Source organism: Ixodes scapularis, unplaced genomic scaffold (assembly GCF_016920785.2).
Source record: "Ixodes scapularis isolate PalLabHiFi unplaced genomic scaffold, ASM1692078v2 PGA_scaffold10__122_contigs__length_95168666, whole genome shotgun sequence".
Taxonomy (NCBI): domain Eukaryota; kingdom Metazoa; phylum Arthropoda; class Arachnida; order Ixodida; family Ixodidae; genus Ixodes; species Ixodes scapularis.
Window position 1 is genome coordinate 41,806,610 of NW_024609836.1, and position 288,358 is coordinate 42,094,967.

The 288,358-nt window shown below is 47.5% G+C and overlaps 5 protein-coding genes across 9 annotated transcripts in view; 1 reads left to right on the top strand and 4 right to left on the bottom strand.

Annotated features, from left to right (window-relative positions):
* Positions 1–9,868: 9,868 nt before the first annotated feature.
* On the bottom strand, positions 9,869–11,554 carry LOC115325842 (solute carrier family 22 member 6-B-like). The gene has a single exon (XM_029986554.2). It carries the CDS (start codon positions 11,552–11,554, stop codon positions 9,869–9,871), a length of 1,686 nt encoding a protein of 561 aa, XP_029842414.2.
* Positions 11,555–35,349: 23,795 nt separating this feature from the next.
* LOC8028511 (beta-1,3-galactosyltransferase 1) lies at positions 35,350–79,501 on the top strand. Its single transcript, XM_002399698.4, has 2 exons — positions 35,350–35,486; positions 77,237–79,501. Exon 2 carries the CDS (start codon positions 77,255–77,257, stop codon positions 78,362–78,364), a length of 1,110 nt encoding a protein of 369 aa, XP_002399741.3. The 5' UTR covers positions 35,350–35,486; positions 77,237–77,254; the 3' UTR covers positions 78,365–79,501.
* A 27,531-nt stretch (positions 79,502–107,032) lies between these two features.
* Positions 107,033–183,705, bottom strand: LOC8028512 (bromodomain adjacent to zinc finger domain protein 1A). 2 transcript variants are annotated; one of them, XM_029986523.4, is made up of 26 exons: positions 183,183–183,705; positions 172,646–172,921; positions 162,510–162,665; positions 159,354–159,441; positions 156,431–156,599; positions 155,551–155,717; positions 155,197–155,431; positions 152,872–153,000; positions 152,311–152,457; positions 149,067–149,433; positions 143,631–143,672; positions 142,012–142,138; positions 139,730–139,954; positions 137,630–138,025; positions 135,248–135,412; positions 130,377–130,505; positions 130,210–130,289; positions 126,148–126,257; positions 124,497–124,571; positions 123,072–123,301; positions 118,969–119,129; positions 116,031–116,263; positions 115,654–115,731; positions 112,682–112,780; positions 112,087–112,220; positions 107,033–108,442 (listed from the first exon to the last, which is right to left on the bottom strand). In XM_029986523.4, exons 1-26 carry the CDS (start codon positions 183,293–183,295, stop codon positions 108,116–108,118), a joined length of 4,458 nt encoding a protein of 1,485 aa, XP_029842383.2. In that variant the 5' UTR covers positions 183,296–183,705; the 3' UTR covers positions 107,033–108,115. The 2 variants fall into 2 exon arrangements, with proteins under 2 accessions (XP_029842383.2, XP_042143976.1); XM_042288042.1 differs by lacking the exons at positions 172,646–172,921; positions 183,183–183,705 and adding an exon at positions 167,508–167,712.
* Positions 183,706–211,619: 27,914 nt separating this feature from the next.
* LOC8024893 lies at positions 211,620–241,968 on the bottom strand. The gene is made up of 6 exons (XM_040213611.2): positions 241,895–241,968; positions 227,842–227,923; positions 227,010–227,078; positions 225,717–226,035; positions 223,607–223,870; positions 211,620–211,972 (listed from the first exon to the last, which is right to left on the bottom strand). The coding sequence occupies exons 2-6, from the start codon at positions 227,881–227,883 to the stop codon at positions 211,620–211,622; spliced, it is 1,047 nt and encodes a 348-aa protein (XP_040069545.1). The 5' UTR covers positions 227,884–227,923; positions 241,895–241,968.
* A 29,383-nt stretch (positions 241,969–271,351) lies between these two features.
* LOC8039341 (uridine diphosphate glucose pyrophosphatase NUDT14) overlaps positions 271,352–288,358 on the bottom strand; it is a 22,144-nt gene continuing 5,137 nt past the window's right edge. For all 4 annotated transcript variants that reach the window (XM_040502116.2, XM_040213625.3, XM_040213624.3 and 1 more), the window contains 2 exons: positions 281,300–281,516; positions 271,352–273,237 (listed from right to left, as the gene is read on the bottom strand). In XM_040502116.2, the coding sequence (XP_040358050.1) occupies positions 273,003–273,237; positions 281,300–281,516 (452 nt within the window). In that variant the 3' untranslated portion in view covers positions 271,352–273,002. The remainder of the gene's footprint in view (positions 273,238–281,299; positions 281,517–288,358) is intronic.

The window sequence follows — 288,358 nt, forward strand, 5'->3', positions numbered from 1 at the left end:
ATAGCCCAAATAAAAAGTATATACGAGTGTCGCGAAATTCTGCCCGACTGGTTGCCTTTGCTCTCCAGCTTAATGAATATCAAAGTGTTCTAGATCATAATGTTTGCCTATGTAACCTACGATGTGTCCTCTCGTCCTCTATTCCCATGCAATAAAAAAAAAAAAAAAAAAAAAGCAGCGCGCGCGTGGCCTAGCGGTTATCGCGCTTGCTTCCCACGCTGAAAGCCAGGGTTCGATTCCTGGCCGCGGAGACGCATTTTTGTTGACTCTGTAAAGTCATGTTCTGGTAAATTCGAGAACCATGTTGCTTGTTCGAGGTCGGAATGTTCTACGCGCCGAACCTTCTACGCCGAACGATCCAGAAACCCACGAGGGTACATAAGGGATTCCGCAAGGCGAACGGAGTCAGTCTCGCCCCAGCGTTCGACTCTGCTGCCACGCCGACTTCGACGCCCGCGACGCTCTATTATTATCTTTTGTACCCTTTTTATTTTTGGCACAAGTTCGCCACATTAAACGTTTATTTCTTCTTGTTTGTTTATTGTTTTTGGACACCACCCGTGACAATATATATATGTAGGTGCATGATTAGATATATGGTTACCTTCTCAAGACGTAGACGCTTCAAACCAGAGTTTGACAAGAGGGACCCCGGAACCGGGGGACAACGGGGGCTTGAGCACCCGCTGACATTTTCCAGGGGGTGCTGGGCTATATGCTGAGCAGCCGTGCGCTTGGCTCAAGGCCTACTGAACAACGCATCCACCCCCCCCCCCCCCCCCGGTCCCCTCCCCCCTCCGTGGTCCCGTTGTTGCTCAGCTCTGCCAAGCCACGTGCTTGGCTAAGGGCAAGCACGTGGCTTTGTTTTTGCAACGGCTGGTTACCCATTAGAACACGGCATAACCTGCTCCCACAAAATTCCAGAAAAAAAATTACGAAGTATAGCAAACTGTCAGTAAACCGCGGATGACGCGACAGCTCCAAGAAAATTGGGAGAAAAAAAAAAAGCCGCCGCCTGCGGTTTGCACTGCACAGTCAGATAATCTCATCTCCCCTTCTTAGTCGTTTTCCTGGGGCCCTTTCATACTGCACTCGCGGGTTGTCTAGGCGGGCAGCGCACTGTTTTGTCCACCCAGGCAGCCGGCTTCCTCGTTTTGCTCCTATTTTGAGCAGTGACGTTTCCCTAAGCACACAACAATTTCTTCTAGCTTTTTTTTTTTCTTTTCTTGCAGCTGCGCTTTGTTGTTGTTTTGGCGGTCCGAGTAACCACGAGCACGGCCGCTCGATCCTCCCTCGTGAGCGGCCTGCCGTATGCTTCACTCCGCCGGTGAGAGCGATAGTTCGATTTTAACCCGCAGCGCCAACCGTGGCGCTCGTTATCGGTGACAGATAAAGCCCCTTGATAAAGGCGCTTTCACAAGTACCGCCAACCATTGTTGTGGAAATGCGCAAGACACGTGCCACGAGCGGGTGCTCCGCCGCCATTCGCTTCCAAGGGCCGCTCATTTCAGTGCTGCGCCGCCATTTGCTTCCAAGGGCCGCTCGACACCTGGGCCACGTGCGCTCGCGCATTTGGCGCTACTTGCAAAGACAAACGAAAACATCGAGGGGCTTTAGTGACAGATAAAGCCCCTGTATACTGAAAAGTAGCGACACCCTTTGAAGAATGCCGCCTGCTATGTTGGAGCGATCCAGTCGGCGCTACCATCGACGCGTGAGCGCGAAAGAGCAAAATATAAAAATAAGAGTGTGCATGAGGGACAAGGAGGGAGAAGGAATGCCTATGTTGCCGGAGTGCAGTGCAAGCTACGAGCTCATGTTGCCAATCAAATAACACCTACTCTGTACGTCACGGCTTTCACCGTGTTTCTTTGAGCACATCCTTCGAGGCTGGTAGACCATGACAGTGCATTTTTGAGCCTGTGTGTATGTATTTTGCGTGTCTTTCAGCCTTTGACTGTGCTCTGACTCAAGTATATTAAGGCCGTCTGATATCTTGGAGCGATCCAGGCGGCGCTACAATCGACGCGTGGGTGTAAAAGAGCAAAACACAAAGATAAAAGGTGTGCGCGTCAGAGGAGGAGGGAGAAGATGTCGCTACCTTTCTTAATCAGGGACATTAGCGACAGAGGAGCAGTCCGCCCGGCCCGGCTCGCTGTTACTATTTAGGTTGTTTTTCGTGAAGCGGCAAGTTTCACTCGAAACGGGTGCAAGATTGCATGAATGAGGTGTCAAATCTGTGTGGAATTAAAGCACAGAATTCTTTCTGCAAGGGGCTCACTCATCTGCAGGCTGCGCGTTAGAGCCGCATTCAGCTGGCACGATGAACGAATTGTCGTTTTCTTGTTCCCATAAGTGTTGCCCCGCCTCTATTACCACTGTAATATAGGAGTTATAGTTGGACTAGGCAGTAACATTTCCGGTTTTAACCGACGCTTGGGCACGCTCGAGCTGTGTCTTTTATTTATCTGTGAAGGACAATAAGAAACGGATTCCTCGTGCATAACTTCAGCAATATAAACTTCATTGTTCACTAACAGATCAAGGGAGTCATATAGTTCACAAACGGTGTACCTCTCGGGTAAGAGGCTACAGTTAAATGTCCCTGCAGTCAGTTTCTGCGAGCGAAATTAGGCTTTTGTGCTTGAAGCGATACACATTTCTCCGCCATTAGGCAGCGGCGCTAGGTACTTCCTTGTCCCTATGGAGTTGGTCACGTGACGTAAAAATCCCTCTTGGCCGCAGCCGCGGCCGCGTCCGCAAGATGAGCAAACCGGCCCTGGAGACCTATGTTGCGCTTTTTGGACTCCCACGGCGACTAGGGAGAAGAAAGTGACGTCAATAACGCAAAAAAAAAAACAGATTGGATGTTTCTTCTGCGGAAACTTCGTCCTCAGCGACTCTTACTAATCAATACCCAATCTGCGTTTGCTGCGTTGTTGACGTCACTTCCTTCTATATAGTCGCCGTGGAAGTCCAAAAAGCGCAACATAGGCCTCTAGGAGACCTATGTTGCGTTTTTTGTTAGCGCTTCTCGCAGCCGTAACGCAGTCAAACGCAACTGCCTGAACCAGGTTTAAGGGGATACTGAACCGAAATGTGGATTTCGCAAAGTAATGCTGCAGAAGTGTTGAACGGGACGCTACGAACCCCAAAACATCACTCGTACATCGATATCTCTAACGGATGGCCGTACTTTTGGAAAAGAAGGGCGCGATCAAGCGAGTTCTTTGACGTAACTGTCCTCCGGGAGAATTTGAGAATGAGGAGAAGCGGCATCGCTTCTCTCTTCCTCGCTTCTCTCCTTCTCGCTTCGGTTCACCAGCTTGACGGGACGTAGCGCGTGGGAGAGAGAATGGGAATCGTGACGGTGCCTGTTCTCGTCGGTATCGTCGGCCGGGTTCAATCACGCACTTCTTTTCCAAAAAACACGGCGATCCGTTAGATATATCGCCGTGTGAGTAATATTTTTTGGTTTTGCAGCTTCCCGCCTATCCGCCCGGCCTTGTTTAGTGAGCTCGAAATTTCGGTTCAGTATCCCTTTAAGCCTGATGACGGTAGCACACGCAACGACCGCAAAAACGGGGAACAACCCACTCTACACGATGGGAAAGGCTTCCAAGTAACGAAGACCCCACCTACCTGGATAAGACCCAAAAAGACGACGAGCAAAACACCCAGGAGGCCCCAGGAGAGCGCCATAAACTAAGAAATGGCAACTCAAGCCATTCATTTAAAGCTACTGTTATTGAGGACCATCGCAACGACTCTTCGGATGCGATGAAGTCCACTGATGAAACCAATGGGTTCACAGTTGTGACACACCGACGAAACAGGACAACAGGAGTTCTTGTCTTGCTTTTGCCAGCAACAGAAGGTTCCAAGCTTCAGAATGTGAACACGATGCATCTCAGCATCGATGTAACAAAGGCGGCAGCAGAAAAGATCCTTCACCACAGATTTACTCAGAAAGGAGGCTACTCGTAGACGTTGCTGAAGAATCGGCTGTGAAATGGTTACTCAAAGTCACCGAACACTGCGGCGTCGCCATCAAAGCGTTCCTTCCGAGCGCCTACACACAGAACAAAGGACTCATGAGAGGCATACCTCGATGATATACCGTGGAACAGCTGGCAGAATATCTTCAACCAGAAGGCGTGGTTGCCGTCAGAAGGCTTTATCAACGAAATGGAATCACCACAGAGACAACTCCGACAGACAAAGTAGTCCTCTCCTTTCCCCCAAATTCAGAACGACCATCAGAAGTGAGCCTTGGTTTGTCAACTCACCGCGTTCATGACCACAAAGATGCGCCCCCGAGGTGTATCAAATGCCAATCAATGGGACATGTGCAAAGTACTGCACAGGCTCCCTCACATACAAGAAATGCCCATTGCTTCTAGGCGAGGGTGAAGGCCGCAAAGAAAACCACTCTCTAGCCCGGTCACAGAAGAACATGCTAGGGTAGCTCTGAGCACCTCGCTTGATTTTATTTCCAAACACTGATTGCCGGGCACTTGCAAGAACTAAAGAAATGCGCGAGGAAACTTTACGTTTTGTGATCCTGGGCCGGCTGAGACGGCTATCTAGAACAGCGTCGGAGCTGAGACTGGGCGAAAGAAAGCACTGGAAAGGCTGCGGCACGCGAACGTCTTGAGACGCGGCTTGACTCTTGCTCAGCTCGTACGCTGGCTTTGGCAGTGCTTTCTTTCTCCCAGTCTCAGATAAGACGCTGTTTCTAGAAAGTCGGCCCTGGCTGCTTAATATTTGTTGCCTAGGACAAGGGTCATGGTGCGTTTAAAGACTGGTTCACACATTTTCAACAGTCGCGCCCGTATGCAACCGAAACGACCGTAACGACCAAAACACCGTAAAACCGTGACTCATGCATGGACTGCTTTGCGAAGCTACACCTTGCATCGCTTGCCATGCTGTGTACGGCGAACACCTGTCACGGTGACTTTGTCGTTAATGTCGTTTTGGTTGCGTGTAAACGCAACCAATTGAGATGTGTGAAACAGGGTCTCGCCTGGTTTCGCCCATGCCCAATGCTTTTGATAGCGCACTTGACAGGAAAGGGGTTTATTAGACCCTTTTTCTGAGTGTCAGATTTGAGCTGCAATGACTGGCTTTTTGTTGTATCATGAGGCCTAGTCACTGCCGTTTGGATATAACACTCTCCGTAAGTTGTCTACGAGTAGAGTAGGGGGATCGGTGGCCGAGTGGGGGCTAGCGCACACCAGCTCGGAGCACGTGGAGCGAAAGCTCGCGCTGCAGAGCCCAGGGATCTTGAGTTCAAACCCAACCCCTGACCGTTTCGATCTGGATAAGCATCGTACCGGCGTGCGGTCGTGTATCACTACTGCCTGGTACATGTTAAAGACCCCAGGCTAGCGGTTGTACTGCACTGGCTAAATTTCTCATCTACAGCTGGGAGACTCGTCGCCGCTGTGAGGCAGACCGTGCTCTAGGCTGTATGAACATACACACAACCCAATTTTACGAGTAGAGTAACGTTAAAACTGAAAATCTCAAATCCCTGCACGATAGCGAACAAAACAGAGCCGGCGCGGTTGGAAAGCTCGAACTTTAAAAAAAAAAAATGTTTGTTTATATTGGAGTGAGGGGAAATAAACCCCACTTCGTCGTCGCTGTGATATGTAGTTTAATATTTGCGCCTTTCGTGGTGTCGGAACATGGCGGGCAGCATTTTATAGCTTATTTATGGGCATTAGGTGCTTTCGAGTACTTGCTCGTGACGCTTGTGACGCGCTTCTCGCTTCTTCTTCTTTTTTTTTTTTTTTTCTTTTGCAGGAACGAGGAAGAACTGCGAGAAAACATATGAGACAAGAATCCTCTGCGTCAAGATGAGAATCAAGGCCACTTTTCTTGAACTTCTAAACTTGAATTCCAGTCACCTTTCAAAATTTGGCGAAAGTTCGCGTCGTCTGCTACAACATTAGGCTTTTGTTATTTTTAGACAATTTAGTCCGCTTTAGAAAAATTACAATTGTCGAAAGTGATTTTGATCAGAACGAGAAAAGCTCTATACAAAGAATGGTTGTTTAAATAGCTGTCCTCCTTTCAGAAGTCGGTTTTCTGCGTACAGAGTCAAGCTACAAAATAGTCCCAGAATTTAAATTTTCTTTTAACAAATCTGAATATGAATACAACCAAAGCAGACCTACAGAGAACCAGCCTAGTTCCTCTAGCATATAATTAAACAGAATGCGATCAGATGCTACAATGCTACCTTAGAAAACCCCGAAACGCGTGAAAGGAATTCCTTGAAATTTTACCATAATAAAGTGGTGTTTACGAAAAAAAAAAAACTTCTGGCGTTGCACATCAAATACGTTATATGATAAGTTACTATGTTTGCCAGAGCATGCCTTTAAATGTCGTTGCTGCGTTATGAATTGAAACTGAGTTACGACATTTAAAAATCGAAAAAAAGGTCGCACTTATTCAATAAATATAAAACATATTTTAATGTACTTATTAAGAAAACCACGTAAATACAAAACTACTCAAGGCCTTCATCTCTTCACTAAAAAATAAGGACGCGACTTGGATGCGTTACAAGTCTAGAAACTTGGAATCTGTAGAGGCTCGTTTTACAAAATATCGAAAGTCCACATCTTTTTTTATTGTACGTTAAGTTTTGACAAATGCGTGTCACATTGTGCGCTAAGACACTGCTTATAAATTGGCCATTCATTTGAGAAAAGAAAAAAAAAACACGTTGCGCACACACACACGGCATTTGTACCGCAAACAGGAGCGTCAGCACACCTGCCACCGACATTATGGTTGTGGCCACACTGGCGACTTAACAACATACGCAAAGCGGTTGCGAACGCGGTTCGGTAAAGGTGCAATACAAATTCACGTGCAGTTGATGATGAAAATGAGCGGATGTGCTTCGCGGTTGCGATTCGAACGCCAGTATGAATGCAGCCTATAGGAAAACAGAGTATAGCTCAACCATAGCCTCTTTTATACTGAAAACGCCGCCCAATTTCTGGCTTCTCGATGATTTGGCGCCATTGCACCGGCTTCACATAATCGCCGCCAGGGGCGCCACCTCCACATACAATTAACATGACGATTGTCTGCCGCGCACTGCTACTGCCGCCCCCAACGTACGTAATTCCAATACTTCGGAACCCATATTTTTTTAGTGGGTGAGCAGCAACATATTGTTTAGGGACATACGTTCGGCACCACAAAGAGTGTTGTGCAAGGCAAAGACTCACGTCGCAAAGAGTGTCGTGCAAACAGTGGCTGTCTGAAGAAATGGACGCCATTAGAGCTTGACGAAGGAACTTTCGTCAAGCTGTTTCTTCCAGCGTGAACCTGACGAAACAAGTCCTTCAAATTACCTTCTGCCATAACAATATTTACTTTCCGAAAGTGAATAAATGTAGGAAACATAGGAGTAATCTTATTGAGCAAGGCAGAGGAGACAAAAATTTAACAATTATCTCACAAAATTGATCATGCGTGAAAATCGTGAATAGAGACTCAACCTCATTACCTAAAATCCGAAAGATTTTTGTTTGTTTTCTTTTTAACCGTGGTGTTGAGTTTTAAAACGAATATTCATTCAACTGTCTCCTATTGTCAGGAAAAAAAGGAAGAAATGTATTCAATACTACACTACGACTAATATTTTATTGGAAGCTTAAAAATGTCCCGCTCATAGTGAAGTCGTCAAAAATACGAATAACGACCTTAAGAAGAAAACAAAAGAAAAAAAAACTCGCAGAAAGCTTTTGTTTATGCCAAAAAAGATCAGGGGCGACAAAAAAGAGTGCATGTGTTTCATCCGGCTGGCTATTGCTCGATACCTATATTTTCAAGAAAGACGTACTTGCTTAACGAGTAGCAGGAGCACTTCAAAAATTACCGCTCTATAACACGCGTATTACTCAAAAAGTGTAATGCCTCTTTTAATGATAGGATATAATCTAAAAACTTTCGTGCGACGCCGCAGTTACACAGTCATCAAGGATTTAATCTATGGTCACACTGGCCGTGTTCCAAAATTTACTCAATCTTATTCCAGGGTAAAGGCCGGTTCAGACACTTGCGTTTGAGTGCGTTTGACTGCGTTGCGTCGAGAACCGAGAGCGAGTCACCGGCATATCTGTGCTTCATATGAAGCGTGGAATCCAATTCAAGGTATCATCTTGGCACACGATATAAGCAGCAGGGATGTCCTCGTTTCTCGCAGCCGCAACGCAGTAAAACGCAACTGTCTGAACCAGGCTTAAATGTTCTGTACAGAGCGCGACACTGTTAGTGCGAGCAAGCGCGCGATATCTGGTTTTTCCAGTTTTTCTCTTTGAAATCAAGGGATTTCATCCAAGTTATTATCGCTACGGAAAGAGCTCATTTAGTTCTATAATGTAAGCGATAAAATTTCGTGCTCGTTAATACTATTTAGAAGTAAGATGCGAAAATGCACCGATGTCGTGTTCGCGCTAACAGTGTCGCGATGTGTACCTTGGTGTTCCAAAACCTACACGCGCCCAGCGCTTTTCTATCTGTGTTGTCACGTGACACGACCCGCCGGAGTAACTCGGATCCATTTGGGTAAGATTCGGAACACAGCCACTGTTAATGCCACGGCCTGCTGTGATCCTGACCTGCCCACAGAGGAATGTACCGGCGCGCACCTTTTAGTACATTACCGCGGGCGCCGCGTTTCGTCACACTACGACTTCGCGGCGCTGCATAAAGGCTTCTTTTTTTCCTATGGTATTCGTATATCAATCGAAGGCACGCAAGCTGTGGTGGTCTTATCTGGTCCTGACATGCTCTCCTCGTGGGCCTCGTGGGTTCCAGTCGCCAGCCAGTGGTCTCGCGACAGACTCGTCACTAGAGGCGCCGGCTGCCATCACAGTTATTTACGGGTGATCTGAGAACGCGCCTTTTTTCGACGATGGCACAAGAGCAGTCGGGGATAAAAAATGTACTTGCGTTTCCGTGCCTGAGAAACGCGTTATTTCGATCCAAGCATACATGAGAGCGATGCACCCTGCTACGTGCTACTGCTGCAGCAGTCTGCTGGCGCCACGTTACGGTAGATGTTCCCGAGGAACAGATATCAGCAGCCGCGCGGCGTGCGGGCCGTGCATGTGCCGGAGGCTGTGAACCGCGTTTGGGTAGCAGAAAAGCTAAAGCCCCTCGATGTGTTTACGTGTCTTGCAAGTAGCGCCAAATGCGCGAGTGCGCGAGGCCCATGTCTCGAGCGGCCCTTGGAAGCAAATGGCGGTGCAGCACTGAAATCAGCGGCCCTTGGAAGCGAATGGCGGCGGAGCACGCGCTCGCGGCACGTGTCTCGCGCGTTTCCACAACAATGGTTGGCGGTACTTGTAAAAAAGGCCTTCATCAAGGGGCTTTAAGAAAAGCCTTTAACGAGCGCCCTCAATGGCAAAACGACGCACTTCATCGGCGACAGCGTCCTCCATAGGGAGCCATTTTGTAGGCAGGTCAGGATTACAGTACGTCGTGGTTAATACATCCTTCTATAGTCAATCTGCAAACATTGCCTGATGCATGCTTCTTGTACGACGATCGTCACATTGCTCATAAAAAAACTGTCTGCAGACATGTTGGAAGCATTCACATGTAGGAAGCAAACATGCTTTAAACATTCTTGAGCCGTGTCCGCAGGGAATTCTGTCATCTTGTCTCAAGCGAACACCGTCTTTTGTATGAAAGAGTGAGGTTGCGAATTCAGGGGTGGCGCGTACTTATGAAGACGGCCACTGACACATTGAGAATTTCTTTTTTTTTTTTTATATGAAGTCCCACCATCTAAAACGGCATTTATATACAAAAATAGTACAAAATGTGACTAGGACCTCTTAGAAACATCTAATCGCGAAGTCATAGATTGCAGACGCGTGGCGTTGTCTCTGGCAGACTCCTGCCACATGTCCTCAAGTTCTGTCTCGCGAATGGTGTTGGTGGCCTTGACCTTCGTCGTTTCGGGCAATGCAAGAACAGCTAAACCGATGAGAGTAAATATCACCGTGCTTACCGCCATGGCGAGTGCTCGACTAATTGGCTGGTTGGGTCCCCTGATAAAGACCAATAGCACACCTCCGCTCCTACCGAACATGGTGCATAAGGAAAAGCTTGTGGCTCGTAGCACAGTGGGGAATATCTCCAACAAGTATACGAACATCGCCATTGGAATCATATCCAGGACGATTCCCTTAAAGATAATTGTGACAATGGGCAGGATGCTGTCGTCCTCTTGCCAATCCAGCCAAGTCTGAAAGCCTAGCAGGACCGACATGTGTAACAAGGCGACGCAAAGCATCCTGCGCCGGCTCAGGTAGTGCAGGATATACAAGAAGGCTATCGAGACTGGTAGCCGCGCAACAATTAGGATTATGTGCACCGTCCGGTTTTCAACCAAGGTCTTGTTGAAATTGGTGTCGTAGTAGTGAAGGAGCGTCATGAACGCACTTGAAAAAAGGGTGATGGATCGGAAGCGCAAAGAGCTGTTCAGGACAAGGTCAAGAGGGCTCGGTTGTTGAATGTTCATTTGCGTGTTGCCCCTCCGCAACATCTCGTACTTGATCTTATTCATCTTGGCCTTAACGTCATCTAGGGGATAGCCGTTTACCTTGGCAGCCGAGACCACTGCGCGCTCGGTGCCTTGGATGTCGCCCAAGGCCAGCAGCCAACAAGGGGACTCTTCAATGGCGTACGAAGCGAATAGGAGGAAGATTGTCGGCACCATAAGCATCGCTTGAGCCACCCTCCAGTGTCCACCAACCACCAGTAAGAGAAAATGGAAGAGTGTCACCGCGGCGGATGTGCACGAAGCGGCAAAGGCGCAGAAGACGACGCGATGCGTTGTCTTTGTCACCTCGAACAGTAGAACGGACGCCATGTTCAAAACCGTCAAAGATGTCACCGATGTCACAAAGCGCAAGATGATAAACGTGAGCACCGTGTTGGAGAATATCGTGGCCATGCCAGAGGCGACTAGCAGTAACAGCGCGACCAGGAAGACAGGTTTGCGGCCAAAGCTGTCCCCAAGGCACCCGATCACGCTCCCTGCGACGGCTCCACCGAAGTATACAAGCGGATGGAGCAAAAGCAGCCGGTGTCTGTGGCAAACCAGGTTCCACTCGCTGACGATGGACTTCCCCGTGGTCGCCAGAGCGTAGTCCCACTCGTCGCAGAAGACCACGGTTCGGTTCTCCGTGGCATTTCCCGCGTCCAGTGGAGGCTCGTAGCGGGTGCATTTGCTGAACGTGCCGTCCGGTTCCACGGGAATGCTCTGGTTTTTCCAGACGTCGGTCGGCATGTAAGCTAGCTCCGGCGGTGGTCTACACCAGTGCTCCACGGGCCGTGCGAATACCACGGTAACGAGGCTGTTGCTTACTGCGATGAAGATGGAAAGCGTGGCGCACATCAGTGCCAGTCGTTGGAAAGTGCCGTGTCCAAAAACAAGCGCTGCGTCCAATGGGGCAGTCGGCGCGCTGGCGGTGCGGTCTAGAGCCAGAAGAAAAGAGGCCTTCATCTTGACAGGCGCCTGGACGAAGCGTAGAGTCGAATGAAGACGCACGATCTTAAAATTCTCGCGACGCTCGTTCCCTAGCATGCTTCTGGCGCTCGAGGTCTGCTTCAGAGCCAGTATAGACGCTTTGCACCACGACCAGTTCATCTGGAAACACTCCAGCACGCAGCAAATACCACCTGGTGTTGACTGCGCAAACTAAAAAAAAAGAAGCGCACTAATTAACGTATCTGACTTTTTCAGTATTCTTACACAGAGAAAAAAACATTCTACATCACGAACGCGCTTAAAACCAGAAAGCGCGATCAGCTGGCACGCACCAAAGGAAAACAGAAGAACCCGACGAGGTAGGAGCATAGAGATCATATGGTAGGAGGACCGAGTTTTTGTGCCGCTTAGTGAGAACGCCTCTCACTAGGCGGCGCTAAAACTCGGCCCTCAGTAAAGCCCCTCAGCCGGGAGCAGGCTCTTTCATAGGGAGCGCTCAGATGGAGTGGTCGTAAGGATAGAGTTGCTCGTGCTTTGCACACGCGCCAGATTATATCCGCCATTGCTGACCTCGTGTTTTACCGAGATACTGAGCCACTGAAACGGGCGTTGACTAGCTTCCACAAATGCTAAGGCAGGAGAGAAGGTCACGGTAGAATCTATAATGCCAATAACCTGGCCTGCTATGGTAATAATGAAGTAAACTAAACGGAATAAGAGTAAATAAAAGCTGAAGGGCGGTGATGGCACCGCCCATGCAGGGCTGCTGCGAGGCGTCCGTATCGTTCGTTCTTAGTGATGCGACCGGCAGTGAATTTTCCTATTGGTACAGTGAACTAGGATGTAAATTATGACATTTAACTCTATTATTGGCGACGAGATCTTTCGGCTTTCGGAAGAAGTTTCCCAAGGTAGAAGCAGTAAATTTTATAGCTCCAGCATTTTTCACTTTTTCGCCTGTTTCGGGGGGTTATGGCACCCCAAAAGCCAATGGCAGAGCATGGAAACCCTTCCGGCACTGAACCAAAGCATTCCTTGGTGGCCGGGACAAAACACCCAACACAATAAGAGACCGGAAAAAAGACGTGATCAGGCACGGCCGGACCGACAGTCAGGATAAGCCTAATGGTGGTAGCTGACGCAACAACCGCAAAAACGGGGAACAACCCGCTCTACACGATGGGAAAGGCTTCCAAGTAACAAAGACCACACCTACCCTGGATAAGACTCAAAAAGACAACGACCAGAAAATTCAGGGGGCACCAGGAGAGCGCCATGAACGAAGAAATGACAACTCAAGCTATTCATTGGAGGCTGCTGTCATTGAGGACTATCACAACGACTCTTCTGATACGATGGAGTCCACTGATGAAACCGGTGGGCTCACAGTTGTGACACATCGACGAAACAGGACAACAGGAATTCCTCTCTTGCTTTTGCCAGCAACAGAAGGTTTTAAGCTTCAGAATGTGAACCCGCTGCATCTCAGCATCGATGTAACAAAGGCGGCAGGTGGAAAGATCCTTAATGACAGATTTACTCAGAAAGGAGGCTACTCGTAGACGTTGCTGAAGAATCGGCTGTGAAATGGTTACTCAAAGTCACCGAACTCTGCGGCGTCGCCATCAAAGCGTTCTTTCCGAGCGCCTACACACAAAAAAAAAAAAGACTCATGAAAGGCATACCTCGATGGTATACCATGGAACAGCTGGCAGAATATCTTCAATCACAAGGCGTGGTTGCCGTCAGAAGTCCTTATCAACGAAATGGAATCACCACAGAGACAATTCAGACAGACAGAGTAGTCCTCTCCTTTCGCCCAAATTCAGAACGGCCATCAGCAGTTGCGTAAGCAGAGGGGGGGTTTGGGGGGTCGAAATCCCTCCCGAAATGCCAAAGCTACCCCCCCCCCCCCCCTTCCCTCCCCAACGGGGCCCGCTCGCTGCCCTGCTCACGCAGTCGGGTTTGCACGAGGCACGGAGCAACGGGGGAGCACGGACCATCTCCAACTTACAGGCTTTCGTGAAAATTGTTTGTGGGATGGAAAATGCTCAAATTAATAAAATATGCAATATTGCTTAATTCATGTTAATTCGATGGGATGCGGAACTTGATCTCAGATATATAGACAACGGATATTTCGAAACATTTGTGCGGTGAAGGATGGCAATTTCAACGCAAAATATGACAAACTATCTTCATTGAAATACACAGTTCAATTAAACCAATGTGAACATAATAAAACGAACACACGGTGATAATATAAAACAATGTCAGTAATGTAAGGAATAATAAATTAATTGTAAAAAAAGAACAATCGCATTGTAAGCAACGGGTGGCGCTGCGCTCACGCACACCTTTTGTGATCAGAATTACGTGCTTTCGACTAGAAATTACTGCAAATAGATAGGTAACTGTGACTAGTGCTATTAGAATGCAATTAACAGGTTCTCTTTATCATCTCATTTATGCCAAGCGCCTACAGATTGAAATGAAGCCGCCTGCGTTCACCGAAAAAAATATCCCGGATGTCCTCCGCTTGAACTTTAATGTCGCGGTGAACATTAAAAAACGCTATACTTCGTTTCAGCTTCGGTCCAGACGTAGCCGATGCTACAAGTGCGAGCTCCGGGCTTTTAGCGTCCCTGCCAAGGACGCGCGCTCGTGCAGTGCAAGCACTGTTCAGGGCCACATGTTCACGCCTGTAGCATCGGCTGCGTCTGGAATTAAGCTGAAACAAAGCATAGACCGAGCAGTCGCTCACTCGAAGTGGACGCTCTCAGGTATGTTTTCAACCGTCGTAGTGAAGAGAACGAGAGCTCAGCTTCCGCCGTTGTTAAGGGCAGAGCAACTAGAGTCTTGAGGAGACGATGGACGTTCTGAAATAGTGCCTCCGGACAGAGGGCGACCACCTGTATACCGCAGATGTGACGGGCGCTTCACGTTTCTCCCTTTTGCATTGGACGCCTAAAATTTCCCTATTTTTGGCGAAGTTTCCCTCACTTTGCGAAAATCGTCGCTCACGGATGCGAGGAAGTCCGTCTTGCTTTCTGCTTTGTATATCAAGGTTGCATGCGATGCAATTCCTTATTACTATTAGCTAAATCTCTTCGCTGCACGGAACATCAGAAACTTGAAGAGACAAGCCTTCATATTCTCACTACGCACAGGCGCAAGGCTAGTCAAGTTCCTTTCCACGTTCGGCGTGTAGTTTCTTTGTGGTGCGTCAAGTCATTTTTCCGAGTGACGGAACGACGAGTTCGGACTGATGACTTTTTCTTACCCCGAGGATATGCTGCTGCTGCCTTTGGATCACGCTGCAAGATAAAACGGCCTAGCAAAGATAACACTCTCTTTCCTTCGGCATCTTGTTCTGTAGCACGAGTTTGTTAAACCTTTAATAGATTTTGGTTGAGTGATTGCCCAGAATTACCTTCGCCCTAAATATGGGCCCCTGGTGTTTGTGCGTGGCCGGTTGCTCCAAATTTTCATTGTCGAAAAAAGATCTTTTTTTTGAAAGTATGGCTATTTTTTGTTTTCTCTGGCCTTCACGCGTTGGTATTGCGGTGCTACTTCGAAAAGCGAAGGGAGTTTTGTGTTGTGAGAAAGCGTTTAAAGTTGGTGGGCCGCAATCACCACGAAAGTAGAACAGTGAGCCACCCCGCCCGTATTCCTGTAAATGAAGGCTGCTCCATTCTTAAAAATGACAAGGCAGCGTTACCCGTTTTATCTTAACAGCGTCTCCCTAAGCTTTGCCTGAGCGTCCGAGTCGGCGAGCTCACCCTCCGTCATTGACGGGGGGGGGGGGGGGGGGGGGGTTGATGCCGTTGAACCCCTCCCGAAATAAAATCCTGGCTACGCCACTGGCCATCAGAGGTGAGCCTTGGTTTCTCAACTCACCACGTTCATGACCACTCCGATGCGCCCCCGAGATGTTTCAAATGCCAAGCAATGAGACATGTGGCAAAGTACTGCACAGGCTCCTTCACGTGCAAGAAATGCAGGGGACCGCATCACCACCGCAACTGTCCTAAACATGTCAGAAATGAATCAACTGAGGCGACCCTCATCCCGCAGATTACGCAAAGTGCAATGTACATCTTGCAGCTCTGGCGCGCACGAAGGCGTTTCTGCACGGCCCACTTCTGCGTGCTGACGAAAAATCACCAACGGAAACAACAGCTCCTTCAAGCTCACACGACGTCGCTGAGACAACACCGGCCCCAAAATGAATAAAAACAAAAAAAAAAAAAAAAAAACTCACGCTAAGTTACGGGGGGCACCACTTCTCGACATATGTCGGACGATGAGAAGGATTTTCCGCCTCTACCCCAGTGCCACATTGACAGCGCAAATCACGCGCATGACCCGTCATCTTCGCGAGACACCCAATAACAACTTCAGCACAGGGCACGACGCTACAAGGACAGGTGTAGGCTTTGGGGGGGGGGGGGGGGGGGGGGGGGCATCGGGGCTCGTGCCCCCCTAGTGAGATCCGGGGGGGGGGGGCAGACCCCCCCCCCCCCTCCCCGGGCCCGGGCCATGCTCCTTACCGAGATGCTGTTTACGTGCAATGTAACGAGCTTCTAGTAGTGGCAGGTGATCAAAATAACGCCCACGTTGCTTTTATTGACAAAATACATGGGAAATGGAATCCCGGCGTGCTTTCGTTAGCTTCAATCTCCAGTTCTGGCGAAAAGGTTACGCGCAGCAGCAGCAACGCCCCCGGAGAACTTCTCAGCCTGCCCCCTCCGGGAAAATGGAAAGTCTACGCCGCTGGCTACAAGAGTTATAGCAGCGCCTTGGAGTGACGCCCAACAGAAACAAACCGTCCTACAGTCACCATAATTCAAGCAATTTTTGCGACATTTCGTCGTGTTGTCATGAGCATGCCACAATGACCTCATAGGGAAGCGCTTGAAGGCATTCTACAACTGGAGAGCTTGATTCTCTGGTTGTAAAAATACTCTATAACAAAAATGAATATTACCCTAACACATAAAAATAATTATGTCTGTAACACATTAATTACAAAGACGAACACACCTCTGAGCATCTAAGTTTAATAGTGTGTGTTGATGCATTGTTATTTAGCAGGACATTTCATATACGTCATTTGAGCAAACGCCAGCTTGTCACTTGAAGAAATAAACCAAAAATTTCAGCTTTTCCACTTTGGTGAAGAAGGAAGACCAGCGAAGCTGTACGCTCGTCCCGTGTGTTTCTTGTTCATTCTCGTCTGTTTTGCGCGCTGTTTCTACGATGAATTCCCACCAACTCGCCCAACTATCCATTCTCCGATGATAGCTGGAAAGGTTGCCGCCATCTATGAGCGATGGCGGCAACCTGACTGGTTGTCTGGTTGCCGCCGTCGCTCATAGATGGCCATAGCTGTCCAGAGTTTTGTGTAGTTTTGTGTCGACATTTGTTTGGTACCGGACACGAAACTGGGGATACTAGCACTTAAGAGCTCCGCTGTAAAAACACTGCGATCAAATGCAAGCTATTGCAACAAAAGCACGTTATACCAAAATCTTCAGAACTGCCGATTCGTAAAATCGTCGATTAGTACAAAAGGTTGAAGATCGCAGGCGCTTCCTAGCTAAAGGTAGCTGTGATTATTCGGGGATCCAGGACTGAAACAGCCTCCCCTGGGCCCTCACGTGGCGCATACCTTTCGTTTCGATTCTCAGAAATTTAAACTTTCAAAGGCAACTAGAATAATGCGAAAATTTTAGACTAAAAGGTAAATAGTAAGATCGTTGATTATTACAAAACGTAAAGATCGCGCTTCCTCGCTAAAAATTTCTGTGATTATGGGGTTACCTGAGGCTGAAACAACTTCACCAAGGCCCAACATGTGACGCATACATTTCGCCTACATTCTCAGACACTCCAACGTTGAAACAAAGCCAAGAGTATACGAAAAGTGCATGCTAAAAGTCTTATCGATCCTCGAAAACATCCGGGAATCTGAGCACCGCTACGGCGATATGACTGATGCCGTCGCACAGGTACTAATATCCAGAGCGATCTTGCACAGAAAATGTATAAAGTCTCATTCTTTCAGATCTTCACGCTTTATCTGCGTCAGAGCACGAAGAAGTGCGAAATCGTTGGCAAGCAGCGGAACATTGCGACTACCGCGCACCGAACAAACTCGCATCCATGCTCGCATCCACCAGCTCAGTCTATCTATGCTGGAACGCAAGCTAAATGATGTAGAAAACGGCATCGGGCACTGATTGGCTATTTTCTCGGGTCACGTGACTTGACGTTGAAATGTAGTTTTTCCCTATGCAGGTTGAGCTATGCTCGTAAAATGACGCAGCTGGCGGTGACGTTAAAATGTTGTCACGATGCACTTTATTCGAGAAGAAGCCGGAGATCGTTCTGCATCGTAAAAGATGGCGACCCTGACGTGTGCACCTCTACTGTTGGGTTCGCCAGCGGATGGAGTGTTTAGAGATCAGCGGGATGCTTTCGAAACGAGCGAGGCGAGGTTTGTGGGCGAATACCGGCTGACCAAAAGGGTGACTTGTTGGTTGTGCGACCAGCTTCGCGGAAAGCTCCAGCGGCGTCGCGTAGGGCCCCGTGTTCTGACGATCTAACAAGTCCTCTCAACTCTACGCTTCGCCGCTGGCGGCTTCCAGGGAACCATCCGGAGCGACGAAAACATTGGTGTTCTTCAGTGCTCTGTGAGTCGCTTACTTGTTGATGTCACCAACGCTCTCATCGATTGCCTCGGATCGAAGTGGCTGTGTTTCCAGCAAACTCAAGCAGAGAAGGCGCTCACAAAAAGGAAGCTCTTCGAGCGATGCAAGTTCAGCGGCGTGATGGATAAATATTCTAAATACTCTTACACGATTCAACACGATTGTGTTTTCATTTGAGTGCACCCCATATAAGCGATTTAGCTGAGAGAAAAGCCAAGCAACGGTAACAGGCTTAAGTTCAGCTAATTGGTTTATACTTCCCCAGGTCGATATATATATATATATATATATACAGGGTGTTTTTTTTTTTAAGCTTAACAGAATTTTTAAGAAGAAACCATGAAAGCTAGATTAATGCGGTCTGCGCAGGTGAGTTATACGGCCAGGGGGACATAATAGAGGAGGATAATAGTAACAATCAGTCGGCTAATTAGTTAAAATTCGTTAATTAACTTTTTAATTAATGAAAATAGGCATATAGTTTCAATTAGAAACTTGCTGGGCGTCATCGCGTCATCGAAAACCCCTAAATCAGTCATTTTCATAAAGATTTTGAGCGCGTGAGAAGCGTAGTAGTGCACTAAAGTTCGCACTCGTGGAGCACGTACGTACAAAGCTAGCGGTTGCGATAAGGCGTCCGCGCGCGATTTTTCCGTCTCTTATCTAGCCCCAGCCGTGCACCTGCTCCACGAGCGGTAACTTTAGTGCACAACTACACTCTAAGAAAAAAGGGAGGAGAAAGGTAGCAAAAGCGACTGTTCCTCCTTGTTGCGGACAAGTTGCCCAGAGAAGGGAGGAACGGCAGTTCAGATGAAAGGAGGAGGGTGAGTTCCTCCTTGTTCAGTTGGCGCAGGGGTAGAACATCGCGCTACTGACCAAGTGGTCAACGGTTCGATCCCCAGGAAAGTGGTTTTTTTTTTTTTTTTTTTCTTTGTAAAGTTTTTTTTTTTTTTTTTTCTTTACCAAAACACACATAAACAAACCCAGACCGATGAAAGGAAAATTAAAGTCCTTATTATTCTCCGAGACGTTTTCCTCCTCCAGGCAGACCGGAGAAAGTTTTCGCCCTCCCGACCCATCTTCTTTCGGTTTCGTTTTTCGAGCACATCGCGCACGTTGTTTAATAAATTAATGTTGAGTTGATTGAGCTTCAGCGGCAGCGAAGGCCGCCTGTAATTCCGTCTTCTAGTCCAAACGTGCAGAACATTTCGGTTGCATTGACGTTTTTACCACTAATTTTATCAAATGAGCTAACGAAGCCGCTAGAAACAGCGAAGTTCCGGAGCAGTGCCAGCAGTGCTACATACACTGGGTAAGACGGCCCTCTCCAATTTGCGGGACACACGCGGAACTACAGCAGCGAAACCACGAGGAACTGTGTCGACGTTTTCGACGTTATGGAAATCGCGGGAACTGCGTCCAAGGAAGGCAGGTTTTCCTGCCGGCTGCCTGGGTGCCTTCCGTGCCGAGTGCCAACCGGCGTTCAACGTGATTCTTCTGCGTGTCAGCAACATCGTCAACGTGGTTCTGTATTTCTTCGTGTCAGCGACATCGTGATGGCAGTGTTAATTGTGAACAGAAGACTGGAATTATCGCCGATGTGACCGTGTGTTCGCGTATCAGTGGTGTAACAACAAGATGAGATGACGTAAACTGTCGGGCATTGATGCCGCTGGTCGGGCCGTTATCGGAGGGGCCGGGGTGTCGCAGGATGACATTCCGCTTTACATTAAAGAGTTTAAAACCACTTGAGGGATTAGGTGCAGTCGATCGACGTGTGGATAGTCATGTTGGAACGCTGGTCTGAACGGTAAGCTCCTATCGTACAGTGGCCAATGTGACTGTCGGTCCCCGAGAGCGATTGCGCTCTGGGGAAAAGACAACACTACGAAAGTATGACGGAAAGTACGTATATTTATAATGGAAGTTTAGCATAAAAAAAAAAAAGACAGGCAAAATCGAGAAAAAAAAACGCTATCCTTTATTTTACTGTTTAAATATATTACGGTTCCTGTAGAAACTGCCCTCTAAATGGCGCGCTGGGATGAGCGCTAGAAGTTTTCGAGCTCGCAACGGCGCAGCTCCGTACACTTAACAGTTGTCGGAAGTCGCGGCTTTGACTGCATTCAAGTTGATCGAAAAGCGATTTCTGTGCCCGTGAAGCATCACTTCCAGCTGAGTGGATATCCGCTCTACAGAGATTAATTCAAGACGGCAATTGCAGCTTTGCGCGAACAGCACAAATAGAAAAACGAACACTACAATATAAATACTGGCTACGAAGGGCCATGCGGGAAAACAAACTCATGGCTTGGAACCACATTGGAGCGGCTCGATTTATTGGCTTTCAAAGAATTATGGCATGATTGAGCGTCTTCTTTTTAATAAGAGATTCATCCCCTGAGCCATTAAGAATAGCCTCAGATGTATGACATTGCTGGAAAAAAATGAACATGTTCGGAATATTTTTTTTTGCTTAGGGAGTCACCGAAAAATTCCGCACGTTCAAAACGACCACTATAAAAGACGGAAACGCAGGGCTCGCTAGTAGTGATCGGGGTAGTGTGCTGTTGTATTGATGTTTGTATGTGCGATGCCTGTGTATGCGTTCCATATATGTTGACCTGATGTTTGTAGTGTGCGCAACGTGTCTACATGTGTTAGAGATTCCGAAGAAAAGAAAACGCAATTGTGGCGTAAGAAAATAAAAATACTTTTTTGTAAAACATGAATTGGGCGGTACCTAGCGCCACCTAGCCTAGCTACGTGCGATTACTCTGCTTGACCCTGCCATCTGGTGGCAAGCGATTTAACATCCTTTTACGCTACGCGGCTACGCCATAATTTCGTGTTACCGTGCTGAGATAAGCCAAGAGGTTGCTTCGGATTTGCTTTTTTTTGAGAGCGGCTTTTGGTTTTGCGGGCGAATGATTTTCACTCCTCCGTGATGTGCGGTTGACGCTACGGTTGACGAAGGAATTGTGGCTCGAGGAATAGCAAAGGTAGGACATAAAGTGCGCGAACTGAGTGCCGGTTGTCTCCGTTGAACATCGCAGTGCTGACGATGAGAGGACTGAGTGACTGCATGCTTTCGAAACGTAAGTTTCTTTACCTGCAGGGGTAAAGAAACTTCGGAAATAAATACAGTTCGCGGAAAGCTCGTGTTACGTTTTTATTTCTTGCTCCTCTCGCTTCGTGCAATAGACTTAGTGTTCTCGTTAAGCCTTACCGAGCTCGATTTGCTGGATTCGTGGCCGCCATAATGAGATGCAGTCGACGGAGGAACTTTTCCTCCCCTGCTTAAGGGACGAAAGTTTCTCCCTTTCTGAAGGAACATATGTGTCAAGAGCGTTCCTCCCTTTAGGGAGGACTATACTGACCCTTTTTTCTAAGAGTGTACGCTTCTCACACGTTCAAAGTCTTTCTGAAAAATACTGATTTAGCGGTTTTCGATGACGCTAAGCAAGTTTCTAATTGAAACTATATGTCTATTTTCATTAATTAAATAGTTAATTAACGAATTTCAACTAATTATCTGACTGATGGTTACGATTATCCTCCTCTATTATGTCCCCCTGGCCGTATAACTCACCTGCGCAGACCGCATTCATCTAGCGTTCATGGTTTCTTTTTAAAAATTCTGTTAAGCTTAAAAAAAACACCCTGTATATATGTTAGAGACCTCGCTCCCTATGCTTTTTGTAAAATCACAGTTTTGCCAGTAATGTCTTTCGCTTCATGTGTTTTATGAGTACTCTGGGCCCTGCCGTGATTTGATAACTAGAATTAAAATAACACCGCCGCGCCAAAGTGCTGCCATAGAACAACGGAAGAAGTACACTGTCGTTCAAGCTGTAAACATATTAAAAAAAAAAATCGGTTAATTTGGCAGTTCTTGCTTTCCTTACGATTTTTATTACAACAATCTGAGCAAATACTTGTCTTTTAATTGTGACATTTTTTGAAGGTGAGGATCCCGAGCTCGTAGCTTTATTTTTGGCTGTTGCTCCGGCTGATCGAAAGTTCGCGCAGCCCGAGATGCACCCTTCAACGAATAGCTCGCGCTTGGGGTCTGGTAGCGGAACAGTTGTACATCACAAAAATGCTGGGAAGCAAACAAATAAAGCGAAACTTAGGGCAAATAAACACAAATAAGTATAAACTATGTGAAAGCGTTAAAAGAGCGGAGCTACTTTTCGAGCAAAAAATGAATCGGCGAGAAGAGATCACGAAGCCGCATGCTTTTTCTACCGCTGGAGACATGGGAACCGCGACTCATAGCCGGTTGCCTGAGGGCCGCGTCCCAGCGAATCGCGGGCCAGATGCGGCCCGCGGGCCGCGTGTTTAAGACCCCTGCACTACAGTGTACTAGAATACTTAGGTAGTGTTGGGACCGGAACTGCTCGGCAACGGGAGCTCGTGAGGGCGCGTGTATTGACAGTTTGTGGCGGCGCTGTAGTCGAGTTACCCGGAAAAAATCGCGCAGCCCGCCACGTTTGGCGGGAAATATGTTTGAAGTCGCTATTGCTTTCTTTTATTTTTTATTTTTTTCACTTTGAGTGGTGCACACGTCGGTAAGCCGACCACGATTTCACTGTCCGTGTGTTCAATTGACGTATGTTTTGAATCTTGTGCGTTCTGATTTTGCGGATGGTGAACACGTAAGGGCAGCGCCGAAATGCCGTCGGCGAAACGGCGACAGACATCTTGCTGCGCACCTAGTTGCCAAACAGGCTACATCCGAGTAAAAGGCGTGAAAATGGCTTCCCTTTTCGGCGTTCCAAAGGACAGTGCCACAAGAAATCTTTGCGAAAAGAATCTGCAACGATCGGACAAGCGTCTTGAAGAACAAGCGCTGTCTGCGAGCTGCACTTCAAGCCCCGCTTCATCCTCCGAGACGGCGTCCACATAATCGGCGGAAAGGAAGTTAGCATTCCTCGTCGACACCCTTCACTTACGCCAGTCGCGGTGCCGAATCTGCTGCCATGTGTACCCCAGGACCTGAGTGGTGACCCCCAGGACGAGAGGAAAGAAAGCAGAAGTCATGTCCACCAGAACTTATCGTTGCAAAGCGTTCGGGGCTCGCTCGGGAAACTGACCCGTTGTCACCAGTAGTGAACACTGAAGCTCCTGCCGTGATACCACAAGCCATCGATCGCGGCGCTCTAGGCTCCCTGTATGTGCCAATGCTCACGAGTTCAGCAACTTCGACGGTGTCGCTTATTTGGAGACTGCTCTTCAGTCGTTACACCGTGGTCGAAGTCTAACAAGATCAGCATCGAAAGGGCAGTGTTCATTTGCTTCGACAACTTACCTGATGTAGAATGCCAAGTGTACCTTCAGGGCCATGTACGCGCTGCACATTGTAACCATGTATTTCAATGCCCTGCTGTAAATAAACTATTACACCTTTTACCTTGCCTCATTTACGTGTGCTGTTGTTTCCTGGTCTAAATGATGTGAAATAGTTACTTGTTTTCTTCTTTGAATCTTATAAAGCATTACTTTTTCAGCCCACGTGACTCAGTTTTTGGACTTAAGTTTAATGTTAAACCCGTGATATAAAATGTCATGGCTTATAAGCAATTTCTTACAAGTGAACGTCGGGTAGTCCTCGGATGGTAGTGGCAGCCATGAAGAAATATAAGAATCTCATCTCTTTGCGACTATTGCTTGGGTGGTTTGCCGCATAAATGAACACAAGAATGAGTGACAAGTAAAGCGAGCTGATTAAGGTCAAGAAGAAGAAGACGTCAAAAAAGAAGACAAAAAAGTTAACCTGGGGTGTACTTAAAAACATACTAAAACAATCTCAGGCTTTAGTATGTGCCGTTTCGGTCCATCAGAGAATAAAATAGCAGACAAAAAATTGCTTCTGAGTTTTAAATATTTCCGCCAAATATGTAATGTTTGGCCCACCAAGGAAATGGGCATTTCATTTAAAATGCTCACCATCTGACGAACCGAAGGTCGCAGCTAATTCTCCGCTAAAACAACTTGCAATTCGTTTTTTTAAAGTCGCAATCGTTTTTATGCGAAGACAGAGTAATGTAGCTTGCACCGTCCAATACATTAAAGCTTCATGTTGCCAACGATCGTGTCGCAGTGTAATTGATGCCGCGGTAACTGCTGGCAGGTTGTTGCTGCATCAGAAATCCTATGTGCACTCTACCAAAGCGACACCAAAAATTCATACTTTCCCGCCTGCAGCCGCGCATGCGCACACCTTCTGGGTAATGCGCCGGTGTCGCCACCTGTCGCGATCAATAGCACGCGCCTCAGGCGAGCCGCTCCGGTCCCAACACTTCCCAAGCATTCTAGTATACTGTAGTTGTACCTTAAAAAGCCACTGATCCCCTATTGAAAATTCTCATTTGTATAAGAAATGTCTGTGTCCAATAAACACATATGAATCATACAAGATATATAAGAACATATAAGAACCATATAAGAACTATACAAGAACTATATCAGAACTATATAAGATATAGAAGAACATCCAAGCGCCATATAAGAAGCTTGCGAGAAGTTTCTTACAAGTTTCCTATATGGTTCTTATATCTTATATAATTCTTATATAGTTATGTTATAGTTCTTATATTGTTCTTATATGTTCTTATATATCTTGTATGATTCATATGTGTTTATTGGACACGAGAAATTTCTCATACAAATTATTTTTTTCACTAGGGGAAAATAAAATAAAAATGTTTTTAACAGTCTGGTTGAGACACGCGTGTCAAGAAATTAATTTAAAATAAAAAAGCAAAAAAAAAAGTTTTAGAGCAATATTGACGGCGCGAGACGTGAAGAATCAGTCTGTAGTCACTTCCTTTCCACTTGTTTTCTCTCTCGGCATTTCGGGCGCGTGGAGGAGACGCGGATCGGCTCTCGCCCAAACGAATTACCATATCGTTGAGCGAATCACCATCTCGTTGAGCGAATGACCATTCCGTCCCTTACAAAAAGCAATAATGTTTTTCTGTTGAAAGGCTGTTGAAAAAAGTCATCAAAGGATATGAAATGTCAATAGTTTTTCATCCGACTTTCTCAAGCTTTTCTGTTGACTTTCTTTTGAATATTGGCCTACTTGGTCATAAAAAGTCAACAGACTTTCTGTTGCCTCAAAGATCTTTTTCTGCAGCGTTTCAATTGAAAATCCACAACTTTTCAATTAAAAAGCTGCACCCTTTAAAAAGAAAAAAAAATATATGCTTTACAGTTCTGCTATTCATTCAACAAAGTTAGTTACTATGGCTTTCCACTGTGCTCCAAATTGGCTGCAGCAAAATAACGTAAAAGAAAGCGATTTTTTTTTTGTTAATAAATGTTGTCCCAGTGGTATTTGAAGGCACTACTACATACATCCCACGACTACACATCAGAAACGAACACACACCATGAGGCACTGAGCACCTGAATCACAGTCCCGTTGACTGCTCCAGAGCCTTATATAGCCTACATATTGAACGTAATCATTTGGCTGGTGACCACCTCAGCACTTATTAAGGTTTCAAGTATTCTATCTTCTCCTCGGGAGTCTGTCAAAGGGAAAACAGTGTTTCGAAGTTCCTGGACGATATTTCTTACTAAAAAGCATTGGTAAACTAATAATAATTCGGCGCAGTCGCTAAAACAACATCCACGAAAACGGCTCCTAGAAGAAATGTTATCACTTCTCTGCATAGCAACACCCTGGACGAATCGAGTCAAGACAGTCTCTCCACTTTAAAATGGTTATTTGCTTTTCTTTACTAGTTGACTATTTAATATGGTCATTAAAGTAACTATAGTCACTCACAAAGTAAGGGTAGTAGGGCGTCTTTCGAACGCCCTTGGTTGCCAGCACGCGCCCCATGCCTTCTGTCGTGCTTTGACTGCACGCGCGCGCTCAAGATGCACGAATGCCGAAGCGTTGTCAAGGGTAGTAGGTTCGCGCTGAAGGGGGGACAATTGACGCTCCTCCCTACCGTTCTCACGTTGTCAGAGACTGTTGAGAAACTTAGGGACTTTTGACATCTAGTCAGGCTCTACAATGTTCAATAAAAAGTCAACAGAAAGTCCGTAGCTTCTCTATTGAAACTGGCTACAAAGAGTCAACTGAACATTTTCAACACGAAGTAAACAAAACGCGCGCAGTCATTCTTATGACACTGTCAACAGGAAGTCAGCAAAAAAAAATTAACAAAAAGTTAATAGAAAGTCAACTGCTTTTCATTTGACTCAGGCTAAACACAATCATCAGAAAAGTTTCAACACAAAGTCAACAAACTTTCTGTTCATGTCAAAAGAAAGTCAAACTCAAAAGAAAGTAATCAGAGTCAAAGTTAGCACGTTTTCAATAATAAGTCAAAAATAATTTTTATAGGGGTAGTCACCGACCAGAAGAGTGATTTGCAATACCAAGAGGTATATTAACGCTGAGACGCTGCTTCCTTTGAACAGAAAATTAAAGTTGAAAACTTCCTAATTTAAGGAACTTTTGAAATCTGTACCTAAAAATGCCGGCTGAGAGTGTATATTTTTTCTATAAGTACGTAGTATAATAAAATTCATGATAGCTCTCATAAAGGCAGAACACCCGATTCACACTGAACACTTAAAATATGCTAAATTGCTTACCAGTGGGCATGTAGTCTATGCATGCCATTAAGATAGATTGTTTTCTTTTTATTTATTGACAACATTTATTTTTCTCATTAGAAAACTTAAAATAAAATCAGTTTTAACGCACATTCACAAAACCAATTTCTCATGACAAATAACTTCAAACCCCTTTTTGTATAACATAAGTAGCTACAAATACATTGTGGTTAGTACAAAAAATCGCATCAGCATGCTTCAGAAACATACAAATGCACCCATTGCCCATGGGTAATCTATGCAAGCCAAAACAAAGATTGTTGTACCCACAGCATGGTCCGCAGTCATTGCTCCTTTGCATTTGCCTGTTCGCTGCGTTCGACACTGCCATTGGAACCACCCATTCTTTGACTGCTTTTATACATGATCATAACCGTCAAGCAGAACCTTAGCCTTCCCCATATTAGTACGAATAACCCCCATGGTGACAGCAGAAGTTCTATGCGGCTAGAAAAGTTCGCTTTATATAGCCAATGAACTCCGATACTTCTGTTCGACCATGTACAACCCTCAGCCAATAGGAAATAGGCAAAAAATCGCTTAGAACTAAAAAAACCCGTGGTCTATCTCTAAACAAAAGTTCGTTTCCTATGTCCGTCACGAGGAACAACACAACAAAAGGTACCCTCTCGACTCCTGATTTCAGTGTGGAAGGGGAGACGACCCAAGCAGCATTAATAAGTGACCTTTGATCGATCGACGGTTGACCAGTATCTGGACAGCTTGGCCACTGGCAAGTTCTTGGCCGCCGGAGACATAAACAAGGTCATCAAGTGTCCGGGCACAAACTAGCTGTTTTGAGCTTGGCAGCCGGAGACATAAACACTGCCGGCAAGTGCCTGGCCAGTAGTGCTGATTTTCAGCTTGGCCGCCGGAGACATAATCGCGGTCAGCAAGTATTTGGCCAACAGCAGTGGCGTACCAACTTGTTTTTGAGTGGGGGGGCAAACCCGACCCTCTTCCCCCCCCCCCCCCCTTAATCGAAAATTCGGCGCAACTTTTGTCGAAGTTTTCTAAAGATTTGGCAATGATTCGGCAAAATTACAACGTTACCAGACTTAACATTGATATTTTGTTTTTTCTCACGAAAAAAATTTTGCTTCTTCTTCTTAAAATAAATACAACTTGTAGTACCTATTGAAACAGTTATGATTAAATAAGGTGATATTCTACAAGATAATTGTATCGATGTCGCTTTTGTGTGTTTACTGGCAATTTTAGTGTTTGCTTGCAGAAAGTGGCGTGACAACGAGGTTGGGTAGTAGCCGGAGCAGTCACGAATCACACTACGAGAGTTTTGATTTTGAGGCTTCATCAGCGCACGCCTGCAAGTGTGTTTACATTGTTAAAATAAAGACAATCACTGCGTTCTTACTTTCTCTGGGAGTCACCGTTTCGTGCGCGAAAACGGATGCAACGGTTGTTTAGCCTTCACCAGAAGAGATAACAATACTGTAAATATGCATGTTTTTCGATTTGAGTCACTTGACGTCAGCTTTGCATGAAAGTGCGCGTTCCATATTCGCAACGTGCCGTTTTTAACCTTTAAAATTCCGGTTTCTGGTGTTAGGACACACACGGACGTTTAGGAAGATGGGGAGAGTTAGGAATGTCGGATGTGCAACGTCGAGCATGATAGTTCTGTGTTTAACGAATACTTTTCATCAGTGTTTACTAACGAGTGCTTGGACTTCGTCCCCACTCTCCCTGTACAGCTTTACGAGCGCATGCATCCTATTAACGTTAACTCCGCTGGTATTAAAACATTGATTGATAAACTAAAACTTACTTCGTCCGCTGGAACCGATAACATCAACCCTAAAATTTAAAAGAAACACCCGTGTTATTTCTAGTGAGTATTTGAAACTCATCTTCATTCAGTCCTCATCTCAAAGCTGCCTTCCATCTGACCAAAAGGAGGGAAGGGTAATTCCCAGTCTTTAAACAGGGCAGCCGCTCTTCCGCATCTAATTATCGCCCTAATTCATTGACTTCAATTTCTTGCAAACTACTTGAGCATATCCTCTACTCCAACATCATGAGGCACCTATCATCCCATTTCTTTTCTTTAAACAGCAGCACGGTTTTCAAAAGGTACTTTCCTGCGAAACGCAACTCTGCGACTTCATCCATGACTTGCACACTAACCTTGAATGTCACGTCCAAACTGACGCAGTTTTTTTTTTTTTTTTTTTTTTTTTCCAAAGCGTTCGGCCGTGTCCTCCATCAACGCCTTCTTTCTAAGCTATCATCTTTTTGCCTCGACCAATAACCGTTTGCATGGATTCGTGACTTTCTTTTTTCCCGTGTACAGGTCACGTCCATGATGATCATGAATCTTCCTTAATAAATGTATCTCCTGGTGTTCCCCTGGGGTTCGTACTTGGGCCCTTACTCTTTTTAATATTTATTAATTACATTCCCATTGGGATTTCTTAAAAAAAAACGCTTTTTCGCCGACGACTGCGTCATCCATAACAAAGTAACTTGTGTGCAAAATAATAACCAGCTTCAGGAAGATCTAGATAAAATTAACAATTGGTGCAAAGAGTGGATTATGTCACCAAACAAGTATAAACGCAAACTAATCCACTTCACCAAGAAAAAAACCACTCTGTCATTTAATTACTTCTTGGACTCCGATCTGATTGAGACGGCTACTGTGTATAAATACCTTGGTGTAAGACTAACATCTGACCTTCCCTGGAATAACCACATTGAAGTCATTACCGCCGATTCATCTGGAACTCTTGGACTAAGCAGACGTAACTTAAAAAAATCGCTCCACCCTTTGTCCCTAAGCTAACCTTTAACACGTACGTCAGACCAAAAATAGAATATGCTTCAACCATCTGGAATACCCATCGACTGTACCTCATCAATACGCTGTAGAGGCAGTTCAGAACAGAGCTGCTCGCTTCATTTCATCCACTTATGACTTTTCTTTCAGTGTCTCGGCGCTAAAAACTGAACTAACCATGTCCTCTTTGCAGCTTCGCAGGAAAGTCTCTCAGCTGTGCCTTATTCACAAAATCTACTACCACACTCCCGACCTCAAAACCACTTTGTTATTACCCCTCGACCGAACATCTCGCCTCAACAACGTCTGCACCATCAAACACACTTCTGGCTCTATGAACGCTTTCAATTGGTCATTCCTTTCTCAAGCCATCAGCCACTGGAACAGTCCCCCATCCTCCATTGTCACCATCTTGGACCCTGCTGATTTCTCCTCTGCAGTAAAACTACACCTTTCTTGGCCCATGTGATGGTGTGCGGGGCTAGGCAGATCAGTGAAAACACTTACGCAGAGCGCTTGCCAGGCCAGACTTGTACGTAGTTCAACTACTTTACTCAAGTTACTGTAGTTTAACTACTTTTCTGGGTAGTTTAGTAACTTTTAATTACATTTCTATTCTAGTAATCAGTAGTTTACTTTAACTACTTTTCCGAGTGACTTCCACTCAAATTACAAATTACTTTCTAATTTTAGTGGTTGTTTTGCCTATCAACAGAGAACAGAGGTCGGAAGGTCAGCTGATATTTGCAGAGGGGGAAGCATGCGGAATAGAAAAGGGGGGGATGGGAAGGAAGAAAGTGATTTAGATAGTCCAAAAAACCCCAAAATTTTAACGAGCCCCCCCACTGCAACAACACTGCTACGAGGCGCGGGGAGCGAACAGACACGACGCAAGAGAGGTCGAGTAACTGTGGGATTAGCTCCGAATAGTGGTGTTTCTTTGTATTCCGAAGCTCAAGGAGACTTGACGCATTTGAAGAAAGGGCTTGTCCCCGCTTCTCTCCAATGTAGGAATTCTTGCCCACTACAGGAGGCGCACACACTGCTCCTTTTACGGTGCAGGCGATAGAACCCCTAACAACGACGCTCACGCCGGATGGGCTGCTCGTGTATCACTCGAAGCGCGTTAACCCACCCCCGCGCCCGCGTTCACGCCGCTTCGCGGTGACAGTGTGCGGCTGCTAATTACAAATCTATTAACCCACCTAGCCCCCCCACCCCCCGTACACGCCGCTTTGCGGCGTCCGGTCGGCAACCCAAGCCCCGCTGCCCCCCATGCACTTCCGTAAATAGAGTCGATACGATTTAGTTTAGCGATGTTTCGTCAACAACATTCGTTTTTTTAGTGTTAATGGTAAAAAAGAAATGTAAATATCGCCAAATGCCTCGACAAAACAAAATGTTCGAGAAAAAAATAAAAAGAAGTAAGCCGGCCCACACCATAAATAGAACCCGGGTCTGACACGTATGAGGCAGACATCTCACCACTAAGTTACGCTACCTCTTCGGAAACTCGCATTGCATCCGCTGCCTATGTTGACGGCGGCAGCGCCTATCTCCAAGCAAGCAAGCAAAACTTTATTTTGTGTAAGGGCCTACGTCCTGGTCTGGACGGCCCGTCGGGCCCATGTCTCGCGGATGGATTCCGTAAGGTTACCGTGTAGCCTTGTTCGTGGAGCAAGGCTTTACGAACCAGCCAATCCGGCGTGCGTGAGCACCGTTGCTAGGGTTTGTATCGCCTGCGCGTTAAAAATATGCCCGCGCGGGTCGGGGGGCAGTGCCCTTGGTATTCCTTGGGCGCCGCAGGCCTGTGTCTGCTCTGCCCAGTGGCGGCCGTTTCAGGGGGGGCAAAACGCATGCCTTGCCCCCCCACTCTGAGAACTGGGGGGGCAAGTGCCCCCTTGCCCCCCCGGTTGGTACGCCCATGGCCAACAGTGCTGATTTTAAGCTTGCCCGCCGGAAACATAAACACGACTGGCGAGTGTCTGGCCAGAAGTGTTGATTATTAGTTTGGTCGCAGGGACACCCATAATCTAACCTTTTATAGCGTTGACGAAACTTTGGCATAACGATGGGCAGCAAGGGAAACATCGTGAGCGAGTGATTGGCAGCGTTACAGTACGTGCATCGCGCGAACACTGTTAGCGCTAGCAGGTGATCACCGTTTTATTTTGTTTCGTTCTTTAGATTTGAAAAAAAGCTATTCTCTTCACTTCCACTTTGGTGCGATATGTTCTTTGGAAACACTGCCATCCGTCGGATGTTCTTTCAAAATAAAACACGAAAACACCACCGATGTCACATTCGCGCTAACAATACCGCTCTGTCGCTTCGCGACACTCTTAGCGCGAATACGACATCAGCTATTTTTCCGTTAGTGCTCCCCATATTCACTTTTCACCTGGCTAGTAGGTTTGATAGGAGAATTTTGATTCGAAGGGAAAAAGAGCACTAAAGTCATTGACAGAGCGACAACGACAGGGCGTGTCTTTAAAACTCCCTGCCTCCAGCACGCGCTCCGTGTCTTCCGCCCAGCTTTGGCTGACTGCGCGCGTTTGAGGTGCACAAGACGACATAGTGTTGTCGAATGTAGGACGCTCGCGCTGGGTGCAGAACAACTGAAGCCCCTCCTTGCCGTTGTCACATTATCAGTGACCACGACGTTTCGCCGTTGCCAGTTTCGTGCCATGAATATAACACTGGCATCGTTTTACAATCAATAGCATTCGCACTCCGCTAATTACCTATGGCACGATGAGGTCGGCGTGGCAATTACCCGGATCAATTCAATCCACACTATAACGCACCAAAGTAGTGAGTACTGTACAAAGAATGGGGGAGGGGGGGGGGGGGCTGCCTCATAGGCCGCAACACTGACAGGTGTTGTGACGAAGCTATTTAAAAAAAAAAAAGGCAAGTCTCGAAAAAAAAAAAAAAAAGATACGGAGAAAGTTTATTAGCGTAGAGAGCGAGCGGAATGAACGCAATAATAATGACAACAAATTGATCCCTCTATGATAGTTACAGCATTCACATGTCTCAAATCGCCACATCTGAAACTAGAAAAAACTGCGAGATATTTTTTCTTTTTGTTTTTTAACAACACGCCTCGTCGCACCGTTTCATCTACTTCGCGGTTGCTCTGCTTATCAGTTGCCAGAAAGGTTGCGATGCTGCGCGGGAGGTGCGCCGAGTAGAACGGCTCCGCAGGCGTTTGCAACGCCAAGTATTCTCAACGACAAAGCAACCTCTGGCAACATCAGCGAGCTAACTGTACTCGAAATTCCCACGCTCACATTTCAGCAGAGCGAGCGCGGTCGGCTGCAGATCGAGGCGCAGTCCGCTCTCGTGTGCGATTCTTAGCTCTGGAAGAAAAATACAAACATTATAGTGCCAATTTTTCACGAACGGTGCCAAGTCCTCAATGTATGTTGGCTCCGATGTTTATTCAAATTCGTTTACCCATGTGACTCGTCTTAACAATGTCGCCGGCATTTTTCCTGCCGAACTATAAGGTGTTCTGACAGCAGTTGACTATGTAATCCGGAACAACGTGATAAAAGCCATTATTGTTGTAGACTCTCAGAGTGTTCTTACTGCAGTATGTTCTGTTGCACTAACCAAGACTAAGTTGACTTAGCTCGTACGGGCCAAGTATCAACGAGGACACGCGTGCGGGAATGACATTAAGTTTTGCTGGATCCCGAGCCACGTGGGCATCAGAGGAAACGATGCTGGAGATAGACTAGCCGCCTTTACAAAAGAACATTTCACCATCGAATGTCCGCGTACCTTACCAAGACCTTAAAATGCCCATAAGATTTTCACTTTCACGGTTTTGGCAATCTGAATGGAAGTTAGCAGATAATAACAAGCTTCATGCCATCAAACCAGAAATTTGTGCCCGGGAAACCCTTTCCACAAAGTCCTCCTGTGCCGCTTGAGAATTGGCCACTCGTTCCTTACGCATCAGTGCCTGCTTACAGGCGAGGAGCCGCCGTTGTGCGAGCACGTGGTGAAATTTTACCTGATCTGAATGTTCTCTTTCTTTGCTGTGGCCTCCTACAACAATACAAGACCTATTTCCTCGAGTTTTTCAAGTAGAACATCACGTTTTACCCTTCCTTGGTTCAAGGGGAGGAGCCTCTCATATCATTTGAACGACTTTCAGCTTTTCTCAAAACTACAGGTATCTTACACAAAGTATAGCCGAGTTCTAACCTAGTCTGTGTACTTTTACTAATGTTTTTCTTTTTTTTTTTTTTAGCTTACCTAGTTTGGTGCAGTATGCCCGTCGAAGTTCTTCCGCCATAAAACCCGCAAAAAAAAAAAAAAAGCTTTGTCAACAGTAAAAAAAATTAAAAATGGCGCTGTTTAATTTTCAAAAGCACGTCACAATGCCTGCGTTAATTGCGAAATTACTGCACCCTCTCCACGTATCGCCGCTCGAGAAAAAAATATGTATATCTGTATGTTTCTGTATCTGTATTCCGGGATGCTTCTTTTTGCCGTATTTACTGAAGTATCTTAGAAATACCCCGTTACTTAAAAAATAGATGTGTCCCAGTATCTCTATTGTGATTTTAGAATGCATACATATCTCTATTTGTATTCCCGAATACTTTCTGGAGTATTTCTGCCCAGCCCTCTTCCGGAAAACGAATTCTCATAACATTTCCGACCATGACACAATTGTCTCACAAAGCGCACAGCTGTACAGGAGGACTACTTTGAAGGTGACAACGGCCGCTAGTGCATAGGTAAGCAAACTTCGCTTTCACAAGGCTATTCCAAGAATGAAATTGGCACAGCTCATACACCGAACAACGAGCTGCGGGAGGAGCGAATAAACATATACACCAAACAGGAATGGTGTGACACTGCCCTTATATCGCCACCAACTTTCTTCGGTCGCGTGTGTACACCTCATGAGGGAGGGCGTACTATTACACCCTCCCTTTCACCCCTTTCACAAACGCAGCCAATGCAGTTGCAAGTTCATCTCACTGGCGCCGCCGACCGGTCCAGCGCAAGTTCAACCTTCATGCTCCTTCGGACCCGTTGTGGACGTCGGACCTTGAGCGAGGGCACGCGTTTCGCGGGAACTGCCAGAGCAACAACGGCTCCACTTCCGCCCAGGTGTGACCCATTCTGCCGCCCCGAACCAACTTAGTGTTGCCCGAATACGTCCGACAGACGTCTGGCAGACATCTCCAGAAGCGTTGGCGTGTCGTCTCCGCGAGTCGAGGAGGCAACGCCCCCGGCATTTTTCCGGGTGTCGCCTGTCAGGACTTCCAAGAGAACGCCGGCCGGGCGTCACCGGCGTTCTTTAAACGTCCCGCCCGTCCTTAATCTCCTCCCGTCCGAAAAGCCGAAGAGAAGAAAGACGAGCTTCTTTTGCAGACGACTCGACAAGCAAGCACGACCCAACGCCGCCGCCGGCGCTCCCTCGAGGCGTGCGTACCTTCCCCGGCGCTTCCTACAATCTCGCGAACCGACGTCGGCCACCGCCAAGAACATAACGGAATGCAACGGTCATTAACGGTGTCCCGCGACGAGGGGCACGTGTTCCAAGAGGAAGTCGGAGGGGGCACTACTTCTTGCTCGGGCAAGGCCGCCAGGCCGCCGCCACCGCCGGCGGCGGAGGAATACAAGAGGAGCTGCTTCGCGCCCTCTGGGAGCGGGCTGGCGTCAGCGGCGGGTGACGTTTCGCAACCGGAGAGCGCCGGACGACCATGCCTTCTCGGGCGACTCGTCCCGTCCGTCGAGCGACGCCCAGACTGCACAGGTGAGTTCGACCCCTTCTCTCGCTGCGGAGGCCCCTCGCGAGCGCCCGGCGTGCCACCCCCGCAAGGGGTCGTCGGGGCTGGGGGGCACCCTCCTGGTCAGGGGCCGGTCGTGAACGAGCAAGCCCGGTCGCTTCTAGACTTGTTTCCTGAATGCTTTGCGCGATCGGTGCATTTGAGATCTCGCCAAATCCTTAAACGGATTCCCATCGCTAGGTATCCCAGATATATTTGGATGTAAATAATGCTTGCTTCTATTTTTACGATATCTGGGGCCACCGCGCGGACAAGAAGCCACGGATGCGAGTCAGGAGAGTGTCACTGCATCCGTGAAAGTGTACAGAAGAATTCGCAGTCGGCGTCTCGATGTTAGGTCGGAAGTCCGCATTGCCTCAGAAAGCTGCGCCGAGAGAGAGTCGTCGGGGTGGCTACGGGGCTACGGTGTCAGCGGGGAGCGGGTCGCAGATCACGTGCCCTGCCCGAGCGTCCTTGACCCGCGACAGCGCCACTTTGGAAACGTAAAGCCGATATCGGCTTCCCTCGCTGTTGGCTGGTGCCGCTTCTTCTGCACCGGCCGAGGCCGCTGACGTCACGCTGTGTAGGCCGCGTTTCCGATTGCCACCCGCGCTAATTGTGGACAAAGCCAAGTCATATCCACGAGAGAGAGAGACAGAAAGCGAAAGAAACTTTTAATTGAAACAACTCTTAGTTCGGATAGTCGGGCATTCATGAGGTACGTGTAGTTCGTTGGCGTCTTCCTATGCAAGGGTCGTTGTACGCAGCATACTAATGAAGCCGCTAAGCTACGTGGGTGCAAGGTCCCTGGAAGGCGGCCCCGACGTTCGAATAGACATGGAAATGACTGAAAAATACGCGGTGTACAAAGTTGGATAGGAGCGTCATCCCTAGAGCAAGATTATACACGCGTGGTTTGTTGCACGCTGCAGTTTCATATGAGTGTAGTGAGTGAAAAAGCCGCCCAAGAAAACCATCTTTTTTTTTTTTTTCTTTTTAATGCTTCAATTTACGTTTTTCATAACTCGCGCCTTTCTGTCAACAGAAAGAAAGATTTTTCATGTCGAAACTCATGATGCTGAGGCTCGGGATTGTATAGGCATTCGTTCTATATTTTCCTTTTGTTACTGGCAGGTTAACAAGTGCGGAGAGTGTCTGTCGGGTATTCGGCCTCCACCACGCGTTTGGTGCCTTCCGCAGACGAAAAACAAGACAGAAAAAAAAAAAAAATCCTGCCGGTTATATTATAATTGGCAGGAATTATAAATATACCCACTTTTGACGACTGCCCAAGCTCGGCGGGTCCGGAGAAAGGTTTAGGGAAAAGGCGTCTGTCCTTTGAAACCACCATCCCGCCGCTTTGGTATACGCTCTGCTGTCAAAAGTTTGTAGCCCCGCGTTGTGGTAGACGTCTTCCACGGTCGCCTGGTTGCTGGCTTTTGTTGCAACCCAGTGTTTTAAGCCTCACCTATGACAAACCAATTTGCCGCTGAAGCGAGTGATGATTGGCAGCAATTTCTCACAGCCGGTTGTACGGCCTCTTTTTCCTCCCTTTATTGTAGACTATATAAAAAAAAAAAAGAAAAAGTCACCCGAAGCAGTAAAGATGGTGGCCGACCGCCGCGCTAGGTGATTGTCGCTACTCTGAAGCTCATTTAGTGGCTCTGAATTTGCGGTCACATTGCTCATACATCATAGTCTGCAGATGGAGCGTGTTTCTTACCCTTGCTATGGTCACATTGGGCATGCAAATCCTGTCTGCTTAGATTGAACGAGTTTGAGGCGTGTCCGCCGACGATTTTGTCATCGTGTCTGCGGCAAACTCCGTGTCTTTTATTTGATGTTTGGACAGTGTGAGCGCACTTGTCTCGGCATACCATTAGGGTGCCAAAAGCAGCGGGGTGAATGCCCTTCGGACCGCCTCATCTCATCTTCTCTCGCTCTTTCCACCCCCTGGTGTTTCCACATTCATAGCGTGAGCACGCACCGTTGACTGCACGTCCATTGTGCCAGAGGCGGACTTTCTAACTACTATACCGGCCGTCCACTGCGGTCGGAATCGTCGCTCGCCTGGTTAGTTCTATGCCGGGCCTGATGGTTCTGCTGTGGACGGCCGCTGCTTCGGGCGAGCGAAGAAAAGGGCCGGCCGCACACACTTCCTCGCGGCGTTCTTACGTTGTTTCCGGAAAAGGGTTAATCTTCCGGAACAGGGAAGATGCAGACGGTGCTATAAGGCTCCGCGCGCGACCGGGGGTGGAGGAGAAAGTTTTCCCGCAAACGGGGTTTATATTGTTCCGTTAACCGAAGCGGAAACTTACGCCTCCCCGGGTTAAAATTATCCGCCATGGTAGAGACTTTCTTTTTAATTGGGAAGAAATGGGAGAATGCGCTTGGCACGAGACTTTCAAGACAAAGAAACATATACTGTATACAAGGCAACTTTAATAAAAAAATAAAAGGAGGATTATTCTATACTTTTTTTTTTAGTTTAACAGGAACTACAATCGAAGTAGGAGGCGGCAGTCGCGCTACTTATAAAATATACAAAAGGCGATGTTCGCTGCTGACAAGTTGACAGAATTAAATGGTCACGCCGGAATCATATTTCAAACAATGTTCGCTTCGTGCATAGCCATGCTTTCAACATGTTTAAAGGCAGTTTTTATGTGACTAATTTGACAGGGCCGCCGTAAACGGGATCTTCAGACTGTGTCTGCAGACTGTCTGTTGTACGACCACAGCCTCCTCTATACTCACAAAGCCTGGCCGTTCGACGACGGAGCCATAGATTGCCCGGTCGTAGATTTGGAGCGCGAAGATCTGGTAGCACTAGAGCATTAAAGAGCCATTTCTCGGGGAACCTGGACGTCAGCGTACAGCTTTTGCAGCGGCGAGGACCCGAAACACTTGCTCGCTCGGGAGAAGTGTGTTTCGGCGTCTCGCCGCAGCGGGGCGCCAGTCACGTGGCTCTCCTCTCATCCGTTTTCGGCCGCTCCACCTTTTCCATTTCGGCGGCCGCTTCTCGTGGCGATCTGCCAGTGTTTGTCAGTATATAGGAGGCTATTGTACGATGCAATGCTACCCAGGCTTAAAGGTGCGGGCGAGTAGTTTCGACTGCTGGTTCCGCTTACGGGCTCTCGTGCAGCCAAGGCGAGAGAAAACGCGAGGAACTCGCACTTTTACGCTTTATGTTTGGGGTTAAGTATTCCGCCAAGTGTGGCATTTATGTACCATAAAAGGTTATTTCTCCCAAAATCGTGTATAGAAAAGGTGGGTTCTCAGCAAATTCTGGAAAACAAAATACACGTTCCGCGAAATGTCCATGCTTCGCATGTATACTACATATTACGTGATTCTCGGTATGTTAGTCCCCAAGGGAGTAATCGCGGATTATGAACTTGCGCCTATCATCCCCGGTCACGACTCTTGGACGGAGACCATTACGTGAAATGACTTACGAAGTAGAATTACTCGTTGGTTTGGTCAACCTAACGGGCTACCGAGTTCTGCTACCCTCTTGCGGACTTAACAAAATACCCTTTTCAATTTTTTAGAACAGAATAAACGTTAGTTTTGGGTTACTCCCCATCAGGGCTTGGTAGAGATACTCCAAAAGGTATTCGGGAATACAAATACTGAGATACATGTGTTTTGAGGCCCAGAATACAGATATTGAGATACATTTGTCTTTTGTGACAGGATATCCCTGAGACACTTCTGCAAAAACCGGCGAGAAAGTATTCCGGAATACAGATACAGATACCTCTAGAAATACATTTGTTCCCGAACGGTGCTAGTTGGGGAGGGTGGCGAATATAAATGCTAATTTACGCTTGTGCTCTTTTTTTGTGTCATTTTATGCTGTTCCCCTTACCTCGAACTAGAGAAAACATCTCACCCCCGTTGAACCACATAGTTACAGAACGGTAAAGACTGCGTACCATGCTTGACAAGAGGCGTCTGCCCGATGTGAACTTTTGTCTTGCCATGAGGGCGCATCTCAAACTGTTGTATTATAAGCGCCTGAGTCACCGATAGTTAATGGAGATTGGTATGGTTGTGCGAATATTCGAAATTTCGAATAGTAGTTTCGAATAATACGCTATTCGATATTTGCTTGGAGAAGAACTGCACTATTCGCATTTTTCGAAATGTTGATTGTTCATTAGCCCCGTTGAGTGCGCTTCTTACCGAACACTTGTGCACTGCGGAGAAGCAATACACACGAAAGCGAGCTCCCCAGGTATCGCTTCTCTGCATTATAACGGTGCTTGTTAAGAAGCGCACTCAACGGGGTAACCTGCCGCGATAAATATTTGGAAAAGTATGAATATCGCAATTGCGTGCTTGGAAGAAAAGCGTACATTCAAAGCAGGACGCTGCACGCGTGCCGGCTGTATTTTAAAATAAATGGAAACTTTGTGAATGTGTATATCTACATTGTAGTAGAAGTTTCAAAATTAAACTGACTGTTATGCAAGAGTATATATTAAGCAGAGATGCCCTTACAACCTGTGTTCATCATGCGCGATTCTTTCTTTTTGAACTTGAGATTAAAGAGAGAATATTTTATATAGCAAGATTTGTAAATTACCTCAATTGGGTATAGTTAGCCATCTCTATAGGCTATAGCATTAATTTTATATCAAATCCGTCGTTTACTTGCCGTCTCATGACATCAGACCTTCTGAGGTCACAGCCCATAAATATAGGTAGATTAAACTTAGCGTATAAATGAACAAGTAGAACAACCTTCACGAGCTTAGCTGACTTTTTTTCTAAGCATGATGCAACGTACGGAAAGGCGTGGAAAAACTATTCGATATTCGAATTGAAAATATTCAGCCAAAACCGTTATGCGCTTTGCATTCAAACTCGAAATGCACTATTCGCACAGAAGTGGAGATTGGACAAAAGGACCACACTTTTTCTTCACTCAACTTCTTTAGAGCGCTCTCTCTGCTAAATTTAAAAAAAAAAGAGCGGAGGGCTTTGTGAGAGGAGCTGATTTTGTTATTCGTGCCCGTAACCTTTTTTTTAAACCACTGTTTTATTTTGAATGTTGGTGACTGGGATGGATCATGTTATAGGGCGGGTTCATATCATAAATTACGAAGCAACTTTCACCAAACAGATGTCTTTTTTATCTTTTAAACGTATCTTAAAAATGACAAGAGCGTAACGAGATGCCCAAATCTGGCAAAGAATCGCGATAAATCTGAAATGTATTTCACTACTGAGATACAAATACATTTTTCGAATGTATCTCGATACAAAGATACAGATAAAGATACTATCGCGATACATTGGTATCGCGATACTGCCGAGGCCTGCTTTCTATACTAATATTATTACGTTATTAGACAGTAATTAATTGCCAGTGACAACTACACACTCCAAGAACAACTTTTCCAGATATGTTTCCCAGCGTTTACCATCCGTTGTTTAACGATTGGTTAAGTATTTACTTGCCGTTGACTCTAAGAAGCGATAGTTTTTGGAAATTGTGGTAGAACATCTTAGCTGGCTTTTTGGCTTAGATATTCCGCGTGACGTAACCCTGACCTGTGTGCGGGAATTTTCGGCGGCACCGTAGACATCGTTATGTTTCAACAAAGGTGCTGGTTTTAACAAAAAAAAAAAAAAAGAACCATCGCGTGGCGACGGGTTCTCTTCTCTTCTGAATGGTCCTTTCTGGAGGGTAGCGCGCACCCTCAAGCGACGCGCGTGAGGCATTATGGGAACAGCAGGGGTCACTGCTCCGTCGTATGCTGCTACCGTCGAGAAGCACGTTGCCTACGTTCGCGTTCGGTACCTGTGAATGGCAGACGGCAATCTTTGCAGCGTCCTGTGTTGCTCTGCGTTGCCTACATGAGGTGAGAAACCTTCAATCGCAGCTTGTCTGTCCACTGCCCTTTTTTAGATAAGCCACCATTCTGGGTGGGCCACCGTTTAATTTTTTTAATGGCCATCGCGTAAGGGCCACGCGCCAAAAAAGCAAAGTATCACTCACGTATCTAACGTGCGTTTTTGTTGTTTTTTCTGCGGGGTTCAGTTCAGCTAGTTGGTACATTTTATTTTCCTATCGACAATGAAAGAAAACAACACTGCATGTCCCAACAACGTTTGTAGACCATTAGCTCGCCTTGATGCATGAATGGATTAAGAATGATGCTGCAGTTCGGGTGGTAGCGTCCGCCACCTAGCATGCAAAAGCTTGACTAGGCAGGATTTGGCTTGACTAAAGCGCGCGACACCCTCACAAATCCCATAATGGCCCGGAGCGCTCACTGGTGGCGCTGGCGTTTCCAGAAAAGACTATTGATAATTCCATGTAGGTTATTTTGATCTCGCCATCTTTGACAGGAAAAGGGCAGAGTTCGTGACCTCGGGTTGTGATATGTCAGGCTAGGTTCAGTTATGCAGGTTTAGATCATATTTAAGCTCGGTTTAGTTAGGCTAGGTTTCGTTAAATTAGCTTGAGTTGTGTAGTGTTACAAGGTTAGGATAACTTAGGCTAAGTTACATTAGGTTAATCTCGGTTTGGTTAGGCTAGGTTAGGTTATGTAGATTCGGTTAAGTTCGGTTAGGTTGGGTTAGGTTAGGTGAGTCAAAATGAATATTCACCTTACTGACCAGATAGCCAACTTAACACGAAATTCAAACTTAATCATCGTTCGTTTTAGAGATTTCAGAAAAAATACAATTCAGCAGAACGAGCTAAGAAACTCGGATGTTAAGACATAACCTCCCATCATTACTAAATAATATAATTAAAAACAATTTCTCCGTTGGCACCGCCTGACGTGCGCGGCTTGTTTCCGCCATGTTGGGGTGAAAAGATTTACCATGTCGCCCAGCAAGTCTAGTGCTGCCCGGGATATCAATTTCGAATTTTGTAAAGCTCCCAGTATCCTTTTTTTCGCCGGTGGCCGGTTTCTTGTGGCCTTAACTTTTATTTCATTGTTTAGAACACGGTTGCGGCCTCGGACAATGCCTGGATATTTTTAAAAATCTTTGATTTACATCGCAAGTCAATAAGCACTGGCGTCTGCTCTTGTTCGGATCGCGAAATGAAATTCTCCCACGCATAAAACTATACTTCGTTCCAGCTTAGGTCCGGCCGAGCGCGGCCGGTGTTATGAGCCGAAGGGTCAATCAAACAGCGCAAAAAGCGCAACGTCATTACGTGCTCTCTGCGCTTGATATGACTAGCCGGCGGAGAAGCACGCACAAAAAGACGGCGAATACCGGCTAGTCTTATAATCAACTGCAGAGAGCACGCCGTGGCGTTGCGCCTTTTCGCTGTTTGATTGCCCCTTCGGCTCATAACATCAGCCGCGCTCGGACCGAAGCTGGAACGAAGTATAGCACCGTGTCGCACACTCGTGGCCGGTTGAAACATTTACGTCAAGTGTGTCAGCTATGGCTGCGTAGTTTGCGACTAATCAGACCAGACCCTTCTGTGTTGTAAGTACACGCTGCTAGAGACTCCCCAACAGAAATGGCCGCCGGTATCGCGACAGCAGCTTCTCCGCCGCCGTCGGCTGTTTTCGCCGTTCCTCCAAAGCATGGGGCCCGTTGTTGTTACATGGCATAGCAGTAAGCGGACAGGCGACTTTTAATGGTCACAAGCTTCACTTATTTTTGTGTTTTAGACATCAAACTGCAGAGCTAAATAAATAAAACAAAAAGAAAACGACACGACGTTTTGGACAACGTCGGCTTGTGGAGTGGTTGTTATGTACAATGATGGGAACTTCGTCTCAAAATTTGATGGGGTCCTGGATGGGGACGATGTCTTCGGGAAGTTCATTCCAGTCCGCAATTAGGTCGGGGAAGAGGGGCACACCGGCAAGCTGTGGAAACGCACTGCGGCCGGGCTATTTTATTGCACTGATCGAGTCTGGAAAAAAGATAAGCCGGAGATGAAAGAAGAAACTGATATTGAGATGGCGAATAAGAAACTTTATGCAGAAGGGCATAGATGGAAGGTTTCTTGACGGGAAAAATAGCGATGGGAGAGAAAGATTCGATATCATTTGGGAGATAATAGGAAAATTTGAGTAATCGGACTTAATTGAACGCGCAGCACAGTTTTGAACACATTCAACGTAGTCTGTTAATGTAGCATGAGGGGGGTGCCAGATAGATGATGCGTATTCTAATTTAGACCGGACCAGGTAAAGATGGAGGAGCCATTTTAGGAGAGGAGGGGCGGGCGAATTTGGAATTGCGGCGAAGGAAACCCAAGCTTTTTTAGCGGAACTCACAGCGGACTTACTATGGTTTTCCAAGGAGAGGTGCGGAGTGAGAAGGACACTGAGATACTTATATACATCGGCAGGTTGAAGACAAATACTATTAAGAGTAAGTGCAGGGGAGGTTTGTAAAGAGGAGCGAGATACGGGCAGGCATTTACGCTTACTGCCGTTAAGCGTCATCTGCCACTTAGTACACCAGTTATATACTATGCGGAGGTCATCTTGTAGTGTAAAATAATCACGACGGGAGGTTATTTTCGGGTAAAGTACAGAGTCGTCGGAATATAGGCACATGAATGAGGATATCTGAAAAGGAAGATCCTTAATGTAGATGGGGAAAAGTAATGAACCAAGCACCGTTCCCTTGGGCATGTCAGATGTTACGGGTGCCAAATGATCGTTAACATAAACAAATTGACGACGCTGGGAAAGAAAAGATTCGATCCACGAGAGTATCGTATTATCAGGGTTTCATGGCAAAAGTTTTAGGAGCAGCCAGTTATGAGGAACTTTGTCGAAAGCTTCAGCAAACTTCAGAAATACAGCGTCAGTGGGGAAGCCAGAATCAAGGTCCGCGAACAGATAGAAAGTCGTGTTGCTTTTTGTTAAAAAAAGGTTATAGAACCGAGGTGAATAAACAATTGCTTCTGAAGTACTTGCTCGAGAACTTTAGAAGGCACATAAGTTAAATATTTTAGCCTATAGTTTAAGGGAGATGATTGATCACATCTTTTGTGAACCGGGATGACCTTGCCGATTCTTCAATCCTCAGGAACTGTCTGTTGGAAATAGGCTTGAAGAATATTTTGTGCTCTGCAATATTTTGGAGTTGATATTGTCGACACCGCAGGACGAGGATACAAAGTTAATAACACCATCAAAACCAACACAGATTGGGTCCATAAAAGGAACCATGTTTGTTAGAGGTAATAACGATGTTAAGGGACCATGAGCGGTAAATTCGGCATAAAATATAATATTTAAAACTGTGGCACACTGATTATTCTCGATCATGTTCTCGGAATCATGAGTGAGTGCTAGTGGGATGTACGATACATGATTAATAACATTGCAAAATTGGTGCGGGTTGTTAGGAAGGGCTTCTTGGAAGAAAGTATGCTTCTGCTACTCTAATAGAATTTTATATTCAGTGGCACATTTATTATATACTTAGGCCAAGCAAAAGCATTGCCTTGTTTAATGGCTATCCGAAAACTTTGTTGTTGTTTTTGTTCTTATTGTTATGGGTTTTCAATGAGCGTGGATACTAACCGCCGAATTCAGAAACCTCACTCAAACTACACTCAAACTGAAGGGCCCCTCCACTTCCTCGAGGAAGGCGTGAGGGCCGGCGCTGGCCAATCGCGACGGCGGATCCGTCCTCGCGATTGGCCAGCGCCGGCCCTCGCGCCTTCCTCGAGGAAGTGGAGGGGTCCTTCAGTTTGAGTGTAGTTTGAATGAGGTTTCTGAATTCGGCGGTAAGGATTAGAAGACCGAGAACTGATGGCAATCATTGAAACATAAGCTTCAATGAGTTGCGATTATTCGTTCTTAAAAAGGCACCAATTTTCATTTACATTTATATCGTTAGAACCCTCCACGAAAAATGAAAAGGAGTTTGAACGGTCTCAATTTAGCGGTTCATAGTTTTCTGTTATGTAACTTTATTTACTTCGACAGCAAGACGGGTCCTGGCGCTTGAAATCTGTCAGAAAACGATGTTTATTGATTCCAATGATTACATGATGCTAAGCCATAGCTGGATCTCAGCGTCTGTGGTTTTTGCTTGGCTTGGCTTGGCTTCCTTGAAATCCCCCTTTTTTTTCTTTGGAGATTGCTGAGTCTGGCTACTGGTTACTGAGATTAGAGAGATTGGTTTGATTATGCGACCTGATTTGGTTGAGTCTGCCGGGTTCTCTCGCTGGAGGCTGCAGGGCGCACTCGGCTGTCGGACACAGGCTGTGGCGCATATGGCTCGATGCTGGTAGCATGAGTTTTTGCAACGTAGTGTAGCTCAGCCTTTGTTGGACGAACAAAGGACGTATTTCAACGGTACTGTCCCTTTGGCGTCTGTACTATCACAGACCGTGGTTCTTCCGAAAGACGTACGACTGTTCCAGGAACCCATCTCCTGTTTTCTTCTTAGACTTTCACTTTGTCGCCTGGTGCCATGGCAGGGGCTCGTTTGGTGTGCTGGTCAGCGTAAGCCTTTGTCTGGTTGCGCTCGTGACGCAGCTTGTCGGGCACGCTCTGGATTATTTCGGGCTTTAGTAGCTTGCTGTGTGTAGGAACTGGAGTTCTTGTCCATCTGCTGTACAGTCTCTGTGCAGGTGAACCCAGTTCTTCACTTCTTGGCGTGTTTCTGAAACTGAGGAGGGCAATTTGTATGTCGCTTCCATCCAGAGAGCATTTTCGGAGAATCCCTTTTCCGGTCTGAACGGCTCGTTCAGCAAGACCATTTGACTGCCCGTACTTGATGTAACGTGTTGAAATCCCCAGTCTCTGCTGAAGTTCTTGGAATTCTCGTGCTGCGTAGCAGGAACCGTTGTCTGTTTCAATGACTTTGGGAACGCCATGAGTTGCTATACACTCTTTCGTGACATTTACAACTTCTTGTGACGATTCTCCTGAGAGCTTCTAGGTATCCAGAGTAGCTGTCGACAATGACAACGTAGGATCTTCCTTCGAAGTTGAAGAGATCTGACGCTACTCTTTCCCTCGGGAGGTCTGGTACTTCTTTGAGATTAAGGGGCTCTCTCGCGGCTCTCTTGTCAGTTGCTTGGCATGTGGCACATCTTTCCACGTAGCATTTGATGTCGGTAGTTAGCCCTGGACAGTATACAGTCTCGCGTGCTCTCTTCAGACAGCTGTTTATGCCTAGGTGTCCAGCGTGGATCTGGACGAGTACTCTGTCTCTCCAAGTCTTTAGAATGACTATCCGATCGCTTCTGAACAACATATGTCTTCGTAAACAGCGAGTTCGCCTCTAAATGACCAATACAGCTTCATTGGTTCACTTATTCCTCTCGTGGTGTTTGTCCATCCTTCTTTCGTGGCTTGGATCACTTCTTGGATTTCTTTGGATTTCCATTGTTTCAGGTGACATGGGTACAATTGTCATCATTTGTATGTCACCTGTATATGCACCTGCTGACTCGTTCTCGATGCAGTCTCTGCTCAGTAGATCTGCGATTGCGAGTTCTGTTCCTTTCTTGAAGACGATGGTTGGTGCGTACTGCTGTACGTCGAAGAGAAGTTTTTGTAGTCGAGGAGGGGCTTTGCTCAGCGGCTTCTTTGCGATACTCTCGATCGGCTTGTGGTCCGTTTCTATGGTTACCGGTCTTCCATAGATATACTGGTGGAATTTCCGGCAGCCGTAAGGGATCGCTAGTGCCTCCTTCTCGATCTGAGGGTAGTTCTGTTGTGCTTCTGTCATTGCTGCTGAAGCGTAGGCAACAGGCTTTCCTTCTTGCAGGAGAACAGCTCCTAGGGCTTTTGAGCTTTCGTCCCCCGAAAGGGTCATAGCACCACTAACGTTGTAGTATGCGAGTGTTGGAGCACTCTTCAACGCTTGCTTGATTTCGGTCAGCGCCTTGCTCTGTTCCTCTGTCCACAGGTACTCAGTGTCCTCGGTGATGAGCTTTCTCAGTGGTGCAGTCTTGTCCGCAAGGTTGGGCACAAACTTATGGAGATACTAGATCATCTCTAGCAGTCTCTGTAGCTGTCTTGTTCGTTGGTTCATTTACCTGGTCGATGGCGGCTACCTTTTCTTGGTCGATATTGAGTCCTTCTGCAGTGATTTTGTGACCAAGAAACTTGACTGCAGGCTTGCCAAAGACACACTTGTCCTTGTTGAGTTTAGTGCCAGCTTCTTTCAGAGCATCCATGAACTTCTTTGTACTTTCTTGCAGCTGTTCGCTTGTTTCGGCATTCACCGGGACGTCGTCCATGGAGTTGACGGCGTTCGGAATCTCTTCCAGGATTCTACTGATGACTTGTTGAAAAACTGGTGGTGCTCTGGCTATGCCAAATGGAACTGTCTTAAAGCAGTACCTGCCCCACGCAGTGCTGAAGGCTAGATACTTCTTGGTGCGCTCCGTCACTTGTATTTGCCAAAATCCTTTTTTGAGGTCTAGCAGAGTGAACCGCTTGGATCCTCTGACATGCGCAACAATTTCTTCCAGAGTCTTGAGAGGATAGTTTCGTCTTATGAAAACTGTGTTCAGTTCCACTAGATCGATGCAGATCGTGGTCTTTCCTCGCTGCTTCAGAAGAACCATTTCACTACAGAATGAATTTCTGTGATTTTTCCGACGATTCCTTTCTGTTCCATGCTCGTGAGCTCTTGCTTGACTTCATCCATAGGTGCATATGGGACTCTTCTTGGTGGATTGTTTTCCAGCTTCTTGCTTGCTTCCTCTTTGACATCGGCATCGTAGACGAAGTTCTTGGTGCATCCGATGCGCTCAAATATTCCGTTATCTTCTCGCGTTGCTTGGAGGGTGTGCACTCTCTTCACGAGGTTGAGGAGCTCGCATGCGTTCTGACCCAGAACTGGTGTCACGTCGGAGTTCAGGATGAAAAATATCAGCTTTGCCGGCTGATCGCGGCCAGTGCATATTTCTCTCACCTCGCCGATCACTTGGATCTTGTGATTGCTGTATGTTGCAATTCTCTTGGCTAGCAAAGGAAACACTTGTAGTCTCATGGCTTGGACGTTCTTGTTTGGCAGGACGTTGCATTGCGCTCCAGTGTCCAGTTTCATCACAACTTTAGTTCCACATTTGAACTGGATTTCTTCTTGCCACACTGTCTTGCTTGTCTTGGTTCTCAGCTCTGACACATACATTTCTTCCTCAGGGTCTTTGCGGTTGTCAATGGCATGGACCTTGTGTTGGACCGTACTTCTGCTTGATCAGCACACTGCAGCAAAGTGTCCTTTCCTCTGGCACTTGTTACACGTCTTGCCGTATGCTGGACATTCTTTTGGTCTGTGAAATCCTCCACAGAAGCTGCATGCTTTTCTTGCCATTCCCGAATTAGTCGGCGCTTGCTCTTTTGTCTCCGCGACAGTCTTCTTCCTTGGTAGCGGCTTTGCCTTCTTAGTGACGGCGTCGATTGTCTTCGTTTCTTTGTTTGCGACTTCTTTGAGCTGCTGTGACGCCTGTTCGCTCGCCTTGCAGAATTTCACGGCTTTCTGCAGGTCGACAGTCGGGTCGCTTAGCAGTCTTTCTCTGACGTCGTCGTTGGTGATGCCAACGATAATGCGATCGCGTAGTAGTTCGTCAGTCAGCTCACCGAACTTGTATTTCTTTGCTTGGAGTCCTGCGGCTGTCAGAAACTCGTTGAAAGTCTCGCCCTCTTTCTGCTTCATTTGATTGAACCTGCACCGTTCGTAGGCATGGTTGACCTTCGGGTGGAAGTGCTCTTTGAACCGTTGCTTTACGATGTCCAGGTTTTTCTTGTCGTCTTCGCTCAGTGGGAGCGTTCGGAACACGTTCTCTGCGTCTGGGCCGATGACAGTCATGAAGTTCACTACTTGAACTTCGGGAGGTTTTTTCTGTAACTGGATCGCCTTACGTACCATTCGTAGCTCTGAAGCCAGTCGTCCCAGACGTCTGGCGACTGCGACGACAGATCAAGAGGCATCGGCGTCTTTAGATCACCTTCCATACATTCGGAATCGGCGCTCACGTGCGTCGGCTTGTTTGTCTTGTCTTGACGGCGTCTTCTTCGCTCCGTCGCTCGAATCCGTGGCTCTATTGTTTCGGCTGAGGTTCTTTCTTCTTTTTGTTAGATCCCGCTTCTGTCACCATGTCAGAAAACGATGTTTATTGATTCGAATAGGGAGCGGATTACAAGATGCTACGCCATAGCTGGGTCTCGGCGTCTGTGGTTTTTGCTTGGCTTCCTTCCTTCCTTGACAAAATCCTAGGTTGTACTGCTTTGTGGTCACTTATGTCTTCACAACTGAAAAGGGAGGTAATAGATTTTGGATGGTTAGTCAAAAGCAAGTCTAATATACTTGAACACGTGTTGGTTACTCGGGTTGGGAAAGAAATCACCTGCGAAAGGTTGAAATCGAGGCAGAGACTAACAAAATCGCGACACATACCAAATCTTCACGACCAGCAAGATTCGCTAAATTCCAGATTATACCAGGGAAGTTCAAATTACCTACTAAAAAGCAACAGAAAGACTTGAATGTTGGGTGTACAAAATTGGAAAACTCAATATGTAAAGAAATTATAAAGCTAGACAATGCATCTGGTGGTCGATAACACACGCCAACAAGGATTGTTTTAAAACCACATTTAACGAACACCCAGATGGCCCCAATTAATGTAGAAACGAACGGAAGCGTGCTTAGAATATTCTTGTCCAGGCATATTAAAACGCCGCCACCATGACGATCCTTTCAATCGTGCCGACGAAACGTGAAGTTTGAATGATTTTGCAGTACTTCGTTGTCGTTTATGTCGCAGTGAAGCCAGGTCTCGGTAATCAGTACTGTCTTAGCGTCACAAAGGAAAACAAGAGAACACAGTTCGTCACGTCTTGACAGTAAACTGCGCGCATTTCACTATAAAATACTGCTAGGAAAGCTAGAGGAAACGACGCGTGTGTTTCCACTCCCTGCGTGGGCCTATCCGGAAGCATTGGCCACAGAACCCAAAACCGGGTTGTCAATAAAGACATCTGAACCCATTTACAATTAGTCAAAAAGGCAACTTAAATAGACCACTCTGAAATCTGGCAAATGCAGGAAGGCTCAAACGCGCGACGCGAACGTTCTTCGAGAAATCTTCGGATGTGGAAAAAGAAAGGCCACGCAGTTTCGGTCCGTACATGAGCAGCTGATTTTTTGTTTTGCATAAAGGAACACTCGCTACAATAGGCCTATTTTTTTTCTGGAAAATAGATTCCCACTCTCTGTGACAGCTCAATCTTAACAGACTTCGTATCTTTGAATCCCCGCGCCCATTATTGATTGCGCATCACTGCCACAAAGGGCTTCACGGCCCTAGAACACGGAGGACAGCGCAGCGACAGAGCCTCGAGCGGGCGGGCGATAATGACGGGGAAGCGACGACCCAGTAATTCCCCGGCTGCTGCGAAGAATGAGCCGCAACGCTGCCGCAACGTTCGATCTCCAAGAGTACGAGGACTGGTTCGTGGGTGGCTGTCCTTGAGACGGCCCTGAATCGGCCACTCTGCATGCTCGCGGGGCATCGGCAGCGCTGACCTCGGCGGTGCCGCCAACGCTTGCGAGGCTGGCCACGCTCCGGTTTGGACAACGGACTTTAATCGTCGGGGGTCACTTTCTCCGGCAATTCAAAAGAAGCAAAGAGCGTGCGTGCGTAGCTTTGAGCGGCGCTCAAGTTGCGCGAGTTCAGGGGCGCCCATGTTGCTTAACTGGCGGTATTACTACAGAAAGTCACGACACACTCTGGGATTGTGAGTCATGTCCACTCGGTCTCAACTTCTCAAGTGACCGATGAGGTGCTGATGACCTCACGAAGTATGTCGTTTTTGCAGGAGAAAACGAGAGTCCTAAGTCCGCGGTCACAAAAAAATCTTCGCTGCTGACACGATGGCAGCATTATCTGCGGGCATGCCTCAGGCATTTTTGCAACATGTTTGATTCGAACATGTCTGCAGGCAGTTTCTTTTATGACCAATACCGTCATACAAAGAACGTCTCATAGACTTCCTGCAGTCTGTCAGAGAATTACAGCTTTAGACCTGCCCATAAGCTTTGTTAGCGAGACGTTTCGCACTTGTGTCTCCCTGTTGTACGTCCACGTGAGAGCTTTAAGATCATTACTTCCGTGCCACCTCATAAACCGTTCAAACAACTTCAAAGCAGCCAGTCAAAGTTCGAGATTTTCCGGAACATTCTTCCGACGCGTTGGAACGTTTCCAGCTCAGAGGATGAATGACTCGGCTGTGCGAACTGACACCCAGCAGGAGCGCTTGTCAAAGCTATACATGACTGGTATTGGCGTCACATCAGCGGCCATTGTGGTGGCCTAGTTGCTGAGCGCGTGTCCTCTGCAGCGTACATTTCGCACCAACGAATTTGTTCTTTTTCGGTAAGAACAGAGAGGAATGATCATTAACATGGCGCTAAGACGCCACGTACAAGCCCCGCATTTCCTCGAGATCGTAATATAGGTGGCTTGGTCGTGACGTCATAGCAGCTAGCCCCTGGTCATTCCTGCATGCTCTTGAAGAAAAAACAAATCGGTGGCTCAAAATGTACGTTGCAAAAGGTACGTGCTCAGCAGCAAGGCCACCACAATGCCAGGTGATATGTGACGTCAGTGGAAGTCATCTATGCCACAAACAAGCACGAGGCGAGTAGAATTCGAGGTCTACCACGAACTTCGGGCTGGGGTGGGGGTCAGTGACGCGGTGGAGGCGAGCGTGGCGATGCCAGCAGAAACCGGTCCACACTTCGATTCTTCGCCGCTTTCTGCTCGCGTATTGAGTGACGTCAGACGACTGCTGGATTCTTTGTCTCGTGCTGCCGCCCGTACTGCCACACGTATTTCTGGTAGACATGTACACTTCACTGAAATAGAGTAACTAAATACTGTTATTCGTCATTCACTCGAAAAGTAACGAAGTACGTTACTCGTTACTGAGGCTAAGAAGGAACGCGTTGCCTCAGGTTGCAATTAAGGTACTATTGTCTCGTTACATTCAATGTGTCATTTTCACAAAGTCTCTCGCTCTACTTGTCGTCGTCAAGAATTCCTCGACGCGTTCATTCGAAGATAACAGTGGCAATGTTTACATATCTTGTGCACACCTCTTTTTTATGGTTCATCTAGCTTTTTCTCGTCGTGCAAAATACAGGCGCGAACTAGGCTAAGAACAAGGTTGGGTACTGTAGTGTTATACATGTTACCCTCCAGCGGCAACGAAGTACCTTCACTTGTTACATCATCGAAAAGTAACGAAAACACGTTGCCAGTTCTTTCTCTTATACCCTACTTACACGGGCACCCTTCACCGCAATTAAGTGTAACTGAGGTCAGACTTCACTGCTGTTAAGGGCACCGGACGGGCACTCTGAGTCGCGGTTACGCTTAAGTATGCTTAGCAGTTACTACGTCCTTACATCTTTACCGAAACAAGAGTAACTAGGTTCTATATGGTAAGGCATTATATACAAGTCTGATTCGTGGCATCGAAGGCGGTGTTGGCGCAGCGTGGAGCCCTCATCTCCCGCCGATCGCTCTTGGCACGTGGACGCCATGCGGACTCTCTCTCTTTCTTTCGAAGGAAGTAGCATTCTTTGCCGCCATCTCCGAGGACATGCCGCCCGCCGAGTGCGGCCGTCGGGGACCATCGCGGTGGCGTCATCCATGTGTGTCGGGGTCGGCGTTTATTCGGGGCACGTGGCCTAGCGAAGCGGCTTAGTAGAGCGCGCTCCCCGGAATTCCCGACAGCGCTGCATTTTCGCTCGCCCCCTCGACTTTCGCCAGTCGCCGCCGCTTTTCTCCCCCCGCTGAGAGTAATTGCGAAGCTGGGACGAGAGTTGGCGTCCCTCTGTCTCGGCGAGAGCCACTAAAAGGTCTTGTCACACTGAGGCAACAGTTGGACAACTCTATCCGGCAACACGTGGAAACCGTGTTGCCGGGGACACTGTCACATCGCGGCAACAACAACAACAGTCGGGCAACATGCTGCCTTCGCCCGGCAACAGTGTTGCATGATTTGTTGTCCGGCCGCCCTGTCACACCGCGCTGACGGCGGGTCCATCAGGAGGAACACCTCGCTATCTTGATTGTTTACCTTCGTTCGTGTGCGGCGCGATGTCGCTGGAAATGGGACTCTACAAAGTGGTGCGTTCGAAGCGCCCCACGGGACGACATTAATCAGTGACTTTGATTAGAAAACTTGACGCGGGGAGTGTTTTCCGCCCTTTATTTTATGAAAATGCTCGTCATTCGCTTAGATAGCTCTAACCGAGGAAAGTCAGATCGCTCAAATATGTTCGGCATTCACGCCACCGTATAAAGTGTTTCTGTTCCGTTTTTTTTTTGTTTTGTTTTTTTATGCGATTCCTGTCTATTGTAAAATTGTGTTAGCACCGGCACTACTCCAAATCTTCTTTTGTAGAGCGGTGTTGAGCTGAACTTACAGTGCTTAAAAACTGAAATACCGACACGGTCGGCCTTCATAACAATCGCAGCCGGCACATCAGCTCAGAATTATTGCCGGCAGTGTCCTATCATTGGCTGGCAGCAATCACTTCACTGAATTTCGGTCCCTGCCGTGATCGAGGGAGGGAAGAATAGAACAGTGTATTCGGTTAATAATTACTTTTCGTAAATAAATTTTAGAGCGCAGCTCTTAGGCGCCTGTTTCCGGCTTGAGCGGCGTCGGCTTAACAGTAAGGTCACGTGACCCCCCTGAGGTCACGTGACCCCCGTGACGTCACGTGTCCCCCGTGAGGTCACGCGACCCCCGGTGACCGCACGTGACCCTCGTGACGTCATGTGACCCCCATGAGGTCATTAAGGTCACGTGAGGTCACTTGACCTCACGGTCACGCGGACGGCGACGCCGACGCCGCTCGGAGGGAGGAGTAGCAGGCAGAATGAGGAGGTGAGGAGGAGGGGTATACGCTCCCCTCAGTACCCTTCCCTCCTCCTCCTCAAGAGCTGCGCTCCAATTCGGTGTTACAGGGAGTTGTAAACGGCTTTAATTTTTTTTTTGTTTTAAATTTAAATGTATTATTTCAACTAGAAAGATGGTGGCCATCATCGAAAACTCTTAGATCCATCCTCAGTAAAAAAAAAAAAAAAAAAAAAAAGATAAGGCATGCGCAGCCTTTTACGGCGCTCCGAAGAAACACTTATTTTGGACGCATTTAGAAAAGGCGGCCCCCCAACTCGAGAAAACAAATATAAAAGAGGTCTGCAGTTTTTTTAGTATATTTAATAAATCTTAGAGCCCGTTTTTGTTAGCGAATATTCGGTTCTAGGTGTGTTGATATTATGTTATGTACCACCCCCGGACTCGGGGCAATCTTGACTGTGCACAAATGCAAATACAGCACGCGGAGGATAAATGCGTCAAAGCACTCCGGTGCCCTTTGCAAATTATAAAAGCAAGCAGCGTTCAAACTGATATTTTTAATTTCATTTCTTTCCAGCGCATATATCTGAATTAAACAGGACACTTAATTAGTTGTAAATGCAAACATGCTGCAACTGAGTATTATTCAATTATATATAGTTAACTCCTCTTAGTGCATTTATTTTCTTATTTCTTTTTATTTGTTGATACTGCAAACCCTGAAAGGGATTTTAGCAAGTGGGTACATTTGGTGAATAAGACAGGCAGGCATACAAAATAACAAACAAGTCGGAGAAACAAAAGAACAAAAGTTTTACAGTGAGACAACTAATTTAGGAGGGATTCAAATCGAGACAATGATGGCTGCATAACAACACTTTCAGAGAGGTTGTTCTTATCAGTCACAGTTCGCGGAAAAAAAAAAGAGTACTTGAAGCAATTATTATGTCATCGAAAAGGAGTTATTATTAGGGTCATGCCTCCGTCGAGTAGCGCAGCCTGATTAGAGGTTTATTAGGTGAGACAGATTCATCCTATAATGTCCATCTATTAATTAATACAGCAATTTTAGTCGAGAATGCCGGTTTCTGTGAGATAATGACTAAGTTAGCTCTGGTTAAAAGTTCGGTTATAGAGGTACGTACAAAGCTATTATAAATGTAGCGCGCTGCGTTTTTCTGCACACGATCGAGCTTGTTAATGTTTAATTTGGTGAAGGAATCCCAAACGACAGCCGCGTAATCTAATATATGCAAGATTATAGCTTTATGTGTTAGAAGACGCAAGGAAGGGGTTGAAAGTCTTACTGTCCTTCTAAGAAAAAAATAACTTTCGAAGAGCATAAGATGTCACGTAATCAATCTGTTTTATCCAAGTAAGATTATAGGTGATCCATAGTCTAAGGTATTTATATTGTGTTATTTCTGAAAGAACAATATTATTAGTATTGTAAACAAACTATTTATATTGTGTTACTTCTGATAGAAGAATATTATTAGTCTTCTGAACAAACTTCAAAAGATTTCTTTTGTAAGTAATTCTCACAAAAACCGTTTTTTTTTTTTTTTTTGTTCTGTTTTTTTCTAAGTTAGTGGTCATTCGCCACTTCGGACACCATTCCGCGATATTTTGAAAAGCCCTATTTAACATAAGTCTATCGGAAGCAACAGCTATTTGTGAGTAAATTATACAATCATCAGCGAATAACTTGATTTTTACCGGAACATCTTGTACTATGTCATTAATAAACAACGAGAAAAGGAGAGGTCCGAGCACAGAACCCTGGGGAACGCAAGAGTCAACGAAAAGTTTGTCAGAGCAATGTTCACCATAAACCACGAATTGTAGGCGATTTGAAAGGTAGGCTGAAATCCATTTGACTAACTGTGTGTTCTTACATAATTTCTTTTTCAATTTGTAGAGTAACTTTTTGTGAGAGACCTTATCAAATGCCTTCGAAAAATCTATGAAAAGTACATCAATTTTTTTCTACTGTTTATTGCCGAACAGAAATCGTAAACAGTCTCAGTTAATTGAGTGCATGTTGAAAAACCTTTTCAAATTCATGCTGATTTTTAGTCAAGATGTTGTGTTCGTCTAGGAATTTCGATAAATGATTATATATAATATGTTCAAGAAGCTTGCAGGCAGTTGAAGTCAATGAAATTGGACGGTAATTTTGAATCCACTACTTGTTTTCATTCTTATGAAGTGGTTTGACTCTGGCCGTTCTCTAGTCGTCTGGAACCTGACCTTCGGACAGCGATCTTGAAAACAAAACGAACAAATATTTTGAGACCAATGCAGCATACTTGGATAAAAATGCATTGGGGATACCATCAGGCCCAAAGAATTTTTTTACATACAATTTCAAAAGCATATTTAATATGCCACATTCACTAATTGCAATATCAGGCAAAGACGGATAGTCAGCGTCAAAATTTGGTAACACATCATTGTCGTGAGTAAACAGCGATTCAAAAAGTCTATTAACTGCGTTTCAAAATATTTTTTCTTCATGGGTTAAGTTACCGCAGTCGGCGCTTGTTTTCGTTTCATTTTAATCGTTTCAATTGTCTTTTTAACTGTAATGCCTTTCTAGAAATGCAGGTTTTTTTTATTGTCCTTTTTTACAATTACTCGTACAAAACGGTCCATACCTTCACTTACAATAATTTTGTCTTTTCCTGAAATGGAACATCTCCTTTACGTTTCTTCACGGATCGATCATCAGTTCAAAGCTGTCATCCCTCACTGTCGACCCTCGGCCTCTAACGATTCCTTCGTGTCTAGAATTGTCAGAGGGGAACCACCTGCCCGCATCATTAGCATCAATGCGCATGCTTTTTTGTGCATCTGTGCAAAATAAAGCATGCGCCATTATTTGTTTAAAGCTACTATTAATTAATCGTTAATGTTTGCGTAAGTGTGCCTCGAACATGTTTTACTAATACGTTGTCTATTTCGATGTGTTTAATTACCTACTCCCGTCTTTAATGCCCTCTGGGCTCCCGAGGGTACTGTAGTAAATAAATATAAAAAAATAAAAAAAGCGCATTATTTGGCGCGTCGGTCGCACTTCCGTTCTGGGACTGTGGGCAGAAGTCCCCATGCCAGAAGTGTATTCCTGCGTTGTTTTGAAAGGAACCAGACAAAAACCTGCCTTCTCGTCAAAACGCCGCGACTGGGGCCGTACCAAAATTGTCGAGAAAGGTTCGAAGGTCAGTTTTCACGTGCTCGGTTCGTCCGAGAATCTGGATATGTGCCGTGAAAAGGGAAAAGCAGACGCCGTCGGACAACGATTGCTTGGGCGGGAAGCACTTTGGGTTGAATTCACGGATACTTGTGGTCATCAGATTTATTTGTTTTGTTCCAACATGAATGCCAGAAAACTGTCAAGTTGTGCGGACCACCTGTGGACTACGTTCAGTGCGTTTTCAAGTTCAAACGGCCGCCTGATTGTTCGAATTGTCGTCTGCTCTTTCAAACGTTTCTGCTTGTCGTCTGCTCTTTTAGACGACACCAGCCCGTAGACCAAATGTTGGCCCGGTACTTGCGATAAGAAGTGAGTGCAGGCCTCAAAAGACTTAAATTTGAAAGTTGGTAAGCAGGCTCGATGTAAACAGTAGATACAAAAAGATGTTGATCATTGTTACCAGTAACCATCACCGACTTGTTAGGCCTAATGCACTTGGTCCGATTCTGCTTGCGATTTTCAGTATCAACGTCGACTATCTCAGCTACGGTTCACACTTTTGCACCCCGAGCGGCATCGCGACTGAAAATTGCGAGCGAAATCGCATCTTGCGAATCAGGCTTTAGCGTACATACTGCGGCGTCCACGCGGAATGAATCGCCACATGTCACATTATTCACGCAAAGTTTTGCGGTGTAACGAGCCTCGGGAATTTCGCTGACGCCGCTTAAGTAGTCAGACATCGTCAGGAAGACGTAGAATCAACAATTCGAGCGCGAAAAAGGGCAGGGGGACTCACACCGACGCCGACAGCATCGCGTTCCAATGGTTTGTTTATGGGTGACGGCGAGCTTCTTGCCCACACCCCCATCGCGCATGCGCAGCGCCGGTGGCGTCCGCTAGGGCCGCTCCGGTTTGTTTGTAAACATGAGTTGGTGTTAGTATAGCACGTGGGCGTGTAGACCAGTGTCGGAAATCCTAGCCCCAGCGACAGTAATGGGAAAGAATATTCTTAAGCACAGGTTCTTATGAAGAGAGCTATAGGGTTGCCCATAAAACAAGCTTCTTGCTTTTTTTTTTTTTTTTTACAGCACTATCGGTATTGGTGTAATTGTTCTTGGAGCTTCGCGACTATGCATTTATGACGTTCTAGCACTACGATACGGGCGAAGGTTTCTATATAAAAAAATAAAATCCGAGTCTTGCAAAAAGCGCAGCCGTGCCATGGCGTCAGCATAAACAAAACATGGCGGCGCCCATGGAACAGAGCAGACTCTAGTTCAGGGTGTAAGATAGACAGGTGGTGAAACGAGAGCCAAATGAGCGACCGGATTGTGTCCCCCTCGGTTTTCTCTTTTTCTATGGCTCCATCTATGTGGAGCACAGCGAACTCTCACTCCAGATGGGCGAACGGTGGCGACCGGCTAAACTGACGGGGAAGGTTTCTCGTGGATTTTCAATGGAGGACTATCGTGCTCTCGCTTTATTTTGCGCACTCTCCCATAGAGTTTCATGCAAATTCGATTCCAATTTTTTTCTTTTCGCCGCAGCGCCATCTGTCGCAAATCGGGGGTACCCGCAAGCAGACGAGTACACAATTCGGTTACGGCGGTGCGGTAGGCTTCTATGGGCCGTTTCCCCACCTGTCTATCTTACACCCTGCTCTAGTCCATGTACGGCGAGCGAGCGTTTGTTAAACGTGTTTGGCGTATCGAATCGCAAAAAAGGGTCACGCCAATCAAATGGCTACACAAAGAACGCGCGAAGAACGCGCGATAACGAGACAGCCAAGTGCCCGCCGTCATAGGTTGAAATAAAGGGGGGGGGGGGGGGGGGGGGGACCGAAGGGGCGGACGAACTTGCTCGCTGTACACTAGCTTCGTTCGATTTACTTGCGCCTCCTGCACCGGTGCAGAAAAGCACGTCCGGTCGTATCCCAATACACATACCGGAAGTACACTGCCCTACACTTTTCTGCACCGGTGCAGGCGCTGCAGGTAAATCGAACGAAACGACTGTAGTTACGATGCGACCTTGTCCCAGAGACGTAGGATCAGGTGACTCTCGATGGGGCTGGTGTTTCGGAATGCCAACCAGGCACACTAAACGATTCCTTATCAGGTCGGCAGGGTGCCGCTCCTCGTTGGTGTAGAAGCTTATCTGTAACGTAATGGGAGTCATCCATGTACGCCACCGAGCTGTTTACAAACCAACCGGCGTTAGCCAACTGAAGGGAGTTCTAGGGAACCGTTTTTTCACATCCGATACGGTACAATAAGCCCTCCGGCACGAACTGCGCATGTGCGGCTCTTCTGCGGTAGCGAAAGCTCAGTTCGTACCGGAAGGCCTATCATACCATACCGGTTTCCTAAAACTCCCTAATAGGGAGTTTTAGGGAACCGTTTTTTTACATTGTGTACGGTAAGATGGGACCTCCGCTACGCACTGCGCATAAGCTACCGCAGAAGACTAGCACATGCGCAGTGCGTACCGGAAGGCTCTCCATACCGTATCGGATGTGCAAAAACGGTTCCCTAAAACTCCCTATTAGCAGTCTTGGGTAAGTTACTTTTGAAAAGTAATTCGTTACAGTTACAGTTACTTTCAGAAAAAAGTAGTGAAGTTACCGTTACAGTTACCGCAACAAAAGAGTAACTCGTTACAGTTACAGTTACTTTTAAAAAGTAACGACGTTACTTTTCAGTTACTTTTCTATAATACAAAAAAAGTAGGAAAAACTAGAAAACGCCCTTCACCAAGTTTTATTGCATAAAATAAAAGTACGCTTTTTACTTCATATTGTAACTTGGTAGAAGTTGATTCTCGAAATTAGCGTTTGAAAATTTCCACGCCAGAGTAGTGGCGCAAATCAAAATGCGAAACATGCGCATTGCGGAGTACTGGCGCTAATCAAAATACGAAACATGCGCAGTGCCCTCCGCGTGTAAAAGAAAAACCACAACGTAGATAGTGCTTCAAGACACTAAGATGTAAAGGCTCGTACACACAGAAGGCTGGATCACACAGACCCGTTCTCTTACGTTACGTTACGAAACGTCATGGGAAAATCTGTGGTTCGTATTAAGCGTGGCTACCAACTCAAGGAGATAGCCTGGCACGCGACATTCGACACGAATTTTTCGGTGACGACGAGCTACGATGGTGAGTTACCGTGGCAACCAAGGACACAAGGCTCGTCGTAACTAGGGTGCCTCAATGTCGTCACGTAACGTAAGGAATTGAGCTTGGTTCAACTTTCCACAGAGCACCGTTTTCTTACGTAACATCTAAGTCACCAAACATTCGCGTCTCGAATGTCGCGTGCCAGGCTATTTCCTTGAACTGGTAGCCACGCTTAATACGAAGCACACATTTTCCGGTGACTTTTCGTAGCGCAAACGTAAGAAAATGGGTCTGTGTGAACGAGCCTTCAGTTACAAAGTTCAAGCGCGTGCGTAATGATAACTAGATGTTTTTTTCATCAAGTCTGCACGTGGCTATATGCGGGTCGTGACTCGTAAGAAAGGGCGTATTCACAAGTTTGTGCAAGGTAAACTTGACACTCGAAATGTCGGAATAGACGTTTTGAAAAGTGCAAGGAAAATCTGAATTGTACGTCGAGTCTCGTTCAGTGATATATTGTTCATAAAACACTGGAAAGTAACGACAAAAGTAACGTCGTTACTTTCATCGTTACCTCAGAAAAAAGTAATAGAACTACAGTTACAAGTTACATTTTAAAAAAGTAACTCGTTACAGTTACAAGTTACCAAAAAAGTAACGAAATTACAGTAACGCGTTACTAGTAACACGTTACTACCCAAGACTGCCTATTAGGGAGATGCAGTAGATCGGTTTTCTCCTCCGCTACGTTATCCCCGAACAAAACGCCGCAGCTGCGCATGCGCGCCGCCAGCCTTCTCTGCATAATTCAAGGTCTTGTGGCGGATTACGGAGCGCTATCCGGGTGCTTAGCGGGCTGCGGGAACGGTCTACTACAATTCCCTATTATCTTCGCATGCACCGTAGCGACGTCAGCGCCACCGTAGCGGCGTGGCGAGAGGGCCGCGCATTGGCTTATAGTTGTACCTCGGTGGTATACCTCGGAACGTGTCACGTGAAATTCGAGACACGCATGCTACGGTGCTCTTCCTTGATGGTATCAGGCTGAACGTTTCGTCTGTCGCAAAATAGTGCATAATGAGTCTGGGACGAAAAGGGCGTTGGAGCAGGTTGAGACGCTCTCCTTAAAAGAAAAGAATTACAAATTTGTTTATAACTATTTTTATGATTTCTTAAAAGATATATCAGAAAGAGGAACGGTTTGCTTTAATTAATGAACTTATTTATATATTTATTTATTTACTCTAAGGGCCCTTTTGGGCACTACATGGGGGCGGGTATTTATTACAGCAACAAAACAAAAGGTAAAAAAGAAAAGCAGATGGCCATAACACGCTAATGAAAAATGAAAAGACGATACATTAAGACATTTGCTGCGCGCAACGTAATCATAGCGAGATAACTAATATAAATCGAGATGATGACTTAGGTTTTCTCTGAGATAAAAGGGAAAGACGTTTACAATTTTCTGTAAGGCCGAATTAGAGCGCAGCTCTTGAGGAGAAGGAGGGGAAGGTACGGAAGGGAGGGTCACGAGGGTAAAATTTTCCCGCTAAATTTGGCAGGAAAATTTCACAAAATTTAGGGGGAGATATTGTCTTCGTAACGTCACACGTGACGTCACGTTTGACGTCATTATGGGAAACGTCCCATAATGCAACGCGCGGTTACGCCAACGGCGACGCCGCTCAAGCCGGAAACGGGCGTCTAAGAGCTGCGCTCTAAAACAAATCAAGATGTCGAAAAAAAAATTATATCGATGGTCCTGTATGTCTGCTATGTTATTAGGCAAGGCGCTCCAATCGTTAATGGCAAGGTTGAGCGGGGAGTATTCCTATAAGTTAGTACGGAAGAATACATAGTGCGCTTTGTTCGGATGATCAAATGGTACGCGCGTTCACCGTACACATAAAAATGAAATTATCCGAATATAAAAGGGCGCATGCAACTCTTGAACAGCCTATATGCCTGTTTAGCGGCGACAGATGTATTAATTACTTTTAATTTATTGCTATATGTTCACAATTAAGCATCCATATGCAGCCGACGCTACGAGCAGATAGGAGCACTCAGACAGCGTCAAAACCGCACCATCATGATGTTCGTCATGTTTCTGTGCGTGTTTTGTCATCGCTGTACCAATCACAAACAGAAAGCTGCCGGTGACTTGCGCTTTTCACGCTACTTGATCGGTCCCAATCATCTGTTGCGTCTGGATTTCAGCTGAAACGAAGTGTAGCCCATTTAGCAGTTTTACGGGAGTATTTATGTTCGGATAATTTAGTTGTGTGGGTGTGGGCGGGGAGGAACGTGAATTTCTACGGAAAAAAATATGGTGGACCGAACATTTTCATTCCCTTCGAGTTCGCCCGTTGAGACAAAATAATAATAAAAAATACCAAACAAAACTTGCTTGAGCGGGCTGCTAATTCTGCAAGAATAAACGGAAATCAATATGCAACACACTGATTCGTCCTGACTTTTTTTTTTTTCTTTATCTTTGGAACGTTTTTCTGTCTCAGTGATTTTACTTTCTTTTTCTCCCGCCCGTTATGTCTAACCCTGAACCACAATCCAAGTACCGCTACGCACCTTGCGTCTGTTGTTTCGTTTGTTTTCTTCACTCGCTCGTTGCAAGGCGAGAATTGAAGGTAACCCGAGCCCGAGTTTGCATACTGATTTTTATACTCCGCGAAGGTCGTCTACTATCTTGCACAACCACGATAGGATTCGCATCGTCGCACTGCGCCGTTCGTAAATTCCCCCCCCCCCCCCTCCTTCCAAATCCTTCCAAATCACAAAACATAAAATAAAATTCTACGTAAAAAAAAAAAAAAAAAACAGTCTGCACTGCGATATTGAGCAAGTTGAAACGTCAATGAAAAAACGGTTAAAGTGCAAGCGAGCTGGTGTAAGTTATACAACCACAGTCTCAGGTTTTTAATCATCATGTATTGAAACGTCACTTTCAGTATCACAGCGCACTCTGTTTTCTATTCTAGGTTTCTGTAGTTATTAAAAGGCAGCTGAAGAGGCTCTTGAAGGGAAAAAAAAACGCGTTATAGGTGAATTCAAGCCTATTTTCGTCTGGTGAATTTGAATATCACGAGCATTTAACCCGAACGCATCAATACACCTTTTCCACAAGGGCGCAGCCATTTTGAATGTCCGTCACTTGTGGTGCGCGGTAAAACATCGCTTTGACCTCTCCACGCTATGAAAGGTGTTTACGAAATATGCGTGATTGTCACACACTCTTATTTTGCGTCTCCTATATTTTCTCGCATATTCCAGGTTGAAATGTTTTAATATTTTTCGTCCCGCATAGCAGATACGAAACCCACGACACTGAGAACGACAGTGAACAGAAAACGTCTACAGACGCGAGAAAAACCGAAAAAGGCCAACCGCTGGGTGTGACGTCATACTCAGAGGTTTCAACTGCCTTGCGTGTGCGGCTTGTGAGAGAACGAATAAGGCTTGCAGGAGGCGCGGGACAGAACGTGCGGGAGAGGAACGCACCGAGAAGGAAAGCATTCAGTGATCATTTTTAAAGCGCGGTTGGGGCTACTTGGTGCATTAATCTGAAGTATAATTTTGGTATTCGTGATCTTGGAGGCCAAATTAAAAACGGCACAAGTGTGTGTGTGTGTGTTTTTTAATATAAAACTGCTTGAGATGTTCTTTAGCTTTTCCTATGTCTAGAAAGCGTCCTCATGATCATCGGGCGAGGTTACTGCAATATGACGGAGGCTTATCTTCGGTTGCAAGTCAAAAGAGCCCCAGGTGGTCGAAATGAATTCTCGGTCCTCTGCCGGGACGTGCTAGATGTCCTTCGTTGGCTTGGCGCGAAAACTCCCAAATCTGAATTTTCACCGTCACTGGGCTTATATTGCCGGTTCGAGAATATGGAAGAAAAATCTTTATTTCATGAAATAAACTTTGAATTGGAAGACAGAAGCGAAAGGAACGACCGGAGATCACAAAAACGCTCGCAAAGAAAAAAAAGTTTTTTTTATAGATTTGTTAACTCGCCGCACCCACGCCTGTTAGATAGAAGGCCGTAATATCAGACTTCCTACGTCATCTGCCGGAGGCGAGCCCTCGTGGAACAGACTGTACAAGAATGCTGCGTCAGCGTTCAGCTGTTACTTGGCGTCCAATTTGTGCCTCAAGATGGCCTCCGGCACGTGACGCAGGAAGTTCGGCACTGCGGCCTTTTTTTATCTAGGAGGAGTTCCAATATGAGGCGGCAAAGGTATCTTGTGGAATGTGGAGAGGGGGTGCAAAAACTGCATTGATAAAATGTGTAACACATTTGAGAGGAGAACTTAGCAAACAAAATATATGCATACATTTTTTTTTAATTATATTGTAGATTTATTTGAGTTCAAGCTGGAGTATACATCATAAGGCAGAGTGTCTAGCGTCCGGGAAAACCGAAAATTATCAGGGAAATTTTAATTACCGGGAAAAATCATGGAATTGTCAAGGATATTGTCAAAAAGCGAGCACAGTCAGGGAAAATGAGCTGGAAACGCCATAGAGTGCCCTGAGCAAAGACTTGAGGTTTTGGGGGCAGAAAAATAGGCAATAAATTCTGCTTAGAGCGGTGCGCGGGCTCTGCTCACCCACTGTAGAGTGTGCTGCCCGATGCAAAGAACAACCGACAAATCCAGTCCAAGCCTAGCCTTGGATTGAAATGGATTCGATTGAGAGCGCGACAGTAGGCTAGATCCAGTTATAGAGCTACTAGACTTAGTAACAAATGGGAAAGTCGCAGACCCCAATCCAATCCAAGCCTTAAGCCGAAAGTATCCGAAAGTGCATCGGCGGCCATGTTGCCATTTGGTTATTGACGGTTGGGGTTGAGCGTCGTGTTTTCATTGTGTTCCCGGGAGTGGCCTCTTCACTGACGATGGCGGCGGCAAGAAAGTACTCGATCCGGACTGGACGAACCTGAATATTTCGGAATATGCAAGTTATATGTTGTGCTTATATTCAAAGGCGGCGACAAGAACACATTTAAAAATTATAGACCGATTTCCTTGTTATCAATCTTTTCTAAAGGTCTTGAAAAAATAATGCATCACAGACTTTCTTGTTATCTAGAAAAACATCTCATACTCTCCGATTTTCAACACGGTTTTAGGAAGAAGCGTTCAACTGAAACAGCGCTATTAATGCAAAAGGAAGAAATACTCAAATCTATCGAGGATAAAGGGCTTATTCTAGGTGTGTATGTTGACTTATCTAAGGCATTTGATTTAATTAATCATAAACTACTAATTAAAAAGTTGGAGCACTATGGCATCCGAGGAATTGGACTTAAACTTTTTAAATCATATTTGGAACATCGTACGCAGTTTGTTAGCATAAATAATTATAATTCAGCAACCAAAAGAATTGTGACTGGAGTCCCCCAGGGGAGTGTACTTGGGCCGCTGTTGTTTGTATTGTTTATAAATGATATCGAACAATGCGCACCAAACGTCAAATTCTTTTCATACGCAGATGATACTACTCTTTTTATTAAAGGTCAAACAACTTCTGAGATCGAAAGTACCTCGGCAGTTGTTCTTGAAAACCTGTACTTATGGACGCAAGTCAATGGACTAAAAATAAACACAGACAAAACTAAATGCGTACTGTTTAGACCACGGAATCGTAAAATATCGTTGCCTTTAAATATCACGATGAATTCATCTCCCTTAGAGATTGCAAAATCTGTTAAAATTATTGGTGTCATTTTTACCGAATCACTCTCTTGGACTGAAAACGTAGAGTATATCCACCGGAAGGTTTGCAAAGCCATAGGAATAATATCGAAAACTCGTTTTATGTTTCCCGCGCGAGTGAAGTTGCTCTTGTATTACTCTCTGATCTACACACATTGCGTGTACTGTCACCTGGTTTGGGGAACCACAACGAAACAAAACTTAACAACACTGCTACTAATACAGAAGAATGTATTTCGCATAGTTGAAAATGTTTCTTTTTTGCATTCTTCTGAGGAGCTTTTTCGTAAACATAAAACTGTGACAATTAATCATTTGTACAACTATCGTTTGATGGGAGTCTACAGTACGGCAGTAAAACAAAATAACAACTTTTTTCTTTCTGTGCTGTCGGGCCTGGAGGCAACAACCCAGACGTATGAAACTAGACACAGTGAGGGCTGGTGTGTTACTACTTCCCGCACGAACTATGGACTAACTTCTTTAAAACATACACTACCGTCACTTTTAAATGAGCTCGAAGGTGAAAATATTGACATTACAAAAAAATCAAAGGGTATGCTACGCGAAATGCTATTGGAAAACAGTGTTAGACTTTTTTTTTAGGTAATCGATGCAATAAGGTGTAGTACTTTGTTTTTTGCGTGTCCTGTTTTGAAATGTCTCTGCTGCTTTGCTACACGGAGTAGGGCCTCGTCAAGCTGCAAGCCACGCAGCTTTTTGCCCTATCTCCCTCCTTTGTAAAAAAAGGAAAATAAATTATTATTATTATTGTTATTATTATTATATTAGGTCCGTGCAAAATGATCCTCACTGTGCTCAATGCTCAATGCCAATGGTCTTGTATATTTAACTGCCTCTAGAGTGGTCAGGGAATTTCACCTGAAAAGGTCAGGGAAAACCTGAAAAAGTAAGGGAATTTCAAAAGAATAATTTGCTAGACACCCTGATAAGAGGGCATTGAGAAAGGCATTAGGAACAGCTATACAACGAGGCATCAAAAACAATACATAGGGTGTCCCAGGCCGACCTTCCGCTGTTAAACGAGCCGGGAATTTCGACGCCTGCCCACAAAGGGGTCAACCTTTTAGCGAATGTGCAGCGAGCAGATCAGTTTTACCGTGTCAAATTTCACAAAGCATAATTATCGTCCTAGAAACTCCCTGATCACTTTTTCATTGTTAAAACGACTGTTTGCTCGCGGCATTAAGGTTATGTAACGAGAGTGATTGATTTAAGGTAAACCATTATTTGACATGCGAGTCTCCCCAGCGCTCGATCATGCTGTTCCGCCGACATCGACGCCAGCGACGCTAACATTCTTCTTGTTTTGGGCACAAGTTCGCCCCATTACGCGTTTAGTTTCTCCAGTTATTAGCCGCCTCATCATTTGTCATTCGTGACATTTTGGCGGAGGTGCGGGGTAACGCAGCACATGAAGCGCACCCCTCCGAGGCCTCGGAGCACAAGCCTAATCCCCTGCTCAAAAGGACCATCCGCAGAGGCTACTGAGACCCGAGCAAGCCGCCGGCCCGCCGCACGAAATGCCTATCCCCGGAATTCGGACTTTTGCCACCCAAGACCAAGCAGCCAACGAGGCCGACGATGGACAACCAGTCGTCGCAGACACCGGCCGTCGCCGCTGTCGTATGCTTACCTGTCGCACCGCGAACTTCACCGCCTTTCCACGGAGAGGTCCACGAGGACATCGAGGATTGACTGCAATTCTATGAACGTGTGGCCCGCCATAACGGCTGGTCAGTTGAGCAGTGCTTGCAGAACATGTACTCGTACTTCTCGCTGGAAGGAACTGCGAGGCACTGGCTGGAGAACCGCGAAGCTTTATTTAACTTCGTAGGAGGTGTGTAAGCAAGGGCTTGCCAGCCAACCCCGACGCGAAAGGGCGGAAGACCTTCTGAAAGTAAGGACTCAAGGCCCCAACGAAACGGTCACCTGCAGCACCATTGAAGACGACCTCCGCCTGAGCTGCTGCGCCGACCCTCTGGCCACCGAGGGGAAGCTGCGCCTCCTGATCAGAGGGCCGAAGTGTGACGTCTTCGGTGGCCTTGTTCGCAACCCACCAACTACTGTCGACGAATTCGTCGCCGAAGCAATTAACATCGAGCGTGCACTGTCGGCTCGAGTCAGCCACTACAACCGACTCGCCGCCACGCCTGTTGCTTCGACACTGGTACCCCTCCGATTCGACCAGGGCGGCCTCCGCACTGACCACCTTCGAGAAATTGTCTGCATTATCATTAGGAAAGAGCTCCGGAAAATTCTACCCGCTGCTGATCGCTTCGCCTCGAATCACCGAAGTTGTCCGAGAAGAGGTTCAGCGAGCCTTCCAGCCAGAAGCTCCGGTCACCGTGGCAGCACCGGAAGAGCCCAATCTCAGCTACAGAACCACGGCCCGACGACCACCGCCAGTTGCCCACCGTGACCAAGTGCCACCTCGATGTGAAGGTACAGCACCCCAGCACTGCTGACGCGACGAAGAACGGGCCCATGCATATACGTCCACCCGCAGCAACCCGGGCCCAGGAAGACCGATGTGTGGCGGACAGCTGGTGGACGCCCTGTTTGCTACCGCTGTGGGGAAGCCGATCACATTTACCGACGCTGCCCCTACCGCCAGATGGGTCTGGGGGTTCGCGCATATATAATGACCCTCGACGACGGCTTAGAGAGCGGTCAAGGGACATCGAGGAATACCTGCGTCGATCGCCGTCTCCGCCGCCGGCTGCACCCCAAAGATCCCGTTCCCCGTTCCCTCGGCGTCTGGGGTCAACTTTTCATCACTCCCGACGACAGAGTTTGTCTCACATGTCTCGCAGGGAAAACTGAGCGCGGCAACTCCGGGAGTGCCGACGCGTCATGGCCAACAAAGACAAGATCCTCCAAGAACGCCAGACAGCTTCCCCTCTAGCGACGAACTGCCTCTGAACGACACTCCCGGAACAGTGCCCAACCATTTCAACGTAGTCATCGACGGCAATGACGCGTCGGCACTCGTGGATACCGGGGTGAACTACTCCGTCATGAGCGGGAGGCTTTCTCGACGCCTTCGGAAAGTGACGACTCCGTGGAATGGACCACAAATCCGAACAGCCGGAGTGCACCTCATAATACTTGTCGGGAGGTGCACTGCTTGAGTTGAAATCCACGGTGAAACCTGCCCGGTGAAATTCGTCGTTCTTCAGGACTTTGCGAGGAACGTTGTTCTCAGTATCGACTTCTTGTGCTGATACGGCGCCGTCATCGACCTCGGAACGGACAGGTTGGCGCTACAAACACGTGTCCTACAACCAGAGGAACCCAACGCAACGTCACCCACGGTTCGAGTCCTCGCCAACCCTGTAAACCCGCCGCCACGCTCGTCTGTTTTTGTGACCGTCCTGACCGATGAAGCTTCCCGCGTCAGAGCACTGCTTGAGGGCAGCGTCCAGTTGCTTCCAAGTAGAGGACTCAGCGTCGCCAGAGGTGCTTCAGGACGCTTGTGCCATGTTCCTCGTTACAAACTTCCAACAAGAGTCGCAACACCTCATGGCAGGTACCACTCTGAGCCACATCGAGTAACTCCGGGACACAGCAGCAATAACTGCACTCTCAGAAAACCCGTCTTCATCTCAGCACCAAAGAACACCGCCCTTGCAAATTAACATCGACCCGAAGCTTCCCGCTACTGAACAATTACACCTGTTCGAGCTTTTCGGCGAATTCAGCGAGGACTTCGCCACGTCCTCAGGGGTTCAAGGACGCATCGCACTGTCACCGACGACGACGCCCTCCCTGTTCACCAGTCGCCATACGGTTTCTTTGAAAGAGAGACAAGGAGTGCAGCAAATTCTCGACGACGACATTATCCAACCCTCAAGCAGTCCTTGGGCCTCTCCAGTTGTGCTCGTAAAGAAAAAGGACAGTTCTCTAAGGTTCTGCACGGACTACCGTCGAGTGAACGCAGTGACCAAAAAAGACGTGTATCCGTTTCCCGCCATCGACGACACATTAGACCGGCTGCGTCACTTCTCATATTTTTCGTCGATGGACTTGAAGAGTGGCTAGTGGCAGATTGAAGTCGACGAACGTGACCGGCGGATTGTACGTCGGTAACGCTCGACGGATTGTGCGAGTTCAAAGTGATGCCTTTCAGACTCTTTACAGCACCTTCCAGCGTGTCATAGACACTGTGCTAGCGGGTCTGAAATGGCAGAGCTGCCTCGTTTACCTCGATGACGTCGTCGTATTTTCACGGGATTTCAACGAACACCTGAAACGCCTTCGGGCAGTGCTTCGCGCCATCACGACCGCGCGACTGACGCCCAAGCCATCAAAGTGTCGTTTCGCCTACGGCCAACTCAAGTTCCTGGGTCACGTTCTGAGCAATGAAGGTGTTCGCTTTGACCCCGAGAAGACACGTGTCGTGGCAGAATTTTCGCCGCCATCCGACAAGAAGGCCGTGCGAAGATTGCTCGGACTTTGTTCATACTTTATCGGTTTATTGTAGATTTTGCAAAGCTGTCCGCGCCGCTGACACATCTCGCAAAAGACGCCGTAAAGTTACATTGTACAAAATAGGAGCAACGGCCCTTCGACAAGCTAAAGCGAAGACTCCAGACGCCTCCCATCCTCGGACACTTCGACCAATTTGCGGAGACCAAAATACACACGGACGCAAGTAATACGGAACTCGGAGCGGTGCTCGTTCAACTGCAGGAGAGAACAAAACGAGTGATCGACTACGCCAGTCAGACGCTTTCAAAGACCGACAGCAATTACTCGATGACTACACAGACGACGGCTAGTCATTCCTTCTCATGAGAAGGAATGACTTGCCGTCGTCTGAACGATAACCATGTCCCGCCCCTACCTGTACGGGAGCCCGTTCCGTGCGGTCACAGACCACCACTCACTCTGTTGGCTCGCCAACATTAAAGACCCGCCAGGACGCTTTGCTCGCTGGAGTCTCCGATTGCAAAAATTCGACATGACTGTCGTGTATAAGTCCGACCGCAAGCACAGTGGCGCCGATTGTCTCTCGAGAGCCCCCTTCGAGTCAACTCCCGCTAGCACTGCCGACGACGACGTCAACATGAATAGCGTGCCAGCACTCCAGCGAGGTGACCCTCAACTCCGCCGGCTGATCGAGCACTTGGAGGGCCGAGGAGAAGCAGTCCTCAGTATATTCTTCAGGATCCTGCCAACATTTGTGCTGGTACAGGGCGTACGTACTTTATACAAAGAGAACTTCGGCTACAAGAACTCAGCGCGGCTATTGGTGATTCCCAGTGGCCTTCGTGGAAACGTTTTCCTAGCATTCCATGACGATCCTACAGCTGGACACCTTGGATACAGCAGGACACTCGCCAGGATTCGAGAGAAGTACTACTGGCCCAAGCTCCCGAAGATTGTCCATTTCTACGTTCGATCGTGCCATCAGTGTCAACCAGGGGCGGATTTAGAGGGGGGGGGGGGGGGGGCCGGATGTCCTGAACCCCCCTCTTGATATTTGCATGTGTAAAATTTAGGGCGTGAAACGAGGGAGAACGGGAGGGGGTTCCTAAACATATGGCACGCTGACCAACACCTGACCCCTCCCCCCCCCCCCCCCCCTCAGGAAATTCCTGCATCCGCCCCTGGTGTCAACGGCGCAATAAACCGCCAACTACGCCGGCGGGACTTTAGCCAATTGAGCCTCCGACCGCACCGTTCCAGCAGATAGAAATAGATTTGCATGGACCATTGCCTCGGACGACGCAGTGCAACTCACTGGTGCTTAATCGCAGCAACCGATTACCTCACAGGATACTCCGAGACGAGCGCTCTTCCGGCAGAAACTGCAGTAGAAGTTGTCAAGTTTTTCGCCGATTGCACCTTCGGTACGGTGTGCCCGAGGTCCTGATCATGGACCGGGGATTATCTTTCATGGCACAGTTGACTCAAGAAATCCTTCTGCTTAGTCACACCAGCCACCGTCGCACCACTGCGCACCACCCGAAGACCAACATCCTGACGGAGCGACTCAAGACTATCGCCGACATGATCTCGATGTACTTCGACGTAGGGCGCAAAACGTGGGACGAGGTGTTGCCCTATGTCACTTTCGCATACAACACGGCGGTTCAAGAGACCACTGGAGTTACACCCTTCCAGCTGGTAAATGGTCGGAAGGTAACGACCATACTCGACGCGATGCTGCCCCACGATCCAGCTGACGACGGTAGCGACGACGACCAGGTGGTTCCCCAACAGGCCGAAGAAGTCCCCAGCTCGGCCAACTCCGGATTCAAGACCAGCAACCCGTCGACGCTGGCCGCTACAACCTTCGTCACCGAAACGTCCACTTCCAGCCCGGAGAGAGGGTGTGGGTGTAGACGCCCATCCGTCGCCACGGCCTCAGCGAGAAACTTTTGAACGGTACCTTGGGCCATAAAAGGTACTTCGTCGCCTCGGGGAGCTCAACTACGTAGTGGTGACCGACACGGAACGCAAGCATAATCATGACATCGACCGCGACCCGAGGTGGTTCACGTCGTTCGATTTAAGCCATTCTACACTCGATAGGACTGTTGACTTTTTTGTGTTCCAGATTACCTTTACCGTTCTTTCTTATTTGCGTTGTTTTGTTTCGTACGACATCGGGGCGATGCGCTTTTTATAAGGGAGGAGTCATGCCATGCGCGTCGTCGAGCGAGCGCGTGCGTGGCCGAATAGTTACCGTGCTTAGCTTCCACGCGGCGGCCCCAGGCGCGGCCCCAGGTTCGATTCCTGGAAGTGGCCGTTTCGTCTATTTATCCTTTCAATTTAGCGTTCTCATGAGTTCGAGATCCTGGTCTTCTGATCGAGGTCGGAATGTTCTACGCGCCGGACTTTCTACGCCGATTGTTTGAGAAGCCCAGGCGTTTCCATAAGGGTCTCCGCGTGGCGAGCCGAAGTCAGTCTCGCTGGAGCGTTCAATCCTGCTGTTTCGCCGACATCGACGCCTGCGACGCTAAGCTTCTTTTACTTTGTTTTGGGCACGAGCTCGCTCCATTAAACGTTTAGTTTTGTACACGGCATATGTCACTCCTGACAATATGCCGTGTACAAAGACTTTCACCTCTTTTCCGAACGCCCAGCTTCAAACGTTCCAAAGCCTAGTAAACTATAGTGGAAACAAGTTAAGAGTTCAGGGGAAGCTCCTCCCAGCTCTTTACACATTAGCAGAATAAACGCTGAGAGGAGGTCGATCTCTCTCTAGCGTTCGCTCTGTTAAAGTGGAGATTTCATTCACGCTATCAGTTCTACCGGTTGCAAATAAACGTCGCTTCAATCTTCCGTACTTTTGCGAGCTTCGATGAAGTTTGTGAGAGTGTTGGGGTCCCGCGGGCAGGACGCGTACTCCCGGCAAAGCCTGACCAACGTTTTATAAGCTGCAAGCTTCACTTCTATTGGGGCTCTCGAAAGCTTCCGTCGGATTTCCCAGCCTTGACAGTGAACGTGAAATCGTTCTTGTAATTAACCCGGCCATAGGAGTTTCTGTCGTGGCAATTCATCGCTCGCAACTTGTGCAACAAACCCTACCCCGGACACAGAGAAGAAAGTAAAACAGAAATCGGCCAGGACGTGGTATAGCTTCGCGCTGGACGTCGAAGAAACACGCAGTGCCAAAAACCGCGAAGGAAAAGAGCGGCGGTGCACGTCCCCGGGCGACCACACCCCTAATCAGCAGCCTTCCTCGGCCACGGCGGTCGGTGGTGAACGGCGGTCTTTCTGCGAAGGCCCTTGACTCGAATCGCCCCCTGCCCCGAAGTGGGTCAGGGGCACGGGAAGCGAGTTTTCCTACCGCCGAACTCGCCCCTGGCCAGGGTGCAATGCCGCGTCGGCCAGGAAGGGCCGTTGCCGGTGGCACGCGGCCAGAGACCATAGTCACAGTGGCACTTGCCGAGCGCTGCAAGCGCCCAACAACGCTTTCGCGGGTCGCCTCGGGGGCTCCGTGGCAAAGCGAAGGCCTGTCCCCGGTGGCGAGTTCGAATCCCTGCCGAGGCGCCCGAAATTCGACGAATTCGTATTGCGGAGAAGGCGCCGTGTAACCAAATTGTCACTTGCGCGTAATAAAAAAAAAAAAAAAAAATGCAGGTGGTTGAAATTAATTTCGTCTTCCGCTGGGGCGTGCCAGATGACATTCGTCGGTTTGCGAAAGGCAAGTTCGTCTGCTGCTTCTTTTGCAGGGGTTGTGGTGACGTCAGAACGCCGAGCTTTGATTAGCCTTGATAGAAGGATAGTGGGTAGACCTCAAGGCAGCTTGCTTCGAGGCCTACCCACTATCCTTCGATCAAAGCCAATCAGAGCTTGGCGTTGTCTTCCGAACCCCTGCAAAAGAAGAAGCAGACGAACTTGCGCTCCGCATACACCGTTTCACATTAACTCCGACCCCAGCCAACGCTTACGTCTGATGGAACCAAACAATTGCAAGAGCAAAAGTGCATCGTCATGGCGCTCGTCGTCTTTGTGTGTTTGTTATCATCGGCTGAGCCAATCACAGCAGAGAAAAAAATGAAAGCAGGATCACGCCGCATTTACTGCACGTGATTGGTTTAGCCAGTAACAGGAAACACACAAAGACGACAAGTGCCGTAGCGATGCACTTTTGGTGCTGCAATTGATTGGCTCCGTCAGGTTGTAGCGTTGGCAGCGGTAGGACATGAAACGGAGTATACTATACGGCGAGCAAGTTTGCCAAAATCTGTCTTTGGTGCGTCGGAGTGCGAGGAGGAGAGGCCAAATAGAAGAGCAGTATCGGGAACGCGCAGAAAACGCGCGATGACGAGACAGCCAAGCGCGCGTTCCGCCATTGGTCGACGTCGTGGTGCAAACAAAGAAAGCTCGTTGGTTTCTTTTGGGTGCTAAACAAACGCGCGTAAGGCGCGCGGACGAACTTGCTCGCCGCAGAGAGTTTCCTCGGCGACGCCTTTTGCGAGCGCGTCACTTCGCTTCGCTACGAGATAACGGTGACCAATCGTACCGCGTCAAAAGCGCAGCGTCGTGGTGTCCGCCGTGTTTCTGTGTACGTGTTCTACAGGCATCGCTGAGCCAATCGCAAACAGAAAACTTCGGCTGCGTTTGGACTTTAGCCGAAGCGAAGTACAGATCGTCAATCACTGGCCGAATCTGCTTTAGGGGAAGTCCTTGAGCAACTCCTCGTACATGACAATTGCTAAGGGGCTGAATTTTTATCGCCACACTCGAAGGGTATAGGGCTGTGCGGCTGAAGTTTCGCTGCGCATACGCAGCGCCACCCCTCCCCCTGGCGAGGCGCGCCGATACTTGTTAGAAGTACGAGGAGCAGACGACGCAGGAGGCTGGTGCGCTAGTGCTGGCCTCGCGCTTCGTAAAGTAATGTACCGAATGCAAAAGGCACCCAAATGTCACATCATCGTATTAAACAGAAAGGTCCGCCTCCCAAAAAGTTTTGTTTAGTTCCTGGGAGGTGATTCAAGAAAGATCGCCAGAAGCATGAACCGGCAGCTGTGCGGAGGACAGGTTTAATTATTGTTTCTCTATCTTGTCGCGTGATTCAGTAGTGCAGCTACTCTTGCTTGTCACATTAATAGGGAGTTTTCGTAGAAGGGTTTGGATTTGGGCTAGTTGGTTGAACACGCTTAGGGGTAAAAGCGCTAAAAACGACGGACGAGTAGGAGAGACACGCTCTGTGGAGTTTTCGTACGTCACACGCGAGAGCATGCAGGAGTTTTGCGTTGCTTGGGGGCGGTATGAGCTGGCGCTCGTGAGGCCCGCAATCCGACACTGACGTTCTACGATAAGTCCCTAATCTAATAGCTATGATGGATCCCCATGGCTGTCTACAAACGAAACCCGAATATGCAGTTACCATTTTTTTTTTATAAAATACTCTAAATTTGAGAACCAAGCTCACTATGCTTACCCGCTCATTTTGTTGCGGCAACAGACTTGGGGAAAAATTAGGCAGATAATCGTAGCCTCTATTGCGTACTGACTTGAACGTATAATTGAACAGAAATTGACGGTTGTATTTTAGTTTTTCTATATAATATTAAAATGATGTAGTTAGCCCACAACAGGCAGAATTACTTCCTAAGGGCGTCACAAAATTAGACACTAGATCCTCCCTGGGTCGACCAATTTGAGCGTGTTGGCAATGTTAGATGTTCCTAATGTAATAGCTAGGATTGTTCCCCGTGGGTGTCGACAAAATAAACCCGATTATGCAGTTACTATTTTTGAACAAGTTTAAATTTGAGAACCCAGTTCACCTTGCTTACTAGCTAATTTTTTATTTTGATACATTAGTGGAGACTGGGAAAACTAGAAACATCAACCGTGGACAGAAAGAGGCATCTCTCATACACGGTTAATATTTTTAGTTTTTTCGCCCCAGCCTCGGGCAATTCATCCAAATTGTTAACATGCACACCGGCTCGCCTGCGCTCTCACAGTAATTTCTATCAATTTTGCTCCCTGGTGCTTACAAGAGAAGGCGAGTAAGCAACGAAAGACATGAGGGCCAATGAGGTAGATATTCATAGCCCGTATTGAGCACTGACTTGAGCGCATAGTTGAAAAGATATTTACACTGACGGCCGTACTCTAGTTTTTTTTTATATTATTAAAATTATGCAGTTAACCTACAACAGGCATAATTACTTTCCAAGTAACTCTAAAACATCAAACCCGGACATTCCTCGGTCAACCAATAAGAGTGTGTTGGCAATGTTCGATGTATAAATTGAGAGCCACACCAGTGGCATCAAAGGGTAGTTACCATGAGTTTGCAACTCTGCTTCAATTACCCCTTGCAGAGGACGTACCCGGCCTCGATGCCGCAGAGCCGCCGCCGCGGTCCCCGAGCGGGCGGCAGGGCGTGCGCCAAAGCGTTGGCCAGCGTGCTCGCCTCGCTCTCTGCGGGCCTGCTGCTCCTGCTCCTCGGCGGACAGGCGCCTCTCAAGCCCCGAGACGACAACAACTTGTGGACGGGCCCTCCGCGATGGGTCGTGCTCCAGGACAACGTGACCGTGCACAGGGGCTCGGCCTACAACCCCCACAACTTTTCCTACCTCCTGGACAATGCCGAGCTGTGCGACCCCGCGGCGCCTCCCAAACTCGTCGTCCTCGTGGCTTCCGACTCCAGGACAGGGGCCGAGCGGAGGCAGGCCATCCGGGACACCTGGGGCCAGCGTATCCTACAGGAAGCCCTGAGCTTTCGCATCGTGTTCCTCCTGGCCAACCCCGGCAACCAGACGTCGGCTTCGTCGCTGCTGGCGGAGAGCTACGCCTATGGCGACTTGGTCCAGGAGGACTTTCCAGAGTCCTTCGAGCACCTGGCGCTCAAATCAGTGATGGGTCTCAAGTGGGTCGTGACCCGGTGCCCTGGAGCCGACTTCGCGCTAAAGACGGACGACGACATCTTGGTGCACGTGCCTAACCTCTTGGCCGCCCTGGAAGAAGCGTCGCCCCTGGGGGACGCCATCTTGTGCCGCTCCAATCCCGTCCGACGGATCCTACGCCGGGACGAAGGTCCCCTGCCTCTGCGTCATCTCAAGTACTGCGTAGGCCGCGACGTGCTCCCTGGCGAGCTGTTCCCGCACTACTGCGGCGGCTTCGCGTACGCCTTCACCCTGAGCGCCGCTCGAAGACTCTACGAGGCGACCCTGGCGACGCCTGTGTTCTTCATCGAGGACGCCTACGTGACGGGCTTCTGCAGGCTCAAGGCCGGGCTACGGACACTGGGGCACCCCGGGATCTCTCTGATCCCCCGAGTGAGCCCCGTCAGGGCCAGCTGTGCCTTCGGTCGGGAGGGCAGGATCACCTCGCACGAGCTGGGTCCGTCGGACATGCAGGCGCTCTGGAAGGAGATCAACACCCAGGGCTTCTTCTGCCCGAGGGTCGTGGGGGTCATTGCTCCGGCCGCGAAACCACGCCGATACTGATCACACGGACTAACAGCTGGAAGCCTGTGCTTTATTCGTGTTGGTGAGAGGGAAAGGACCCGTACTCGATCGCAGCGTGACGGGTTGGATGCTTCGAGGGCTGCCGCACGCCCAACAGTGATGTGTCTTGTGGTCACTTGAGACTGCGATCCATGCGAGCTCCAGCTAGCCGAAGAGACCAAACGCCAGGGGTACGGGCCCAACGACCCTCCAAATACTTCCGTGCGTAACCTGGTTGAACTTCAGGTGAAATTAGGACTTTGCAGGTTGCACTAAAATCAAGCAAGAAGTGCTACAACCAGCGGAGCTGTCCTGCATCAAGAGCGCTTGCTAATTCGACTTAATCTATTTCCCAAGAAAAGATGCACCGCTGCAGTGGCCAGCCGCTGTTGTACCTCATTCCAGTTGGTATCTGCCCTCTTGTGTCAAACAGGTACTATCGCGGACAATATAAGCTGAAACCGTCTTTGGTGCTTATTTGGTGTACCTACCAGTATCTCAGAGCTCTGTGGTTCAAACTGGGAATAGAATCCGAAGCTGAGATTCCACACTTCGGACTGCTTTACAAATTGATACCTTATAGAGCTTGCGGGGATCGCAGACGCATAAAAATGCCAGGTCGAGTGTTTCAGCTCATATTGACCGCGGGTGTACATTCCGTGCCTCGAAAAGTGTTTACTTTTGAAGCACACGAAACAGAGCCTGTTGTTAGCATTACCGAAGTAATTCTTTGACCAACAGACAGAGAAGCATTCAAAATGGCACGTTTCGAATTCCGAGTAGCCAATTATTTTGTGCAACATTTGTTTTAGTAGGGTTTTTAAGTAAAAAAAATACTCTAGCTAAAGGGACACTGACATTTCAAAAATAACATATTCTTGTCGAAACACTTACTACCCTTTACTAGAACCGCTGTATCAGCTACGCCTGTCAACAATCCAATATCCATTCTTTTTTTCCAGTGTCGTTATTTTGATGATAAATGGGCGCAATTGGCGATAGTTTCCATTCCAAAATGTGACTTCCTGAGCTTGAGATACCGTCGGGGAGCTCGGGTGGTATCGCTTTGCTCTGTAGCAGACAATTTTAACAATCTAGAAAATGGAAACGCGTTTTCTGCGATTTTAGACAAAACTTTAAAAAAGACAACTGGCAACAATACAGCTAGGTAAAGAGATGGCCGAGCTGTCGTTACTGTCAAACGTAGCTTGCTTGGTGGCCCTACCCCCAACGTTTCTTGTCGAATAGTCACGTGCTGAGGAAAACAAACAGTGAAACCGAAACCAGAGAAATGTGACGTCATATTGATGACGCCATATTGAACTGGAGTCGCGGGGAGCCATTTGCCGCGACTACGCGTTCAAACTTTTTTTTTTTAAATCAACATGTCTCTTTTATCGCCATAAAAGTTACGTTTTATTATTCTAGTTACTATTAATTTTAATATATGTCACAGACGACCTACAACTTCAAAAATATTTGGCCACTCTGTCGTCATGCACGTGACAATGAAAAATAGAGTGTTAGTAGACGTGAACACCCGTGGCGTGACTGGCGGCTTTCAGCAGAAAACAAAAACAAATTTTCTGCCAAAAATATTTTTTTTGCTAGTTCGACCTTCGCATAATGTGTTTCAGTAAACATTTTGGCAAAGAAAAACAACTGCTCAGTGTCCCTTTACAATTTTTTTTTATTTACACAAATATTTGTTTTATTTATCAGCAGGCACTGCAAAAATTGAGTGGCATTCGCGTTTGGGTGCGCTGAAAATGCGAGCACTGCAAGCTTAATCGAATATGTATTTTAGTTGCTGGTTGTACCCTGTGAGATTTCAAAGCTTAAAGGAACACTGACACCCCCCAAAATTTTTTTTTCGCCAGACGATTCATTATAGTATCAGAAGACTACCCAATTAATATTTTGCTACAGCGTCACATACATTTTTAATAGCGTAAAAAAAAAAACGCAACTGTTTGAAACCGAAACCGGACTGGGGAGGTAGAAGAAATATAGAGGAAGAGAGAGGTGGCGGAAGTCACGTGACTGTGATACTTTCTTCCCCCAAACAACGTATTTGCAGCTTCTTAGGAGCCAGAAACAATGGGTATCACTTTCTTTTTCTATTCTTAATATTGTGTGTGTGTCTTCAATGACCTACGACTTTGATTATATTTGGAAGTTATGTCTAAACCTTAAAAAACGGCCCGTGACCACGGAGATGAGAGTGAGCGCGACTCAAACCGGCCAGTTCTTGATAGGCGGTTTTCGGGTGGAAAGAAATCGAATTTCGTGCCATAAGTTCTATTCTGGGTAGTTGGGCTCTCATATGTCGCGTACAACTAAAAACCGAGGCGAACATAAATGCCCTGTCAGTGTCCCTTTATCTACGTTTCAGTGAAGAATACGAACTAAATATTTTAAACTTTGATAGCTGCATTCAGACGTGCTCCAGTTGGAGGTGGTGCTACATGTCAATGAAGGGCACGGTGGAATAAGAGAGACGCGTCTGAATGGCATTGCCTCGCCATGGCATAAGTCTGTCGAATGCTCACTGTCGCTTCAGGCAAACGCCGTGAGATGACCAACATGTCTAGATACTCCAGGAATCGTCCTTATTCGCGCGCACATTTTTCAAGGCAACAAGGCGCACCACCGTGCCTGCTTGGCGGCCCCTAACCCGACAGTGCCCATGCCGGGAGAAGCTCGAAGCCCGAGCAGCTCAAAGCCGGAGCAGACCTCTCTTTACCTGGCCTTTTTCAGACACCTATTTTCTTTTTCTACCGTGTTGAAGGACGAGCGTCGTGTCGGCAGCAAGTTTGCACAACCGCATTGTCCTCTATTCCAATTTTACTTTAATTTGAGACTCATTTCGCTTATTTAGTTTTGTAAGAATGCTTGATTACACGAAAATTATGTTCAAACGACAGCGGCCGTCACGACATGTTCTAAAAGCGACATGTGGCGCCACCTCTTAAGGCACATGTAACGCTCCGTAGGGGGCGAGCGCCCTGTTACAAGAATTGGGGTGCAACTGAATACTAAAATTTGTAGTAATTTAGATTATTTTTATTATTATTATTGAGACAGCATCATCTTGAGATTTCGCAAGCGAAAACCACCAGTTTTGTCCCGCTCATGACTGTTCAACTGGTTCATCACCACTGCCCGAAAATGATAGAGTAAAGCTGAATTATTTCCAGAAGCAAATCAAAACTGTGGGTCCAAAATTAACTTCACCAGATCTTTCATATTTTCAAGTGATTATATATTCTGTGAAAGTCTGAGTATTTTGTAGCTGTCTTATACCTCGCAGCTGTCTTGTACCTTGCAGCTTGTTCGTGGCAGAGTTGATGTGCTCGAACACACATGAAACAACCTCAATCGAATAATATCTAAGGTATTCAACAAGTCTCAAAACAGGTTTCTTTTGTTTGTTTCATGCAAGCTAGCTCGAGCAAGCCAGCACAGCCACCTGCTGGTGTAGCAGCAGGAGTTAGCGCTAGTCGCGAAACCCAATGTTGACCAACAACAAGGCAGTTGTCTAGCGACATATTTGCTCATTTCCCGGAAAGATGGGGAATCCAGCTCACAAGTCTCTAACCCAGTCTTGGCAACTCAATACATCCACTACCCATCGGGTGGCAAAACCATTGCCATCATCCCAATGCACATTCATGCAGCGCCACTGTGCCAATTACCCCAAGTGATCTCTGCCACGAGTCTCTCTGTGTAAGTCTGGCACTGTACCAATTAAAGGGCATTACCGCTGTTCATTGACAAACCATTATACTTAGTCGTTATCCTTCTGCTCTTGTCGGGTAACCTCGCACCAACACGACGCGATATTTGTATTTTGGTGGGTCGCAGGAGAGAGATTGGGAAGCACTGACGTAATTGTTTCTATCCTCTCCGGTGCGTGAAGGGAAAACCTATCCTAACCAATATTACTATACAAAACGGAAGTGAATGGCATGTGGACTGTATGCGGCTATTCTTGAGTATGGCGCAGGAAAAACATATACTTATAAGCCCAGGATCGAGGTGTCTCCACGGCGAAGTGCGAAACTGGCAATTTCAAGATAACGGGAACCAAAAGAGTCAAACTCTGTGCTGTTATGTAAAGAAAAAAAAATGAACTCACGGATACGAACTCAGCCTGTTGTGTATAGTTTCGAGACAAGTATGGAACGCTTGCGTTCGAGGTACGTCATATTATTGAAACGTTTACTATTATTCCAGGTAATTCGTATACTGATTACGGAATTTTTGGGGGGAGGGGGGAGGGATTTTTTGGCTTTCTTTTTCCGTAATGCCGAGTGTTTGATACTCTAGGCCACCGTAAGGAAGACAGCACGATATTTCTGGCATATGGTACGTGCTCCATGTGCTCCAGATGTCCCTTCAGTGTTTGTTCCACCATACAAGGCTCAGAAGAATGACACGTGAAATCCCCACAATGGGCGTGATATAACAGCACTGGCACCCTACATTCTTCGGACTTAATTGCCAAAGAACCGTCGTAAAATCATATTCATATTATCGAGAGTCGATCCGTAACTTCCCTCAGGTATGTATCTCTATAAAGCCGCGGTCCAACTGCTAATAAACTAAAAATGAACGTTCAATGAGGCGAAATTGCGTCTAGAAACTAAAAGCGAAATGCGGCAGCATCTTGCGTCGGCGACGTATAGCGCGACTGACCCGAAGCAGTTACCGACGGTTTTATATACGTTGTGCGTACTGGAATGGTTTGAACCGGAACACACGACGACAGCCGAAAAGAGAGGGCTCAAACTTTTTAGGGGAGTAAGGATCGGTCGAAGAAAGAGGCTTGAGCCCCGGTCCCTCACGTAGGAGCCGCGATGCGCTGCCAACCTCGAGGCACACACGCGGCAATACCTCATAAGACAGTCTAGAGACACTGTCTGAGCTGCGTTTGTTTTCCTTGTATGACGGTCACACTGGATATACAAAACCCGACTTCCGACATGTTCGAAGACTATACATATGTATAAGAAATGCTTGGAACATGTTTGAGGCGTGTGCGCAGATAATTCTGTCGTCATGTCTGCACTGTGTCTTTTGTATGATGTATACGACCAGTGTGATTACGGCTTAATGGAAGCTTCATTTTAGTAACTGCCGTCACCGTCGACCATTATCGGTGGGATTTATGGAACGCGCGGAGTCGTTAGCATAAATAGGGACTTTTAGCAAACCGCTGCCGCGTTTCGAGTACCGCACTACCGGAACCTAAAGCTACATGCTCGTAGGAACAATCAACAATAGGTGGCCATGCATACAGCGTGGTCATACTCTCCGGGTAGTCAAGGGGCATAGAGTGGATCAGGCACTGAGGGACAGGCGACTGACTGATCTAGAGACAAAGAGTACATATAGCTTTCACTGCTCATCAACTTAGCAGTGAATCAAGTACGGACATTTAATACCGATCTCACTAACATCTGCTATGTGTACGATGCTATGTATACTTTGTGGGCCAATTGGAACAAATGTATAAAACAAGAATCGTAAAAATTTGTTTCGGGCGGTATGGTACTGTAATTTGTCATTTCGTTTCGAGAAGTATTTTCTAAAATGCTTGGCTCAATCGAAAGTTATAATTAAATACGATCGATTGTCTGAAGGACACAAATGGAGTTCAGCCTTTTCCATACAACCGAGAAAGAACTTTCTCGGGTGTGAACAAAAAGAGGAATAAAGGCGACGCAGTGATCATCTTCCTTCCTTCTCATCTTTGGTTGAAACAACCGTCCAAACAACGCAAAGACGTGAGACAAAAACAACAACAAAAAAAAAATCATTTGTGTATTTACAAATATTACTGTCTTTGTCTGTCGATTTTTTAATGTTTTTTCTTTTAAATATTGTTACAAAAACAACCCAACACCATCACATATCAAGTCAACCATACGCGCAACACAAAATGGGAAAACAAGATGTCAGGGGATGCAAAACCGCACTTACAGCGCACGATGCCGAACAGCCGGGCGATCTCCTTCGAGACGTTCTCCCGTTTCGGGTTGTCTTTGTCGTCGCGCCGGAGCTTCCCGTACAACCAAGGGTTATTCTGGACGTGCTCGAGCAACTGAAAGCACTTGCTTTGGACATCAAAGACGGCAGCGTCTGCGGCCTTCTGCGCAGCTTCTTCTTGCCTCTGCGCGTCCGCAGCAGCCTTCTTTTCGGTCACCTTCCTCGCGTCGGAAACAGGGAGAAGTTCATAGATGCAGCAATACGGGCCATACTCGCGGGGCAACTGCGAAGATAATCTGCTTCGGCTGCGACGCTGCGCTGGCTGCGCTAGGATGGTGAAGATACGCGGAGCATGCCCTCCACCGATTGGCCGGGAGACAGGAGCGCCCCACTATGTCACAGCGCGCTTCCGTGCGCGTTCAGAAAGAACTTGAAATCATCCAACTTTTTATGCGCGCCCGGAAGGAGCGAAGAACCGGCGCGACGTCACGAAATACGTCACATCCGGGGCGCGCACGACCTACAGCCGCAAAAAGAAGCGTTGGTTTGGATCGCGCTTAAAGTCACTGGATCTGAGAATATAGCGCCATTGCCTTCCCACTTGCTAGCCGGATACAAACAAATACATAGCAACATACAGACGACAAAACCTTTCAAGGTGATTTGCTCATCGCGGTCGGTTGCCATGGAGATCGACATTTTGGATTCTTCCAAAGCTTCGAAACTTCGAAAGGGTCGTTAAAACCAGTCGCACCAAGATCACTATGGAGCATCATCGTACTGAAAGCGTTCCTCGGCCAATATGAGCTTCTTTTGTATTGTGCATGCAATAAACTTTTCACTCATGTTTATTTCCCCAGATCTCTTACAATTATGTTGCTCTACTTGCGTGTTTCAAAACAGTAAACATATTTCTCAATGCCCCCAAGTACCGACGCCGCGTGTGATACTGTAAAATGTACATCTTTGTACCGCCGTCACACGTAACGTCAGTGTTTTGGAAGCATTGAATAATAAATTTACTGTTATGAAACACGCAAGAAGAGATATCTGGGGAAATAAGCATGAGTGATAGGTTTATTGAATGCACAGTGCCAAAGACACTCTATTGGCCGATGAACGTTTTCAATACGATGATGCTCCATAGCGATTTTGGTGCGACTGGTTTTAACGACCCTTTCGAAGCTTCGAAGCATTGAAAGGGTCCAATATGGCGATCACCATGGCAACCAACCGCGATGACACGTTTTCTACTCGTTCATCGTCATTTGCCGAAGACGTTCCTTAAAGGAGCGGTGCAACGATATTCAATTGGCATGTCTTTCACTTTACACCAGCTTACTGGCACTAGTGGGACTCAAGGATTATCGCACTCAACGCCACTGGCCAAGACACTCCTTTGTTACGGTGTAATTTCAAGGACAAAAGCGACCATTTTCATTCAATCTCTCTTTTGTAAAATTTGATGACGTAACGTGGGGATCGCCGTACACCCCAATGACGATATTTGAATGCGGTTTATAGATTGGACCCGAGCATTGCGTGAGCACTCGATTTGGGCTCGTGATAATTACTAACTCGAGAAGCATTCGGGTAGACGCCCGTGTCCAATCGCTGCAATGACGACAATAGCCGAGCCATAACAATGTCTGGAACTCAGCGCGTGTCCTGTGCTTTGCCAACCCCAGCGTGTGTGGCTATTATTAACATTGGCGGCATACAATCGGCTCCAGATCACGTGGCCGCTTGCTCTGGCTGCGAGTTGAGGGAGTGAACGCTGCTCGTTTTTCTTTATTTTTTTTTTCTGGGACTTCTATTGCGTAGGGTGAAAAACGAACGCGCATTTCATAGGTCATTAACGTCAGGGATCCGGTCTTAGCGGTATTTGCGCAAAGCACAAAAATTGTTGCATCGCCCCTTTAGGATCCTGTGTGAGCCGTGATACTTGCCGTTGAGAACACGTGAAAATTTTTACGAAAGCGCAGTGCCGAAGGGAAAAGGCACAACTCGTCAACAGCAAGTTTCGCCGGTCTCGCGGCGTGTTCAATGCTTCCTTGGCACACCGAAGTGCTGTGTCTCTGCGCCTTCGCACGCTTGGATACCGATCAAGAATCGACGCCGCGCCTAAGTACTGAATGTCTGTCGCGCGTAGATGTCTTTAGATCACACACACACACACACACTCACACACGCACACACACACACACACACACACACATACATATATATATATATATATATATATATATATATATATATATATATATATATATATATATATATATATATATATATATATATATATATATATATATATATATATCGGCCACGGAGTTCTGGATCGTCCAGCTGTTCCGGTGAGTTGCTCTCAATAAAAGGGGGAGGGGGGATCTGGTACGTACTTTTATGCACTATTAACCATGGTTATGTTCCAAATCTATACTAATGGATCACATGGGAGCACAAAGAGAGCAACGCTGCGGAGCAAGAAGGGTTTTCGAAGACGAGATCGCTATGGAGCATCATCGTACTGAAAGCGTTCCTCGGCCAATATGAGCGTCTTTGGCACTGTGCATGCAATAAACTTATCACTCATGCTTATTCCCCCAGATCCCTTACACTGAGCTATGTTGCTCTTCTTGCGTCTTTAAAGGCAGTAAAATTATGTTCCAATGGCCCTGGGTACAGATGTCGCGTGTGATACTGTACATCTTTGTACCGCCGTCACACGGAACGTCAGTGCTTGGAGGTATTGAAAAATAAATTTATTGTTATGAAACACGCAAGAAGAGCATTGTCATAGAGATCAGTAGTTTTTATCGCTCCGTACGTCTTCACCAGCTCGCATGTGTTTTTACCCTTTCTTTGAAGATATGATACTGGTGCTTTTTCGACTTCTGCTCAAAAGACTGTATATTAGGAACCGCCAAGTTTTAGCCCGATTACGTTGGTTCCCCAAACAAACACTTTGCACTGCGCTAGCATGGTGAGACTTACAAATATACGTGAAGGAAACAGAAAAAGCCGGGTATCACTTGCCCATGTCGTGCTCTGTACGTGGTTAAATACCATCTTCAATGCGTGTTTATCGGGCTCGGCAAGCATTTATCGATGAATAACCGTTATAGTCGGTTAGAAGACTAACCAAAATATTGTCATGGTTACTTAATTAATGAGTTTGTTTAGAAATTGCTACACCAATTAATACAATTTGCGAAAGGCGACGAGAATTGATCGATTCCCCGCTAAATTTAGCGGGAAAATTGACGTCACGTGACTTCAACACCAATTCAGTTTCCCCGCTAAATTTAGCGGGAAAAATTACGTCAGATGACTTAGTGTCGCGTCACCTATTAGCAAATTCAGTTTCTCTGCTAGATTTATCGAGAAAATGGTCGTCACGTGACTTCGCTAGCGATTCAATTCGCCGCTAAATTTAGCGGGAAATATTACGTCACGTGATCAAAACACAAAATTCAGTTTCCCCGCTGAATGACGTCACATGACTTGGTGTAACGTCCTCTATGAACAAATTTAGTTTCTCCGCTAGATTTAGCGGGGAAATTGACGTTACGTGACCTCAACAGCGATTTAATTCCCCACTAAATTTAGCTGGGGATTTAATTGCTGTTGAGTTGACGTGGCTTCAATTTTTCAGCTAAATTTAGCGGGAAAACTGTGGGACGAGGGGAGGGTATAGTGGAGGAGGAGAGGAGGGTACGCAGGAAGAGGATGGGAGGGTACGCAGGAGAGGAAAGGAGGCTGCAGCGGAGAAGGAAGAGAGGGTACAGAGGCGGGGGAGGGGCATACCCTCCCCTCCCTCTCCTCAAGAGGTGCGCTCTAATGTCGTGTTACAGAGATTTGTAAACGTCTCATTTTTTTTCAAATGTTATTTTAAAAAGAGTTGCGGAGACCATGGGTGGTACCCACCGGGGGAGGGGAGGTCGCTTGCCCCCCCCCCCTCCCCTCTTTCCAAAGTGTGTCTGTGTGTGTGTGTGGGGGGGGGGGGGGGGGCAAGGTTTGTTTTCCCCCAAAAAATACCAAGAACCGCCATTTTGTAACGTGGTTTAGGGTGGGGGGGGGGGGAGGGGGAGGGGCAGAGAAAAAGGCAAAGATCCATCTAGACTCCTAGAGCTTTGCACGGGCACGGGAACAACACGAAAGGCCGGACCCAGCCCGGCACGGCCTGCGGGCTGGGCAGAGTAGGGCACATGTTCTCGATGTTGCTCGGACTTGTAACAAATTTGTTCCCGGGCCGGGTAGGATGGCGCGTTTTTTAATACTTTAGAACAAGATACTAGCGCCTTTGTCGTTCAGCTTCCAAGGACATAGAAAAGAAAAATGCAAACTCACTGCATCGCCGCTAAAAGAAAAAGAGAGAGAGAGAGAAAATGTTTTAAATTTAAAAAGCAAAAAAAAAGCAAAAAAAAAACAAAGCCCACCCGACATTGCCCGAATAGGTCCCGGAATCTTCAAAAACACGGCTCTGCGTTAAAATAGAGGGTGCCGACACTAGAAAGGGCACAAAGGACTGTCGAGAAAGACGAAAAGAAAAAGCGTCTATAGTGGTAGCGCGGGGACATGGGCCACTCCATCAGTCTTTCAAGGTATTTTCTTCGTTTGTTTACACCCTCGCTTTTCTTTTTTTATTTATTTATTTTTTATTATTCTTTTTTTTTTTTTTTTTTTTTTGTAGCTGAACTCGGTGTTTACTCCGTTCCACCTTGCCTTGGACCGCAGAGGACTCGGCGTGTCATTTCAGCCAACCCAAGAAGCGAGTGTATCACGTGACTTCGTACCCCGCGCGTCACTGCTGCACGACGACTGTATGAACATCTTCGCAAACACGACATCATTTCCCTACCCAGCAAAAGTACGTTGAAACGCTACCTCAGAATCTGCAAAAGCGGGCATGGTTTCAATTGCGATGTGCTGAAATAGCTAAAGCAGAAGACGAGACACATCGGTACTTTAAAAGATGTGGTGGCCTTTTAGTGGATGAGATCGAACTTTCTTAGCGCCTCACTGTAACACCCTCTGGACACATTGAACGCTTTGTTGGCATGGGATCGTCTATGACTGAGGGACAGAATGTTGCCTGTGACCATTGCATGAGCATCATGTTCGTCCCATTTGCTGAAAAGTGGACTCAAATTATTGGTGCGTTTGCCACCAATGGAAATGCCAAGGCAGAGGAGCTTGCGAAAATTCCAATAGAGGCTTCAATCCTGGCTGAAGCAAGCGGACTTAATGTTGATTTCCTCACTTCAGACGGTGCTTCACGGAACCGTCGAATGTGAAAAACCTTGGGAATCGGCGTTAAGTTAGGGAAAGTTACTTGCCGGTTTGAGCATCCTGTTGACTTATCTCGGCATCAACATTTTTTGTCAGACTCCTCAAGTATCCATTGAACACTGCGGATGGAATGGTATGTGTTATAACCGTTTCGTAACAAAACAAGCACTTTGCAATTTTGCTGTTTTTGATCTCGCATTTCTGGCTATTCTGATGCGAAGTCATTTTATGAAAGCTATTTAGTATTTTCAAAAGCATCTATATGCTGGCGCTTAAACACGCATGTCATTACGTGAAAAAGGTAATCTGTATTCATTGTATTATGGCTAGTGTTTCAGGTCTCAATGCGGCCTTTAAGGGAAGCATTCAAGAAAGACTCAAGCAATGTCATTCTGAAAGCGATGCCCGGTCTTACATCTGTGCACCTTCAGCCAAATGGATTTGAAAAAAATGAAGGTGTCCTTCGCCTTCAAACTCTTGCGGAGACCGTGTCATCAGCTAGAGTCCTCGTGCAGCAGCTTCGATGCAACATTGACCTTCTTTAGGTAAGCAGAAACCTGCTAATCAGCTAGGTTGCTGCCCTTTGACCTAATAAACCAATCGAAAAAAATAATAATAAAAACACGTGTTAAGTACCTTTGGAGGACTACCTAAGAGAAAATCTGTATTTGTTAAGTTTTATTATCTGTTAAAATTCCTGTATAATATTGTTAATGCTCAGTGAGCGTAGCACAATCATTTCCTTTGTCTCTCGCAGAAATTTTAACTTGTGTCAACAATGGGAAATGCTAGCACACTATATGATTCTATTTGTATTCTTTCAGAACCATCGTCTGCCTGACCAAGATTAAGACTTCCCGCTTCACAGCAAAAGCTCTGCGTCCAGGGTCCAAGGAAGCGGAGTTCTTGAAGGAATCCCTTGATTTTTTGTCTTCTTGGAAGTCCCATGCAAAAAGAGGGGGGGGGGGGGGGGTATTTTTGAGCGATTTCACAGAAGATGGCCTTAGGGCCACAATATCCAGTACGTTAGCTCTCTTGGATTACCTCACAGCAAACGACTTCAGATACATCATGACATCTCGGTTCAGTCAGGATCCACTAGAAAATTTATTTGGGATTGTCAGGCAGTCATGTGGCTCCAACGATCATCCAACGCCGACACAATTCTTAATTATTGCCAACTGCTTGCCTTTTTTTTTATATTTTGGCAAGGGTAGCAAGCTCGGGCAATGCTTAAGTTAATGAAACAATCAGTTCTTTGCTCGATGCATTTGATGGCCCAAATGCAGGAGCCAAAGTTGCGCCGTAATTGACAAACACATTGAGGCGGGGAACTTAGAGTCCGCAGAGCGTATGATTCCCGGCTAATACACTTCATGGCACGTTATGTGGCTCGCATGTTCCTTGCCCGCAGCAATTCTGTTCAGGGTGCCGCAGCCTTTTGGGGAGCTCTTCTGACAAGGAAAACTGCGGGTTTACGGAAATTTGTGACAAAGGAGGGCTGTTGTATCCGTCGCACGCTCTCTTCCTGGCTGTGAAGAAACTTGAGAATATTTGTACTTCCTTATTCCGTCAAAAGAAGCTCTGCAGCAACAGCATAGTTGATATTATGCTGCTGGTAAAATCCCGCTTCCGCTATACCATAGGCTGCCGTCAACATCCAGGTGTTTTCACGACAGCACCAGTTTTACGTCTCGGCAAGCCTTCACTTTTATGTAAAAGGTCTAAACTAGTCGCGAGAGTCGCGTAGAAAAAAGAAGATGCACAGGAAAATCAGTCGCTGCCGGTAGCTAGGATTGCTCCGAACTCGCGCTACGTTGCTCGTAAAGTGTGATAAAAACGTAAATATTTTTTTTTTTTTTTTAGTTTAACTAATAAAAAGTGTATTCATATATAAATAAGAGGTTGTTTGCTGTCAAACGAGTTCTTTTTGTCCGGCAGTATTTACCCAACAGGTTTCCTTGAAATTGGCTGTGCGTGCTTAACGAGACACATGATGGCGAATCAATAAAGCAGATTAACCCTTGGGAGTAGCTTTGCACGGTTTTAACATAAAAGGTACGCCCTGTTGAAACGATTGCATGCCATTCTTGAGGCGTGAGCCGTGATTGTTTAAATTTCCTGTCTCATTATTAGAACTTGACATTTATACGATTGAGTGAAGGACTTCTTGCCTATTAAATAGCTTTTGGTTACAGACTTCTGGCAGGCCCACCTGCCATAAAAAAAAAGTCCAAAAACACTCGGGTCTCGAAACGCCGCCCAGGAAATTGGACCGGCGGTGTTCGCCTTCCACGTCGCGCATTTCTGCTTCGTACCCCGCGCAAAGCGAAAACGGCCAGACGAATTGCGTCGATTTTGTGTCGCGTATCTATTTTATGGGGTTCGGGCCTAAAACGGCAAACATTTCGAGCCGAAAGCTGCAACAAAGAGGGAAGAGGGTTTAGTCGCGCAGCAAATGCAATGCGAGCCGCCCTATAGCCACCCGCTTCATCCAGCCCACGCATTCGCGGCGCCCTCTCGAGCCGTCGACACGAAGTGCGGCCGCCGTCAGCGATCGATGAGCTTACTACCTCTTCTCTAGTTCACTTTGGTGATGGTAACCGTACGGCGTCTATTTGCAATCGATGGCCCCGTCGCGTTCTCGCACGTGCGCAGACATTTGCCGAATTTTTGCCGAAGTTTCCTTCAAAAGTTCGGCATGTGCCGAACTTTCCAGAATCTGAACTTCGGCAGATTCGGTTCATCACTAGTTATGAGTGACTTATGATGAACTCGGCATCTCGTGGATACGGGTGGTAGAAGCCGATATTATTTCGCGTATAAATAAATTAAGGTCCGTGTGGAGCGGCAGGGTGTAAAGTAAAAGAGACGGCGGCGTTGTGAAGTTTCTACGAACGTTTTAATATTGTTCAAAGGTTCGAAGACTCGCTTCAAGTACTATCGGGGAAAAATGAAATGCGAACAGAGGAGCGCGTGGCTCGCGGTACAGGCTGCGCCGCCTGGAAGTGAGCCTAGGAGCGAGGGTGCGTGGCCTGCTCCGACGTGTTCACGCCCCTCCCTCTGCGCTCCCCAAGCTTCAGCAGTGCGCCTCTTAAGCGCGATCCAAACCAACGCTTCTTTTTGCGCCTGTAGGTCGTGCGGCTGCGGATGTGACGCATTTCGTGGCGTTTTTGCTGTTTCCGGGCGCGCTTTCTGAGTCAGAACCGTGCGCTTTGGTCTGGACGGGCAAAACTTCGGGCGAGCGCGCACGCGCGCACGCAGGCACGAGCGCACAAGCAAAGTGCAACTGCGACAAACTGGCAGGCCAGACGGCGAGAGAAAGAGAGAGAGAGAGATCGCGTTGTCATGTTGGAAGAGAATAAAAGGGGGGGAGGAGAGGGCAGCCAGACGGCGAGAAACGCGGAGCCGGAACTAGCTTGCCCTCCACCGATTGGCCGGGACACAGGAGCGCCCTTCTACGTCACCGCGCGTTTTTGTCCGCGTTGAGAAAGAAGTTGAAATCAACCAACTTTCTTGTGCGCGCTCGGAAGGAGCGAAGAAGCGGCGCGACGTCACGAAAATACGTCATATCCGCAGCCGCACGACCTACAGGCGCAAAAAGAAGCGTTGGTTTGGATCGCGCTTTAGGGCGCTGAAAGCTATCACCGCTAAAAAAAATTGGGTTGTGTGTGTGTTTATACAGCCTAGAACTTGGTCTGCCTCACAGGGGCGACGAGTCTCCCAGCTGTAGATGAGAAATTTAGCCAGTGCGGTACAGCCGCTAGCCTGGGGTCTTTATCGTGCAACACGCAGTAGTGATACACGACCGCACGCCGTTCTACAGCGTTCTACAAGCTTTCCCCGTTACGTAGTTCACATGTGAAAGACATCTCAAATCATCAGAAAAAAAGTACCCCCAAATATTTAGCTTCTTTTTTAACGCGTAAAGTTTCTCCGTATAAAGTGTACGCTGACAGGAAAACGTTGCGTTTTCTTGTGAACCTTACTTAACAACACTCTGGGATGTTAAAAGTCCTTTTCCATCTTGAACACCACGAAAAATTGTCTAAATCGCTTTGAAGAGCCGATACATCAGAGTCTGAATTAATTTCACAGTACAAAATGCAGTCGTCAGCGTACAGTCTTATTTACGAGGCAATTCCCTGGGTTATGTCATTTACAAAAATTGGAGTGGCCCAAGCACAGAGCTCTGTGGTACACCGGAAGTCATATCAACTGGTAGACTTTACCCCATTTACAACTACACATTGATTACAATCGCTCAAGCCTCAAATAGTTAGCATTCCAGTGGTACGCGTTCCTATCAATATTAAGACTCCTCAGTTTTTCTAGAATAAAACAGAGCGGAACCGTATCGAAGGTTTTACGAAAGTCTAAAATAATGCCATCGAATAGCTTTCTACTATCGACCGATTGAGCTAAGTCGTGGGCAGATTCAGTTAATTGGGTATCGCAAGAGAACCCGGCTCAAAAACCGCGTTGCGAGGGAGTAAAAAAAGAATTAGTATTCAAGTGCGAGATGAGATTACTATAAATAATGTGCTCCATTACCTTGCATGAAACACTCGTCAGCGATATTGGTCTGTAGTTCTCAACACTGCTCCTGGCTCCACATTAATGTACTGGTACAACATTCGCATGTTTCCAGTCGTGAGGCAATGAACCACACTGCAGTGATCGGGTAAAAATAATGAAAAGATAGCAACTAATTACGTCAGCACATGATTTAAGAACATGGTTCGGGACACCGTCGGGTTCGATCGCCTTTTCAACTTTAATGCTATTTAGTAAATCAAAGGGGTAGGGAAACGAAATTCCAGCGCTCATTTTCTAGCTTGAATGTGTTGCATGTTGCACCCTAATTTCAAAAAACACCAGTCTTCCGTTGAAAGGCACAAGAAAACTAAATTTAAAGCTAAATAAACGATCTTTCAATGTGCACCTGGTGGATGCATGCAGAGCCTTTTTGGGAGGTAATCTAGCAAAGTTGGGGAACTTGCAACGTAGTCGCGACGTAGCAGATTCCTTCGGAGCAGCGCCGCCCTTTGGAATTTCAACATGTTCCTTCTTAGCTCTCCTACTATTAGCCCCGAGAGCGAACACAAGCGCCGCTGCGGTCGCCGCGCCCTGATTGGGTGAGGTGTACCGTGACGTCAGGGGGAGGACTCCGCTCCTCGATCTCGCATCGGCTCGCTTCCCATGCACCGGTTTCCTGGTTTGGCGTTGTGTGCCCGCAAGCTCGTCGAGGAGCTGAACTTCGTTTACCCGGTGTACAAGACGTTGAGTTAAGCCGATATTGACGTGCTTCCGTACACTTCATAAGCCTGCTTGTCCCTTTTACCTTTAAAATTGCGTTACAAATCGCGAAAGCTATCGGCGGAGGCAATTCTGCCGATGACCCTCCCCGTCCGTCCACACGACACAAGGCAATCTTGCGAGGGGTCGATGAAGCGGTGGCGTAAGTGTTTCAGACGCTGGAATTCTTTTCCTTGCATGTTCATGATTTAGGACGATAGTACATTCCGCTTTCAAGGCATTTGAAGTGGCATTTATATCAAGGGCCTTTGGGTGGTCGGCAAATTAGCTCGCGACCCGGGCTCTGCCCTGCCACTCTGCATGCGCTGGTTCGCAGATCATCCTCCTATTATACAGCGTGTAGATAACTACACGCTGTATAAATATCCCCACAACCCAACACAATTAATTAATTAAAGGCCCTGCGTCTGATGATCATTGAAGCGCTCGTGGAACAGGGTTGTTTTACATAAATATAGCTTCTTCGTGAATTAATTATATAGTTAATACACGTATGCAGGCATATTTCTTAGAGGATTCACAATTACTGGAAATTAGTTCGTATGGTAGCAGCAAAAACGGCCGAAATGCCCCCAGTTGCCTGTATGATATGTATTGGACTGTCCAAAATATGCACAGCAATAGTGCTGTAATTTGGAACGTTTATACTTTTTCCTGACATTCTTTATCCCAGCCTTGGGTATTCGGAAAATACACCGTTTAGTCTGAATTGTCATTTCCAATTAAACGAGACACTGCTGCAGGTCCCCAAAAACTTCCTCAGCCTCCAAACTCCCTACAGCTGGACTCTCTGACAACAGAGGAAAACAGGAGTAAAAGCAAGCATTCGAACGGCTGTCCAATGGTAGGTGCAGCACTAGTATCAGAAAATGTGGAACCTCTGAAGGGCGACAGTCTGCATGAGAAAAGCCTCTGGTATTTTAGCTTCAGGACAATTCGATTTAAGTAAAATCTGGACTTTAGGGCTTAAGGGACTAATAACGAGCTAGACACATTCGCTTACGTTTGTTATACATTACTTGAGGGTTGATGTAAACAAGTTCACAGATACCACCCGTGTAGTCCATTGAAATTACTATCCGAATCCAGCAAAGGTCATATGCGAGCAATATGCATAATAAATGTTACTTGTTTTTTTTTTTTACTTTGCCCCTGCACTTAGGCTGTCTTACTTATGATTCTCTCTCCATGGCCCAGATTGTATTTAGTATGTTGCTTGAGCAGCATGCAGCTTTTCTGCTTCGGCGATCTTGTTTAAGAACAGATACAAAAAAGAAATAGTATACCTAACTTGCCAATTCATTCAGACCATCAGCAGCATGTATTGTGCGAGATGTAAATCTATAGTGATGCTCCTGCGATTGCGGCCATATTTCTTCATTTTTATATATAAGCTGCGATTCATGCGTTGCCTGCCCTGTCAACCATGCTTACAATGTTGGTTGAAGTTTCGCCTGTAGCTACAGGCCATACCGCAATAAAGGCACATATAAAAGTTTACACTTCCTACGAAAAACACGCCAAAACAAATTGAATAGAAACGAGCGCGCCGAGAGCTAGCGTCGTCACAGCCTCCACAGGGTGACCGGGGCGAGTCGGGGAAAAGTTCTCTCCTCGCCGTGACGTCACCCCGGTTCGCCGTAAGGGGGCGCCACGCGAACTTCTCGGGGCTAATAGTCGGTTGCAAGCTAAGAAAGAAACCGGAAATGCCTCTCAGAGGAAAATGTAATCCTACGCCGAGAAACGCCAGTCAATCGTTTTCATGACGTAACGCTTCCGTGGACCAATCGCAATCCTTTTGAAAAAAAAAATGCTCAACATGGCTGCTGGCCTTAGCAACGCGACGCTAGTTTCTCGTGACAATTATTCTACTTTTTTGCACCGTGTTTTACGTGCCCGAGGTTACGCCACGAAATCTTAATGGTATCGCCTTGCGTTTGCAGCAGTTTTTGCGCGACAACGTGAGAATCCAGCGACGCTATCGCCAACGAAAATTTCGAAGCGGGCGCGAGGCTTAGCGCTGCTGAGAGGTATGTTAGACGGTATGTTAGACAGTATCTTGGACAGAAAATGAATTGGGAAGACGGTACATTGGACATGACTTTCTTTCTTTACTAAACAGCGATTTCGTTAACAAAAACGTATTCTAACTTTTTTTTTTTTTTTTTTTTTTTTTATAGCTCAACTCACAAATCGCGCAATGTGCCAAACGGTCCAAGAAGACGGAAAGGAAGGACTCCCCTCATTCTCGGACCCTCGTTCGTGCAACCGGAAACAGCCATTCTCCCCCTAGAAGATTAGCCCGCCGCTCAAAACTCGAACAAAAGTTGCTTTCCCTAGAGTGCCTTCATGTGCGCTTGAAGGCTCCCTAGCTTTCCTTACACCGTTCAGCCCTAAGCTGACAGTGTTGTGGAAGCTACGTGCTTCTTGGGCCAGTCACACGCTCGTCACCCCACGGTAGAGTTCCTACCTACGGTAGCTGCTTCCCCTTCGGGGGAGCATTTCAAGGAACTCTATCCCACGGGTGCTGACAACGCCACCAAGGGCAAAGCTCCTAACCACGCCTGCTTTGCCACGTCACGAATGCGGGGAATCTTTTTTTTTTTTTTCTTGTTTTGTTTGTGCCGGATATTCCATGACGCATCACGCTCTCCGTTCGCTTCTCTTCAAGCGCTTGCTCGAGTGCACCTTTTGGAACAAAAAATATAGCCAGTCTTTCAAAATTCAAACGTGTGATTATTGTTTACGGATATTATCCGTCATGCTGGATTCATTTCCGAACGAAATTTGAATATTTCAATTTTTGTTTCCGTACCCCTTAAATTAAGAATTCCATTGTGACCTATCACAATCTCTGGCATTGGTTCAAAACTACCCTCATTTGCATGCAAAGGCTTCGCATTTAAATCAAGTGAAAAAATAGATTGGAAGTAACGATGAAAGCAGGAAGCTTTAGCGCGTTCGTCGGTATAGGTAACAAGACGTCTACTATAAGGGGCGGAATTCCTAATGACTTTACGACTAGATTTAACACACTTCTAAATCTTCTTTGGATTTGTTTTGACATTGCCTTCAAGATAGTTAAAGGGGCACGCAAACGAAATTCCAGCGCTCACTTTTTAGCTTTAATGTGTTGCATGTTGCAGCATAACCTCAAAGATACCAACCAGTCTTTCGTTGAAAGGCAGAAGAAAACTTATTTTAAAGCTAATTAAACGATCTTTCAATGTGCACCTGGTGGATGCATGTGGAGCCTATTTGGGAGGTGATCTAGCAACGTTGGGGAACTTGTTAAGCAGTCATGACGTACCAAGTTCCATCGGAGCAGCGCCGCTCTTTGGAATTCAACATTTTCCCAAATACTTATGATTTTCCTTCATAGCTTTCCTCCTCACAGTTCAAGAAGACGGAGAGGAGGGACTCTTCTCTTGCTCGGACCCTCGTTCCTGAACCCGGACACAGCCATTATCCCCCTAGAAGATTAGCCCGTCGCTCAAAATATGGACAAAACTTGCAGTGGCTTAACTCGGCTAACCCAGGATATACGTAGCGTAAGCTTAGGTTCAGCTGGTTATTCTTAGCTTTCCTGGTTGCCTAGGATTAGCTTGATTATCATGCTTACTGCTGCTTCAATGACACACGCACGGTATACGCATTATGTGACTACTTCGAAATCCGACGAGTTAAGCTTCTCCGCTCTTCTTATTGCGGAGGAGGCGCCGTGTAACCGAGCTTTCGGTTGCACGTCAAAAGATCCCCAGGTGGTCCAAATCAATCCTCAGTCCTCCGCTGGGGCGTGCCAGATGCCCGTCCTTGGTTTGGCCAGCTGTGCGCCGTGTTGTTATGTATCAAGCAACCAAGCTGCCGCCCAGGACAACCGGACAGCGCGAGCCATGATCCCGAGCGGGTGCATGCGCGCGGCGCGAGCATCGGGGACTGACACGTGTGACGTCACTGCCCCTCGCGCATGCGCAGCGCGGCTCTCCAGGAGCCACGCAAAACTGCTCAACCTCGGCCACCGTGACCTCAGCCCAGTGTAGTTTACGCTACAAAACTTGCTTTTCCCAGCCCGTTCACCCCTAAGCTGACAGTGCTGTGGAAGCTACGTGCTCCTTGGGCCAGCCACACGCTCGTCACCCCACGGGTACGGCTCGGTTCCACAAAGCCTGACGACGCCACCAACGGCAAAATTCATAACCACGTCAGCCTTGGTACGTCACAATTGCGGAAAATCTTTTTTTTTTTTTTTTTTTTTTTTTTTTTTTTTGCGCTGGATATTTTATGACGCGTATCGCGGTCTCCGTTCGCTTCTCTTCGAGCGCTTGCTCGAGTGCACCGTTTGGAACGAAAAATATAGCCAGTCGTTCAAAATACAAACGTGCGATTATCATCCGTCATACTTGACTCATTTACGAAAGAAATTTGAATATTTCCATTTTCGTTTCCGTACCCATTTAAGATAGCCACTCTACGCTATCACTGTCTTTCTCCTGAATTCAGCTTGAATATCGTTCAGCTTTGCATACGTATTTTTATCTCTACTGGCTTTGTATTTGCTATATTCTCGTGTTTGTCTGTTAATCAGACTGCGAAGTTCTTTTGAGATCCATGGCTTATCTTTACTACGCCTAGAACTGATGGTGACGGAAACGAATGTGTGTATCAACCAGATCATGAATCTTGCTTTTGAAGATATTCCACAGAAAGTCCACGTCGTCATTAAAACTTCAACATCAGGGAGAAAAAAAAACAAAAACAAAAAAAAAACAGCATTTGCAATGCTAGTGTAATCTCCTCTTTCGCAGATGTACACTTTTCTGCTACGAAGTGTCGCATTTTCTTCAAATAAAAACGATGCGCTATTTACCACTGCATCATGATCGCTTATTCCAGGTGCAACTGATGTAGACTTAATGGCGTTCATTTTATTACATACTATTAAATCTAGCACATTGGAGCAATTACCCGGGCGTCTTGTTGACACATCAACTGGTGCAGCTCAAAATCGTTAATGACGTCAATTAACGCGGTATAAGCACTGGAAGGGTTACTGGCTGCCGGGCAACTGCTGCACCATTGAATGCCCAGAAAATTAAAGACTCCCCCCAGAAGTATGTTATCTGGACTCAGTGCGCTCATACTTTTATACAGTTCTAACATTTGATCAACGGAGCTATTTGGTGGTCGATAGAAAGAACCGACGGATAAAAACTGGCCGTCATAAACGAGATTCTACACCACACTGCCTCACACGAAATCCCCTCAATAGCAATTGAACAGCTGACGAGACTGTTATGTACAAGCAGAAACACACCTCCCGGACGAGAATTTCGGTCATTCCGATATATAGTGAAATTTTCAGGGAACACCTCGGTATCAGAGACGGACAGATCGGCCACGATTCCAATCTAAGTATCTTTATTTGCTGCAGCTGGGGCTAAGCATCTTAAAAAGGGCGGCGGTCCGACTGCCTTCTCGTCAACGTTTTTGTCGCCCCGCTGTCGGCACGCTATCGTTTGATAGATTAATTCGTTTTTAGGCGAGATGCTCGAACAAAGCTTTTCCGGAACGCTAATGACTGTCTTGGCTTTCAAATCAAATATCGCTTAAGGGCGCAACTCTTAAGGCCGGTTCAGACACTTGCGTTTGCGTGCGTTTGACTGCGTTGCGTCGAGAACCGAAAGCGAGTCACCGGCACATCTGTGCTTCTACTGAAGCATGAAATCCAATTCAAGGAATCATCTTGGCACGCGACATAAGCAGCAGGGATGTCCTGGTTTCTCGCAGCCGCAACGCAGTCAAACGCAGTCAAACGCAACTGTCTGAACCAGGCTTTAGGCTCCCGTTTCCGGCTTGAGCGGCGTCGGCGTTACCGCAAGTTGTATTATGAGACACTTCCCATAATGACGTCATACGTGACGTCACGAGGGTCACGAGTCACGTCACGAAGGTCACGAGTGACGTCACGAGAGTCCCGAGCGTTGCATTGTGGGAAGCGTCCCATAATGCAACGCGCGGGCTCACTCGTTACCCGCGCGTTGCGTTATGGGACTTGAGACTGGATTAGGCTAGTTGGTTCATTGTGATCTAGAGGACTAAAAAGCGGAAAAAAACACGGACGAAGAAGAGACACTCCTTATTGTATGTGTCTCTTCTTTGCCCGTGTTTTTTGTTTTCGCTTTTTAGTCCTCTAGATCACTATGAGACGTTTCCCACATTAAAGTCACACGTGACGTCACGAGGGTCCCGCGCGTTGCATCATGGGGCGTTTTTCATAATGACGTCACACGGGACGTCACGCGTGACGTTACGAGTGTCACAGGTGACGTCACGACGGTCACGCGTGACGCCTCAATCACTCGTGAAGGTCACGACCTTCACGAGGCCTTTACGAGTTACGTCACAAGGGAGAGGAAGGGGGAGGAGAATGAGAGAAGGAGGAGGAGAGGGTATGGAGATGGGAGGAGAATAGGGAGAGGGAGGAGGAGGAGGGGCATACCCTCCTCTCCGTACCCTGTTCTCCTCCACCTCAAGAGCTGCACTCTAATTTGGCGTTACAGGGAGTTGTAAACATCTTTCATTTTTGTAAGTGCTGGATTAAAGCGCCCCTGAAAAAAAGTTTTTTTTTTGTTTTTTTTTATAACAGTGTGGTCGGGACACGCTTGTCACAAACGGAATTTTATGTGAAAAAAACTTTTACGTGAAAAAAGACGGCGAGAGATTTGTTTGAAATTCTGCGCGCGAAGTCCACGGCGTGACGTGATGGCCAAGCCGCTCCAGCTCTCCTCCACGCGCCCGAAATGCCGAGAGAAAACAAGTGGAAATGAGGTGACTGCCCACTAAATCGCGTCTCGCGCCGTCAATATTGCTCTAAACATTTTTTTTTTCGCGTAAAATTTATTTTTTGACACGCGTGTCCCAACCAGATTGTTAAAAACCAAACCGTTTTTAAGCCTTCTGCGACTTCTTAGGACCGGATGCGCGGCAGCGGAGCTGGTCCTAAGAGATCGCCAGAGGCTTAAAAACCGGTCTGGTCTCTCTCGGTCGTACTCGGTTGCAAGAGTGTGAACGGGCCTTAAGACGTCGCAAGAGGTTTAAAAGCCCGTCTTGTCTCTCTCCGTCCTTTTCGGTTGCAACTGCGTGAACGGCGCTTCAATCTCTGGCGGCCCTCCTGTCCGTTTAGTGAAAGGAGCGCCGAACTCTCGCGCTCCGGAGCACGAAACACATGTACGACGAAACCGTCCGATCCGACGTCCGACCGCGCAATACGACGGTCGGAGGCGAGAGTTTTTAACGCTCTCCGATGCTACATAAACCCTCGCCCCCCAAAGTCATTCCGGCAGTCCGCACGTCGGATCGGAAGGTTTCGTCGTACATGTGTTTTGTGCCCCGGAGCGCGAGAGTTCGCGGGGTCCTAGCCCCCACAGTTAACCAAGTTATCGTGAAACGGAGTACAGAAAGCCAGTGCCAAGAGGCTCCTGTGAGTTCAGTTCCTCCTTTAGGTCTTAGCTGTTTTGAACTGAAACCTACTTGGCCTTTTTTTAATTTGTGGGGGTTAGCACGGGGCCCCCTGGCAGCCTGGGCCCTGGGCTGCAGCCCCCTTAGCCCGTACCTTAATCCGGCCCTGCAGAGACTCTGACGAAGCGAGCATTGTCGTAGACGTGGTCTCAAAACCGCGTGTTCAAAACGCGGAAGGTAAACGAGGAGTTTGAAGCTCGAGACGCCGAAGAGCTTTATGATCTAGGAGTGCATGCAAGGGGACGCCGCACGTTGAGCGAATGACGTCACCGACCCAACAAACAAGGCGGCCTTCCCGAATGGGGTGGATCCGAGGGTCCCGCATATGTCTATTTATCCACAAATTTTTTAGCGCATTTTGAAAACACATTTAGCAAAAATAGCGGAACATACAATGGATCCTGGCGGTATATAGCTATCTCATTTTTTATTGTTTATGTGCCCTAACGGGCTTTATAAAAGGGTACCCGGCTAGTTTTTGAGTTATTTTACGGCCCTCTGCAGTGCCATAACGTCAGTTGAAGTAGGGTAGAAGGGATGGCTTGCAGGACGAGCGGGCATTTTAAAAATCTGCAATGCCGAGCATTTGTTTCGTGCTGCTGCGAGGGTGCTGTAGCGAGCTTCCGAACCATTCACTTGACACCACAAAACTGCTTGCAATCACTTGGGGAACAAAGTGAACCCCTGCCTGCCGCTCATGTCACTTCATTGTTGCCAGTAAAAACTCAATTCGAAAAAAAAAAAAAAAACCTGGTGAGGACTAAAATTGTAAATTAAATAACACCGGCGAAAAAAAACAAAACATTATTAAACATTATTAGGCCGAATATTTGGGTTACTATTTCAGCGATGTTTGTTGGTGTGTTTTCAGGCAAATCGAGGACTCTGTAGAAAGCGCGTGTGGATCAAAGGGATTGATGCCCGTTTGAGGGACGGCATAAATCGGGTTCTCAACGTATCGTGCTAGGATTGACTACAGAGGTGCCCGAAGTTGCTGGAAGCTTTAGCTAAAATTGTGGGAAAAATGGCTCACCCGAGTAAATCAAGAAAAAAATGTTTTTTTCCCTATAGTTTGCATGTACACTAAAAATAGTGTTACTGCGGCGCTTATTTGGGCCAAATGAAGTGAAGAATTGGCAAGTCAATTCTACTGGGTGATTCAAGGAGCGGCCAGGCTCTTTAAAGGGATACTACAACGAAATTTTGGCGCTTTTTTTTATGGTCTATGTGTGTTCAAAGGAGCAGTATCGCATCGAACACACCAATATCTTGTTAAAGAAGTCACGAAAAGGAATTTCAAAACGAATAAACGATTAGCAAAGAGCACCTGGTGGATGTCGCTAACGCGTTTGTAATGCTCGTCTAGAAAGCTTGACAGCTAGTGACGGTAAGTGTCTCGCCTCCGGCCACGACGAGAGAAGATGGGAAGGAGGAACTCCCGTTTCCCAGGAATCCTTTTTGTGTGTTGCAGAAGTAGCTATTGTCCCCCTACAAGAATATAAAAGATTAACCCGTCACTCAAAATTCGTACAAAAGCAGCCGCTTCGGTGGCTGGAAGGACTAGGCCATCCCCTCGACGTCAGCCTCGCCGTAGCTTTGCTCGTCCCGAGACGACCTACGTCACGATTGCGTCGGATTTCACGCGCTCTAAGCTGGGCCTTCTCCAAGCGCTTGCCAGAATGGGCCGTTTATAATAGAAAATAGAGTCACAAGGCTCAAAATACAAACGTGCGATTGTCATTTACGGATATTGTGGATCATATTCAACCTATTTTTGAACACGACGGCTATATTTCAAATTTCGTTGAAGTATCCCTTTAAATCGACCGCAAAATCTTTGTGCAGCGTTGCCCACAGATGCTTTTTTTTTTTTTTGTAAAATTTGCAGAGCGAATTTGCATGAGAAAAAAGTAAAGAAAGAAAAAGGCTTAGCTCTTATGAAAACACAGTGAAGCCGTAACAGGCTTGAGCTGAGCTAGTTGGTTCATAGTTCACTTACGGCCAGCTGAACTAGAAAAAACATACACATAAAGAAAAGACCATTCACGCCGCTGGACTAACAACTGATTTTCTTTTTTCTCCTCTTCTACTGCAAGCCACACTTGAGGGAACAATTCTCTTTTCCTCTTTTTTGCTTTCTAATCCACCTTAAAATCTTTTTTTTTTTTTTTTTTCTTAATTCTTTTTAAAATGTTAACCCCGAAGAAATCTTTTTTCTTTCTCGTGAAGCACGAGAGAAGGTGCACTGACGCAGTCATCGCCTTTTTCCTCAATGGCAAGTGCCTCTAGGATTTCACGTCCCAGTTTTGTTTTGTTCCTTGCAACGATGTTTACATCGTAGAACAGTGCCGAACATTGTCGACCCATTGTCGTGCGTGTCAATGTTCGGCACTGTTCTACGATGTAAACATCGTCGCAAGGAACAAAACAAAACCGGGACGTGAAATCCTAGAGGCACTTGCCATTGAGGAAAAAGGCGATGACTGCGTCAGTGCACCTTCTCTCGTGCTTCACGAGAAAGAAAAAAGATTTCTTAGGGGTTAACATTTTAAAAAGAATTAAGAAGAAAAAAAAAAAAAAGATTTTAAGGTGGATTAGAAAGCAAAAAAGAGGAAAAGAGAATTGTTCCCTCAAGTGTGGCTTGCAGTAGAAGAGGAGAAAAAAGAAAATCAGTTGTTAGTCCAGCGGCGTGAATGGTCTTTTCTTTATGTGTATGTTTTTTCTAGTTCAGCTGGCCGTAAGTGAACAGTGAAGCCACCGGTCTTCAAACAATACGGCACCGTTTCGCATGGGAGACAAGAGATGGCACAAGCCTTCGCGACGTCAACTGCCGCCAACGAACGAGCATACAACGCCGAGAGCCGGTGTCTTTAACAGACGATCTAGGCCGGGGAGGAGGAAGCAGACGGAATGCTAAAGAGGGGGAAACCTTCTTTCCTTAGGGTTCCGTCTGCTTTCTCCCCCCGGCCAGTCGGCTCGGTAAATGACGTGGTCACGGGACCATATTACGCGAAATTACTTGACAGCATGACGTCACATGACCACGTGACAGCTGATTAATCAGTGCCAATATAAGAGCACCACGAAAATTACAATTACTCATACATTGCAATTCTGCATACACACTTTCATCACTACTTATAAATACAGCTGCCAATTTTTGTGTCTCAAACATTCATTTTGCAATAACAAAAATTGCCGTGAACCGATTTGAACCGGTTACCGTTATATTTTTTTCCGGTTCAGTTCCAAGATGGCGGCAAAGATTTCGGTCCGGTTCCGGTTTGGCTAAAAATAACGGTTCGGTTCGACACTCTGGTTCCCACAATCCTCACAAACCTCCGCACACACCTATCAAACGCGACGTCAAAATTAACGACGCAACAGCTATCCCAGCGCGGAAGAACAGTTTCTCAAGACTTTCTCGACATATTCAACCATTGTTACTTACCAGACTTTTACTTTGTGCTTTACTGTACCTCTGTTTTGTCCGAGGAAGCGGTCATCACACTTGACAAGGCTGTGGCATCTGTCTGTGACAGGCTACTGGACGCGGTTAAGAGTGTTGCAGTTTCCGGATCGTTTACCTAGGTTCATCAAACAATGTTTCATCGGCAAATCGTTTCATCAACAGCTGATTAGCTTTTTTCTGCAACAAGCTACATCAGACTGTCGCCGCAAAGCGGTGTGTACAAGTGGGTCCGGTGAGTTAACAGTTTTGCAATGAGCCGCTGCAGATTGTCGCCACGAAGCTTAAACGGGGCGGCCAATTGGATTAACACGCACCCCACTGATACACGCGCGACGAAATGTCCCTACAGCGTTCGATTCATGTAACGTGTCGACGAAATGTTTGTGCTGACGAAACGTGTGTCCATGAAAACTTGTCCACAAAACTTAATTCCATGAAATGGTTTTGATGAAATAATAGGGATCCCCTCGCGACAGCAGCGGGGCAAACGAGAAATGAAAGTCCGTCCGTGATGCTACCACTGAGCCAACTGTACCCCAAGCCCTCAACTGTAATCGAAGCAACTTCAAACTATTTTTTACGACAAACTACAGAAGAATGTTAAAACAAATTTCGGTAATATTCATACCATGCACTCATTTCCAAGTAACAAAGACCAAGCAAAAGCCGCCTGGCCTCAGCACGCTTGAAGGTTTTAGGTGGAATTGATCGCAGCGCCTTATGTTGGTGTCAACATGTGCATTAGGCAGAGCAACCTTGCAAGCCCACTACACACCTTCTAAGCCACTATATTATAGCGCTCTCTGCAGAGCAGGGCTGTTTTTAGGGGACAATTTACAAAATGACATTCCAAGTATCTTTGGGAACTTCCACCAGGTGTAACTTTGTAATCCCTTTAAATAAACTTCTGGGGTCTTAAAAAAAAAAAGAAAGCTGGTGTTTCTGAGAAACTACCACAACATAGTCAACATTTAGACAAACAAAAAAGGCGCAAGAAATACCAAAGAAACAAGTAGTCGCAAGTTGGCATAGCTCATGCCTGACAGATAAAGACACAACTACTCGAAAAGTGATGTAATAACTGCTGTATTTTTAGGATCACGGCATTTGGTACATACTTCACGTTCATCGTCCGATGAATCACAGATTCCGGAGGGGGCAGTTCTTCGTTCACCTGTCCCCTTTCCAGAGAAACAACCTCACCAAGAGAAGAAAAAGTGCGAGGCTAACTGCGAGGCATTGCAAGTTCTCCAATCTTACGGCCGGAAAGTATGTAAGTATACGAGCCACGCGAACACGTCAAACAAGGAGCCCGGCAGTTGTAGCAAGGAACCCATACTCCACAATACTTGAGGGGAGCTGGAGGCGACGATGGTTATGTCCGATTCATTTTGACAGGAGTGCAGGACCGTAGCAGTGGTGCAATTTCTAAGTCGCTAAACGTATAGCCTCGCAGTGGTCCGTCAGTGGTCCTCAAGTAATGCGCAAAAATGCTTCAGCTATCTGGGGCCTTAGCAGACCTTTAGTCATATGCTTTGCTGCTGCTCGACATAAGTTGGCCATGCCACTTTGAAGAGATGTTTTTCTGCAGACCTTTAGTCACAACATAACTTTAATTGTGAACAGAGGAGTAAAAAGCCAAAAATGAAAGCGAAAACTGCGGTCAACCTCTTCGAACAGAAACAGTTCGAGCAGAACACCCCGTAGTCAGCTCGAAAGCCCGCTCGGGCAACGGCGACGCAGACACCAGGAATGAAAAAGGGCAGCATTGTTCGTAGTAGTCGCACATTGTACAGGCGTCGGCGAAAACTTTCCTTCGCAAAGCGTTGTGCAAGAAAGCAGCAGGGGGGCGTCGCGCGGTATCAGTCGCTTTCAATTGCGTCAAAGTCGACACTCGCTCTCGGAGGGCCGGATGGGATGAGGCTTTCACCGGAAAACAGGCGTCCCCGCGAGGATGGAAACGATGGGGACGAGGCTGCGTACATGGGGGAGGAAAGGGGTTACGATCCCACACTGAAAATGTTCTGTGACCCTTAAAAAAAAAAAGGAACAAAAACACAAAGAACAGCCCTGAGGAGGAGCGATCGAGTTTTAAAAACGGGTGACTATACAGGCCAGCTACGTAGTAGGACGCCGAGGGGGAATGCGTGGAATCAGCGTCTGCGTCGCTTGCTGCTCTTGGAGTTGCAGGTGCGGGGTTGCGAGGCCCCCTTGCTGCCGGTGTCTCCCTGGAAGCACGGTGGGTGGGGGAAGTCCCCCAGGCCGTGGAGGGCCAGGAGTTTCTCGAAGGTGGACAAGAGCCTGGCGCCCGCTCGGTGCTCGGGAGAGCCCCGGCGGTTGTACACGCTGCAGTTCTGGAACACCAGGTAGATGTCGGCCACAAACTCCTGGGTGGCGCGGTACTCCATGCTGCTCAGTTTGCCCCTGATCTTGCCCAAGTCCATCGGGCGCCGAATCACGTCGTAGTAGTCTGGCACGTCCTGCATGAGAGAAAGACTGTGTCACCGGAGAAGGCGGAGGGTGCGCCACGTGGCTATTGCTGCGCGCGACGCTCAGAAAAACGTTAACTTCCCTCAAATTATTGAATTTTCTTTTAATTACCTCAATAGTATACACATGTCACGAAATAAACCTTTTATGAAAAAAGCTTGATCATGGACTGGTAAGCATCAGAAGTGTGATTGGCCTTGGCTCACGATCCCGAGGTGCGAGTCCAAATCCTGCCGGGGGACTGAAGTCTTGTAACGCACAGTGTTTTATCAGCCAATTTTCATGGAGTTCTGTAATGTTTGACTGTAACGGATGACTGTACCAATAAATTGTAACAAATAAAAACAAAAAAACATCAAAAGGCATTACGCTTATAGGGAACCGTATAAAAAGACTTAAGTTCCCTGGCAGGATTTGAACTCTCTACCATGAGGTTTGAGCAGAGCGCTTTGCTGACTGAGCAATCCTGGGTCTGCGGTACGTACCACGCAAAAGCGAGCTCACTTGCGCGGCGTGTGAATGAGCTCGCATGCTTTGCGGCCTTTTCCGGTCATGCAGCACCATCTCAAGATGTTAGTCAGAAATGAAAGCGAATCTTCGGTGGCCGGTGCCGTTCGCACATACTTCTCATCCTCCCTCGAAGGGCTATTGCACGTTCTGTGCTTTGTCTGTCAGCATGATCAAGCTTGTATTCATATGGCTCCCTACGGGTGTAACACTTTTCGGTGTCATAAAAAGAAAAATACTTCAGTGCATTATTTCTGTTCTGAGACTGATTTGAATCATTTGCTCATTCGAACGGTTGACATCTTGAAATAGAAGTATGCTTTGAAATTGCTCAAAACTAAAATATTCTGCCAAGATTTTTTTCCAAGGAAACTTCATTTTGCGATTTAAGGCCCGTTCACATTCTTGCAACCGAGGATGACCAGGAGAGACAAGACTTGTTGAAATCTCTTAAAATTTCTTAGGGCGAGAAAACACAATGGCATGCTGGCGCCATCTATGTGGTGACCCTCGAGCTGCATTTCACAAGAGCGAAGGTTTTGCGGGATTTCCGAGGTCAAATGTGCGTAATACCTATAAGAAAGGCTGGTTTATAACGTTGAAAAAAGTTTTTCGAGCCAAGAAAGAAAGGATAATGCGCAAGAAAAACAGAAAATATGCCGAACCGCCAAGTTTACACTGCTACCCAATAGATGGCGCCAGTGTGTCCTCTCATTGTAAGAGGTTTCAAGGCACCCAGTTAAGAGGTTGCAAGCGTGTGAACGGGTCTTTACATGTGTGCTGTTGCATTTTTATTTTTTAGAGGCTTGGGGAGAGTCGAGCTGCTTTTAAAGTCACTTCTCACACACAAGCATGCAAGTGCTTCCATGAGGCAGAAGAGAATGTACTATGGTAAAGAAATGTAAAATAAAGTTATTATTATTACTTCCAACAGCTTTGTTCCTTGACATCCACCAACACTGTATTCTTGCTGAAAAAAAAAAAAAAATCATTACTATGAAAGAGATGAGTCTTGAGCAGCTTCGTGTTCCTTTAGTTGCAAATTTGCACGGCCAATTTTCATATCCAGAAAAACAGAGTATGCACAGCTCTGCGATAAGGAAAGGCAGTGAGAAGGAAGAGGCGCTGCAGAAAATTGGAGTGAGCATTCACACGACGAAGTCGCATGTACTGTTGAGACCGGTTATAACGAAATAGCAGTTATAGCCAAGCGATCACGATTTCCCACCCCTGTTTGCACTTTTTCAATGCATTTGTGTCTGTTTTTAGCGAAGGGAATTGACCGGCTCCCACGGATATAGTGAAGAGAAATTTTGTGGTAATTTAAAAATAATACTAAAATTTGGAAAGTTACCCAAGTTTCAGACCGCCACACTTCGCTGCTGCCGCCGAGCAGCCACCGAGACCGGGTTACAGACGATGCTGCAAAGGCTGCCGGCGGCAGCCTCTGCATCATCGTCTGCTCCCCACTCCTTATCTGGGAAGCGGCTTTTCCACATTAGACTTGGAGAAGCCGTCGTGGCGTGCTGACAGGGGCGTTCAGAGCGCTGGCGATAACGTACCGGCGGAGATGACGGAGAGAGCCTAGATTTAAGAGATGGAGCATCTCCAACCATTGAGAGCATTTGCAATTTAATGGCAGACGTCTGCTAGGCAGATTGGCACAAGTATGCCTGCATTTGGCTGTTACATGGCTAGTGTCGCGAGAAAATTGAACAAAGAGGCGAACATGTTTGGAGAAGGTGAACGCTTTCGAGTTTTGACTCCTTGCATGCTGCAGCTTGTTTTGCAAATATGGCCCACAAATGTGGGCAGTTGCCCACTTTCTTTAATCTGGGCTCTCCATAGCCACGAAAGACGAGCTTGAGCACAAACTTGGTGCTGTGCACGCTGCTTTGTTTGCGTCGTGTTATGTGTGGGCGTTCTTGTGCGAAAGTAACTTCGCTCAAGAATCGATTCGGCGAATCATGACCACTCAAGGACAAAGAGTCCCGGTACCGCCGGCACCTCAGCAGGCAAGATGAAGGCAACCTCCTTGAAACGAAAGCGTACCATCCTCGATGAAGTGCGCATAAACATAAAAAATGCCGTCCGCCGCCGGCCTATGTATGAACCGTTGCAGTTGTCGACACTGTCCGTACATGGCTCGCAGAATCTTTTCTCGGTCGGAGCTTCTCGCAGTTGGCGAGAAGTGGCTTCGATTTAGCAGTGAGAGCATGTAGCGAAGCCTCGACCGCTTTCTGCAGGCACGATAAACATGTGCTTGCAACAACCCCCAATTTCTTTTTATTTTATTTTGCTCGTTACTTTTATGGCTTTAGATATAAAGAAGTGGATATAGTGAAGTGATTTCTCGTTCCCACAGACTTGGTTATAACCAGTCTTGAGAGTAGTTGAGTCGCAGAGTCTTTCTTTCCTCGAATGTGTCTGTGACCTTTGGGGGCTCGTCAAACAAAAAGCGGGGAAAATAAAAAAAGAAAAGAGGCGCTTCACAGCTCAACACTGCCGACTGCAATCCTTTCCTGAAAAGAGAGGGACCGGATGCTCCGACGGGACGACGAATATTCTTTGGACCGGTCACCGATTCTCCACAGCTCCCCGTGAGTTCGGGGTAGTGGCAAACATCCGCGACGTGGCACACAAGACGTTGAAGCTCCGTCGAACGAATGCACCATTACAAACACAAACGTGGAGAGGAAAAGGCTCCCTGGTACATTGGGGTAACATGATATTCTGGAAGAATCACCAGCTTCACGTGCATTGCGGTCACTGCAAAACAGCGAGACATAGACGCAGGCGTCGGTGGTCCCGTACTGGTGGCGACACTTCAATACACGCAAAGAAGTGACAAAACACCACCTGCAAGGTCTGTGCCTAGTTGTTTTCAACCTCAATTTTCCACAACACTACCAGCGTCGCAGGTCGTACAAAAAAAAAAAAAAAAAAAAGGAAGTCGGCAAGTGCTTAAACAAGTACGACTCGTCACGGCTAACGAACATGCCAACTCATTGTCTGCTTTCTTTCTTTCCCTTAAGACCACCGACGTCGGTGCTTACGACGTGCTGCCTCCATCCTAAGTCCCCCACATGGGGGTTCTCGACCAGAGAGGGAAGGAAAAGGGACCGACCCTGCGGCTGACGGCGCAGTGGAAGGGCCACGAATTCTCGTCGTGCACCAGGGACTGCAGGATCTCGTCGCAGGCCTTGAAGTCCAGGGGGAGGTCCTGGCTGGACCGGCGGGACGACGTCCGAGATGGGAACCCTGGCGACAACCAAGCGAGCTCTTAGCCGATGTATGTATCAATGCCATCTTCCCAAAGGGCCAAAATCCCATATTTTGCAGACTATACGAGTCTAAAAGTTATGTTTACGAGCTGTCTGTACAAGGACTCATTTTCTTTTCTTTTTTTTTTTTTTCAAATTGTTTATTACGACAAGACACGATGGATCTTTTGAATAACAGAGTATGTTAATGATGATTTATGCACGCAACAAGCTTTGTCTTCGTGCACATTAGGCAATGTGTACAAGCTACGTACGCACTGGGTGCGGACCGTCCGAGAAAACATTAATTTTTGTGGGTCTTTGTTTTTACACTCCATTCACCCAAGCTGCCAGTACGGCAAAAGCTACGCGCTTCTTGAACCAGTCATGTCTCGCACTACGCGATCGTGCAACCTTTTGTCACAAATCGAAGGCCATGTCTCCGTCTGCACCACTCACCCTCGTCGCTGTAGGAGGATGCCGCGTCCCAGCTGAACCTGGCCTTCTTGAGTGCCACCGCAGGCAGGGAATGTCGCTGAGGTGGGGGACGCTTCTTGCCTGCAAGAAAGGGCAAAAACGATCAGATGACGCTGGCTTTCTCTGCACCGCACTCCATTCTGGCCAATAGAAAAGCCTCTGGGACCGCTCATGACCGGGTGCCTTACAACTTCTCGCAATCTCTCGTGACGAGCGAATGCGCCGGCACCATCTATCGCGCAGCCGTGGAACACCCGCAATTTCCATGTACAGCCAGATCTCGTCGTTCGGTGGTTTGGCAAAAATCCTCGCAGCCTCAGATCAAGCTCCTACCTAACTTCTGCAAGAACATTGATCTTGAAAGTGTGAAGTGCACGTTGCAGAAACATTAACATATACAACGTAGTGAACTCTTTAGCGTTCCCTGCCGAGTCACGTTCAGGACAAAGTAACTCCACGAGCGAGCCATACTGCCGCGGACTGGCGCTGCTTCTTAGGATTTCGTGACGTGGCGGCATACCATGACCGCCACCATACGCAATACTGAAATCTGCTAATTTGTTTCAAAAATAGTTTTCTTGATAACTAGGCCGGCAACCTAGAGACACTAGTTTGGGCTAGTGTTTCTGGGCTGCCAATGCAACATTGACCACACATAAACAAAGAATTTAGTGCATACATTTCGTTTCCGTACCCCTTTAAGTGATCTCATCGGGAGCACAAGACCCTAGTTCTGTCTTACCACAGCAGCTGCCATCGTAAAAATTGGTAATGTTTTCTCACAACTTTTAGCTCCTCCACAGCTCCTCCCCTCCTAGCCTTTTTCTCAATGCAGGTTTTTAAGGGGGGACACTGGCTGGAGACTGAACTTTAGAAATATTCAAGTGATTGGAATGAAATTTGCAGGGGAGATTTAATGTCAGATGTAGGTGTACTGTGCAAACTTTCAGCTACGTAAGACAACTTTACATACCTGCATAAGAAGATGTATCATTCTTTGTTAAGAAATCTATGATATGCAAATGAACCTATTAAGCACCATTTTGACTGCTTGAATATAAAGTAGGGGATGTGGGACTTTGGGCTATCCTAGCTTTTATAACTCAAATGGAAATATTTCAGGAAGAGATACTACCTCAAAATATGAAATGCAGAGCTGCCCTATGTCAATTTCTGAAAACAGTTTTTTTCCCTCAATGACGAGTTCAACTTCAAACAAAATGAAGTAGATAGCCCAATTCCCCAGTAAATTTCAGTTCAGACACATTTGACTGTGATATCAGAACACTTTTACCTTCAGACAAAATATTCCTTTGTTTGAAATTTGCAGCAAGAAGCGGAACTGAGAAAAAGGCACCCAAACAATGACCTTCTTTACTTTGTTACTACCTCACAATATGTTGAAAATATTTAATATCAAAGCAACCATTTGGTGTGTGGTTATCAAATTTAGTGTAAAGGTTTATAATTAGTTTCTAAAACTGAAAACCTCAAAATTGAAAAATTAAGTTAAAAAAAAAAAAGTGAAAATTAGGCGCTGGTCTTTCCTCAAGATTAAAGTTACACCTACCACCGAGACCAAAAAAAAAAAAGTACACCCTGAATAGTACAGAGCATAATTGCTGAGCCTATCGCGCTAACCCAGGTGCTCCCCCATGTCAGCCGTTGTTAGCACACTGGTGCAAAGCGGTGAAGTTCGACGCGCAAGCGCTGGTGAGAGGCGGCGAGGAGGCATGCAGCAGACACAATAATCAAGTGATCTCATCAGGAGCGCAAGACCCTGGTTCTGTCTTATCACAGTAGCCGCCACCCTACAGCGTTTTCTCGCAACCTTTAGCTCCTCACATCACCGAAAGTCTGGAAATTTAGACAATGTCGGCGATCAATCCACCAACGCGGTTGACGAGCAACCTCAACACTTCGTTTCACCTTAATGTAAAGCGCAGCCGCTGCTACGCGTCAATGGGACCAACCAGTGTCAAAGCGCGACATCCTGGCATTCGTCCGTCTTCCTGTATTTGTGGTTGTATGTGTTCAATCCTTCGACTGTACCATGAACTCAGATAAAACAAGATGTACAGTGAGTACAGACACTCTGAAATACGTATTTGTACCATTTCTTTCTCCTCCTGCTTCTACAAACATTAGAGTCAATAATTAATTTTTTTTTTTGTTGTTTTGCCCATTTCGGCCCAGGTGTGGCGCAATTCTTAGCAAAAATGACACTCGGCACAACATGTGGCAGTCTATTGTTCAGGCGCAGTGGCACAAATGGCACAGCACTTCCATCCCTCCTATAGCAATATTTCAGAATAACGGACAACTTTCGGTACCCCCATGATATTCGTTACATCAAGATTTGACTGCATTTTCTTTTTTTTGTGCATCATTATTTGAGTTGGAACCATATCTCATATATGGTACATACATTTGATTTTGCAAATACTGCGAAGTCTTCACTCTAGTAAAATGCAGTTCACCTGAAGAATAGCCAGTTGTGCAATTGCCATTGTCACAAAGACTTTAGAAAGCAAAACCTCTTCCGACGGTCTCGCCAATTGAGGCCGCTCTAATATTCCAACAACAATCTAGACCTTCGGCACTAAGAGAATCACCAAGAACAATGAAAGGAACAACCTACGAGTGGTGGCAACAACCACAAAATCTATCACCCCCAACAAAAAAACTGGAAGAGTCGGCCAGATTCGTAATCAGATCCAAGCTTCGCATTCCAAGTCAAACTTTGAACACAAGCTTTCTTACGAGCCGGCAGGAAAGCCAAAGAAGGGTGCGGGGCTGTTTCGGCTTACACTGTCCGTCGTAGTAGATATATTTAAGCCGTATCCCTATCATTAGCATTGCTGTCCCACTCGTTTGGTGGTTCGATCCGAACAGGACCCGAGAGACGCGGCTCAAGTCGTCGTCTGTCTCCGGCACCCGTCCAAAACACTCACCATCAGATATGGCCTTCCTCTCCATGTAGCGCTTGGAGACGGCGGCGGCACTCTGGGAGCGAGTCCTCGAGCCCTTCCCTGCATGGATGCATAGCGACTATTGCTGGGTGCCGCCAATAGACGAGCATGTTCCCACATGGATGGCAAAAAAATGGCCCGAGACAAATCGCAGAAAATTGTATTGCAAATTGCTGGGCAATTGCGCTGCATACGCCAGACGTTCTAGCATCACAAACGTTTATCGTTTAGTGGCATGTCTGGCCCGTTCAGCCAGACGCCAACACCTGCGGCGCTCTTCGTCGGATAATTTAAAGCGCGGCAGTCGTACACTTGAAATGATAAACCCGGAGATCTTCCGTTTTCGGGCGTGAACCCACCGGACGGTGCGGAGGCCCCGGTGGCGGCGGCCGCGGGGCGCCGCTTGGCCTTGGCGCAGCGCGAGCAGTTCCAGGAGCCCCTGGGCACCCTGCGGAGGGGCGGGTCCGTGCACTCCGTGTGGAAGGCCAGCGGGCAGCTGTCGCAGCACAGCAGGGTGCCGCCCTTGCCGCACGCGGCGCACACGTCTTCGTTGTCGTCATCCTCCTCCTCCTCGTCCTCCTCTTCTTCCACCCTGCACCAGAGACAGACTGTGGTCGGGACGAGTCCTCTCTCGCTCCAGAGTCCGCCAAAAGGCAAATGACTTGAAAGAGTGTACGTCCTGACCAACCGACAACTTTGACGAGAGCTACTATACGGGAGCTAAGAGGAGCGGGCTTGAGAAATTTTAAGCACGTCGTGCTGCCAAAGTCATTGTATCCAGGTACATTGGCTGTTGAGTCGTGGTGAAACGCGAAATCGGGTCGTGCAAACGTGTCGCGCGACCTTGGGTCCCATGTCGTCAGGCATCGCTAAACTTCCGCTCGATCGTGGACTCGTGAACAATTCAAAATCTTCTCACTGATCAATGAAGCGTGCCCCACAAGAAGCTCCGACGGCCTGTCCTGTCAGCAGTTGAGAAAGCTCTTGCAATGCTGCAAGAGTGTGTGGCTTTGTCTCGCGTCTAATCCGTACGCAACGCGAGATCCTGAGCAAAGCAATGCACTCTCGCACGGAAACGTATCTTTGAGAGTGTTAAAGCACTGTGGAAGTCACCGTCTTTAGATCTATCGTTTGACGAGCTCCACGGAAGAGAGTTGTTAAAAAACGATCATTCTCTGTTGCTTGGACGCAAGCAACAGAGAGAGATCGGCTTTGAAAGACACTCTTTTTGCACAAACGTTTGCGCTGGAAAGCAGGCGTAGGAACGAACGATTGAAAATGCTTTGCACAATTCTTGACGGAACACTTCTGATGGATAGACACATATTTGTTGCAGCGCATATCTCTCGAATCACACCAAATACACACACTAAAACAGAGGAACACGAATTTGCAAAAGAATGTTTTGCAAATTCTTACTTCCCCCAAACAATAAGGGATTGGGATGCATTGCCAGAGAGCACAGTTGTAGAAAACACTGTATCAGAGTTTGAAAAGTCTTCATAAGTAAGAAACAGATTGACGTTATTCCTGTTATTACTGCTGTATACCTCAGCGGTATTTTGTGCCGTCTAGCTCTAAAATACATTGGAATGACCAGAATGAGTGTACATTTTTGTGGTATGTGAACAAAACATTTTGGAATTTTGCACGTGCATGTTAGTAATGAATGGTTATGTTGGTCTCTGTCGTTTCTTCGAAGTGCTCACTGCTATCATAGTCCCCGCTGTGGGCCTGATGGCACTGTCAAATAAATAGAAAAAAGGAGGAACACAATAGTCATGTTTTACTGCAGGTAATGTAAATTCAACGTTTCACTGGTTCTGCCAGTTCTGTCCATAGGGCAGGCCGATAGCATAGTGAGTGCCACCAAGTGGACGCGCCACGAAAAGCTGTCGGTGATTCTTGGAAGCTCGTCAACTGGCTTTGACCCATTAACGCTGGTCGAAGCTGCACCAACCTGGACTACGCAGCACAAATTAGTCTATGCTGAGAGAGGGCAAGAGGCTGCCATAGCGCGGTACTGGGTTACACGGTTAGAATCCAATTCCACACCTAGAAAAAACAGTAAGAGGCTTGACATGCAAGTGAAATTAACCGCCTTTCTGTATTGAAGAAGCGGCCTGTACACCGTAAAATCTTGAAGGGCACCCTCTCCCCGAAAGATCGCCCATTCCGTTTTTTTTTTTTGCTAAATGTCTGTAACATAAAAATTCCGAAACATCGCCCACGCCCCGATTCCCAATGGACGTTAATCGATGTCAGACAGGAATCGCGCATCAACGGCACGATCGGTGGTACCACTGTGTCTGTGAAGCGAGTTCCTAGTGGGTTCCCGCGTTTTTGTCTGCGATCTGCGAGCAATATCGGCTCGCAGAACACGCTAGTTGTTCCCACCTGTATGTCGCATCGTGAAATGCGAATCTGCTGCGTTCGCGATTTGCGTTATCCGTTCCCGAGTTGGTAGCGGTATCTTGTGTTTTTGCCCGCAATCTACGTGTGCGATATAGATTTTTAGCTGTACGTAACACGAGCGAGTTGTTCCCGCGTGTATATTGCATCGAGAAATGTGATTCTGCTGCGTCCGCGATCTACGGTATTTGTTTCCGTGACATGGGAGTTTGTAGCGTATTCCCCTGTTTTAGTCCGCGATATTGGTTTTTGTGACAGGCAAGACTGTAGCGGGTTCCCGTGGCTTTAATGCAACATGAAACTTGAACCTGCTGCATCCGCAATCTGCGGCATCCGTCCTCGTAAGATGCGAGCTCTCGGCGAGTTTTTGCAGGTCCTTCGCATCGTGAAACGCGAATCTGCTGCGTCGGCCACTTGCGGTATCTCGTGACACAGGAATTTGTAGCGAATTCCTGCGTGTTTATCGCATCGTGAAACGCGAATTTGCCGTGTCCCAATCTGCGGTATCAGTTCCCGCGTCGCGTGGTTTGTAACGGGTGCCCCGCCGCTTATCATAATTTTTTTTTATAAAGTTTTGCTGTGGCATCTCCAAAAGATAGCCCACCCCATGTTTTTCACCATTTATCTCTTCAGTTTGGGTGGGTGTCCCAGCAGAATTTTATGGTAGGTATTCCTGGGGAACGTTGCATTCAGCGAGAATTAACGAAAACGACTGGTAGGGCTTACGGCCTCCGAGCAGGGTCGGCTGGAACGCTAGGTACTTTCCGCCCTGCGAGCCGAGCTGGTCACGTGACCGTAAAATCCCTCATGCGGCTATCTTAGCCCCGGGAGAGACAGCCGCATTGATCGGCAGACTGCCCCTGGGGAGTTTTCTGAGCCACTCACTGGCTGTCGCTGTCCTGGGACTCCTGGTTGTCATCGTCGTTGTCGTCGTCGTCCGCCTCCTCCTCTTCCTCGTCCTCATCAACAAACTTGCGCTTCACGGGAGAGGCGGGCTTCTCCTTCGGGTGGCACGCCAGGCAGAACCAGTCTCCCTTGGGAATCTCCTGCAGGGGCCCACGAAGCAGGTTGGCGAAACTTTGAAGGGAGACTCATGCCTAACGTTCACTTTCATTCAGTCAGTGAACTTTGCAGTTCACTGACTGAACTACAAAGAGGCAGAAACGTGCATGGATGGGTCGATGAAACCGGCAGAACCAGCAGCCGGAGCCCTTTCTCGGTGCATTAACGCACTTGCAACTCGTCAGGGCCGAGTGCCTTAAAATCTCTTGTGACGGGAGAACACACTGGCACACTGGCACCGTCTGTACGGCGACACTGGAACTACATTTCCCTAGAGCCAAGGTTTTGCTGTATTTTCAACATCAAATGTACGTACCATCTAGGAGAAACGATAGTTTAAAACACTGACATTCAAGCCAAAGCATTGTGTAATCCCGCGTTGATCCACGGCAGCCGCGGCAACAGCCATGACCTGTCTCGGAAAAGTCGTTGGGCTTTCGGTCGCGCACCACGGGGTGTGCGACCAAAAGCATTTGCAACGAAAATAGACGCCCGACTATTTTGTTCCGAAAGCTCTTGTTATTTTTTTGTTCAGGAGCAAGTGCATCTCCCGGCACGAGCTCTTGGCATCGACGGCGCTACGACGGCATTTTGCTATTGGCTATTTCTTCACATTTTTACAGAAAGTGCGTGCAGTGGGCATCCGATACTACAAAAAATGACAGGAGTACACTCAAGACTGCTTACGTGTAGGAAGGCAAAGGCATTATAGTCCTACGGAAGAAATGTTTCTACACGTATTAAAGTGTAGGACGACGTCCTAGAGATCGACGCCAAGTATGACGTCCAGGACGGTGTCAACGACCTCTCAGACGACACCTAGGACGATGCCAACGGCCTCTCAGACGACGTCGAGAACGACTCCTAGGGGCAACATTGAGAGCAGGATACTTAAGGGGGGACACTACCCAAGAGGGTAGACTTTTGAACCTATGGCTTAATATGAATGAAATTTACAGTATATACTGGCAGTTGCAAGGCAGAATGCAGTGTAAAGTTTCATCTATGTACATGAATTGTAAAATATATTATTGTTGTTTTATCAGGAACACACCGACTTTGTTAGGAAAACTATTGTTAGGAAACTAATGTAATACCCAACATTTTTCTACTCTAGATCTGCAGCAGAATGCCTGGAGAGTGCAACTGTTAAAACGAAATTTCCAAAAAGTAATTTCTTTTATGCTAACATCGCAATGAAAATTCAAACAAATATTTTGCCGTTTCTGTCGTCGACAACATCTTGACATTTTATAAAAGACATTCACAAAGTAAAAAAAAAAAACCAATCCCACAGTTGCACTGCCCACAAAATTCCAGTTTGGAAAAACAATGAGCGAGTCTTTCCTCTTGTCCCATTAACAAACAATAGTTTTCCTAAAGTGAAATTTATGCCAAACAGTGGAACGGAGAAAAATGCGTTCAAAGTGTTCCAACCCCTACCTTTTCTTTAGCATTGGTGAACCAAAAATAATTTATAAAAAATTAACTATGCAGTATAAAGTAATGAAACTTTCTGAAAATACTCTCTAGATGTTGGTGGATGTAAATATAACCTTTCTCAAAACCAACTTTTTTTGCAGAAAGTTTTTTTTCTGGGTAGTGTCCCCCCTTAAGGAGGCTGTGGCATATTTGCGTGGGCGGCCACGTTTGCCTGCGGAAGCAGTCATAGATACAGATGCTGCTGCCAATGCTGAGGCCGTAGATGTAGACGCAGTCGCCTCAGTCCATCACACGAAGCACGCAACAAGCACAGATGAGTATGAAGCACACCTTTTCCGTACAACGCTCCGGCGGCGACATTACGCCGATGACAGTTTTATGGCCATTTTTCGGGCACAACGCCGCTTGTTTTAGAGCGCAGCTCTTAGGGGCCCGTTCCCGGCTTGAGCGGCGTCGGCGTCGCCGTCAGCGTAACCAAGGTCATCCCAAGGTCACGTGACCCCTCCAGGTCACGTGACCCCTCCCAAGGTCATCTCAAGGTCACGTGACCCCCTGAAGGTCACGTGACCCCTCGAGGTCACGTGACCCCTCCCAAGGTCATCTAAAGGTCACGTGACCCCTAGATGACCCCACGTGACCCTTTGAAGGTCACTTGACCCCCGAGGTCACGTGACCCCCAAGTCACGTGACCCCTCTGAGGTCACGTGACCCCCGAAATCACGTGGTCTCCTCCCCAAGGTCACGTGACCCCTCCCAAGGTCATCTCAAGGTGACCCCTACGTGACCCCTCAAGGTCACGTGACCCCGAAGGTGACCCCCACGTGACCTCAGGGGTCACGTGACCCCCCCCGGAGCATATTAAAGAATGAGGGGAGGAGGAGGAGAAGGAGGAGGGGTCTACGCTCCCCTAGTACCCTTCACTCCTCCTCCTCAAGAGCTGCGCTCCAATTCGGCGTTACAGGGATTTGTAAACGGCTTTCACTTTTTTAGAGCGCAGCTCTTAGGGGCCCGTTCCCCGCTTGAGCGGCGTCGGCGTAACTAAGGTCGCCCCGAGGTCACGTGACCCCCAAGGTCATCCCAAGGTCACGTGACCCCCCCCCCCAGGTCACGTGACCATCCCCCAGAGTCACGTGACCTCCCCGATGACGTCATCGTCACTGATTACCTCACCGGCATCCACATCGTCATCGTCATCATCACTGATGACGTCATCAGTGACGTCACTGATGACGTCACCGGCATCCGCATCGTCATCATCGCGGATGACGTCATCAGTGACGTCGCGGATGACGTCATCAGTGACGTCACTGATGACGTCACTGACATCCGCACTGTCATCGTCATCATCGCTGATGACGTCATCGGAGTCCGCATCGTCATCGCCACTGATGACATCATCGGCATCGTCACATGACCCCCCAAGGTCACGTGATCCGCCCAGGTCACTTCACCCCCCCCAGTACCCTTCCCTCCTCCTCCTCAAGAGCTGCGCTCTAATTCGGTGTTACAAGGGGTTGTAAACGGCTTTCACTTTTTTTTGTTTAATGTGACAAGTGAGGTCGTCTGGAGGCCTACAACTTCTTGGATAAGTACTCAATCACATTTTTATTGGGTTTTTCCATGCTTTTTCTCTCAATGGGACAAGTAAGGCCTTTGCCCCAAGTTGTGGGCTCATTAACGTTGTGGTATAGCTCAGTGGTAACACCTCTGTTCGCATGCGGCGGGCCTTGGTTCAAATCACGTGGGTGGCTGGCAAACTTTATTGAGGATTTGGTAACGTCGATGACGGACGCCCCACTATGCCAACCACAATTCCAGCCCCAACTTCAATATAAACAAAGAACCTTATTTGCAGTGGTCAGAAGAGCCCATAACAGCTATCACCGTAATATATGGGACCGCCTAGTGTTCCACAACTCCCTGACAGGTGGCGCCAGCGTGCACTCTTTGTGAGAGATTTTAAGGGGTTTCAAGGTACACAGTCGTAGGAAGCCGCAAGTGTGTGGATGGGCATTGAAGGGGTGATGCAACAATTTCAACCTCGAAAGTATTCGCAGTTGTCAATTTTACACTGTTTATCTTACCAAAAAGAATGGAGATACTGCCTCATTCTTTCGAAATGTCGCGATTTCGTTGCGCAATAGCAAAGAAAAGACCGGGAACATTTCACGAATTGCAGCTGCGGGGTAGCAGCCATGGGAACTAAAGAGTAATGCGCAATGGGTATAATGTAGTAAGTTGGCACAATGTGCCATTATATGCTCAACCGAATGCTACATTTGATAAGTATTGTCGTTTCAACCTGAGTAGTTGCGTCAAAAACCTCGCATCATCGACAAAGTTGTACTATATTCAGTTTTAGTGCCGCCATCTGCCTGAGGTGAAAACAGCTATTCCTCCCTTGAGCCTCACCCTGTTGTGCCACTACATCAGTCGAACTTCCTTACAGGAAGGCTGGCTCTTTACCCCGCGTCACCACCCACCTCGAGGGGCGGCTTGAGGCAGTAGATGTGGTGTCCCCGGTCGCAGCCGTCGCAGAGCAGCATCTTGTCGGGGTCCCTCTGCCGCCGGCACACCCGACAGTAGGCCTTGAGCACCGACCGGTCCCAGGTCACGCTGCGCTCCAGGGAGGACAGGTGCAGGAACAGCTGCGCCACCGAGGTGCAGCGCCGCACCGACTCCCGCCACTGGCACAGCACCGGCGGGCAGGCCTCTGCGCAACCGAGCGATGTGCGCCCGCGGGTGACTTTACGGCCGTACACGGATGTCAGAGCAACTAAAACTCCCCCGACTCCATTTTTTTTGTTTTTTTGTCGATGCTTTTTGTCTATGATTGCGGTACAGACAGTGGTAACAAATGGAAGTGCGCGACTCCTGGCGGGGCCATTTTGCGTAGAAGCCGTAGGGCAGCCAGTATTGCGTCGGTCTTTTCTAAGCAACGTATGCTCACCCGAGAGTCGTGCTACACAAATGCCACAACAGGCGCCAACTTGTCTTGCACTAGAGATGGAAGTTGAAAACACGTCCCTTTCATGCGTTGAGAAAGTCAGCTGCATCATCTCGTTCTCAGTAAGTTGTGTTCGATCCGACGGCGAGAACGCACTCGGATAAGGGGCAAGGACTACTGCTCACATTGATTTAATCAACCACTGACACTGGTGCGTTCCCTGGTAGTTACCACAAAGTCATCCAATCCACAAGCATCGTAGGCACAAGAAACACAGAGTTGAGTTACGCTGCAAGAACACAACTGAATCCGAGCTTCGAGCCTTGGGCGCTTGGGAAGCAGATGATCCACGGATGTGTCGTGACATGCTCAGTCCACCTACAGATCAGTCGCTTGAAGTATCGGGTGAAAATTACGAGCATTTCCGAGTTTATACCCACAAGTGTTTCCAAACTTTTTCGGAACGTATTTGGGTTCAAGCCTACAAATGTTTACAAACTTTTTCTCGGCATATTTGAGTTCACGCCTACGAATGTCTGCGTAAAATAAAGTTTCGTGATAGTTGCTTCCTGTCTCGTCTCTAACGCTCCCCAAAGGGCATTCTTGTTCCTTATGTTTTCCCGAATTATACATTTTCTCCCCCTGAAAAACGTATGAATGAAGTTGTACTCTATGGACTTTACACCAAAAACTGAACCAAACACTTGGCAAAAAACCGACGCTAATGGAAAAAATTCTGCGGACAATCACGCGACATGATGTGAATGAACAGCGTCAGCTGGTGCGACATTAGAATAATATTGCGTTGTGACAGACTGGAGAGTCCGGTGATGTTGCATTGTGCAGTGTTTGGCGTAAATAGCAATCCCACACACCGGTGCGGTGTCTGGTCCAACGGATGCCACGGTCACTACTGATTAACGCATTGCACTGCAAATGATGTAGCGGACCAGACGCTCACCCCCCTCCGCTTCCTTCTTGGTCTTCTTGTTGAGGTCAGCAGCCCTCCGCTTTTTCCGCATTTCCTCTGTCTCCCCTGCAACGTCAGACCAGCATTAGCAGTGTCACAACGCACCCAAAAGTAATAAAAACAAAACAAAAAAAGAAAAAAACAAACAAACATACATCCGCTTTAGCAGACAGTGGGACAAACGTGCCCGTCGACCGCAACCATGCAAACACCGAACATTCTCGACTACGAAAGCAACGACACGTCTACTGTAATCCAGAATGTGGTTTAGCATCCAAAGACTCGTACGAAGGCGCACCAGCTTTTCGACGGCGGTAGCCGTTAGCAGTTCTTTCTGGGCAAAATCCGGCACCGTTTGAATGCGAAAACCCACGTGATCGCGGAGAGAAGGGCGACGACAAAAGGGGAAGTGACAGCACTCCGCCCCGCCATCATTCTTTCTCTCGCGTTGTTGGCCCTCGCAGACCCACGCAACCACTGGCGAGATGCTCCCTCTCTCCAAAACCCAGCTACCGCCGTTGTGGTTTTCTCAAAAGTTCCCAGTGCATCTTGGATGAGGTAAAGCGAATACGTCGACGGCCTTCCGCAGACAACCTGCGGAAGCTCAGGGCGGGTGCGAAGCGGTGGGACCTGCACGGCACCGTCCCCCACCGCCGGGACAACCACCCAATTTCGAAGGGCATTCCCGGACGACCCCTTTGGGTGCCGGTGCGACGGGCCGTGGTTTCGGAGAAACCTGACAATCGAAGCACGTCTCCCTTCTGGTAAACGAGTTCCCTGGCTAAGACGCGTGTGGTTCCAAAGCTTGTGCGACGTGAGAGCCTGCCTTGTAAAGGGGCAAAGTGCCAAACTCGTCCTCTAAAAGCAAACATCACAAAGCGCGTCTTTCAACGACGCAAAACCTACCACCGTCAATCGCGGCGCGCTCTGTGCGGCCGCTCCAATTTTTAAGAGAGTCATTAAACATATCCAAGGTCTGCCTGTACAACAAGGGCAAAAGAGAGTAATGAAAATGCTCGATCCTACGGATAAATTTGGTATCCATAGACAGTGTTTCCGTGGCATTCTACAGAGTCTGTGGTAAACATTGCGGTTTTCTTTTTCTTTCGTTATAGCAAGTCATTTTACTCCAAACTCTGTGCTTTTTCACGCGATAACGGCGTGTCTCGGATTTCCTTCTTTCCATAAACTGTTAGAACACGAACGCCAAATGCGAACGCCGGCATGCAGCAATAGAATCCAGACAGTTAGTAGGGACCACTGTGGTAGAGGCAAAGCCAGCTAGCTTTGCAGCTCCCCATTAATTGGCGCGGCGGTGGAATGTAGAACTCGCAACCCTGGGGTCGTGGGTTCAATACCTATTTGGGGCACATTTAGTATTCCCCTTTCTCCTCGATTCTCCATTCTTTTCTACAAATTGTCCTTTGAAACACCTACGTGTTACAGATTTCATATTGCTTTCCATAGCGTTCCATCACACTTTCCCCGGGGATCCCAGCCTCTAAACACATTCAGAGCTAAAATGAGTACTTTCGCGGCGCATGGAAAGTCCCTACTTGGTGACGAAAACAAATCTCAACTAGAGCAAGGGCGTTTACAGGCCGCGGCACCAGTTGAGCCACACAAAGGGGCACACTCTCACCGAGGGGTGGCTGGAGGTACTTGGCTTCGATGCCCAGCGACATTTCCACCAGGGCTTGGGACAGCTGGCGCACTTCCTGGTGGTAGTCCAGATCATTCGCCAGCTTGTTACTGCAAACACGGATAAAACGGCTTGGCGGTCAATCCCCGAGGCACCTCTGTGACGGCATTTGGAACGGCAGAGTGCAGCGAACGACCAGTCTTGGGCAGTAACCCGGTACAGGTAACACATCACAGTAACTTTAAACCGTAACGCCTTACTTTCTTAAAAGTAACTTGCTCTTGTGGAACACAATGTTGACGAAAGTAAGCACTCTCGTCAACTCGACTGCCACGCACCACTCGATTTGGGCTGTTTTGCGATTAATGAAAGCAGAGTAAACTTTTTTGGACCTCCAGGAAATGTTCTGAATTAGGGAGTATGCAGACCGAGGAGCCATTATAAGACGAAGTATGATATTTCCCCCACTACAGTGCAACCCACTTACGATAATGAGAAAACCCGAAATTTCAATGGTTGTAACCTATTATCATTGTATCTGGACTAAAAACTGATAATTTTCAGACTAGAAACTGATCGTGATAAGCAGTATATCATTATATGTGGTATCGTTATAAGGGGGTTGCACCGTATATTTGGCGAGAATCGCCCGCCACAAGAAAAATCGGCGAGACACTGGCCCCACAACAGTGTCAAGCTATGCTGTCATATGATGTCACATGACCATGCAACCCATAGCGGCAAGAACCAAGTCACCTTCGTGTACCTGTACTGTAATTATTTCGTAACAAGTTTTTTCAATGCTATAGGGCTCGAATCCAGCCCAGAAATGCATTCTGCTTCAAATGTCATGCGTGTCTTTCTTTTCACTTCGGACATGCAACAGGAGAGACACTACCTCAAAATTGCAACTCTTTTAGTTCTTTCGAATTCACATTTTTCTAGGTATGTGCAAATAGTAAAGTTAAAGTTCTAAGCAAATTCGAAACAATGAACATAAATACTTGGATTTTGAGTAAGCTTCGTAGGGCACTTTTCCTTCGGCAAAAGGCACGCCAAAAGCACCCTAAAAAGGTTTGCAATTAATGGAGCATGGTTACTGCGAGTCGCCCACAAACAGCCGTACCGCAGTACCCTGCTGTGTCATGTTGGGAGCTAAAATGACATTTATGCAAAGTGTGGCAATGCAAAACTTTTGCCCTGCGTAATGAACACACCCTCCCAAATGTGTGTCAAGTTTTCACAGGGGAAAAAAAAAAAGAAAATGAAAGACGTTTACAACTCCCTGTACTTCCGAATTAGAGCGCAGCTCCTGAAGAGGAGGAAGGAGGGGACGGTATGCCCCTCCTCCTCATCTGTCCCCTCTCCTCCCTCCTCAACTACTCCTCCCCCTCTTCTTCTCATCATCATCATTATCATCCTCTTCTTCTTCTTCCTCTTCTTCCTCCTCCTCCTCCTCCTCCCCCCTACGCGGTGCAGTATGGAAAACGTCCCATAATGCACCAAGCGGTTACGCCGACGGCAACACCGCTCAAGCCGGAAACGGGCGCCTAAGAGCTGCGCTCTAAAAAGTGTGTTCATTATACGAGTAAATACGGTAGTGGTCTTGTTCGAATGTTTACAAATCGAATGTTGAATAGTTTTGCCAAGCCTTTCACTACTCTTGCACCATGCTTGTGAAAACCAAGCTGCACTCGTAAGGGTTGTCCTCAAGCTTCTTCTTGTCCATTTACAGTTGACTTGCACTAACTTGACCCCGTTCAAAGGTCCCGGCAAAAGCCCATACATTTCCATAAAAAAAAGAAAAAAGATTTGTTATACCAATGTTGAAATATAAAATATTGGTCAATTCGACCCAGAGAGATATGGCTGTGGGCAAATTACAAGCATGATCGGCCGTGTATGATACACAAAAACAGGCCAGTTACCAGCGTGACCGGCTGCGATCGTCAATGAGAAAACCAGTTTTTAAATTTTGAAGCGCGCGCTGAATTGCGAAGAGAGAAAAAGGGAGCACACGTCGAGAGACTGGACACGGGCGGGTCTCAACACAAAACAACCATTGCAACACCGCTGCGGAGCAGTGAGCGAGAGGGCCCGCTGATGACGTCGACACGCGCAACGGTGACGTTTGTCTTGTAGTCGCCGACGCAGAATGTGCGAAAGACATACACAACCGCTGCCAGCGCCGTGCGGCGGCTCTTTATAAAAATGTTAGCCCACCTAATCTAAAGCGCTGCATGTTCAGAATTTCGCACGCATCTTTTAATTCGACTTTCGGATGATTCAACCTAATTTTGCATGTCCTGTCAAGGTAGAATTAACGGACGTCGACTGTACAATCTGATTTTTATCCAACTATATTCATGGACCGTGGCCTCAGAAAGTCTGATGCCTCGGGATGACAAGCAATTAACGGATATGACATAAAATCACACCTATAGAAATGCCTAGCTATACCTGACTGAGTGAATTCATAAACCTTGCTATATGAAAATACCGGATTTATTAAAATTTAAGTCTAGCTTTTTTGGAAATATAAAAAATTAAGGGTCAACCGACAACTGCGATCAGAGAATTTCAACCTACATTCGTGACGAAATTTCGCGACCCTACCGAGTGCATGGAGCTAACAAGTCATCGAGCCGGCGTTGCCGTAGCGTCGTGCCCAGCTTCTTGTTTCAGAAAGCTTTTGGTGCACGAAAACAACCGAAGCAGCAGCAGCTGGTGGCGTTCACGTGCGCCCCTTGCGACGTAAGCACCTTGCCCCCTCCCCTCCATCCCTCTCCCCCTCGCAGAGTAGCAAAAGAAAATACAGAGGTTTCGCTTCCTGTTGCTCACGACGGCTCGCGGCGTTGGCCGCTTGCGTCTTTATATTTGGTCTTTCGTCGCTTTGCCCGTCTCCACATTCTTTTGTTTCTCGTTATCGCCATTTTGCAAATCTGTGAGGACGTTGACGAAGATGACGAAGCTTCCGACTATGACGACATGTCTGGAAGTTCTGATAATGATTACATTTTTGGCATCTCGCTGTGATTTAGCTGAAAGCAGTGTAAATAAAAATTTGTTTCATTATTTTGCCCAAACTTGCCTGTTGTTAAAAAATAGAAAAAAAAATTAACCTATGTCTAATTATTTTTTTGGTTTAATTCTCGGTGAGTTTAATATGAAGGCATCGACCTATATTTGTGATTGACTTATAGTTGAGTAAATAAGGTATTCTCTATTGCAACCCAAATCGAAAAAAAAAAAAAAAAATATTGAATGATGAATGCAGGTTGTCAGGGCACCTCTGCCCAACATATACCATCGCATAAGAACCAATTTAATTTTTAAAATTTTACTGCAATGCAGATATGTCAATACCCATAATTTTTCCTCATGCCGCTGGCACTTGACGGCTCATTGGCACAAGACCATGAAACAAGATGATACACCGTGTCTATTTAGCCGTTCCCGAATAAATTATGGTCAGTCCCCTTGGATTAAAAAAGGTAAAGGATTAGCACATTCAAAGGGTTCAAGTTCAACAGCTGATGAGTCAGCAGCTTTTGACGTTGATGCGGTATGCGGCCATGTCAGTTCATAATTATGTAAACAAATGCAACACAATACACCACGGTGGTCAGTAAACAAAACATACTAAAGAAAAAAATATTTTTATTTTATGTTAAGTTGCAACATGCGTGCTGAAGAGCAGGATGGCGCAGCGAATGTGGATTGGTGCACAATGGCGCAGTGCTTCCACCCCTGCCATTATCATTACTATTTCTAAACGATAGCTTTCCTCAGTGGGTGCAGTGTTTATATGATCTACCTTTACGCAACTTTTTGAAGGGTTGAGTTATATAAGCTTTAAGCTCTGCATGGCATTCTGTTTTGCAGCTATGAATTTGCCCGCATACTTTGCACAAATGGGACTAACGGCTCCAAAGTTCACCTTTCTATCCCTCAACAGCGCCACTTACAAAGAACCAAAAAACCCCACTTTTGCCTCTTTCTAAACGACTCTAGAAACCGCAACCAATGGAGAGGAGGCAGGAAGCGCGCGGGTCCACTCACATCTCAGCAAGGTCCTTCTGTTTCGACTCCACGATGGCCAGCAGACTGTCCAGCCGCATCCTCCACTTGTCGCGGTTAACCTGCAGCAGAGTGCGGGTTTTGGACGCGGTCCCGGAGCGACGGAGGCCTCGAGTTCGGAGCTATCCGAAAAAAGGCGGCGGTCTCACCTTTATGATGCCCAGGCTGCCCTGGTATAGGCGGTCCTCCATCTCCAACAGGGCCTCTCGGAACCCATAAACCTGCGCCAGACGGGACTCGAAACCTGCCAGGACGGACGGCTTGGGCCAGCCGGATCCCTGGAGGAATGCAAGTCGGAGCGGAAGGCTTTGCAACGTCCCCTTTATTCGCGCGGCAAATTTCACGACCTGGATACCGCAATCTCTTTATGGCATGGGTTCTCAAAATGTGTTCTTAGGAAGGGATACCCGAGCTCCGAAATTTTCGGGGTTGTGCCAGCCCGCAAGTAATGTGGATTGCGAATGAAAGGACCTGAGCAGTGAGGATGAGCGCAGTCAAAATATAAACGGACATTTCTTCGATTTCCATTGCCTTTTCGCTTCTGCTATGTCCCCGAGTGCAGTAAATTTACGCGACCTTAACTCGCGTTACAATGGAAATAAATTTCTTTTTTTCTTCTTCTTCTTTTTGAGTGCATACCTGCTATCATGTTATATTTGTGGTCGCGTTATATTCACACACATGTGGTATTAGGCTTAGCCAAGTGTCAGCTTAGAGAAAAACTGTTTTTCTCTTGTATGTACAGTATAGACCACTTACAACGTAACCGCTTATAGTGCAGGACCGGGTATAACGCGGCTTTTTTAAACCACCGGTTCACCTCCCATAGAACTCCATGTAATTAAATACCGCTTAAAATGCAGGCGCACGAAGAGAAATACAGTTAAACCTCGATTTAACGAAGTTGACTGGAGCCGCAAATTACTTCGTTACATCGCGGAATTCGTAAAATCGGGAAATGCATTTTTTGGCCATTAGATTCGATAATTACGACTTCAATGCAGCGGCATCCAAGCTGCTTCCGCGGCACCGTATTAAAGCTTTCAATTCTCAGGAAAAGAACACATTTATTGCTGAAGAAAGAAGCTGGTGATCTTCGACTGCGAGCGCTTCGTCAAAAGCGGAAGCACGCACTTCTCGTAAGCGGTGAGCGCGTTGAAGGCAGCTGCAGTTCCCTCGTGGGCACCCGCGAACCGCCTCAGGAGGTCAACTGCATCCATTACCTGGCTTGGTGTTGGCACGGGGTCCTCGACTGCTTCTGCGTCATCTGCTTCGGCGTCATCTTTCTGTCCAGTAGCGACGAGCCGCAGTATCTCACTGTCGTCCAGGACCTCCGTTGTCTGAATGTCGGCATCGGCGTCGTCTCTTAAGTAATCTCCGAAGCTGGAGTCTTCAGACACGTGGCCCAGTTGGCGAAGCGCTTCCCAGGAACTGGGCGTGGCCTCTTGGTTCGGGAGTTCAAGGCTGGACAGATCCTCGGAGTCGGACGTTTTGAAACCGGCGTGCCTGAAGCAGTTCACTATTACCGACGTCCTTGTCGCCTTCTATGACGCCGCTACCAGAGCGATAGCCGTGTAGATGTCGATCTTCGTGGCTCGATCATGCTCGAGGTTCAGCAGCAGCTTGTCGATAACCCGACACTTGTACGCAGACTTCACGCTGTTTATAATGCCTTGGTCGAGTGGCTGAATGACTGAAGTGGCGTTCGGAGGGAAGTAGCGGAGCTCCACGTTTGTCAACTCGAGCTGCGGGACGTAGTGCGCCGTGCAATTGTTTAGCAAAAGGCACACTTTCCTTTTTTGGCTGCACATGTCGACATCGAATTCCTTCAACCACTTGCCGAAAATCACGCGCGTCATCCAGGCTTTGCCGTTTGCCTCGTACTGCATGTCAAGCTCTCTGCATCCTTTAAAGCAGCGCGGGTTCACACTCTTTCCGATGATCAGTACTTTTCGCTTGTCGGTCCCATCCATATTGACGCACAGCAGCATCGTCACCCTCTGCTTGCTTTGCTTGCCGCCGTGACAGGACGCACCTTTTTGGGCAAGCGTTCTTTTCGGTAGCATTTGATAGAAGAGACCGCTTTCGTCGGCGTTGTATATGTCCCTGGGGGCATAGCTTGTTAGGATGTCCGGTACATTCTCAGACAGCCAGTCGCCGGCCTCAAGCCTGTTGACGCTATTTTCCTCGCCGCATATCACCTTGCCAACAACCGCGTAACGCCCTTTAAAACGCGTCAGCCAGCCAGAACTTGCTTTGAAGTCATCAAAGCCCAGCAGACATGCAAAACAGAGCGCTTTCCGTTGTAGCACTTCCCCGGATATTGGAACGTTCTTGGCTCGCATGTCCATAAACCACGCGTAAAGTGCCTCTTCCAACTTTTCGTACGGCGTAGTCTTCAGGTTTTTCTTTTTCGTCGCCTTCCCTGACGAAGCCGCTCGAAGGATAGCGTCCTTCCCCTTCAAGATCGTTGACAACGTGCTCGCTGGGATGCCGTGCTCTGCAGCAACGTCGCATTTTTTACGTCCACTGGCAACAGCGCTTATTGCCTTCGCTTTTTCTTCTAGAGAGAGAACTTTTCTTTTCTTCTTTGGCGGCTCCATTTGACAGCGACGCGGACGTGTTGGTAGAGGAATCCAAAGTCGTGACAACACGAAGTACCCAGGAACAAAGAAACACGGATCTCGGCTCCGCAAACGGCCAAAACGACGGCGAACGTCGGCGGCGCCATCTATTGCACGCGACGTGAAATACCTCCGCCAGCGCCATCTGCTATAGTTTACACAAAGCTCGTGATGCACAATTCGTTTTTGTTTTTGCGTGGAGTTCCGTAAAATACAGACTTCGGGTTCCTCAATGTTACTGATGCACCATAATGACAATCTTCCGAGTCTTTCATTTTGAAATATCCGTGAAATGACCTCGTTTTACTTGCATTTATTTTCAAAAAAGCTTCGTTAAATCGGAATATTATTTCGTTATTTCTAGTTCAGAAAAGCATTGAGCCCTATGGGCACCTTACAGAGAATCAAAATTTCTTCGTTAGATCGCGGAATTCGTAAGATCGGGTTTCGTAAAATCGAGGTTCAACTGTACCGGTTATAGTGCAGTTTCTGGCACAGCTCGTCGACCGACCGGCGGAGCGAGCACGCTTCCCTGTGCGACACCAGATAACGGCGCTAGCCGCAAGCGGCACTCGCGGGGCAAGGAGGTTGCTCGAAGAAGCAGGGAGAAGCGAAGAGTGAGGGTTCAGTTGCCATAGCGACGGAAAGACACACGCACGTGTCGTTCACGTGCGTGCGTCCCTGCTAACCATACCATACCTCGTTGGAAAATGATCTCTATGGTTGGAAACAACCGCAACGACAGACAAATCGCAGGTCGAGGAGAAATGTTCGTGCGCATTGCATGCCGGTCGTGGGCCGGCTCATCTATCCGCACACATGGCGTCGTTGGAGATCGTCAACGTAGACAGCGTGGTGGAAGCTCATCGTTCCGCGTAAAGGCGCTATCCTTGACTGTGAATTTTCGTTATGTGTCGTTATGGTAACCCGGCACGTACTAGAAGGGAAGATCCACTTACTCCCGCAGCGATGTCGTGGCGGCACTCTCAAGACAGCAGAAATGCCCGTGTCGTTGTGTTTGTTTACTTAGACTACAGTAGTGCTTTCTAAGCATTTGTGTTTTCGAACATCGCCCGGATTTCTTATTTGGAGCATTTCATGCGTGTGTTCAAGTTGAAGGTATTACTGGCGCGTACCATATAAAGGATGCGAATTTTCACGCGTTTTCATCACCGGAGAAAAGTCATTAAGGTTAGCAATCCTGAACGCTCGCAATGTCCGTCCGCAACCCGCGACGCCGTCAAAAGGCTGCGCCAGGCAAAAGTCACTATTTCTTTCAAAATGTGTAACACACTTGAGAAAGAAGTGTACTAGTCTGGTAAAATAAAGACTTTCCTCAAACTAAGCTTTATTTTTCATTTAATATAAAATAAATTGTTTTACAAAGGTAAGCTGTCTCATGGCATGTATTTTGGCCTGAAAAATTGATGTTTTGGTTATAGCGCAGTACCGCTTATAGTGCGGATTTTCGCGACTCCCGCGACATACGTTATATGCGGTCTACACCGTATTCAAATCACGTCATGCTCTGAAACTTTCGCATTCTATCACCACCGCCAGTGTCACATTCTCACAGAAATCCAGTTTTCTGCGACACACAGGTTATTCATCATCGTCATTTATTTACTCGAGGGTATGGGGGGCAATATACGCGGGGGTGGCAATAAAATAAAAAATAGAACAGTAAACAAAAATGTAACACTCTAAGCTAGTTAGATAAAAACAGGGCAATGGATTCAACAGATTAAGCAGTGTCTTCTATAGAAACAATGTTGTGAGGTGGCGAGTTCCAATCCTGAATGGTAGTGTGGAAGTCTGGCGAGAAGCTGTTGATGATTGAACTGGACATAGTTTACATGGGTGATCTAAACGAGGAAAAATACAGTGAGGAGGCAATAGTAATGATTCTCCAAGGTGGGTATTGATATAGAAAACTCAATAGGAGAAAGTTGCGACCCTGGGCGGCAAAGGTAAAGTGAATGGAGGGTAGCCGATTCGCGTAACCCTGACATGCTGGTGTGTGTTGAGAAGTTATTACAAATAAAACGAAGGGCTTCCACGGAGACCATATGGACGAGGGGTGTTCCAACGTAGACCTCACAAGAATAGTGTGCGCTAATCGTTTTACGGAGTGTGTGGCAAGTTTGAGGTTTCAACGGAAATATCCGAGAGTACGGTTCACATCAGTAATAACACAGGTCATGCGACTAGCCCACGATAGGTCAGAAGTGAGATGAACACCCAGGTATTTATGAGGTGAGCAGGCTGTTACTCGAGTGCTAGCGAGGTAATACGAAAATGATGCGGCGTGTGAACGGCCGAAAAATCGACGAAAATGGGGCCGAAAAACCGGGTTTCATTTTTTTGATCGGGCTCGGTAACAACGTCGCTCTCACCTGTAGGCGCGAGGATTTCCGGACCTCCCCATCGGGGACGGCAGCCTCGGGGGGCCAGGTGAGCTCCGTGTTCAATCGCTGGCGAGGACAGCGCGCTACCAGCGACTCCAGGGAAGGCTGGTCCCGTTTCAGTGTGGCCCGCAGCTTGCTCTCCCGGAAGCCTCGCTGGGGAAAGGGAAGACAAAACTGGCTGTCATAATGGGCATCTCTCACAGGCATTCCAAATGCACGGCACTTATGGGTCAAATTCGCACTGCGCGAAGCAGACACAGCCTCGCGCGATACTACGACGTGATGAAGTCATGTAGCACCATGACATCGCGGGAATGTGCGACATCATTATGTCAAGAGAAACTGCGATGCAGTTACCGTATGTCATGCAAAACTGAAACGTCCTTGGAATACGATGACGTTAAGGAGCAATGACGTTTGACAAAATCCTGGCAGAGGCAAGGCGGCGGTGGAGAACACGGCAGACGTCTGTTCTGTCGCAGGTAGCTCTTCAGCTCGACAGTCCGGGAGGGCTTCGTGACCAACGCTTGTGTCCCCTCATACTTTTTGGCATAACTTCTAGAACCAATTTCCAGGATCGTGACTTCAGACGGCTCCCAGCGACGCAACGTGTCACCGGGTCGTAGCCCCCTTCGGTGTATGGGCAGTATGGGAGAATAACCGCACCAGTAAAGATGCATTCCAGCCACCATACCTCTATTAGTGTTACTACTGAGACAATTCGACCTGAATGACTTTTGGGGTGCATGCAATGAAACTTGGTGTCTTGAAATGAGCTGCAAAGGAGCTCAAACTTTCACCGAATAATCATTTCGGCAACGAATTTGACCCGACGGAATTTCACGGCAAGTGCGTCGCCTAACTGGAGATGGCGCACGAGTTAGAACCAACGCTAAATCGGTTATCCAAAGGCACTTCCGCCGTTGACCCCGGCAAGTTTATCGGTCTTGTTCTTCGACGGAAGCGAGTTACGCCTCGGAATTTCGCCGGGTAAAATCCACCACCCAAATGCACGTTCGGCTAAAGTGTGAGCTTTTTATGTGTAGCTACCCATTTTGTTTTGAAGGCTTGTATGTTTTGGTTTCTTCAACTCCGTCCCCGACAGTATGAATTCCTTGAGCCCCCGAGTTCCCTTAACCGTCACTGCCAGGAAGTAATCTTTGCCCTAGTTTAAGCACTATTTTAGCAGGTCTGAGCCAGCTGTTGATGCATATTGATGAGCAAAACAGTGTCTATTAACACAGACTATGTATCGGCTGGTTTTCAAGGACTTCTGCAAAGTTTGGTTGTAAAAGAAAACCAACACCAAAAAGCGTCACACCCATAGACCGATCTCACGAAGCGTTCGGCGCACGCATGACGCCACCATAACTTTAGTTCACGGGAAGCAGACGGCTGTGCATGCGAGGGCTCGTGCCGTCTCATGCTCCACAAGCGCAGAGCTCCAGCAGGGTAATTGCTTGTGCAGAAAGACTAAAGTTCCCTCGATGCATCGCGGCAGCAATGGCGTAGTCAAACTGGCTGGTGAGATTGGTCTATTGGGAACCGTATAAAAAGAGTTCCATCCCACAGCAGGATTTGAGCTCACCGCCTCGAGATAGTGAGTCAAGTATTTCACCGACCGAGCTATTCAGGGCTGGTGGTACGGACCACGCAATAGCGAGCTCACTTGTGAGGCACACGATTGAGCTTGCGCGTTTCGCGGCTTTTCTAGTTTTGTAGCACCATCTTATGGCGTGTGTCAGAAAGGAAAGCGAATCTTTGGCAGGCGGTGCCGTTCACATGCCCTTCTCTTTTCCCCCGAAAGACCTATAACACATTCTGATCTCATCAGTCTTTGTCAGCATGATCGGGCTTGCATAATTCTTTGTACGTTATCGTTTGCAAGGTTAGTAGGCTTCTGCAGATTTAATGCATCAATGCCAAATCTGGTGGTCCTTGGCTATCAATCGAGAAATACTACCACAAAATAATCCCAGGACCCCCGCTTCAAAGACCATTCCACTAAGGGCGCTCTGGGTGGTGCCATTTTGTTTGACTGCAGCACCATCTACGTACATCAGAGCATTTAAACGGGTCGGCGGGGTAAGAGAAGGAAAGAGCACGTGCCCAATTCCAATAGCAGACGATAAACCGCCCATCCCTCACGTACACTGCAACCAATTTGGCGGGAGAGAAGAGGGAAAGGGCCGTCTTCTTCATCGTTTGGGCAGTTCTGGTGGGCTCTACCGCCTGAACTGCCCAAACACGTCTGTCCCTCCTCACACCCTAGCAGAAGGGTTTACATAATAAGTAAAGGTTAGCCGCAGACATTACGAAGGCTGGCAAGGTGGCACGAGCTGGCGCCCGTTTCGAAGGACTCGTCCCCACCTGATTGAGGGCACCCAGGAGCGTGGAAATGTCGTCCCGGCTAGCCACGAACGACCAGTGCGTGGCCGCCTCCTGCCCGTGCACCGTGCAAGTTGCCGGCACGCCCGTGCACGTGCCGTGGGGGTGCACCGCGCCCGTCGGCGCCGGCACGTCGCACTTCTCCAGCACCACGCACAGCTCCCGCTTGGAATCCAGGCAGCCGTTGACCACCACCCCAGTCGGGGGCGGCACGGCGGCCACCACGGCGGGGGACACGTCCGCCGAGGCACGCCGGGACACCCTGGGATTCGAGTCTCCCAGGAGGAGCTTCTGGGCCTTGGCCTCGGCGCTCGGGGCACGCCGTTCCATGGCCTCCTGGTTCTCCTTGTCGCTCAGCACGTCTCCGCCCTCGGAGCCCTGCAGACCAGATTCCCAACGGTCCTTCAACAGCGGATCGGATGCGAAAATACCGAAAGGCCACAGCCTGTGGATACGGTCCTGGCTGCATTTTACCGTATTTACTCGCATAATTAATGCCCTTGCATCATGGACTAACCCCTGAAACACTCATATGAATTAAATTTTTTTCGGCGACAGCGGCAAGTGATTTGTTCCCCGGTTTCGCGACGGCGTGAGCATAAACGAAAAGTTTCCCCGCTAAATTTGGCAGGAAAATTAATGCCAAGTGACCTGATGCCACGGGACCGACAGGCAAATTCAGGTTCCCTGCTAAATTTAGCTGAAAACTTTACGTCACGCCACCTATGCCCCAACTCAGTTTCCCACTAAATTTGGTGGGAAAACACATCACGACCCTAAAATCATTTATTCGTCAACGATGTTTTGAAGCTAAACCAATGCAACATATCATTTCAATATCTGATTACCATATGACGCACAATCGGCGCAACGTCAATCGATTGTCATATTGTTGAATAAGCAGCCCGGCTGTTTCTGTCTAAACGCATCACGTGTGATGCCGTGCAATTTTTTTCTCGTGCATGATGAATGAACTTTTATTATTTGGCTCTGCGACTCAGCTAACCACCTTAAGTAAGCTGCCAAGCGCCCAGGCTGGGCCTGGTAAAGCCAAGCGTAACAGCAGATGGGCGCATTACAGCGGCAAGTAGGAAGTTGCGGAGGTGATCGGCAGCGTAACTGAGCAGCGTGCACAGCCAACAAAGCTGGGGTCGAGGAACTGTCCAGCCCCCGAAGGTGTTTCGTCTGTTGGATGCGTCAATGTAAACACAGACGACACAGACGACATATCTATGGTGCGAGGTAAAAAGCCAAGCACACGCCAGTGTACTTTTTTCTATGCCTCCTCTACTATACACTGTCGATAGAATGTTTGCCGAATTACCCAAGTGCCAAGGGGGACACTGGGAATGTAGGTACACACGCTTTCAATGCCTGTACAAAAGATTAAAAGTAAACCACCAAAAGGTGATAACGAAGGCACCTGCAAAGTGCCATTTGTTAATTTTTTTTTTTTTCTTTTTGCTTCGGAGCAGTTACTGACGACAGCAGAACGGTACACGTAACGCCGCCAACAGTGTGCTGCTTGGTGCTTCAATGATTTAGCAAAAAGGCCTATTCGGCACGCTACGACCTTAGAGTCACGGCACGGCTCCCTAAGTTTGAACAGACGGGCCTGAAACTATGGTGCCTGGAATGTGTCTTCGACTGGTGTTTTCATCGCATGCTAAAATGTGCTTGCTCGATTTCTGCTCGACGACGTCGTAGAAGCCATCTTGGCAGGCCGCCAAGACGTCGCAGGCCGCCATCTTGGCAACGCCGCAGCAGCGGTGGTGGCTGCGGCAGACGTCTGTTCCACTGCAGGTCACTCTTCAGCTTCACACCGCACAAAAGCTTCGGCAGCCGTAGTTGGGGATGCCGTGACTTCAGAGACGCTCTCGTTCGGTCATGCTTTTTTCCAGAACTTCTACGCCCAACCGCCTGGATAGCTACGTCCAAAAGCTCGACACCCGAATATTCAAGTTGAATTTGTTGCCACTTCAGGACCACTTTCGATGGATGGGCGAAATGGGACGCCAAACACACCAATTGGAGACACATTCCAGACACCCATACCAAAAGTGAACGCAGGAAGACCCCCACCTTGTCTCCTCGGTGCCTGAGCAGGAAGGCCTCCATGAAGGTGACCGAGGGGTTCTTGGGCATCTCTCGCGGCACCAGTGGGGTCCCTCCCGGCAGACAGCCCCCCGGGTGGGCCCCTCCCTCCTCGATGAGCAGCCCCGGCAGGGACTGGAAGGCCCAGTAGCGCCGGTGGCAGCGGTCCTGTCCCAGGGGCTGCAGGCACCACAGCCGCTGCTGCTGCTCCACCTGCAAAGGAGGGAGGCTTGGCAGGGACAAAAGGAATCCGCCGTCGCGTCGGCATTGTGTCGACGTTATCTCGGCATCGTGTAAACATTTCCTCGGTGATGTGTTGGCGTGACGTCGGCAGTGTGTCGGAGCTGCGTCGACGCTGTGTACAAGTGTCATCGGTGCTGCGTTAGAGTTAAAAGTAAGCATTGTGTTGACATCATATCGGCAAGGCCCTTGGCATTGCATCATAGATATGTTTGCATATGTCGACACTTCATTGGTGGTGTTGGTGTTACATGGCAGCGAGTTGAACTAGCGGTGGCATTGTGACGAAGGTGTCAAATTCACTTCGGCACTGTGTTGAAGTTTTACTGGTACTGCGTTGGTGTCATGTTGGCAGGCTGTCGGCACCGTGTCGAAGATTCATGAGCACCATTGCGGCATTACATTGGCGGGGCATTGGTCTTATATTACCATATTTCCATGAATATAACTTTTCTTCAAAATTACGTGCTCCAAAACACACCTCGCGTTACATTCACAATCAAGCTCAGACACGGGGCACGCGAGTCTGGAGAACGTCATCCCTCTAGCTCAAGGCAGGAGATCGGGCGGGAAAATAAGTGGGGTGTGGGAGGGAATCTTTTATCTATTGGGCCACGTGAAGGGGGGAATAGAAAATATAAAAAGCATTTTTAGAGTGCAGCTCTTAGGGGCCCGTCCTGGCTTGAGCGGCGTCGCCGTCGGCGTAGCCGCAACTCTCGTAACCCTCGTGAGGGTTACGAGGGTTAATCTCATGAGGGTTACCCTCACGAGGATCACGAGGGCCACGAGGGTTAGTTACCCTCAAAAGGGTTACCTTCACGAGGGTTACCCTCACGAGGGTTACTTACCCTCGTAACCCTCACGAGGGTTACGAGGGTTAGTTACCCTCAAAAGGGTTACCTTCACGAGGGTTACCCTCACGAGGGTCACGAGGGTTATGAGAGTTACCCTCACGAGGGTCACGAGAGTTGCCCTCACAAGGGTTACTTGGGTTACCCTCACGAGGGTCACGTGACCCTGAGGGGGGGGGGGGGGGGGTCACGTGACCTGGGGATACCCCCCGAGGTCACGTGACCCCCCGTTGACGTCATAGCCACTGATGACATCATCAGTGACGTCACTGATGACGTCACCGGCATCCGCATCGTCATCATCACTGATGACGTCATCGGCATCGTCACGTGGCCCCAGGTCACGTGACGCCCCAAGGTCACGTGACTCCCACAAAGTCACGTGACTTCCCGCCCCCCCAGGTCACTTGACCCCCCCCCCCCCCCTCCCAGTACCCTTCCCTCCTCCTCCTCCTCAAGAGCTGCGCTCTAATTCGGCGTTACAGGGAGTTGTAAACGGCTTTCATTTTTTACTCGCGCAAAACGCACGCCGAAAACCAGCGCACCACGCGGGAATGCGGGCACTGGTCAATCCAAGCCAACACAAGCCAAGCCAAGACCACCGACCGTGTTTACGCAATCGTGCAACACGAGGCGTTTGTTCACGCGGAGGGACCAAAACAAGAATGAGTGTGATCGTGTATCGGGTCCAGCAATCTTTTTTTTCTGCCTGCATATTTTTTAGTTTCTGCTCCACAGTGGTCTGGTGTTGGTGCCTCTGCTTCCTGTCTTGATTTGCTTGTGGGCTGCCGAGGAGCTCACACCGAAGAAAAAGGATCTACCAAACAAGCGGTGTCGTGCTGCTCCTTATCTGCGTAGTCGCCAAATGGACTGCAAACGGAAGGACCTGAGCAAGGAGGATGAGTGCAATTGAAACATAAACTAATATTTCTTCTTTCCATTGCCTTTTCACTTCTGCTATGCACCCAAGTGCGGTAAATTTTTTCACGACCATAACTCGCATTATAATAATAATTTTTTTCTCTTTTTGAGGGCATCAAACCTGCCCTCGCGCTATATTCGTGCCAATACGCTAACATTAAATCGGTGGAGAGTCAGTGTTATGTTGGCATACAATCAATGTCTCATTGGCGTTGTGTCAATATTGCATTGGCGCTACGTCGGGACGTCGGCACCCACCTGCTGGCGCAGGGCTTGCTCCTTGCGTTCCAGCTCCTCCCTCTTCTTCTGCAGCTGCTGAGGATTCAGGGGCTCCGCCACTTCTTCCTTCTCCTCGGGGACGGACGCCTCCGGGGCCTCGCCAGAACTGCGGGGACCAGACATTGCAGTAAGCTCTAGCGACGTACTGGAGTTTATGCCCCCTCCAGAGGTTTAGTGGACCAACACAACCCACAGCAAATGCCGGTGATCCCTATAGAAACGCTCAGCAGTGAAGCCTGCAAGTTCATACACATGCCTCCTCTTCCAGGACATGGAGAACTCCAAATTTCCGACTCCTTCAGAATTTCCAAATACAGTAAACCCTTTGTTAACTCGAAGTAATAGAAACTAGAAAAAAATTCGAGATAAGCGAGGTACAGAATTTTCATTGCACTGATCGCCCATCGTGTGATTGGAACCTTTCCAACAATCGCACCAATGGCCGTGACAGCAAAATCAAAAAGCAAGAAAAAAAAAGTCAAAGGAGCCTTAAAAAAATACTAAAAGAATAAGAGTGGAAGATAAGGTTTGTGGCACCTACGGCCAAGCATATCAGGCGGAAAAAAAAAACTTCTTTGAAAAGCATCCGGATTTCCATTGCCCGCTCGTGACTGGGGACTTTTAAAAATAATTTTTGCATGTTGTCGTGCATGCAATGATGCATCTTTTTTTTTTTTCTTGTGCGTTTCTTTTTGGACTATTCTTACTCAACCAATGTTTAGGCCACCAGTTCATTAATTGCTGTGCCCTGCCTGCTTTTATAAATATTGGTTGTAGAGATTTTGAGATATCCAAGGTGGGTCCTGAAAACTTTTCAAGGTAAGTGATAAGTAAATGCATTGTTCCTATGGGAGTTCATTCCATGACAAGGAAATCTTTCAACTTAACCGATATTTCGAGATAGCCGAGTTCGAATTAACGAGAGATTACTGCAAACATTCGTTTGCAAGGTATGGTGCACGAAAACGGGTGTATGTTGCAGAAATAGAAACCCCTTCTGCAAAAAAAAACAAAAAAACTTTTGTGCAGGTAACTACACGAGACTAACATCACACATGCTTCTGTTCTCTTACTATGCCTTTTGCACCACAGAACACTGCTCCATTGGCTGTTGCAAACCATTTCTACTGCAAGCACTCATTTGTGTGGGTCAGAACGTGGTTAGTAGTTTGTGTAGTGTTACAAGCACAGCACTGTACATTCTTGTTTTGCCTCAGCTACATTTTTACACATATTCTAGGTTGAAATGTTTTATTAATTTTTCTTCCCGCATACCAGACCCCACATGACCGAGAACAAAAGGGACCGAAAAACGTCTATACTTATATGTAAGATTTTCAAGGGGATGTCCCGACTGTTTGAAAGGGACAATAATTCAAAACCTTTTGGTTCGATATAATCGGGCACAAGAGAGATGGGCGTTCCTCAAAAGTGTGAGAGCTCCTACAAGTGGGGGAAGCAAAACGTGGCAGAAGGCTAAAATCATGAACGCAACAAGATGGCAAGTTTCGGGCTAGCATACTCCGTCCCGGGGAGTGTGTGCCTCGAGAAAAATCGACCATCTCGCCGACGGCTTCCAGAATGAAAAAGCCGCTCACCCGTCCTTCTTGACCTCAGGCTCCTTAGACTTGTTTTTCTTCCTGCAGAGGAGAGAAACAAGTAAGCACTTGTCTAGAAGGACATTCTCTGCAGCATGCACGACCCACTTTCCAAGAAGCCAAAACAATGCCAGAGCTCCACGCGGCACCGCAAGATTTTACAACCGTTCCCAATACAAACACTGATAAAACGGCAGGCCTCAAATACGCTGGTGCCTTTCTTCGAATTTCCATCAAAGAACGTAAACTCGATTGGCGAGTTTCAGTCGTCGCTTCCGGCGCACGGCATGCAAACATACCAGAGTCTGAATCCAAGAGGGTGCCGACACAATGACTACAACAAACTCTTAGCCGAAGGGTCACGCAGCACTCGTGTCCCTTACGTGCCAAAAAAATGTGCAGCCACAGCCGACCGTCAAATTTTTTCCACAACGATGGTTTCAGATAGTACCGCCATTACTAGAAACTAAGCCCACCCTTTTACGGTAGAATCTCAACCATACGAATCTCTCGGGGTCACAGAAAATATTTGTATCATCCGAAAGTCGCATCATTAAAAACGGGCTCTAGAAAGGTCATAAGATGTGAGTGAAGATGTTCTTTCTTGGAGATTGCGCCGGGAACCGACGGCGGAGGCAGCTGATGGTCGCTGACGGAAGAATAAACCAGACAGGACTCCACGGGTATGGGGAAGAAAAAGAACACGTCTATTTACAAGCGAAGATCATTTTCGAATGTCTCCAGAAGGTTACACCACGTGCTGCCTTCGTCTTCTTTTTTCTCAAAGCCCCCCTTGCCCCAGCTCGCACGAGCGTCGCCAGTTCACCCACACACAGGGGCGCACGTGCAAACGCCAACACGCAATGGAAGAAAAAGAAGCTCGGTCCTCTTCCCGCGTCCACACACGGTGATGGCGGGGCCGATTCTCACACCTCCCGACTAAGTATATTTTTTAGACCCAAAATGTCAAAAATAATATATAACAACTAAACTCAAACGCGTACGCATATCAGACACACCTTACACAGAGTTTGTGACTCACCCCGTCAGAATCCAAACTATCAAAAAAATGTACACCAAAATGCCAATCACACGCCAGTAAAGTGATTCTTACTGCGCCCGCCAAGGCTCCAAAGCAGTAACAAATCTCGCGCCGAGACTAGCGCAGCATCTAGCCTCCTAGCCTAGGCCTCTTTGCCGACAGGTTATTCAAGCCACCCAGATTTTGGCGGGGCTTGAATCGGACGGCGTGTAGCTGATTCCGGAATTTCTCCGCGCAAGAGCGACGACAGTTTATACTCTGTCTTGATTTACGAATCCGGAAAAGGCCTCGCAGGCGGTCGCCGTTGTCGACGTCTTCTGCACTCCCAGCTCTCTCATACGTGGCCGGCTGGTAGGTGGTCGAGTTTTCATCGGCGTCCCTAGCTATATTCTGGGACCACTTCATCTCGAAGATGGCGTCCTCGTCGCTGTCCCCGTTTTCCCTGACGTCTTCACCGGCCGGCTGTGACGTCAGCCACTCTAACAAGATGTCCGACTTCTTGTTGACACCCACTTCCCTGCCGTGGTCACTATCCGCTTGCCAGAACGTGTGCCGCCAAAGCAAGATATTCGGTTCTTTCTCGTCGTCGACGTTCACGTTCTCGTCGTGATCATCATCCGCTCGAAGAAACGCCTGCCGCCCAGGCAATAAGTTCGGTCCTTCGTCGTCATCCACGTTCTCGTGATCGTCGTCCTCGGCTGGCCAAAACGCCTGCCGCTCAGGCAATAAGCTTAGTCCTTCGTCGTCGTCCACGTTCTCGCCGTCGTCATCTTCGGCTTGCCGGCATTTCCGCCTCTCGGAAGATACCCTCGGTTCTTCTTTGTAACCGCCGCCCATGTTCTCAACGTGGTCGTGATTGGCTTGTTGGAACTTGTGCCATTCAGGTAAGATGTCGGGACTGGCCTTGACGTTGTCGAAGTTCACACATGGGTCGTCCTCAGATCGCCGAAATGCCTGCCGCCCAGGCCAAGTGCACGGCCTTTCGTCGTCGACGTTCACCTGCTCGTCGTGGTCATCTTCGGCTCGCTGGGACGTCCTCCCGGCACGCGAGACGTTCAGCTCATTCCTGCCGTCAACGTCCGCCTGCACAGACACGCAGCCGCGATTGTTCTTCGACGACCGCTCCGTGTCGTCGGCCTGTAACAGAATCTGAGGCGCCACGCGAATCGATGGGTCCCTCCTCTTCTGGCCTCGGTGGTCCAAGTTGTTACCGCCGATCTTGCCCACCACGGTCGTCACCTTGTTGGGCTTACGGCTGCAATCTTCCTCCACTTTGACTTTCTTGGCGTCTACTTTTTTCTTTTGAAACAGAAGTTCTTCGTCTGGTGTCTTCGTCCGGGGACATTCGCGGGAATAGTGCCCCAATTCCTTGCATTTAAAACACTTCACCCGATAATTTTCAGGTACGATGCCCTGCCTTGGGCTCTCGCGTTTTTCCTTGAGAGAAGTGGTGGTTTCAATAAAGGGACTCAAGACCTCAGCTCCAGACAGTCCGAGCTCTAACAAGACCCGTTCTTTGACCGCACCATACCCACTTCTCTCACCCGTGTTCACCCTATTCACTAGTGCACGCATGCTCTCCGTGAAATAAGGTCGCACAAGATATCCTCTGAGCCGCTCAGGGACTTCATACGTCTCGAAGAAGTTTTCTACGCCATCAAGCCAGCTCGGCACTAATATGTCGGAAGACGGCATGGGAGTCAGCACTCCCTTCATCAATCTCGAAAAGCGAAAAACTTCATCTCGGAGGTTGACCTCCATGCCGCCTCCACTGGCTCGCCTTCGGTTTTCCGAGCGTAGTTGTTCTAGTTCTAGCTCGAGGCGTAACAGACGTTCTTTCTCCCTTACTAGTTCAATCTCCTTTTCGATTGAGCTGTATGATCGGACTCCTCCGTTCCCATCCCCTTGTGTCTGCGAGTTTGCCACTAATCCACTCAAAGGTGACAATTCACCTGGCCCGTCAACATTCCAATTCCGAACCCTATCCTGCTCTGGCGTTAGAACCGGCATCCGCCGCTCTGCGCTGTCTGTATCCATGGCGGGCACACGTCTAAGAATCACCTTACCGTAAGGTCAACGATTGCCACTGGATCACAGACGCAGCCCGCTGCTCAGAATAGTCAGGCACGAAATGATGTCCGAGCTGTAGACTCAAGCGTTCCTCGCTGGAGTGGGACGGCATCCGGTCAGAGGTAGCTCTGCCACCACGAAGTAGCTCGGTGGTCCAATCTTCAAGGAGCCCGGTGGTCCAGTCTTCTCTTTAGAAGGCTCCACCAATGCCGCGTCAAATCGCTGTCCGCCGATTCCGTTGTGAAGATCACGCCGCCGGGGTCCGCTGACGCAATCCTGTCGACTGCGCCAGTGAAGATGTTCTTTCTTGGAGATTGCGCCGGGAACCGACGGCGGAGGCAGCTGATGGTCGCTGACGGAAGAATAAACCAGACAGGACTCCACGGGTATGGGGAAGAAAAAGAACACGTCTATTTACAAGCGAAGATCATTTTCGAATGTCTCCAGAAGGTTACACCACGTGCTGCCTTCGTCTTCTTTTTTCTCAAAGCCTCCCTTGCCCCAGCTCGCACGAGCGTCGCCAGTTCACCCACACACAGGGGCGCACGTGCAAACGCCAACACGCAATGGAAGAAAAAGAAGCTCGGTCCTCTTCCCGCGTCCACACACGGTGATGGCGGGGCCGATTCTCACAATGTGCATACATACTCGGTGAGAAAGGGTGGTTTTGGATGAGAAACTTACCGCAGGCACTGCAATACCACCAGTAGTGCACAGCCTCCAGGATTGGTGGACTGTTTCCTTTTTTGTTTTGTTTTTTTCACCTTTTTTGTAGACGTGACTAAAGAGCCTCGACTGGGGCTAGAACAAAACGCTCTACCCCTAGCCATGGCTCTCTAGCCGTGGCGCTGCCATACTGTATACTTCAACGGTTTTTGATATTTTTAAAATTGAGAGACTTCACCTTGTCGATCGAGGTTAACGTTTGTTTGTATCATCCACCGTGAGCCGAGGGAGCATCTGCACTATCCCGAAATGTAACACATAACAAATAAAGTTTTCCAGCTATTTAAAAAAAAAGAATTCTAATTTTTTTGTTTTTTTAAATTTGGACCAACCGTGATCACATTCTCAAAATTCTACAGTATATATTATATACAAAAACAAACAAAAAAAAACCGGCAGGAAGACATTTGTTTTACGAAGTGTCTAGCGTTACGTCCGACGTTACTCAAGTTACGTCCAAATCTCCACCTTCCCTAGGTTCACGGGGGAGAGAGAGGTGGGCGGGGGGAGGGTTAGGTATACGCGTTTCAGTGCCCCGTCCGGACTTAACGCTAGACACAGCGTTTGTTTTCACCGACAAAGAGATGTTGAACAATAACTTGCGACAAGATTGTAAGCTTGCGAACATTGTGCTCAGAGTTCCAATGCTTCGTCACTGCAGTATCAAAGATGTTACCTCTATTCTTCCAACCTTAGGGGCACCACATGAGAACCACAATAAAGGGGTGTCCAAAAAGGACACTACAAGACGCACGACTCCGACAAATCGTGAAAATTGAAGCGGGCTTGAAGCGGGCGCATCCGCTTCAATTTTCACGATTTGTCAGAGTCGTGCGTGTTGTAGTGTCCTGTTTGGACACCCTTAACTGGCTTTCCACATCCGGCGGCAGAGTAAACACGCAGGTTTGATCGATTTACAAGAAAAGTAAACCCCTTCCTCATTTGGAACCGAGATGTTGCAAAGCCAGCATGCACCGACATAGTGCAAGTTGGCGCTTTCACTAATAAACATTTACAAAATTCATCACTAATAAACGTTTACAAAATTCAATCTGGCAACTTTGATCACTAAAATCATCTCTGTCTGTGCCAGACTAATGGTGCTTTTTCGAGGCTCATGAAGGTAGAAGTTGAAGACACTACCAGGCAGAGGATGCACGAGGCCTGTACGTTCGAGACGCTTGTACAATAGGACAGACAAATGAGATACACAACGGCTGTGTAAGTGTTAACTTACGAGTGTGGTGCAAGGAGCTTTAGAGCAGAAGTACTGCTCTAAAACCTTCTGATTGAGGAAATCTAACTGAGGGGCTTTCGTCACTCTGTACTGGCCAGTTCTTACTGCCAAAACTAAAACAAATCTATGGAGAACTAGAAGGCAATCGAAGAACCGATTTTCCTCTGGTATTGACTCGCGGAAGTAATGATGCCCGATGAAATACAGTTTCACGACCGCCATTAGTCTGTCCAAAGGGTGACTGCTTTTTGAGCCACCAGATGGCATCACATTTCGAAAAGGCTCTATTGCACGAACTTCGCGCAGCGCCGTGCATGCAAATGGACCACAACGCGTCGAAGCGACCCTGGCGCTCCCTTACTTTGCGTCCTCCTTGTCTTGCTTGGCGGCGAGCCTGAGCTGCCTGAGGTCCATGCGCAGCTGCTTCAGCTTCGCCAGCGAGTCCTCCACAACCCCCCGGAAGGACTCCATGGTGAGGAGCTGCTCGGCGAGCACCCGCAGCAGCTTCACCTTGTCCCCGACGGAAAGGTCGTGGACACTGCCCTGTGCCAGCTGGGCCATGATGGCGGGCTCCTCCAAGGCAAACCAGAGCCCCGGGTCCTCCCGCTGGGTGTAGGAGCCGCTGAAGCCCCGCCGGCCCGAGGACAGCGTGCCGCTCGAGGCCAGGTGCAGACGCAGCACCTCCGACAGCGACAGGGCGTCCAGGGTCACCTGAGGCAGCCGCAGGCCTGCCAAAGAAAGTTTGTCACGGCGAGAGTTCCTAACCTTTTTACAGCAAAGCTGTTAAGGGCTAGTTCCCTCACTATCATGTCCACGGACAATCAAATGTGGAGAAACAGATGAGAACACACCGTACGACCAACGCAAGTATGAATAAATAAAAAGAAAGAGGGGCAACCAGCACGAGTCAGCGTTCCATGGCATTATTAAATAGTGAAGTCCTGATCGCTTGTTATCATCTCTAGGCATCGTCCTCGAGGTCATCCTAAAAGTCGCCCTTGAGGTCGTCCTAGAAGTCGTTTTTGAGGAAGTCCTAGGCATCGTCCTGGACACTGTCCTCAAGGTCGTCCTAGAAGTCGTCCTAAACGTCATCCTCTAGGCATTGTCCTAGAAGTCATAAAGATAAGAGCTTCGCTGGTCCTCCATCTTTAAGTGAAGTGGAAGGGCTCTACAATTTTTGATCTCAAGGAACACCCACTTCCTTTAACATTGCCACATTTGAGTGGTGCCGAAGCCTAAAGAGGTCGCCCACAATAATGCACGTGCTAGGGTGCGCTCGGCTCAGAACTGTGCATCACGGTGTGGCTCAGCTGCACTAAAATATAGCTTAAGTCAAAGCACAGGTGATTCTACAAGTAAATGAGACCAATCAGACAGCGTCAAAGGTACGACATTGCGGCATTCGTCATCTATCTGGGCATGTTCTTTATTCGGCTAAACAAACCAAGTGCAGCGAATGCCCCTAGACTTGTGCTTTTAGTAGGTCTTTATGATACTATGTGTTTGAGCCTTTGACTGTGCTCTGACCTAAGACGAAACAAACTAAATGGCGGGTAGGGTAGATGCTGTGAATTACATATTTGTACCACTTTCGTTTCCTTTTCCTTCTTGAATAAAAGAATCAACCACTAATAAAATATTTTATTTTGCGCTGGTGTGGCGCAATTGGCGCAGCACATCCATCACTGCCACAGCATCTTTTGTACAATGTATTAGTGGCAAGACAACGGCTTAATTCCCGGGAACTCAAGGGTTTCCCAAAGCAGCCTCAGCTCCTTTTAACCTTATTTGATCTCGTTTTAAAAGCTACTTACTTTTTTTATAGTCACTTCTAGGGTAGGCAAACTTTATTTGTGAATTCTAGCCCGGTTGTCTGTACCTCAATCACCCATTTTGTGTGTCAGCTTTTTGCAAACACTTCGAAAATGGTAATAGTGTTTTTTACTCCGCCACCGCTTTTGCAAATGTGTCGTACCTTTTCCTTTTTTTTCCCCTGCACCTCAGAAGGACACATTATATCTCACGCAGAGATTCTTACAAATAAAACAAAATGGTGGCTGATGTAGACTTGAGATTCTGGGCTTGAGGAAAGGGTGAAACTCGTGAGTGGGGCCATAGAGCAGCTAAGTTCTCTGCCCTTCGCTGCCCGTGGCATCAGCAGACGTCTATCTGGAGAACACTGGAGTAAACTGAAGTTGGTCCGTGCTCTGTGCGTTTTTGAACGGCTTTAAGAAAGGTACAATGGCAAACTGCATTTACATTTCCTTGTTTCAACCGACGTTCTAATAAATTATTGTTATGAGTGTCCTGGTATTGAAAATTGAAAACGTTTTCTTATTCACCAACGTCTCAACCAATGCTCGACCTGTTCAGAACCAAAGGAAGAAGATTGATCTAAACCTTATTTATTATTTAATTATCACCTTACTGTTACCAACTATGTTTTGCTATTGTCTGCCAATATATGCCGGTATAATAAAATGTACATAAATCAATTCTTATTCCAGTTTTGGCCAGTCGTACAACGATTTCTGCAGCTTCGCGATTTCGACAATGGAGAATTTTAGTAGATTGTTCCGATGACACCAATATCGATACCCCCCAATACACCGTCACCGCATTTGCAAATGCGTCGTACCGTTATCAGGTATCGTTATCAGGAAGTCGGAGGTATTGGAACAATCTACTAAAACTTAGAACATCAGGCAACGGCTGCAATGACGACGCTTTGCTCTATCTTCGAGGTAAATGGAACTTCCATTGCTTCGCTGAAGAAGCTTAATGCAGAGCATGAAGTTCATAAGGTACAATACGGCACTTCCATCCAGTGCCTCAGTTAAAAAGGTGTTTATCGTACCAGTCGACATCTTCAGCAAGAAATGATGCAAAATGTCTGAGGAGACTTTTGAGAGCCAGCTTTCTCAGCCAGCTGTTGCTCAAAATACTCAAGGTCAATAAATGGAACATGTGGCAAGAATAACAACCTTGAATAACGCTCTTTCCTCTGTTTCTTGCTTCTGGAAGTAACGCCACGAAAGTAATGGATTACTTTTAGGGAAAACGGTCACTTACTTTTATAGGCGGGTATTTGTGATTGTAATTAATTATATTTAGCCTTGAGTAACTGTAAACGTAATTCCTTACTATTTTTCAGTAACGTGTACAAGTCCAGCTGAAACTAGGCAACCGGGTAGAGCAACTGCCAAGTTCTGCATAATGTGGTGCACCCAGATAATGTCTTTAAAAACAAGCGTCTACCACAGAGAAGCACGGGAAACCGGGCGCGCGACAGGCTGCCATTAGCCCCGTATTGAGGAGCCACCTGGCGACGCCCTTGCAACCGTGGCGAGGGGAGGACTTTATCTGGCAGCTGCGACACGCGCGGCGCCCACACCTTCGTATATGTTCCATTGTGGCTTTCGTAAGAGGCGCAACATAGTGTATGTTGCAGGTCAAATGGGACTCGTCAAACGGGGGCCTCCCCCGCATCGAAGAAGCCGTTGATGGCGCAGCAGACGAAAAGGTGCTCACTGAGGGTTGACAAGTGCTGATTGTTGGGCAAGTTGGTATGGTACGTTAGCGCAATCATGTTTTCTAAAGCTTACCGAGGACCTGGCGCTGCCTCTTGGAGATGGCCGTGGCTGCCCTCTGGGCCCGTCGTATCGCCTCCAGCCCTGTAGACCCGCCGGCCTCTTCCTCCTCCTCGGAGTCTCCGCCCTCTTCGGAACCCTCCACCGAGGACGAGTCTTCCTCTGTGGACGAGGGAGAAAGTCGACCACATGAAATGTCAAAGCTTCTGCCCGAGCTTCGCCTCCAACAGACCAATCTCGTGCTCGTTCCCGAAAGTTGGCAACAAAATGGTGTTACTCTTTAGACAGTAAAATAATAACTCCCAACACTGCAACAGATTTATCAAAACTCCATCGAGCAACCTTGGCGGTCACCATCTCCTGGGCACAAAGCGTGTGGCTGGATCCGAATCCTCGACGAAGACCGATGGGTTTTGATTACTCTACATGGGGTTGACACAGACCAAATGCAAGTGCTGCGTCAATGCTTGGCCGGGACTTGTGTTCAATCAAGGAGGACGTGAGCTCCAACCGAATGCTTACGCAGCACTCATCTTCAATTTGTGCCCCGCGTCCAAAAACGAGATTAACACCGACCTGTGCCCCTGGCGTGTCGGCTGACCACTTCCTCCTCCTGTGCCCTGAACAGGGCTGTCAGCAGCATCTGGAAGAGGTCACTCAGGGGTCCCAGCACGTCCACCTCCGTCAGCGCCCTCTCCAGCAGCTCTGCGGACAAGTGGGGCATCCCGGTGAGCCCCCGGGCTGGCGCGTCCACCCAAACCAAAAATAACAAAATACTGCCGCGTGTGGCCAAGTTGGAGGAGGCACGGAATTGTATAAACACTAATGCACATTTTTTTTTTTTTTTTTAGTTACCTAACTTTGAATGTTTCAATCTAGCATAACATTTCATTGCTTGCTTTGGTCCACACTTCGCTTTACCACAACATGACGAAACGACGAAAGCAATGAGAGTGGTGAGCTAATCAGCGCATTGGAGCAAATTGGAGCAAAGTACCCACATATATCTTAATTCTTCATATAAAGGGAAAATTAGTAAAGATACAGCATACTTTTTTTTTTTACCACAGTTCTTGAGGTGTAAACAAGTATAGGTGAAAGTTCACCTCATCCAAGATTCAGTTCCGTGAGCTCTTCAAAAACACACCACATGTCCACTGCGAAATTTCCGACCCTCAACTAGACAGCAGTTCTCAAAAGGGGGTCCGCAGACCCCTTGGGGTCCCGAAGGCCTTTTCAGGGTGCCAAAACCCTGTACCAAGCAATTAAATATATATATATTTTTTTTTTTACTTGATGCTGTTCGTTTTACACTAGACTCTCATTAATTTAAACTCAAAAGGCCACAAATTTTGCTTGACTTATCAGAAGTTTGGTATTAGAAATTCATATAGCAAATTCATATAGCCATTCATATAGCAAATTATGATTTGCTATATGAATGGCTACACATGCAAACCAGATATTTGATGATTTACTCTACATAGTCTTACTGATCAAGCAGGTATGCCACGCAAGAAACAGTTCTGGGCCCGCTTGCTCGAAGCGCTAACCACGGCTAAAGTTAGCCGCAGTACCTAGGAGAGGGATTTTGAAATCACGTGACTGGCTCGGTAGGGATGCGGGGAAATATGGCGGTGCACCGGTGAGTGAGCGCCGCTCGCTTTGGAACTAATATGTCGTTGTAGCTGTAATATCGGGCACGTTAGTCAGCAAAGAATTGTGCAGGAGGCTTTCGCTTTGCCTTACCTCACTTAAATCGCAAGGTGTGAGCAATGACTTCGCCGCATTTTTTAGATAGTCTTTCAATTCTGGTCATTCCTAAGCCTAAATGAATGCGATAATTGTTGGCATGGCAACATCTTTGGAAAGCGGATTGCCTTGACTCAGTCGGCCGGGTATTGATAGCACACAAAAGCAGACAGCGTCCTAAGAGACCTTTTTTTACATTACCCAAGCATCTAGGAGAACGCTGGAAGTGTAACTCTACGGTGCACGTGCGCTGGCCTTCCTCTTATAAAAGATTCAAAGTAAATAATCATATTAAGGCTTTGACCAACGTGCGTGCAAGGCAAAATTTGTTTTAGACTTTTTGCTTTAGAATAATTACTGCTGCAGACGCCAGCATGTGCAACGCGTGTAACTACACCACAGTAGCGTGCACCTCGGTGCTTGGGAAATTTAGAAAAAGATCTATTGGGACGCTGTCTGCTTTTGTGTGCTATCAATACCTTGTTGATTTAGTCAAGGCAATCCACTTTCCAAAGACGTTGCCATGCCGACTATTATCACATTCATTTAGGCTTACGAATGACCAGAATCGAAAGACAATCTAAAAAAAATGAAAGCCGTTTACATTTCCCCGTAACGCCGGTTAGAGCACAGCTCTTGAGGAGGATGATGGAAGCATAATGAGGGATAGGTGACATCTTGAGGTCACGTGACCTCAGATTGGGGGGGAAGGGGGGGTCGTGTGACTTTGGGGGAGCGGGTCAAGTGACCTCAGGGGGGTCGCGTGACCTCAGGTACAGACAGATAGCGATCCTTGCGCCACCGGTGGTATCGCTATGGACGGCAACAGAGGCAGACCGTTTTCGACAAACGCTTCTGTGGCACAAACGTTTGCGCAATCTTTATTTACCAAAAAAACGAGATTAGAATCATTTTCCACCACAGGCAATGTGCATTCAATGTTCCACCCCTCCTGCCGTTTCTGTTCGTAGGGTGGGCATATGGCACAGCGAGTGCCACCGAGCAAACGCACACCGCAAAAGCAGTGGGCGGTCTAGGAAGCTTGTATCTAGCAACGTCGAGAGATTGCGCGTAGGGCAGTTGATTCCTAAAATGCCAGAACGGTGCGCCGATTCAACCCTTCAGGGACGGAGAGAGCGAGCCACCCACCGAAGCTGACTCCTGCGGCGAAGAAGTCCTTGAGGTCGAGCTGGTCGGCGAAGACGTTGAGGAACTCAAGGACCATGAGGAGGTCCCCGAAGCGGTCGTGGGGCAGGAAGCAGCGCAGGGGCACCATGGAGGGCAGCTCCCGGAGGTCGTCGCACTCCAGGTCCTCCCGGGGGCGGTTCCACTCGCTCAGGAACTGGGCGTACAGCCGCTTCTCCTCGTGCTTCTTCGCCAGGGTCTGCGGCGGAACATGCAAACCGGTCACCTCTACGACGCCCACTCTTCCAAACCCTTTAGAACTCGCATACTTCGCACGGGATGTGAGCTATGGTGCCCGGAAGACAAGGGGTCAGTCACCTGTTTGCGTGCCTCCTTCTGTGCCATCTTCAGCTGGAGTAGGTCTTCGAAATCCCGATCGGTCAACCTCGATCCCAGCTGTGGAACTGCCGCCGAGGTGGTCGACGGTGCAGCGCTGCTTGTGACCGCCTTATCCGCCGTCGCGTCCTTCTTGACAGCTGCAGCAGCTGAAACGCCACGGGGCAACAGTGTCAGTTGCTTTAAAAATACCGGGTGTTTCAGCACTCAGAAGAAATCCTACCGACAGTATGGTTGAAAAAGCAAAAAGAAACTCGTTTCGGGAACAAACTGCCAGACTCGGCAGACGTCAAAGATAGCAAAGAAACATGCTAATTAGCAAGGTAATTATCTCAAATTCACTAATTAACTTTTTAATTGGTGAAAATGAACTAATAGCTTCAAGCAGAAACTTGCTGAACGTCATCGAAAAAACCCTGATCTGTCAAACTGAGGAAGATGTAAAGCATGTGGGAAGCATGGATGTGCACCGAAGTTTCCCCTTCAGCGTCGGGCATGAGGCTGGCGATGCGAAGTTGCAGACGATACTCTCACCGTCTGCGTTTTCACATTGCCAACAAATGCCAACAACGTTGGTCGTGCGGGACGGTTTCTTCCAAAACTGATGACGGCCGAGAAAATGCATGCCTACACAGAGGCTTCCTAGAAAAAGGTCCCCTATTACCGTAAAATACCGAGGAAACGCCCATACTCGTACAAGCGGCCACTATTAACATTTTTTGGAATTCAAAAATTTGGGCAAGTACACATCAAGCGCCCTAATAAGCACCCATAGTTGGCTTTACGCGTATTTCGATAAAATGAGGGTGGGCGTTTCTTCGGTATTTTACGGTAAATAAAGATTTACGTTGAGGCTGCCTACCGTCCTTCTTGGGGCTGGCCTGCTTGGGGGCTCGCTTGGCTTTGCTGTCCGGTGTCTGGGACCCCGGAGGGGCCCTGGCTCGAGGGGACACGGAAAACGTGGGGGCCGGCCCCACAAACATGTCCGTGAACTTGAGCTGGTGCAGGCCGTACTTTTTCTGCACCCCGTCCTGGAAACCGAGCAGGCGAACCTTGGCCACGCTACTCCTTCTCACTCACTTTCCCCGAGCTCAGTGCCGAATCACAAACACCACTTTTACATGACTACGTCTGAGCCTCGTCGTCCGAGACTACAGTGCTCAAATCCCGTAAGAACGGCTGCCCACGAAAGATTGCTTGTCCCGTTTTTTGGGATAAATACAGTAAACACCTAATTTTTGCGAAAACCTAATTTTCGCCAATTTCGCGGATCGCCCAAAATTCGTGAAAAATAGGTCCCGCAAACAATTCCGTTAAAATGTCAACACATTGGAATCTATATTGAGATCCCACCACGTTGCGAAAATTGAAACCCACGGATTATTCCAAAAGTTCAGCTTTGACCTAAATCGTGAAATATTGAGCCTGGGAAAAATAAGTCGTTTAAAGTATTCATGATGTAAAAAATTTGAAACTTCGCCCACCCCGGTTCTTGCCGGATATCGATCGCGCAGTGTCCAATGGGAATATCATAAACTGAGCAATCTGCCGTGTCGGTACGTGTGACAAGCAAGTTCGCAGTAGTTCCTTCGTGTTTATCGCACCTTAATATGCAAATCTGCTGCATCCGTGATCTATGGCATCCGTTCCCGTGATATGCAAGCTCCTAAAGGGTTCTATCTTTTCTTTTCGTCTGCAATCTGCCCGCGCAATATTGGCTCCCGTAATACGATAGTTTGTAGAAGCTTCCCACATGCTTATCGCACAGTGAAACATGATTCAGCCATGTCTGCAATCTGCGGTACCTGTTCCCTTGGCATGCGAGTTCGTAGCAGGCTCCCGCACTTTTGTCCACGATCTGGGCACGCGACACTGGTTCTCGCGACACCCAAGTTTGGAGCAGGTTCTAGCGTGTTTATCGCACCGTGAGGCAACAACCTGCTGTGTCTGCGTTCAGCGGTATTTGTTCTCATGACGGGGGAGTTAATAGCGAATTCCTGCATGTTTTCCCACCATGGAACGCGAATTTGCCATGTCCGCCATGAGTGGTATCAGTGACCGTTTCACGCGGTTTGCGGCAGGGGGCTCAACTCTTATCGCAAATTGATAAAATTTTGCTGTTGCATTCTCAAAGATGGCTGACCCCATAATTTCTTTTTTTACCACTCATCCCAGGTCATTTTGGGTAGGTCGTTCTTAAGGGATTTTACCATGTCACACTGGTTTACCACAGGATGTTATCTAATCAGCCAAATTCTACGAGGAAACCTCCGTGAAGAACCAACACGAAGAACCGTCACATGACAGCATGAAGTCAGTGACGGTGATGTCATGCGACGTCGCAGAGTTAAGGTGATGTCAACAGGTAACGCGTGACATCTTGTGAAACCGTGGCATTGTGCAACATCAGCCATGTGATCTCATGAATCACACACACACACACACACACACACACACACACACACACACACACACACACACACACACACACACACGCACGCACGCACGCACACGTAGCCTGTGCCCAATTCATTTACAACACATCCTGTGCTTCTTCAGATAACTGGTCACAATGATTTTAAGCAACAAAATGGCTGAACTGTTACTACAAATTATGCAAATCTCCCGAAGTTAGGAGTTTGGAAGGTTTCAGAAACGTCGAACCTCGCTGAGGTTGGAACTCGACAAGCCGGAAACTTCCGAACCTCGCCGAGGCTTGAATCTGAAAAGCTAGAATGTCTGGAACATTCCAAATCACTTTACGATGTTCGAGGAAGTCATAGATTTAAGATTTCTTTCAAATACTCATAAAGTCTAAACAATTTGCATTTCTTTGAGATGCAAGACCGAAAAATGAGAAGATTTCAAATTTAACTTCAAATTGTTTGAATCTCATGGTCAGAGAATTCCACAGTTTACAGGGACTCACCTCGAAAAAGTCTGAAAAGTGCGTCGAATTTCACTTTTGCATATTTATTTTGTCCTGTAAAGACTCCTCGGCACCATGGTACTTACGGTGCTACCGGTAGGACTCATTATTTATTGTAACTCACGACGCAACCCTAAAATTATTCAACTTTGCTGAATGTGTCACAAAAAAAAAATGTTTTGCTTGTTTTTGGATTTGAAACTTGCTGGTAACTCCCAAAATAATGTGAATTTCTGGAAAAACATTTTTCCTCAGTGTTCAGACATTCAATCAGTTTCGTTTCAGTCCAGAAATCATTTGGAGGGCCCATTCAAAGACAGGGATGGTGGAGGAAATTTGGGAACTGGGGAGCCGATGAGGGTACTTTGGGGAACCCAGTCCGAGAACCACCCCTGCTGCAGAAAACCATTTCTTGACATTTAGTTTTAAAGGGATGCTGAACCGAAATCTGGATTCTCCAAAACACTCGGCAAAAGCATGCAACAGGATGCTACAAACACCAAAACATCACTTATACAGCGATATCTCTAACAGATGACCGTACTTGTCAAAAAAGGAGACGCATTTGGCAGAGATGTCGACGTCATGTTTCTCCGAGAAAGAGAGGGAACGGCCTCGCGTCTTCTCCGCTTCACGGCCTTGAGGGAACGAAGCGAAGAGAGGAGGAAACTAGGTATCTTGACGTCACGCGCCTGGTTCAATCGTGACTTTTTTTTTCCAAAAATATGGCCGTCCATTTGAGATATTGCCTTACTGTTGTAGGGATGGTAGCGTCCCGCCTACATCTCCAGCATTGTTTTTTTTTAAATCCAAATTACGGTTCACCATCCCTTTAAAGTAGGTTTTAATGACCTACCTTGACTTCCATGATGCCGTTCTTTAGCTCCACCGACTGGCGGAAGAAGATCCGGTTCTTCTCTCTCGTGTACGAGTTCTTCTTGCGACTGCAACGCCCAACAGAGATCCAACACATGAGCTTCAACAGCCAATGAATGACGGCTCACATTTCATGAGGAGAGTAAGGTCACGATTGCTGAGTCACTCTTCTGAATAACAAATTTATTAGCAATCATTAGTTTTTCGCCACCTTAGAGTGTTTTGTCTGCCACAACCGAGAGGAAAAAACAGTTCTAAGCTATTTAACTGTTTATTTTGATTACACAAAAAAAGAAGACCTTCTCATGTGACAAAACTTCAGCAACCGAGGCTTTGATCTGCCAGTGACGCGCCCCTTGTGCGTGCAAAACGCAAAATGTCTTAACAACTTCAAGACCTAGCTAAGCAAACAAAAAATAAGCACAAAAAAAATAATTTACCCTACAACAAGGTTTACAGAGGCACTGTTCTCATACTGTCTAAACACTCATATCTGCTTTGCTTTCAACGAGTGTTTCACCGAGCTGTGAAAGGTCACTGCAAACCAAAGAGGTACAATTTTGCAACCCGACAGACTCGGATAGAATTGCGAGAAACATTGGCGGTCACCATTTCTTGGGCATGAAGCCCGTGATTCGATCCGAGTCCTCGCTAAATGGTAACACTGCATTTGTTCTGGGCACAAGCAGAGTTGAGATCATGCCGAATAGTGACGTTGCTCTTGTGTCCAATACGTGCCCAAACAACGGCTAATTCGGACAGTTGGTCCTGCAGCTGCTCGGTGGCGCACATCAAACATACTTCCAAGTTGACTCCTCCAAAGTGGATCCCTTGCATTTTTCTTGCCCAATTTACTCAATAAATATGAGGCAGTCAGAAATATGCAAGTTCCCCAGTCCTGAACGAAATTACTTTCACTAACAAAATTGACTGAAAATGAACATGTTACTTACGCGTAATACACCGGAGCACAGAAATTGTTCGACGATTCATAAGAATATTCTTCTGTCTGACGCTGCATACTTTGTTTCAGTTACCACAAAACACTCGTAAGTAGTTTAGTCTTTTTTTAGTGCTTTTAACCATGGTTCAATACAGTCAACACCAACTAGCCCAACAACAAGTTCTTTTACAGTTTAGAGAAGTAAGTGTGGTGCAAGGATGGAGCAATTGCCAGAACCGTCCAGTGCAATGATCTCAAATTACTTACCATTTGTACAACAGGTAACGTTGTACATGGCCATATGGCCACATACAATGTTACCTTCAGCCATATGGCTGCAACATTGAAGGACTCGTCCTCCAAAGTTGCAGCCATACAAGGGCACAGTCGGGACATAAAAACTTGCTAACCTTGGGCTTTCCAAGTAACTATCACTCATATAACACCGGCTACTTGGGATTGACCACAGAAACGAGAATTGTTCGAGCATACAAACATACCTAATGTACAAAAAAAGTGCACAAGCAATTAAAAAAAAAATGCATTCCACTACCCCAGAAAATAAGCATACGAAGAAAAAAAAAACACTGTATCCACTGACATTTTTCAAACATTCTTTTAGAAACATATAATGTGCTTCATAATCCACACTATCAGGCAGATCAGCATCAAGCCTTTTTGCTCTACACCGTCAAGGCTAGCATAGTTTTTGTAGCTTTTTGTTTATGCCTGCCAGCTTAGTCATGTTCTCGTAAAGGCTTGTGTTTGCCTCAGAAAGGAGCATCTGAACCCGATTCTAGTTCTTCCTGGTTCTCGTTAGCCAGTCCCGTCTTGATCAGTCCCTGGGCCTACTTATTAAAGGGACACTAACAGGGTATTTATGCTTGCCAAGGATTTTATCTGTACATTACTTATGAGAGCCCAACTACCCAGAACACCATTTGCGGCTCAAAATTCGTTTTCTTTCTGCTCGAGAACCACCAATAGAGAACTGGCTGATTTGAGTCGCGCTCACTCTCTTCTCCATGGTCATGTTTCATTCTCTATGGTTTAGACACAACCACCACATATCATCAAAGTCGTGGGTCATCGAAGGAACACACTCAATAATAAAAACAGAAAAGCAAAACATGATACTTATTATTTGTGGTTCCTAAAAAACTGCAAATATGTTCATTAAAAAAAAAAAGGTTGCACAGCCACACTAATTTTGGCAAATCTCCTCTGTATTTTTTCTTCCTCCCCAGTCCAGTTTCAGTTTTGAGCAGTTGCATTTTTTTCCTTTATTAAAAATATATGTGACACTTTAGCAAAATACTAATTGGGTAGTCTTCCGACACCCATAATAAATTGCCGGGCAAAAATAAAAATAAAAATTTGGGGGGTGTCAGTGTTCGTTTAAGAATTACCTATGACGAGTCCAAAAGTCTTTCCAGGCAGTTTTTCTTCTCCAAGTTTGACCTTCTTCCCTGTCACGGGTGGCTCGCTTGATTTATATGCTTTTCTTTTCCGCCCGTCCCAGTTCTCAGCCTCTCAATGCAAACACTCCAGGTAGGCCTTGTGGGACTTTTTCAAAGCCTTTAGCGACTCTCTCGTCAAAGGCACCTTGGAATGACCCCTGTCGAAACGCTTTAAACAGCTCTTGACCCACCTAATGCCACTGATGTATTTGACCCCCAGGTTTCCCCGGTTGTCTACGATCCATTTGTTTTCCCTAAAACCATGTTCCGAATCGCAATTTGGCGGCATCAGGACGGCACAGCAAATTGCCCCTGGTGCAAGAGTGGAATCACTGCCTGATGTCCTGTCATCTATTCAGTTTTGTGAGTTTCCCCTACTTTCTTTGTTAATCATATCATCTCAATTAGCCCTATGACCCACACACAACATTTGTAGAATGCCCTCGGCGCAGCAGATACTGACGTCTTCAACTCGATTTCTTTAGCATTCAAGTTGTCTTTGACTAATTTGTAACCTCACCCTCTGGGCGTCATTTCCGAGGCACCAGCCGTTCACGGGCGCAAGAAAGGAACAAATAAGCTAATGAATAGTTTCCACAGCCGCACACTGCTGCAAGAGCACACGGCTCGCTCCTCCAATACAGTGAGCTGCAATTTCGTCGCCGAACGAGCCAGTCACCAAATTTCGATCGCAGTATTTCCAAGAGGGAAAAGAGAGCCCGGGCACGCTCACCAGATGTCCGTGGCAGCGACTGTGTGGTTCTTTCCCTCGCTGTCCACCACCTGGTACTTGACCTTGTCCGCCGGCACTGAGGTGGCGCCCTTCTTGCTCGGCGAGCCCTTGGCCGCCGCCCCGCCCACCGTCACACCCGTCACCGTGCATGTTTTCCTGCGGCGCAAGCAACTCGGTGAGGCCACGGAACCACCAACCCAAGATGTCCAGAATGGCCGAAATGACGGACTCTGGAACAAAGTGTGCACTCCCACGCAACGAAGGTAGGTTCTGGTCGTTCACTCAAAAGCGACAAGCAACACTTCAGAGTAACAGCGCCTCAGCCATCTTGGGGCTCAAAAACAATGGTGCCCGTTATCCGTAGCTTTATCTGAAAACACACTTCAATTCTTCAGAAACGCTAAATCGATACTGCAACGAAATTCTAGCGCCTATTTTGTTGTCTAAATCTCAACCACGTTCTGGCCGTGGAGGCACCAATATCTTGCTCGAAAAGACACCAAAACATTATTCAAAAGGAACAAACCGAACGTTGTGATGTCAGCCTGAAATTAAAAGCAGCACCACACTGTTGAAGTATGGCGGAAAGCTGCAAGCGTGAGAGCCCTGTCGAACCTGGCCAACCCAGATTTACATTCTCTCTTGTGCCTATCCGACCCTTGCGGGAAGGGGCAACCAAACGGTCAGGCTGTAACGCATCATGGGAGCTTCCGAGACACATTGCATTCGTGGCGTCATGTTTTCCTTCTGGCATGGGTGTGACCTCCACCACTCGGTGGTGTCAACGCATTACAACCTGGTCGTTCAGCTGCCCCTTCCCGCTCCCCGCAAGAACTGAATAGGCACAGGAGAGAAGGGAAATGCGGGTCGACAATGTTTGACAGGGCCGTTCTTCTCCAAAGAGCGGTTGCTTTTAAGTTCGGAGTGACGTAACAACGTTCAGTCTATTCCCTTTGAATAATGTATTCGTGCCTTTTCAAGCAAAAAAAATTGGTGCCTCCATGTCATTGCCAGAACGTGGTCGACATTTAGACTATAAAATAGGCGCTAGAATTTCGTTCAGCATCCCTTTAAAACAGATCGTGTCAGAGCAAAACGATATTACTCCAGCTTCCTGCTGCTGTATCCCAAACTCAGGAAATTGCCTTTTAAAATGGTAACGATCATTAAATTTGCCTGCTTTGCGGAGGCATCCACTTTATTGAAGCTCATTTTAGCAAATGGCAGTTTAGATACCAGATTCATAGAATCCCCTTACAAAGAAATGCAGTTAGAGAAAGTGGTGATGAGCCTCCTTTTAGCAAATTCATTTTTTCTGTAGAAACACAATTGGGGCTGGGCGATGCCAAACTTTTTGCATCTTGCCTGGTTTACGGGGGAGAGGGAAAGGAGGGGCGGGGCAAGGCTTCGGTAAATGCCTCAGTGAATCACGTGCTCGCCTTTATTAAACAGCATCTCCTCGTCGATATACGGCGTTTTTCTAAAATCGGGCTTCGTTTTCCTTAAACCGAGTTTCGAGAAAATCTGCCTGTTCTCTAAAACGTGTTTCAATGATATGGTGTTCCATCAACCGTAGTGTACACCCTCCTCCGCACGAAACACCAAAAGGGCGACACCTGAGAAAACATTTGGGAATGAATTGCCGATACCCTGAGCATCGTTTAAAGCGAAGCTGAAGAGCTTTTCGAAAAAAATTAGATAATGGTTGATTCTGACGTGTTTGTGCCTGCTGAGTCCAAATATCGCAACGATTTTACCCAAAATAACCCCTGAACGTGGAAAGAAGCGAAGAAAGGAGAAGCGATCGCCGCAGCGGCACGCCATTGGCTAGTCACGCGTGACGCACCACTACGTCATAAAAGGACCATCTCGATTCTCGTTTGCTCCGTCGCTTGCGGATGTAGCCGGGTGCCGGGTCTTCTGCTCATGTAAATCGGGTTCAACTTCTGATTTTTCGAAATCTTTCGGTGGATCCGAAAGAGGAATGTGTCCAGACGACCCTCGATGTGACATAGTACGTGTTCCAGCTGTCGGCAAAGTAGGAAAATGACCCCCTGCAGTAATAAATGGAGACATGAGGAACCGCTTGCGCGGACGCGGCATGGCCCGCTTCATGCCTTCAGGAACGTACTGACTGCTACTTATTGTAACCTAAAACGTTGACAATAAACGGAGTGCTATTGGCGGGACGCGTCAAGCCGGATTAGCATGACCCTCCCCAAAACGGTCGTCAGAGGACAAAAATTCTGCACACATCGGCCTTCGTGCTTGCTAGCTGCTGGACACGTGAGCGTGCAGGCTGCATTGTTCACCAAGGCTGAAGTGGTTTGAAGGGATCGGCTTCGGGCGACGGGAGAGCTTCCCCTGAGATGAGACGGGCTATGAGACAGGGCCGCCGTCCTGCCACCGCCATGTCCTTGCGAACTAAGCGAATAATTGCGCAGAAGGTCATCCTTGTGATAGCGGTACCCCCTACTGCATTTAGTTTATAGCTTTAAGAAAAGTACAGATAGGTGCCCGGCAGCCATTAATTTGATGTTGAATTCGTGAAAGCTTCCTGGGCCTCTACATTCGCATACTTCTACCAAGATTTGTTGACTGCATCAAACCACCAGGCATTTTCATCATCCAATCGCATTTGTACGGCACAAAGAACCACTGCATGACACAAACGTTATTTGCAACTTTCTTGACCCATAGGAGGCGCACTGGTGCCTATCAAAATGGCTGTCATCTGGATGATCCTCGTAGAACGGCGCCGTACGAGGCTGGGTCTGCGACGTGTACGTAATTCTATTTCTTCTACATACGAGCAGTATTAGAGCCTTACATTATTTTTTCATGCCAGGAAGGTGTAGGAAAGCCCATTTATACGGAAAACACTGCGTAACTTGTAAGAAAAGAACTCAATTCAGAACAAAAGGCTACATGCTTTGTATTTCTAAAAAGCTCTCCTGAAGAGAATATGAACCTATGAAAGGAAAATTTAACAAAATTTGTTTACGTTTAAAAAATATATAACCTCAAATATTATCAGCAACTGTAAAAAAAAAAAAGAAAAAAAATGTTTATGCTAAAACAAGTTGCATTGTGAGTCTCATTATGAACTGCATGACCACTTATTAGAAAGTCCTCCTCTCCCAAGTGACTGGGTAGTGGAATAGATTAAAAGAAAAAGAAAATAATCTTGGGCTACCCAAGATTGTTTTCGTTTGTTTCCCGAATTCCCCGGACCTAAGTCGGTCCGGAAAATAGGGTCACTTCAACAATATAAAAAACCAACACTAAAACACTAATATAAGGCGGTTAACACAAGAGAGCCAGTGGAAACCCACTATTTTGCTACATGATCGCGGCTTTTCTAGTACACTGCAGTTCTAATAACGTAATAGCTTTTTTCTAGAACAGTCGACCTAAAAATCCTACCTAATTATGTTTCCTCTTTGCTTGTGACTTTTAATGCGCTGAATTGCCTTCTTACGTTCAAAGATTGTCGGCAGAGCATTGGGTTCAGGCGAGCCTTCTTCAGACCCAAACCCATGCGTACATAGTTTTCATATGCGCCGTTCGAAACAAGTTTCGAACAAAAAAACGGCGTACTTGCTCAAACCCAGCCACCCCTTTAAAATCTTGGTGTCAGAGTGAAAACGACGGTAAGCGGGAATAACTGCGACGAGCGCTGTTCGTGCAAGCCGGCGGCTACACATGAGTATGACATCGTGCAACAACACGAGTCAGTTGGTTCGGTGCCACGAGAATTCTTCAAACACGTGATCAAACAAGAGAACAATCAACACGACAGGCGATTGAGTCAATAGCACGACCAGTCAACAGAAAAAAGCAAGCGCTATGCGGCGGTAGAACGACGACGACTTGAAATTAGCCAGTAGAGCAGCATCGAGGGAAGCGCGGCCGACCTCGGCGGGGTCCCTCAGCCGGTCCTTTTGTGACGTTGGCTGGCGGGCTTCCTCCTCTCTCCCCTTTCTCTCTGCTTCAAAGGGGTGTGGCTTCGGCGCTACTTTGAAGGTGCTTTTCCGGTTAATCCGCGCAGAAAATGACGAAACAAATTGAATATTCGTGATGGTTGAGGACTAATTAACCAGGCTTGGGCGTTTTTTCTCATATTAAAAACCGCTTCAGCTTCCCTTTAATTAGTGGCTCTAGATTCACTGAGCTGCCTAGGCCTAGCTCCCCCAAAACAATGCTTTGTTGCCCTTTGTGGTTCCTCCTAGTCGGCCAGGTTCGTAAAAGTCCCAGCCCTTTCTAAAACCGGCAGAAAGCGTGAGATATGTTCATTAGGGGTCATGGAAGTATACTCAGCACTGCGGGCGACACTGAAGCTGGAACGTGAGGCGTGTTGCTACGCGACGCATAACGCAGAAGCGCGACCTCGACATCAACTCCAACCCTCCTTTCCTTTTTTTTTTTTTTTTTTTTCCCCCGAAAGACGCCAGGCGAAGGCGCCACGATGCAACTTGACGGAGGAACGAAATCAACTGGTTAGCTGGCGTTCTCTACACGCTCTTTTGATGCCGAAAATACTGAGGCGACTACGGCAAGGAGAGGATTTCAAGACAGAAAGGCAAGGAAAACCAAGTACACACGAAACGCTGTATCGAGTTTCCACAGGTGGATGCAGTTATTTTGAAAATCTCGGGTTCAATTCGCACAGGAATGCGCCACAGCGCCACAAAATTTTTAGCACGATCGGGACTGGAGGTCGTGGACGCAATGGTCGGTGATGAATTAGCAGACGAGAGAAAAGAAAAACGACGGGACCAGGCTAGCGAGGAAGCACTGCCTAGCTCGTCCAAATACCGATCTTTTCTTGTCACATTTCATCGAGTTCACCGACTGCAAGCTCGAAAGACTTAAGGTCAGCGCCAATGCACGCCCGTACACGACCGTGTAATCTACCGAAAGCCTCACTAATCGCGCAAGAATGCGCCGAAAGAACGACAAGCAAAACCAGACGCAGGATGGATGTCCCAAACTCACCAGAAGTCGGTCAGCCTCGAGCAGCTTTTAGCAGCTTGTTCGAGATTTCTGCTTCGTTTGTTTGGCGCCATTGTAAACAAGGTTCTTTGCGGGAAATAGTCCGAGACTTAATAGCTAGTATGTGCCAAAATATCACCGAACCGACATCGCACCACGCAGCGCGCGCAAACGCAGAGAAAATGCCGCCAAAGAGACGCGCCAAATTCCCGCGTAACCGGAAGCAATAATCCTCTCAAACCGGAAGCTTTCTTCCAAATTTCCGCCGCTCGACGGCGCAACGGTACCAACCCGCTAGCATCATCATCATCGTCAGAGTCGCACTCGCAACTTGCAATGGCCGCCAACGACTGTAAACAAGGCTACAGGCGACCGACGCAGGCGCGCGACTGTCGATAACAACTCAAAACCTGAGATTCGCGACAGTCCTGAACGTCCCCCTTATAGGCGCTTGTTTCAGGACCACTATTTGTACTGGTCATCATCGCCACAAAGTACACCAGTAGCTTGAATGTCTTCTAGAGTTACAAACCTTCAGAGGTAAATCGCTTCTTCCAAATAAAAGATCATTCAAATCATTGTGTGTACGGTGAAAACAATGCGCTCTGGCTTCTTTAGGCTCGAGCGCAGTTTTTGCCCAGCGCTTAGTTTATCACAAATCGGGACTCGCAGGTCCAACTTTTTTCACAATGAAATTGGAGCAGTCCGTCATCATGTGCAGGCGATCTTGATCGCCCAGAGCCCAGCCATGACCTAGATTCTGTGACGTGTTCTAAAAAGCAAGAAACTGTCCTTAGTTTTAAATGTGTTTTTTTTTTTTTTTTTTTTTTGCTTCTTTGTGACAACGGAAGCCGCAGGTCGAAACAGTTAAAGGACAACTGCCTGTTCGCGCTACTCACAAAAAGAAAAAAGAAGTACTGGTTAAAGAAAATCAAGAAAACGACATTCAAAACGGGCTACTACCCCTGAGGTTTACAACAAGCATGTGTTGTGTGCTAAGGCCTCTCCAAGACTGCCCCTTCCCGGGAAGGAAAAGATGCTGCCTTGAATATGCACGTGCACACAGCTAAAGCCAGACGTGTTGTAAGTTGGGCCAGTTGGTATGACGACATGGTGAACAGAACAGTGCACAATACCCAGGCTTGTTGCATAGTTTTAACATGGTAGTACTAGATTCTGCTGTGCAAATTATCAGTTTTGCAAGCAGCAGTCGCAACCAAAAATCTTGTTTTTGCCGAGTCTACCACCTCCCATTCTGGTTTGTCATCTTTCTCTTAGCACGCTACCACAATATCATGAGAGATAGACCACCTAAAGTCGACAGCAAACTGGTGAACATAACACGTAAACTAACTTTCTAGTGCAATAATAAAAAAATAAAAAAGTTGAAGAAATGCTAGTTGCAGACTTTGTGACCCCCGAAACTTGCATTTGCAGGGGAGGGGCGATAAACCAGAGACGACTGTCCTTCCCACGCGACAATGTTTGCTCACCTCCCATCGTGGCTAAATAACACCATTTCTGCCGAAGTCAGCATTAACCAGGGCCCTGCGATTCCTAAAAGTAAACTATCTTTCTGTTTTTATAAAAAAAGGAATAGCAAATTAAGTCGAAAATAGGGGGCGGGTTATCTTTCAGGGGTGGGGCATATCTCGGGATATTACGGTAGGTTATAATGACCCACCCCAAAAAAAAGGGAGACACTACATCAGCTCTTCTAAAACACTCGAGTCGCTTTAATAAACTCAAACGATCAACAAACGCGGGGCTTACGTCATCATCTGTTCGGAACAAAGAGAGATTGTTGCCGTATTTCTGGCTCGCAACAAACGGCAGTTGAAGCGTGTGACCGTGCTAGCCGCCGTTTCAATGTCGAGTTTACGTCACGTTCCATTGGCGGCCTCTCACAGGGAAGACGGAGGAGGCGGGGTGTTTTACGGCGCTGTAAGCCGCATCCCGCGGGCTCCTCGTACGCATGGCCCGCAACCGAGACGACTTCCCGCATCAGTCTGCTGTATCTACGTGTGTGCATCGACCATTCCTGTTCTCCAGCTCGGAGAACCGGGAACATAACAATACGAAAACGCAGTAAGTGCCAAACTTGCTGATCAACACGAGCAAGGTACGCCAGACAACTCTAGTGACTGACAGGGTGAGAATGGTAGGATGTCTCTTTCGAATGCCCGGTCTCTGGCAGTCTAATCCTGTCCGTGACTATAGAGCCGATAATGTGGTCTCGTGCAGATGGCACCAAATAAATGGCAAAACAGAATTACACACCGACACGCACTGCCCAAGCGTAGTGTGGGAAAACGCAAGCTTGTTTGTCGACGGCCGTGTTGGTTTCTACGGCATTCGACAACCGCGGCACGTGTTCGTTTCATGACGTTCGTCTCGGACGTCATAAAACGGAGCCTTCGAACGATTTTGCCACCAGATGGGGCTTCCTCCGAGGCTGCATCGCTCCCGCGGTGGCCGGGACCGGTTGTTCCGTTTCTTGCTGCTTAAAAGTTTCAGACACGTTCGAGTATTAGCGAGGACCGGAAAATGAACCTGGTAAGCCAATGTCTGTCTCACACACCCTGTACACTAAACAAGAAAATGGGACTTTGCAAAATGTTATGTACAAAAGGTGGCGAGTGGCGAGCGTACGGCCTTTTTCCAAGTAAGACTAGACTATTCGAGCAATAAATACTTATTTCAGTCGTTCGCTTATAATTTCAAAAATCCCAACTTAACTTTTATGCTTTGCATGAAGCCAACTGTGTGTGTTCACGAATTTCACCCGTTTCAATTTTTAGGCCATCTATTAGGGATGCCTACACGAACGCACGAGGCCTTCTACGACTGATGGCTTCATGCATAGTTCCAAGGTCGGCTAAAATTTTTGCCGCAACATGAGTACACGGGAGCTAGAACAACACTCCAAGTCACACCCCTTGCGCAGAGTTAGAACATCGGACAATGGGGTAAAAGGTCCAGGATTCCATTCCTAGCTAGGGACAAAATGTTTTTTGTAAAGACATCTGTCAAGCACCGAGAGAGACTTGGCAGTGTTTGCATGTTGTTTTTTTTTTTTTGTTTTTTTTTGTAACCACCGCCCAAAATGCTATCTGCATTAAAAAGTTTATTAAATTTTTTCTTTACGCTTTTCAAAAGTCAGTCTAGCCACACTGCCCAGAGCCAGACCAGACGGTCTAATGTCGGCATTACGCAGCTTCTCTGCACCAGGAAAAGCGAATGTCTGCACTGCGTAAAGCATTGCAGGAAAATGCAGGGGTATGCGCTCCCAGTTTTGTTTTCAGACAGGCTGCACTCATAAATCGAATATGACAGTGAGCACTGAGTGCAGGAGGTGCAGGTAGATTGGATAAGCCCAGTGGCAGAAGAAAGTCTACTCAGCAGACGCATTCAAAAGCGAGGTTCTTCCGCTATAACCTGACCTCAACCACCACTGCAAGTTGAGACAAGCTGCACTGAGCTAAAGTCTATCACTCACAGCTTCTTGAGAACTGCCAACATACACCAAAGTAACAATGCGGGTCAGCTAGTTCATGACTGATAAACTTCACATCAACAGACAAGACAAGCTTGTCCAAGCCAATGTGGAGCACAAGTTGTCTGCTTCTTGCACGGGGGTTGCGATGCTTTCAGAATGCTGTGCTCTTATTGGCTGATTGAAAAGAAAAGTGGGTAGACCTCAAGGCATCTAGCATTGAGGTCTACCCAATATCCTTCCTATCAAAGCCAATCAGAACTCGGTGTCGTTCTGACGTCGCCGCAACCCCTGCGCAAGCAGCACACAACTTGCTCTCTGCATTAAAGTGGAGCTCCGGCATGTCTTTTTAATGGTCGCAGATTGGCCTCAAAATTGGTTCGACATACCAGCAGACACAGCTGAGCAAGTAACCCAAATAAATGGGTGAAAATGGGTTTTTCTCTCAAAGTTATCGAATTCTTATATTCAGTCCTCACCACTTTTTGAAAATGAAAACTTCCTACTGGCAACACCGAAAAAGTGACAACAGGTGTGGGTACAGATTATGAGGAGTTCGATGGTGTGAAATAAATGTTGTGGAGACTCACTCCAGCACTCGCTGAGCGACGCAAAACAAGTGTATTGTGTTGGTGAGCTTTTTGTTTTTCTAGACTGCCAGCTTGACCCACAAAATTTCAAACATGTAACGTAACACCAGTGGAAAGTGCGGGGAAATATGATAGCTGGTTTTAGCATCACCTGCCAGTTTCTATTTTCTCAAGTTATCCTGATTTCAGAGATGGTAAGTACCCTGTTGAGAAGAAGAAAACTACATTTTTGTTAAAAAGTGTAGTCAATTTGGGTAGCTGAAAAGACCACCCTGAACTCCCAAAAATATACATCTTTAAGTGCCAGAAAAAGTGCCTGGATGGCATATAATAAGCTCTCCCTTAAAATTAATAAATATCTTAGCGCAACATTTTTATTGCGATACTCGTTTGGAGTTGGGAACGATTTCAAAGCGTGCTTTCGTTTACAGACGTCGGCCATTTTCTAATGTATTCCATCATATAAAGAGAAGTAAGTGTTGAAATCACTGAAATAAATCCCACAATGTAAACTATTTTTTTTGTGGGTTTATTTTGCAACAATGTTTAATCTTAGCAATTTAAAAATGAAGTGTTTTGGGGGAGTTCTAAGTCCCTTTAAAGGTTGACGCACAAGGTAATTTTCAGTAGGGCGGAAGGTTCCCTGCACTGTTACTTCCAATCCCACCCCTGCACAGATGAATAAATGGATGGATGGACGATTGTGGCTATGTCCTTTGTATCAAGCGGACGTTTGCGCGGCCTAGCCTATATTTTATCTTAGTAGTTGCAACCAATGCCGTGGAAGCCACAGGTTCGAGAGAGAGGAAAGCTGCTTCTGTACGAACCCTGAGTGACGGGCAAATCTCCGAGGGAGATTACAGCGATGTCTGTTAAACACAGAAGACGGTCTGCTTAAGAGGGAAGACTCTCCTTCCCACGCTCTCCAGCTACTTGGGTTAAGCTTGTGCCCCTGTACCTTTGGTACAGGGGTACGAGCTGCATGCAACTGTACCAAGCTGCATGCAACTGGTGGGATGAAGAAACATCCACAGCCTTCGAGTTCGATGACCCACCTCTGGTTGCGGATGTTGACCTCGACCGACTCTCCGACGAAGTAGCGGTCGCGCGCAAAGGAGAAGACATCATCGCAGAGGTCGCCCAGGCGTCCCCGCTGGGTAAGGGTGGCCAGCAGCAGCAGGGGCTTCTTCAGCCCCACTGGGAAGCGGTTCAGTGCCTCTAGGGCCGCCTTCTCCGAGTTAAGTGCGTCCTGGAACGTCAGCCCGGGCCGGCCCGTCACCGAGCAGCTCCACACCAAGCTGTTGCAGAGGATGACTTGTGCAAAGTACTCCCTGCAACACGTTGGTGGGGGGGGGGGAGGGAGGATGAAGTGTCACGGAGTCAGATGAGTCTTCACATTGGCTCTGTCTATTTGGCAGTGAAGAAGAGAAGAACCAAACCTGATTTGCTACTTTGCACAAAAAGAGAAGAGGGGAGTAAGGTTGGGGACTAGAAAGAACACAAGAAAAGCTAAAAAAGAAGAGATAGTGGGTGATTTCAGATAAGATCGACCAAAGGATGGCTAGTCGACATTTTCAAATCAACTGATGTTTTTATATGTTATTGTCTAGTGTCTGGTATGAACGAATCCAAACTTAGTTTTGACTAGAAAAAATACTTGGGGACAGGAAAAATCGTAAGGCATGAGGTGGTGGACAGTTGCATTAACGCGCACTGATGGAGGGGGCCCGTTTGAGAGTGAATAACTAAAGCGATAACATTAGGAGAACTCTAATACGTTTTAGGCGTAAACTATGGGTATAGCTTGCTTGTAATATAAAGTAATCATATTTATTTAAAATTTATTTATTTTTCTAAAAATTGACAAACATGCCTGCTCGAACGACAAATGGCAAACTTTGGAGGTCTGTATCTCATGAAATAATTTAATCATTACGATATAATTTGCAGATATTATTCTACTAATATATAGCTAATATTTAAAAAAATAACTAAGGTATCTGTGTGATACAATAGTTAGGATATATTTAGTCAAACATGGAAAAAAAATCAAACAAAGAAAAATTCCGATGCAAATAAAAAAAAAACACCACCCTCGATTTTTTTTAAATTTAGGTAGCCTGTTATACTCTATTTCGGCATTCATTTCCATTAAAAACATGTTGCATCATTTTATTGAGAAAGAAGATACAACTCCCCAAAGTAGAGTCCTTTTTCAAAGCCTACACTTAGCAGTGTTTTATACAAGAACTGACTCTGAGTTCCAGTTTCATGAAACCAACACACATCTTTTATATATTTTTAATCAGATGAGGCCAATGATAACTAAAGAAATCGTTCACACACTTAAAGGGGCCCTCCGGAGCTTTCTGAGATTGTATGTTTATGTTGTTATATTGCGTAGTAGGTGCAAGTTAATATGCATACAAAGTTTTAGATTACAAAACCGCTTATTAAGCAGATGGCAGTAGAAATATATCGGGACTATTTTCTCTTGGAAGACAATCCCCCATTCCCTGCCTATCGCTAAAACTTGACCAATGGAAATGCCGCATCTCGCGGGGAATGCTAACGTTATTATCGCAACACTTTTTAAGCTTGTTGCAAAGTAGAGTTTGAGAAAAATGTAAACGGATTGTGGTGCGGGAAACATAGTCCGCAATTATCGTTACAAAACCAGCAAACTATGTTTTCTCTCCGCAAGCTTGTTGCTAGGGGGTGATGCATCGGCGCGTCGGCTCGTCTGCTTCCCGGGGCGTGTGCAGGCGTGCGTTTGCGGGACACCTGTTCCTTCTTCCCGTGGATCCCGACTCCGAAGCCAGCTTTGCGATCCTTCCACGTCAGCCAGTCAAACGTTTCCTTGTCATCTGTGGAATGCGACTGCGTATTGCAGTAGCAGCGCGAAGGTGCGGTGCGACGTACGGCGACTGCCGAGCACAAAGTCCGGGCTCCTTGACGACGGTCCGCGCGTGTTCGGGAGATTCCTCCGCGGGTCGGCGGTCGGCCGCGTTGGTGACGCGCAGTGACGCCGGAATCCTTCGCTTGCTATTGGCTGACGCGTAAAGAGATGCCCCTCCCGTTTTCCGGGGTCATCTCAGAAAGAGGGGGCGTGCCGGGGACTTTGATAGCTTTTTTAATAGGGAAATCCGCCGCGCATGGCCGTAATTTTACGATTTTTAGAATCCTTAAGGCCTGTAGATTGAGTTACCGCCATAAATAGACCATCGCAGAACGCTCCGGAGGGCCCCTTTAAATTAAGGAGAAACTACTGTGTACAAAGAGGTATCATATTACGGACTAGTGATCCGAGAAAAGATCATGCAGCCATCGGCCACTAGGAACTTTGTTTACTTTATTCTCCTGCGACACTATATGCTATTCCCTCTTCCGCTCTACCTTCATCTCTCTCTCTCTCTCTCTCATATATATCCCTGATATATATCCAGAACAAAAACATGTTCAAGCATTCCCTTTCTGCGTGGTAGTGTTCTGTGGCTAGAAAAAATCATTTCCTCGCTAAGCTCACGATTATGGCAAAATAGTTGCCGGAAACCGCAGACGACACTCGTCGCTAGTTCTGGCAAAACGGCCGATACAATCTTTTTTTCGCATTTCCCCGCTCGCTGTCAAGGACAAGGGGGTTCGCTTCAACCAGCAAAACATGGCCGCCGACGCCTGTTTACTGAGCAGTCATGCCTGTCGCCATCTCACTCGCTGGCGTCACGGGCGATAATATCAGGCACAAAGGGGCACACCAACCGGCAGCATTATCCCCAAATACTCGGGCCTCGCGTAAATACATAGAGTGTAAACGCTGTCGCCATGTTATCGTAGTAAGACCGCCCCCCCCCCTCCCCCAACGGGGGACTGCAGTACGCGACGGCGTACTAACACAACGGCGACGGTATCGACATCGCGGGCTCCGAATTTTCCCATAGTTCTACTCCACGGGCATTTCTCGAAACGCTTGATATTGTGCACGCCCGCCTGGAAGGATTTCAGGCGCGTAGTTAAGATAAGGCGGTTCTCCGCGGCAAAAGAAAGCAATTTCACAAAAGCTTAAAAGCGGCGGCGACGCGTGTGCGGTGAACGCTTGTAGTTTTGGTGTAGACAGGGTGTGTGTGTTCTCGTTGTTGACACCAGCCGGCGATAAGGCACTGCAGGCGGTAGCTCAGTACAGCAAGGGCTAATCCGAGTGACCATCAACGTAACCCCACCGCCAACCCCTCGCGAACCGGTCGCCGACATGGCTCAGGCTGCGTCATGAACCACGTGGTAGAAGCTCGGGTGCTTTCATATCAGCGCGTGGAGGGACGACAGTGCGATTCCGGAAAGTCTTTTTCGAAGGCCGCTGACCACAATTTTTTGTCTGGAGACTTTCCCTCTTTCTTCCTTTGACGTGGATCAAGCTTTGCAGACAGCCTCAGTTGTGACCTCTCCTTTCAAATGTACGTTTGCAGCGAGTGAGCTCCTCAGCCCCGGACTTGTCACTTGTGCACCCAGTAGTTCTTTCACTTGGCAATTATATGCCATCAGTTGGGGTTTAATTTCTATTATTTATGTATACATTATGAAGACGTCCTGGAGCTCCGAACGAGTGTTTTGTGCAGATTACTTTAGCAAACACAAAAAGACTATACCAAAGCAGCGGAATTTTCGAAGTGTTGGAGAGTTGGACCTAAACTCGTTGAAGCAAATTCTTCCGCCTGACTGTTCCACCAAAGTGAGTGCGACGGACTACCTGTGCTACCATTGCTTCATGCACATCACTAAGGAGATCTCGATGCGAAGCTCAGAGCAGTGCCCTGACATATTTGTGCCAGCTGAAGAAGCAATTGAAGATCTAAATCGCAGCATACTACCTACAGATGTGTCGCCGCTGAGACAACCAAGCGTCATAAGAATTCGGGACAGGCCTGCCTATGTCAAGAGAAAGCAGACAGAACTGGAGCAGGTTGCTGTCAAGAATATACGCTCAAGGCTACGTATTGCGTACGACAGGGACGCACCATCGGGGTCGTCCGAACCAACATGCTCCACATGCACTGAGTGGGTGGACAACTTTCGGCAGGCCTTTGAAACCGCCAACTCTCTCCGGGAACGTTGTCAACTGCTTACACTCCTGCCGTCAACACTGACGAAGAATGAGGTTCAAAAGATGATTCCACAGGCCTCAATGTACCTCATCAGTAAATCCCAAAAACTCAAGGAAAAGCATGGCGTGTGGTATGAGCCGGATCCTTACACGAGGTGCAAGGTGAGCCCTGAGAACCTGTCTGCTGCCCTAGAGTACTTCACGAAAGACGAGCTACAATGTTCGCGCCAAAGTCCCAACCAGAAGGACGTCATCTCTGTCATGCTCAACGGAGAGAAAACGTTCGTGCCAAAGCGCTTCATGACACGCTCAATACGAGAGGCCTTCCGTATATACAAAGACAAGCATCCCGATTCCGGCGTTGGGCTAACGAAATTTTATTCGTTGCGCCCTAGATGGGTCCAATGTATTCCACATTAGGAAGTGTGCGTTCGTGTGCGCTGCGCCAATTATTATCTTTGTATTGCCGCTCTAGAGAACGTTACAGGCTCAACATTCAACACTGGTGAAATGAACTCGGCATTTCTGTGCGACCCAGCAACAGAACTGTGCCTTCAAGGAGACTGTGATCACTGCCCAAAAGGCCAGTTTCTTACACTCCAGGAACTTGATATCCCGGAGGATGAAGAGATTGTGCTTGCAACATGGGAGTCCGGCGACCTTGTGAAAAAAACTTTGGAACCTGAGACTTTCCTAAAAGTCATCCAAGTGACGGTTGGAAGTTGGGTACTTCACAACCATATCCGGCAAACGCAAGGTAAAGCGATCTACAATGAAAAACAGTGCATGCAACGCGGGAGCATTGTCTTTCATTTTGACTTTGCTGAAAACTGGACCATCGTGCTTCCTGACGAAGTGCAAGCATATCACTGGAAAAAAAAAAACAAGTTTCGATATTTACATGTGTAGTGACGACAAGAAAATCTCCAAACCGCTTTGCCATCATCAGTGAGGACCTGTGTCACGACGCCGCTCACGCTTGCTTGGCTCTAGAAAAAGTGAAGGAGTGGGTTGAAGACAGCGTTGCGGTATACTCGTACGTGACGTACGTAAGTGACGGCGCCGCCAGTCATTTCAAGAATCGCTACCAGCTTCACCAATTTGCAAAGGACGATTGCCCACAAGCCCAGTGGTTATTTTCTGCATCTGGACATGGGAAAAATGCATGTGACGGAGTTGGCGGACTCGTGAAGCACCAGGCCACGCTGAACAACCTGAGAGAACGTTCAGTAAGCGCAATTCAGACGGCCAGGACAATGGTGAGCGTTCTATCAAAGAAACTGAAAGGCGTGCATCTTGTATATCTGGACGAAAATGAGGTTGTTCGGTATAGTGAACAAAAAAAAGAAAAGTGGCTGACGGTGCGCGCCTTCCCTGGCATTCAGTCTTGGCACGCGTGGCGGCTCAGCAAGTCATCAACAGAAGGGACCTGTGACGTATACGTAGCACGGACAGTCGGATCTGCTTCGAAGCAACTTGATTAAATGGGTACAGCGAGGAAAACCTTAGCGTAAAGTGCCGAATTTGATTTCCCAAGGACTGCTCATTTTGAATGCAGGGACATCTTATTTATCACATTTTTCTTCACGGGGTATTTAACCTACTGTTTTTGTTGGTAGTTACTAATAATTTTTATCTGATCACTATAAAAAAAATCCCAAAATGTTATCCTCGAGCAGGATAAAATATATCGGCTTGCCACGATTCATTCATACACCGAGAGCATCGAAGCTGCTCCAGTTAGGCACTATGGCATCCGTCACCTGAAATTGTTTGTAATCGTAAATACACAGCCAACCTAAATATCTTACTATTATATCTTTGTTTTTGTGTGTGGAAGTAAAGTTATTTATTTTACTCTAGATGTAAAATATACCGGAAGGTACAACTTCACACTGCATCATCTTTTCTCAAATCATTAGTCTCTAATATGATAACACTTTGTACGCTTATGTAAAACGCTGTATATAGTTTCTCCTCCCTGACCTCATCTGAATAAATGTATATAAAAGATTTGTGCAAGTTTCATGAAACTGGAACTCAGAGTCACTTCTTGTATAGGACACTGCTAAGTGTAGGCTTTGAAAAAGGACCCTACTTTGGGGAGTTGTTTCTTCTTTCACAGTGCAATGATGCAACATGTTTTTAATGGAAATGAATGCCGAAATAGAGTATAACAGGGTACCCAAATTTAAAAAAAATCGAAGGTGGTGTTTTTTTTTTATTCGCATTGGAATTTTTCTTTGTTTGATTTTTTTCCCATGTTTGCCTAAATATATTGTAACTATTGTGTCACTCAGATACCTTATTTATTTTTTCAATAATAGCCATATATTAGTAAAATAATGTCTGCAAGTTATGTAATAATGATTAAATTATTTCATGAGATACAGATTTCCAAAGTTTGCCATTTGTCGTTCGAGCAGGCATGTTTGGCAATTTTTAGAAAACTAAATAAATTTTTAATAAATATTATTACTTTATATTACAAGCAAGTTGTACCCATAGTTTGTTTGTAAAAAGTTTTAAAATTCTCCTAATTTTATTGTTTTAATTATTCACTTTCAAACTTGCCCCCTCCATCAGTGCGCGTTATTGCAACTGTCCACCTCTCCCTGCCTTACGATTTTTCTTGTCTCCAAATTTTTTTTTCTGGTCAAAACTAAGTGTGGATTCGTTTATACCAGACACTAGACAATGTCATATAAAAACATCAGTTGATTTAAAAATGTCGACCAGCCACCCTTTGGTCGATCTTATCTGAAATCACCCTAGTATAAAAAAAAAAAAAAAAGTACACAGTATTTACATTAAGTTTTAGAGTGTTTTGAGTAAATGAGTATGTCAGATAATTAATAGGCACTTTTGTGGCCTTATGTCCATTCTCGGGAGGTACCAGTAGACAATTTGCAAGGGCAAATGGACAGTCAAGAGGTGTACCTCGGGAGAAAAGAGAACCACGCAATTCTGACTGCAAAAATAAACTATGTGTTGCAGCGATTTTTGGAAATCTGCAACAAGAAAATAGCGGCTAGTGGCACCTGCGAATGTATAAAGACGTAAGGCGTCAGCTACCATTGGCTCACTTAAAAGATAAAAAAAAAAATGTCTTGCACCTCTTGATTCAGAGAGTGGTTAGTTTTGAAACTTCGGCATCTGGTCCCCAATCGCTAGCCATATGTTTGGGCAAAGACAGAGCGTTCGGCGATGTATAGTTTATTTCTACAGGAAGAAAAACACGGTTCTATTTTCAATACCTTGCACCATGTAACCTATGCAAAAAAAAAAAAAAAAAAAATATATATATATATATATGTCAGGGATTTTTTTGTTCTTTTTCAAGTTATGAAATTGAGTTTTTATGTAAAAGGTGAAAAAAAGGTGAAAAAGAAAAAAGGCGGCGACTGCTGCCTTTTCAGGAAGCCACCGGCAAGCAAGTCAAAGTCAAGGTCTCGCTTCTGAAATCCGTAAACGTCACTTTTGTGTCCGCTGGGAACTATTGTCGCTCCGAATGCACATAAAATGCCCCTTTCCTTTTTCATCAACGAATACTAAGAGAGAAGACTGAACTCTTACTGGAGCCATCCTACATATCATCACGCAATGATCACATACATAAAGTCGAAATTCCACAGTGCCACACTAATACCTACTACAGATCATTCATACCTCGTATGTCTGCTGACTGGAATCACCTTTGCACATTCATCGCCACAATTGTTAATCCTGTTGATATTAAAAATGCTGTATCCATAGTACTATAGTCGGTTACAAGTCAAGAAGGTAGGAGAAGCTCCTCCCACAAGTGTGATGCGCCCGTTTCAAATCTCTCCGCAGTCGAAAGAAGAGTTCACTAAAAACGCTCCTTGTTCCGCTTCAATGGATTCCCACTTGTCTCCGATCCCACTTTTTAAGGAAGCGACCTTTGTATTCATCGGAGAGGGAACCGAGCCCCTGAAAGCAGCCTTTGTATCCATCGGGGGGGAAGCTAATCCCCGAAAGTCGTATTTGTTTCCGTCGGTGGGGGAGAACTCTAATCTCCCTCTCGTGGCTTCCACAATGCTAAGTCGAAGTCGGAAGATAAAGCAAATATGTACAGAAAGGCAAGACCCTCCTCGCGCGTTGGCCGCGACGTCACGGACACGGTGGGACGCTATTGGATGCGGAGGTGGCGGAGGGATATCCGATTCCCTTTGAGGAGCATTTGCCGCTACCTTCTTAACCTGTAACTGACTATAGCACTTGATTTGTGATTTGAGTATTCTATTAACTTCTACGTAATAATCCCACCCCCTCTGTAATGCCTTCGGGCCCTGAGGGTACCAATAAATGAAATGAAATGAAAAAGAAAGGAATCCAACCCCAGTAAAAGACTTTCCAGATTCGGCTTTAGTCGACTAGATTAAAATGCCATTTTACGGCATTTGGTTTTTTACATAGCCTCAAATCATTATGAGGATGTTGACAGCCACTGTGTACCTATATTTAGTTTCCATGGTGACCATCATACCTATTTACTGTTATCTAAAACCTCCTTTTCCTATTCTATAATCAGAAGTCTCCACAGCAGCTGGTTATCCTGGAGGTATGCATGTCCACAGACTGCAGGATTTAAGGCACCAAACCTTGTGCTCGCTTAAAGCTTTGGACAAGTGCAAGCAAGGTAGTCTTGTCTAAAGGGTAACTACGCTTTATTTTTATTTTTGAGAGAACAATGCAGTCGTTTTTAAAATCAACTAGGAAGACTGAGATCAAATATTATGACCTAGTTCTGTCTAAATGTTTCTTAAACAGCCCGGCAAACTTTGGAGCGCACCAAGTTGCCGAAATCTGCTGACTCTGGCGGGCGAATTGAGGCGCAATCAACAGCGCAGTCCAGCCTACGGCGTTAGCGTAGCCAACATTGAGCTAAACATCATAACCATTGCTCTTTTTTGTTTATTTTACTTCTCTGGGCAAGCGTGTTAATGTTTTCTTTCGGCGTTCAATGGTGTTCGAGTGATTGGCGTAACGCGAATGTGCAGTGCACTCCTTGCCAGCTGTCCGGCCATTACAGCCGCCTCCAGTGTCGCAACCGCCGTCGAAGTCTCTCCGATTTCTGCTCATGTTTAAAGTAAGATTTAACAAAATATATCCCATTTTTCGTGAAGCAAATGACGCATTGCCTTTTATTAGTGCTTCTTAATGTGAAATCACTTTAGGCCACCTAGCAAGATCCCACAATACGTCAGACATTTTGTCGTGCCCTCTGTACTCCAATGAACTGTTGATGAGTGCAGAACAATGTTTATTAGGGGGTTCGCAGTCCTTAGCGAAAAGAGAAGCGATGGGAGCAAACCCTCTTCCGCCAATTATACAAGTATATCCACATCCATGTAGCACTACTAGAACCTATTTAAGCCATGACCATCTATGTCACTGACTAAAGGGGGTTTTGTGGTGTTGGTAGTCGAGTTTAGCTGTGATAGTTCTTTGTCGCACGATTGCTTTAAACTGGTGAAGCAGTTAGTAAGTGGCTGACCAGGCGCTACTGAAGTCTGGTGAATACGGGCAATAATATTCGAAGTGTCTAGCGTTACGACCGACATAACCCAAGTTACGTCCAAATCTCCGCCTTTCCTAGGTTCACAGGGAGAGAGAGGAGGGCGGAGGGGAGGGTTAAGTATATGTGTTTCAGTGTTTCGTCCGGACGTAACGCTAGCCACAGCGAATAATATTTGCTGCATCACTGGTTTGACATCCACTCCCTTTTGCACCTACCGATGCAAACTGTCCGGAATAACTTCCTGAGAATAATCAATTAGACCCCTTCTCATGAGGGAAAGTGGCCTCAGGATCTGACAAATGAGCCGCCCCTGCCAGAAAAGGTGCCACAATGAATCTGACAGCAGAACCCACGGTCCGGTGCATAACATTGTACCTTCCAGCCCAGGGTGTGCCTCACTACAAATCAGCTGCTGAGGGCAGTGACCACATGTGTGGCCCTCACTTCATAAGGCAAGGTAACATGATCTTGATTGGCCACAGAACATTTCCCATGATGACGATCTGTCAACATGAGAGCAGTGTAGCACAGCTGTTTTGACATGTCCCACGGATGAAAAGCGTCTGTCGGCCGTCACCGACCAAGAGCGTACGACGCGCAACGTGTAAGTACGGTTAAAAGGCGCAAATGCCGAAACATGACCGATCACAGCCGCAGCCTGAGGTCGGGTGCGCACACACGGGGCATAGGGAGACGAATGACGCCGACAAATAGCCACCCATGGGGCTTGACCGGTCCCCAAGGGCCCCCGAGGACCCTCCCCGAGGTTTTGGGGACGCAAATTTTGCAACGAAATTAGTTTTAGGCCTAACAAGGGCTAAGCCGCAGGATTCCGTCAAGGTGTCGGGATGAAGGGTGATGTCAAAGAAAATTCCAGCACCGTGCGCACCTCAACCCGACCACAGCGAGCAAAAAAACTGAAGACGCCGAAACCGCGTCCGAGGGAACTCACTCGTAGTCCTTGAAGACCTCGTTCGTCAGTCGGCAGTGGAAGACTTCGTCGTTGGGCTTGAGATCGGCCGGTGGTTTCTGCCGAATGAATGGGTGCTTCCCGTAGTGCGGCATGATTGAGCCCGTGCGAACTCGGAGCGAGATGGCTTCGCCAGAAAGGGTTCAAGTTCTTTCCATGAGATCTCGGTCAGAGTTCAGTCAGGGTGTCGAAACGTTGTTTGCGCGGGGGCCTAAAATCGGGCACCGTCCGCCGCCGCCGCGGACATCGCCGAAAAAGCGGCCGACCGCTTTGAAGCCGGACGACAGCGAACGCGAACTTGGGAAAGATCGCCGCGCCGCTCTCCTGGGCGTCCTCAGCTCGTTTGAGGTGACTCTCGTGGGATCTTGGGGGAACGAACACGATCACCGGGTCGGACTAACTTCAGAAAGTCAAAAGAAATAGCGTACGAGTCGAAGATGGGACAAACGCGCGCACAAGATTCTGGTCACACGCTGCCGAAAATCACAACTCGGCCAGGCGGGACTCTAAACCGGAACCGGCCGAAGACGATTGGCTTAAAAGCGAACTGCATTAATAACTGGATACAAAATAAATCTATTTTTTATGAAATAGAAGTTCAGCAGCGACACCTAGTTTGGAGTTATATTCATTTAGTTGTTTGGAAAGTTTAGTGCACTCAAGCTTATTTGACGTAAGTTGACCTAACTGGTTCTTACCGTTCCTAATATAAAACACAAATAAATCTAATCAATGCGACTTACCAGTTTGGCGGGGTAGAGTCGGTTTGGTAAAGTACCCAAGAGTCTAGCGAGAGTAAGCGAGAGTTGAACTGTTAGCGCAACCCATAGAGTTATTATAATGTACGCTAGAGGTTCAACTGGCGCTAGTGTCTATGCGACTTCCGTGACGCAAATTGAAGCAGACAGCAACCAGTCTACTTTTCCAGTCTTCCTGTGTATTCCTATGGGAAAGCGCGCGTGCATTTTGTCTCTTCGCCGGAAAATAACACGGAACACTTTGGTTATTTGGGTCGTACCGAATAGTATGTACCTTGATTAACACTGTAAAAGTGTAATTGCTTTAGTTAGCGCATTTTTCTTCATCAGTGAACGATGTTTAACTTCGCTACATTTCAGTCCCAAACGTGTGTTCCGCAGCAGGTGTGTAAAAACAAGCGACGATTCGAAGCAAAATTACAATCGAAAGGAATGTAGAGTGTGTTCAAGGCTCGCCAGCAATCCGGTGACGCTTATATATTGCTAATATGCCAGCCCTGTCACTATATAAAAATGACCCCGTCGTGCATGAGCGGATAAAAACATTCAAAACGTAGAGAATAAAGTCCGTTTGCTATGAAAGGTGTCTTCGTATTGTTTTTTCTGCCGGGCAGCTTTTATCTGGCACTTGTTCTCAAAGATTTCGAGCGTGCGAGTGATATTTTGAACGTAGAACAAGCAGCTTCGCTCACAGCAGGAAGAATAAAACGGTACTTACTTATTTAAAATAGGAATAGATTACGTGGCCTTCAATCAATTTTGATCGTACATGCACGTGTATGTTACTGATCCGGTGTTACTGCGTAGTTCTTGCCGTCTTTCTTAATTTCCAGATGTTCTTCGTTCGTTTGGCACGGGGCACGCTGAAAAGCGCCGACGTCGTGTTCGCGCTAACAGTGTCCGACAGTGACATAAATACACGTACGAAGCTGTTTTAGCACCGTTTTTATTGCGATGAATTTGAAAGAAAAACACCGTAATTGACCAATTATTTCGTCGGCATGACTGAGAAATGTTCTAAGCTACCTATTACGTATGAATTATTCGGGATATTTGCGCTTATGATCGAGCGCAGAGAGAAAATGCACTCACTTTTTCCCATAGAAATGCATTACCGGAAGTCAATTTTCGACTGGTTGCTGTCTGCTTCAATTTGCGTCAGCACACTAGCGCCACTTGAACCTCTAGCGTACATTATAATAACTCTATGGCGCAACCTTCTCATAGTTGCGGCAAACAAGAACTAGCGCCGTTTGTATTTGACCAAACGCTTTTCGTAATTGTCGGGAGATCACGAAATGAACCACCCAAAAAAGTTGAAATTTTTAAGATTTTTTATTTTTTTTTTTATTTTTTTTAGAGCAGTGGTTCTCAAATGGGGGTCCTCGGACCCTTTGGGATTCGCGAAGGCATTCTTTGAGTCCGCGAAGCCTTGCCTCATCTGTGAAACCCGGCAATATTTTCAGATCGAAAAGAAAATTTTCAGTTTTCAGGCGGGTTTTCTCGTATGTATGTCAATAAGAGAAGTCCACTTCACACTAGCCCTTAGTTATAACCATTTATAAAATTATCATTATATTTAACTTATACCTTTTCCCTTCCTTCACCACGAACGGGATCTTCCATAATCTCCGACGATCCACAGACATCGATGGTTGAGAACCACTGCTTTAGAGCAATGAAGATACACCACTGACCCGAAAATCAAGCATCATAGGCGAACATTTTCATGGATGGATTTAGAGGCCCACTTAACAGCTAGCGCCTATGTAGGCGTTAGTGAACGTAAATTTGGTTGCTGATTCGGTTCATGTAGTTTCCACCATAGGTTTCCACTGTAGTTTCGATTTGGTTGGATGGATAAATGGACAACATTGTCAGTACCATTTACATTGGAAGGTAGCTAGTGCCACCTAGTGAGTTTAAATCCTGCTTTTAAATTTTTTTAACTTTTGAATTAAATTAAATTTTGAATTAATTGAATTAAACCCCTCAATTTCGCCGAATTATATATCTAGCATTTTTTTAGACCACCTGAGACTGGGTGGAAGAAACACGACGAACGTCTCAAACACAGCTAACCACTTTATTCAGTTTTCCCTCCTTTTATACATCCTGATCCAAAAATCGTCACCATAAAAAAACACTCCAAACAAAGGCACCAAGGGGACACATCTTGACTTCGCAGCCACAACAATGCTAAAAAAAAAAAAGAAAAAATCAACGAATTATTTTGAACTAACAAAAGCTACACACACATCAAAACGTCGGCCGAAGGTAACATTCTTTGACCTCGCAGCCACTCTTACAAAAGACAAAGAAAACGACCCACACGGAACCGACTGCAGTTCGAACCCATCAACCTAATACACCTTTTTGTACAGTACAGTATACAAACGGACCAAGAACATGACAAAGGAGGCACCTCTGGCGAAAGCACACAAAACCTGTTCACTTCATACTCGCAGAAAAGCTTTCGCCCTATCACTAAGAAGCATAGACGCCTGGCTTATGCAATTGCCGATCGACCTAATTTTTACTGTCTCTCTTACAACCCTTTTAACGTCATTTATCTCTTTGCATACTACCGTTGTACCGGACCACTCGGCTGAGCAGTTTTTGCATTCTTGTACATGTGTCGCAATTTCGGAATTAGTCGATTTTATCTGTACGTTTCTCTTGTGCTCAGTCAGACGATCGTTCAAGCATCTTGAGGTCTGCCCTATATACTTAAAACCGCACGTCATCGGTATGTCGTAAACAACGCCAGTCTCACAAGGCACAGACTTTTCCCTGTGGCCCTTTTGGCACCCTTTTTGCTCTCTTTGGAACGGAGTGAGGTTGCCCAACTTAAAGTCCGAGCTGAAAACTACATTAACGCCAAATTTTTTTGCACACGCTTTTATATTGTGTGACACGGTGTGAAAATACGGCATCACTGCGATCCTGTTTCTCGATTTTTCCTCCGCCTTTTCCTTTTCCCGGTTCATTAATGTCATTTGCCTCCCGATGAAGTCTTCCTCGTAGCCTGCGTTCATCACTCGTTGCCACTGCCCCCTCACTGCCCTAGCCACGAAATGAACACATGACCTGTTTTCTTCTTAAAAGCTACAATCCCTACGGCGGAGGCGCCTCTGGCAGCCTAGTGTACCCACCTTCTGCCCTACGGATCGTACGTTTAACCCAACGTTACTAAAACACTCAGTTGGGAAACTCCCATAGAGACAGCTTTGAAGAAGTGGCCCCGAACTGTCTCCAAGCACCGAGCTAATGACGAACACGACGCCACCATTTCTCCCGCAGCGGCCACTCGAGGAACTGCACGTGACTTCTATTTTGGTTACAAGAACAGATACAGCGGTAGAGGTTACAGGGGTGCCACCCCCATCTCCCCGGCGGACGCGCCGCGTTCAACTACCGAAGCTAAAATGCACCTAGGGCAGGACGTGCTACCTGAAAGGCCCGCTGAGGCATGGTTGTATAAAAACAATATTAATTGTGCCGCAAAACCCTGCAAACTAAAGATTTTAAAAACATAACGCGCCCCTCTTTTGGTACTAAACTCCAATAAATTTCATACAAAAAGAGTCTTTTGCGTTTGTTTTTACGCAAAAACAGGCTTTCAAAAAGCTCAAGGTGACCACAGTACAGATAAATGATAAAGAGTGGCGCTGTTGTCGCATTTAGCTCGGTCTCGGTGGACGCCAGCGGCCCAGGTTTCGACGGCGAGTTTCCCAACTGAGTGTTTTAGTAACGTTGGTTTAACCCAAGGTCGTTGGTCTAACCCTACAATTTTGTGAAATATAACACTTCCCTAGATCTTTTCCACCAGTCTTCTAACCTTTTCTTTGTTATTGTAATTATTTTTTCGTCTATCCTCCCACTCCCATCAACAAAACCCAGCGCTCCTGCCAAAGCTTTCCTCATCTGCGGATGACTATTTCGACGTCCATTTTCCAAATAATTTGGAATATTATTTTGACATCTGTGACGCCAGTTCCTGAAGACGTGAAAATATTCTCAAAACATTTTGACGTCCCCTGTCAAAATATTTTATATATGTTTTATATTTTATTATATAAATATCGAAGCAGGCGGTAAAAAACATAGCATCTTGCTTGCAGGCAGTGTCGCAGATCGACATGCATTTTCTGAAAACAAATGTAATGTAGTCGACTGCTGTTTTTATAACCTTTTAAATAATGTAAAATGCAAAAAAAAAAATATATATATATATTTTTTCAAAGTGCATTAGTTATTAGGCCACACGTAAGTCGGACCGAAACTTCTTAGGCACGCAACGCATGAATCCGTCAAAACTCCAACAGAACACCGACAATACCATCAGAAACTAAACAGAATGAAATTTCAGAACGGCTATCACTACGGCGGACGCTGCATTGAAGGAGGACGTCAAAATAATAAAGCCACTCTTTTGACGTTTTACAAAAGTGACGTCCAAGACGTAAAAATAATTTTTAAAATATTTTGACGGTGGACGTCGAAACAGTCACCGCCTTTCGACTTCGGATTCCGAGCTTTCGCTCATATGCATGCTACCGTGTATCCTGTTGTATCTTGGTTATCTTGGTTGCCATTTCGGCTAGAACATTTTCTGCTTATAAATCCCAATTTTATTATTGCCATCATAAATTTAAAAAAAAAGAATGCATTCTGACATAAACATAACAAATATATTTGTGCGTATTCTTGTCTATGGCGGTTTCTTTTGTTCACAATCAAGTACAGGAACGTGAGGCTTGAAGTGAGGCTTGAAGGCAATGATCACTAAAGTGATCATTGCCTTATGGTCACTTATGGGCAACTTCTAAACCCAACTTTTCGAGGCACACCTCGAGGGCAGTATTTTTCTGATTGAGCCCAAGGGCCCTAAACTCGTGAAACACAAAGTTGGAGCCGAAAGTTCGCGGTGTGCGCCGATTGGACGTCGGCGAAAAAAGCGCGAAGTCATGGTCTTCATAGGCCAATCGGTGTGCTCCGTCAACTTCAGCCCCAACTTTGTGTTTGACGAGTTTAGGAGCCCAAGGGGCCCTAAACTCGTCAAACACAAAGTTCGAGCCGAAAGTTCGCGGAGCACGCCGATTGGACATTGGCGACAAAAGTGCCAAGTCATCGTCGTGATTGTCCAATCGGTTCGCTCAATCAATTTCGGCCCCAACTTTGTGTTTGACGAGTTAAAGGCCCCAGGTCTCTTTATCAGCATCGCGGAAGCGAAAGAAAAGAAGGTTAGATCGGCGCGTTCTGCCCTCAGCCTCGTCACAGCGCACTCTTAGCTGTGATAAGTCCGTGACCGTAGATGATAACAAGGGATCAGGACCTCACATAATGTCAAGGAAGGCTGACTCACGCGGGTTGCCCCGTCGTTTTATTTATACTTGCGACGACCAATCGGTACGAAGGACGCCGTTTAAGCGGGAGTTTTTAGAGCGCAACTCTTAGGTGCCCGTTTTCGGCTTGAGCGGCGTCGGCGTCGGCGTCGCCGTCGCTGTCAGCGTCGGCGTAACCGCGCGATACATTATGGGTAAATTTCCCCGCTAAATCTAGCGTAAAAATTTCCCCACTAAATCTAGCGGAAAAGTTTTCCCACTAAATCTAGCGGAAAAATTTCACCGCTAGATTTAGCGGAAAAATTTCCCCGCTAAACCTAGCGGAAAATTTTTCCCCGCCGTCTGTAGCAGCGAAACGGCAGTTAAATTCCCATGGGCCAAAAGCACAGCAACGCAAATGCTTCGTCACAGAAGCCGGAGGGGCGCTCAAGGTCAAAGCGGCGTGCCTCAAAAATAAAACGCAAAGAAAAGCACAGAAACGCAGATGCATCGTCACGGAAGCCGTGGAGCCGGCGGAGTTCGCCACGCCTGTGCAGTGGGGGAGCAAGATGTCACCGCCGGAGCGCCGTGTGGAAAAGGAAGACGTGGCGCGTGCTTGTAGGAATGCGCTGCGTCTAGGAATGCGTTCGCATTCTTACTCCTAAGCAATCGGAAGTTTCTTTAGCGTACGCTACAGTTTTTTTCTCTCCGAATCTCATTGTAACCATAGCACTTTTTTTTTTGTCACATCTCCGTTGATAATAATGCGAGCGGGATTTAACAGGATCGATTCATCACGGCTAGAAATATTTAGTGGCGCATCAACTTTGAGTCGTAATCTTGAGGGGAAATTACTCGCATAATTTTGTGAAGTCAACTTGTGGTTGTGCAGGCTTTTTGCATTCAGCACATTTTCTTCCCTGTAGTTTTATTTAATGTGTTTGTTTTCCTGTGTTATGTACGAAAATGTGTTTTGTACCTCACAAAAGGCCATGAGCTCTTTGTGGACACATAAAATAAAGATTCATATTATTAATAATATTATTATGAATATTATAATTAACGAAGGACTTCCAGCGTGCTTCTGCGTTTCTGACGTTGTACCGCTCATTGTGCATGCCCCGGTTAGAATATACCTCAGTTGTGTTGAACGGAATCTCTAAAATTAACTCATTGGAAATCGAAAGAGTTCCAAAACAGTTTATTTCTATCTTTAAACATCGCTACCCTATGAAGGAAGTTTATTGTTCAACTTATGACGCAACGTTAGAGCGTGTTAACTTGCTGAACCTGCACCGGCGTCGGCAGAACGCAGACCTATTGTTTTTGTTTAAAACGTTGCATGGTTCGATTAATTCAGCGAGCCTCTTTTCTGAAGTAAAATGACGATTCATTCCGAGTAGGCATATATGCCTACTCGGAATGAATCGTCATTTTATATTTAAAAAAAAATGTTAGTTTTTTAAGCCCCATTATTAGACTGATTGAGTGTTATAGACAGCCCTCTGAGAAACCCGATATTTTTAACTCGTGCTACAGGGCATTTATTATTTCTATTGAAGACCTGTCCGGCGGGTGAATAGCGACTTTGGTTCACTTTGAGATTGATTTCGGGGAGCACTGACACTGGAGGGTCTGCGCTTGCGTTAGTGCTTTGTATATTATTCGTTTTGAGTGCCTCTCACACTTGTTTTTACATCACTGCAATTTCTCATCATTGTGCACAAGACCTCGGCATTGTATTTTGTTATCATTCAGATAAGTGTATGTCGTGTATGATTATATGCAGTTACTGTATAGTCCATTGCTCTTCTGCATTTGTGTGTTTTATGTATTCAATTCCATCCAGTGTGCCAGCTAGTACCAAGACCGCAAGGTTGTTCCTGGGCACTAAAATAAACATTGATTGATTGATTGGTATTATTATTATTATAACATCTAAATTGTCTAATGTTTCTATGGAAGGCTAGTGTTTTATGCTCTTTTTGATTCACAAATATTAAAAAAAACAGTTTTTAGGCATTCATTTACATTTCTTTTTTTTTTGTTAGGCTGACGTTTGTGACAATCATTATTTTATCCATCTACTCCAGTCGGTGAGTTTTACTTTACCTCTCGCACGGGAACACGTTTTACATGATGGTATTCTTTTTATCTCGCGGATGCAGGAAATTCAACACCACTGGGATATTTTCACGTGCTTCTTCATCCCTTCCCTTCTTATGGAGCAGCTTAACCACGATTATTAGTTGATATTCATAAACAAGCACGTGAAGTTATGTTGCCCACGTGAATTAAGCAGCGAAACCAAAACTGCAGTGGACACTCGTCGTCTTATTCAAATGTCTGACCAACTTCGCGCAGTCTAAATATCACACACTTCGCAAACTTGTTTCTTAAAAAAATTTCAAATCTTTAAAGCTTTTTTTTTTTTTTTTTTTTTTTTTTTTTTTAAGTTAGCTTTAAAAGTGAATCGAAACTTTTGAGCTTAATGTAGAAAGAAATTCCAAGTCATCGAATTGTTCGACCTTTATGTCTCTAAAATTCGAAACTTTCGAATTTTCAATAAAAAAAAAAATCGAAATCTTCAAATTTTCGAACTTCAGATTCAAAGAAAATCGCGAACTTCGAATTCTTTTAACTTCAGATTTTAAGAAATTCAACACTTCCGAATCTCTTCAACTTCACGTTAGGAAAGTTCGAAATCTTCAAATTTATCGAACCTCAAGTAAAAAAATATTCGAAATATTCCAACCCGAACTTTTACAAACCGTGACAGCTTCGACCTTTTCGAATTCGAAACGACCTTTTCGAATTCGAAACTCCACGGTGTTCGAAAATTGAGACCTTTCGAATTCGAACCTCGGTACGGTTCGAAAATATCGAAACCTTTCGAATTCAAACCTCAGTTTGGTCTAAAGTATTGAAACCTTTCGAATTCGAACCTAGGGTGGTTCGCGACATCTCTACTGTAGATGCTCCGCCTCCAGCACGCGCACCTTTTCTTCCGTCAGTCTTCGGCTGCGCATACGACGAAGCGCTATCAAAGGCAGAAAGCCCGCGCTGGAGGCAGAGTACTACACCTTGGTGCTGTCAGGGACAGAGCCGTATATGGTCAGAGACTTGTAGTCTATTGATTAAATTCGACTTGGGGGAGGGGCGGGAAGACGCAGAAGATGATCGCCGTTCTATCTCCCTCAAGTATGGGCTAATAGCATGATGTGGAAAAATTCAAGTAAGACTGCCAACATTTCGTAGAAGGCTTCATGGAAGCCGCGTCTTCAAGCTCACTGATAAAAGCAAGGGAGCAGCCAGCCTGGTCTGCAATACTGCACTTGAAATCCGACCACAGCGGACGGTGCAATCCGACTGAGCCACGCAAGCATCGCAGAAAGAGCGACGTCACGTTGCTCATTGTACTTGTGCGTCTGCTAGCACCTGCTAAACTTAAACTCTCATGATAACCAATAGAAATGACAAAGCATATTCTGCTGGAACAAAATAGCGGCATTCAGTCCAAACCTCTGCTGTGCGCCGCCATTCGCTTCCCAAAACCTGCACAGTCCCGTACGAAAATGTCAGATTCAGGCCGGAATGAAAAATGCCGGTTCCGCCTAGACCCAAAATTGGGGCACCAGCTTGTATCCAGCCTGGAACCGCGCAGTTCCAGTCCCAATTTTAAACCCAGGACCGTTTCACCGCCGGAATTCCCGCTGCGCTCACCACTGGACTCTACAAAAGAATTTCGTGTTATGCCCTTAGCCGTTACAACCGAGAGATCATCGCGATTTCAGACCCAGGCGGAGTAGGACTGAAATCGCGACGATCTCTCGCTTGTAACGGCTAAGGGCATCGCACGGAAGACTTCTGTAGAGTCCAGTGGTGAGCGCAGCGGTAATTATGGCGGCGAACACGGTCGTCCAGGCGTCGTCGCGTCGTCATTAAACAGTGCACGGAACACACACACACAGCACGCTCAAGCACAGTATCCAGTGTTGAGTGCGTCGGGAAGTACCGGCGGGCAAGCGGTATCCGAGTTGCCCAAGTATTGTCACCAAGCACACCAGCGCAACCAGATGCCGAGCCAAACTGCAATGGGTCGGCAGCTTCATACTATATAAAGATTCAAAGCCGAGGTCAGTGGGTATCCATCCGATCAACGATGGGCGCGTCAGTATCCGTGCGCCCGCAGCGCGAACGTCGCCGCCGGCCGGCAGTCTGACGGGAGCGGAGAAGAACCGAAACTGTCGAAGCGCTGCCGCTGACTGCAACAGACAATGAATGCAAGGCGCGCGTCGTCGCCAAACACGGTGCACGGAACACACACAGCACGCACAAGCACAGTATCCAGTGATGGAGTGCATCGGGATGTTCCGGCGGGCAAGCGGTATCCGAGTTGTCCAAGTATTGTCACCAAGCACACCAGCGCCAAGCGCATCCAGATGCCGAGCCAAAGTGCAATGGGTCGGCAGCTTCACACTGAATAAAGATGCAAAGCCGAGGTCAGTAGGTATCCATCCAGGGCAACGATGGGCGCGTCAGTATCCGTGCGCCCGCAGCGCGAACGTCGACGCCGGTCGAGCGCCAACCGACCGTGCAACGAACGCGAAGAACAAAACTAAACTGACTCGGAGACAAAGCCGGGCGCGCGCGCGGAGAACGGATGGATGGATGGATGAATACGGCTGAGCCCTTTGGATCGGGCGGTAGCTTACGCCACCTAGCCATTTTGTTTTACCATTTAAGCTTAGAATATTTAAATGTGAAATCTATATTCACTCCGCAGTGCAAAGAAAGTGAGGCTATGAAACCCCCTTGCCATCAGTGATTAAGAAAATACCTAGTTTTCTCTCTCGATTTCTGCCACCATTCACTTAATCTTTGCTTGGTAATCTCTACAGTCTTGAAATCCACTCTCCCTTCGCTGTCTCTAAAACCCAATGACTTTATTAAATCTATGTTGTCTTCGGTAGGCATAGGGTGAAGCCCTTTACAGTAGAGTATCAAGTGCTCAGCCGTCTCGTCCTCCTCTCCACAAGCAGTGCACACTGTATCAATTTCCTGGTACTTCACTCTGTATGTTCTGGTTCGCAGAACACCCGTTCTTGCCTCAAACAGCAATGAGCTTCCCCTAGAATTGTCATAAATGCTTTCTTTGGCAATAACTCTTTTGTTTAATCTATAGCTTTCCAGAGCAGTCTTTGTCTGCATTCCCTCTAGCCACCGATCTCTTTCTGTGGCCTTAACTTTCTTCTTAACTGAGACTTGCTCTTCCGTATCTTCGCCATAGCCCAAAAACCTTCCTCTTAATTTCCTAGTGCGCTGTCTCCACTTTGTGTCTACACTCCTCATGTATAAATAGCTGAAAACCTTTCGTGCCCATTGCTCCCCATCCATTAGCCTTTCGTGCCCATTGCTCCCCATCCAACGCCCGCTCGCAGCGCCCGCGTAGGGGATGCAGCGGAGGCGCCTGTCCCTAACACGTGACACGCGGGAGACCGCGAAAGTGGCGAAACTTCTCCGCCATCCCCCTCCTCCCTCGCCTCCTCCAGTCACGCATATGCGCGCCCACAGCGCCCACAGTTTGCGCGCCCGCTGGCTGGGAGCCGCTGGCTGGGAGCAGACCCTACTGGAACAAGGGGAGCGGATCAGATTCACCGATCACCGTGCGATTCCAGTGCGTTGCGTCTCACTGGATTCGACTGGTTACGCCCAGAATCGCGCTGATCGGAACTTTCCAGAAGTTCAGAACTCCGCGGACCCAAACTGGGACCGCTCCCATCTGACATTTTCGTACGGGGTAACGCAGACGGCCCTTCAAAAAATGTCGCTACTTGAAGAAAGCTCTTATCTTGGGACTTTAGCTAAACCTTTTTCGCACAAAGATTGCTCCGCGTTCGTGCTCTTTTTTTTTATGTGTTTGCAACTGCATGGTTTAGCCGGTAATATCCAAACCACAAAGATGACCAGCGCCGTGTCGACGTCTTTTTGGCGCTGCTTGAGTGGATCTGTGAAATTCAAAACAATGCGAAGACGAAGGAAGGTACGAGTAGATGCAAACAGACAGCGCTGTACTTTCAACTGTTTTTTTTTTTCTTTTTTAATTCGAAGGACACAAAAAAAATCGTTGTTATAGTCGAGACATTCACAAGCATACAACGTCATCTACTCTTTAACACGTGTCACATTCCCGTAGAAACGCCAGTTCCTCGTCATACAGAGCTGTAGACGGCCCACTCTCACAACGTCTCTCCTCGCACCGTAAATTAAAATGCGCCGCTTTGTTCGTCTTCGCGTTACTTTCTTGAAACTAGAAACAGAAGTGACGTAGGGGTAGGAGGAACGTAAACAAGGAACGGGCGCGCACCGCGGAACCGCCCTTTTCGACTACGTGACGACATGGCAAGGTTGGCGTCTGTCACTTTTTTGAGAGCCGTTAAAGGGGTAGTGAAACGAAATTTTAGCGCCAATCTTGTTGCATAAATATGGGCTAGGGACAGGCACCACCTCGGAAATATAAATATTGCGCTGTAAAACACAGGAGAACTAATTTTATAGCATCCTCGATCATCCGCACCGGTGCGCACCGGGGCACTGAGGTGCGCCCCTCCATCTTCGATCAAGTGCACCGGTGCGCACCGTACGTCCTCGATCAACGAAGCGCACCCTCCCGGTGCGGCTTTTCGTTGCCCCAACGCGCACCAAGAAAATCGGCGGTGCGCCGGGGGGCAGTCCCATCAGGCATTGCGGCCAGGAGCGGGAATCGAGAAGATGGCGGGAGTAGCAGACGCACAGACTATCGAGATGCCGACCTTGCAAAAACGAACACGCCTTGCAGCTGCACTAGATGATTTCCTCGGGTCTTCTGACGGCGAGACGACGAGCTTCTCACCATCGCCGCGATTACTGGCGATGGCTGCGGTGGCAAGGAGCGCCCGAAAAGCACGAACTTCGTGGAAAGCGGCGCGAGGCGTTTCGATGACAGCGAGGTACGGCTATTATCTGGTGTTTCGTTTTCTTGAACCAATAATGATGGCCAACATATACATGTGGAATTGTTACCCCCTTCGTGACCCCATCGACAATCACGTCCACGATGTTTATATCTGTGGGACCGTCAAATCCGCGAGTAAAAAAATAGAAGAAATTGACAGCAGACGGGCACCGTGCGCTGACCTACGCAAAATAAACGAACAAAACGCGAAGTGACGCAAGGTGGAGCTCGCCGCGGTGCACCGGCGCGGCGCAGTTTGTCCTCGATGTTGCACCGACATCGCGCTGCACGACCGAGGAGCGCTGTGCACTGTGCTGGTTTCAGGGCGATTCCGGTGCGAGTTGATCGAGGATGCTATTAAACATAATTAAACGATTTCAAATTCTCATCTGGTGGATGGGGGGAAGTTCTCGTGACATCACTTGTGCCAAAATAGCAGCGCCGTTCTGCGGCAATACGGCGTGCCGGCAGAATTCGCCTAGGCCTGAACGCGTTCGCAAAGCCTTGGCGGAGAAAGCCAAAGCGTAGTTGGCCACAGTGAGCTCGTTCTCGTTGCGGCTCTTTGCACGACACGGCCCGAGCATGCTTCTGGCACGGCCGTTATTAGTTGCTGCGAGTCGCGAGCTGCAAGCCGACGTTAAAAAGGATATGTTTGAACTACGAGGGTGTCAGCAAGAGCCACGCAAATGCCAAATACCTGTTCACACTCGGAGCGGACACGCGCGTTTGATCGAAGTGGTGGATTCGCTCTGTTAGACCGCGTTTCGGTAAGCGCTTCTGGACCGATCTTTTACGATTGCAACTCGATACTGACATGACACTCGGCAAAGAAAGGTTAGACCGACATCGCGTAGCTCCCACGAACTGCTATAGCTCGACACTGACGTAGCGTCGAGTCAGAATAAAAATGGCATACTAATAACAGAGTGTACATACCGAGTTGCCAAGGTAATCCGTATGGCGTTTATTTGAGCTCTATATCACATAAAACAAGGAGATATAATCAATGAGAGTCCCTTTTCGACGACAGCGTTCGTCACCGCTGTCTCGGAAAACAAGGAGATCGAGATGACAAGGGGGAAATATTGACCTCTGAAATTTAGTTCAGGGATCAAACTACTCATCCGGTAAGGGTCCACAAGGGTCGCGCGGGCATATTACATTCAGCAGGCCAGCCGGTCATGGACAGACGGTCTTGGCCAAGGACCGCCGGAGCAACGGTGCGCCGAGTCGATGTTGCTGCTAGGCCTACTATATTCTGCCGAGCTCGCTCGGTCGGCAGAATCGTGGCCGTTGTAGCTCTTCTCGTGTGTTTGTGGATCCTGCGTTCTTGATCGTGGTCTGTTTTAAGTACTCCTTCCTTTTTTCTTGCTGGTTGAAGTCGGGACGCGCGAGAAGAGCACGAAGAAAAATAAATGTCCGTTAGTGGCCGATACCAAGTAACTGAGCGACGCTGTCGGCCTTGTTGATTTGATCGTAAAAAGTGCGTAAGACAGCTTCGGAGCTGTCGTAGGATTCCGTCATAACCTGCGCAAAGGTTACGACAATTTCGTTTCGAGAGCACGGGTTTTCTCTCAAATTTGTCGTGCGCACTTTTTTCGTCGTGAATTCGCTTTGAGAATCCGGCCTCAGAGCTGGTTTTGTGAGTGCTGCCGTGGTTGCCGACTTGCCGTGGTCCCGTGGTGCAGCGTGCGTGCAGCCCTTGCACATCTCAAACGGCCACGTTGTCACAGTCGTAAATCGTCGACGCGCCACCAAGTGGCAACGCTCGTAACCACAACATTCACGCCGTAGCCTTTCCCGACCGGCACAAGTGACGTCACGAATGCGCCCAATATCCCAAGACGCATCGCGCTCTCCGATGGCCGATTTTTGAGCGCGCGCCCAATCGGGCCCATCAGGGTGAAAAATATAGCCATCCGTTCAAAATACAAACGCGCGATTATGATTTATGATTATCATTGAGCATATTGAACCTATTTCTGACCATAATAGGTGTATTTCAAGTTTCGCTTCAGTATCCCTTTAAGGGCAAACCCCCGGAAAACGGAATGACCTACGCTGTCCAGAGTTGGCAAAATTACCCTAAAAAAGTAATTAAGTTACATTACTAATTACTTTTCTGAAAACTGCAAAATTTAATTAAATTACATTACAAATTACTGCAGACTAAATGTAATGACATTACATTACAATTACTTTCCAAAAGTAATGAAATTACTTGGAAATTACTTTGACATTACTTTTGAATACCTTGAGGCAGTAAATCGTGCTCATTTTATTTTCCGTATACACCAACACAGTATTTACAAAACCAGCCCTCGTTTGCCCACACAGCGAGCGTCGAGGAACCAGATCCGGCAGAAGCGAGGCGTTGCGCATGCGCAGTGCCACCGCAGTGATGTCACGTCAAAGAGCTGAGTTGCTCTATATTTACCAAAACTCACATCTTCCTGTTTACACCGCAATAACCTTATGTGCCTCAATGTGAACCATGCTGAACAGTGGTTTTGCTGGAGCACACTATATGAGTGCTTAACATGATGAATAGCTTCTTCAGATGTGACTCAGAAAGACAGTCCACTCACCGGTTTCGCTGTTTATTCAACGGTGAAGGTTTTTACTAAAAGGGTGATATTTTTCCGTTTTTCTGATATAGAAGTTGTAGCCCGTGTCAGTTTGTTAAGTCGGGCAATGGCATCTCGTTCTTACAAGGAGTCGTCACGTGAAACGTCTCGCTTCTGTCTCGGACGTAGTCGAATTCTATTCTTCCGAGAGCACTATGTACTCTGCGATAACTTTCCTTGGCAATGCAGTGGAGAGGAGGGGAGCACGCGCACCGCTTTATTCAGTGCTCCAAATGGGAGAAGGAACGCTTACCTGTACCCTGCACTGCATTGCCAAGAATAGTTCTCGCCGAGTATAGTTGACCTATTCTCGGTCATTTCTTTCAAGGAGTATTTTTCCAAAACACCCGAAGAGTCCAAATTTTTTGCGCATTGTCACACAAAGGGCCCGGATAATTGCTAAGCAGAAACGTCGCCAGTTGAGGAATGGCGCGAGCTTCTTAAATTGTGTACTTTCCCAACAAACGGGGCGCGATATCCGCTTGTAGGCTTATTCCCGAATAAACTTTCCAAGGGAAGGCAGCGAGGCATACCGCAAGCGGCACCTGCTTTGCTCGAGGACGCACGAAACGGTCTGGGGCTTTGACAAGGCATTTGGAATTAACTATTTATTCCGGTCCTTCGTTGTTCACAATGGTCGAAGCTTACGGTTTGACCTTGCTTGACAAAAGTACAAGACTGGGGATCTGTTTGTCTTCCTTCTCAGGTTTTAAATTATGTTTAACTCACTGGTGATGTGCCCGTCGCATTGTAGCCTAGGAGCCGTTCATCCCTAAGCTGACGCACCGTCACCATAGGAATGAACAGTGGAAACTACGTGTTTGTTGGAGCAGTCACACGTCTATCATTAGCCACGTAACCACGCTCTCGTTCATATTCACGCGCAGAGAAAGGGACGGGACACGTTATTAAAATAAGGTGTTTGATTGGTTCTGGTTAGCTTGTAGCTCCCACAGCACTGTCAGTGCTGTGTATAGTGTCGTCGTGGTGACGCGACGCCGGGCTCTCCGTCGCCTTTCCATCCCTCCTTTGTGTGTCTCTTCAGCTCCTCGTACAAGGCTTTGCGCTCAGGTGGCCGTCAATTATTTCCTCTGATGCTCTTTCACAACATTTTGCCACGCAAAATAATGTTTCTCGTCTTTCTTAAAGCTTGCAAACGAATTTTCTAATTTAGGACAAAAGTAATTTCAAAAGTAATGAGTAATTTTCTCAAAATTACTGCCTGAAAGTAATTCATTACATTAATAAATTACTAGCCCTGAGAAGTAATTCATTACATTACTCATTACTCCAAAAAGTAATTTATTACTGTAATTTCATTACAGTAATGTCATTACTGCCATCTCCGACGCTGTCCCCCTGCCGTACCTACGCTTTCCTGGCCGTACATACGTGGAGCCTACTTCCTACGCGAGCGTCAGTTTCTCCGGCAACCGGAGGAGCTTTTCTGCTATTTAGCTGAGCAACAGCAGCTAATGTATCGTATTTGGCCAATCTCGTGCAAGCGCGACAGTCGTGCCGCATCTATTTTTGAGCTGAGCAACAAACACACAAAAAACGTTCTTCATTACGTGATAATTATCACAAGTCAAGGTAGCGTGCTATATAAATAAAAAAAGTTTCATGCAAGTCTAAACTTATTGCGAAGGATGCTCTGAAGCTGCGAGTCACCGCATCGCCTGCTTTGGAACGTGGCGGATGCCTGATAGAAAGTGGCCAAAAACACTACTGCGGGGTTGTGGACGTAACGTATTGTTGTTGTGACAACGCCTTACCTGATAAAGCTACTTCATCGATCTCAATCAAGAACTCAGCGACTGTTGGGGCCGCGTTTCCAGCTTCCCTGACCACGACTTTGCCATTAGAATGTGTCGAGGAGCCTAAAGCCGGTTTCACATTGCCATAGCCTCCTTTAAACTCACAAAGCCTGGCAGTTCGACGACAGAGCCATAGAGTGCCCGGCCGCAGATTTGGAGCGCGCAGATCTGGTAGCACAGAGCATCAAAAAGCCATTTCTTGTGGCCCGACGCCTGGAACGCGGCTTCGGCTGGTGTGTTTTAGAGTCCTAATGCAAATGCCACTTTCAAACACGGCGTCCCAACTCGTAGCTGCTAAAGCGTCCGTGAAATGTCAAACTGGAGAAGGAGGGACCTGCACCAGAACGGGTCACATCAACCAACGCTGGTGTGACCTCACCAGGATAGCGGCCGGCAACATGACACTTCCATGACGTCATCAGAAAAAGACGCATGAACCACTTTTCAGTACGCTGTAAACACACCAGTCGGAGACGCGTTTCATGCATCATAATCAAGCTATGAATATTGGGCGTGATAAATCCAGCCTGTGCCGACATCCATATATCATTCTCGTCTTCGACCCAGCAAAACCACAACGTCCATCGCAAAACTTTCAGCCTGATTTCATTCCTCTCCACTTGTCTCCCGCGTACCAGGAGCACCAGACGCCCTGCCAGTCGAGCGTGTCTTGGCCCAGAGTGCTCGAGGCCAAAAACGATGGTGTCCCAGCAGTAGCCACGATGTTCATTTCTCGACGGAGAGCTGAGGCTGAAGGCCTTCCCAGGCGAGGGCTTTTAAGGATATCCCAGAACGTCCCCCGTTGAACCGCCGATGTTCCTGGCCCGTCGGACGGGCCATGTGTCTTGTCTGCTGCTACTCGAACAGCACTGTCGGCATGTCTAAAGAAGGAAAATTTGATGAAAGCAAGAGGAAAATTCTCGCTGTCTTAGTCCAAACGAGTAGCATGCTGCGAGAAACGACTTCAGGCTGGTTCGCACACCTGCGACTGCTTACGACCGAGTGCCTTAAAACCTCTTGGAGATCTTACGACGAAATAAGAACACGTCGGCGCCATCCATTGGGTAGCCGTGGAATACTTGCGATTTTCTTTTTTTTATGTACAAGCCGACGTCTCCCAGTGTTGTACCTCTTCGCAAAAATATTGTGAGCGTTAGGCTTGCCCTCCCGAACCTGAAGAGGCGCATTCTCGTCGCCTCGGCCTACCGCCGGAGAGCGGACAGACGATCACGGGACTACATATAAATAACGCACCTCCGAAAAGAATACCCCGACGATATCGCGATCACGTTAGGTGAATTTAACGTCCGCCTAAAAGACCGGGGTACGCATGGAGCGTGCCACCCCTTGCGGAAAGGAAATATTCCAGATGAATGGAGGCTTAGTAGGATGAGTATGATATATAAGGGAAAGGGAGATAAGTCTGATGTTAGGAATTATCGTCCTATAACCGTGACACCGGTTATTTACAGGTTGGTAATGCAGATTATAAAGAACAGACTGGAGGAATGGGTAGATTGCGAGGGCATACTGGGCGAGTTACAGAACGGGTTTCGAAAACAAAGAAGGTTGGAGGACAACTTATTTTCTTTAACACAGTGTATAGAAATAGCGCAAAAAGAAAACAGACAGCTCTGGCTGGCATTTCTGGATATCAAGGGTGCCTATGACAATGTGAACCAAAGAAACCTGTGGGACATAATGGAGAACTTAAACCTAGATGAAGGACTAACAGCACTATTAAGGAACATTTACAAAGATAACAAGGTGATTATAACATGGGAAGGAAAGGCGACAGGGAAAATAGAGATAAGACGAGGCCTTAGGCAGGGGTGCCCGTTATCGCCTTTGTTGTTTATGTTGTATCTGAGAGGATTGGAGGATAGACTAGAGAAGAGTGGGCTTGGGTTCAACCTTTCTTACAGTAAGCTAGGCCAAAAAATTCAGCAATCCTTACCGGGATTGATGTATGCGGACGATATTGTACTAATGGCTAACAACAGGACAGAGTTGCAGGAATTAATGAGCATCTGTGGTAGGGAAGGAGAGGAATTAGGTTTAGAATTCAGTAGCGAAAAATCGGCAGTCATGATTTTTAACGAGGATGAAGTTGAGAGGCTGAAGATACAGAATATTACAGTTGAGAGAGCTAGTAAATACAAGTATCTAGGAGTATGGCTATGTGATGGTGCAGAATATCTCAGAGACCATGAAAAGTATATAATAGGTAAGGGCAACAGAAATGCAGCTGTAATGAAAAATAGAGCACTTTGGAATTACAACAGGTATGAGGTGGTGAGAGAGATTTGGAAAGGGGTCATGGTGCCTGGCTTGACTTTTGGAAACGCAGTGCTATGCATGAAATCCGAAGTGCATGCGAAACTAGAAATAAAACAGCGCGGAGTAGGTAGACTGGCTTTGGGGGCGCATTGCAAAACGCCAAACCAGGGAGTACAAGGAGACATGGGATGGACATCATTTGAGAGCAGGGAAGCGGTGAGCAAGGTAGAATTTGAGGATAGGTTGAGGCTAATGGATGGGGAGCAATGGGCACGAAAGGTTTTCAGCTATTTATACATGAGGAGTGTAGACACAAAGTGGAGACAGCGCACTAGGAAATTAAGAGGAAGGTTTTTGGGCTATAGCGAAGATACGGAAGAGCAAGTCTCAGTTAAGAAGAAAGTTAAGGACACAGAAAGAGATCGGTGGCTAGAGGGAATGCAGACAAAGACTGCTCTGGAAAGCTATAGATTAAACAAAAGAGTTATTGCCAAAGAAAGCATTTATGACAATTCTAGGGGAAGCTCATTGCTGTTTGAGGCAAGAACGGGTGTTCTGCGAACCAGAACATACAGAGTGAAGTACCAGGATATTGATACAGTGTGCACTGCTTGTGGAGAGGAGGACGAGACGGCTGAGCACTTGATACTCTACTGTAAAGGGCTTCACCCTATGCCTACCGAAGACAACATAGATTTAATAAAGTCATTGGGTTTTAGAGACAGCGAAGGGAGAGTGGATTTCAAGACTGTAGAGATTACCAAGCAAAGATTAAGTGAATGGTGGCAGAAATCGAGAGAAAACTAGGTATTTTCTTAATCACTGATGGCAAGGGGGTTTCATAGCCTCACTTTCTTTGCACTGCGGAGTGAATATAGATTTCACATTTAAATATTCTAAGCTTAAATGGTAAAACAAAATGGCTAGGTGGCGTAAGCTACCGCCCGATCCAAAGGGCTCAGCCGTATTCATCCATCCATCCATCCAACCCTCCTGGCAACGGCGGAACAGGCCGGGATGGCGATGGTCAGCGACCTGTCCTAACCCACGAGACTCGCCAGTCACACCCTCGAGAAAAACTCCATCGCAGGTGCGACTTCCACATCCACCGACCCCAAAAAGAAACTCACGTGGCCTGTTCTGAAACCCACATGGGGAAGTGATCACTTTCCGATCACTATGGCTATACGGTTAGACAAGGATAAAAACGGGCTGAAAAAGCGGCAGACACAAATTGTAAAATGTGACGACTACCACAAGATCCTTGAACAGCAGAAAAATGTCACTCAACATACACAAATCATCCAACTTTTTAAGACCGCCAAGAAACAGGTCATTGACGAGAGAAGAATCGACGAGAAGACACCAGTCCCAGCCGCGAACCTTCTATGGCTCTGGAAGAGGAGGCTAGTAGCACTCCAACACTACAGGACTGAAAAGCGGAAAAGACACCTCAAGAGAGCGAACGCCCTAGCGCGAAAGGCAAAAAAATGCGCCCAAGATCTTGGCGCGAACCGGTGGTTCAAGCACTAAGAGCTCTGAGAGGAGTACCAGCGTGAAGGACCTGTGGCGGACCTTCAACAGGATGTGCGGAACAAAGAAGGGAGGCAGCCCAATCCCGGTGATCCTCCTCACCTCGAGGACCGGCACGGAAACTATCCTCGACCAAATGGGAGAAACTTTCCCCCAGCCAACGAATAAACCCGATCCTAGGGCGTACCCGACAATAAGAACCGGACCCACGACGGATACGGAAGACCAACCTTTCACGTCCTTGAAACTGTAGGCCACACTCCAACAGTCGCCATGCTCCGGAGCCGACGGAGTGTACTCCTATGGTTCAACAAGATTATGGAAACTTGTGCCTTAACCAAAAAATAGAGGCTCTAGATCGTCTCGCCGATCCCCAAAGCTGGGCAAATCGGCGACAAATCCCTAAAATGTGCGACAGATTTCGCTCATTTTTGTTATGAGAAATTTTGTTGACCGGCTAGTCCTTGCCCGAACACAGCACAGCGCGGCCAAGTTGGGTATCTGTCATCCGACCCAAACGGGCTTCCGAGCAAACCTCAGTACGCACGACAGCCTAGCCATGATATACAGAGGGGTGGTCAAGGTTCCGCCAGACGAATGAGGGCGATAGACTCGATAGACATCAAGACGGTGTTAATACTTTTCCGCACAAAGTGCTATTGTCTAAAATGTAGGAGTTTGATCTCAGAGGCAAAAGCTCAACTTCGTGAAGCTGTTCCTCGCCGGGCGAACGTACAAGATCAAAACGGGCTACGGAATGACGCCAGAAGTGGAGAGGCGAAGGAGACTTTGATAAAAGTCCCCCAGGGGGCGGTCCTGTCTCCTACCCTTTTTAGCATCATGATGACGCCTCTCCTGTGAAAACTCCCGGAGATGCGGGGCCTCTGGGCCACAGAGTACGCTGACGACATCGCGATATGGACTTGCACAAGAACCCCAAACAACAGAAGGATGCCCTCCAGCGCGGCCTGAAGATCATTGCGGAATACCTAGTAGAAGTGGAAATGAAGCCTTCGCCGAAGAACACCCGCGGTACGCGGTGTGCGAAAGGGGACGCAACGAGAGGGACCTCGGCCCTCTCGTTGCAGGCGAAAAAAGGCCGCAAACCCAAGCTCAGAATCCTAAAAGTGAACTTTGGACGCGGCCCAAAGATGGCGAACAAGTGACTCAAGGAGACAACGGGCAAATGGAAATGGTATCAATCTCGTTAGACGGACATCCAGTCGCTTCGGCGGTGCAGGGGAGACGATAGCCAAGTGGCTCGTCAATGCGGAGCTGGTTCCTAAAGTTACCTACGCGGCGGGTTTCTACACCCTCAAAACGACGCACTTTAAAAGGCTCGGCGGCCTGGTCAACGAGTCTAGGAGGACGACTCTGGGACGGTCAGACACGGTCAGACGAAACTGGAGGAGCTACGTGAGAGCGTCTTGGTACTGTAGTTCGAGGAGGTCCTGCGTCTCCAAAGAGAGGCCCCCCATGCCAGGCTACAGCTCACAGCGGAGGGAATAGCGATAGCAAAATACCTGGGCGTCCCGGTCCTGCAAAGAAACCCCATCCGGGAGGCGCGACCTCCGTGGGAAACGATCAACCTGACCCCGAACGGAAAACACCCACCAAAGGTTTGAAAGCAAGGCCATGTTCCTGGAGCTACTGCATTCGAGTTAGAAGGGACTCAGAAGGGTCAAAAACCCGTATTGTCTTTGGAGCAATGAACTTCCCTTTCTTTTTTTTTTTCGCGCATCCCTTTGCAAAAAGCAATACACTAAAAATATACTGTTTGTGTAGTTAGTACATGTACTAAAACATACTTTTTTGCACTTTTATGAAACAAAATGTATGCAGGGAGAAAGTGAGCTAGAGGAGGAGACGTGAGCGCGTGGGAACGTCAGAACGCCGAGCTCTGATTGGAAGGATTAGAGGGTAAACGTAAAGCTATGATTGCTTTTGTCTTCACTGCACTCATCGAACGCGTTAGAACGCTGAACGCTTGCGTCCGGCGTTTGCCTCTCGCATTTAAACTCGTCCGACGAGTGGGGTCAAGACAAAGGCGAAGGGAGACGCGAAATGACGATGATTGGTGCAGCTCTATAAGACCAAACGAGAATGTGAAAGAGCTCAACGTCATTAACCGCCTCGAAACATTCATGCCTCTTTTTTTTCGGAGTCACGTGGGATAAATATTTCGGTACGTGTAGAGTGCATGCGAAGCAGTTGGGTATACTTACCGTAAACTGTTTTGTACTAATGTGATCGGATATTGTTATTTTAAGAACTTTTTTTCCCACCTTTTTCTTTCTCGCCTTTTGTTTTACGTGCGGTGCCACTCGTTGTAAGACGTCGCAGCCAAAACGTACGTTTGTAATCCCTGAAACACTGCCCAATATCAGATGAACCTTTTTTTATTAGTTTGTGTTTGAAGACCTGCCCAATGCGGTAAAAATAAAAGAAAGGTGTTTGTTTAACTCGGTTTTGAGATTTATGCGTACAAGTACTTCATCACTGTTAAGAGATGCTTTAAAACCAACATTAAACTTATTTCGTCATTGTACGTTGAGTAAAAAATGATTTATAGTAAATTCGCGATATCTTGCGGCGACTTGCAGTAATTTTAAACAACGGTAAAATAACCTAAGTAACGAACTAATTTATATATGTTTAGTGAAGCCCCACACCTCTACCGGTTATCCACTTTTACCGCTGAAGAACAAAACAAAAGAACACAGATACAGGATTAACAGTTTATCGATGTTTCATGTACACCCAATAAGTCTTGAGTAACTTAGTGGAGTTTACTAGTACATATTCCGTCCAATTTAGATAAACTTAAAGTGAAATTATTGTGCACTTGAATTTTTATGTATAGTATACTTAAAAAAGTATGCTATAGGTATACATTTCAGTAGTTTATTTTTGTACATTAAGAGTACAGTTCCCATACAGCTCAAGTAGCTCAAGCAGATTTACTATAAAATATTTTCATTGACGTAATTTCGTGCACCATTTTGTTGCTATGAGATGTCTGCCGTGTGCTATAAGTGTATTTCCCGAAGATTCGTACGATACTCACAAATTACGAATTCAAAAAAGCTTGTTTAATCACGCCTTTTTTTATGCATAAAACATTTTTTGCTGACTCACTCTGACGACGAAATAAGTCGTACACCTTTCAAACGCAAGCCCATCGCTTCTTCCAAATCTCGTAAAAACTACTTCACGCGGAGTAGGAGCAATGCGCAGAACTTACTCTTTTTTGGTGAAAACAAACACAGTTTTGTATTTCGTGTACTTTCAGTACAGCCTCCAAGTACTGAAATTACTAAAAACATATTTCTAGTACACTAAGTATACTTTTGGTGTATTGTATTTTACTAAGGCTTGCTTTTTACCAAGGGATCGTTTGGTACTATTGGCTTTTAAGAACGTTTGTCGATTTAATAAATTAACCTTTCCCGTAGATTCTATGTACATATGATCTCTCAAGTACTGCAAAACCTGCGCTCTAGTGAAATACAGTTTCAATGCCAATCCATAGTTGGCGCCGGCGTGCCAGTGCGTTCTCTCGTTGTAAGAGATCGCAAGAACTCGGTCAGAAGCAAATGCCAATGAGAGACCCAGCCTTTAGGTAGCAGCTATTCCAGATTCCAAAGTTACGAAGTTTTGTTCAAAAGTAATAAAAGATTCTTTGAAATTTTTGCTGGGAAAATGGAGGCCAACAAAATCCGTGTATGCATGAAGGGGAATGGCATCATGCTACCGAGAACGGCATCCGAAAATCGTTTATAACTTTTGAACCGGATAACGGCACTTGTGGAAAATGGCGTAAAGGGCAAAAAAAAAAAAAAAAAAACGAAAGCCACCGGAAAAGCAAAAATGTAAAAGCACTCAGACGAACCCACTCCTTAACTTTAGTGAATTATAGTGCTAAGTTGCTCAATATGTCAGCAGTGAATAGCGTGACGATGAACTTACTTTGCAACGCCGAAAGGCAATCACGAGCAGAATCACCGGCAGAACGAGAGACAATGCCCACAGGAGCGTCACTTTGTCTGCGAGAGTATTTGCATAAACAATATCAGGGTACCAATCATTCATGTTTTTTTTTGTTTATTGGTTTATTTAGTTGGCTTATCTATACATTCACGTAACCTGGTATCAACTAAAATACGTTATTGCGAGGGATGGATGCAAGTGCATTTCAATCAATATACAAACACGAGGCCATTTGACAAGAGCGTACTCGACTAACGGTTACAAGTTACAACCAGGGGAAGAAAAGGTTCCATAAACCCAACAAAGGCAGCGTTAATACGAAAAGCTTTGTTTAGGTGATGAAAATCTCTCGTGCAGAAGTTAGGGGGACACTTTCGTCTGGTAGCGAGTTCCATCAACCGCTTCCTGTAGATGGATACAGTGTCTGAACCTCTTCACTCGTACCAGATACTTTAGTAAGGAATACACCTTACTCCACGAAAGTGTAATAGCTTTTGAGTCGACAGCTTCAGCGAAGTTTGAACGGCTGGACACGCGGAGCATCGGGGTTTTCCTCTTTGAATTGGGAGGAGTGATTGCCGCAATCTATCCTCGTGTACTACGCCCGCCGAGACAACGGAGACAGCCGTCTTTGCTCTCTCTTGGCGATTCCGGTGTCTCGGCGAGTCGGCGGCGGCCCTCGCGATTCCTCGGGTCAGCGCACGAAAGCGCGATGGCGGGGACAGGACGATGCGCATGCGTTCTCTCGGACGCAGGGTTTGCTCACTGATAGAGCAAACATTTCGTGCTATAGGCGCGATATCTCATTCAAATTAGTGGAGTAGAATGTATTCTCCTGGTAACGTACTTGCTAGTACTCTTCAATTTGCTTTTTTTTCTTAGTGGTCTCGTCCTCTTTATGGCAACTAGAGGCAACGTGTCGGAACAGACGGGATTATAAAAGGCGCCATGTGTGGTTTATTCGCCTCCACGTAATATAACCAAGCTTTGTTTAAAAGTGCCGTTTGCCTCCGCTGGCAATGCACGCACTGTCTCCTGAAACGTTGAAGTTCTGACTTAAATAAAAGGTTTACAGCCCTCTTGATCAAGAGCCATATTTAGGATGAACGGTCACAGTGTCGCTGACGTACGGAAAAGGGCTGTGGCGTTGATTGGCCCCGTTTTCTACTTCCCACAAAGCAGGAGCAGCGCATTGACCGGTAGGAGTGGTGTCCGCTTTGAAAAACCGCCCGAGGAAAGTGTCGTCAGCTGACATACGCACCGACAGCTGATTGACGTATTAAAAATTGCAGTGATGAATACTTTATGAAAGACCTATGTTCAGTCACCATTTTTCAACTATACCTTAAGTGGACGATGAAAGCGTTTAAGGAAAATTTAAGAATTTAGCTTGTTTTTGGCCTTACTTAAGAGTGACTAGCTCTACTGTGAATGGGCAGGAGGATTAAAAGACACGCAGAATTCGTTCGCATAAATATTATTTTATACGATTCACTCATAATTGCGCTTTGATTGAGCATCGTAACCTTGATTCTTAGGAAATATGTCATGTAGTTTTTTTGTTTTTTTTTCTGATTGACCCTTGTAGGAACAGATGTAGCTTACTCGGAGATTAACCGACTAGACCTAGCTAGGTGATTCAGGCACTGCATTTATAAATGTCATCGTGCTGCACAGCACGACAACACCAATATATGCTTCTCGAATAGAATTTGACGCTTCGTTTTGCAGTTCAACGTTGAACAGGAACAGGAAGCGTCAAGCTCTAAGACAAAAAGGCAAAAAGCCGACGACGACGGCACCGCGGTGGCTGGACTCCATCTCGCCGGTTGCGTGCGGTGCTAGTAAAAGCAAAGGCCCGACAAAATAGATCGGCGAGATGTTTGACTCGGACTACTAGCGGTCAGGTAAGCACACTTGCAGACAGCGCTGGACATCGAATTAAAACGACCTCTAGGTCAGCGCTAGGCCAGGACTCGTTTTCGAACAGTGGGGATCCAGCAGACGAAAGCCGACGCGGCTCTGGTTTAACCTGCATCCTGGTGTGGCCTCAGATACAGAAAGTCAAGCAATACGGCTATGTTATCCAAAAAGATGCTAGAGCTTTGTAATCTAAGAAAGGCTAGGCCTTGTTATCAATTAATTAAGGCTCTGGCAGCGTTATCTAAGACCCTATATCCTTGTTACCTAGGGAGACACCACCACGGCCTTCTATTCTTGAAAGGCACTGAAGACTGGTGCACACAATTGCATTTGGTTGCTACTGAGTGCGCCTCAACCGGTTCATATATATAAGCCTGTTGTGACAGATTATGACCAGCTTCAAAAGTGACTGAGGTGGTTGCAAGTTGGAACCATGTGCCCCTCAGTCCCTTTTTAAGCCGGCCGTAAGCAGAACCAGGAGGCTTAAAACCCTTTTGAGGCGTAGACAGCTTCAACCAAACGCATGTATGTAAACCAGCCTTTCGACGTTGTTATATATAAAGGCTACGGCCTTGTTTCCTAAAAGCGCTAAGGGGCTCCTGCGCTTGCGCTGAAGTTTTGAACTATGGCGCCTTCTTTTTTTGGTAGTATAAGCTCACCTATTGGGCATTGCACAACTTGCGGCGCCTTCGCTGGGCTTTTTTTAATTTTTGTGTAGTGCTGAAGAATGAGAAAACACCTTTGGACAACCGAAATCTGCTAGATTCAACGCCGCAAGATAATCGAAAGTTCCAGATTCATGCCACCACCGCTATAGGGTACGGGTCTCTATATCTGGGTGGCGAGTTGAGAACATCTGACGTCCCGACGTGTGCCCCCCCCTCCCCCCCGCCCCCCCCCCCCCCCCCCCCTCGTTTTTTTTTCTTTTTAACGCGTGATATGGCGTTTCTCGGTTCACGCTTTTGTTGTCTCAGCTTCGGCCTGTGCTTTGACGGAGTTATAAGTTTTTTCGTTTCTTTGTATATACCTTGTTGTCGCGTTCCACACCAGAGCAGGCACGTTTCTACATGTAGGACAGTTTGGGACGCTCAAGTTTGTACTACCCAAAACAAGTCCTTAACAAGTTTTTTTTTTTTTTTTGCAACGCCAACCGGGCACCGCAGGGGGCCCCTACGACCCTGTTATCTTTATCTTGAAGGTGGTGTGCCGTTCCGGCTGCTTGTGCTCGAAGCGCGTCTCACCGCCGCCGGTGTCCACCTCCGCGTGGATGGGCTCGCTGAGCGCGACTCCCGTCCGGTTGATGGTGCGGAAGGCGGCCACGGAGAAGCGGTACCTGCTCCAGCACAGCAGGCCATTCACGTACACGTGCCGCAGCGTGGGCTCCGGGTACACGCGGCTGCGACACAGCCGGAACCAGCAGTGGGAAACCACGAAGCCGTCTGCGGCGCCGTCTAGCTCCCAGCTCACGCGCACCGTGGACGTGCCCAGCGCTGACGCCGTCATTGAGCAGGGACGGTTCGGGGCTGGGCGATCAGATTCGGAGACATGAGTCAAGTATTGGCGACGTGAGCGATCGAAAGCGTCGCTGTGATCGGTCTTCCACGATAGGCCGAATACTGACTATGACATCAGTAAAGGATTTCCCATCGACGGAAATAAGAGGAATGAAAGAACTTCAATTTTGACGGTGTTGGCAGTGTTGGTTTGAGAGTGCTATGATTTCAAGCTTCCACCATGCTCTTTACAAACACCTTCAAACTTGCTGTTCACAAGGTAATGACGTCACGAAAAGTAAACATAAGAGGGCGCCACCAAAACATCTCGCCTAGAGTGCCTTCATACACACGCGCACTTTTGCTTGAGTGGTGACATCTCAGCCATTTTTCCGCCCAATCGTTTTTTTATGCATTTTGAAGTGCGTGCAATCCGGTGTCACTCAGCTCGAGCGCGTAGCTTTGGCTGATGCATAGACGCCATCTTACCGCCCAAGTCACGCACCGAGTGCGCGAGAGCGTCACGCGCTGGCACAGTCCGGACAACAATGGATGTCTTCACCCTGAGACAGACAGACATCTAGGCACCCTAATCTCGCCGCGAATACTCTTGTTGGGCCATTCATTATAAACGAATCGCAGATGACCGTACTCAGCCCCCTCCCCTTCTCCCTTTACCCCGAACATGCCGTCCAGCTGTTCCTGTTTTTACCAAATGAAGAAGAAGCAATTTTAGAATATATTTGAAAACAATAGTGACCGCTTCTCAAACATAAAGAAAGAGTCGATTAAAATACTATTACGGCACGGAGATACAAATTTACAACGAAGCTTTCATACGTCAATTATCTGTCCAGCCAATGAGAGATATAAACACCTTGTATGCACGGGGGGGGGGGGGGGGGGGGGGGGAGGGGGCTTAGCACCAATGCGCCCCCCCCCCCTTTTCTGCACATAAATTGCGTCTAGCAGCGTAAATATTGCTCCCAAAATGTTTCTTTTTCGTGGTACAATATTTTTAATACACGTGTCTCATCTAGGCCCTTTAGAAAAAAAAAGAAGAAACATTTCCCATTGCAGTGTCCCTTTAAAAACGCGTTCCCACCGGCGATGCGATCTAGTCGCGCGATAACCTTCATCGCAAAAGCGACCATCGCGGGCAAAAAGCGACGCGATTTGAGCAGTCGCTACTCGACCCTACTTTTTCACGATGCGATCTAGTCGCGGAGCGGATGAGCCAATCAACGGCGTTCGGAGCGAGAGTTTTCGAGAAACGACTCGCCAACGAAGGCGTTGGACTCGCTCATCGCGCACGCTAGCTGGTGTGACCATTTAATTTTTTTGCGATGCGATCTAGTCGCATCGCGCGACCGCTTACATCGCCGGTAGGAATGCGCCTTAAAAGCTGGTTCACACATCTGCGTTGGTTGCGTTCGCATTGAGGTGCCTCAATGTCCTTTTGTTTAGGGTGATGCCATGCCACCCTTTGTAGTACTCGAAGCCGATAGACAGCGCTCGCGGGCAAAATATACAAAGAAATCGACGAAAACAAAATGTCGTCATAGCAGAATCAGCGCCACAAACGCGTGCAGGGACACGCTCTTTCATGCGCTTCTGAACAAAAAAGAAAAATAAGCGTGTGTAACAAAATGGCCAGATGTCTCCACTCTAAGCAAAGCGCATATGAAGGCACCCTAGTTCCCATGCAACTGAAACGACCGTAACGACAAAGTGACTGGTACAAGTCTTCGCCGTTCACAAGATGGCAAGAAAGGCAAGGGGTAGCTTGGCGAAGGAATTCATGAGTTACGGTTGCTGTGGTGTTTCTATCGTTACTGTCGCTTCGGATGAATGCGAACGAAACCGTTGCAAATGTGTGAACCAGCCTTTAGGGGGAACGGAGTATTGGCGACGTCAGCAATCGAAAGCGTCGCTGTGGTCGGCCCACCGCAATTGGCCGAATGCTGACTATGACGTCAGCAAAGGAATTATCATCGACGCAAATGAGAGGAATGTAAAAACTTCAATTTTGACGGTGTTGGCAATGTTACTTTGAGAGCGCTATGATTTTCGGCTTCCACCATGCCCATTACAAACACCATCGAACTTGTTGTTCACCAAGTAATGACGTCACGAAAGGTAACCGAACGAGGGCGCCACCGAAACATCTCGCCGCTAATAGGGCCGCTCATTTCAGTGCTGCGCCGCCATTTGCTTCCATGGGCCGCTCGAGACACGGGCCTCGTGCACTGGCACCAGAGCCGGATTAAGGCATTTCGGGGCCGTGGGCTAAGGACGCTTCACGGGCCCTAATGATGATGATGATGGCAACGATGATGATGATAATGCGGTCTGGTTAAGGCAATGAACCTGGGAAATACTGCAGTTTTCTTTAGTTTTAATCAATAGAAAGTAGAGTCTATATTTTTCAGTGTCATCGACACATTCATTACAGCTCGCGTTTGATTATCGTCTAAGGGATAACTTGTTGAGTTTCGATTGTCAATAATGATCGCTCTGCCACGTAGGCATAGACCGAAGTGCAGAACAAAACCTTTTCCATAAGAAACATATTTTATTCAAACAATCACGCTCGAAATTGAATGAAACTGCAAAAAGGTACCGCAAATATACAAGTATTAACAATATTTACAATGCAGATTTTAGCTATACAATGCGCGTACATATCGCATATTATACACAATGCAATGATATCTGTGATTTGTCAGTTTCCCTACGTTGCAAAGGAACGCAAAGTGCCATCATGTTGGACCGTTTTACATGTCTCCGTGCAATAAAATGAAAGAGGGAATAAACAGCAGTGTTTTTCACGGGCGTCTTAAATACAACAATTTTTAACACAACTAGCAAAATTCTGAATGCGAACTAACTTTACATTCAAAACGGCATCTTGCGACTCTTCAAGCTTGAAAATTCAGATATCGTCTCGTCGAAAGATATCTGCCGCAATATATCCCTTTCGATAGACAAGATAGCTAGAGAATTCAACTTTTCCTCGCTGAGAGTGGAGCGAAGGCAATTCTTAATCAAACACAACTTCGAAAATGACCGTTCGCCCTCGCAATTTGATACAGGAATACACAGGTATATTCTAAGGGTGATGGAAACATTGGGGAAAATGCTTACAATGTCTCGTTCCTGCAGAAGTTGTAAAAGTCCTCCTGCACTTGTATCCTGTAAAACGCAACTCTTCAGATAGTGCGAGAACTGAACGACTTCAGTAGAAAAGGTCGACTCAAGATCCTCCTTGTAGGTTTCAGCGAGCCTATCAGCTTGCTCTCTTAGTTCGTCTTCGCTTCCAGTTTCCCTAAGAAGTTTTAACAACTGAAATTTTTCACAGAGATCGGTATACGCGGCTTTCCGAGTCCTCAGCGCTGAGCTCAGGTTATTGAGATTTACGTAAAACGTGTCTACCTCGAACCTTCTGCTACCATGTACCCTCGCATCCTCCTCCACTGCCGTGAGTTGCCTTGAGGTGTCTCGAGTGAGCTTGCCTTGGTGACACTGTTCTACGCTTAGTGCCATTGCCTTCTCATCGAAAGCTTCAAATTTAGGCCGGAGAGAACTCACAAACCCGTCAAGAGAGTTCAGCAGGTCAACAGCCGTTGATAGGTCTAAACCAGGTCTCTGAAGTGCGACACTGGTCTTGTCAAAATGCTCCAGGATGTCGTTCCAAAACGTTGCCATAAACGCCGTTTCGAGCTTAGACAGCTTCTTGAGAAGAGATCGCGCTTCAATGCGAGAGTCGCAGGTCTCTTCTTTGTCGCTTATCATAGTCTGCAGACAATTTTGAATACGTCTGAAGTTGTTTACAATTTTTTTGCACGAATCAGCGTGCCTTGACCACCTCGTGTGAGATAAACTTTTCAGGACAGGTGGCTTTCCTCCCTGTTCTAGACTGTTGATAAAACATCTCCAGCGCTTTGGGGAAACAGACAAAAATACGTACAACTTCTGAGTTAGGATAAAAAACTTCACTGCCTCCGTACAACAGTCAACACTCCGAGTTCCTACTAGGTTTAAAGAGTGACCCGAGCATGGAACATAAACAGCGAGTTCGTTTTTCTCTTTTATCTGGGCTTGGAGACCCTTATACTTCCCTGCCATGTTGCTGGCATTGTCCTACGACTGACCCCTGAAGTTACCAATTGAAATGCCGTTCGTATCAAGAAGGGATAGTACTGTGGCTGCCAGGTACTGCCCAGTGTGCGATTCAATTGGAACAAATCCAATGAACCTCTCGTGAACATTACCCAGCAAACAGTACCGAAGTACAACAGACAACTGGTCAACATGGGAAATGTCGGGAGTAGAATCCACAATCAGTGAGTAATATTTGGCACGTTGTACCTCCTCGACAACTCGTTTCCTTACGGTCTGCGCCATCAAATCAACAAACTCGTCACAAATAGACTTCGAGAGATATGACGGGTGACCTTTTCCCTTGTTGCCATAGCGAGCGATGTGATCGCTGAGAAAGGGGTCAAATTCCGCGATCACTTCAAGGATCCCTAAGAAATTCCCATTTCCAGGAGAACCGAACGCTTCTTCGCTGCCCCTAAATGCCAGGCCTCGCTCAGCCAGCAATCTAATAACCGCCAAGACGCGCTTCAGTACTTCTTTCCAGTAGGCGCGTTGGGTTACAAAGTGTTGGACTAACTCTTTGTCAATAGTTGCACGAGCAGTAGAGCGAGATAGCCACGCAACAACAGCATTTCGATGGTCAATACTGTTTCGTGGGCTCTTGCCTTTTCTTCAGCCTTTTTCCAATCACAAAATCCATCCGTCGCAAAAGGACTGTTTGATGCGGCAAACAGCTTGCATATGAAACAATACGCAGACCCGTTGGACTGAGAGTACAAGAGCCAGTGTCGCTCAAATACCTCCCCGTTAGCGGCCTTCCTCACAAAAAGTTGAGGGGACAGATATCGTTTCTGGCTCGTGTACTGTCTCTCTGAAGTGGGGTAATATTCCGATCGATTTTGAAAGCACTGCGGTCCTCTCTCAATACACGTGGTTCGAAATTTGTCAGGCACAGTATCAGGCCACTTAGCTGGATCGCTTTCAACGCTGATGGATCCTACCTCGAGAGGTTGCGGAGTGAAATCCACGCACTCGTCAGAATCGCTGGGCGGTGACGCAACTGTTCTTGCGACATCCTCACTTCCATGGACAGCAACCGGCTCCAGTACAGTTGCCCGCAGACAGTCTCCGACGCCTATGGAACACTGTTCAGCACGCTGTTGGAAGGGCTCCTGGACCTTGAGACAATTTCCCGTGTCTGTGGTGGCGGGTTTCTGGGTGGTCCGTGGTAGCAGAGGCTCACGCGTCACACGAAGGGGGCAGGGCAGAGGTGGAGGATCAGCTTCTTCACCAGTTTCTTTGGCATGATCGGTGGATTGCTGCACTTGGGAGTCAGCTTTTAGTTTTGGTGATCCCGATGGTAGAGGCTCATTCGAAGATGTCTTAGGGCAACTGGCTAAATATTTAGTCAGCTTTGGCAACCTTTTCTCACTTTTTTCCCTCTCGAACTTCGTTTTTCGTTTAGCAGCTCCACTCAGATACTTGCGACCTGACATTTGGGCTCCGACTTGGAAGGATTTGTCCCGCCGGAAAAACAAGGCCTCATCATATAGCGAATTTTCGTAACTTTGAACAAAACGCTAAAATATGGTTTGTGCAGACGAACGAAGTGATATGATTGGCTACCTTCTACTCTCACTCTCTGGTTCAACAAAATCGGCCAATCTGCAACTGAAACGTAAAGTCCAGTAACTATAAGACCGTCATTCATAGGCTGTTCGAAGAGTTCCCTTTCTTTCTTTTATTTCTGGGAATCCTGAAAATTACTACCATGTGCTGCTTTTTCTTGGGGGCTGATGGTATCTCTACAGGCTTGTCATAGGCAGGGCTTTCAAGCTCAATGTTACGGACAAAACTGTCGCTTCCCTAAAAAGTCGTGTATCGAAAAGGAATTACTCCGCGCCACCCGGACTCAGCTTCTCGCGAAGTGGAATCATGTGTGTATCCTTCGGCATAAACAATCGTGCACTCGTTTAGAGGGCCACCATTGTTCGTAAAACTAACGCTCCGAAATAGCCTCAAAATAAAAAGATTTACCATTCCCGTCTGGTTTAAACTAGAGAGCACTCCGGCAAGACCACTGCGGAGGCGGCATGCAGCTTTGTTGCCTTCCCCAGCAGCGTCAAAGGCCGCACTTTCAAAGTGTAAGCGCTGCTCAAAAACACGTGTGTTCGCGCACGAGACACGAGCCCGAGTAGGGTGAAGGGCACGGTGTAAGATACACTCTTTAGGTGAGGACACGGTGGGCTGAACGCGCGGCGCGAGGAATCAGATAGTGTTCGGTTGACGGGCATCCGAAAGGCTGCATTATTCCGCGGCCACCGTGCCCGCGGCTGACAGTGTCGCCGGCGGCCAAACGGCGAAACTGTGTGAGAGCGAAAAAAAATATCTCGTTGCCATGACACCCTGGTATACCATGGTCTTTCTGCACGAGCGAAAACCTCGCTGGAGCTCTGCGCGTGTGGAGCATGAGACGGCACGAGCCGTCTTTGCCGTGCCCATGGGTCGACGAGTCATCTGCCGGCGCCGCTTAAAACCATAGTGAGAGAGAAAAGAGAGAGTGTGAAAAGCGAACTTAGTCTGCACTGCGCGAGGAGCGCGCTGTCCTCACCTGAAGAGTATGATCTTACACCATGGTGAAGGGGGAGGTGTTTATGACATTTTCCTTCCTGATAAAAAAAGAAAAGAGGAGCGAAAACCCCAGATTGTAGAGCCCCTCGCGTGTTTTCTTCGTTTGCTCGAAGCCACTTTCAAAGGAAAGCGGACAAGCACCCTCAGGGGCCGGTCACCCACCCAAAGGGCCGGCTTTGTACAGGGACAGGGGCGTGCTACGCGAGGTGCGCGTTCCCTCTTCTCGAATGCTGCGGCAAAGCAACATCGCTTTCCAAAATACTTTTAAATGTCGGATTTTTTGTTTTTCTTTCTACGAGCTGCAGGGGGGCCCCCAGAGAGTCGGGGGCCCGGGGCTGCAGCCCCCTTAGCCCCTACCTTAATCCGGCCCTGAGTGGCACATTTGACGCTACAAGCAAGACAAACGCCAATACATCGAGCGGCTTAACACGGAGCTGGCGCCAAAGGTAACTTCACGAGCACGCTTGTGGGATTTCCCTTGCTGCTACCCGTCTCGGAGAATGACACAGCACACCGGTTCAACAACACGTAAACATTTAATGACCGCTATCGCCTGCGCCGCGATCCCAACAGCCCCCGCGCATCCGCTGCGACGGCCTTTTATCAGCGGCGGAGCGCCGCTCGCGTGGCCAGTTGCCCTTGGCCCCCTCGTGGCCAAGATGACCACTTATGATTGTCGGAGGGGCAGCCTGGGCCAACCGCTTGGAATCGCCAGGTTGCCCACACATCTCCCCCCTTCCAAAAACGAAAACAGAGGACGTCTTTGATGGTCTTCGGGGGGGCCTTCCTTCTTGGTCAGCAAGGGTCTTCTCAGATGAGCGAGCACGGGTCCGACGTCAGTACTTCCGGACAGTACCGATGCAGCCATGGGGGGTGGTCTGATGATGGGAGCTGCGTCGCCGCTGTCTGGCACGAGGAACTAGAAATTAAAAACAACATGAGGCCATGGCGCGGTAGGAAAAAGTAGCCGCGCACACGAAAGATGCCTGTCCCACTGTGCATGCGGGAGCGCGGACCATTTCTCTTCTCCCCCCCCCAAAACACCGAAGAGGGCATGAAGATAATACGCTTAGAACTCGTGCTACTCCCGGTCGTCTTCACCGCCGTCTCAAGTTGTACCGCGGTAGAGACGGTGTGGAATCTTCCGAGAGGTGGTCCGGATAGTCGTCATCTGGAACCTGCGACACATCTACCTCCTCGGGTTCATAGAAAGCTTTTAGGTCGGCGACATGAATAGACCCGCACACTTCACCAGATTCACAATGCACCAGCTCATAAGACAGGTTGGAGAGCTTGCTACTAACACGGTAGGGGCCATCCCACCTCTTTGCTAAAGAGGCCGTGAAGCCTCTAGCAGCATCACTCAGCGGATGAGTTCGCCTCAGTACCAGATCTCCTACCTTGAACTGCAGATTTCGCCTCCCCTTGTTGTACTGGTTTGCCTGCTGCAGTCTCGAGACGTCGAGGCTCTCTCGAGCTTCACGCAGGTTCTCCGTGAAACGCTTCCGGAGATCTTCTGCGAACTGCGTGGTTGTGCGCTGCGTGCTTGCAGGATCTGTGCAAAGGAGGCCGTTTCCCAGGGGAAACACGAGCTCTTTTCCAAAGTTAAGTTGGGCCGGAGTAAAACCCGTGGACCGGTTGATTGTTGTGCGGGTAGCGAATGCCATTTCTGCTAATTTCGCGTCCCAGTCTTTGTGTCGCTCTGTATGCGATACAAGCATCTGCTTCAGGTTACGGTTCACTCTTTCCGTGATATTCGCCTGTGGATGGTAGGGCGAAGTCCGTTTGTGCCGTATGCCTAGCGCCTTACACGCATCCACGAACACCTTGCTAACAAAATAAGAAGCGTTGTCTGTAATAAGTGTTGCGGCAAAGCCAAAGCGCGCGAACGTCTCGAGAAGACAGTCCCAGATTTTCTTAGAGTCTAGTTTGCGCAAAGGAAACATTTCGACCCATTTTGTGAAATGGTCGGTCACTACTAGCAAATACTGATTGCCGCGTGGACTACGGGGAAAGGGACCGACAACGTCGCAGGCAACACACTCCCAGGGGTACTTGCTTTTGACCGACTGCATTAAACCTGGTGGTTGGCCACCTCGGGGTTTTGCCTTCTGACAAACCGGGCAGCTACGAGCGTACCTCATCACATCCTGCCTCATACCTGGCCACGTTGCAATTTGGGACAACTTTTCGTACGTTTTGCTCCCACTGCTGTGGCCTGCCAAGGCGGGATCATGCATATATCTTATAAATGACTTACGCAGTTTACGTGGTATTACAGACCGGAATGGCGGGCCGCTGGACCCATCGTCCGCCTGGGGGATGTATCGCAGCAGGATGCCGTCGCTGCTGAGCAGGTATGAGTCCAAGTCTCTGGGATTCCCAGCGTCGGCTGAGTTTTCTTCTGCCAGCTGGTGCATCACCTTCTGACAAAGTCCATCGGACAGCTGGGCCGCTCGGAGCTCCTCTCTGCTCACCAGGGTTCCCCACCGCGACTCTGGTGTGATGGGCGCCGCATTGGCCAGTGCCACCAAGTCGGGATCCCAACAGCCCCCGCGCATCCGCTGCGACGGCCTTTTATCAGCGGCGGAGCGCCGCTCGCGTGGCCAGTTGCCCTTGGCCCCCTCGTGGCCAAGATGACCACTTATGATTGTCGGAGGGGCAGCCTGGGCCAACCGCTTGGAATCGCCAGGTTGCCCACACGCTTCAGTCGATTGCAGGCATGGGTGCATGAGGCCCCAGCTGAGGCGCCATGCTTTCTTTGATTTCTCAGGTGCAGACACGCGCTCCAGGAAAGTAGTATTTCCTTGTACATTCTAACGACGCATTCCCACTGGCGCTTCAACCGCATCCACAAAGCGGTTCTGAACTCGGTTGCTTGAAGATTCAAAACAAGGTAACGCGCATTTGATGGTGAAACCAGGCGGATCCCCCGCGCGGTTGCGATTCGGACGCCGGTGGGAATGCAGCGCTAAGACGAGTAGCAACATTCCTTACAAGTCAATGAGAAGAGGCGCTAGACCGATCTCACCAAGCACACGGTGCATGCGTGGCACCGCTATAACTTTGGACCACGGGAGGCATGCGGCATTCCGCGAGACAGCCCGTGCAGTCTCGCCCTGTGCACGCGCAGTGCTCCAGCAAGGGTGTTGTACGTGCAGAAATACTGAAGTTCCCTCGATGCATTGCGGCAGCACTGGTGTAGCCGAGCTGGCTCAAGAGATCACTACCGGACTGGATACGCGCTCGCTGTCTTAAGGCCTGTTCAGTGAGGCACAACGGCACTTATAGTTGCAATGGGACACTGCTACATAGTTGGCGGGAAGCGCCAATGGGCGGCCGGGAACTGGGCACATGCGCGGCCGTAAAAGGTGTCACTATTATACCCGAGGACAACTTTCTGTGGCTATGCTGCCATAGAGCTATGCAGTCAAAGGACCGCGTGCTTGGGAGCTGTTTGGTTATCTTGCTCAAACTTTGATCAATCTTTTTAAGGAGCTAAAACATCTATTTTTCGCTTTCTGTTTTTCGGGGCAGGTGCCGATAGCTTCAAAACGAGTTCTCTTCGGGCTTTCTTGGGAGCAGGCATCTGGCCAATCGAAGACCCATCGAACGCTGTGGGCACAGTTACAGGGACTAGCCTCTTTATGCGGCATCTCGGTACATAGTACCTCTGTTTAAATTGCCTGCTGCAAGCAACCGTAGATTATATTTATCGATGCCAACAAGGTGCTTGTTTGATATCTCCTTCTTTCACGCGGTGGTTAGCGATTCACCTTTTAGAACCTTGTTAAAATCAGTGTTGTACACGCTCCAACAAAACAGAACCGAAAGCATATTTCTGGTTCCTTATCGATATAAGAAAGAGTTCCCGTTACAAGTTCCAGTGGTTCGAAAGGAACGCGTCTAAGATTGGAACTTGTCGTTACATTAAGGTTACATTCTCGTATTTTGATTAAATAATGCGCAGGATAATGCAGGTATGGCGAGCAAGTGAAACTATTCATATCGAACTACATGTCGTGACGCCACAATCATAGTTGTTCCTGTTCTTTGTCTTCGACAATCTCTTAAACACGTCCCCAATCCTTGAAGTTGGACGTTGATCAAGTCAACAAGAAAAGACCCAAATGCCTAATAAATTCAGACAAAATTGCAGATATGTAAGAACAAGCCCTTCCTCCTGCTTCTTTTTACTGAAAACGTAACAATTTTTTGTTTCAGATACAGTGATGCAAGATGCAACAGCGGCGATCCTTCGTTTCTTCGAAAGAAAACCCGTTCCAGAAACGCCGTTCATTGGAACGCCGCTCCATGCAACGCTGGTGGAACGACACTCCAGAAGTCTTCACCGATGTCGCCTTGCAATTTGGGACACAACCATCGAGTCACGCGAGGCAGAACCCGTTGAGCATCAGGGTGGAACAGCGAAAATAGGTGTGTCGCAGCGCCACCAAGCAAAAAGAGGTGCATGCTTTTTCTTTTCATGAAACGGTTTATATATATATTCAAAAAAAATAATCACGCGAATCCAGTTTGGCCGTGGTGCAATCGGTCTATCCGTGTTCCGAGGGAACCGGGACGACGCAGTGGACACCCAAATGCTCTCGTTTCCTCGAGCACGACAGTACCACTTGCGCCAGAAACTTCTTGGCAGCGGAGCCGTAGTGCTACAGCCGAGCCGTAGTGCTGAAGCTTCTACATCATCTACAGAGGCTAGTGCGACTGCGGAGTTCACACACTAAATACAGATGTTCGTCAGCGTTCAACTGGAACGCGTTCTCTGAGTGATTGAACACGAGCACCAGCCGAACGATGAGGAAGCACTCGCGTCCAATCTGTGTTCCCCACGTTGGCCTTCAGCCGTCGTCGCAGAACATTCAGCAGTACAGTCTCGCTCTCCAGGAGGCGTTCAGCGCGTGTACGTACTTTCCTTGCGCGAGTCGAAGACGTTCTCGTAGAGCAGGGCGCCGTCGGTGCGGCGGACCTGCATCCTCAACTTCTGCGTGGTCAGGTCGGCCCAGGCGACGAACTTCTCCCGGCGCACGTCGATAAGGTTGTCCTTGCAGGCGAACTCGCAGCCGTCGGCCGAGCTGCACAGGCGCACGTTGAGCAGCTGCTCGGTCTCGTTGCCCATGCGCCACTTTAAGCCCACCATGAAGTTCGAGTACACCGAGGCCCGGAAGTTGAGCTCTGCGACCAATGTTTAAAAGGGAATCGTGTTCATATGGGTAGCTTTCTTAAAAGGTCACCTAAGCCACTTTAAAATATGGTATGTTACTTAAAGTGTCTGCTGGCTGATGTGAAAAAGCTAAAAGAGGAGGGAAAGAATCTTTGCGAAATGTTAAAGTTTTGCCGCTTTGCAAAAAAAAAGAGTTGATAACAGCAATAGTGGTTGCTTGCAAATATTGTTTAGTGCAAAAGCTCACTAAGTAAACTGTCCTTTGGGGGTGATAGTTTCAGAGCATGGTTCATGTCAGAAATTTATTGCACTTTTTCTGCTAGAGGAACTGAAAACCCTAAGCTTTCACGACCCTCTTCTCGTCAAGAGCTCCAACGAGGTTGCAGAATTTCTGAAGACGAACAAAATCATTGTGTGTTTGTTTTTTATCTTGATCATTTGACATAAAGGATCCATGCTACTTCTTGCCACATGACAGGCTCCTAAGTTGTGTGGAGGAATGTATTGATGATAGTTACGGGTAGTAGCATTTCAAAATAAAAATCCAACTGGCATGACAATGAATGACGTTTTAGAATTGCTTTCTTCTTATGCTTTGCGGAAGGGAACAATGGCGTCTATCTTGTATCGGCTAGTGTTCAGCGCCAATTTTAAGTGATCTATTTTTAGCCCATCATGACAGTCTTTTCGGACCACCTGAGTGTTTTAATGTAAGCAAGGTTTTTTTGTTTTTTTTTAGGTTTCTTGATAGTTCTTTAGTCTCTCTTGACCAGTACTTCCACTCGGCTGTGGACAGACTCTTGACCGTTTTGGGTGATGCACTTCTTCCTCTCCAACTTACTGAGGAAAAAGTAAAAAAAGAAAAAGGCTCAACTCCTATGGAAACGCAGCGAAGCCACCGGTCTTCAAACCATAGGTCGCCCTATGGTTTGAACTATAAGATCGCTCTTTGCGAATTTTATAAAAAAAAAAAAAAATGCACCACCTGTGGCCAACGCTGTACGAGATCGGAACGCAATAGGATAAGAAACCAAATTTTGCAGTCGATTTGAAGAGCCTGGCCGCTCCTTGGATACACCCAGTATAATGAACTTGTCCTTTTACACGAACAAATCTTACGAATATGTAAAAATTATAAAGGGGAAACCACTAGTGCTTTGCACCAATAACATAATCACCATATACGGGGTGTCTTTTTTTTCAGTTTAACAGATTTGTTTAAAAATAGTCGTGAAATCTACGCTTATGCGGTTTGTGCAGTAAGCTATACGGCCAGGGGGACATAGTATAGAGGGGTAATCGAATGATCAGTCGGCTAATTAGGTAAAAATATTAATTAACATCTTATTTTGCGAAAATAGACATTTCCATCCAAATATAAACTAACTGAGTGTCATTGAAAACCCCTAAATCAGTAATTTTTAAAAAGACAGAGCTAGTGAGGACGAGCAAGGTTACAGGTGCGATAACGCGTCCGCGCAATTTTTCCGTCCCCTATCATAGCCCCAGCCTTGTACCTGCTGCACGAGTGGTAACTTTAGCGCACCACTACGCTTCCCACGCGCTCAAAGTATTTCTAAAAATTACAGATTTATTTATTTTCGATGACGCTCAGCTAGTTTCTAATTAAAATCATGTGGCTATTTTCGATAATTAAAGATATATTTAACAAAATATACTTAATTCGCAAGTTATCGTTACGATTAGCCCCTGTGCCATGTACCCTTGCCGTATAACTCAATTGCACATGCCGCATAAGTGTAGCTTATGCGGTGCGTGCCATACTTCGATTGCTGCAGAGCAGGACCCCTCGGTTCACCCGTTACAAAGAAAATATCCGACATAATCGAATCCTACCAGAGTCCATGGTCCAGGTGCGGGTGCAGAGAGCGTGGTCGTCGAAGCCCGACGCGGCCAGCGGGTTCCCGTCGATGGCGCAGAAGGCGTACGTGATGCCAGGCCTGAGCCCCGAGAGCACCGAGGGTCCCGCCGAGGCGTTCTGGGCGCTGCAGCTCAGGCCCCCGGATGTGGTGCCCGAGCAGTTGCCGAAGTCCGACATGTCGCAGCGCGACTCCCGGTGGTACGGGATGCAGTCGAACGAGCTCAGGCCCTGCTGGAAGTGCTCGGCCGTCGCGTGGCACAGGCAGAAGCGACCGCCGCCGGGACGCCAGTGCACCTGCGCAGCGGCGGCTGAGATTGGCTCGGCTATACACCTTCATGAATGGACGAAGAGCGTGTCGGAGCGCGTCAGGATTGAAGAAAGAGTAAACATGTGAGACAAAGACAACGCAACCACTTATTTTCTCTTACCTGTTTATGCTCTCTTCAATCCTAATACCTGACACAGTTCCGGCGCTCATCGCCCAGACCAAAAATGCTGAGTCACTGGCCTGTGGACGCAAGCGCAGTGTCTCATATTTCGCGAAGGAGGGTATACTGCACATGTTCATACCGCGTTTCACAGACCAGTAGCTAGACCAAGATGGCGGCGCGCGAAGGGCGGTTATGTGGAGTGCAAGTGGTCTGCTTCGTGCGCAGGGGTTGCGGTAACGTCAGGACGACGCCGAGTTCCGATTGGCTTGGATTGAAAGGGTAGTGGGTAGACCTCAATGCTAGACGCCGTAAGGTCTACCCACTATTTTTTGCAAACAGCCAATAAGAGCTTGGCGTTCTGACATCATGGCGACCTCTGAGCAAGAAGCAGACAAACTTGCCCTCAGCACTGAAATGGTCTATACGGAAATGAACTGAGGGAGAGGACGAAATGAGAACGGGCGGGGGGCGTCAAAACGCCGAGTTATAAATGGGGTGACTAGTGGGTGGATCAAAAAAGACTGGCCATCTTCGTCTCTACTCACTTTTCAAACGCTCGAATTCGAACGGCAAACACCAGCGCCCGATGTTCGAACGCGAGATCGCTGAACCAATCATAAACAGCAAAAGTCTAGTGGCTTGCACTTTTGACTTTCACTGATTAGTCCCGTTACCTCCTATAGCGTCGGCTACATCTGGACTTATCTTGACAGGAAGTACAGTGCTTCCAATCAGAGCTCGTCGTTCTGCCGCCCCCACGCCCTGCTATGGCCTCCTCTCTCGCTCTTAATTTATTTGTATCATGGTCGGTATGGCTCCAATTCAGACGTAGCGCACCTGGAGTGCGGTGCTGTTGGCCCAGATCTGCGAGATGCGGACGGCCCAGACAGATCCCGGGAGCGACATCTGTGAAGACAACGACAAGACAACGAAAATTTCTACGCGAACTCGAGCACGGAAGAGCACCATTCTCAAAAGAACCATAACGAACAGCAGAGAAAATTTTAGCCATCGAGCCGCTAGAACAAAGACGGCAACGCGTCTATAAGCGTAGGCAATAGATGAAACCCGTTGTGCACCCCGATGTGCGTCTGCCCTTTCATTTGTCCTTACGCAAACATATGGCGCTCGAGCGAATAAATTCGTTTGAAAAACAGCTTGTAAACGCATGCCGCTGACTGGCTGATGAGACGGGAGGGAAATATGGGGATGCGGGGGGGAGCAGCCCATTGTTGTGTTCTGAAGAAAGCGGAAAGCTGCCTAGTAAAAATAATTAGGCCCTAGGTTTGATCCATCGCCTAAACGTTCCACATGCAAAATGTATCACGCAAGTCTGGGCAGCGTGAGAGCGACACGTCAGGTCACCTGACACCACGACATCGTATTGTGACGTCACGTGACCTGGCGTGGCTCCAAGTAAATTGAGTAGTCACATGACGACTGGATCAGTAGTGGTACGAGACAGGTGACCGGCAATGACGTTTTGCTAAATTTAACGTGAAGCTGTGCTGCTCCATTTAGCTGATGACGGGGCGGTACGAGTTCCACAATGGCGACGCGACGGTGACGTGGGCGCGGTTCAAATTACAACTCCACTTACGTTTAATTTCCCTCTCTATTAAAATATATGATCGCACCTAAAGTAGCCTCAAGTGGATGTGGTCCTCACCAGGCAGATGCAAGCGAGGATCTTGAGACCACGGACGGCCATGCCACTCACTCGTTGCTCGTCGACCCCAGGAGACCTGAACCTGAGGTAAAGAAGCACGAAAACGTGGGACGTGTAGTAGCAGCGTATTCTGTGAGTGAGCTGAACATCAGCATATTTTAGCAACTGAGGAAGAAATTTCTGCCTCCCAGATGGTATATAATTGTGTTGTGTGTATGTTTATACAGCCTAGAACTTGGTCTGCCTCAACGGGCGACGAGTCTCCCAGCTGTAGATGAGAAATATAGCCAGTGCGGTACAACCGCTAGCCTGGGGTCTTTAGCGTATACCACGCAGTAGTGAAACACGGCCGCACGCCGGTACGATGCTCATCCAGATCGAAACGGGCAAGGGTGGGGATTGAGCCCAGAATCCCTGGGCTCTGCAGCGCGAGCTTTCGCTCCACGTGCTCCGAACTGGTGTGCGCTAGACCACTCGGCCACCGGTCCCTCCCCCCCCCCCCCCTTCCCCCCAGAAGGTATATAGCGGACTACGGGGCAGTTTACTTAATCTTCAGGAGCACGCCCAAACGTAGTACGTCTGAAAAAGAGTAACAAGCAATTTCCCACTAAATTTACCGGGAAATTGTAGTGGTGAACGCTTAAACTCAAATGACTGAACCAGAGTGGCGGACGTTGCATTAGTAAACACTGCACTTCTCGTGTTGTTTCCTGCCGTAATTTGAATTGGTCTGCATTCTTAAACAACACTCTCCTCGCGCTGAGAAACGATGTTGACTATATGGTCTGCTTTAGAGCTTTAGAATGTATCGAAAAGGCGTTGAAAAAAAAAGAAGTGCAAAAATAGAGATTGAGTTGTGAGTCAGCGCTGTGTGAGTGTTTTGTCTGCTATGATTGTGTCCCTAAGTGTGAATGCTTTTGTGGCCTGTGGTGACGTGTCTTTGTGTGGATTCCCTACTTGCACTGTTATTTTTGAGACATGCTAGAAGCAGACTGGTGTGTCACGTGATTCAGCCGATTTGTTTCGCGCTACCTGATATCGCGACGCAATTTTCCCAATGCTTTGAGGTTACAGTTTTCTGACGAAAACGTGCGGTCGAGGCTGGTTATGAATGAATACGTAGACGCCTAATCCTGCGCAGGCGCCACTAAAATAAACCCACAGCAGATCAGGCGAGTAGACAGCCTTCGATCTCCAAAGCCGGGCGACTATAGACGCTTTCAGGCAGCTGTGCATTGGCGCCGCCATAACCGACATTCAGGTTTTGTTTCCTCTTATTACGTTCACCTCACTTCATCATTGCCACAGCAGCAGAGGTAATTTCGACTTCAGGTGCTACTATGTCCTTCTCCCGAGCATAGGCCTTGGTGGAGGCTCGTCAACGCCCGCTTCAGTGCCTCGGCATCTCGGTAAGATAAGTAAAGGTCGACAATGACGGCTCAATCTGGCGCGTGTCTAAAGCGTCTATACTCCGTCCACCCTTAACTTGAGACTGCAGTGAAAGCTACAATTACAAAGTAGCCTGCGCTTCTGGCTTTGTGCCTTAAGGGGTATTCACACGAGGGAGAAATCCCGGGAATTTCTCCTCAGCACGCGCGCATTACGAAATGAAAACGCGAGGCTTTTGCACATCGCAAAGCCTGACGTTTTCGTGGTGAGATGCGCGTGCCAGGGAGAAATCCCCGGGATTTCTCCCTGGTGTGAATACCCCTTTAGCGTGATAGTTCGTTCCGCGAAAAAAAAAAAGTATCCACGCTGCGATCTCGTGCTCTCGTGCTTGTGGCATCGACTGCAGTCTCTGTTTATGGGGAAGCGGAGTAGTATTAGCGGCGAGATGTTTTGGTGGCGCCCTCCTGTGATTCCCTCTCGTGACGTCATTACCTTGCGAACAACAAGTTTGATGGTGCTTATAATAAGCATGGCGGAAGCTTGAAATCATTGCGCTCTGAAACTAACACTGCAAACACCGTCAAAATTGAAGTTTTACATCACTGTTATTTCCGTCGATGAGAAAGCCTTTGCTGACGTCATATTCAGCATTCGGCTATTCATGGAAGGCCGACCACAGCGACGCTTTCGATCGCGCACGTCGCCGATACCATGTGTACACGCAACGACTCAGAGCCGACCCGAGATTCGTGCTTATTCGCGAGTTTAGTGTAGAATCAGAACATCTACCACTCATGTTAGGGAGCCACGTGAGCACACTTTGATACACCGTGGTTACTGACAGCTTGAAAAATCCAGGGTGTGGCTTAGAACCCTGCACGGGCCAACCCAAAAGCCCGGACCCAAAATGCACCCGTCTCATCAGGAACGCAAAAAAAAAAAAAAAAAAACATTGACCGTAAGACGGTCGCATTACACCAATAAGAAGCGACGTCTCTGTCCGAGGGTTTCACCAAAATATATAATAGCAAAAGGTAATCAACTGAAAACCTTAAATGCCCAAATTTGTTTTATTTTTTCTTTGGTGTGGGAAGTGACAGAAGACGTTTGACGACCATACCTCGGCAAAAGCTCACTCATGAGTGCACTCATTTACCTCACTCACCCTCACCCATCAGGCGTAATCTGAGGGTGAGTGAGTTTGAAAACCTCACAATCTCACGAGGTTGAGTGGGGGGCGTGAGTTCGGTGAGTTCACGAATTCGGAGAGTTTGTGAGTCCGGTCAGTTCGGCAACGAGCGTAAGTTCGGTAAGTTCATGAGTTCGTCGGTAAGATTTTGAAGGTGAGTGCGACCGTGAGGATGACGGCGAGTGAGTTTTTAACCTTTGATCTTGAACAGGCTGTGAGTAAGTGAGTTTAACCAAAATTGCCGACCACTGGTGACGACAGAGCAGTGTTGCCAGACGGAGAAAAAAAAAAGTCAGCAGATTCATCCCCAAAAAGTCAGTAGATTTGCTCAAAAATCAGTAGATTCTACGAAATCTGTGTTTTGCCATGTTTTCCTTTTTCCATTAAACCACACTTCGAAGAAATAGTATAGAGTAATTGATTTGTGTGGTGATTTCTAGGATTATTCTTTGAAATCGAGACTGAGCCACTTTTGGAATCAACAGATGAGGGCGACAGTGCGACATCCACCTGTCGCTGTTTTCGAAACGAAAACAAAACAAGACGTTCCGGCAAGTGCGCGCGTACATGTTCAATGGAAGTCCTCTGCAAGCTGCCATCTTTCCTTACTGGGCTGTGGAAGGTTCCTGACGCAACTCTGTCGGCGCGGAGCACTGCTGAGGCTACGCGTCGTCTGCTACGGGCTTATTTCTTTTTCTCCTGACTGAAAGTTTGCGTTCAAACGTGGAGGACCTTAGTTCGTTAGCTTCTTAAGCCACCGAGGATTAACATTAATTATATCATTTTCTTGCCAGAGCCTGCCAAATAAAAGTAAAGAACCAAGATTTGGATGTCGGTCCCATGCATTCCGCCGGGCGAATTAATGAAAATGGCGGCCCTCTACCCTCAGCTGGGAGCATATGGCTGGGAACAGCCGAGAGTTCACGCGCATGCGCTCACGCCTCTCGCTCTGCGCCGCAGGCTGATTGGCTCACTTGGGAGGGGGGCGTTACTGCGGCGAGATCATAGACTGGCCAAACTCTCACCATATATGGCTCTGGCCCGGATGTCACCGTCGAACCGTCCAACGTAACGTTGAACCGTCGAACCTGCTTTGGGTGAATAAATAGATGAATATACGGCTAAGTCACTCGAATATAGGACGGGCTTCTGGGCCATCTAGCCAGTGCTTCGTTTTTAATTCTGGGAGATTATGAGTTACCTTTGATGGCCGGGTGACCCTAGGAACTGATGGGGCCATAATAAATTTTAATATGTTTACAAAAAAAAGTCAGTAGATTTTCTTTTTTTTTTTTTTTTTTCAGTGAATCAGGAGACCCGGAACAAAATCAGTAGATCTACTGATAAATCAGTAGACCTGGCAACACTGCGACAGAGTCATGATAAGGAGATCATGGCTTCCCCACAAGAAACATACCCCTGCAGAGAAGCCAGCTTGCCGGCGTAAAGCGGAAATTTGGTTCTTTTTTTTTCTTTTTATTTATTCGTGACCCGAGTTATAAGGAGTTTGGCAGAGAGTAAAATTGCGATGTCTGACGAGGCCTCTCACCCCCTTGACAGATTCCCCCTCCCACACACTAAAAAGAAAGTTTCCATTAATATATAAAAGACAAATCTCGTACACAGGTAAAGAAATGCAAAGTATTACACAGTACGACACAGTTACCGTCAACAAGCGATCGCCGGTTTTTCCAGAAAATCTCCAAGAATCAAATGGTTTTCACGAAACCAACTGTAATGTGGTGGAGGGTGGTAATTTGTTGCACTAACCCTGTACAATATGACGACTACCAAGATCTACTGTTCTATTTCGAATGTGAAAGGTGCTGAAGTCGTGTTCGTGCTGACAGTGTCTCGGTGTGTACCAATACAAAATAAAGAAGAAAACAAACAAAAAACACTGGTTTTGCAGAATATATATCTAGAAAGTCCAAGAATTTTTAGAAAGTCCGGCACGCGACTGTTGTTAGGAGCAGCTCCGAACGACAATCATCAGTGAAAAGAAAAATAATAACACAACTGCAAAAAATAGATAAATAAATAAACTGAATTCACCAGAAAGCTGAAAGCACAAACAGTAACGATGCTATTTAAATATATACAAAACAAAATGTAGACGTATATCGATGCTGATTTACACATTATAACATCTGAGTCGCCAAGTCTTTACAATGTCGCGTCATGTCACGATCGCAATTTTTTTTTTTTTTCACAAAATGTTTTGTTGTTATATCACGATTTTTACCCAGTATAATTACTACCATCACTCATTTCGCACCGTTCATCAAATAAAAAAGTCACGTTGATATCACAAAGATTATAAATCAGATCAAAGCCTACCAGATCCGAGATCCCTGACAACTTGAACTACACTGCCTGGAACGCGTCTGCGACTGGTGCGTTCACGGCGTCCGAAAAAGTGTTCTTTCAGTTTCCTCCCGATGACGTCATAAAAGTGTCACGCCGTCGCCGGTCGCGATCCTGGTGGTGTTCCAGCAGCGGTGATGTATATGGCAGACGCCTGTTCCGCTGCAGGTCGCTCTCCACCTTAACAGGCCACGGAAGCTTCGGCAGCCAGAAGTTGGGACGCCGCGACGGCAGCGACACTCACGTTCGCTAGTACTTTCTGCCGGGACTTCTAGCGGCAACCACCAGGATCCGGACTCCGGACAGCACGATACTCCGGTTTCTGTGACGTCATTTGTCCCCACTTCGGGACCACTTTTGATGGGATAGGACGCTAAACACACTAGCCGGGGACGCGTTTCAGGCACTTTAACAAAACTCGCACACTATAATCGCGAAGTCGGACTCGTGACCTAGAGTCCCTACGTAACCTACACTTAGAGTGTCGACATTCTACTCTCCGACTCTGTCGCGGACGTCGCCATCTTGTTGCTTTGTGCACAACGGACGCCATAGACCATTTTCAAAAGTCCGTCGAGAACCACTGGCGGCCGCCTTACTTTGGACATCGCTTCCTGCTCGAAACGTGTGATTGGGTTCGGATTCACGCCGTGCGCGGACGCGGTACCCGTGACGAATTTATTTCGACACGAGTACGTGCCGAACGCTGAAGCAGCATTAGTGCCCAATGCATGCTCAGTCACGGCCGTGCTAGACAGTAGCATTCCTTCAAAGCATTTCCCTATAGCCACGTGGGGCCGCGACTACGCCACGCCGCCCATCTTAGTGCTGCCCAAACCACCCTGAACAACGTTGTTCGACCACCGCCATTGCAACTCTGTAGCAATGTACCTATATGAAATAACTGCAGTGCACCGATTGAAATACATTTGACTTACGATTAAGAAACGAGTGTTTTTAAGAATTTTTTTTTTCAAAGACGAAAAGAAAAAGGTGTTCCGCGTAAGCGGCTGCAAGTAGAGGGGCCTCAAAGCCTGTATGCACGTATTTACATCAAAAACCATAGTAAGAAAAAAAAAGTTCGGCTATTCGCAGAACGTCACTAATTTTCCTTTTCATTTGTTAAATTAAGACATATGTATATGCATCTTAGATTGCATATATGATATTTTATCGAGATGTACACTTTTCAAAATCCAAAAGCCCCGTTTCTTTTTACCCAACCAAATCCTGAAAAACTACTTAGCAGAGCGCACGAATAATGCGACAAGCTTTTCTTTTTGTAATCCGACAGAAATTACAGAGTTAACTACTGTGGAAGTCTCTTCAATTCGACCCCGAAGCGAAGAGACCAACACTGTGAGACCACCTTATAAGAAGTAAGAGAGCTGTAGAAAAGGTGAGATCGCAGCAATCCCATTGATTTGCGGTGATAAAAAAATACTCCAAAGCAAAAATCCAACTTTTAGAGCGCGAGTTGTGACGTGAGCGCGTGATGGAGCCCCGATTAAAACCGGTCGCGCGCATCCCTCTATCCCTCTTTTTTTCAATGGCCATAAAGAGCTGTCTGCGAGTATAAAACTAATCGCCCTTCTGTGTGCTTTTATCTCCGTCTACCGCACCCTGCAGCGCCTTCCGAGTACACGTAATCAATAATTTGTTGCAAACTATCGAACATCGCGCGTGCGACAAAAGCCTTCTAACCGTCAAATTTCGCCATGGTCATGCGTCATCCACAAACTTTTATCTGAAAGGTCTATAGACCTACATATATTACCCAAGCATCAAGGAGAATGCAGGGATTGGTGTTCTACGCGCCGCGCGTGCTGACCTCAGCAGTATAACTTTTCTAAAGCAAATACCTAAAACAAATGGCATCTTGCACGTGCGTTCGTCAGCGCTTTATTTTGGTTATTTACTTCGAATCTTTTATACGGGGAAGCCGTGCGCGTGTGGCGCGTGGAACACCAATCCCTGCATTCTCCTTGATGCCTGGGTAATACAGCAAATGGTCTATTGGCGGTGTGTGCTACGAAAAGGGTAACTGTGGTCTACTTACTTTTCACGGTTGGACAAACGCTCGCTATTAGTCTCTAGTGGGATTAATTCTACTTTTTTTGACTGAAGTAAGAGCAATATCAGACTGGCGACTTCGACGGTATTGAGGATGCAATAATCTAAGCTCTCGCCGTGCTTTTAACAGACACCATAAAACTTGTCGTTCACAGTGATGATATGCAGCCAGGGCCATAAGTGGTGACGTCCCGGCGAGGCAAATCCTGGTTGTAACCTTGCAGACGGCGCTAATAGACGTGCAGAATGAACGTTGCCATGAGGTATATTTTAGAAACTATGGGTTGGCTGCCATTGATGTGAGCATTGCATGGTGAAATGTTTTCTCAAATTATCAATTTCTTTTCGCTCAGCTCGAGCTATGACAACACACGAACACTTGCTCTGCGCCCCATCAAACGTCTCGATCCGATTCTTAGGGGTTCTGCTGATACCGAATGCTGGCAGAAAATATTGAAATTGAAGAGAGAAACATTGTGCCGTGGCAACTGTGGTTCCGACTCGGCAAAAAGATGGGGCAAAAAAAAAAATGCAAGGTCGTTGTATTTTGTTGCGCGAGTGACTAATAATTTGATAAACCATCCAAGCGTAGTAAATTCTCCGTGATCTTGCAAGACGGTGACCGGGCATGAACCAACCACCAGAAGGGCGTCGTACTCTGATGGAGCGTTTTCGTCCCAATGAAGGCCTTTCTTCCTTCGAACGACAAAAAAAAAAGAAAAAAAAAAAGCGTCCCTGTTCTCTACTGACTGGCCCACTGAATCATACACCCCCTAGAATTATCAAATATTGTAAAGAAGAACCTCCTCTAGCTCCCCTCAACAACTCAGCAATTGAACCCTAGCCTAACCAACACCACCTATAGACTAATCAAAGCCTGTCCACTAGATTTTGTACGTCATCACAGCGGGATTGAGCGCAGACAAGGACTGGAGGCGAACGCTACGTCATCCTTCGGCTGGGGCTCGTGTCCAATCAATGCGTTTAAGGACGCTCGGCGTTGGGCCCAATTTACATAATTTAAGCCGTCCGAGTGTGATAACGTTCCGTGGAAGGAAAAGGCTGTTCATCGGCTTTGATTATCCAATACTCGTTTTTACCCCCCCCCCCCCCCCCCCCCTCTAAAAAAAAAAAAAAAAGTTTTGCGCATTGTTTATACGTTGTGCGAAGTAGTTCTTAGGATATTTGGTTTTCGGAGGAAGAAGCGATGCTTTTGGCGTTTGAAGCGTCTACGTTTCGATAAGATAACGTATCTAAAGTTGGGCAGTCTATTAAAAAGTTTGATTCGGTCAACCAATCAATCAATCAATTAACCAACCAACCAATCAATTAATTAATCGTTTAATTGGTCTCGTTTTTTATGTATATTACTAAAAAAGTTCAAGTTAATTCATTTTTTTTGCTGAATATATGATAAATGGTGCAATATACACCTCGATTATGAATCAATCTCAATGTATGATTAGGAACAGATCAAAGACGCCCACTCTCCAAGATTCTTACTTCAGCTGCCGAGGCAAATATGTTCGTTGATATTCTGCGACGACAGCGACCTCCTTTGATTGTTCGCGATAGTCTTTGCTGCGCTGAACAAAACACTCGAACGGCGTCTAAGTGGCCGCGACACGTGTAACCCTTTGCCCTTGTCTGAAGTCACAAATCCCGCCACGACAGTTCGCTTTGTTAAAAAAAAAAAAATTGACCTAAAATGTCCCCCTCGTACAGGTGTACTCGCCCCCGTTTGCGTGGTGAGAGCGTTTAATTTTTACTTTCTTTTAGTTCGTCACAAATTTACCGATTAACCGTCTAAAATATTCAATCGTGATGCAAGCATTAATCAAGTAATGGGTAGGTTAATCGATCAATTGCCCAACCCTACACATATCTAATCCAAGAATTCACCTACACATATTTTAATTCTCTACATAAATGAGGAAATTAGTAATCCTCCAAAAGAAACCGGACTCCTTTTTTTTTTTTTTACTGCGGTTGTTAAGGTGAAAAGGAGAAGGGGTGCTGTCAGCCCGACGTCAAGCGTCTTTCAACACAACGACTGGACGCGAGGCCCAGCATACCATTCGTGTTCAATCATGCGTCCGAACTCGCAGCGGCGACGTGAAAATTCTAGTGCACGGACTGTCCAAAGTGGTCTTGCCGATCCCCGCTATGCACAAGAAAGCCAGAGGGAAGGGGGTACTGGCAAGGTCACTGGCCTCTGGGAAAGTAGAGCCAAGCTCCCCGTATTGTGGCCATTTTGTTTTCTGGGATGAGCAATCTATCCTTGAACTCTCCATCCTTGGTGAGCCGATCCAAATTCCAGGGGACAGGCTCCTTTATGAAGACATTTCTCAAATACCGATATTTTGTTATCTACACACGGGCGAAACAAGCGCACACCTTTGCACCGCCATCACATGCCGCGTCGGTGCTCGGCGGCATTGAAAAATAATTTTTCTGTCTTGGAATACGCAAGAGTAGAAATGCGTTGTAAAGGATTTGTGGAGATAATCATGACTGATACGTTGATTGCCGACACCGTGCCAAAGGCACTTATAGGTCCGCAGCTTTCAAGTTATGGGCAGCGGGCCCAAGCATGCAGAAGAAATACATAACTCGCAAGTGTCGCCATTGCTGGGTACTGACGGTTATCTCTACATACTTGTTTCTGCGAACTACAACATATGTGGTGTGCAGCTAACACAGCGAACCGAACGTTCGCAGCGCTTAAAATACTGGCATGGCCGCGAATGACGTCACATGCAAGCTATGTACTGGGGAAAAGATAACAAACTGAATTTTCTTGTTTGTTTTTCATCAGATAAATCGAAGCTGGCGATTCGAAGGCCGCTTCTCGTGTTGCCCAAGCACTGGTCAGAGCGAAGCGCTCGTGTACAGATCATGCTCGGCGAGGTTCGATTTTTTTGTTCTGTTGTGTTAGTAAACACCGGGCTGTGGGGAAAACTAAAGGTGCCTACATGTCTGCCTGTCTCAGGGTGAAGACATCCATTGTTGCCCTGAATGTGCCAGCGCGTGACGCTCTGGTGCACTCGGTGCGTGACTTGGGCGACAAATTGACGTCTACGTATTAGCCAGAGTACACGCTTGAGCTGAGTGGCACTGAATTGCGCGCACTGCAAATTGCATTAGAAACAATTGGGCGGAAAAAATGGCTGAGATGTCACCACTCAAGCAAAAGCGCGCGTGTGTATAAAGGCACTCTAAAAACAAACTCTATAATGCGCCCTCTATAGTTTAATCTCCTGCCCAACGGAATATTTATAGGTCGAGTTTCGAGCCTGCGTCATGACGCGCCCCCAGTACAGTTTTCTATACTCCGTTTTATTATAAGTGCCAGCGAAGCAGACGCTACAGTTGCGAACTCCAAGCTTTCCGTGTCCCTGCAGAGCACGCCCGCTCGTGCAGTGCAAGCATCGTGCAGGGGAACATGCGTTTGCTTGTGGCTTCAGCTTAGCTATCACGTAAAGTGAAACATACTTACTTACGGAGGCTATGAAAGAAAGCACGGACCTTGGACGTTACAGAGCCCTTTAATGGTCGTGTCGTGCGGATGGTGCAGCCAGCATTACACGGTCGCGTCTTGCGGACGCACTCGCAACCCCTTCCCGAGAGCAACGGGCCTATTTAGGGTATTCGCTGGACGCCATATTTGAGGGAGATGTTTACAGCGCGTGCTCAGAACGAGCTCACATTACTAGGCTGCTAAGACCGGTAATCTTGGTGGTGCAGAATGCACGTTGCAAAAGAATTGTGGAAGCCCCCGTAAGCACGCGCTCAGCAGACGCGCAGAGAGCTGTGGCCTCCACTGAACACTCCCTCTAGGAGGCAGTCACTGGACGTCACATCTAAGTGCGCCCTTCAGAGTACATGAGTGAGTGAGAAAACGTATTTATTAAAGGAATGGGATACATCACGATTTCTTGATAAAGTCATCCAATCGTGACGGGGGAAGGGGATTATGGGAAGGGTAGGGGGAGGACTCTGAACGAGCTTATAAGAATAGGCTGCTAAGACCGGCAACCTACATGGTGTGGAATGCGCATTGCAAAAGAACTGTGGAAGCTCGCCGTCAGCACGTGCTCAGTATTTGTGCACACAGCTACGACCTCCAGGGAATACTCCCTTCATTGGCGAAAGACGCTTTCAGTACAATGATGCTCCAAAACGATCTTTGTGCGACTGGTTCAGGATGACCCTTTTGAAGCTTCGAAGATTTTGGAAAGACCAAAATTGCGATTGCCGTGGCTACTGAGACAGATCATTTAATCACCTTGCAAGGTTTGGTCTTCTCTATGTTAGTATCAGTTTGTGTCCGGCTAGTTGGCAGGGAAGGCGATGACGCTACTTTTCCAGGATACAGTGACTTTAGTACTGGGACTGGAAGTGAGTTAACGTACCGTGAGCGCGAACGTGACTGCAAGCTTACACAATTTCGTTTTCAACGCGCATTCCACATCATAAAGATTGCCAGTCTTAACAACCTACAAGTGTCAGCTCATTCTGAGCATGCGCTGTGAACAGCCCACTGAAATATGGCCTCTGATGTACACCTCCTATTCAATGGTAGCGACAAGTAGTCCCGTGAGTGCCTCTCCATACTGTTACTCTTTTGTAGCCGACCGTCCGACCTGGGATCGTCTGGCTTTGTTGGAGGTCTCCAGTCTAAAAGTATTTGATGACGCTTGCATGACTTTCGCTCAAAGGTCACAAACACTCTTGAACCGACTGCCGCAGGAAAGCTAGTAAAGCGTGGCAATTATAATTTCTAAAGAATGGAGAACAAAGGGAACAAAGGACTAACACAAATCTCAAATACAGCTAGGTGACTGGTGCGTGACCGAAAAAATCCGCCTGGTCTAAGTATCGAACCAGGGACCTCTCCATTTCCAGTGAAGCACTCTACAAATTGAGCTAATGAGGAGTTGGAGAGGTCCATCGTCTGATATCAGGAGCGGAAGAATTTTTTCGGTCGCGCAACAGTCACCTAGTTGTGTTTGGAGATTTCTATGTGCCCTTTGCCCCCTTTGTTCCCTTTCTTCAGGGATTATCATAGTCATTATTTTCCAGCTCGCTTGCTCCTTTGCATTAATTGTATTAAAATAACAAAGCGTCAAGCTTTAGAGTGGGTAACCCCAGGCCAGTCTTGTACACGTTACTAAAAAAAAGTAATCGATTACAATTACTATTACTCTTGGCTAAAAAGTATTCGATTAGATTACTTGATTACTCGATGGCAAAAGTAATTGGACATTACTTAAAGAAGTAATCGTTACTTTTCCGATTACTTTATTGTGTAAAGACACATCTTTAGCGCTCATAACAATGAACTACTTCCAACCTATATTTCACATTTGCACAAGTATTGAAGAAGAAAAACTGGCTCCCTCTTCGTGGTCGTTGCACTTTCACATGCGGACACAAGCATAGAATTCGTTTGAAGACGTTTAATGATTTGGGCGTTCGCCAGTGTGTGTGTGTGTGTGTGTGTGTGTGTGGGCGGGGGGGGGGGGAGCGGAGGGGATTCTGGATCCTGTTAAGCTCGCCCCAACCACTTCTCAACTCGAAACATTGCTTGTCACAAAGACCACGTAGGGGAAATGGGGAAATATTTCAACTGCCTTTGTTATATTTTGCATCCGCTTTAGGCATTCTTCGGTTCTGGTTCTCCTACGGGCTGCGTGTAGGCACCCTAAGCAGGATTTTTTTTATCTTTTTTTTTATTATTTCTGTATGTGTGCGCGTGAGGGGGCTAGTTTGAACGAAGGACTCACAAAGCTACATCCTGCTTCCTCAAACTTCGCCCTGAATGGCCTTTGTCACGCACTGTGGCTTTCCTGGGGCTTCCCACTCCCAGTCCCAGCTCGAAAAAAAAAAGAAACGGACATTTCGCAGAAACTGTACATAGAAAGAGATTGACCTCGTTTCCTACAGCTCCTCAAAAATCTTTCTTTTTTTCCGTTCGAAAAAAAAAAAAGAAAATTTTATTTTTGCCATTTCATAAAAAAAAAGGCTTGTGCCCGGGGGGGGGGGGGGGGGGGCGGTCCCGTGGACAAATTGTAACGGTTACAAGTAATTTTATTACTTCAAAAAGTAATCAGATTACTCTTGTGATTACTGCCTCATAAAAGTAATCAACTGATTACAAAATTACTCCAAAAAGTAATCGATTACAAGTAATTTGATTACTTGTAATGCGTACGGTACAAGTCTGCCCCAGGCCTATTGGGGGTGCCCTCTTAGGATTTCTATTCGTGTCGTTATGACCAAATTTGCATCATCGGTTGCGACATTAGTGACTTATCACCAAATTCGAATGCAAAGTTCGCAACCGATGAAAAGTGGTGAACTTACGCTGACGTCTAACAACAGCAATACGCATCTGCATGGCTAACATGCCTGAGCCTCATGTTTACATCTCCCCACTCCTAATGTAACAACCAATGAGCGTATTGACGTCGTGTGGAAACTTCCCATAAATAGTGACCGCATAAAGAGAACCCCGCGCGTTTAAATCCAAACCTGCATATGAAGATGATCGAGCAGTTCGTAGTATTCGCACAGTATATAGCTATGCTTGCCTGACTTGCTCTGACATTATATCCGCTGCCTTCGTTGTGGTCTTGCGGTTGTGCGCGTTCCTGATGTGAAATAAAGGATTGATTGAACATATATGCATTGCACAACATAATCTCTTTTTTTTTCTTGGTAAGAACAAGCGGTGTTGACCACCAGCGTGGAGCGATAACGTTACATGCAAGTCATGAATAGTGTATCTCGTTGTGCTACAGTTCACAGCTTGCTTTCAATAGAGAACAGACTTTCAGAAACGGTACTGGTTGTATTGAACAGGCAGAGCGGAAAAGCTCTGCAGATGAACCCGATGCATGGTTCAACGTTGACTCGGAAAATATGAACAGATAGATTGCAGAGTAGTCTGCAAACCCGAACGCCTAGCGGGTCAACACAGTACACTCGTCAGCAAGATTTACGAGACGCTTTCAGCAAAAAGTGCCTCACCTCCGCGTCCTTGTCCGTGTTGATGTCTTGCGGCTCGCCTCGGAAGCGACATCACTTACTTCTCGTCGCCATTTGGGACTGTGACCCCCAGGCGGCTATTAGGTTAAAGTGCTTTCTTTAAAAAACGTGCCAGAAATTTTAAAAAAAATATATTTTTTTTTTGAGCAATGGATTTAGTCTGTCTTATACTTTGGCCATGTTTCAAAATTGATTTGATCTTACTCCACAAGGGTTTTGTACCTTGGCGTTCCAAAACCTACTTCCGTCCAGCGTTTTTCAATCTCTTTTATCACGTGACATGACCCGCCGGAGTAACTCGGATTCATTTGGGTAAGATATGGAACACAGCCTAAGTGTGCAACTCTGTCAAAGCTACTGGCGCGAGCATGGGGTTTGATCGCGTTGATCATTTGCACGCGTTCTCGCGCAAAGGAAACCATAGATGAAGCCACACGCTCGCGCCAGTAGTTTTGACAGCGTTGTATATTAAAGGGGTCATAAAACAATTATTCTACTTTCGATAAATACTACTTGGAATCACTCCCTACCATTAATAACTGAATAAACTTGCCTTAGATTCTCTTTCTACACAATATTACTCGCAAAAAAAAATCGAGGTACATTGAAGCACTTCTTACGAGTTGTGAATGCGAGAGCACGCACGCCGCTCTTCCGCTCTCTTCTTTCGGCTGCGGCGTACTTGCGTCGACGCTCGAGCGAGCGCGCTGTCCTCGGCGCGCTGACCTTGGGCTTGGAACTCCACGCAGACACGCAACGCCATGGGGTGGCGTTCGTTGAAACTGACGCGCAGCGGCCAATGGGAGCCTCGTCGACGCGCGCCAGCCAATGGGACCTTAGCCAAAATCCATAAACTTTATGGTGCGTTCACACTGGAAGCGGATCCGCGCGTTCTCAACCGCAAAGCGGCTAGGATCGAGCGGTTGGAGCGCATTTTTCCCAACCGCTTCGGGACCGATTTCTCCCAATTCCTTTCACAAACCGCAAATTGGCAACCAACCACAACGCGACGCTGACGTGCTGACGTGATGTCAGCGACTTTCGAAACAAGATGGCACCTCTCGCTGGTGAGGCGTCCAAGGCGCTGTAGTCCTAGCGTTACAGCGGACAAATCAAAGGAGAAACGTGATGTTCACGTCCGTCACCGATTATGTTTTGCAGAAATTGCTTCCACACGGTCTAGCGGTACAGCGCAGGGGGCTTTCTCAAGAGAGATATGTAACTTACGTTCGCTTTCGCGAGCTTCGAAGCCTTCACTACTTTACAAGCGTTATCCTCTCATTGCACACACTCTAGGGGAAACAAAACTATTACCTCACCATTTACAGCGTTCAAACATTTTCAGCCTTGAACTTGAGAATACGGCATTCCCTCATACGCCGAGGACGAGGAGGCGGAGAACCTCTTGTACACGCTCGCACTCTGACAATAACAACAAGTACACCTTCCCGGGGAAGGTTCACGGTCTGGATGTAATGCAGTCAATTCCTGCGCTGAAAAAAGCAAATCGTAATAACCACAAATAAGTGGCTGCACCTCATTCTTCGTCATTTCGAACGTCCGCCACCAAAGCCAACGGAGCAAGCGAGCTTTGACGGCTGTCGGCGCAGGAAGCAGACGACGAACAGATCATGCGACGTATTTACTCGGTTTGATCCGACGTTACCCCCCCCCCCCCCCCCCCCCCCCCCCCCCCACCACCACCAAATCGAGGAGGGTAGCGGGAGTAATAACTCCGGAGTAAACAACCCGCTTCTGGAATGCGAGTTCTGATGTCATTGAGTAAGCTCGAGTAAGTTTTGAAACGCCACGGTACGAAACTTTTACTCCGGAGTTAGATCGAGTAAATTTTGGAACACAGCCCTACTGTTGTGGTCCTTACCAACGTTAACCGCCGAATTCAGAAACCTCACTCAAACTACACTCAAACTGAAGGGCCCCTCCACTTCCTCGAGGAAGGCGCGAGGACCGGCGCTGGCCAATCGCGAGGACGGTTCTGAATTCGGCGGTAAGGCTCTTCCATAGGGAGTGCTCAGATGAAGGGGTCGTAAGTACAGAGTTGGTCGTGGACGTGCCTACCGCCTACCACGCTAAATAGAAGGGGAGAAAGACAACGTTGAAGTCCATCTCACTGCTGTTCTTTTTCGACCGCCACATCGCACTCACCGGTCCCCTGATTATTTCTCTGCATACACTGTGGTCTATTTTTTTATTCGTTATTTTCATTTGGAACTGCGACCAATGGAGCGCATCCGTGAGTAAATTTTATTGGTGGCACATGAAAGTCCATTCGTATTATTTGATCGGTGTGCTTGCACACATCAACCTTATCATGGTTTTGATGTTAGACACAGCCAAATTTACCGCTGCCTGGCTGATTTGAATGTGTATAACTTTTCATTACATTTTTTTTAATAGTGCCCCCAGATGATGCTAGAACGTAAGTACTACTTTCATTCGCTTCTCTTTGTCTATCTTACAACTGAGGAGCCGCCGAAAAAATGGGCGAGCTCTTAAATAATACCGTTAACAAAACATTAATGAAAAGAATCAAGGTGCCGTGTCATCTACAAGATTGCGTGTACACACATATTTACAAGTTGGAAGCGAGAGTCGCATACAAAAAGGCAACAGTTCACAGACGTGACCTTTGAGTGATTTGCTCACAACGCACGGCCAGAAAGTATTGAGCGCGAAACACATGTACGACGAAACCGTCCTATCCGGCGTCCGACCACGCAATACGACGGTCGGAGGCGAGGGTTTTCAACGCTCTCCGATGCCACGAAAACCCTCGCCCCCCAAGGTCATTCCGGCAGTCCGCACGTCGGATCGGACGGTTTCCTCGTACAAACACATGTACGACGAAACCGTCCGATCCGACGTCCGACCACGCAATAAGACGGTCGGAGGCGAAGGTTTTCAACGCTCTCCGATGCCACGAAAACCCTCCCCCCCAAGGTCATACCGGCAGTCCGCACGTCGGATCGGAAGGTTTCGTCGTACATGTGTTTCGCGCTTTGGCATTCGTAGGTGGCTACGACCGGGAATCTTGACAGTGTGGAATGCACGTTGCAAGAAGGCTGTGGAATCTCCTCGTCAGCACGCGCTCAGAAACCACCGGTCTCATCTAAATAAACTATACTCTGTTTCACCTTATGATGTACCGCAGGAAAGGCTACAAGCGCGAGCTCTCTGCTCTAGGCAACATCTCGGCGGCATATGCTCTCATGCTCCAAGGGCAGCTGCCAACGCTACGAGCTCGCGCTTCTAGCCTTCGCTGAGGTACGACGTCAGGTGAAACGGAGTATACACGCAGGGGCACTCCATTCCCATATTTCATTGTGTGCGCCGCCATCTTGGTACTTTGCAGAGCGAGCGGCCTCTTTATCTCGGCCAGGGGGCGCGAGCGTGGTAGTGAGACCAGAGCCGTTTATCGAGAGAGTTTGGCCATACATTGGTTTGAATAGGAGAGCATCTCGGGGCCAACCACAGGCCGCGAAACAGCCCCTAGCGGTGGTCGTGAACTCTAAATTTGTGACACGACTAATTCAAGCCGTTTTAGCGTCGCTAGAGTTAAAAGGTGTAACTCTCAGTGACTGAAAACTTTGTGCGTGCGAGGTTTTCGTCACGCCAATATTCAAGTGTAGAATAAACGAACGTGCGCTCCAAACCAGGGCCAACTTGCTAGAAACAGCGTCTCAGCTGAGACGGTGAAAGAAAGCACTGCCAAAGCCAGCGCACGAGCCGAGTGGGACTCCGCGTCTCCAGAGGCTCGCGCGCCCCACCCTTTGCACTGTTTTCTTTCCGCCAGTCACAGGACGCTGTTCTAACAAGCCAACATCAGCAGTGCAGAGAAAGGCATGGGCACGAGCGCGTGGCTTTGGAAAGTGGCTCCTATGTACGAGTTCTCGTACAAACAAAAGCGTTTTGCTGAGCTAGGTTTTTGTCTTCACTGACGACATTTGTGAGATGGAGCAGAGGCCGAGATTGAACGCCTCTCTTTCACGCTTTGAATGTCGTTTGCAATATTGTGACGTCGCGGTCTCCTGATTGGTCACGCTGTGTCACAAATTTAGTTTACGCTCTAAGCGCGGGGGGAATATTCGGCGCTGGCGGCGGCCTTTGCTCCGCCTATTGGCCAAACTCTCCCAATACACGGCTCTGAGTGAGACTAAAGCCCCTTGATAAAAGCGAGCGCAAACACATCGAGGGGCTTTAAGTGAGACCTGCGTAAGACGCGGCCATGTAATGTTTGCATCCAGCATAAAGCGGCGCTGCTGCGGCGTTCTATTTAAAGTCCTTCTACCCTGAGAAAAGTAGCGCCATTCATTGTTGGGGAAATGCTCGAGAAACGTACCGCACGCCACTTGTGGGAAGAACATGGCGTCTGAAATCTAGCTCAGTGCTGCGCTGTGCCGCCATGATCTTCCCAAGGGCTGCACGTTGCACATGTCTCGTGCATCGACGCACCTTGTGCTACTTTTGAAAAAGGAAGAGGTTTAGTTCTACTACGCTCGAGGCACGGCCGGACTGGAAGCGCGCGCTCTCTTTCTCTTCTCACGACCTTTGCAATTGGGGCAATCGCCACCTCCCGCCGCAATTCGTGGGGGGCGCTGTCACCTCACCCCTGGGCTACCCTTTACCGTTTGCATAGAGCGCGTCTGACAGTGTATCTCAACGCTGTCGAAACTTGCGGCCGAGATTTTTATAGCCTTTGACGCCTGATCCTTACGTTTAGACCCTCAGCCACTATCTAATGCGCTTCTGATGAGGCCAAAACGGTGAATATTTGACGCACATCTCTGAGATATTCGGGAGTAAAAAGTAGTAAGTAGAGACAGCGAATGCAATTGCAGAAAAACTATACTCGTCTTTACCTCCAGGACTTCTGTTGCAACTCCAGAATAGGAGGAGACAGACCCTTTCTACGTGGAGGAACTTTAAATTATAATGTAATTAAATGCAAAGGTGCAAGCGAGCTGGACAAGAATGACGACAATAATCCCTGGAGAAGGGGAACAAGGGGGACAAAGGACAAACCTAGCTGTGTTTGGAGATTTGTGTTTGTCCTTTGTCCCCCTTGTTCCCCTTCTCCAGGGATTATTTTCGTCATCCTTGTCCAGCTCGCTTGCACCTTTGCATTTAATTGCATTATAATCATAACATTAAATTGCAAGCTTCACCCTTGTTGGTGTACGACTGGTGGCGGCTGGTAAAACCTGTTTGCTCTACTAACGTCTAACCCCTGGTTAGCTCAGTTGGTAGAGCGCTCCACTTGTAATGGAGAGGTCCCGGGTTCGATACCCGGACCAGGCGGATTTTTTCGGTCGCGCACCAGTCACCTAGTTGTATTTGGAGATTTATGTTTGTCCTTTGTCCCCCTTGTTCCCCTTCTCCATGGATTATTTTCGTCATTCTTGTCCAGCTCGCTTGCACCTTTGCATTTAATTCCATTATAATCATAACATTAAATTGCAAGCTTCACCCTTGTTGGTGTACGACTGGTGGCGGCTGATAAAACCTGTTTGCTCTGCTAACGTCTAACCCCTGGTTAGCTCAGTTGGTAGAGCGCTCCACTTGTAATGGAGAGGTCCCGGGTTCAATACCCGGACCAGGCGGATTTTTTCGGTCGCGCACCAGTCACCTAGCTGTGTTTGGAGTTTTATGTTTGTCCTTTGTCCCCCTTGTTCCCCTTCTCCAGGGATTATTTTCGTCATTCTTGTCCGGCTCGCTTGCACCTTTGCATTTAATTGCATTATAATCATAACATTAAATTGCAAGCTTCACCCTTGTTGGTGTACGACTGGTGGCGGCTGATAAAACCTGTTTGCTCTACTAACGTCTAACCCCTGGTTAGCTCAGTTGGTAGAGCGCTCCACTTGTAATGGAGAGGTCCCGGGTTTAATACCCGGACCAGGCGGATTTTTTCGGTCGCGCACCAGTCACCTAGCTGTGTTTGGAGATTTATGTTTGTCCTTTGTCCCCCTTGTTTCCCTTCTCCACGAACTTTAAATGATGAATAATTCGTACACTCTCGTGAAATGTAAGCAGGCCCAATCTATCGCCGTGGTCTGCATCATCATTTCATAGGCCGCACATGAAGTCGGTCAGCTGCTCTAGACGAAGGTGTAGTAGTCTGTACAATTTTCGCACAGTGCATATTACAGCCAAAAGTGCTTCCTCGAGGGCTTGTGCACATATCCAGCTGATTTTTCTTTTCTGTCCGTGACCGTCTTTGCATGGTTAATCAGAAGTAATCTGAGGAACCGTTGCCAAAACAACAACCTACGAAGCTCGAACACCTGCGCAAAGCAGCTCGAAGGGACTCTCCGAGTGGGGTGAGGTGGTTGCGCCCCTGGCGGCAAGCAAATGCACTAGATACGGAGAAAAAATTCCATTGACTCCCGGGCGATTGCAAAGGCCGTAAGAAGAGAAAGAGAGCGCGCGCTTCCAGTCCGGCCGTGGCTCGAGGCACGGTCATTCAATTTACGAGCGTCTGTCTCAGCATCAATCTACGCGCGGTAACAGAAAGCTTGAAATATGTTTTAAAAGAGGAAACAAGCAAAATAAAAATGCAACTCGCGCTTTCGGTGCTTTTTGAAAACGATGAGAATGCTTTTGTTCTGTGTTGTTCTTCTCTTTGTTTCGTTCTCTCTCTCAGAATCTTATATCCACCAATGAAATTCTGTCAGCTTATCGTCCACGAGCAACGTCAACAAGCGCAATCACGCACATTCTGAGCATTTCGAAGAATATTTTATTTTGCCCGCCAGAAACGCGGCCCAAACTTGAGAGCTGCAGGCCTATTGGTAATCGTTAGGAGCTGTAGGTACGGCGTGAGGAAAGTCATAGATATCGTATACGCGGAGATGGATGGGTGCGCGCCCGTTGGCACCAAGAGAGCCCAGCTCTGACTAAAAGGAATCAGGATAGGGTGTAGATGCAAAGGCTGTACGTCTGCCGTTGTCTCTAACCCCTGTATCGATCCCTTCAAGTCAGGGTGAACAAGAACGTTGTCTGCTCCTTGCTCAGCGTCTCCCATTCGAACGCTCGCTCTCATGCTCTCCTCTCCCCCCGCTTCCGTCTGTATTTCTCTGTCGCCAACTGTTTTAACATTGGCGGAGTACGAAAACTCGCCATCATACGATTTCAGACGAAGCTTTAGATAACTGGCAACAATGATTTTAACCCTCAAGATTGCTGAAGCGTCGTTACTTTGAAGCGTAGCTTAGTGCTTCTACACGGACGCCACTGAATACCCCATGGGTGGGCTTCGTGCACGCTTCGCTTAGGGTGATAACATCTCGCCATCTTATTCAACCTTCTCATTCAAAACGCTGATTTTTCTTTCCTTCTTCTGAGCGCGTGAAAGAGCGTTTCTCTGCATACGCTCTTGGCATTGACTGCTATATGGCGACATTTTGTTTTTGTCAATTTCTTTGCATTTCCCCTGTTAGCGCGTGCTGTCGGCATCGGGTACTATACAAAGGATGTCATCACTATAACCAGGACATTGAGGCACCCTAGGTACCACCTACTCCCACACATCAAAGACGCCAAACAGAGCTCTGTTTTCTGTACATCGACGCAGGACCAGGAGAGGCATCCCCGCCAACGCCGAGGAAGAGACCATGAAGTTCCTCTTGCTCGTCCTGGCGGCAGTAGCGCTCATGATCTTCGTAATTCTGGGGTTCATATTCTTCGGCATTTGTGAGTGTATATCTAGAAGTAGACGTACAGTAACTCCAAGCATATCGAATCTCTACGGTTTTTTGACGATATTGACTGGTTTGCGGTTTCCATTCCACACTTGTTCACGGCGGCCATCTTGAATTTGACTGACTATTCAGCTTTTTTTGTTCTTATTTACGCGAATCGAAACGAAAGTATTTAACGATTCTGAAGCTTGTCGACATTGTAATATAATTCGTGAACTTCTATAAAAAATATTGTCGTTTGTCTGAAGGTAATAAAAATATATATCAAGAAAAATTTAGAGGAACAGTTCTCGATGGTTTTGCCTCCAATAATTTTGCTAGTTTTCTATTTATTATTAGACATTTCGTAGGTCAAAGGAATCGTGGCCCCTTAGAAGGACCGCATAAATCGGTTTCTTGACATAATGAGCTATCATTCTGTACATTATGGTGAACGAAAATGGTGCACTTGTGTATTAAAATTTCAAAGATGAACTTACCTAAGTAAATAATTAACAGAGTGAGTTCGTTACCTACGGCATCCATATGCTAACAAAAGGCGTTCAGTTGGCACAAAAGCTGACAGAAAGAAGAAGGAAAGAGAGACGGCACAAACACTGATCACCCAAAGTGAAAGATGCTGCTGTGATGACAGGAGTACATATATAAATTCTTCAGCTTCAACTTCAATTATGCTTTTTTATTTGAAAAGCTATGGCAACTTCACGGTCTGGCATGCACTTCCTAAGACATTCCGACCCATGTCGTCCGCCTGCGGTCAGTGATAAACACAGATGTTGCGGCTGCGGAAGACAACCGAAGCCGAGCACCCACCTGACGCACTGATCTTCTGTTTTCTTGCAGTGGACGTCAGCTACACCGAGCTTGTCAGTTCGAAGGCGTCCAGACCTTCTACGTCGTCTGATACTTAGCACACTGTCAGAAATTTCTCGTCATATTTGCTGCAACTTGAGAAGATCTGTATAACATATTCCTTATAACCAAAGCGTTTATAAAGTATCCTGTCATTTTTATTTGATACCTGGCAGTGCATTTCTTTTGATCTAGCGGATCTCGTCAGAGTCCGTTGTTTGCCACACAGTTTTCTTATGTGTACCATCGGCGTGGACCAGCTGGCTGATGGAGTGGATGAGGACGTGTCCCCTCCATCCAGCTTTTTGTCCACCTTATAGTTCTCCCCGACGTCCTCCAGGGTGCCATCGAGCGCATGAAGCCATCCTGCTCGACTTGGCCTGATCTTGCCCCCACATTCTTCAGAGTCCTATTCCCGCACATCTCACGCCCCCTGCTCAGCATTCTGCAGTTCTTTGCGGATGATGCCCTCGTCCCGGACACGTGGAAGCAGGATTTTATCTTCCCCAATCACGAGGGCAAAGGCAAGTCAACCTACGCCGCGGGCAACTACCGCCCAGTGGCAGTTACATCGACATATAGCCGAACGTTTGAACGGATAGTCATCCACAAGTTACTCGACTTTTGTGACGACAATGAACTCCTTGCTTTCACTCAGCACGGCTTCAAAAAGAACAGAAACTGTGAGAGTGCACTGGACAATCAGTCATTACCTCAGCGAAAATCTCGACTGCTGCATCTCGACAGACTTGACACATCTCAACTTTAGCAGCGCGTTCAACACGCTGAACCACGACATACCTCTGCGAATAGTAACGCAAGCCGGTGTCCGCGGACTTCCGCTTCGGGAGATAGAACGTTTCCTTACTTGGTCGCGCACACCGAGTCCTTTCCACGGATCACTCTCTGAGGGTTCCGAGGTCACGCCTGTGTAAACCTCGTTCTCGTTGTATATGCATGGTCTCCCCCACTGCGACGACATACAAAGAGTTCAGTATGCGGGCGAGTACTTGCTCGAACGCACCGTCAGGTCAAGTGCTGCACCTTCCAGGCTCATTTGTCCAAAGTCCAACAGTGGTCTGAACTAACTGGCTCCTCCTGAACGCACACAAGTGCATTCTCATGCGGATCAGCCACAGTCGCAGTTCGTGAACTCCCGCATATACTCTCTCCGGTGTCCTTCTCGCGTCAGTCCCATCTATGCCAACTCTCGGTGTGACGTTCACACCTGACCTGTCCTTTTCGGTGCATATGGGAAATGCAGTGGCCACGGCCAGACATCTCCTGGGATTTCTGACACGGGTGTCGAAGATGTGTGGTCCAGCAACTTTTCGTGTTTTATACGCTGCACTCGTGCTCCTGCAACTCGAATATTGTTGTGCAGTGTTGTGTCTATAGACGCTTTGCAGCAGCTGTGCATGGACGCCGCCATAACTGACCTTCAGTTTTTGTTTCCTCTTATTCCGTTCATTTCACTTCATCATTACCACAGCAGGCCAGGTTATTGCCACATTAGATTCAACTGTGTCCTTTTCTAAAGCATCGGCCTTCGTACAGGATCGTCAACTACCGTTTCAGTTGCTCGGCATCTCGGTAAGCAAGAGAAGGTCAGCACTGGCGGCTGTAATTTGGCGCGTGTGTAAAGCGTCTATACCAAATTAATTTAGCCTACGATGCCTTCATGTGCGCTTTGCTTAGGGTGATGACATCTAACCATTTTGTTTCGAACACTTCTTTTTTTTCTTTTTCTTTGTTCGGAAGCGCGTGAAAGAGCGCCTCTCTGCACTTGCTCTTAAGCGAGTTTCACATGCAGCGGTTCTGGCCCTAGAGCGGCGCGATTTCTGCCGTCGCGGCGCTCGTGCCGCTCAACCGCTGGTGCTGGCCAGAGAGCCACGACGGCAGAAATCGCGCCGCTCTAGGGCCAGAACCGCTGCATGTGAACTAGGCTTTAGCGTTGACTGCCGCTACGGCGATTTCTTTGTTTTCTCTATGAGCCCGTGCTGTCGGCATCGGGTACAACAAAGGATGTCATCCCGCTAAGCAGAAGGGCGTTGAGGCATCATGATTTAGCCGACCGCCTGGAAAGCGCGCAGCGGCGCATGACACGGTCCTTCCTTGCCTGCCAGCACGAGTCTTCACTGCCATATGACGGTCGTTTGAAGCGCCTCAGATGTTAGCCCTTGGCTCACCGGAGGAGAGTCGCCAGAGTGAACCTGATTTGCCACCTAGTTGACGACGCATTCGCACTAGCCACTCAACCCCGTCCGCAAAGCGGTTGCGAGCGCGTTTGCTTAAAGATGCAATATAAATTCACGCGCAGTTGATGATTAAAACAAGCGGATCCGCTTTGCGGTTGCGCTTCGAGCGCCAGTGTGAATGCAGCCTCACTTAAAAGGCCTCTGACACGCCAAAAAAATTTTTTTTTTTTATTTCATGCTAGGCGTTGAAATGGCATGTCAGGACACTACAAAAAAATTGTTTCACTATACAGGTGCGTAGTTTTTTTTTAATAAAAATATAAATAGGAGGCCCAATTCAAAGTTCCCGCCAGTGCACTGTGACGTAACAGTGTACCGCAAGGTGTCGGGGCGGTCAAAAAGGAGGTTTTTTTTTATTTTTTTTTGTCGCAACATGGCGAGCATGAAAGTTCAGGATCTCAAAAAGGAGCTCAAGGCACGTGGACTTTCTACTGCCGGGAACAAAACCGAACTCATAGAACGTTTACAAGCCATCGGGGACGCTCCCAAGAATATCCTGTTGGATCTACAGTCTGGTATTTCCTCCGAGGAACTCCTGGCAAGCACCGCAGCAGCCGAGGAGGATGAAGTGTTCTCTGGGCGACAGCTGATTCCGCCGACGGCGAGCCAGGACGATGCCGAAGAGTATGTTGACTGTGCTGATCAGTCTCCAGCCACGGGGACCACATTTGATCCCAAAGGGATCCAGGATGGGCTGGAATCCCAAACAACTGAACAGTTTTCGCCTAGTGGAACGCTCCTGGACACAGTACAGATCGCCGGGGTCTCGGAAATCAGGCGTCAGGACTGTGACGCAGGGAGCACACAAGGCCCGTCTGAGGTGGGTGAAGGTTTTGTCCTATCCCAGAACTGTGGGGGTTTGGTCCTTGAAGACTATGCGACGACAAATATGGCGTCAAATGAGAGCTCCATTGAGAGGTGCAAGATCTGCAACTATATGGAAGCGTCATTGTCAACTCATCGGAAGAAAATCGAAGAACTTGAGATCCAGGTGACTAGCCTAACAGAGCGCTTACAGCAAACAGGGCTTGATAAAAACAAGGTCGACCGACTGCTACAGATGATGGGAAGTGCTGAGCGGGAACGGAGAGAAAATGCGGCAGAAAGGGAAGCGTTGAAGGAACTGCTCGCTCGGTGCGAAGTGCTAGAGAAAGAATGGTCGGGGCTGCTTGTGAAGGTACCAGGCAAAAGAAACGCACCAGAGCACGAAGGACCACCGTCTAGAGGACGAGAAAATGCACCGCCTACGGAAGGAAAAAATCGGCCGAGTGTCCCACATGAAGCTGTTGATAACAGCCATAACAAACAGGAATGCTTGGCCGACACACTGGAAGACTGCTCAAGGGGAAGTGGCTGGGTGGGAGAAAGCAGGAAGTCGGAGGGCTGCAACAGAGCACAAGACCAGCGGCGGGGCGCACCGACGATAAAAAAAAAAAAGAGAGTGGAAGTCCCTCGAGCACGGTAGACGACGATAAGCTAGCAGACAGTGTGGTCGATTCCGTCAAGCTACTAGCAGGTTCAGATGACAACAGGGATGAGGCTCCAGGGGAGAAGGACACCAGTACTCCCGCAAAAAGCAAGGTTAGTGCTAAGTCAGTGGTACGACCGCCATGGGGAGTGAAGAAAGAGGTCCTGATCGTAGGAGACAGTAACGTTGGGAGGTTTGCCCCGGCTTTCTCCGAACAGATGGGTGGCGGTCAAAACTTCGACGTCCTACTCAACCGAAAGGCGACGGTCGAAATAGCGCACAGGATGATTGCAGACTACGAAGCGACGGCGCGGAGAATCCCCAGGATGTATATATTGCACGTTGGAATGCAGGACCTGTTACAAGGGCAGCAGCCAGACGACATAGTAGAATCCCTGGAGAAGAAGTGGTGCTTCAGAGAAGTTGCCCTGACAGTCTGTTCTGTCCCCGAAGTCACGAGCAGAGGAAAGGAGACCCAAGCAGCGGCTATGATGCTGAACTCTAGGCTTAGAAAAATGTGCAAGAAGATCCATGCCAAGTACGTGGACCTGAGCAGGAATTTGGTAAATGACGGTTTTATGGAAAAGGACGGGCTCCGGTACAGCAACCGAGGCATCAACATGGTGGCTGGCCGCTTAGTAGGACTCGCCAACCGTTTTTTAGGCAGGCAAGGAAAGGACAGACGAATGAAGGCACAACAGGACCGCGAGCAGGATGGACTTGTAGATCCTGCCCAACAACGGCCAATACACGAACCCATGAACCAGACAGCTGGCACAGAGTGTGGGCAGACCAGGACTGCCCCACTGCTAGTGGGTCACGTGCCGTGCGGAGAGCTGTGGCAACAACGACTGTCACAGGGAGCATACGTCCGACGCCAACAGGGTGGAGAAGAGAAAGACCAATCCACGCCACAGGGGACCACCATGCAGGAGTGGCATGCCCACAGTGGTTGGCAACCGTCGATGAGGGGAGGAACATCGGCGTACCCAGAGCGGGGTTGGGTCCACCCGGGGCTGATGCGGCATCCGACCGGAATCGGCCTGTCAATGGGAGACGCTTCCAGGAGGACCCAAGAAGACCCAACTCTTCAATATCACCGCGAGGACATCCCTGCAGAACTGACGCCAGTCCAGGATCGACGAACCCCCGTGTACCCGCCGCCGCTTGTCCGACACCCTATGCACATGAGCCCTCCAGCAATGCCTCCTTTGTGGCTCAGCGGCCTGGTAGCGGAGACGGTGCGCCAGCAGCTGGGCATCGGGGTTCATGTACCCATGAAGTAGTAGAGCGGCAACGCGGCTCCAACAAAGGCGCACTGAAACGTGGAGCTGCGAGGAGGAAACGGAAGAAGCATCACAGGAGCATGACAGTAACAGTAGGGTTTCTCAACCTGCAAGGAGCACGACGGGAGCAAAAGTGGGAGGAACTCTTTAACCAGTTGGAGTCTGAAGGAATGGCCATCTTTGGGGTGGCCGAAACGCACCTTAGAGACCTAGAGGAGCCCCGGTGCGCCCTGGTTGGCACTGGGCTGGGTGCAACCGCCAAGAGGGTCAACGAAGAGGTGGTGGTGTTGGGGTTCTATGGCGGGACACGACAGTGTGGCTCAGGACGCTCGACGAGTGCAGAGATCACATCTGGGTGGAGGTAGAGTTGCTACAAACCCAAGTGTCTGTGTGTATTGTGTATCTCTCGGTGGGGAGTGCGCGCGACGAGGAGAACGAAGCTACTATTGCGTGTGTCACCAAAGATATTAAGGCACTGGAGAAAGGGAGGAATGTCTTGATCATGGGGGACTTTAACGGCCATCTCCATGAACTTGACGGATGGGAAGATGCTAACGGGCGTCGGCTACTGAATCTAGCAGACGAGTTTCAACTTGAACTAGTTAACTTACGGGCATCATGCAAGGGTCAATACACGTGGTGTGCCAGAGGAAGCAGAACCTGCATAGACTACGCGTTGGTGTCTTCGCGCCTTGGTAAGAGCCTAGTTGGTGTTTCCATCGACGAGGAAGGCGAGCACAGCGTCGGCAGCGACCACAATTGCCTGCGACTGGACTTCAGTAAAAACATATGGACAAAGGCGAAAACCCGTCCTCAGTACAAGAGACGAACACATCTGGCTCAGAAGGAGGTGGAAAGGGTCACGAAGAAATTTGAAAGAAGCAACATAAGGATACAAGCGTCTGGTTACAGACAGTACATCACAGAGCTCAAGCGTCTCATCAAGCAACATGCATCCAGGAAGCCCAGTGGACGGAGAGTGAGGAAGAGGTGGTGGGACACAGAGGTTAAAGAAGCTATACTGGCTAGACAGAAAGCCAACAGGGAACATCGACAATCGCTCCGAACTGACTGAATCTGGGAGTGAGGTTGCTAGAAGATGGACCATGTACCACGACTACAAGTGCTATGCTAAACGACTAACCCAAGAGAAGATGAGAACAGCGGATCTGGAGACCGTCCGAGATATTAGATCTAGCGGAAGGGACGCAGCCAGAAAGTTCTGGAAGTACCTTGGATCGCTGGAGGGAAAGGACCAAGATGTTACCATAATTGACGAGAGCACGGGGAATCCGCCAGAAGACCTTGGAACCCACCTCACCAAGTACCTGACGGAGACGTTTGCTCCTGAGGAGGTGTCCACACCACAAGGCCGACTTGCCCCGGATCAATCGGACTCCAACCAAGAGGGGGACATCGGCCGAGTGATGGTTGTGCGTGCACTGGCACGCTTGAAAGGGGCTACTTCCCAGGGATTGGACGGGGTCCCGGCGAGCGTTCTCAAGTCCTTGGGAAAAGATGCAGTGGAGCAGCTGGCGGATATTTTTGGAGCAATCTTAAGGGGAGAGGAACCTGTGCCCCAAGACTGGAGGGTCGGCCGCGTGGTTCTGATCCCGAAGAGAGGGGGCGACAAACAGTTCCTCAAGGATTATCGGCCCCTGAACGTGACCTCTACGGTATACCGCACCTTCGCCCACATTATCAAGGAACATATGGCGGCATGGGCTGAAGAGAACGAACTGCTCACCGAACTTCAGGGCGGATTTCGGAGGGGTCGAAGGTTGGAAGACAACCTGTTCACCCTCACGCAGTGTATTGAAATTGCCCGAAAACAGGAAAGAAAACTGCTGTGCTGCTTTTTAGATGTGGCAAAAGCATATGACAGTGTGCCGCACGCTCAACTCGTGCGACGTTTGGAGGAGCTCCACCTTCCTCATCGGTGGCTATCTGTCATACGGCGCCTATACTCACGCAATACAGTAATGACGCAACTGAAGGGAGTCGACTCAGAGCAAGTCACAGTGACGAGGGGTCTCCGACAGGGGTGCCCACTCTCCCCGCTTCTTTATATTCTGTATGTGTCAGGGTTGGAGGAACGCCTGATCCAGTCGGAGGTGGGTTTTTCCCTGACACACATGGAAGGAGGCGCAGAGGTGAGGTGGATGCTGCCGGGCCTCACCTATGCGGACGATATTGTATTGACGGCGGAGACGGTGGAGGACCTGCAGCGTCTAATATGTATATGTGAGACGGAGGCGGCTACGTTGGGCCTTCGTTTCAACGCCAAAAAGTCGGCAGTCCTTCAATTAGCCGGGTCCGATGAGGCTAAATTAAAGTCTGGTGCTGAACGGCGAGCAAGCACAGGTACAGGAGTCGTACAAATACCTGGGAGTTGTACTGGCCAACAAGCCGGAGTACTTGTCCGATCATTACACCCACCTCCGACAGGCAGCCGTGCGAGGTACGAATGTACTCCGAAAACGTAATCTTTGGAGTTGCAATCGTTTTCTGGTGACTCGCGAACTCTGGAAGGCGATTGTGGTGCCTGGACTAACCTTCGCCAACGCGGTTCTTTGTGTCCCTGGCACAGTGCGGGAAGTAATGGAACGTCGTCAACGGGAGGTCGGGAGGCAGGCTCTGGACTGTCACGGAATGGTGGCCACCGAAGCGGTCCAGGGAGATCTTGGGTGGTCGTCGTTTGAGGCCAGGGAGGCGACCAGCAAGATAACCTACGACAGTCGTCTCCGTCTCATGGACCGCGGCCGGTGGGCCAAGAGACTCTTCGTCTACACATATCCCACGGGAATGCAGACTGGCTGGAGGAAGCGGCTGTATCAGTTAGAGAAGAAATACGGCTTCTTTTCAACCCCTGTAACTATTACATCAGACAGGAAGTGGGAAATGGAGATTCGAAACAGGGTGAGAGAGGAGGAGGCAGCTCGGTGGGCAGAAACGGCGAAGTCCCAGTCGACGCTATATATGTACAGTCGATATAAGCACAACATTTCGGCAGAGACTAGACTATACGACAACAGCCTGGGCAGCCGGCTCCTCTTTGAGTCACGCGCAGGAGGGCTGCGAACGCAGATGTATCGCCGTCGCTTCGACCAGATGGTGGAATCTGCAGCATGCCGTGTGTGTAGACAGGCGGATGAGACAATTGAACACATTGTGCTGTCGTGCACCGGTCTGCAACCAGTTCAACCGGCGGAGTGTGGACAGGCAACCCGGGAGCTCGCACTGGCAGAGGCACTCGGCTTTGGGTCTGCTTCCAGCTCAGTGGCAGACTCTGCGGGTGGGACTAACGGCAACAACAACACCGACGCTACACCGAGAACCAACGGAGGGTGGCGTGAGCAGGTGGAAGCCACGAAGCGAAGATTAGAGAACTGGTGGATGCTAGTTCACCAACGGGGATAACCGAATTCCCACTGGCTAGGTTCCAAACTCTACGGGACCGCCCGATTCAAAAGGGAACAGCCGCAAACCATCATCACCATCATCATCATCAGGCATCGACCTACGTCACTAAAAGTGGGTTCGCAGGAAGTCACGTGAGTTTCACTCCTCGTGCTTTCCGCGACCGTGCCTAAGACATTTTTTTGTTCTGCTTTTGTGTACGAGCGATTGTGGAAAACGAAGTTTCAGTTCCACTAGCTCTTTATCGCTGCACCGTTGGTTAGTTTGCGTGCTGTAAAAGTTGAGGACGAAGAGTCAGTAGATCGGCGTGATGGAGGTCAATGATGAAAGCGTTGCGAGTACAAGCCAGTGAACCAGTGCATGCCGTCAGTCCGATAATACAGAGCTATACTGGGCACAAAAGAAACTTTTGAAAAAAAAATTTAGAACGCTCGCGGAAATTACGATTGCTTGCGTACGACACGCCCAATTGCATTGCTGAAGGTCGTCGAATCATCGTATACTCCCCAGGCTGAAGATGCCTGCCGTCTCTCGGAAATGCATGCAGTGTGATCTTTTCTTCAGTTGCTGAAATACCGGGACAGTCCCTCACACAGCACCTTCTAGGCATTGTAGTTTATCACGTCAATTCACTGACTCCTTATTCTACCTTTACAGCAACATTAAGCGATGAAAAGCAAATACAATAAACCTTGTCTGCTTGGATCGCTCGTGGAGGTGCGGAGAATAACAAAAATATTTAAAAAATATTACACGCGCTCGCGGTAAGCACGAGGAGGGATACAACTCACGTGGCTTCCGGCGATGCCTCCCATCTGACTGCCCCGACACCTTGCGGTACACTGTTACGTCACAGTGTACTGGCGGGAACTTTGAATTGGGCCTCGTATTTCTATTTTTATATAAAAAACTACGCACCTCTATAGTGAAACAATTTTTTTGTAATGTCCTGACATGCCATTTCAACGCCTAGCATGAAAAAAAATTTTTTGGGGCGTGTCAGAGGCTTTTTAAGGGTTCATACCTCGCCTCCCTTCCAAGGCTAAACAGGTCAGGGAAGCCTCAATCCATCCTTGCGCGGACCCACCGTTACTGCTCCTCTCGAATTCTGACGGGGATTGAGGACTTCCCCTGCAAAAACATTTTTACTGGTTTTTAATTTGCACCGAACCTGAGAGCACTAAACGTAGTAACTTAATGAAACTTTCCTTTTCTCGAATTTCGCTTTATTTTTAAAGTTATAGACAAATTAAAATTACAAAAACAAGCAAAAAATAACCCCCTTTATGATGTCCTTGGTCGCTTGGGTGGCCGTGAACTAGAGGAGGGGTAGTGAGCTCATCGAGCGCTCACGGCTGCCGCACTCCGTGTCGACGGCTCGAGAGGGCGCCCCTAAATCATGTGCTAGATAGGCTGTATGGAGCGGGCGGCCAGAACGGCTCGCATTGCATTTGCTGCGCGATTGAACACTAATTCGCTTTGACACTTCATTGGCCACAAACGACAGCAAAAACACGGGGTAAGGATCAGTTCAGAACGGGAGCCACCTCGCGCTGCCATACTGCCAAACGGCCAAACCGCAAGCCAGAGCTGTTCGCCAAAGGCCTTGGGACGCTCGGAACCCATCGGATCCTTGAGCCCGCATATGACCGAAGCGCCGCCGCGTACATCCGGGATCTTTCTACGCTCGCCGCTCGTCGGTGCCTCCAGCCCACTACCCCTTTCTAGTATGCACCGCCTTTTGCACCGCTTGATGGCGGGTATGTCGAAGAGTCATTTCTGGCTTCCGGACTTTATAAACTGCATTTGTTTCTTTTCTGATCTAAAATACTGACCAGAAACTAGTTTTTTAAATAATTGAAACGGTTCGCGAAACATATTTTGTATTTCGACTAAAAACAAGCTTTTAGCAGCTTAGACCAGTAGTAAGGCCAGAACCAAAGACCACATATCGCGCGCTTTCGGCACCGCGGGTCGCCTCCGTATGTGGAGGAGGTTTCTGCGTCATCCGGTTAAAATATGACGCACTGATATTTAGTTACTCTCTCCGTGCCCGCTGGCTTGCTCGAACCCCAAGAGACGTGGAAATCGCAAAAGAATGTAGACGCTTAAATATGATTGCAGGGCCCCTTTAAGGCCTCACTCAGCGCACGTTCAACCCTGCCCCAAGAAAAGACTGAATCCGCGGTGGTCTTCCGCTCCTTTAGTAGGAATCTGCGACTGCAATAGGTTAGACTGCAGTAACAGCAGCGACAGACTTGCCTGCCTAGTATGTGCGTGTGGGTGTGTGTGCGTTTGTGATTTTTTCTTTTACTTTATATGTTGGGCAACACGGACTGGCAGGCGCACTTGCGTACGGGTTTTTACCTTTCTGCACAGTCTTGCACGATACCCAGGATAAATTATTTCCAAATAAATAGTGTTAAAGGGACCCTGCCATCATATTTAAGCATCTACCTTTTTTGCGGTTTCCGCGTCTCTAGGGGTTCGGGCAAGCCAGCGAGCACGGAGAGAGTAACTAAATAGCAGTGCGTCATATTTTAACCGGACGACGCGGAAACCTCCTCCACCGACAAGGGCGACCCGCGTTACCGAAAGCGCGCAAAATGCGACGTATTTGGTCCTTGGCTTACTACTGGTCAGAGCCGCTAAAAGCTTGTTTTTGGTCGAAATACAAAATATAAGTGGCGCGAACCATTTCAATTATTTATAAAAGTAGTTTTTGTTCAGTATTTTAGATCAGAAAAGAAACGAATGCAGTTCATAAAGTACGGAAACAAGAAATGACCAGTCGACATAGCCGCCATCAAGCGGGGGAAAAGGCGACGCATACTAGAAAGGAGTCCTGGGATCAGGAGCCGACAAGGAAAGATCCCGGATGTACGCGGTGGCGCTGCGGTCGTATGGACAGGAGGATCCGACCGGCTCCGAGCGTTCCGACGGTGAGAAGCTTTCTTGCGGTTTGGCTGTTTCGCGGTATGGCAGCGCGAAGTGGCTCCCATTCTGAACTGATCTTTACCCCGTGTTTGCTGTTGTTTGAGGCAAATGAAGTGTCATGCCGAGTTAGTGTTTAATCGCACAGCAAATGCAATGAAAGCCGCTCTGGCTGCCCGCTGCATACAGCCTATCCAGAACATCAGAGACGTATATTGGGAGAGTTTGGCCAGTGGGTGTGGCGACGAAGGCGCCGGGGAAGAGAAAAGTAAATGAAAGGGAGGAGAGCGCCGAAGGAGCGAGAGAGAAAGAAGGGAGCAGAGAGGAGACGACCGCCATTTTTTAGCAACGCTGTCGGAGACTGGTCGGAGAAGAGCACTGCTGAGGCTACGCGTCGTCTGCTACGGGCCGACTTCTTTTTCGCCTGAAAAAATGTTGTGGCCATACGCCGAAAAATGTTCATTTATTAGCTCTTTAACCCACCGAGGAATAACAGAATGTCATTTTCTTGCCAGAGCCAGCGATATAAAAGGCAATAATCGAGATTTAGATGCCGATCCCACGCATTCCGCCGGGAGATTGATCGAAGATGGCGGCCTTCCTCACTCAGGTGGGAGCAGCCGGGAGTTCACGCGCATGCGCTCATGCCTCTCGCTCTACGCCGCGTGCTGATTGGCTCACTCGGAAGGAGAGCGTTACGGCGGCGAGATCATAGACTGACCAAACTCTCCCCATATACGGCTCTGCAGAACATGCTTTAGTGGCGCCCTCTCGCGCCGTCGACACGGAGTGCGCCAGCCGTGAGCGCTCGATGAGCTTACTGCCCCTCCTCTAGTTCACGGCCACTCAAGCATCCAAGGACGTCATGAGGAAGGTTATTTTTTGCTTGTTTTGGTAATTCTAATTGGCCTATAACTTTTTAAATAAAGCTAATTTCGAGAAAAGAAAAGTTTCACTAAGTTACTACGTTCAGTGCGCTCAGGTTCGGTGGAAATTAAAAACCAGCAAAAGAAAGTCTTTGCAGGCCCCTTTAAAGCATAAAATGCTTAACATTACACCCGATTCGTCTGTGCATGATCCGTCCGTCCGTCCGTCTGAGCATTTTCCGCGAAATTTAGCGGGGTAAGTAGCGTCACGTGGCGTTACCTGACGTCACGTTAATTTTACGGAATAGCTTCGTCGCCACTGCGCATGCGCCGAACGCTACCTGCGGTTTGCGCTTTGCGTACACTATTTTAGCCTACGCTGTTTTTCAGAAAAATTGTAGAGCCCATTCACTTCACATGAAAATGGAGGACCAGCGAAGCTGTTATCTTATAACGACAACTAACGACATTTAAAATATTTACATATGATTGCAACGAAGACACGCGTGATCACTGCCTATGGTAAACCGCCATTGGTTGTATCTTGACTCCGGATCCGTTTTTGCTAAACGTGAGGTCGATACAGGTTCTGTTGTTGGTCGTTGTATATGCGTATACATGTTACTATTTTACGTTTTTCAGCGACTTGTGCTCTATCAGCGATGCTGTTCAAGAGCGCAAGTCTCTTTATCAGCATCACGGAAGCGAAAAGGAGGTTAGATCGGCGCGTTCTGCCCTCAGCCTTGTCACAGCGCACTCTTAGCCGAGATAAGTCGGTGACCGTAGATGATAACAAGGGATCAGGACCTCACTATCTGTTATTGCCAAGGAAGTCTGACACACGCGGGTTGCCTCCTCTTTTTATTTATACCTGACACGACCAGTCGGAACGAAGGAGCGCCCTTTAAACGGGAGTTTTTTTGTTAACACCCATGAAAGCATTTCTTTTTTCTTTTTTACATCTTAGCAGATAACAGCTTAGCTGTAAAATTGCGTGCGTACGCAAGGTGTTTTTGCGCTCCAAGAAGCTGGCTGCAGCCGAGACGAGCACAATTAAAAAAATTGCGGCCCTCAGGATTATGGCTGCGGCCGCTTTGGCGGCGTCGTGAGCGCGACGTCGGCGGCATCCTCCCGACTGCGATTTTCAATACAGGACGACATTGCACTCGGTTTGAAAAACCAAGGTGGGCAACGATCACCGGCAACTTGATGTTTGCGACGAGCGAACGTTTATCGGTGAAAGTCAGTAAACTCTTGCCGAGGCGACGCATGCGGACACGACCGACCGCTCGCGTCGCATTCTCGCATTTAAACAAATGTAGAATATTACTCTGGGCCAAAAAAACTTGATGAAAATAATTAAAATAATCTCTGGAGAAGGGGAACAATAGGGGCAAAGGACAAGCACAAATCTCCAAACACAGCTAGGTGACTGGTGCGCCACCGAAAAAATCTGCCTGATCCGGGTATCGAACCGGGGACCTCGAGAGGTCCCGGGTTCGATACCCGGACCAGGCGGATTTTTTCGGTCGAGGTCCCGGGTTCGATACCCGGACCAGGCAGATTGTTTCGGTCGCGCACCAGTCACCTAGCTGTGTTTGGAGATTTGTGTTTGACCTTTGTCCCTCTTGTTCATCTTCTCCAGATATTATTTTAATTATTTTCATAATTCTTGTCCAGCTCGCTTGCACCTTTGCATTTAATTGCATTCTAATACAAGAAAACTTTTTTTTTCTCTACAGCATTTCGTGTGTGAAATAAAAATTGTGACCGTATCTTGGTGGCGTTGCAACTGCGAGATGCTTGGGCTTTTGCGAACGCAAGCGCTAAATTTAGCGCTAGCGTGCGCTAAAATTCCGTACGCTATTCTACAACTCCCTATTCTTATACACAAACTCACCTCTGTTACGTGAAGGCGCCGTGGTTGCGCGTCGGGCGTACTTCCGGTCTGGGGCTGTGGGCGGAAGCCACCATGCGGGACGTGCATTCCTGTGCAATTTTGGAAGAAACCAGACAAAAACCTGCCTTCTCGTCAAAACGGTGTGACTGGGGCTGTACCACCAAAAGGGTCGGGAAAGGTTTGAAGGTCAGTTTTCACGTGTTTTCTTCCTGCTCTGTTCGTCGGAGAACTTGGAGTCGGACCACGATTGCTTGCGCGAGAAGCACTTTGGGTTTAACTCACGGATACTTGTGGTTCGACAGATTTATTTGTTTTCTTCCAACATGAATGCGAAAAAACTGCCAAGTTGTACCGACTACCTGCGGACTACATTCAGTGCGACTTCAAAGTTCAAGCTACTCCCTGATCGTTCGAATTGTCGTCTGCTTTTTCAAACGTTTATGTATGTTGTCTGCTCATTCGAAGTTCAAACGACAGCAAACGTTGACCCGGTAATTGCGATAAGGAGTGCAGGCCTCAACAGACTTTTAAGTTCGAGAGTTGGTTGGGGTTGTTTGCACACTCTTCGAGGGTGCAAACCATCTGTACACACAAAAGCGAGCACATCCTCAAGGTGTAAAGAAATGCCGCTTTCGCGTCGTCAGAAAGAATTTGCGTTCGTGTCATGTTGCAGAGCGGTGTGGGTGTAATCGCGGAAGTATTCCTCCTCTTGATAATTATACGTAAGGCAGACATATGCCTAAGAACTGCTCCTTTCCTCCCTGTCCTACAACGGAGGGTAATAATGTGTTTCATTTCACGAGGTTCCTTTCAAGCCTGAACTACGGACAGCCTGCTTGAAGAAAATTTCAAGACGTTGCAAAAGGTGGAATGGGTGCCTTCTTCTCGGTTGGTCATTTGTTCAGTTCATTTCACTAAAGGATATTTTAAGCGCGGAGCTAAAAGGAGGATGCTTGTGCCAGCAGATGTGCAATAAGTGGTTTAGGAGTATTTATCTCGCTCTCAACCAGCTCATTCTCAAACCGAAGACGACCTGATCACGATTCCCATGAAGTCAAGCACTTCTGCTGCAATGCAATCAGAGTTGCCAAGTGAAACTGGAGCTTCTTCTCGGTGTACGTTTATACATGGCAGCACCGCTCAAACTTTGCAGCGAGTCACCGACGATGCGGAGAGGGATCAACAAACCAAGTATCGAGGCAACGGGTTGTCAGACTAGGTTTGAAGGGAATGAAGGCTCACGTCTAAAAATTGGAGAAGCATCTCCAAGTACAAGCAAAGTGTCTCAGCGATAAACTCGCTTTGCTCCATACAGCCAACAACAACAACATCCGAGACAAGCTAAAAAACTACGAAGGCAACATCCTCGTTCATTGTGCCCTGAAGGTTGAACAGGCAGCACGGGACGACAGGGGCGCAATGTTTTTGAAGCAGCAACTTTCGAATTTTGAGAAGAGTTCATCCTGGACTGAGCCCACACTGAGATTTGTGTCTTATGGAAAACTTGCTCGAGCAAATTTATTTATTTATTTTACCCTAAGGGTACACGGCACGATAGTAAACATAATAAACTATTGGCGTAAGGGAAAGAAACTTGTTCAAGCTGCCCTGCTGTATAACACTCCAGAAGTATGTTGGATCATCTGACGGCGATATAGGCATCACAAGTCTTATTTTGGAGCGCTTGAAAATAGAGCGAGCTGGACTACAATTTCAAAAGGTGCACTACTCTCGTGATAAAAAAAACAAAAACAAAAAAAAAGTCGACTGACTTGTAAACAGGGCGTTATTTCACGGCTACGTGTACTACAGCTAAAGCAGGTTTGTTTGTGGTTAAGATGAGTGAAAATCATTAACAGGGTATTCTGGACGCCAAAGAAGAAACAAATTATTTCCCGTTTAATTTCTCTTTTTGAACCACCCGAACACCCCCTCCTGTCTGGGCGACGGTTGCAACCCTACCATCTGCGTATGCTCAGCTAGCTAAAGGGCGGTTGTAGTAATTTTTATGCAGCGATGTCTGGCTGCGTTCAAATGTACGCTCCGATGCACGAGCAGTCTTATAAAAACACAATAAAGCGAGCATACGAGCAGGAAAACTGACTGATCGCCGCATTAAGCCCGTTCGCCAAGCCCCCACTCCATCTGATCACCGTCTGTGCTCCCTAGCAGTACCCCAATACATGCCTTGCAAGTGACGTCACCCTAGGGAACATCTAGGGAAGGACGGGGCCCCGCACCATACTGGTGGTTGACTTCAAACCGCGCGGATGCGCTTACCAAGGCGTAGGATGCTGCTAACGGCCCGGACATGCGTTAACATGCACCATATTTTCAACAAAGGTACCGTGAACTTAGAAAAACGTGCTGAGCTTACGATGATGACGTTAATCCAGTACGTGCGGAATTTTTCGGCATTGGTGCGATTGCGCTGCGAGCAGAAAGTTTCGAAATGCCGCCGGCGAAGCTTTGACGCAAAGGGATATGCCGTGTCGCCAGTAAAAGAAAAAAAGCTTAATTGCGCGCTTCATAATTTGACGAGCGGCTCTAGGAGTCGCTTGTAGAAAAATTGTTACGATTTTGCGAAATACTGGTAAACAACGCAATGTTACCGTCATAATCTTAACCCTGAGACAGGGATAAATCAAATAACGGAGAAGAAACTCTCATTGTCTCAGGGTTTATATTATTATGTTTCCTAACCGGCTCGCCTGCATGCTTTCGCTCCTTGCAAAGGTTATCGTATCGCGGACGGCACGAACCGATGACCCGGTGGCTCGGCGAGCTTGCACCTGGGGTGCCGCCGATCGCCGTCGGGCCGGGCTCGCGGCGCGGCACTCGCCCGGATTCGGCCGGGAGCCCTGAAGGTGCGCTCGAAGCGTGAAAACGGCGTTATGCAACGAAGGTCAAAGGCTATATACACCACGAACGAGCAAAAGCCGATGCAAAGGCGTGCGCGAACGTAAACAACGGTAGAAAAGTGCCGCCGTTCGCCGCTATGAAATGCGTCCCGCAAACTCGATAATCCGCGGCCGCATCTTTTTCCTGCCGCTCGTAGTTTCTCTAACTTGACGTCTACTCTGCCTCGCGGGGCATGCCGACGAAGCGATCGGACGATCGGCGGGATACGGGGTAATTGCTACAGCCGAGCGCGGCGCAGTTTACCATTGCTCTCGCTGCGAAGGGCCGTCGAGTCAACCACCAGCATGGTAGATACCGGTGCTCGACGTCATCATGTGACGTAGGTGCAAGGCATGTATAGCCGCGGCGACTTTTAGAACTTTCGTCTTCATCGGGAGGAAGAGTGATGCAACAGGCTGGAAGAGCGGAGAGCGACGGAACGAATCATGAGGACGTGGTTGTGCGCACTCAGTGTATTCGTAACTTGTTCCAAGATGTCGGAAAGACGGGGATAGATCATCCAGGGTTTCACGTGCGCCAGCCCGCTGACGCTAATCAGTGTACTAAGACTACTTTATTTGCATAGGCGTGTACAAAGGTTCTGCATGAGAGGGGGCCTAGTGTGATGAAAGCGCCATCCCCCCCTCACCAAATCCGGCCCCCTCCAATATGACCTCCCCCCCCCCCCCCCCCCCCCCAAATCTGGCCCCCTCCAAAATGACCTCTGCATTATGATAAGAAATCAGAGGTCCCGCCTCAAGATATGGATGTGCGTTAGTAGATTGAGAATGTTGATTTTTAAATATTGTGAAGCGGAACACCATTCCTATTTTAATGCACTCGCTGTTTCTTTCCGTTAAAACTGCACGATGCACGAACCTGGCGCGCAGAACCGTGGGGTAGCAGCACAACCAGAGCCAACAGTCCCTGCCGCCGTCCCCCTTCCCCGTTCGTCCGCGAAAGGGGCGAGCGGCGTACTGGAGTTGCAAAAGGCCCGTAGCTCTCGGCTCTGCTCTCAAGTAGAGTAACTGTATATGCTCCGCTTGCGCAAGCAGAGCCTATAGACCGACACGCGGAGCGGCTCTGTTTACCAACACGGCCAGAAGGCCGCGCATGCGCGGTAGCTATGTGGGCAAAAGCAGCCCGGCTCTCCGTGTTTTCGCCATTGCGTTCTATGGCGTGCGCTCGTTGTTGACGTTGTAGGGACGATTGAATCTTTATTTGTGCGTCGTATTTCCTCACAAGCTGTGTCGTATGCTATGCCCGGCTATTTGAGCTCGTGGCCCGAGCCTGAACGGCAGCGGCACCCAAACAAACTGCGTGGACGGCGTTGCCTACAAGGATCCGTGCGCCGTAAACAAGGCCTACTGGACTTCCGACGTGAAGTTGCTGCCACCGAAGTCGACGGCTCACGTCGTCGTTTATTCAGTTTTTTCGCCAAGCCAGTTCACGGCCGACACGGTGCAGGCGTACAAGTCTCCCGAGGTCTACGATTACTTCGAGTCGGTTTCCGCACTGCCGGCGGGATCAGCAGACTCTAGGTCTGCGGAAGTGTGTGTATTCATTAATTGATTAAATGCACACAGCATCTTCAAGTCAAGGTATGATATTTTTCCTACACTCACGACCACAAGACATGACAAGCAGTAACGCTTTGTCCGTTCTGCAGTCTTGACTGTAACACGTTGCAAGTAACGGCGTTGTTGGTAACGCGTTACTTTTTTCAGTAACGTAGCAACCTACTCGTTACGTTTTCGACACAGTAACGGGTAACATACTTATGTTACTATTTCAAGTAACGTAGTCACGTTAGTCGTTACTACTTCCCAAGTCTTAAAGAAATTACACTTCAATTTTTTCCGTGTTTTAGGCGTGAAGCCATGTTTTTCTTTGCGTTTTTTTCTCGTAAGTATTTAGGTGAAACCGTAAAAAGAAATAAAGTAATTATGTTCAGTTTCTGCATGAACATAATGTTTCTTGATACATGACCTGTATCGTCAGAACCGTAAAATGTGTTAAATTGTAACTTAAAAAAAGTAACGCAGAAGTAGCGTGCGTTACTTTTTATCGGTAGCGGCAACGCGTTCCTTTTATTCTTAGATAACGTAGCTCAGAAACGCGTACCTTTTATTTGCAAGTAACGTATTTCGTTACTTTTTTTCGGTAACGCCTACAACACTGCCGTTCCGTCGTTGATCCCCTTCTGCTGGGTAGCACGCCCGGGCGTAGCGAGCCTCGGACGAGCGCTTGGCCGGTGCTTTGTGCGCGAGCACCATGGGAACAACATCCGGGTGGTCTAGATCAGACAACGGTTTCCCTGCACATAAGCAAGCCTCGGGACGGAGATTGAAATGGAAGCCACACTTGCCTTCAAGAAAGTGTTTGCCCCACAAACGGTCGTCCGCGTGAAGCGACCATTCTTTTCGATCCACGGATATTATCCAAGTTCTATGCATTTCAGAGTCTGCTGGGAACTTGAGGAAACTTACTCCGCTGCTTTTCTTGTAAATTTCTGTGCAATTAACGGCAACACAGCTTCGTGGCATGCTGAAATGCTATGAGGCCCATGCGAAACGTGCGCGCTTTTGCCCACACCCCCCGGCTCCGGCGCGATCGCAGCGCCGCCGCAGCTCCGTGACGTCAAGCCCGCGTGTCGGTCTATACAGTTACTCTACTCTCAAGTTTTGAGCAGCGCTCCAGGCGAGCAAAATAGAATATTTGGCTCGCGTTTCGAACGTGCGTCATCACGCTTCCCCACTACAGTTTTTTATACTCCGCTCCATTCTAAGTGCTGCACTGTAACAGACGCTACAAGAGCGAGGGCTGAGCTTGCAGTGTCCCTTCAAAGGAAGCACGTGCGCTCGTGCAATGCGAGCATCGTTCAGCGGAACATGTTTTTGCAAGTAGCTTCAGCTTCACTATCACGTAAAATAAAATATACAAACTCACGGAAGCCATGAAAGAATGCAATAATATAATAAAGCTGAACGGAACGCTGAGTCCGCGAGCTGCATAATTCTTTTTTTTTTTTTAGGGGTTTTGTTATCGCGCGTCTACAGATGCTGACAGATGCTCGCATTCGAACGTCGCACGTGCAAAATTGAACGTTATAGCGCCGCCTGGATGGTGCTGCCAGCATAACATGGTCGCGTCTTGAGGACGCGCTCGCGCCCCCTGCCCGAGAGCAACGGGTCTATTCACGGGTAGTCGGCGAAAACAAATTTCGGTTGGAAAAGAAACTTCTTCAATAGTCCAGGCCCGGTGCTGAAGGGAACGTACACATTTCATACAGTGCACACCATGAAAATGTCTACCTAAATTTGTTCACAAAGCTTGTACCATACAAAAACTGTCACGAACACAATCGGTCATTCATGAAATCCTTTCGTCTCGTCATAATGGACAACCTTGAAAGAAAAAAGAAAATAACGAACTTCGCCTAGCCTCACACTCGCTGGGCGTGCGGCGCAACTGTTCCAACACCACGCACAGTCACAGAGCGAACGCGCTACAGCCTTTACGACATCCGGGTCTGAAAAGATTGCGCACCTCTAACATGGATGATGCAGCCAAACTTTTCCAAGAAGGACATGCTTACACACACAGGCTCTCCAGAACATCTGTTGGAGAACACAAGGTTGGGTAAAACACTGGTCGTAAGCCGATGTCCCCCCCAAAAATAAAGCTTTTTCTTTTCTTTCTTTTTTACCAAACTTTTAGCAGTTATTACTGGACTTCCACATTCATAACGAAGCTTGCCACTTGAGAAGGTACTCTGGGTGATTTATTGCGCAGAGCTCCACAGCGAAATTCAAAAAGTTTCAAACTTCGAGTAACTTTATGGTATTGATTCTTTATTGGTTTGCAAGGCATTTGGAAAAATGAATTACATTCAAATTCTTCACCATTTTTCTCATGGTGATTGCCACCAAGAGAATAGCTTTTTGCTCCTACAAGGACCGGAAGCTATTTTTGTACAAACATCAGAATTGAAGATGATTCATGATGGGCACAGATGCAACTTTCCTGGGGAATCTCTGGAACATCCTTGAATTTGGCTTACTCGCTTCTGGCTGTTCGGGAGAAAATTCCAGCAACTTGCATTCCTCTACACGAGGACCTATTGAAGTTAAACCCTGCATAGCTAATCACGGAGCTGGAGAATCAGCCACAGCTCAGCAACCCTCCTCCCAAGTGTAACACTCCAGTAAACTGTCATAGGTATAGAAAAGAAGATCCATATCCTCATTTGTCCAAAGGACTGGATAACAGAACATGGTGGCTCTAATACGCATCACCACAGTTACCAGACTATAATCTCGGGCAGCTATTTCAAAAGACGTGAAGAGTGCGCATGTACAGCTTTGAGAGAATTCAAAGTGCTTTTAAGCGCACATACGCCCATAGCTTTGACTGCATAGCTGCAGAATGTTGTCCACATAAGACTTCCAAAAATAAAAGCTGTCAGTTCTTCTCCAAATGTCTTCATGCAAACAATTAAATTCAGTGCAGGAAAAAAACACACCTGGAAATGTAGTTTAGAAGGGAGAGGAATGGACATCAATACTGGTGATCACTGTGCCCTACACACAATCAACACTGCCAGAAGTCATACAAATATACCTTATTATCAGTATCGAAGGCAGCATCAAAAACGGGCCTACATCATCAGTAAACAATAGTTTACCTCTAAAAAAAAAAAATCCATCTATCCCAAGAACTATTCACTCATGATGACAGCATTATCACCATGACACATCCTCTTTGTACTGGTCATTCGGTCGCTGATACGCATAGGTTATCATCCGAGTCAGGACCTGCAAAAACTGTTTTGGAACAACAAGCATCAATAAGTCTTAAACAGACTAATAGCTGCAGCAAGCTTGATGCAGTTGGAAACGTGTTCCCATCTCCAACAAAAATGTAAGACTGTGGTGGCAGAAAATACACAGCATAAGAATTGCAAAAACCTTCTATGACTTGTCTAAAGGCAAATGGTATGACCAGCTTAAGTAGTAATGTATAGAGCAGGGGTGGCCAAGCTGCGGCTCTTCGCGTGTTAAAGTGCGGCTTGCGGCTCACTCCCCTGCCCCCCCGCCTCCCTTTTGGTCACACGAGCACATTTCCAAAAAGAGAAATGGAACGGGTTTTAAATTGAAAGACAGGTTGCGGTTTGGTAGTCTTGTGCTACTGCTACCTTACATACAGTTGGACTGCTTTAGACTTGAATGGATTGAAAGTAGTTTGAGTTCCGTTTATTGCTCTGGACAAAAGTTTGCACCCCCCCGGGCTTGCGGCTCATGGAAGTTTCGTGCTTTTGTTTGCAGCTCCTAAGCCAGTCAGCCTGGCCACCCCTGGTATAGAGCTACTAAATAAGCTACGCTTCAGAGTAACGACACTTCATCCATTTTGTTGCTTAAAATCATGGTCACCAATTACCTAAAGCGTAGTGTATTTAGTGGCTCTAGTCACGTAAACGGAGGCTCAGGCTTTGAGCTTTGGTCTCATCTCTAGAAACCAGGTTACGCCGAAGAGGAGGGCCGACGGTCGCATTATTGTCTCGTCCGTGAGCATCTTCCGCGCTTCCGGTAGGGTCAGTTCAACAACGTTGATCATTTCTCCCTCGGCGTCGCAGCCTCCGCCCGCAGTCTGCCTCATGTCGTCTGTGACTTCCGCAAAGAAGAGGTCTTGCCTCGCTCCGAGAACGCCAACTCCGGCTCTGCCGGGAAAAGCATGGGAGGGTGTAGCGAATAGTGTCTCCACTTATTTGCATTTAACCTTTTAAAGCGAGAGAAAGCATTGGCAAATCGGTGCTATCCTGGTACTAAATTACTAGCATACAAAACTTTTGTGCTCCCTATCCTGGAATACTCAAGTGTGATTTGGGGTCCGTATACCAAAACAATGATCAATAGGCTAGAAATCGTACAAAGAAAAGCAGTTAGATTTATTTTCAGGCAATTTAATAGGTTAGCTTCAGTTACCGAGTTTCTTGATAAAGCACACCTACCAACCCTTAATACCGGAAATACTCTTAACAGACGTAAATTGCTGTATTAGATAATTCACGGCATGATCAACATCAATCGGAAGAAGTACATATCATTTTCTGATTGTAACAATACACACAGCCAACATAAGTATTATATTGTAGTATTGCCAGGTAATAATGTATTCCAGTATTCATTTTTTCTTCGCACCTTCAAAAACTAAAATAACCTAGCCACTGATATAGTAAATTCCAAATCTTTAACATCATTCCTAAACTATGTAAAAAAACACCTCAACGTTGAGTGAATACTAAATTTATTTCACTGTATCTTATTGTTTGTATTTGCTTTTTTTCCCCCCATACGTTTCTTCCGTACATTTGACATGTTTTATTAGTGCAATTTATATTGTTTGCCATTTTGAACTTGTATTTGTTTGTGCATTTGTATTTATGCACCATTCCTACAACTGTCCTGAACAAGGACCAGTAGTATCAATAAATAATAAAAAAGATCTGTGATCAGGTACCCCTGGAAACAATTTTGACTTGTGTATAGATCAAAGGTCTCGTGGCATTTGCGAGGCCAAGCCCATGCACTATTTATGAGAAATGGTGTTTTAGGAGTTCATTTCTCATCAAATTCGAAAAGTGTTCTTAGGAATTTACTTTTCGCTCAAAATTTGGGGTTTATTGGAGTTTATCCTTGCTCTGAAATTCTGAGTTTATTTTACTGCATTCCCTATTTTTAAAAACTAAAAAAATATAGTTTGGATGTTATGACCCGTCCTGATGGAGCCTTGATGAGTTAAAAGCCACAGCCCTTTTGTAGCTAGTTGGAGATTTCAAAGGAAACTGAAGTGGCATCTCCTCAGGACCACTGACTCTGTGCTTTTTATTTTTATCCTTGTGATCTCAAAATTCGGAGTCCTTTGGATAAATTTTAATTGACAGAAAATTTACTGGCAAAAAATTTCTTGGATTTCTTTTTCAAATTTATTCAAAAACATTGAACTTTATATTATATAAGCCGGCTGCAACGCGGTTGATTCCACTCAAGCACTAAAACATGTGCTACGGTCTTTCGTAGGACTCTTACAGTAATATGGGCCAAAAAGCAGGAGTTTCCAGACTTCAAGAGCTCTCTGCCAAGAACTCTAAAGATATCTTATATTTTAATGCATTCATTGTCGTACAAAACACCGATTCGCCTGCATTCCGTTCGACATGCCATCAAAAATTACCAGCACAAGATGGCGGCTCTGAAAGAAAACTCTGCTGCATGTGCGCCCAGGCGGCAGAGCACTGGTGTACAATCACGTCTCGTTAATATGGACCCCCTTACTATGGACACCCCACTAATAATATGGGCAAACATTTCGAGAACGAACTGGACAAATACACATATTTTCATCTCGTTATTATGGACAACTAGCGGACGATTTTTGGGAGGAACGGAGATGTCTGTATTAACGAGATGTGACTATTTCTTTTTTGCGGGCATTTGTGGCTTTTGCGGGTTCTTTTGCTTGCTCGGCCAACATGCACTTATACAAAAAGGCGCTTGTCAAAGGGACGAGCTTATTCTCATTTGGTAACTTGCAGGAGCACACTGTCAAGTAGGAGCCCATACCACATGAGCAAACAACGTCTTAGCAAACAGCGCCATATCGGCAAATTGACGTTTTAGCGAGTAGCGGGGTCACATGTTAACCCCCTGCCCCCCCCCCCCCCAACCCCCCATCCCCCCCCAACCACCTCCCTCCCTCCCTCCCTCCCTCCCTCCCTCCCTCCCTCCCTCCCTCCTCTTTGCACACACACACCACTCAGCTCATTACAAAAATGTTAACCTACTTGGCTGCCCATAAACGCCGCTTCGTGGCGGCCGACTATTCGCAAAAGTATCTTTCGATAAAAAGTTGGCGTTTGCTAAAGCGTCATTCGAACAACTGAGTGCCACCCGTCAAGTAGGTTTCGGCAAAACGCACGCACACAGTTCTAACCGTAACAACTACCCTCAATTAAAGCCTACTTCTTATTTGCCACCAAGAGAGACCCGTCGGCATTCTTTGGCAGACATCAGAATGCCTCCAGCATGCCATTCGAGGGTCAATCATCAAAATGAAGTAGTAGGCCTCCTCCACCATCAGTCACCACATTTTCATCAATCTTGCCCACCCATGACGTCGCCGGGATTGGAATCGCCTTTCCGCACTTATCGTAAGCATCACCGAGAGAGCTGAATTTAATGATGCTATTTCTGATTCTGCCTTGTGTTTGGATTAACCACGTTTCCTTTTTTTACGTGTTTCCCTGCCTAATTCCTGTTTCTTTGTATGTTACTTCGTGGTTCTAGCCTCCTCTCCCTATTGAATAAAAACCATATGCACCCATACGATCAATATATCCCATATAACCGTACGGAAGACCCATATAAAGAAAAACCTGAAAATCAGGTAGTTTTATCAGCGGACTTAAAAATTTTAAAATGGCTGGAGACAACCTTTTTATGTTATAGACACGGTATAGATATGAAACACAAAAAGTTGCCGGTGCTCTATACCCCATCTATTTAATTTAAAATGATTGGAAGATTATTAGAGAAAGGTGGAAGAAAACAATGCCATTTATGTGCCATTGGACAAGGAATGTAAGGTAGACCACCATGGAAAAAACACCCAATCGACCTGTGCATTCTTCGTCGAGAAAACTGCATACAATGTGTGGGGTCCCGTCAGCCCCCTTCTGGTCGACAACCGGACGCCGGCGCCTGGAGACTCGTTTTCGGTCCCCTCCGTGGCAAGGACGGCGCCTTTGAGGTTTGGTTCCCGAGCGCCTCGTCCCTCGGGACCCATCTGGAAGACATTGGCGGTGTCGGCGGTGGACATCATAGGACCCCCTCCCGGACAGCGTCGGCGCCCGAGGCCCTGCTCGTGCCGCGGCGGAGCCGGACGGGGAGCTCCAGCGAGAGACCGCCCACGATGGGAAACAAGAGGCCCCCGCCGGTCTGGTGCGCGGCGACGGCGGGAACGGGGGAAGCTGGGACGACGGACGACGGGAGATGGGGAAAGAGGACTCTTGCGCGGGAAACGGGCCACGACGGACGTTCGCGCTGGTGGCGACCGCGCCGCCGGCTCGGGCGACGGCCCAGTGACATGGTCCGGACTTAGACCCCGGATTTGACCCTCGACGGCGACGTCCATGGGATGCGGTGTGGACTAGCACCGCACGGACGATCGGCATGCAGCATACAGTGGCGGCGCACCTCTTCCAGGCCTCCTCGATCACTTCTCCCGATCCCGAAACCCCCCAGCAGAACGTGAGTGGAATAAACCCCTTCTGCCGAGAGCTATGCGTTTGCTGTGTCACGTTCATCCGGAGACAGGGGCCCGGGGAATCGGACGAGAACCCTACATAATTGGCGCCCAACGTGGGGCCTGAATTACATTCAGGCTAGAGTTCCGATTCCTGGCCTGTTTCCGGTTGGATGGGGGCATTGCTTCCGCACTCCTTTTGGGGGCGATCCTCGTTGTAGCAACGCCGCACGAGATCCGACATGATCGTTTGCTTGATGAGGAAGCGCGGACATAGACGTTGTCTTTGCTGACAATCCTTTGTCCCAATCAACCAGGAGTTTATCCCCTGTGGCGAGGAGCGCCTTAATCTACTGTTTAGCTGTGCCGTCGGATGCTGGCAGGTCTATCCTTCAGCTTCTTGATGCCGAGCAAGTGTTCAGGTTGCGTGGATATTCCCGCCTTCTTTGAGGCCTGCAGTGTCGGGTGTTCTGTCGCCCCAACTACGCCTCCGGCCGTCCACGTCCGATGGGTGAGATGTCAGCTCATTTATTAGGCGATGGGACGCGCGCAGCCGCCTTTGTTCGCGTGTCGTTGCAGTGCCTTGGATTGACTGTTTTCGATCGCTCGCGTCAGAGAGGGTTTGCTGTGGGAGTATCTTAATATCACTTCCATTGCAGACGGCGGTTGCACGGACTGCAGCGAGAAATTATTCCCGAACTGCATTTTGTCCGAGGGGAGCCTAGCGTTCTAGTTTTACTGCACGCTCGCTCCCAGCTGGCCTTGTTTGAGCTGTCGGCGCGGTTTTGAGTACCGTGCGTCCACAGCGTTTGGGTACAATATGTGCTCTTGTGGCTTCGACCGCACTGATGCAGTACCTTGCGGCCAGAGGTGATACCTTGGGACTAATCCCCCCAAGTGTTGCCGGATACGCGATGCCTGGTGTGAATGCATCAGAATTCCGAAAGCCACCGAGTTTCCGTGCCCACCTTATCAGTGGCTGTGTGTAATGATCCGTGGGGTCCAGGTTGACGCGATTGTTAAGTTCTGTTCGTCCCTGGCTGAAGAGTCATGGGGGTGATCCCGCTTAATTGCGGGCAGTTTTTGCCGGACCCTCACACCGCCATATCGGAGTTTGCGCTTCGGGCGGAGATTGCTCTCGAGTTGTTGTCCCCATGCCCGGAGAGGGGGCGGAAAAGTGCGTGCCCTGCGTTGCCGCTGGGCATGGTACTGGTTCTCCGCCGTGTTTGAAACGCTTTGGGACGCGAGGGCGTGCGGAGGGATAACGGGTTAGAGTAAAAGAGGGAAAGACGGTTAGGTGGGGAAAGAGCCGTTCTCGTGTAGTGAAGAGCCTCACGGAGGAGGTGGCGGTTTTGCGATAATAAGACGAGTTGTTGATAGTTTTATCCTGTACAGCTGCGCGGGAGGCCCGTAAAAACGTACGGTTCACGTCGGCGGGTGCCCGGGAAGCCTAGAAATTATGGCAGCGGCATGGCCGTCGGCGGCTTATAACTGTTGTGCGTTAGGTCAGCCCGTCGCTGTACAAACTGCAGCTTTTGCATGAATGACCAGCGGGTGTTGGAAGCCAGCGGTAAATGCGGTAAACAATTCGACGCTGCGGAAACGCTTTATGCGAAGCAAACATAGTTTATTAACTCGTCCATTTCCAAGATCGGCCGTTTAGATTTTATGACACTTTGGTGTCGCGCTTGTAGCGCGGAAGAGAAAAGGCGCGTGCGGGGTGCTCACATTGTTCGAACCTGGCCAGTCTTTTCAGTCGCAAGAAGACTTTTGAGTTATGCGGTGCTTTGACTTGGTCTGGGGCGGGCTTTGTGCCTACCCTGCTGCGTTCATCCAAGGACTCGTTGCTTGGATTGAGAATAGAAGAGTTGCGAGACACGTAGATGAGGTACCTCCATTGCTCGATCCTGGCCGACCTTGACAGTCGCAAGAAGACTTTTCAGTCATGCGGTGTTGTGGCTTGGCCGGGCAAGAATTTGAATGTACGCCAATGCGTTGATCTCAACTTTCGAGCTTGTGCAGGGCCAGGACTCACAGTGGTTGCTCCACCACACTTTTGTGTGCACCCCCGTTGCACGCTTGTCGCTCTTGTTTGGAGATTATCCCCGAACAGTGACGCGGCAACCTCTGGTACACGGCCAGACGTTGCGGACAGGGCCTTGTAAAAAAGGACGTCCAACAGACTTGCTGGGCGCATCATCCGGCATATCAAAACGTTGTCCCCTTGTGCTGGTCTCAATGGCCGGTACCGCGGGACACGGGCCTCTCGGGGTGGTGGTTATCCATCCAGCACGCCGGGTAGCATAGTCGTGGCTTGCTTGTGGCGTAGGAGTCGCGAAGGATGTCGGCGTGAATGTGCGTAATGTTAATTGATACTGCTAGCGGCAGGTTTTGTTCGTATGGTTATTGTGTATCGCACCTTTCGAACGGTGTAGTATTTGTAGCTGCTTGTGACGTGCAGACGATTATCTTTTGTGTTGATGTTTTGTGTTTTCATCACAAGTGATCTTAGTTGTGTGGAAAGTGAATTCTGTTGTCGGAGAAGTGATTCTCTAGCGCTCTTAGATTATGTAACATTTAAGTAGAAAGCTATTGGGTTGTTTTGTATAAGAACAATGGTTGTATAATAACTAAACATTTCGATAATAGTTTAGTGTTGTTGCATGCTTTCTGACTTGATGATTAGTCTTATTTTTGGGTACATCTTTTGAACATGTAGCGTGACGACCTTGATGAGTGTATGCTTAATAGTTTTAGAACGAAGAGCTTCGTTTGTATCTTGTGGCATGCACACTGAGCTGAAGATTTGGTTTTGTCACGCTGTACGATATTCAGTGCCGCTATTTGTTAGCGTTTGTTTTTCTGTCTCGAACACTGGGGTGGAAGCGACTTTCAATTTTGCTGTATTGTGTGCGACTTAGTGCCGGTGCGCGCTGTGAGTGGTGGTGCTCTGTGCCCCCTTCTGGACTGTGCGCTACCTGGTCGAGCTTCTCGGCGAATGAACGCTCCCCGTGGGCTTGCCTCGTTTGGCACCCTCGCCGCGATCATCGAGGGCGGTCATCATTATCGGCGAGACTCAGCTGAGCTCCCGTGCGGTATTTGGGTCATCTGCGCCACCTCAACTTCTGACCTTCATGACCCCCGGGTTATGGTTTGAGGGGGGGATGGTGTGGGGTCCCGTCAGCCCCCTTCTGGTCGACAACCGGACGCCGGCGCCTGGAGACTCGTTTTCGGTCCCCTCCGTGGCAAGGACGGCGCCTTTGAGGTTTGGTTCCCGAGCGCCTCGTCCCTCGGGACCCATCTGGAAGACATTGGCGGTGTCGGCGGTGGACATCATAGGACCCCCTCCCGGACAGCGTCGGCGCCCGAGGCCCTGCTCGTGCCGCGGCGGAGCCGGACGGGGAGCTCCAGCGAGAGACCGCCCACGATGGGAAACAAGAGGCCCCCGCCGGTCTGGTGCGCGGCGACGGCGGGAACGGGGGAAGCTGGGACGACGGACGACGGGAGATGGGGAAAGAGGACTCTTGCGCGGGAAACGGGCCACGACGGACGTTCGCGCTGGTGGCGACCGCGCCGCCGGCTCGGGCGACGGCCCAGTGACATGGTCCGGACTTAGACCCCGGATTTGACCCTCGACGGCGACGTCCATGGGATGCGGTGTGGACTAGCACCGCACGGACGATCGGCATGCAGCATACAGTGGCGGCGCACCTCTTCCAGGCCTCCTCGATCACTTCTCCCGATCCCGAAACCCCCCAGCAGAACGTGAGTGGAATAAACCCCTTCTGCCGAGAGCTATGCGTTTGCTGTGTCACGTTCATCCGGAGACAGGGGCCCGGGGAATCGGACGAGAACCCTACATAATCTGCCTTGTGTTTGGATTAACCACGTTTCCTTTTTTTACGTGTTTCCCTGCCTAATTCCTGTTTCTTTGTATGTTACTTCGTGGTTCTAGCCTCCTCTCCCTATTGAATAAAAACCATATGCACCCATACAATCAATATATCCCATATAACCGTACGGAAGACCCATATAAAGAAAAACCTGAAAATCAGGTAGTTTTATCAGCGGACTTAAAAATTTTAAAATGGCTGGAGACAACCTTTTTATGTTATAGACACGGTATAGGTATGAAACACAAAAAGTTGCCGGTGCTCTATACCCCATCTATTTAATTTAAAATGATTGGAAGATTATTAGAGAAAGGTGGAAGAAAACAATGCCATTTATGTGCCATTGGACAAGGAATGTAAGGTAGACCACCATGGAAAAAACACCCAATCGACCTGTGCATTCTTCGTCGAGAAAACTGCATACAATGTCATATGCATTTTTCACATGGTATTATGGGACATGGGCTAAAAAAAATGCATATGTATTTTTTTTTTTCTTTAAATAGGGCTTTTTTGCAGTGCTTTTAGGCCTTGAGGGAATAAATAACTAAATAAAGAAATAAAGAGCATTGTAGGTCAACTCACCTGAAGGATGTGACTTTGTGTATGCCGGAGAGGGGTACGTTGTAGCCGCACTCTTCGAGGATCTCCTGCTGCATGGTCTCTTCACGGCTCATGGAACTCTTGTCGACGATGCCTGCACACAACTCCAGCGTCAGGCCGAGGCTCCCAGGGTACTTAGTCGTGTCGATGGGTCCACCCTTAGCAATCTCTTCCGCAGGAATCCTCCCGTAGTACACCGCTGTTAAAGGGATGGCAAAACTGTCCCGTCACTTTTGCGAGCAAGTTTTCGGAAGTTCACAGAACAGTCTTTTTTTGTTTTCAAAGCATGGAACCACAGGGAAGATTCTTTTTTTTTTTTTTGTACGTGCTAGTTTTTGCACAAAGTACATCCAGCAGGCTCACAATCCTATGGTGTCATTGTCCTGCTCATCGGCAATCCCTAAGCGTGGCACTAGTGTTGTCGTGTATTTAGGTAGGTGTTCTCGAATACCCTTGGATGACACCGCAATAGCTTTCTCTTATTAACTCCCTATGGTTTCCTCGTACGGACAGTCTAATCCTCTTAAGTCGGTCAATTGCCAGAGATTGAACACAGGGAAGGGATGTTAAGCGTTGAAGCAGCAAAACATACAAGAGAAAAAGCTGCCTCCAATAGCTGTTTTAGAACCCCCCGAGATGTCATACGGCCGTTGGTCCGTTGGTCCGTCGTGATTATGTGACAAAAGGACAGTTGTCGCTACTGTCCAAGTTACACATCTCTGAAGAGAGCATGCCAGCCATGGTTCCTCCTTGAGGAAAGGCCCTTGTTCGGCAGCGAGTTCATTGAGACATATGCGTTCCGGGTCAATATTTTAATGAAATATGTTTCTTCGGAGTACAAGGTGTCTCCCCAAAAGCTTTCAGGGTTTTTTCCACTGCAAAAATAAACTACCCATCGCTGAACGCTCATCCTGTGCCCAAGGGTAGCGCTAGAGGTCCGAACCAGATGCCAAAGCTTCAGCACAAACCAATATCTTATTCAAAAGTTATAAGTGATTTTCTGAAACTTTAAATGGGGCCCGGTTTTACCAGTTTTCGGTTTCTAGCGCCATTCAGCTCCATGTATTCGAGAGCTAAGTCAACTGCCATTTTCCCATTGAAGTTTTCAGAAAAGCACTTGCAACTTTTGAATGAAATATTGGTTCGCGATGAAAATGATGGCACCTGGATTGGACTTCTAGCGCTACCTTTGGGCAGAGAACGAGCGTTCGGCGATGCACAGTTTATTTTGGCGGTGAAGAAAACCCTGTAAATTTTTTTCAGGAACACCCTGTAGATTAATTTTTTCTTTTAGCCTGGGGTGATCCGGTGTGCATATAAAAGAAGATAGTAAAAAACAACAAAAACAAATAGCAGCAAAAAAAAAAAAAAAGATTCCTTTGTTGGGGCATGCCGGGTGCCCTTAGTTGGTTTGGGACATACGACCTCCGAATTCAACATGATTTTTTTTCAACAGCACAGGCCTTACTATGATGTGTCTCAGACAACTTCAGTGCTTGCAGTGTTTCTGATCGAGCAATGCATACATTTTGTAATACCTCCACGTCCTACATAGCTATGTGCGCAACTGCTGAGCGCGTGCTGATGGCGATCCACAGTTCTTTGGGCAATGTGTATTCTACACCGTCAAGATCGCTAGTCTTTGCAGCCTATTAATATGAGCTCATTCTCAGCACACGCTCTATTGGCGACGTGCGCAATTGGAAGCGTCGCTGTGGTCGGCCTTCCACGATTGGCCTAATGCTGACTGTGATGTCACAAAAGGGTTTCTCATTGGCGGAGTAATGGAAGAAGTTCAATTTTGGCGGTGTTGGCAGTGTTGGTTTTAGAATGCAGTGATATCAGGCTTCCACCATGCTAATTACGAACACCATCAAAACTGTTGTTCGCAAGATGACGTCACGAGAGGGAACCATAGGAGGGCGCCCCCAGAACATCTCGCCGCTAATAGACCATTCCATTTAGCGCTCTCTGGGAGGCACCATTTTGTTCGACCACAGCGCCCTCTCCACACATCCGGGAAGTTCAGCGCGTTCGGCGGGGTAAAACGAGAGAGAGGGCACGCCGCCGCCTCCGCTAGCAGACGACAAACCGGGAGGTTGCCGTTCTCCATCTTTGGGCTGTATCGGCGGGCTCTACCGAACACCGAACTCTCGCTCGGGGCTGCCGTTGTGAAGTGGTTCGCGTTCTTAGAATAGTTGTGGCTACTCCAAAATCAGCCTATAGCTCTCTGTTGTTCTATTTTGCTAAATGATAAACCAGCATATCTTTTTTTCGTTACTTAAATAGCAGTTGAGTCAGCCGGCAGTACTACCCTCAACTACTGCGTGTATTGCTGCAGGAGAGCACGTTTTTATTTATTATTTCAGACCTCCACTCATGGTCGCTAAAGGCCTACACCAGTACGAACTTTTGTATAGTAAAAAAGGTACAGCAACCGGATTTTCTTTTCGCCAAAGAGACCGGCCAATCTGACACAGTTTTCCCTATTTTTGTTTTTTATTTGCACGCAGGTAACAGTGCAATTGGACCCTGTGAGTCTTTTTATCTAGCATAGTATTATACGATAACTGGCATACCAAAATCTGCGCATCTGCGCTTGAAAGTTCCAAAATGACGCGATTTTAAACAGAGTTTGCACGCCAGCCGGCCGCTAGCTACAGCCCACTCGGCGGAGCGAACAGCTTTCGGGGGAGAGGGGGAGTGCATTTTTTTTCTCTTTTACCCTCTCTGCTATGACCTTAATGGAACGGTCTATAGGGGAGAGTCGGGAGGTTTGGGACGGTTGGAGGAATGGGACAGCTCGTTTATCTCTCCAGGAGTTAGTTCAAACACGTTCATCGGCTGCTCACGAGGTGGCGCTAGCATACCGATAGCCTGGCTGTAATGGTGGCCGTCTTCACCGGACGGACCTTTCTCTGACTACAACTCTCGTTTTTCACGTGTCAAAAGTAAGTATCCGCTTACTCAATCACACCTCTCTCAGTTTTAAACCACCCTGCCTATGCTGATACCAATTTTTCTTCGAAAACACGCGTTAGGGTCGTGCTTCATGCAATAACAAGTTTAGTCCTAACAAGAGAATTTTCGCCATTGAATGTATTTTTTGTTGGGCGAACCACCTGGGGAGGAATGGGACATTTGAGTCGCGGGTGGAATGGGACAGTGTCCCATTCCTCCCCACCATACGGCTGGTGCTGTGTCTAGCGAATAAGCTACAATGCTGCGCCGCTTTAGATCCGAAAGCAGTTATTTTTTTATTTTTCATTTAAAGTGTACAAATGCTTGGTGCCGTGATGTTAAATAACATACAGGCTGCTTCTGCGACACTTGACGTTAAGACGCGCTAAACCAACGGGGCATCATAAAATGCAATGTTTCTCCACTAAAAAGGTGTGATTACTGTACACATTTGCGAGAAACCCGGAATAAGCACGTGAATAATAGGCAGCAATATGAGTGCTGCTATGTGCATGCAAGGACGTTAAGCGTGCTTGGTGTGCGTGAATATTTAAATTTGCCAATTTTTGATCCATTTCCATTTTCAGGAAGATGCCACGGGTTTACAAGAGGAAGCATCTTGACAGAGCTCAAACATCGAACAATTTGATCCTGGATGCTGTGAGATTGGTGTGCGATGAAAAGAAAAGTATAAGAGACGTAGCAGAAGCTTTTGAAATATCAAAATCATCGCTTGGCCGAGCAGTGAAGAAGTACAGAGAATGCGGTGACACAGGTGGCATCATGTTTAAGTCCAATTTGGTCTGCGGAATAGTCTTCACAACAGAAGATGAAGTACTCTTGAAAGAATATTTGCTGAAAGCAAGCAAAATGCATTATGGGCTTACGAGAATGCAAGTTCGTTCACTGGCGTACGAGTTTGCAACAGCCTTAAAGAGGAAGTGCCCGGCGTCATGGGAACAGAAGAAGGTAGCTGGAAGAGACTGGTTTATGGGCTTTATGGACCGCCATCCCGAGCTATCGCTTCGATCGCCAGAAGCGACCAGTCTGGGTCGGGCAACAAGCTTCAATAAGAACAACGTCGATGCTTTCCTTTCAAACCTGAAAAGTGTCTACGACCGATACAAGCTAACTCCGGACCGCATCTACAATTGTGATGAAACGGGCTTCACAACTGCACACAACCCACCAAAGGTAGTAGCAGCACGTGGAGAAAAGCAAATCGGTCAGGTTACATCCGCAGAACGCGGCGAACTGGTGACTGTTTTGTGCACTGTCAATGCCATCGGAAACGCCCTGCCACCAGTGTTCATTTTCCCACGCGTGAGGTTTAAAGATTTTTTTCTGAAAGGCGCCCCGGCAGGAAGCCTCGGTTTGGCAAGCAAGTCGGGCTGGATGTCGAGCGAACTGTTTTTGCTGGCGTTAGAGCACACTGCGAGACATACGAAGTGCTCGAAGGAGGAGCCAATTCTCTTGATACTCGACAATCATGAAAGCCACGTGAGCATCAACACCATCAACAAGGCCAAAGAGAGCGGAGTCATCCTGCTGACCTTTCCCCCACACTGTAGCCACCGCCTGCAGCCACTTGATGTGTCCGTGTACGGACCATTTAAATCTCGGTACAACGCTGCTTGCAATGATTGGCTCATAAATACCCTGGGAAGACCATCTCCATCCACAATGTTGCACAACTAGTTGGATCCGCCTACGTATTAACGGTGACACAAAAGAACATAATCTCGGGCTTTCAGAAAACTGGAATTTGGCCTTTCAATAGCGAGCCCTTCACTTCGGATGACTACATGATGTCATCAGTCACTGACAGACCCTTAACGTCCGTAAGCGGAGAAGTGTCACGACAGACGGCCACCATCACCGAGAAAACGGACAGCGCAAGCCGACTGGAAAGTGATTTGAACTTTGAAACAAACGGCCATGGAGCTTGCAACGTCTCTACAGATGTCTTCCCACCTACTGTCGCCAACGCAGCCTCGACGTCAACTGCATCTCCCAGCCGGATTGTTCCGAGCGACCTAAGGCCCTACCCTAAGGCTGCACCGCGTAAGACAGGGCAAAAAGGAAGGAAGAAAGGTAGGACAAAAGTCCTTACGGATACACCCGAGAAGCATGCGATTGAACAAGAAGCTGCAGAGAGGCTGGCACGACAGAGTCTGAAAAAAAGAGCGCTTATCACAGCTAAGACTGTCGCCACTACCCGCCCAAAAAAGAAACGGCGACTTCAGAAGGAGTTCAGTTCTTCAAGGGAAGACGACACTGTTGCCGTTGCATTTGATGATTCAGACAGTGACATGTCGGGTTCCGATAATGAGAGGCGGGACATTTCTGAGGCCGATTGCCCAAACAAAACTTTTCAAGTGACAAAAGGCGATTTTGTCCTTGTCAGATTTGGTAAGAAAAAATCTGACGTTTATTACACGGGTAGAGTCGAAAGTAGTGACAATACTGACGTCAGTGTCCAGTTCCTTCGAAATAAAGAAGAGAGCTCAAAGTTTTACTTTCCTCCGCAGAAAGATATAGGGACTGTGCCAATAACGGATATTGTGAAGAAGCTGCCAGCGCCAAAAACTATTGGGGGAACGAAGCGCCTGCAAGCTTGCTTCAAGTTTGATGTGGAACTATCGGCTTTTAATGTCCGCTGAAGACGTTGGGACCGATATTTTACTGGCGTCCCATTCCTCCCAAAGGATGTCCCACTCCACCCGAAGGGACGGGTGGAATGGGACAGATTTTAGCTGCTAGAAACTATTTTTTTGCAGTTGCTCTAGAAGTGGCAGTAACCTGTGTTTCGCAGAATTTGCGCAGCTTGTTTCGACTTGTACTATAATCCATCAACCATCTTTTTTGCGTTCAAAATAAACAAAACTAAAATGCATTTGTGAAAAGCGTCCCATTCCTCCCGACTCTCCCCTACTCCGTTCACCCTTAAAGGGGCCCTGCAATCATATTTAAGCCTCTACCTTTTTTGCGGTTTCCACGTCTCTTGAGGTTTGGGCAAGCCAGCGGGCACGGAGAGAGTAACTAAATATCAGTGTGTCATAGTTTAACCGGACGACGTGGAAACCTCCTCCAGCTACGAGGGCGACCCGCGTTGCCGAAAGCATGCGATATGTGACGTCTTAGGTCCTGGCCTTACTACTGGTTACAGCTGCTAAAAGCTTTTTTTTTTTTAGTCAAGATACAAACTATAAGTGCCACGAACCGTTTCAATTATGTATGAAAGTAGTTTTTGTTCAGTATTTTAGATCAGAAAAGAAACCAATGCAGTTTATAAAGTATGAAAACAAGAAATGACCCGTCGACATAACCCGCCACCAAGCAGCGGAAAAAACGGTGCATACTAGAAAGGGCTAGTGGGTGAGGCACAGACGAATGACGTGCATAGAAAGGTCCCGGGTATATGCAGCGGCGCTGCGGTCGTATACCGGCTCGAGGATCCGACCGGTTCCGAGCGTTCTGAAGGCCTTTGGCGCGGGCCCTGCCGGCGATTTGGCCATTTGGCGGAATGGCAGTGCGAAGTAGCTCCCATTCTGAACTGACCTTTACCCCGTGTTTGCTGCCGTTTGTGGTCAATGAAGTGTTATGCCGAAATAGTCTTTAATCGTGCAGCAAATGCAATGCGAGCCGCCCTGGCCGGCTGCTTCATACAGCCTAACCAACTCATGCTTTAGTGGCGCCCTCTCGAGCCGTCAACATGGAGTGCGACTGCCGTGAGTGCTCGATGAGCTCACTACTCCTCCTCTAGTTCACGACCACTCAAGCCAGGACCTACGACGTCATGAAGCACATTATTTTTCTGGTTGTTATTTGTAATTCTAATTTGCCTCTAATTTTTAAAATAAAGTGAAATTTGAGAAAAGTTTCATTAAGTTACTACGTTCAGTGCGCTCAGGTTCGGTGCAAATTACAATCCAGTGAAAAAGTTGTTGCAGGGCTTCTTTAAGCTGAGACAGCAGCCAATGCCACAAGCACAAGAGCACGACGTCACTGCTTTGAAACATTCTCCTGCAGACTGAACACTTGAGCTAGAAATGCACTTCTCAAAGCCAGTATCTAGCC

Excerpts from the sequence above, each read along its gene's own strand:
- LOC8028512 (XM_029986523.4), bottom strand. The coding sequence starts at position 183,295 with ATGCCGCACTACGGGAAGCACCCATTCATTCGGCAGAAACCACCGGCC. Across the intron at positions 152,458-152,871 it reads CCGACACGCCAGGGGCACAG|AGGAAGACTCGTCCTCGGTG; the intron begins GTCGGTGTTAAT and ends CCTCGTCCACAG. Across the intron at positions 130,506-135,247 it reads GGAAATCCTCGCGCCTACAG|GGATCCGGCTGGCCCAAGCC; the intron begins GTGAGAGCGACG and ends GCATTCCTCCAG.
- LOC8024893 (XM_040213611.2), bottom strand. The coding sequence starts at position 227,883 with ATGGCCGTCCGTGGTCTCAAGATCCTCGCTTGCATCTGCCTG. Across the intron at positions 227,079-227,841 it reads TCCTCGCTTGCATCTGCCTG|ATGTCGCTCCCGGGATCTGT; the intron begins GTGAGGACCACA and ends TTGTCTTCACAG. Across the intron at positions 211,973-223,606 it reads CTTCGACTCGCGCAAGGAAA|CCCCGAACCGTCCCTGCTCA; the intron begins GTACGTACACGC and ends CTGATCGCCCAG.
- LOC8028511 (XM_002399698.4), top strand. The coding sequence starts at position 77,255 with ATGCCGCAGAGCCGCCGCCGCGGTCCCCGAGCGGGCGGCAGGGCGTGC.
- LOC115325842 (XM_029986554.2), bottom strand. The coding sequence starts at position 11,554 with ATGAAGGCCTCTTTTCTTCTGGCTCTAGACCGCACCGCCAGCGCGCCG.